General features: G+C 44.7%; 1 long non-coding RNA gene across 1 annotated transcript; it reads right to left on the reverse strand.

The window, feature by feature from the left end:
• Window positions 1-20,628: 20,628 nt before the first annotated feature.
• On the reverse strand, window positions 20,629-210,107 carry LOC138581926 (uncharacterized). The gene is made up of 5 exons (XR_011304878.1): window positions 209,975-210,107; window positions 126,611-126,729; window positions 114,280-114,436; window positions 77,862-77,932; window positions 20,629-23,358 (listed from the first exon to the last, which is right to left on the reverse strand). It is a non-coding gene; the product is annotated as an uncharacterized lncRNA (long non-coding RNA).
• Window positions 210,108-288,358: the final 78,251 nt, after the last annotated feature.

The raw sequence follows: 288,358 nt of genomic DNA on the forward strand, positions 1-288,358 counted from the left end.
AGAAAGCAAGAAAAGCACGAGCAGACTGCACAGCACAACCAGTCCAACAGTCTCTGCACTTTCTAATGCACTTCCAGGATGCGCACTGATGCAAAATGGCCATACCTTCTACATTTCGAACATTCTTTATTACTTGCTGTCCATTCTCTGCTGTTGACTAGATGACTAGTGCTGGCACACCTGTGGCACTTCAGCACTTCTCGTCTCCCGGGTGCATCATATTTGGCATCGCGTTGCCCCTTTTCTCTTCCGCCTCGGGACTGTACCCACTGAAATTCTAGTGACTGTGAATTGGCTACCCACTCCTTGCACCTGGAGGACCTCTCGTCTACTGCTCTCACAATTTGGATGACTTTGTCCAATTGTAGCTCCTTCTCAAGGATAAACTTATCTTGTACTTTTCTGTTATTCGTGTGCACAATGAGCATGTCGCAGATTCTTTCTTCTGCCATCGCTCCAAAAGCGCACAATGCCGCCAACTCTATTAACTTGAACACATAATTGTCTACAGGTTCCACAGTCTCCTGTTTTCTGCCATAGAACCTGATTCTGTGTAGCACAATGTTTTCTTTGCAGGAAAACCTCCTGGCATTTCGTCGCTTTGCTTCTTGATAGGCATCATTGCATTTTCCCGTCAGAATTAATGCCTGCAAACATTCTTTGTGCTTCTCCAGCGCATTCAGCAACATGGCCTTCTTACGTGCTGCTGGGTAACCTGTTCCACCCATCGCCTCCAAGTACGTTTGAAATAAAGCTTCCCATTGGAGCCATGGAATGGCTGGCTTGCCTGGAACCAGTAGAAACGGCGGAGGTGGCCTTGCTCCTTGCATCATGGAATACGTGGGTCACACTTGGATCCTCGTTGCCAATTATGTTGTGGTCTGAAAAAGGATCACACGCAGGCATGATGATGTGGTCACAGGTATTTATTTTATTTTTACACACAAGGCCTGATCACGACCTCGGCGGTAATGCTAACGCTATTAGCACGGGGGCTATTAGCGCGACCGCCATAGCCCCCGGCGCTAATAGCACGGGATCACGAGTTGGGCGGACTTGGAAGTCCCCATTCTCCATTGAGACCATTCGGGAATGCCCCATTCCCCATTGGGCTCAATGGGGAAAATGTACGCTCTTACCGCCAGCGGATTTCCCGCCGGCGGTAATAGCGCGAATTTTCGGCGCATTTCCCCCCAGCCAATGTTTGGGGCGAAATCCGCCGAAGCCCTGATTCGGCGGACCCTTAAATCCGGCGGTAATAGCACTACCGCCGGATTTAAGGGTTACCGCCGAAGTCGTGATGAGGCCCACAGTGTCAGCACCTAGCTTCAGCAATGCTTTCTATACATTGCAAGCATGAATACGTATCGTCCCAGCAGGAATCAGATGTGTGCTGCGTGAGCTAGTAAGTCTATACAAATCTTGTGATCGGGGAGGAGAGCATTGGGCTGCCGTCTTGTTTGCTTGCTCTCAGTGCTCTTAATGAAACTTAGTGGAAAGTCTCTGCTTCACGTCTCACGCCCGGATCTTGCGAGACTGCTGTGGGACTTCTGCGATGTCCTTTACGCTACAATATTGCTATTTAAAACGCCATTCAAAATAAAATATGTGTATGGTTTTAGCAAAATCCTTATACCACAAACACAAATGAACTTGCTATGTATAAGAATTGATAGCAATATGACTGTACATGTTCAAACAGCATGTGGGCATCCTAAAATGTACTGTATTTACCCAGTAGTGAAGATGGTCCAGGCAGACTAGCAAACAAAAATGCTGAAAGGTTGCGTCTTTAGCCATGCCTAAACATTTGGAGACCTAGACTTATTTACATATATTAAACAATTTGGATGAGAGTGTTGTTAAGGCTCAACCTATGCATAAATATCAGTGCAGGGATTGCCCGGGAAGATGGAGGCAAACGTTGTCAGCTAAAGAAAGCAGTTCGGTCCTAATCAATAACTCCATGATAAGCATTGTGGAGGAAGGGAGTTTGTCTTCAGCCAGCCTCACCAGTTCAGCACTCAACCCAAGGGACTGTGCTTCAACACTCACTCAAACCACAAACAATAGAGGACCAGGACACCAAAAGTAGAGGGAAATTAGGTTTTAGTAAAAGCATGTGCTCCAAGCAGGCAGAGTCTCTTCATTTCTTTCTCACAGCAGACCATTCGATAGTGCTAACCAAAGAACCAGCGTTTCACAACATTTGCAATGTCAATCAATCAACATCACCTTTATTTTGACACATTTCATAAAAGCAGTACATACAAAATCACAGTAAAAATCAACAAGCAAAATGGAAAAAGACAATATGATCTGTACATATTTACCAATGCCTTTCTAAAATATTAACACCATAAACTCGGTACAAACTTTAAAAGTATTCCATTATGAAAAAAAACAGATAAAGAGTATAGCATCTAATTCGCAGACAGACTCTATAAGTGTAATTGCCAATGGCATGGGAATATTAATATCTGTAGTTCATCTACACAATTTTAAGGAATCACTGACACAGTTGACGACAAAACTTTTTTTTAAACATCCATTGTCAAAAGTAAAAAACATAAATTGGACCATGGGAGGAGAACGGATCAAAACAGTAGAAACCATAAAATATCTGGGTTATAACATCCATGCACATCCAGCGACATACAAAGTAGAAAATGAAGTGGCAGTTAAAATAACACAATTTACATCACAGATGATTAAGTTAAATTATAAATTCTGCAAGTTCTCTATTTTGCCTCTGGTAAAGTTCTACTTCGCCAATGTGGTTCCAGTTGTTCTATACGGTCTAGAAACAAAACCGGATCTCTGGTTCATAAACTGGGACAACTATGAGGGCCGCCTCTGGAAAAGAGTTTTGGGTCTTCCAAACTGCGCCACCTTAAAAAGCCTAAGATTTGAATTAGGCCTAAAATCTCTAAACTGTATGGCTGATTGGAAGCTCATTTCACTGTTTAGGGAAATAACACTTAGTAAGGATTCGACGTTGTATGGTGACCTCAAACACGAAGCATTATTGAAAAAATCCGCTATTCTCATCTCGTTGGAACGGAAAACTTTGGAAATACTAAAAAAACTGGATCTGAATGAAGAGACTTTGGCTCTAAACCCTCATAAAGTTAAATGTAGACTAGAAGAACGGGACTGGATTGAAACAGTGGAGAAAGTACGAGAGGACCCAACTCAAAATATATTTTTGAAGGGAGAAAAGAAACTTGGATCACTCTCATGTTACCTACTGAAGTCTCCAAATAGAAAATTGCGTTCAGACTTCCTCAGAATGAGACTGAATCTCGTCCACTGTGGGGCGGTTCTGGCAAGACGTAACCAAGGGCACATGGCAATAAAATTATGCTCAATTTGCGTAAACCCTGCCAAACAAACGCTAAAACATATCCTAATGGATTGCGAAGGCACCTGGCTTCAGCGATTAAGATTCTTCAGAGATCTGGTACGGAGGGAGGAAGACATAGGGCCTCATTACGACCCAGGCGGTAAGTTACCGCCTGGGCCGTGACTTTACCGCCATGGCGCTAACTACGTTAACGCCATGGCGGTAAGGGGATTTACCGCCCCATTCCGACCTTGGCGGGGCGGTAAATCCCCAATCCCCATTTACCCTTCCCCATTCCCATTTTTGCCCCATAGGGCATAATGGGAGTGGGGAAGGCGTTAATTACGCCACCGTAAATTACGGTGGCGTAATTAACTCCATGGTCCCTTAGCGCCATGGATTTTAACACCTGCTAAAAGCAGGTGTTAAAAGCGCCATGGCGCTAAGGGACCTCGTAATTGGCGGTAAGGGGTCGGCGCAGCTAACGCTGGCGCTAACCCCTTACCGCCAGGGTCGTAATGAGGCCCATAGTCACAGACTTCCTCTGGGACAGAATAATCTCAGGGAAAAATGCTGCACTTACGTTTGCAGCAATCCAGGTGCTAATAAAAAGTGGTTTGACAATCTAACACAACGATCCAAAGGACAGAGGTACCTAAGTAGGTAATTTATAGGACCAGAAAAAACTTGTCAGGGTTGGTGGACAGTAAGAAACTTTAACACAAGTTTTGTCTTCTTCGTACCTAACGCAAAATGTTTTATATTACCTTCCTCTTTTGTAAAGGCTTAAGCCAAAACAAATAAAAAAAAAATAAAAAAAAAAACATTTAATTAAAGTAGGCAGCTCGTAAATCTTTAAATAAGGGGCAGAAGAACAAAGAATTATAAAAAAGACTTGGTCACACCAACCCAGTCCAAGCAGGTTTCATTGAAGGTCAGGCTCCACTTATTCTTTAAATAGCATATTGGTAATATTCCCGACCTAAATGCATGTATGTTGATCTTCCAAATTGTGTAGTAATAATATGCAGGTGAGGCAACAAAACAAAAAAATCACTCTTAGATGAACATTAACTGCATAAGATTTCAGATCGATGACAGTCTCACCTAACTGAATCTTCCATGGACTCCATAAATGTGGATTTAATCAAATATTTTGTATTAAGGTTAACAGTAAGAGGACTAGACCAAAGATCTAAAAGGTTCCGTCTCAGAAGAGCAGATTTGACATCACCTCAGCAAGGCAATGAAGAACCACGCTACTGGTTCAGAATACCAACAAAAGCCTTCACAACATGTAAATAAGAGTAAAGAAGACCACATTCTGACCCAAAATAATAATGGTTTGGTTCCATGTCTTTATAACGAATAAATACATATTAAAACATGTTCAGTGAATGAAATATAACAAAATACTTTCTATTCTTTTCTCTTTTTTTAATTTGGGCTCATCCCCAAACCCCCTGTGTCCCTAGCTTTATTACCCACCCAAGTCTCTCCCACCCTTTTTAATCCCTTACCCCACCCCATACATATTTTCAACCAAAAGTTCGAATTGTTTTCGTTATTTATATTTCGTTATAAAAGCTATTTGTTATACATTTTTCGTTACAATCACTGTATACCTAATGGCTTAGGTATGAGATCGTGGTCAACATTATTCCAGTTAAGTTCCAATTTTAGGGAGACACTCTTCAGCAAACATAAGAATTTTTTGAGAAATGCAATCTCTAATTTGGATAATTTGTGACTTTGACTGTAGAATGACAGTTCTGCACCATACAGGGAGGCCGAAATGTGGAATTACCTTAACATTTCTCACATAAGGCCAATCACGGGTTTCAAACAAAATCTAATTAATATAGGAACTGTTTTTGCCAGCAAAAAATGTAGGATTCACAGGCATATCGCCCTCAAGTCTGCTGTTACAGGCCCCTCAGCTACATATATCACAGAATACCTGTCATCTCAAGAGTGTACCTGTCCAAACATTTTAGTGTGCTAGAGATTAAATCTCGATTACCCCAGGTAGCAAACTCATCATCCATGATGTGGGTCTTTAATTGGCTCAAATTGCAGATTGAGATCCCCCATTAAATGATGTGCAATTACTTGGAGGTTTCAAGTCTTGTCTCCTCAACAATATCTATTATCAGTTGAAGCATTGCCATTCCAGTTGTCTGGTGGATCCTATTATAAATGTCCAATAACAATATGTTCCTTGTCCTTAAAATTAATAAACAGGGCCTCTAGGTCAGCTGAGCCTTTTTCATGGACTATTACTGAGGCGTCACAATAAGCCTTCACCCATGATATTAAGGCCCATCTGGGTCTTCCATGGTTGCCTTTGATGGCAGGAATCGCAAAACAGAGATAACCTTGAACATACAAATTAGAAAGGCACCAAGTCTCCTGGGAGCAAACCAAGTCATGTGACCTAAGAAGATCACACCAATCATCATCCAGTAAAGGATGTTCAAGCTGCTTGAAGGAGGAAAACAGACAATGGGGATTGGTGACTCAGGAATAATCGATGTATGCTTCATTGCCAGTTAATCAACCTCTTCCAATTTGGGGTCGATGTGGGTTTTTAGCAACTGGGAGGTCATTGTTAATAGTTCTGGATGGCATTAAGCCTGTGCTCTCATTAACTGTCCTTTGTCTGTTGTAACTGAGTTACTCACGGTTTGATGATCTACATAATGGAAACTTGTGATGCATTTCTATCCCAAAAGGAGTAGAAAATGGCTATCAGTACAATCTTGGATCCAATTGGGTGGAACTTACAAAATTCAATGGAAAATAACACTTGTGCAACAAACACATCCCGAATGATGAGACAAATATAACCAGAATCATTTCTGGCATTAAACTGTACCCTCCCAAATAATAGAATAGCAACCTTTGTCACACGTTATCCATTGGGTATTTGTCAGGATAGTCATATTTTCATATGGGCCTGGGTGCTCTAATCCTGTTCTGCGAAGATGCATTGTTCTCCTTATTTCCTATATCTTTGCCACTAATGACTTCCTTGAGTGGGAATCCTGGACCAGGGTGTTACCGTTAATGGGGCCATCCATAGCAAATGGTTTCAAAGTATGTGGTCTATAGTTTCACAATATCTATAATCAGACCTTTTGCTGGATCACCCTTTTTAAACCCCCCACAATATACGCAAGGTTTTCCACCATTTTCTTGAGATCAATAATCTCACTGAGCAAATCTTTATCAACTCTCATAATGAATTGCTGCTCTGCAACAGACTTGGATTATTTTAACCTTTGCAATGGGTCGCAGAGAGAAAATTGCACAATGTCACCTTTAATCCCCTCTTTAGCTGTCACAGTAGCTGGCAAAAGGGGTTTTGTTGTGGCAGGAATATCATCATTATTCATATTATTAAAACCCTCATTGTGTATGGACCTGGGACTATAATTGATTATCTTTACTTCTTTTAAGAGAGGTGTCACACATTTGTCAGTAATTAACAGGTCAAGCTTAATAGGTATGCCTTAGCTATCATCAGATGGACCTCAATGGGGACAATTCTTTCCACCTTCCTGTTGCTCCATCCATGGGACTTCCAATGCATCTACATAATTCCCCTTTTAGACAATCTAAAATGGTTAATAGCAGGACTATAAATCAATGTTCCCCTCAACTCTTTGGAACCATTTGTTTATTTTGATTCTTTGTTGAAAAATTCCCTATCGCGGGAGAACTCTCATCTGGGGTGATTACATTGAAGATTTCATGAGCCACACGATTCGGAATTCCTGCGAGAACACCAGGTGCCTCGATATTACCAAAGGAGTGAAGGAGGTTCTCAATCTCAGTAATTAATATGTTCACCTCTTCAATTGGCTTGGCAATAATTAGAGTCCTTTTGGCCATGTTTTGGGATAAACTGTCTACAGCTTTATGTTTAGCTAGGTATATATGTTTAGTGTACTCTTAGAGTGAACACCATTACTTAAAAGGTTATACAATCCAGGTGACCATGCCAACTACAAGCCCATTACAAACCTTCCGTTTATTGGCAAAGTCATGGAAAATCAAACAACTCCACCTTCTAAATGATTTCAGTCAGGATTCCTCCCAAAGTGTAGTATTGAGACAGCCACCATCCAGGTGGTGGATGATGCTCTCCAAATCATGGGTAAGTTTCAACTCATTCCCCCCTTGTTCTCCTTGACCTCTCAGCTGAATACTGTCAACCACTGCATCCTTCTCTCCCTCCTTGTTGACAGAATGGGATTCTCTGGCAATGTCCAGAATTGGTGTGCTCTCTACCTCTCAGGCAGACACCGGGCTGTCCAGATTAACTCTCACCAATCCTTTTTAACCTTTGCATGGAGCCTTTGGGCACACCGCAATCAGACCTCTGAGGTCTGCACATGTACATACACTAACTATTCCCAGCTACAAGCTTCAGACAGCCGGAGGATCGAGTTTCCCAGTCCTCGTGGTCAAAATTTGGAACACCTTACCCAACACTCTGAGAACAGAACCTTTCATCCAGCCCTTTAAAAACAAAACTAAACTTTGGCTCCATGAACTTGATGCTTCTCGCTCATCGTCCTCAACCACATGGGCCTTCCATGGGAAGGTATGACTTGCACTTGCACTTCCTTATAGTGCCCTCCGAAACTGTTTTCTAGATACTCTGATTGTTTGGCATATGCTGTAGCATACCAAAACCTCCAGTAATTTCTCTTGTAACCATTCTACATTGCTGTTGTCTTATATCTTGTTGTTTCTCTTAAGCTCTGCATTTTGTATCATTAAGATGTACTCTTTTTCCCTGTGGAAAGTTTTTTTTGATTGCTTTAAAACTGTGTTACCACTCCCCTCAAATCATGTGCCCGGATGGCTCAGGGCAAGGTGCGCAATACAAATAAACAAATACAAATACTCTCCTCAAAGATCCAAATATAGCCAACCACCAATACACAGATGATACTCAGTTGTACATGAGAAATAATTGCTCACAGGACATCATTCGTCTCTGTTATTACCTAGCCATCATCCAGTGCTGGATGTTAACTGCCTTTCTCAAACTAAACCCATCCAAGACTGAATTGGTCCTCATCGATCCACCCACTGATAAAGAACTTGGCGACAATGGCTCAATGATATGCGCCTAGAAGGATTTGATGCACAACTGTCAGAATCAGCAAATTCCTTAGACTTTACCATTGACAGAAATATGTCCGTCCAAAAACACATAGCCAAGAATGCCCAAATAGCCTGGTTCAGAATCTCTAGCCTTCGAAAAATTAAACCCTTCAACCCAACGCAGTACCGTAGTGCAGGCCCTTGTGGTCCTGCATATCAATGGGAAAAATCCTCTCCTGACAGGGCTCCCAGTTGCTCATTTGGCTCCCCTAAAAGCAGTCCACCACGCTGCAGCAGGTCCTAATATGGGAGCACAGAAATTTGACTGACGTATCCCTATCCTGTGCAAACTACATTGGCTTGCACTCGAAGCCTGCTACTGTTCAAGGCTGTATGTATAATTTACAAAGCAGTCACAAGTAGCACACCAGCGTACTTGGAAGATTAGCTCCACTATCTGGTGGCACAGGCTCCTCACGCAGCAAACAGATGAACCAGCTTGAATGACAACTGATCCACAAAGAGAGGACCTGCAAACAATCCTTCTCTTGTCATGTGACCAGCCTCTGGGACTCAATCCCAGTGTCGACTCAGAATGCCCCCACAATTCTCCAATGTTTCACATTGCTCAAAACATGGCTCTTTCAACAAAACCTGATCAAAGACTATTTCAATGGGTGCACATACCGACATACGGACATCACAGTACTGCTCGCCCAAATGCTGACAGCCCCCACTCTGTACATCTCTCCCCAGCTCTTGAGCTAGGTCTGCACTTTAAACAATAAAATGAAAATAAGATTATATAAACATACAAGTTTAATTAGTCAAAGTGTGGATTGTGCAATAAATAACATAGCAAGCATAAATAGTGTAAATACAAAATCAGTCACTACACAGTACAATATATGGAAATTAATCAAATGTAATATGTTTAGAATGAATAAATGAGATTATAATAAAAAGGAATATAAATAAAAAACTTATGCAAAATAATACACAATTAAACATGTGTCTTAAGCGCTAAAACATACTTGAGCACTGGAATAAAACACATTTCACGTGGTGCAAGAAAACAGTATGCCATGGTGGGGATACAGAAGCAGAACACCACAACATCTCAAAGGGCTGCCTTACTCTGTCTCCCCCCCAAAACGGCCCTCAATATCACCAAAAGGGACACTACTTGCTTTAGAGAAAGCCTTGGGTGGTCCTCAGTCAGTCCACCGCCTTGGGGGAGAGCAACTGCTGGAGTGGCCAGCAAACATATGATGCGAGTAACAGCAGAAGAAGAATCTATGGTACAACGGGAAAACACTGACGATGCAAACACTTGAAGGTGGGGTGAAAAGTAAGCTCCTGCCATGAACGGCCACAAACAGGATAGCCTCACACTTGGCTGTGGGCCACTGAAACATATCTCACAAACAGTGAGCCTGGTGTGGCCTGGTGTTCCTCTTCTCTCTGATGTCTCTTCTTCCTCTGTTTAGCAAATCTTTCATGTGTTTTTGCCAATTATTTCCTTTGGGAATGGCTGCAATTTCGTCAGCACGCCTCTGCACAATGCCCCACACAAAAACTACTGTGAGCTCCAGATTTTCAGCATTCTTCTTCTTTGCTTCTATCTGAGTAGGATCCAGGGCCCCCTCTTAGAAGCAGAGGCCGGAATGCTGCAGCCAAACCTAAGGGCAATGTTTCCAGATAGGAAGAACTGTGTGTACACATTTCCTGAAAACCACAAGGGTGTTTGTTTGTGCTGTCCTTGGTTTTTTGCGTCCATGATTGTACTTGGGGCAGGGACATTTGTGTGTGTGAATGTCCTGAAAACCACAAATTCGTTTGCTTGTGTAACTGTAGGTTAAACGGGTCCTCAAACTTGTACTTCAGGCAGGGACAGCCACTTGTACGTCTCAGAAGCAACAAAGCTTCGTAGGTGAGAGGCCAAGACCAAGTTCCCCTCAACTGTACCCTAGCCTTACAGTATGTCAGGACATGTTTGACCACATTCCTTTGTCTGGAGGGGAACAAATACATATTTTTGTGGATAAAAGGTTACATATTTCTAACACACATTACAAGGCATGTTTTCTTGGAAGGCTTGCTTCGCGTTTCACTTTTCAGTGCTCATTTTAAATAAAAGGTCCTCATTACTAGTTTTACAGTAACCCATTTTAGAGCAATCTGCCAGCTTTTGTTTGGATGTAACCACCTCCACTCAAAAGCATTACTTGTTGGAACATTACCCATGCAGTATTTACACACGTGGTAGTAGCACATTTGACCAATTAAGCCAACGGGGCAAAATATGGGGATTAAATAAATGGCCTATGTCACAAAATAAACCCTCCCCGTAACAAAGTCTCCCCGGGAGAATTTATTCTGAAATGGAATCTCCCCCTGTGCAATACATTCTCCCCCATGACAATAAATTAATTTGTCTAATTTTGAACACATCACCCTGTGGCATTTTTTTAATACTGGATCTCTACTTTTTTAGGGAGGGTTTTGGAAAAGTCCAGTCAGGCGAGGAAAGTCTCTGTTCTGAAATATTGATGAGCCTCTCCCCCTTGAAAGGAGCAACTTTGTAGCAGAATAAACTTTCCCCCTTGTTGGGGGAGATTCTGTAGCAGAATACACTCTCCCCCTTGATGGGGGAGGCTCTGTATCAGAATACACTCTCCCCCTTGAAGGGGAGACTCTGTAGCAGAATACATTGTCCCCCTTGATGGGGGAGTGTCTGTACCAGAATAAACGTTTCCCCTTGAGAGGGGTGATTCTGTATTAGAATAAACTACCTACAAGGGGGAGACTCTGTATCAACATCAACTCTCCCCCTTGAAAGGGAGACTCTGTGACAGAATAAACGCTCCCCTTAAAGGGGGCAACTCTGAATCAGAATAAACTCTCCCCACTGAAGGAGTCAACTCTACTCCTTTAATGGGAGACTCTACAGCAGAATGCACTCTCCCCCGTGATGGGGGGGATTCTGTATCAGAATACACTTCCCCCATGAAGGGGAGACTATATCATTATAAACTGGCCCCTTTGAAAGGGGAGACACTGTAGAAGCATAAACGCTGCCCCTTGATGGGGCAGACTCTGTTTCAGAATAAACACCCCTCACCCCCTTGTAGGGGAGACTCTTTAGCAGAATCAACACCCCCCATTGAAGGGGGGAGACTCAGTATCAGAATCAACTGTACCTGGGTGCGCTGTTGTGTGCCGAGAAAGATGGCTGCCTAATCTGTGAGCTCCGTAGCTAGAAATATCCTGCATTAATAAATCTTGTGGAATGTTGTAGCTATAGTGTGCCCCGCAGTCAAAGAGGCGTGGTTGAGGACTTCAGGAACAAACACTATAAATTATGGGCGAAACCGGACTACCGATCCAGAGAAAGACCGTCTACACAGCTGGGGTCCTTCCCTAATGGCTGTGCCGCTGCGTGCCAAAATTCTCCAGGAGACGGCATCCCTGCACCGGACGAGAAGAGGAGCACAGCCCACTACACATGAATGGCGGAGTTCCACGCTGACTTATGTGTCTGCTAAACCCTCAATGAGGCTTCCTGGGGCGACGAGGGCTGCAGTCAGAGCAGCGGACCCCCGCCGCCGGGACATATCTACATCCGGAACACCTGTGTCTCCCAGACCGGGTTGCCCAGACGGGACAGTACACCCAGCCTCCTACCCTTCGTAGAGCACTGTTAGCTGGATGCTGAGTGCTGGAGATCCGCTCCAGGTGGCAGAGGGTACACAGCGCGACAGAGTGCGGTGGTTGCGCTTACGTCGACCCGCTCCCCGGCAGCGGAAAGACCACCGGGACTAAAACCAGCCTGAAGGAACAATGCAGCCTGCCTGACACTACAAAGGTACGTAGGGATAGGAGGATGCTGGCAACTCACGGTCCACCCGCCTAACTGGCCATCCGGTGGAAGCCCTACAATCCTCTGAGACTGTGCCTAGGAGGCCGTTATTCAGGCTGTCGATAGACGAAGGCCCTGAGACGCAGGGAAGCACGTTAACGGCCATACGACAGGGGACGCCAAATGAACAATATAGCCAAGTCTCAGCATTCCTTGTACAGAGCCATTAGCCTCATATAGCTTAGAGTACTAACACAACCTGCACTTACTCTCCTGGCTGGTTGGAAGGAAATCAGGGGACATCTCCTTTTTCTGGAGCTCCTCTGACATGCATGCGCCCCAGTGCTGCCCAGAACACAGAACCGAACATTCAGCCTACTACTGGAAGCACCTCTGGGCACTGTGACCTCAGGACACCACGGAACGAAATCACACTATCACCTCCTACTCTCCAAACAGGAGTGCCCCGATGGCGGCATCCTTGAAGATACATACCTCTGACAGGGCCATAGATTCCTTCATTGCGCTTCATAGCCCCCACCCCGTGGGGTCGAATAACAAGTGACCATCGTATAGACATGATGCGAGGAGTAAAAAAAAAAAACAGGGGCCCATAGATGCATTTGCTAATGCTCCCACTTTGGACCCCAATCTCAAGCCAGCAGTACTCCCCAAGGGTCACACATCAGATCCCTCAGAACAGGGTATGGCCCCTTACATGGCAGCTATGGAGAGAGGGTTTGCTGAAATTAACATTTAACTTGACGACATTGGCGATAACATAACTTCCATCCGAGCTGACATCAGGAACGTCAACACCAGAGTTGCTGAGGCTGAGGACCCCTGGAGGACACATCTGCCACACAAAACAAAGCCATAGAAAAAAATCCAAAAAGATATCAAAACCCTCCAGAGCAAATGTGAAGACCTAGAATCACAATCACGCCGTAACAACATAAGGGTGGTCGGGGTGGCTGAGCGCAAAATCAATACCCCCATGGAACACTTCCTAGAAGACATGCTTCACTCCTTATTCCCAGATGCACAGTTTTCGAAGCAATTTCTGGTCGAGAGAACACACAGGGCACTAACCCCACCGCCTGAACCAGGAGCTCCGCCCCGAACATTCATAGCAAGGCTGCTCAGCTACCGAGACCGCAACCTCATCCTACGTTTAACAGGGCCCCCTGTCCTATGATTGTAGGTGCATCCACATATACCCAGATTTTTCAACAAGGGTCCAAGCTGCACGACACTCCTTTGACCCTGTGAAGAGAGCATTAAGGGAAAGGAAGATAATATACGCAATGCTGTTCCCGGCCAAACTGCGCATTCAACATGCAGGCAGAACACAGTTTTTCGAGACACCTGAAGATGTCATGAAATATCTAAAGCAGCACATTCCGGCTGCGCCGAACGAAACCTGAACTCTGAAGCTCATGCGACCATACTCGGCAAAATGACAGGTACTCACGCATTGAGTCAGAATTAACTTTCCCCCTTTGTAGGGGAGACTCTGTATCAGAATAAAATCTCCTCCTTGAAGTAGAGGCTCTTTCAAAGAAAAACCTGGGGGAGACCCTGGAGCAGGATAAACTCAACCCCTTAAATGGGAGACTCTGTAGCAGAATAAACTCACTGCCTGGATGGGGGACACTCTGTATCAGAATAAGCTCTCCCCGTTTGAAGTGGAGACTTTGCATCAGAATACACTCTCCTCCTTGATGGGGGAGACTCTGCATCAGAATACACTCTCAGCCTTGAAGAGGAAGATTTTGAGAATAACCCAACCTACCCCTTATTGGGGAGATACTCTATAGCTGAATAAACTCTCCCCCTTGACTGGTAGACTCTGTAACAGAACAAAACTTTCCCTTGAATAAACTCCCTCCTTAAAATAGGAGACTATATAGCAGAATAAACTCTCCCCTTTAAATGGGAGACTCCATAGCAGAATACTGTCTCCCCCTTGAAGGAGAGACTCTTTAGCAGAATACAATCTCACCCTTGAAGTGGAAGATATGTCTGAATAAACTCTCCCATTTGTTAAAACCTATGTTGCAAAGTTTTTTCTTGTTACCGAGGTGAACACATTGCCCCTGAGCTATGGACTATGATATTTTTACTATTTCACAAGTGGTGTAGTGGATTTAAGTTCTCCATTTAAACTAATGTTGTGTTGTCTGCAGACAATTTGGTGCACTGTTATTTGAGCCATGCAGTATAGTAGAGTGAAATGAATTATACTGTTATTGGTCTATTTTGTGTACCTAACATAAGGTGAGGTCCACAAAGAGAGTCATCTATTCTGATGTAAACTGCTGGATATGATTGCTTTGTTCGATTGTGCACAATGGATAGACTCTCTCTGGGGCCACTGAGCTGACAGAGAACATCTTAAATGTCAGTTAAAAACAAGGTCAGTGACATGTAATGACTAGGTTTGCAAGAGCCATGTAGAGGCAGTGCAAGCTGGTCCAACACCTCAATCTAATCACAAATGTGTTTGTTTAGTTGCCCCGTCGTTCCAGTTTTCTGGGTTATTGGTCAGATTTCACAACCTTTCAAGTTGTCCTTGGAATCCTTGTTCAACCTTAGTTTGGTAACCATTGTGTTGCCATTGGATTCTTTTCAGTTAAATATTATTTGCATCTTTACATGGTGGACACTTTCAGATTTCATTCCCTTTGGGATATCAATCAAAGCAACAATACAACAAATTAGATTTGGTACCTGTGAATGTCACCAAAAGAATTGGGACTGTGTACTGTCATGAACACTATTGAAGCTATATTGAATTGCAAAAGTAAAACAGGGTTTATGCAGTCATAGTACACTGCTCACCCGAGTCTGGAGAGGTATGTCTTTTCCTTGAGCATGCACTCTGCAAATAATGTCTATCCCAGCTGGCAAAAATGATAAAATGCAGTTTTCTTTTGATGCTTTGACATTTTCAATCCAGTCAGAAGGATATTTACTGTTTATATTCTGTATGCATCAACTTGCAGCTATGCTTGTAATCTACCATTGCTAGCAACACACGGTAATTTCCCACTGTGTTAAATCTAGTTGCATTCTGAGTGTATCCTTTGAATTGAATCGCATAGGCTTGATTCAGGGGCACCTTTAACTCTGTCTGCTTCTTTAATCTAGCTTCCTTTGAGTGTACTGATAGTGTGCCAGGCCCCTCGAGTGACCAATCAGAGCAACCAGAGCAGACCCAACACACTATTCATTATGCCAACCAGCTCCCACATCAGAGGGTCACTTTGGTGCACCAGAAACACTGCCAATCCCCACTGCCTAACTCCTCCTTCCCTCACACCCTTGACACATCCAACATTCAAGGGAAGCACTCCCCCCTCCGACACTGCACTATGCCACCCACAGACCCTGCCCCTAATATTCCCACACCACCGTTTCTTACCTTGTGGCACCCTTCTCTCCTGACCCCATCCCGCCTCTGTCTTTACATCCCTGGGTGCTACTCTGGCTTCACTTGCCAACACCCATCCTCAGCCACCACTGCTAACTCTCACACACAAGCTACAGGCACCCAGGATTTCCCTCAAACACAGAATCTGCAACTCCCAGACCCTCTCATCTCTGCACACCTCACCCTATGTCCCCCCAGATCCCTGCCTGCCTCCCCCACTTAGACCATTACATCCTCCAAATCTCCAAACCAGGCGAAATTGCTCTTTAACACTACCTTCAACACCCCTGGCACTAGCCACGCCCTCAGCACTCTCAACACTTCAATGGAAATCACCAACCCAGCGTCATTTTCAACTTTAAACGCTTCACTTCTTTCCACCTTCATTCATCACCAACCTCTCTTTGCAACACCAGTCACTGTTCCCTTCTGAACAAGTGCTTGACCTTCAAGCAAAGAAGGCTGTCAACTGGTTAGATGAGGACGTACAGCTTAACATAAGACCTGACTTAAATGCATTCTGTGGGGGGGGCAACCTTGTTGACTCCTCAGGTGCCCCTGCATATCTATCAGGGGTGAGTAATTGTTCATCCAGGAGATTAACTAAGACTGTGAGGATGCTGATGGGAAGAGACAGGTTTGAGTGCCTTCCTGAAGGCTACGTGATATTCTATGTGGCAGAGAGGGTCAATGGAATCGAGTTCCAGATGGTGGGGGTTTGGACTGAGAAGGAGGCGCCCCCTATTCTGGTTGATTATGCAACTGGGATGACGAGAAATGCTGTGCCTGATCAGAGTATTGTGTTAGGCCAATAGTATGTACGTTTAGGCTGCAAATATTCTGGACCTTAGTTGTGGAGAGCTTGGTAGGTGATGCACATTGCCTTGAAGGTGAATCGACACCCAATCAGAAGCCAAAGAAGGACACTGAGGGCAGGTGAGATGAGTTTTCTAGGGCCTAGGACTCAGAGGAGCCTCGTAGCAGTGGTTTGAACCTGTTGGAGTTTCCTTAGTTGTGATGCGTGGGTCCCCAGGAATAGAACATCAGCAAAGTCTGAGGAGTGTGAAAGGATGATAGGAATTATCACATAGGGCCTCATTACACGGATGGCGGAGAACCATGGCGCTACTAGCACCATGGTTCATGCCGGTAAAATACCGGCACCGCCTTGGCGGAAAGGGGAATTACCGCCCCATTCCAAGGTTGGCGGGGCGGTAATTCCCCCTTCCATCATTGCCCTTTCCCATTCCCATTTTTGCCCCATAGGGCATAATGGGAATGGGGAAGGCGCTAATCGCGGTACCGCAAATTGTCGTACCGTAATTAGCTCTCTGGGTCCCTTTGCGGGTTGGTTTTTAACGCCTGCAAAAAGCAGGCGTTAAATCCCCCAACCCGCAAAGGGACCTCGTAGTAAGAGGCGGTAAGGATTTACCAGTACCGGTATTTTACCGGTAACGGTAAATCCTTACCGCCATCCGTGTAATGAGGCCCATGAGGCCCATAGTCTCTGTGTGGGAAGATCAGGTAGGCAAAGATGCAGCGAAGAATGCGCAAGTATAAGTAGCAGCTCTTTGTCACAGAGTTGATGTGATGTGATAGGTTCAAGTAACTTAAGCTGCAAACTTCTATGTGATCTGTATTCATGCCTGTAACTTAAGCTGCAAACTTCCTTGTAACCTCGGGGCCCTGATCGCCCTGGGTCTGGCGCATATTATGTATAATGTATATTATGTATAATAAACAAACAAACCAGTCCCTGTCCATAATGCATCATACATCCACATTTTGTTACTGTGTTAGAGGTGGAGGGTGAGTGAGCCTTGAAAGAGTGGCCACAGCCTCGGTTGGGGTAGCAGGACAATTTTCCCACATGGCATGATCTCTGTTTTTCCTGGGTTGAGAAGGAGGTGGTTGGTCATCTTCCATTGAGACATGATGCAGAAACAAGTGGTGTAGTGAAGAAGTGCTTTGAAATTTTGAAGACGATTTGGGTGTCTGCGTAGTTGTAGCAAGTAAGACCGTGGGATCAAATGAGTGCTTGCAGGGGGCTCAGTTAGAGTTTAAAGAGCAGAGAAGGTAGAGAGGCACACTGTGGCACTCCGTGGGTAACTGGGCAGGGAGTCGAGGGCAAAGGAGGCATGTGTATTATTTAGGATGTGTATGAGAGGAAGGAGGAAATCCACTTCAGAGCTGCCTCCCTGATGCTGATGGAATGGAGTCTATCCGTGAGGGACAGGTGGTCAATGGCGTTGAAGGCTGACACGAGGTCGAGAAGAAGTAGGGGCTGCAGCCTTTGGAGTCTCTGTGTCTTTTAAGATCATCCCAGATGTAGACTAACCATGATTCAATACCTCATAACTGTCTGAAGCTAGATCGGGCGGGGTCATGGATTGTGAGTAAGCCAGTCCACCCATTAGTTTAGCTATAAATCGATTTTTAGAGATGAGTCTGTAAGTGGTCAGAAAAAAGGGGGTTGATTGAGGGATTTTTGAGCAGTGTCTTGATGTAGGAGGCTTTGAATTCTGCTGGAAAGATGCCATAGGTGAGAGATGAGTTGGCAATTGATCCGAAGTCCATGGCAGAGGTGGAGGTTAGGATTTATTTTAGAAGAGCTGGGGGGCACGAGTGTCCAGGAGTTTTAAAAATTCAGGCTGGAAGAGTGGAGAAAGGGATCAGAAGAGCCGGAGTTAGTGGGCTGTTGTGATGTCTCGGTCGAGCCCACAGGGGAGCGAGGGGGTAGTGCTGCTATTTTAGTAATGAAAGAGATGATTCGTTATAGGACTATGTTGTGGAAGTGGTCTCAGAGGGAGCCAAAGAAGGTTTGGGTTTGGATGGGGGTGGAGGTGGTGCTGTCAAATAACGCTGTTGGATCTTTGTGTCTTTCATTGAACCTTCCACATTTGGGAAGCCATGGACTTGTAACATTGTATCCATAGAACGTCTCAGTTTACAATGCGTTTCCCAAGCTCTGCAAAGTGGCTTCTCTGATGTTAAGAGTGAAATTGTAACTGCATCGAAAGACAAAATGTTAATGTCAAGTGTATAGAAGTGATTTTCCTTAAAGCGAAAGGCATCTTTTCGTATGCTAGAGATTTGGGTCTGCTCGGAAAGAGAGCTTCAGTCCCTCTCAATTCTGGATAGGGTGTGTTACTATTGCCCTGCATGGCCTCACAAGGGATTTTGGAGGGTTACAGCTCTTAGAGCTTGCCTGCCTTAATTGACTGGTGCAGTGAGCAGACTGCAAACCCCTAAGCCTATCTTGTAATGAGGCATTGAGTGTATCCACGGCCATGCAACTAGGTTTAAGCGATGGTGGTCAGGGGGTCATTCCCATCCTGCAACCAGTCGCTGTGAGTTACCAGCTTGGTGGGAAACAGAGCTAGACATGAGACTTTGTTATATGCCCCAGAAGCCTGAACTCTGAAAGTCTGAAACCAATTGGCATTTCCTCAGTAGCTCCAACTTCTAATCTCTTCTGTCTGTGCAACAACCACTGCTTCACAACTGCAACATCTGAGCTACATCTGGTGGCAGTAGGAGCCATGCTGATGGGCACAACGACAGTTTGCAGTCTTCGGATTGGGAGTTATGAGACCCTGGCTCTATGACACATAAGAAGGGCACTTCGCCAGACTAGAAATGTGTGTTACTGACTTGAACCTATTCCATTTGTATGCATATGTATTCAAAAGTTGATGAGAAATGGAATTGTAAGTTGATGTAAGGTAATAATGGGATGTGTCTTCATTATGAGAAAATTAGGCCTTCATTTAGCAAACAAAGAGAATCCATTTTGAATAATGTGAATGCAGGCAAAAAGAAAACAAATAGATTTTCAATTTAACAATGTATTTATTCTCACAATGCTGAACAAGCACCATTATTTAGAATAGGGTTGTTTCCAGACTAACACTGTTAAATTGTAATATTCAATTATCTTCGTTTTACGCAGCTGCAAAGGTTATGTCATGAAGGCTTGGTTTGACCTTGGATATCGTCTGAAATAGAAAGAAATCAGGGAGCCTGTTATTGAGCTAATTGAAAAAGACTGAACTCTAGTGAATTGAAAGTAATGGAATGAAACATATATAAAGAGATGTTAATTTAGGGGGTGGCGGAACACGGTCTGGGATTACATGGGAACCAGGTTATTCTTCTTGTATGTGTTCACCTGAAGTGCTGCTATTAAAGATTTGACAAATAACATCACCCTAGATCAAGGCCCATGTTTGTTGTTTGTCACAGCAAGAAATTAAGTCACATCCCTTAACTTTGCTTTTCTCTCAGATGTTTAATAGCACCTCTTCCAGTTTGGAAATAAGAGACTTCAATATCGAATGAATCGTAATACAATGTATTATATGTATTCATTTTATTTATTGCATTTCTTAATATGCCCAAACCCAGATGTTTCAGGGCATGAACATTTACAGTATGTAATGCATTCAACCCAAAAAGCCTTTTGTAATTTTCATATTTTCAAAACATTTGCTGATTTAGAGCATGATGCCCAATACTGCGTTCTGTGCGTATCTGTGGACAAGTCAACATCTTCCAGATTAACTTGTCACTGAGGTGCCCTTAAACTGCACAATATGAACTCACAATTCTGGTAGAAACCTTTAAATTCAGAGCTAACCGTCCTCCAGCCAAAGAGGTGAGTAAGGGGCATACCAAAAGTAACACAAGTGTGGCATTCAAAAAGTTGTTAGTTTTAAATTGTTGGTCCTGCCTCAGATACATTGTTTGTGTATGTCAAACTGCATATGAGTGAAGAGGAACAATGGCAAAGGAGAATATCCTTTTTTTTTATAAAGTGCCAACTTATATGGGAAACTGTGCCAAAGCTCTTGGCAACAGAAATTAAAATTACCAATTATTATTAAACACATTGTGGTATGTCCCATTTCACTTAGTAGCGTGGTGAGTCAGAAGAAGGAGTTTGACTCAGGCTGGTCATTTTTAACTGTTTTATTTTGAATAATAAGAAAAGTGAGCCTAGCTCACCCCACTGCTAGGTGAATGTTCACTACCTAATCAAACTAACTAAGGGTGCTTGTCTGTCATCGATTGTCCAATGAAAACTGTGCTCAGTCCAAAACCTACTTCTATCTGATCACACCACTAAAACTAATAATTAACTATTGCCAAAATATATATATTCTGCCACCTTCCCATTAACCGTATCTCTTGGCACTTTATTTAAGGGGATTTCCAATTGCAACATGTCTGATTTTGCCACTAACTGGAAACAAGTTAGTAGAAACTATTTATCCTGCTTCACAGTGTTTGCTTCATGACCTACTGTAGTTTGTGCTGTATTGTCATAGGTAGGCCATCCCAGAGTGTGCGAGACCTATCAATGTTTTTCTTACTGTCTTTCTGGATGTGGGCTTTGTTTGTGCCCTTCTTTCTCATGCAAAAGAATAAAACTGACACACCCCAGACGGCGAATGAGGCAAAGAGAGCAGACTGCGGGAGTTCAAGTCAAGGTTTATATAAGTAACTGACATTCAAAGATCTATGTTTCCGCTGAGAGCGCTCTGACCAAAATTAATGTTACAATACATTTTAAAGGGCAAATGACACAACTAACATAGGATACTACGTTGGTCCCGGATTGGACAATCCATATGGTGCCCATGGTGTGGGTGGCATCTCTTCCTCTGGGTTGGCTGCTTGGTTGAAGGGAGGATGGACTTCAGGTATCTGTGTTTTCCGAATGGGTGAAGGTCAGGTTGCTGTGAAGCAGGGTGGTCACTAGCTAAGCTAACATAATATATTCTCAAAAATGCATGCACTAAATAATAACCGTTCAAAGTCTTTGAACAACCTATCATGTCTCCATAAAGTTCACACGTGTATCTATACTATCAATAACATCAGATTATAAAGGCCCTAGGTTAAGGGTCTTGACCACCATAATACACCAGTTGAAGTGAGGGTCTGTGTTTATAAGAATCTCTGGTATGTGACATTTTGTTAGTGGTAGACAACGATATACTGCAGCAGGGGTCTAATGTTAGTTGGGAATCTGTTGGGTGGGCATCATGGCGTGGTCTGCACATTAAAGGAATAACTTGCAGGGGCACAGGGTCACAATGGCAGTAAGTTTCCACTGGTGGAGGTGCGGGGGCAAGGACACGTTTGTGGAGATGAACAAGCTATGTGCTTAGCTCATGCTGGTTCACATGCAGGACAGTGATCTCAGAGGAAGAGTGATGTGTTACATTTATTATCTGTTGCAAGTACCTCCGGGTGCAGCGTGAGAATGGAGCCGCAGACTTTTCCAGTCAGAGTGGGAGAGATGGTGGGGGCCATGTGCCCTGCGCGTCTGGCCGTTGCGAGAAAGGGAAGTGAAGCATTTTTTACTATCGCAGTGAGGCCTAGTCACCAAGATGGAGTCGAAAGGGGGTACACAAATGAATGCCCTGTGTCCTGCTCAGTGGTCCCATCTACGCGAATGTTAACCAGAGTCGACATTGCATAAGGGCAAGGGGCGAACCCACTACTGGAGGCACTTGGTCCGAGTTTTGTACTGAGAAGTAAAGGATGCGGGGGGCCTGCTGGCTCCTCGCTCCCACACAGCTTTTACATTCCTTCCCCTGTATATTAGTGCTTCAGGCTCTTTATATTTGACTCTCTTTCAGATGGGGTTTGGTATACCCTAAACAACTGTGAGGCACCACCATTCCTGCAGCCTCTCTACTTGTTTACCCTGTTACTATCTTTGATTTTTTAGATTGATATTTGAGCTTAAATCAGAGTGGGTTTCAAAGTGTCTTAGTAATGGCATCCATTGTTCATCCCTAATTATACTTGGTAGCTGTCTAGCTGTTTTCCAATCAATATGTTTGTGCTTTGTTAATGATTTACAGTCAACGTAGGGGATAACCCTCTTCTGCATCTCCTTGCCCTTAGGTTTATGATTTCCCACTGTACCGTAATCAGTATTGCTTAGAACTCTCCTTGGTGTCTTCCAATAGGTATTTTCAGGCTTTCTCACGGCTCAGAATCAATATTGATTATAAATTTCCTTGGTATTGTCCAAAATGTATCATCAGGATTTCTCAAGGCTTCTCATTTAATGTTGCCATGCCCCGTAATCAGTGTTACAATTTCGGCTACTTCCTCCCCTTTTTCTGTTCCACCCGGATACCTTCACTTGTGGTGCGTGTATTTTTGGGGCTTGGCGTCGGGATGATTCAGCCTCCTCGACTCTCGGTCTCCTCTCTCTCGACTCCCCATTGGAAACATTCTCGGCGTCTGAGTGGGGCTGTCTGCTCGGTGTCAGTTTTCTGGTGGGAGGTTTTGTTCTTCCCATTCCTTCTAGTTTCGGCTTTGCTGATTGGGCCCCAGGCCAACCACAACCTTTCTGTGGTCACGCCACTACACCCATTGTTCTCTATGCCAGCACTCCAGCGTCCTTCTCTTTCCTTCTCTCTTTCGTGGGCTGATGTGGGCTCTGTGGCTCCACAATGCTCTGTTTTGGATGAGTTGCAGAGGGTGGAGAGTAGAGGCATACAGATTTAGAAACATGCTGTTGCAGTAGTCCAGCGTAGAGAGAACCAGAGCTCTGGAGACAGTGAGCTTCTAGGGGAAGAGAGGAAAGGGAGTATAACTTTGAGGAGGTGCAGCTGGTAGTTAGACTTCTTAGAGACGTCAGAGATGTAAGGAGAGAAAGAAAGTGTGGAGTCAAAGATGACCCCAAGGTTTTTTGCCTCACAGGTGGGAGCAGGAAGAGAGCCAAGAGAGGCCAGCCAGAGAGTATCAGGAAAGGAGGGAGCAGGTGTGCCGATGAGGGGAATTTCGGTTTTACTGGCATTAAGGCAGAGATCATTGGCGGTGCACAACACCTGGATGGTGGACAGACAGTCAGAGATGATAGAAGAAGAGGTGGCGAAGGGAGCCTGAAGCATAGCACTGAAAGTTGGGGCAGAGAGTGGCAATGCAGTGTGCAAGAAGTACCAAGTATTGGTTGAACAGCCAGGGAGAGACGTTAGACCCCTGAGGAACACCACAGGTAGAGATAGAGATAGAGGAGAGGAAGGACAGAAGTTGGACCTGGGAGGGTCGATCAGAGAGGAAGGAGGTCAGCCAAGCCAGGGCCCAATCAGGGATACCCATTTTATCTCAGAGATGGTGTAGGAGGATGGCATGGTTGACCGTATCAAAGGCAGAAGAGAGATCAAGTAAGATGAGGACAGAAGGGGTGTTGGAATGGAGGTTGTAGAGCAGGTCTTCACAGATTTTAAGTAGAGCAGTTTCCATGTTTCTGGCAGCTTTGAAGCCAGACTTATGGTCATGGAGACAACCAACAGGTTCAGTGTGAAGATTAAACTGGGAGATGGCCAGCTTTTCTAGGAGTTTGCCCAGGAAAGGAGTAGTGGAGATTGGATGATAGTAGCTGGGCAAGATGGGTCAGCAGAAGTTTTTTTTTAAGGAGGGGGTGCACAAGTGTGTGCTTCAGTGGGGAGGGGCAGACTTCAGTGGTGTAAGAGTGGTTGCAGAAATCAGCCAGCGCGGGTGCTAGGGTGTCAATGGGGCCCTTGATGGTTTTGGAGGAACAGGGTTGACCGTGTTTTGACGAGACTTTCATAAATCGGGCTTGTCTAGAAACCTCATCTGAGGAAAACAGGGGAAAGGCAGAGAAGGTGGGAGGAGAGGTGGCCTCAGAAGGACCAGGTAGGAGCAGGGAGTAGATGGAGGAGGAGGGGAGAGAGGGCAGGGTGTACTTAGTTTTAGAGATGAAATGAGAAGCTAGGTCTGTGCAGAGGGCCAGGGAGGGGACAGGAGAGATAGAGAGTGCAGCTGGATTGGCCAGCTCCTTGCAGATTTTAAAGAGTTTGGCAGAGTTGTTAGATGCCGCGGATACGCGGTCTTGGATGTGGGCTCTCTTCTTGGTGCAGACAGAGAGACAGTATTGCCTTTAGAGCAGGTGGCAGGCCAGTTTGTCAGAGGGTGTCCCGGAAGCAGGCCATTTCCTTTCAGCCACCCTGGATTTGCGTTTAAGGGTGATGAGGTCTCAGTCATAACAAGAGTTGCACTTGGATTTGGCCTTCAGGCAGATCCTCATGACAGGGGCGAGAACATCGAGAGTATCAGATATAGTAGAGTGAAGCATGGACAGGGCTGTGTCAGGGTGTGAGTCAGCCAAGGGAGGAGAGGGGAAGAGAAAGTGGTGGCGAAAGCCTCAACTGACACACTCTTCATGGGTCGGATAACCGAGAAGGTAGGTGGCCATGCTGGAGTAGACTTGGCCTGAGGGGTAGAGAGGGTGAGATGGGAGGAAAGGAGAAAGTGATCACTCCAGGAGAGAGGAGTGATGAGAGAGATAGAAAGGGGAAGTTCTGAAGAGATCAGAACATCCAGAGTGTGCCCTGCAGAGTGAGTTGGCCAGAGGGGACAATAGAGAGCGAGAAAGAGTTGCAGAGGTCAAAGAAGAGTCCAGTGGAAGGACAGGAAGCATCCAGGTGTATGTTGAAGTCTCCAAGTAGGAGGAGTTGAGTGGTTGAGGCCAGGAGGGAAGAGGAGAGGTCAGCCCACTGAGAGAAGAAGGAAGAGATCTGACCATGTGGCCGATAGATGGTAGCCAGAGTAATGGAATAGCTATGAAATAGAGAGAGCCTGCCGATGAGGCATTTGAAAGAGGAATAGGCCTGCATAGGAATGATACTGGCAGGAATCCACTCAGATCAGGGCTACACCGCCTCCGGAACGGTTAGACCTAGGAGCTGAGAGGATCTTGTAGCCATCAGAGAGGAGAGTATCACAGCTTGTGACAGAGCTGGCTGTGAACCATGTCTTGGTGAAACCGAGGACATCGAGGTCAAGCTCCCCCTGGAGGTGGCAGATGTCAGAGGAGTGTTTGACAGCTGAGCGAGAGTTTAGAGTGGCAATATAGAGAAGGTTGTCGTCCTTGAAAGACTTCCGGGCAAGGTTACAAATCAGAGATATGCCATGTGGAGGTGTACTAGGAGCCAAAAGGGGGGCAGAAGAGGAAGGAGGAGATGGCAAGGTTGCCACGGAGGAGACAGTATGGGGGTGAGGGAGCCGTGGAGGGGAGGAGAGGGGACAGCAGGAGAAGAAAGAAAATTGATGAGGCACGGGCTGCATCTATCAAAGAAGAGGAGGTTGGCTTGAGGGCCTTGGACTAAGACGGCAACATTCACGTAAATGATGACCTTACAGGAGTGGAAGGAGGTCAGGAGGGCCTCCCACCGGTGCCACCATTAATGGGAGAAAAAGAGAAAGGAGAGAGCACAGATACCTTATATAGAGTCCAGAGGTCTGGTGAGGGAACAACAAAGAGGATATCAGTGAAAGTTTGCCTGGAAGAGGACCTGGTATAGGTGTCAGTGAAAGTAGGCCTGGGATGGAGACCAGAATGTCCTTTTTAAACTTCTTCCTACCAGATTTAGTGAGGAGAGCTGGATAGTCAATAGAAAATCAGAGAGACAGAGAGAACCATAGAGTAGGCAGGGATAGGAGAGAAGAGGAAGGGAGAGGGAAGGGGAGAACACTAGGGAAGGACACGGCAGGGTGCAGGCAGAGGAGACAGAGAGAGACAGAGAGAGACGAGACACATTGACAATTGGTCAGGCAGACCGACACTTAGATTTTAAAGACTTTCCCAGTGAATTGTAAAACAGGAGAGGAACACACCTAAGTTTGAGAGTCCTGAATAGTGGGGAACAAGGCATAGGCTTCACAGTGCAATTTTAAATACTTTCATTATGCAATTTTAAATACTTTCCAATGCAATTTTAAAAACAGGAGAGAAAAACACCTAAGTTTGAGAGACCGGAATAGTGGGGAAAAAGGCCTAGGTTTCACAGTGCATTTTTAAATACTTTTACAATGCAATTTTAAATACTTTCACAATGTAATTTACAAACAGTAGAAAAACACACCTAAATTTGAAAGTCTGCTATATGTTTGTTTTGTTTGTTTTGGGTATTTATATAGCACTACGAAAGCTCAGGTATCTGAGCGCTGCTTATTTCCCACAGTGTGTGGTGCTCATTTATTGACCTCGGAAGGATGAAAGGCTGAGTTGGCCCTGCTGGGATTCGAACCTGCGTCAGCAGGCTCTGCACAATGTCAAAGCGGGTGCTCTATTCGCTATGCTATCTGACCAGCTATGGACAGGTTTACTGGTCGAGTGAGGTTCTATACATAACCCGTGTCACGCCTACCTTAATTAGGCGATGCTGGTTGGTAGCTGGCAGCTAGCTTCCCCTGCTGACACCTGCAGACACTAGCTGGAGCGGCCACTGTTGGAGCCGCCACTGTTGGAGCCACCATTGTTGGAGCCGCCACTGTTGGAGCTGCCCTTTGCCTGGGGCCCTAAACCGCGGTGGCTACCGGGGCAGTGGGCTGCCCTGGGAGGGTCAGTTAAGATCAGCAACAAGCCAATCAGGGAAGGTGGGATGCGGGAGGAATGCAACCAGGAAGAGGGATGGCGTGGGAGGGAGCAGGTTGGAGCGGGAGAGCAACAGGGCTGCGGCCTCGGTCAGGGGATAACAAAATCGATGGAAAAAATCCCAGAAAGGGTCTAAAAAAAAACACCACTCACCAGCTAGATGAACACAGAAGAAGAGGCACAGTGCACTGTGGATCGGTAGACCCAGTAGAGCATGATAATGCAACAAATCAGGACAGGCAAGACGTGGGAGGAATGGAACCAGGAAGAGGGATGGCATGGGAGGGAGCGGGTAAGAGGGAGAGAGCAATGGGGCTGCCGTCTCAGTGGGGGGATATCAAAACCAATGGAAAAAGTCCCAGAAAGGGTTTCAAGTTAAAGCACCACTCACCAGCTAGATGAACACGGAAGAAGCAGGCACCGTGCACTGCAGATCGGTAGACCCAGCAGAGCACGATAAGGCAGCCAATCAGGGAAGGTGGGAGGGATGGAACCAGGAAGAGGGATGGTGTGGGAGGGAGCGAGTAGGAGGGTGAGAGCAACAGGGCTGCGGGCTCGATGGGGGGATAACAAACCCAAAGGAAAAAGGCCCAGAAAGGGTCTCAAGTTAAGGCACCACTCACCAGCTAGATGAACATGGAAGAAGCAGACACAGTGCACTGTGGGTCGGTAGACCCAGCAGAGCATGATAAGGCAGCCAATCAGGGAAGGCTGGAGGCGGAAGGAATGGAACCAAGAAGAGGGATGGCGTGGGAGGGAGCAGGTAGGAGGGGGAGAGCAATAGGACTGCGGCCTCGGTGGGGGCAATATCAAAACCGATGGAAAAGGCCCAGAAAGGATCTTAAGTTAAATCACTACTAACCAGCTAGACAACACGAAGAACTGGTTTATGGTATGGTATGGTTTATGCTATCATTTTCCCCTTGCATGTCACATTTGAGTTTTCCATTATCCTTCTTTTGCGTCTTTTGCATGTGGATGTCTCTCCACTGAATGAGCAAGCAGTAAGGGGCTTATTAGTTCACCTCCTTGACCTGCAGTATAGCAATTGTTGGCTCATCCATAGTAGGCAAAGGAAGGCCGACCCACCAGAACCCTCGCTCATTAATGCAGAACCAACAAGCCAGTCCAGTGTAAACACCAAGCACTCCCCTGGCTGCCTTATGAAGCCAAGTGAGCACTCCTGAGATGGCTTAAACTGTCAAAGGAAAATGTGTTTTTCCTTTGACAGTTGTTGTTCCTCAGCCTGCATATCCATTGTACTATGCAAGTCTATGGGCATTTTGCTTCCCCAGCTTTGCCTGACCCATTGGATATTCAGGATGTGGAACTGCTTGTGAATGTGAATGGGGGCACACCCGCAGTTCCACACACATAAGATCAATACTACAACAGAGTACAACTATGGCCAAAGGATGTAATTTTACATACAAACAACATATGTAACACCCCACTTTCACTCTTTCTACTTTCCCTATGCTGTCCCTCCTTCTCCCTTGTGCTGCCCCTCCTCTCCCTTTTGTGCTGTCTCTCCTCCCCCCTTGTGCTCCCCTCTCCCCACCCCTTTCACTGTTGTTCCTTCCCCCGTGCACTGCTCCTCCCCTATTGTGCTCTCCCTTCTCCACCCTTGCACTGTCCCACCTCCCCAACCCTCGCGCTGTTGCTCCTTCCCCCTTTGCTGTCACTACTTCCACATTGCACTGTGCCTCCTCTCCTCCGTGCACTGTTGTCCGTACCCCTTGTGCTGTACCTCCTTCCCCTTTGCATTGTCCCTCCTCTACCCCTTGCACTGTCCCTCCTTCCTCCCTTGTGCTGTCTCTCCTCCTCACTTACACTGTCGCTCCTCGCACCTTGTGCTGTTGCTCCTCCCACCCTCTACTGTCACTCCTTCCCCACTTGTGTTGTCACTTCTTCCCCCTATAGCGCTGTCGCTCCGGCCACCTTTCCGCTGGTATTCCACCCACCATTGTGATGTTGATCAGCCCCCATTGCGCTGTTGCTCTGCCCCCATTCACCCTGTCACTCCTTCCCCCCCATTTGCGCTGTCAGTCCTTCATTCAAATGTTGTACAATGCTCCTGTGTACTGTTGCTGGCCTACCTTTCAGCATATGGGTTTTTTAATTCTTCCTTGTGATGCCACTTATTTATTTTTCCTCCCCACAGAGTGCTTCTCACCCCCCCTCCTGTCCCTCCCAGTAATGCCCTTCATTCCCTTCCATGCTGCCATCCTCTCTGGGCTATCATTTCTCATTCCTTTCCTCCATGCTAAATGTTAAATGCTATAAGCAACTACAAATGTCAAAACGATTGGGTTTGCCAATGTTTGTTTTACTAGGCATCTGTGTTATTGCAAGCATAATGTGTTATTACGTGGCTAGATTAGCATTTTGGTGCAGCCAGTCTGGCTATTTATTACTGTGGCATGACATTTTTAATGGCAAAGCCAACAGGAGTATGTTCTTACATGGGAATCTTGCCCTATATTGCAAGAACCAGAGTGGACATGTTTTGTTATAGTATCGTTACAGATGTTATGCGCAAAGCAAACAGGAATATGTTGATGTATGTGAATACTGACATAGATAAATGTATGGGCACAACCGTCCCTCCCAGAGCTCGGACAGCTGTTAACTCACATCTATTTGTTTTTTTTCATGACTTAGCCTACAAAACCAATTGCAAACTGTCTGCCGTTTCAACCAATTTTCCACTTAAAGTGTACTGAAAAATGCACTGTTTCCACCAATTATTGGAAAACATTTATCGGGGTAAGTACACTTGGATTGGTTCAGGGACCTCCCAAAGCTCAGTCAGTTCTGCCTGTTTGTAGGAAGTATTTACAGTGCTCCCCACACCCGCCCCACATAAATACATTCACCAGCCACCACTGAGTAAAGCACTGCCTTTATGGCACTCTAAAGCAAGAACATGCAGGCATAATGTTATTTCACAGCAGTACAGTGCCTGGGAGAGTTGCCAATGACACCACAAACGGTAATTTAGACAAGCTTGTGGCATTTTCAAAATTGTAAAACAAAAGCAAACTTGGCCTTTGAGTTATTTTACTCTTCTGTGAAAATACTGTTGGACTTTTAAACTTGCACAAATATCCACTGCACTGAAATTGTAGTGCACATGACCAATTCAAAATGGAGTGAAGTTGGGTGTGGGCACTATGATTTCAGCACATTCAATATTTGTGCAAGTATCTCAGCCCAAATGTATTTCAAAATGTGCTTGAAGTTGGGCCAGTGTTCTGGCACTAGATGAACTGGCATCAATTACTCTGTAAAACCCTTTCCAAAGCTAGATGTATGCTCAATAAAAACATGAAAAATGAATGCTGGGAGAAGTGCTTGGAATCATATCAATGGTAAAAGGCACTATGAAAATGCCCAATAACATAAGATGACATTCAGCGCTGGACATTTGTTAATTACAGGAGTATAATATTAACATAATATTTTTATTGTCACATTGACGAAACATGCAAGAGACATTTATCAACATATGAAACCTATAAAATATTATGTGTTCCTCTTTTTCTCTTGCATCACAATTCATGAATCAAGATAATACATCAAGACTATCTCCATGATATAAACAATGGTTCTAACAAATTTAGCGCAGTCCCTCAAACTGCTCACTGGACTAAGATCCAGCTTGGTGTAAGACCATGGCCTGATAAACAGGATTGATTCATGCCTCAGGCATTGACAAGAATGCATTACAGGTCCTGCGTTAGTGGCCCTGTATTTATGGTTAAGTTGATCAACCCATAGGAAGAGCACTTTTTGTGCGGCTTGTAACTTCGCCCCCCATGAAGAAATACTCACAAAACTTTGCAAATAAAAGTATTTTGCCCCGTCAGATCGATTCTGGGAAGAAGTTTGGTGAGGTGTGATCAAGTGGGGGGGCAAATTTATCAGGGGTCCCAAAATGTGTCATGTTTCCCATAGACACAATAAAAAAAAAATGTTTGCTCATGACTACAGCCCAAACAGCTGAATGGATGTTCACCAAATTCTGTGGCAGGAGCAGTGGCTTGATCCTAAAACCGTGCTTTTGTAATTTTGGTGTAAATCCGTCCAGTATTTTTTTTTAAATGGTCAAAAAGTAGGTAAAAGAAATTCATGATATCTGGGTTCGGTCCGCAAGACTCACGTGAGGTCTGTGGACATTGGATGCGGCCGATGATTGGATGGTGAAAAGCATGAGGTGCGTAAGATGACTGGAAAAGCCTGCTGCATTGGATTCGCAGATAGCGCCTGATGTCCACGAACATCACAGTAAAAACGTATTAAAAAACACAACGTTGCATGGTGTGTTTTCTAGACTAGATATGATTTTTACTGGAGGAAATGTATTGGAAAGTATTGTCTCTAGTGGTATTTGCAATATTTTATTGAGTGATCATGCCCCTGTGGAGATGCATTTGCGACTTAAATTTCAGTGTAAAAGAAGTTTCTCATGGAAGATGAACACCTCTATTTTATTGGATGATGATATTTTGGAGCGGATTGTTTCAGAAGCGAACTATTTTGTTATGGAGAATCGCTCAAAAGAGATCAGTGTGTCGAACACGTGGGAAGCCTTTAAATGCTGTATGCGTGGTGTTTGTTTGGGGCTGTCTAGTGGAAAACAGAAAAAGGAAGAGGGTAAGAGGCGTGATCTTGATTTTCATATTGGAGAGATCTCTCGGGATCTGATGCTGGATCCAACTGACTCTGTCAAATTGGCTGCGTTAAAAAAACTTAAAAAAGAAATGGATGACTTTTTGTCACTGAGGGCACTAGCGTGGCTTGTTCTATTCTAAGTGTACTTATTTTGAAAAGGGAGAACGTTGTGACAGATGGCTGGCATATCGGTTGAAGAAAAGGATTTCAGAGTCTGCAATTGCTTCTATGGTTGACAGGGAGGGTAGAATTACATTTGTTCCAAATAAAATTAACTCAATTTCTTGTGACTTTTATGAGAATCTGTATAGCAATGAGGCGGGTATTATGGGTAGGGGTGAGGACTTCTTTGGTAATTTGAATTTGCCTAAGATTCAGGATACTGAGCGTGATCTTCTTGGTGATTTGATAACAGTTGATGAGATCAAAAATGCGATTTCAGGGCTGAATGTGGGTAAATCCCCGGGCCCAGACGGCCTCCCTTGTGAGTTTTATAGGATCCTCCCAAACTCGGCATTGGAACTCTTGAGAGATATGTTTGTTTCTAGCAAACTGGTAGGGACGTTGCCTAAAAGTACTAACCTATTTCGGTCTTTTTGAAAAAAGGTAAGGACTGTAATCATCCGGCTAGTTATCGTCCAATCAGTCTTATCAATACAGATAATAAGATTCTTGCCAAGGTTCTTGCTATGCGTCTGGTGCGGTTCCTACCTGCTTTGATTGGCGGGGAGGACGTGCAGTAATGTCAGGAAATTGTTACTTACCATGGAAATGGCGGATAGATTGGGTTGTGATGCCGCTGTCCTTTCACTTGATGCGGAGAAAGCTTTCGACAGGGTCAGTTGGGATTACTTGTACTCGGCACTGAGGAGGATGAATCTGGGTGAGGATTTAATTTCTTGGGTTGCACTTTTATATGCCAGTCCAACGGCCGACGTTAAGACTAATGGGGTGGTATCAGACCCTTTTTGCTTGTTTGAGGCGGGGCGCGCGTCAGGGTTGTCCTTTTTCTCCTCTGTTATTCATTTTAGCAATTGAGCCTCTTGCAGTTTGCATCAAAAATGAACCGACTTTGCAAGGTGTTGATTGTTGGGGTGTTGTGCAAAAGGCTTGGCTTTATGCAGATGACCTCTTGTTGGTGCTGCAGAATCTGGAAGTGTCCCTGCCATGTCTGATGAGGATTTTGTCTGATTATCATGATTGTTCAGGATACAAAATTAACCGCTTGAAGTCGAAGTGTTGCCTCTGTCCAACAGGTGTGATAAGACTCTGGTTACGGGGCTGGGGTTTACTTGGTGTAATGTGCGCATGCACTACTTGGGAGTATGGCTGACGTATCCTGTCTCCCGAATGGTTGATGAAAACATGAGTGTAGTTATTCGGGATTGTAAATTGGATTTGGAAAGGTGGTCGTTGCTTAATCTTTCCCTGTGGGGTAAAGTCAATGCCCTAAAAATGAATTTGACACTCAAGATTAACTTTGTATCTAGCATGCTTCCTTTGAAAATTAAGAATGGTTATTGGAGAGATCTAGACCATCTTGTTCAGGAATTTTTATGGGACCGAAAACCACCTAGAGTCAGTCTATGGAAATTACAGCTTCCAGTCCATTTAGCTGGTTTAGGGGTTCCGAATTTTAGGGCCTACCATTTGGCCTTTTCTGCTCATTCTTTTGTTCCATTTTTGGATGGAGATTTGGACAGCTGGGCGGTAGCAGAGTCGAATGCCTATGGGCCGCTGGGTCCAGCAGCCTTGTTAACCACTAATACAAAGATTACTGGAGGCAGTTTGTTTACTATGTCCTTTTTACGCTTCTCATGGATTGAGGTCTTGTCTTTACTAGGTCGGGATGCATTTAAATGCAAGAGTGCCTCTATCTGGCTGAATCCTAGGATTAGGGATAATTCCAAGACTTTCTTTTGGCCTGAATGTTCTTAATGGAAATTAAACAGGTCTCTGATTTGGGGAATAGTGATCGATGGTTTGACTACTGCTGAGCTGAGAGAGAGATGGAGTTTTGAGGGTTTGTCAGACTCTGCTTACAGATGCCTGAAGAGGTCTGTGGGTGAGGTGGACTGGTCTGACTCTTTGGATATGCATGTTTTTCGGACGGATTCTAACGGACAGAAAGGTGTTTAGGCAGTAGGTTATACAGGCGATTTGTGTCACATTTTCGGAGTAATGACAATTAAAGGGGAGTGTGGAGTGAGAGAATTGGGTCTGAAATTGATCTTGATGCCTGGCAGAATATGTGTGGTAACGTCTCCTTGTGTTCGCTGAATCTGAATGAAAGGTCTCGACAAATTAAGATTCTGAATCTGACTGACAATGCTGATTTTTGGGGTTGTGTTCAGGAAATTGGGTCATTGGAGCACATGCTATGGAGCTGTGTGCGGGTCAAGAACTTTTGGATTGAAGTTTGTGATGTTTGTGATATGATTTTGGGTGAAGGATCTGTCCTGGATTTTAGGACGATGATTCTAGGTGATGATTCAGGGTTGGCTGATGTCAGCTCTGCCCTTAAAAAATGTTTTTTTAGAGCTACCATTGTTGCAAAACGGTTGATTCTTCGAGAACAGAACAATTGATTTACAAATTGAAATGTAAGTTGTCTTTATATGAGAAGATCTGGAATGTGTTTAATGATTTCTTTTAATTTTGTTATTTTTACTTTCCGTCTGTACTATATTAATGTTTCTGTATATACTTATAAATAAATAAATAAATAAATAAACCAGAACGTTGCACTTGTCAAACTAATGACACTATGTCTGGGGAGATGAGTTTTGATGAGGATGGGATGAGATATGGCCTTAACAAGCCGATACATGGGTGTTTTTCTCCCCCAATGGCCGCCAACAGTCCGCGGCAGTCCTGTGATTTTTGCATCTATATTAATTTGTGCATTACAGGAATTGTGAAAAAGCAGTTTATGGATGGCGTATAATTTTGGCTCCACTCAATAACGCTGCAGGAACATTTGAGAACTCATTCTAGACCTGATACTGAATGGTTTCGAGAAGTGTGGTGCTGTTTTGTCAAGAGCCAACAAAAGTAGAGGGTTGGTCCCAAAATATTGCAAATGCTTATAAATATGCTGTCATTTGACAAATCTGCACAAAGGTCTGCAAAACGATTTAAAATCTAGATATTAATGTTTTTGTGTGAGATTTAGTCACGAGGGGACACACTTAGAAGGGGATCGCAACACTTTTAGATGGCTAATAACTTTATTGCCATTTGACGAATGTGGACAAAAGTTTTCAAAAAGATTATAGACCCAACCTTGAATGTTTGTGCAAAATCTGAATGATTGTTGTCAAGTGGGGCCTAAGTTATATGACTATTATATGTACATACATTTTGACACTTTAAAAAAAAGTAAAACATGGGCAGATTTTCAGCAAACTCGTGTAAGTAGTATTGGCAAGGACTTGAAAAGATGGTTTTGCAAATGTGTCCATGTTTTATTTTTTGTGTCATAATGTTAGTACAAACATAGTGATATACCTTTGGTGACTGAGGTATAGCCTGTGGCCATGGGTAGTGGGAAAATTGACCAGGTCATGGGATAAGGTCATGACCGGGACAATCTGGCTACTGGTCATGACCAGGAGGGACAACCAATTGGGCTAAAGTGGCCATGTCCACCAGGAACCGGCTATATGGTAATGTTTTTTGAAATTGGAATAGGTTTGAAAGGGAAAAAATGTGATTATGGCTACAGGTTGAAGTGCTGGATGGGATTGCAGCAAATATGCACGAGGAGTGTCAGCAAGAACTGGAAAGCATGGTTTTGAAAATATGTCCTGTGTTTTAAACATTTTTTTTGTTTTAAGTATGAATAGGAAGTACACAACACAGTGAAATAACGTTGGTGTCTGGGCAATGGAACTGGCTGTCAGCAAGGAGAAATGTGTATTGTAATTTGCTTATTGGGGCATGCAGCATGGCCGAAGCGGTAGGTTTGAATGGGAAAACATATTCTGCTTGCAGATACAGCCTGAAGTGGTGGACTAGATTACAACAAACCTACGTGACGAGCATAAGCAAGGACCTGCAGGCATGTTTTTGGAAACATGTGTTGTGTTTTATTTATCCAAAGTGTAAGACCATAAGTAGAAAAACTATTAATATACATTGGGTGTCTGGGTAGTGGGCCTGGCCCTCGCCAAATGCAAATGCGTACTCTGATTTGCTTATTGGGGAATGCGGGATGGCCAAAGCCTATGGTCTGTGGATTTGGAGACTGGGCATGGTTGCAAGCCATGAGCACTGGCTATTGACTACATTATTATGATACAGTGGGCACTGAACTAGGATGCAGGGTAGGTGCAGTGAATATTAGTGGGGGTTTGGTTCAGCTGGGGTCATGGCAGAGCCTTATGCCATAGGCAATTGAACAATGATGTCCATCCCCAGCATGCACTGCTGATAACAACAGACATAATTATGTGTTGCAAAAAATATGTTTCTTAAAGGAGCTTTATAGTTCTTCCATATATGTAAATAGAGCAATTATCAATAACGTATATGAAGTGATGTAACGCCATGAAACATGTTCACTTATAACAATCTATTAAATTGACAGAAACATTTCTGTTCAAGGGATTTTATGGTTAAGATGCATCTCACCTTTGCGACTCTTCTACTCCAGGGGTTTCTCAGTGGCGTCCCACCTTGGCATACCTTGGTTTTTCCCTCCTGGGTTCTCATGACCACTTGCCCATCCGTACTACCCCTTGTTGCAAAAAACATGCTTCTTAAAGAAGTTTTATAGATCTTGTATATATAATAATAATAATAATAATAATAATAATAATAATAATATAATAAAATAAATGTGAAGAGAGGAATAACGTATAAACAGTAATGTAACACCATGAAACATTTTCACTTATAGAAATCTATTGAATTGACAGAAAAAAGTTTGTTAAGGGGATGTTATGGTTAAGATGCACCCCATCCTTGGCACTCCTCCGCTGCAGTAGTTACCCAGTGGCGTCCCACCTTGGCATACCATAGCATTTCCCTCCTGGGTTCTCATGATCTGTTGCCCATCTATACCGCTACTACTATTTTTGCACATGTGCATTTATAGGAGCATTTTGTAAAACCTTTTGTGATAAGCGAAGGAAATGTAAATGGAAAAGATTTTTAAAAGATTAAGTGGCAGTTGGTGTGTGGAAGCTTGATATGGTTGTAGGGATCTCTCTTCGCCTTCTGCAGGCCACCATGGAAAGGGAAGAAGGGCTCTGTACAGAGCCCTGCTTTTCCTTTCCATGGTGGCCATCTTGGAAAAGAATTTGCCTTCCTACAGCGTGAGGCCGGCGCGCATCCCACTGTAGGAAGAAAAATCCTTTTTTTTAGCACCTTGGGTTTCTTCTTTGGCAACCCCGGGCGCTATTGGCCTTCATCCCCCATTGCAGGGGCTGGAATGGGGGATAATGGCTCAGAGCCCTTGTTATTTGTTTGTTTGTTCAATCATTTTTTTTTATAACACGCTTAATACCTCGGTTTGGTTTCCAAGCACAGATCCAGGATTTAAACCTCTGTTGCTTTGCATGGTCTTGCTTCCAATACCTGCACGTGGCCCCTGTGCTATCATCCATTCACTTTGCTTCCTTAGGCCGCTTGTGCCAATAACCTGGGCTGTCAGGCTGTTATCCCCTGTTCCAGTACCTGAAACATGGTATGAATGCCACATTATTTCCATTAGTATAACACTAAATGCTTAAGGAAATGTTGGAAAATCTTATTGAGTCTATGTACTTTACTGAGAAATGTGTTTTGTTTTAGTTCTATTTTTTAACTATGGAAGGTGGTTCCTGAAGATACCTTTTTTTTGTTGCTTTTTAAAATTATTTGATTTTTTTACATGAAAGGTTAGAAAGTAAGGTGGGGTGGGAAACGAGGAGAGAGGCACCGAGCACTAATATGTAAGGGCAGGTGGACAGGGGAAGATGTTGCGTGTGTGTTACATCTAAGGTAGGGGGAAGTGTTGCTCATATTAATTACAGCTTTAAAAGCACTTTCTAATTGCTTTATGTATGATTAGGTTCCTGTGTTAAGAAGTACCTCCAATATAAAGTTTTGTTTAGATGAGTACATTCTTTAATAGATTAAGTAGTTCATGGCAGGTCTCCCGATCACCCCTGATATCTTGTTACCAATATTATAAACACAACCCCTTGTAGGGACTTTTCATCAAAATCAATTTCACATGTGATGCCATCAGTGATGTCATCAATGACATTTGTGATGTCATCTTTGCTGCCCTCAGTGTTAGTCTTAGCAGTGCACGGTGGTGGCGCGAGTTATGGTTGCTAAGTTTGCCATAACTGGTGAATTGCTCTGGTTTTCGGTTTTACTTGTAACCATAACATCCCTTTAACAAAGATTTTCACTGAATTGTATAGGTTTTTATTAGTGCAACTTAACCATAACTTTCCTTTAACAACGTTTTTTCATTGAATTTCCTAGGTTTTTACCAGTGCACCCTTAAATTGCTACAGGTACCTCATATTTTTCTCACCCCCCAATGTAGCAGCTGTAGAGTCTGCGGACAGTATGGTAGTCCACAGATAGGAGGTAGCAGTCACAAAGCCCAGAAGCACAGGGTCGAAAGAAAATGTTCTACTCATCAACCAACACACACCTATACATAAAACAACATTACTTATATTTACTGTACCCAAATATACCTTTTTGTACAAATGATTACTTGAAATTGTACACATTATTTTTTATTTAGAACACACAATATAATGGAATGCACTAACCATAAACCAGACCTGCACAACTCACATTATCACTTCAATACAACTGCTCATAGAGATGGACATAAAGCAAGCGTGTATTCTAAAACAACCTCTCACAAAACAGTAAGCACACTGTATTTTTTTCGTCATTGTTAGCATTACTTATGTAAGCATGTTTTATAAGGAAAAAGAACTATCTTTTCATTTTCACAGAAATGGCAAACACACTTGACTGGATAGAGGAGAACTTCCCAAAAGAAGAAATGGGTGACGTTAACATCTCTAATGGTATGCAATACATCTTTTAATATAAACAAATAATGTAAATTGTACAGACCTTACAGAAATAATAATTTCTTTTTTTCTTACAGTACATAGTTTTCATGAAGAAACCACACCCCAATTAAATTATACACAATCCCAATAATAAAAAGAGAAAACCTATCCCAAACTGTCCATAATCAAATCATGAACTTGTCTGCAAAATTGGATCAACTAAGTAATTATTTTAAGGTACTTTTACAATATCTGAAAAATCATGTCATTAAAAATGTTCCCTATCACTGTGCTTCTTGCACTTGTCCGCCGTGTCCCCAACAATCATCCCCATCAAATTCCCAAAATGAAATGAAAGACACTTTCATGAAACCTAAATCCCTTCTTCCCCTGATCATTATTGTACAGAAATGCCTAATTCTCACAATTATGTTTCCCATTCCGATACCCCATACATATCATAAGAAAATGTATATTTATAATATAAATGTGTGGATGTTGTTGTGTGAGATTTGTTTTCTTTTTTTGAAAACCCAATTAAACGTCTGTGGACTATGTGACTGTCCGGGTTGTCTGCACTCAAAATGAAAGTGCTTCCAGACACTTTCTTGCATGATGCACTTTTAATTAGTCCACGGACAGCGCGCCTATTCTATGGACACCCACTGACCTGCGCACTTCTATTACTGCCCGATGGGTGTCTGTGGAAGGTCATCAGGGTCATGGACGTCCCTGGATGTCATCAGATGACTGCAACTGTGCAGCATGAAAGCCTGACTGCAAACGCTCTCTGTGCTCCGCAGAAAGTTTAAAAATGCATTTTCTGCCAATCTAGGGTGTTTCAAGTCAAAATGTTACCCTTTCAGGGCTCCTGCATCCATACTTAGTTAATCTGGCAACATTTTCCAACTTTCCAAGATCTATTTATGACTCAGTAATCTGCCAACAGTCTTGTGGTCCACAGACAGTTGCTCTGAAGGGACCCACCCATTACTTTCAGTCATTCTCAATCTGGCTATCCAGGAGAGAGCATTTTGCAGCATCTGCTTTGGAAACTCAATCAAAATCCGTCCAATGGCATCTGTCATGCCCATGCCTCACCTGATGCCACCACCAACACCACCACCATCACCATCTGGAGGGCCTAGAAAGAGGAAACAGGCGCCGGGATACAGGTGAGGATGAGGATGACAAGGAAGGTAAAGATGAGGTAAAGGAAGTGACTCTCTCCAATGCCCTTAGTGAGTCCTGGTGTGCCAGTTATTCACCACCACTGGAAATTTCCCAAAGGCTTGGGAAGCCAAGGTTTGATGCACTCAGTTTGGGATCGTACAAAGTCTCAGAAAACCAGGGTTGTACTCCTATGGGACCACCTCCATGTGCGGCCACACCAGATCCAACCACTCTGGTGGTCAGAAAAAGGTAGTACCTTTTTCAGGGAGAAGCAGGCTGTCAGCCTCTGCATCATCCACCTCAACCGCTCATGTCACCACAAAAGATATTCCTTTGGGGCAGAGGATCCCACCGGCCACCTCTGTGAAGCACAGATCTGTAGGGTGAGCATTTTCATATGGTGCTTTCGTGGATGCATTCAAGGAGCATGAGAAACACTGCAAACCATCTTAGATTTGAGGCCCTCCAAACATCTTCCTCTGTCCACCTGCCCCTCTCTCTCTGTTGTTGGTGCCCCTTCCCTCCCCCACCTTACCTTCCCTCTCCTGGAAAATATGTGAAAATGCCAAAAAATACTAAATGAAAAAAAACAAAAAAAAACTGTTCCTTTGGGAGCCACCTTTCACAGTTAAAAATAGAAGTGAGAAAAAATGTCACATCCGCCTTTACAGCCTGCATAGTCCATGGACAGTGCAGTAGTCTGCGAACATCTAGAAAATACCAGGCAAGGAATAGGGGAATGGAAATCATTTTAGTTGGTTTCTTGTAAAACTGGTGGCTCTTAAAATAACCTTTTTTTTCTCTTTTTAACTTTCATATTGTTTTGATTAGCTTGTTTTATATACAAAACCAATAAAGATTCTACCGAAATGTAAATATGTTTAGTAATTTCATTAAAAGTACTTTGTGTGTATTTTTCATTTTTATTTAATGCAACTTCTAACAAATAATTTACTCCATACGTTATGAGTTCACAAAAACTGCTTCAATGCATTGTTAACATTTTCCAGAAAAATCTGATTTCCCACATCATTTAGATGGAATCCATCACTCCGAAAAATATTGACAATATCAAAAGATGTCTTGCCAACATCTCGCAAAAAAAAAGCACACACAGCTTTATTTACTCTTACGGACAAAATACATTTCAACGCATCCACATTTGACTCTGAGCAATTCAAGAAAATATATTTTTTTGAATTTGGAAACATTTCGGTCAACTTTCCAAATGTATCCTTCATTGCAAATAGCAATGAAATACTGTTAACGTACTCCAAACTGTTTCCTCCACAATGAACAACAATGATGTCGGGTTGTTTTAAATAAAACATATTCTTCCAAAACGTGAGAGTCAGCCCACTTCATTTCTTACACTCCATACCATGACACTTCAAATTCATGCAATCCAAGATTTTTAGCCAATACACAGTGCTCATAATAGACCTTCTGCCAATGGATGCAAGACTCCCCCAAAAACAGATACACTCTGTCTCCTCAAAGACATAGCCATAGCCATCTTCAGTGCTCTCACCAAATAAATTTCCTGTCACCAGCTCTTCCTGTACACCATACCCCAGAAACCTGATGGCCTGAACCCCCGATGTCTACAGACATCCACAATTGTATGCGGTCTTCGCTTTCCCATTTCCATGCCAGGCATCCTCACAAGATCTGGATGTGGCATGTGCAGCCCGCGTACTGCCGCTATGTCTACAGACGGAATATCCAATTGAAGGGCGTGGGGTGGTTTACACTTAATTTAAACAGTTGTTTGTACAATGGTGGCTCTTAAAAGAGCAGTTTTTTTCAGTTTTGAATTGCTTTTGCTGTTCTGATTTTTATTTCCTAGAAAAACCTACACATTTTTTCATATGCACTGTACATTTTTTCACATACACATTCTCAGTGCATTTTGAATAGTTACAAGAAACATCTGATTTCCAAAATCAGTAAAAATCACTCATCACTCTGAATATTGTTTGCACCATCCAACTTTATGTTTTCATTTTCAAAGATGCCATGCCTACATTATTCAAAAAAGCACATACAACATTATTTTCATGTTGCCTACCTGCTTCTAGTTGTGCACAAAAGACATTTGGGCATCTCCATAATTCCCTTTGATGTATTTGTGAAAAAATAATCTTTCCACATGGAAGTTGTTCGATAGAGCTTTGGAACATATCCTTGAATGCAACCTGCAAAGATAGTGGAGTAATGTAGCCCAAACTATTTTCTCCACAATGCACAACAATAACAAACATCCACTCCCTCCAATCCAATAGTACCGGAGATGCAACACAACTCAGTGTACTTTCTCAAATTATTCATGCAACAACCTCCCAAAATCCACACAGTGACCTTTTTCCTTACCAATAGCCACACCCATCTTCCGTAAATACAACATACAAGTATACGGCCCACTCTGATTTTTTTTGCAAAGTTTGGTGATGTTTGGTCCGGGCAAAGTTATAGGGCAGTCCCAAAATTGCTTTTTTTCCCATAGAGTGAATGGTAATAAAAATGTGCTCATGCCTACAGCTCAAACTGCTGAACGGATTTCCACCAAATGTGCAGCAGGAGCAGTGGCTGGGTCCCAAAAAAAAGCTTTTATAAATTTGGTGGAAATCGGTCCAGCAGTTTTTTATTTAAACAACCAAAAAGTAGGCCTAAGAAAATTAGTGATATCTATGTCCGCTCCCCGGACACATTTCCCTGTTCACTCCGTGGACACAACACCAATTGGTTAATCAGCTTCTGTCATGTCGGCGGAGAAGCAATGTGTTTGCTGATTGGCTGGGGCAAGGCATGAGGTGCACCCACCATCTTGGATCCGCGGACATACGCGGACATCGCTGTGGCGAACAGAGGAAAAATGTTATTTCAGGGAGTGTGTTGGTCTGTAGGAGTGTTTGGTGAGGGTGGGGGAGTAAGATATGGGTCAAATGCTGCATTTGTTTAGGTGACAGGTTCCCCTGATGTGTTTGTGATGTCTGCAGTCACCACGGCTGTCCGCGGACATACTAAATGCTGGGCGCACTACTAGCTATTTTACTTACTTTAGTATGATGTTGTTTTGGGTTGTTAGTAGAGTATTGGTTGTAATTAATATCCCCTATAAGCAGCCCACATACCACAGTCAAAATGTTTGGTAGCATGGGTGTGTTATGCTGCGGTGCTTGTGGCCAGGGCCTAGAGTCTTGGGTGCATGGCTGAAGGCCGTAGGAGACTCTAGGCCCTGGGCACAGCCACCGCAGAATAACACACCCCTAGAATCAAACACCCATCAAATATCCATTATCAAAAAGTTTGTGTACTGTTTGATTTGTAGAGTTTGCATGTGAACTTTTGGCTAGGCAATGCAGTTAAGATTGTAGAGTTTGTAACAAGGACTGCGCCATAAGATCCCCATGGAATTAAACATTTTGGATTGTGGTGTGTGGTTAGATGTTTGCTTGAATGGGTGTGTTATGCAGATGTGTTTGTGAGTCCATTTATTATATACTTACTGGTTTACTTTTTGTGGTTGTATGCAGTTTTTTCATGACATGGGTAATTGGACCAGACATTCTTTTTCGATCTCTGTGATAAAAGGAAAGATCATATGTTAGTGTAGGTAGTTCATAATGAGTTATTGCATTGCATAATAGACATTTCTTTATTTTTCTGACAATCATATTTAGTACTTTAGAAGTACTACAGATCAAACCAGTGTACTGCGCAATTTGCTCAGTTTCTGTGTTTGTTTTCTAAATCATTGGGTCTGTGGAGAAAAAAAAAATCATGCTAGATTAAAAAAAACCTTCTATGTTGTTGTAAAATATATTTCTTTCATTGTTTTAGTGTTTATTTCTTGTTTCTTGCTAATCTTCTATCTGTTGGGTTGTTGCAGATGTTTTGGGGCAGTTAGATACCTGTTGGCGTATTATAACAGTATATTTCTTGTTTGATTTTAGTTGTATTTATTTATCTGTTTGCTTGTTGCACACTCTTAGGGCAGTTAAATACCTGTTGGCATATTCTAACTGTTTATTTCTTGTTACATTTTAGTGGTATTTATTGATCTGTTTGCTTGTTGCAGAATCTTGGGGCAGTTAGATACATGTTGGTGTATTCCAACTGTGCATAGGTTTGAAGCGGAGGTTTTGCTCATGTTAATACACAGATTACGTATAACATTTTTATTTTAAGACTCTTAAGTAAGCGTTTTCAAGGTTTGCTGGTAATCCCTGCATTAGAGTAATGGTAGTATCATTACATTCACACCATCCACAATTCTTTTTTATATATGCAGCGTAGTGACCGGCATTGGTTGTGGCTCCTGCGTGGTAGATTATACTTATTGTTGTGAAGGTTTTCTTACCAAGTGATACTTAACCATGTGTGAATCCAGTAAACTTACAGTTGTTTTTGGTACCATCTGCATTGTAACGTAAAAGCATTACTATTACGTATTTACTATGTGTTTTATTTGTAAGGTGGAGCGATTATCTGAATTGCAGGTAGTACATAATCTGCCATGGTTTGCATTTTGTACAAGTTGCTGAAATGGAATGGATTCACAGTTAGGTATGGATACATACACAAAGCGTTCATCGGGGACTTGTTCCTGTGCCACTTGGCTGCAGAGAGTGTATGTATATGAAATCTGGAAGATTTCATTTATGGGTATGTTTTTGTTTTCCAGTACTTGTTGTAAGTTCATTAGAAATTCTTGTGGCTCTTCTTGTGAGTTTATAGTGAATTTGACCATTCCAGCACAGTAGTTCAATCCCTGCCTTATTCCAGAAACAATGTAAGTGTTGTCAGGATTGTTGGTTGCGTTTCTATGAAGGAGTAACATTTGCAAACACAATTGGTCTATACCATGTAAGTAAATGTTGTCAATAATTGGTGGCAATTGGAATAGAATATTGATTGGTTCATTTGTGGAGCAATTTACACCAGTTGCATTTGAACATTTGAATGGACCTGACAGTTCTGTGTCCAAGTCATTTGTTCGGAGTGTGCGTTGCTTATTTGAAGAAGTAGTTGAGTATCTTTGGTTGTGGTCCTTGATGAAGCATTAGCTTCTTTTACTTTCTTTGGATGAATTGCTGTGAGAGGTTTTTAGATGGGAGGTGTAGAGTGAACACAGTCTATTGTATTCTAGAATGCAAGAAATATCAGCATTTACTTTACTTGCATCAAAGTTGATTAGAAATAGTCTGTCAAGTGTACGTAAGCGTGATAGTGCTACATAGCTCATGCCTTCTTTAAAGACTGTGCTAGCAATGTCTATGAATGCTTTACCTAGGGTAAGACCTTGTGATTTGTGAATGGTGACTGCGTATGCTAGAGTTAGAAACATTTTCTCTGTGTACATGCATGTCTTTGAAAAGAAGGAAGCGGGCTGTTGAGCATCCTATCCTTTTAACTTTGGATAGTTTGTCAAAGAGAATATTGACAAATTGAATGTTGTTGTCACATGGGTATGTTTGAAAGCCAACAACTGTACCAAGTGCTCCATTCACTAGTCTTTGGTCCAAGTCCAGGTTTCATTTAAGCAATACTAGTTTAAAGATCATTTTAATATTTTTTCCAACCAGCTGTGTTTCCAAGGTGTTTAGCCTAGCCTTGTTGTCGCTTGTTGACACATGGTTTGTGTCATACCATATACGTCCAGTTTGTCTGTGGGGCCAATTTGAACTATTGGTTGCATTTCTTTTTTTAACATTGTTTCATTACATTTTGAACAGCTTGCAAAAGTTGGCATCAAGGACATACAATTGAAATGTTTGTGTTGTAATTGTTCCATGACACTAGTAGCACATGAGTTATGGCCATAGAGTGCATGGATTTGCCTGGTTTTTAATATAGATTGTGCTTATTGAGATAGTACACCAACTTTAATACTTTTTAAAATGTTGGCATATGTGAGGTCTGCAGACTGACACACGTTTTCAGTTAATTTTATGTATTGGAAATATTGCCAAAGGTTGTGACATTTCCTGTGCTGCCAAGAGTTTTACGGCAGAGTTTGTACTCTAAGGTTTTAAAAATAAGTTCACCTTTCACTGGTGTTAATTGAAGAAGATCTCCAAAAACAATAATGTGTTTTCCTCCAAAGAACTGTTCGTCGTCTGTTTTAAGGTCCTCTTGTAATCTGAGGTGAATCAAAGCCAACATTACGTTGGAGACCATGCTCACCTCATCAATTAACATCATTTTCATTTGTTTGAAAACTCTGCGTAGTTCCATTGCAGCTCCTGTAGAAAGTTTGTAATAGTCTAATTTGTTTTGGTGTTCTAGTGGAAGGAGTAGTAATCGGTGTAAAGTGACACCGCCTAAGTTGTAGGCAGCTAAACCTGTGGGGGCAGTTACAACAGCTGACAGTTTGTTGTTTGTCAATTGTTGGAGGAACGTGCTGGAGATTTTGATTAAGAATGTGTTGCTTGAACCAGCTTGATCACTCAGGTATAGCAGTATAGGTTTGTAGTCTTGGCAGGTACAGTTTTTACTTTCATGTTGCACATCATGTTCAATTTGTTTTGTTACTTCTTGGAAAATTCTATGCTGCTCATGGTTTAGTTGTGATTTCAGTAAAGCAAAGTCTTCTGTAGATTGCTCATACTGGTACATGGTGTTTTCTACTTCTGTCATGGCTAATTCTTCCTCATTTACTATTAGTGCAGCCCAAGTGGTTCTGGGCTTCCTGTTGCAGAAGGTTGACTACTGTCAGGAGTGTCCACATCTAGTTGGCCCTGGAGTTCTTCTTCGTGTTGCTGTTCATTGTGCACTATTGTTTGGTACTGTGTAAAGTTTACATCTGTTACAGTGCTTTCATTTGCTTTGAAAGCATCTTCATAGAAGTCATAGGCATGTAGTAACTCTTCTTCTTTTCTCCATGGTTTAGAAAGTTGTAGCAGGGACATGTAATACAGTTCTTTATGTTGAGGAGTTTTTAATGACAATTTGATATGATTAATTAAGCTGTGTGTGGTAAGTTTCACTAAGCTGCCTTCATAATTTGCCTTTCTGTATCTACCTTTCTTTTCACCTGGTTTAATATTATTTTTGTATGTGATGTTTTGGGCTACGTGGTGTAGGCACATGGTTTCCAAAGTGGTACTCCTGTTTGGTTAGTATGTGTCCAGTAAATTGTTTTTCAAAATGTCTTGGCTATTGGGATCTTTTTTGGCTATTGTTTCTATGCCCTCATATGATTTGAGAACTCTTTTTTCTAGTTTTAGCAGGACCAAGACTTAGCCATACTATATGTCCATACAAGGCAGTACCGGTTAAATGGTTTGCAACTTCATAGCAGCCACATTATCTATGAGAGAGCATTTTTATACCTAAGCTGTACAATTTCTGTGATAGTGTTTTGTCAGATGATATGTCATCCCAGAGGTCCTGAAGCTCTGTTTTCTCTGCTTTGGTTAAGTAGGCTGTGACATAACGTGCAACTGCAGTGAAATTGTCTGCAATGTACTGCACATCTATGTTTGCTTTCCATAGGAGGGCAATGGTTGCATTGTAATCATTGACATAATTTGATTCTTCTGTTCTTTTTATGTAATAGATGTTCTTAAGTGATTTACCTTTCACACTATGTCTAAATGTTGTTTATTTGACCTGTTGTTGAAACTGGTCTAGGGAAACCAACACGACATTTGTGTAGTATTTCCCTTTGTTTTTATATTTGCAAGAACAATATTTCCAACATTTGTGTCTTTGAAATTATGAAATTTGAGCATGAAGGTCACTATGTGTTGTTTGTGAAGGGATTTCACAAGTGACACATTTTTTGGATGAACTGCAAAACAGTGGCATCACTGTCCTGAACAAATTTAGGAATATCTTTAATCCACAAAAGCTTGTGGATGTGTGGTGCTCCCCTGGCTTGGTATTCTTTTCTACAAAAGAAGTGTTGCACTTCTCTGAGGGGATGAACAGTTTTATTACAAATGAAGTGTAGCATAGAAATGAAGCAATGATGGAAATATCTTGACACATTTACAGGATCTGGAGAGCAGTGTTCTCCTGGTGTTTTTACATCTATGTTTGTTTTGTTTTTGTTTGCTATTCGTAGGAAATCATGTAAATCTTCCCATGCATATTCTGCACAACTTAATGTCACAAACCAAGTGGGTGTGCCAAGGTTTCTTATCATACAGCATACATCGCTGTGACATCTGAACCAGTATTATTTTGTACCACGCATGTTTGATAAAAGATTTGTAATGTTCGACTGTTAAATCTCATCTTTATCTTGCACTTTTTTTAGTAATTCCGTAGCTGATATATTTTGAAAATAGGTGCCTGATTTTAATGTGTGTGCAACTCTGCAGCATAGAGTTGCTAGTTCACTTTCAAAAAGAAGGTGGAATATGTATTCCACATTTTGGGCCTCATCACGACTTTGGCAGTAACCCTTAAATCTGGCGGTTGCGCTATTACCGCCGGATTTAAGGGTCCGCCAAATCAGGACTTCGCCGGATTTCGCCCCAGCTCTTGGCTGGGGAAATCTGCCAAAAATTTGCGCGATTAACGCTGGCGGTAAAACCAATGGCAGTAAGGGCCAAATTTTCCCCATTGAGCCCAATGGGAAATGGGGCATTCCCGAATGAGCTCAATGGGGAATGGGGAATTACATTACCGCTGAACTCGTGATCCGGCGCTATTAGCGCCGGGGAGTTCGGTGGTAGGGCTAATACCACCAGCGGTAATACCAAATATTGTATTCTGTAGCAGGGTCTAGAACTTGAAATTGACCAGATTCTGATGGCTCTTAAATTATTTCAGTGGTTTCCCTCAGGTTTTCTTCAATTTTAATTTCTCTGTAGTATTCAATTTTGTCTTTTAGATATTACAGGGCTTATCTAACTTATGTAAATCCACAAGTTGTTGCCAAATGTGTTGGTCTTTTGTAGGTATGCCATTTACTAAGATAATTAAAGATTTATCTTTTGGATGTTGCACTCCCAAAGTATGTACATTTTCTTTGAGATCTAATGGCAAATAAACTACTTTGCCATGAATGCCTTTCACTAATTCGGAAGGAGGTAGCATGTGAATGTGTTTGTTTGTTGTCAAGTTTTGCATTACAGTAACAGCAATGTATTAAGGGGTCAGTACAGTCATATTTGGTTTCTGCTATAAAATAGAGAGCTAATTGGAACAATTTGGAATCTTCATTGTCTTCTATTTTGTACATTATATCTACAGTTTTTGTGCTATTTTTATAAAAAGTCCTGCAGCAACACACACACACACATGGTTTGGTACTACAGCAAATGTACTTTTAAACTTTAATATTTCTTTTTTGTATGTGTGTAAAAGAAGGTTGCCATCTGAACAGTATTTGCTAGTCTGTTGTAAACCTATTGCATTTTGTAAGTGTCTTTCAGTTCTACAATATTTTCTAAATTAATTAATTTAATTTTTAATTTGGCATTTATATAGCACTACGAACCCTCAGGTATCTGAGCGCTGCTTTTTATTACCCACGGTGTGTGGTGCTCATTTATCGACTTCGGAAGGATGAAGGGCTAAGATTGGCCCAGCCGGGATTCAAACCTGCATTGGCAGACTCTGCACCGATGTCAAAGCGAACACTCTACTCACTGTGCCACTTGACCGGCTATGGATATGCTGTATTACTTCCGGTAGTTTTTTGGCTGTACAATGTAGAAGATTGTTATTTAAATTGACTAGTGTTAAAGCAGGACTTTTGGCATAGTATAGTTTATTGACCAGATTTATTATAGTTGCACGATGTGTTGATATCATTTTGACATTGTAGAAGGTGCTTTTGCAAATAGGTCCAGAAATGCAGACTAATGAATATCCTTGTAGTACTGTGTATTTGCGCACTAGACAGGAGTCCATATTTTGTAGTAGTTTCATTTTGAATTTGTCTTTGCCTTTCACATACCGACTGAGGAAATGGTGTAAAGATTTGAAAGATTGTTTGGCTATGCTACACATTGATGTGCACAGCCATATGTAGACTGGACATATTGGTTCAGCGGAATGGAGAGTTGATACTGGGGATATTTTTGTGAGCAGCATTTCTTGTTCCATAATGGTATTATTAAGTTTTTCATACTCTTGTCCACTGCTATTTATGGCAATTGGGGTTATTTGCTTTTGTTTGTATGCATCTTCATTGAAATATGGTTCTGTGCTCGTGGTGTAACTCCATTCACCTCCACAGATGTTTGTTAAGTTATCTTTGTTGATATTCTGTTTATTGAGAAGTTTTTTTTATAGTTTAGTACATAGTTTTGTTAGTGGTGTCATTCTGTTTAACACTAAAATAAATAATTTCCTTTTGAGAAGGATTGCACTGTCTATGAGAGCTTCTAGGATACATTTTCTACAGTAGGCTTTAAGGGTTGTGCACAATTTCTCTACTGTTTTTATGAGGTTCTGAAATACTCTGTGGCGGAATTCTTTTTTAAAATAATTGTTTTGGTATGCTTACTTGCCGCTACATCAAGATTTACAGGTGCAGTGAAATCTTCCTGCCAGGTGGCTCTGAATTTTTGGCATGTATGTGCAGTTATACAATAAATTTACATGTACTGTGCAGAAAATATTCATACCTGTAGTTTGTGTTCATGCTTGTGGATGTGCATGAATCTGCAAGTAGAAATGTTGGAGAGTTTACTAGTAGTTTCTCTAGGTGCTTTGCAGTAACAGCCCGACTGCAGGGATTAGCCAATCAGGTGTTGAGGTTCTGGTTTGTATTGAGAGGGGCTGTGTGTACTGAAGATGGCAGAGGTGGAGAAAGTCAGGGTGTTGGTGCTTGGAGATTTGTTTGTGAATGGTTTGGAGCAGTATGCTAAATGTAGGAATGTGACCACAATTTTGATAAAAGGAGTGGAGGTGGTGTGGAGCACTGTGCCTATTTTCAATTTGCAGGCAATTCTAGAAGTTTGTGAAGATATGGCTAGGGCTAACAGTCCACATGTGGTTGTTCTGCACTGTGGTACTTTGCATTTGGGCTATGTCAGTGCCCCGACTTTGCTAAAAGATCAGGAAAACTTGGTTCAGGCAGTAATGAAACTACTTCCAAATGCCAAGGTAATTTTTTCTGGTTTGGTACCTAGGGCAATACTTTGCCGTGCGAAGGAGAGGTTAATAAGACATTCTCGTCACAAACAACCCCACTAGTCCCGGAAATGCCAACAACTCCGAAGAGGTCCACGGACCATATCAAGTGTAAAACTGTGGGGACTGACACTCAGAATTTACCTAGACTGTCCCCTTTGTCATTGCCCTTCCCGACTCCACTGTTGCTGCTGCAATCCCTTTCGCCTAACATGGGCCAAGCAGAGAGAGCAAGCGCCCCTCTAGCTGAAAATTATCCTTTCTCCGCGTCCCCTAATCAGGGCAAAGCAACAGGAAACCAGTCAAGCTCTCCCATAAGCTTCCCTCCACAATCAGCGAACTTATCGCCAATTGACAAGGATTTAAGTTGGAGAGAAAGGGAGAAGAGACGGGAGAAAAATCCGACCCCCACCCTGACACCGCCCCGAGCAACACCAAGAAGAAACTGCAATTTAGGAGACCTTAATCAAGATGAAACTCAGAAAGAATCACCTCCCAAGCGATTAGACATAACAACTCTCATGTCCGCGATCACCATCGCTATAGCCCCGTTTGGCAAGCTATACGAGGCAATAAGTGACCCTCTAAAAGACCAAACAACCTTGCTCGCAATGACCCACACGAAACTGATTTATCTGGAAGGGTATATCGCAGCAAAAGAAAAGTTAGACTCTGAACTCTTCAACAAGATTCTGCTCATGTCTTCTAGACCGCCCTCTACACCGAAGCTGTCAAATCAGAGACTCATCGAGATCAGAGACTCAACCGATCAAGGATCCCAAACAGAAACTGCCTTCCTATTTGGGCAACAGCTGACATCTAATCAACAAGTGCTGGAAAACAAGTCGTATTCAACCAACTCATCTCCTCAAAACAAACAAAAAAAAAGCCAGCTCTTGCCTGTGCTCCCGGCTACATCCACTGTACCTTTGACGGAAAAAGGTACTTGGGGTCCCAGTACCCAGCACCAACAACCAAAAGGACAACCAGCAAAAATGGAGGAATCCAGGAACCTTTCGAAAACCAGGGAAGATGTATCAACGCCCTCAAACAGGGTAGATCCAGCAAAGGCGCCGCTGCAGTCCGACTAAGACATAGAATCCCGTACACAAAGAGACTCACAGCCCATGTTGATCCAAACGGGCCCTTCAGTCAGGCCAAAAACAAAAGCCTACAAGGTAAACGCATCGCAGAGACCAATACCATCGGATGCTCAACAGACGGTAACTTCTATCCCGGTAAACCCATGTAAGTCCCCAATTACAATGGAAGACTTCTTGAGAGATGATAACTTTATGAATTTAACTACCCACTCATCACCGTGGAACGCAGCAGATCCACAGAACTGGCACTTTAAAAAACAAAAAAGCCTACCAAAGGCATTATGCCCAAATCCCCACTCTCAAAAAAACACAGGCGACAGAGTGGACTTCGGGAGGAAGGGTCACAAGTTAACTCCCTTAGAATTCTGAGAGGCCCACAAGAAATGAGAAACCGTCCACCTTCAACAAAAGACCATCACAAAGAGGCGGAAGTAAGGGACATCGACTACCTGAATCCAAGGAGCAGAAGAAGTCCGGACAGCTCAAGAAGACAGAATAAGCCAAACAGTCCTAACAGACAAAAATTCTCTTCACGAGTCCACAGACCACAGCAAAACTTTCCTCCGTCTATTATATTCAAGATCGAACAGATCCCACAAAATTCAGAAGCAATAACATTAAACAGAGGAACGTTTTAAAAATTCTGAAACACTCCAATAACCTAAAACACTTGACTACGTCAGATCTAACGCTAGTGGAACCTTACCACAAAGACCGCAGAGCCAAGGCATTCCTCCATGTCAAAGTGCATGCGGTAAAGAGAGGTTCAAGCGACGACTTTAGCGACCTCCGAAAATGCGGGTATACCATCATAGAATGGTCCAGCTCAGCGGAAAAGGATCATAACTACGCGACGAAGACGGAGTACGCCAAAAATCAGTCTGCAAAAAAACCAAACTGGAATTCTCGCGACCCTGTCAAATCTACACGCCAACAGACTGCTCCTTCACATGATTCATCCAAAGAGGGCTTAGGCACAAAAAGAAAAGAAAGCCATACCTCATCGGCGATAGAAAGAGAAGAATGCACCACAAGCCATACTTCAAAAGGCCTACCTAAACCCCCAAGAAACTTCAAGAGCGCCACTACAAACGAAGAGATGAGCTCACAGTCACCTTCACAATCATCAAACATTTTGTCCTCATTTGCTCCCATAAAACAACTATTAGCATGGCTGCCCAAAGCACCAAAGTCCTCAGCGAAAAAATAGCAACCAACCCAGGTGAGCCTGCCAACCAGAGACACAACGCAACTCTCAATTTTAGCAGCTTCACACCACACAAAGTCTAAAGTTTGTTCTGATATCACAATGATGTCCTGGAACACAAGAGGATTCAATCACCTTACCAGACCAGGCGAAGTGAACCTCGCCGAATACGACATCATTACACTTCAAGAAACATGGCTCCTCGACAAACCTGGAATCGATGGTTTTTCCGTCATGGTCGCGGCAGCTAGTAAGGGTCGGATGGGTCGCCCGTCCTCTGGTCTTTTGGTGACAGTTCGGAACGGAACCGGTCTCACAATTAAGAAGCGTCTGGCCGCAAGTCAAAACCACCTAGCAGTGCTTGTGGAATGGGCCTCCCCTTCTGAAGTCAGGTCAGAGAAACATACAATTGGAAAAGAAAACCAAAAGGAGACCAAACTGCTAGCCATAATCACCACGTACTGGAACCCACAGTCCATGACCGATGAGAAATTTCTCAATATCATCGAAACAGAGATTGACGGAATCCTATCATCATACGAAGAAGCACAAATCATAATAAGCGGCGACCTGAATGCGATCTGTCCAAAAAAGGGACAAAAAACCATCCGCCTGAGAGAAAAAATCAAGGCCGAGTCCCGTGGGGAAAAATGGCAGACACTTATGAACACCAGAAACCTCCAGAACATTGAGGAAGCTCTCCTACCAGAAAATCCTATCCCGTCCTGGGGAAGAGGTGCACAAAAGGGGACTATAGATTATATCTTCACATCTGAGGCCATGCTAGCACGGTTGGGTTCATTTGAAACATTGCAAACAACTGAGAGCGATCACAACATCCTGAAAATCAGCTGGCCATCGTAGGATAGCAGAAGAATACTCCTGTCTGAAGTCCCAGAACCCACTGCCCAAGGAAACCGACTCAGACTTACGAGTGAAAGGATTAGAGAACTGAAGAGAAATTACGAACGGCAGGAATACAGAGAATCTGGAGGTACAACTTAAGCAGCAGACTACCAACCGCTGCTGATTCCATATTACTCAAAAGCACAAAAAAAAGGAAGGCTGCAACAAACCCGCTGCACGAATACAACTTAGATCTAGTACTCAAAAGGCGAGAACTCAGGAAACTGAAGAGACAAGCGGCAAATTTAAAAACGAGCGATGCAGATAAAATCTACTCGCTAGAGCAAAAAAACTGCAAATCCTGGCTAAGATTCCACCGATCAGCTCTATACCAGAAAGACGCCGAAGAAATGCTAAAGAAACTAGCAGACAAAAAATCCAGAGCTTTTTGGCAACTGATAAAAAAGAACAACAACAAGACGTCGTCCTCGACATCAAACTGTGTCGCAGAGGCTGACTGGACAGCGCATTTCTCGTCCACTTTCAAACTTCCCGAGGGAAATGCTCCCAAAACAGTTGCACCATTAGACCTTACTCCTTGGGCAGACTTCTCTGATATTGAAGACATTACGGCAGCAATAAAAAGGCTAAAACCATCAAGAGCTCCGGGTCCCGACGGAATCACAAACATCGACTTGAAAAATCACCCGTCTGAATGGGCCACCTTTATTAGTCAAGTCTTCCAAAACTGCACCTTGTCCAGATCAATCCCAGTCTCTTGGTCTACCTCAGTTGTTGCCCCCATTTACAAGAAAGGTGACAGGTCGGCTCCGGCGAACTACCGCCCAATCGCTTTGTTGGATACCATTGGAAATATCTATGGCTCGCTCATACAAAGGAACTTTCAAACCTGGGCTAAAATGCAACAACCCTTTTCAAGCAGGCTTCCTGAAAAACTGCGAAACCCAAGTCAACATTCTGATCCTCAGCATCTTGAAGAGCAAACTTATGGAAGGCCCTGGAAGAGTCTTCTTAGCCTTCATAGACCTGACCCAGGCCTTTGACCAAGTCGACAGAGAGTTACTATGGTCCAAACTGTCTACCTGGAACTGCCCGGGGTCCCTACTGGAGCCCATCAAAGCTCTCCATACAAAAACCTCCATAAGAATTAAACTGAACCACCAAGGTCTACTCTCTGAAGTCATTCCAACATTCAGAGGGGTCAAGCAGGGATTCCCCCTGGTGCCTGCTTTGTTCATCTCTTTTTTGGGGACTATAAAGAAAGCACAAACCAAACAAGATCGTTCCCTCCAAAAATCAGCCAAACACCTCTAGCTCCACTTCTTTATGCCGATGATATAATCCTTCTCGACCAGGCAGAAATTGGTCTACAAAGACAACTAGACAATCTGGCTTCCTACATATCCACAAACAACCTGGAGATTAATAAGGAAAAGACGAAAATTCTGATACTGGAAAAGCCACCCGGGAAGAGGCAAAAAAAGAAGCTGATCTGGCACATTGAAAAAGCCGCATTAGAGGTCGTAAAACACTTTAAATATCTTGGTGTGATGATGGATAGCTCCAAATCAGAAGTCGCAGCACAAAAGCATCTGTGGGAAAAAACCCGTAAACTGACAACCGGTCCTGAAATTTTACAAAGGAAAGGTGGTACCCTGCCTGGTTTACGGAGGAGAAGCACAACCCACTCTCCCCACTGCGTTATGGGCCAAACTGGAGGGATACTTCTGGCGGAAGGTCCTCCAATTACCGGATTCAACACCAATCGCAGGCATTAGACGCAAACTAGCCCTCCGATCTTTGAAAGCAGCAAAAGAGGCAGGAGAAATGTCACTCTTCAGGAAAATACTCATGCAGGAATCCCCCCCACTTTACAACTTGGTAAATACTGAAATGCTCAACGGTACGTGCAAGATGCTGACCACATGGGCATTCAAACAAAGAGCCACCCTGGACAACATCGCCTGCTCAGAAGAGACACTGATCGGCAACCCTACCAAAGTGAAAAAGAAAATGGACCAAGAAGACTGGATTGAAACCCACACTACGGCTGAAAAAAACAAACTTCTAAACCACCTGTCTCCTCAACCTAAAAAACTGGATGCCACGCTCAAAATATTCAAAAGACTGACAAAGCTCTACGTACAACCCTACTTAGGGCAAGGTTGAATTTACTCCCAACCAACGAAATCCGGGCGATAAGGGGCCTTTCTGCCACAAACCAATGTCGCTTGTGCAAAAGCGAATCTGAAAAGGAGTCAGTGAAACACCTTCTCTTAAAATGCCCAAAGACCACCAAATGGAGAAAAGCTTTTCTTGGCCCCTTACTTGAACCTTTCTCCCAATACGACGAAGAAGTGTGGTGGGCCCGCTTAACAAGTGGGTCAAGAACTTCGTGGTCCATAGCAACGACAAAAATGTTAAAAGCTGCACTGGATGAATGCACAAAAACGACATAAAACGTCTACACTGAAACTGAAACGAAAGTACATAGAAGTGAAGAGAATGAAGTAAACCACTTTGCAAAATCGTAAAATTGATAAAAGCAAAAAATAAAAAAAGGTGTTTCTGAAGCATCTGCAAAAAAAACCAAACAAAAAGCTCTTTTCAGTGCCAACCCGAAAGGGGAATTGGGGCACACTATTTAAATTTTAATTCCCCACGCTCAGATTTTATGATTTGTCCGCGGACACCGCGGTTGTCCACAGAAAGCACTAGAGTATTTTTTAGGTTGGGAGGCATGCAAATGAGACTTAGCAGAGCAAGGGATTGGTCCATAGGGTTTACTGGGTGTGATGTGTGAGCAGATACTTTGTCAGAAAGTCTTTTTCCTGAGAGGAGAACAGATAGCTGTGGCTGTGTGTTTCAGAAAGCAGATTGTCTACATTTTGGGAGATTCAAGGAAACATTGGTTGGAGATGCATGCAGATCGCTCTGGAGTGGCTGTACATCTTGGAATCCCTCATGTGGAAGTGCATTGGCATGGATTGCATGGAATGAAGTGGCTGAATTTGGTATCTCTTTGCGCAACTTTGGTGACACAGAGTCATCCAGATATTTTTAATATTCATTGTGGAGGGAACAGTTTAGGACATGTCTCTGGAATCTCTTTGCAATTTGCAATGAAAGAAGGACTTGGGAAAGTCATGGACAAATTCCAGAGTAATTTTCCCCCGTATATCGCAGAGACAAATGTGGCTGCCCTCTTCTTCATTTGGTGCACAAATGGAGAAAGCAAGACGCAATGTCAACAAGGCTGTCTGTGCCTTTTTGAGAGATGTTGGTATGGCCTCTTTTCACAATGAAAACATTATGTTTCGTAGTACACACATTTTCCGCAGAGATGGAGTACATCTTACTTGTGCTGCCAATCAGATTTTTCTAAGAAATATACAAAATGCATTGTAAACTTTTTTGGAATTACAGCTATCCAGTTTGCAGTAGGTGTTGACCATTTGAAGTTTTTGAAACCAGAGAAAAGTGCAATGGTTCTGACAGGGCAGCACCGCAAACACTTTACAGGTCCACGGACAGTCCGCAGACTTCTAAAAATACAAAGAGCTCTGCAGCATTTAATTTACACTTTTAATTTTGAACTGTGAAAAGCAGCTCTAAAAGAGCCTTTTTTGGGGGGGTGTTTGTTGGTTTATATATCTTTTGGTTTTTTAAACACAAAACACAAGGAAAGGAAGGGAAAGGAGGATAAGGGCCACAGGGATAAGAAAGGGCTGTTGTAGAGAGTAAGATGTATGGTGGGCCCTATTGAAGTAGATAGCAGTCCTTCTCATACTCCTTGACCACAGTCTCGAAAGCACTTCAAAGGTTCTCCCCCCGCAGAGTACTGTGTCGCAGTACATACACAATACTGTGACCTTCGAAAGGCTAGGATCAACAGTATCAAATATGGCCTGCAAGGCAGCTGGAGGGTTGCACTGCCCCACAGGAGTGTCTCTTGTGGTGGCAGGAATGGAAAAGGAGGATGATGCAGGGGAACTCAACCTACTACGTTTATCGTAAGTTACATCCTTACGAATCGCCCAACTGTGGAACGACTTTAGGTGTCGCTACATTGAGGTAGTACCATAGCTGTACAAACCCAGTTTCCCACGACTCACCACCACCTTGCACTGATTGCCGGTCACCTTGTTTGCACATGCTTTTGGTACTCCATCAAGAGTGGTAAATAACCTCCACACCCAAGAATCATTGTGAGCAATAGTAGTAGGGACTTCCACTACCTCATCTTCTTCATCTTCTTCAGCACTCTCCTGTGTATCCTCAAGCCTGTTCCCCTCTGCAGGCCCTTGGCAAGGTGTTGGTAGTGGAGTGGGTGGGGGTGTTGTTGAGACAGCAGTAGCACCAACAGCAGCCATGGATGCCATCAGGACAGCTGTTTTAAAGACAAGAGCAATCCAATGCAACAAGGAGCAGTCTCTGTCTTGGAAGCCCAAACACAGAATAAGGAGCAGCTCTGGGGTGTGGCCTTTTATAGGGGTGCTGGGACGTGCTTCTCAGACACCTGCACTGTCTGCGAACACTTTGAACACCAAGAAAGGGCTCAAAAAGTTCCAAAAAGTATGCAGATTGCCGGGGACATGGACTCGGACATGTGCAAGGGTGAACTTTTCCAAGAAAATACCTTGGATTGCCCCAAAAAACACTTTTAGGTGTACGTGGGTCCGGACAGTGTTTGTTACTCTTAGCCTGGGTGCAGTCACATGATGACATCGCAGATACGTTTGCGTATGGGACGGCTGTCCGTAGGACACTAAGGGGGTAATTCATAGAATTCAGCGCACAAGTGGCGCACGCGGCTGGCGCACAGTGTGCGTGTGCGAATCCCTGCGCCAGCCGCATGCGCTAAAATACATTTCCGCGCACAGCGTATTCATGAATTCCAGCCACCAAAACCAGCCGTGTTGCACAGTGGTGCAGCGACCCGGCAGCAGCGCCAGTTACTCCCCCAAGAACGCCCCTTGCGCAGGGAAAAGCCATCAAAATCCCCAATCCAGCGCAAAGGGCTGCGCTAACCCTGTACCAGCACGGCAAGCGGGGTACGTGTATCACTAGGGTGCGCAGGAAGTTACTCACGTGATTTCAGCTGGGTACGTGTATTTCAGGGGTGCACGGGAAGTTCCACACGCGATTCTATTAGGGTACGTGTATATCAGGGGTGCGTGGGAAGTTTCACACGCGATTTCAGCAGGGTACGTGTATTTCAGGGGTGCGCAGGATGTTTCACACGCGATTTCAGCTGGGTACGTGTATATCAGGGGTGCGCTGGAAGTTCCACACGCGAATGTCCTGGGTACGTGTATTTCGGGGTGCGCGGGAAGTTGCACACGTGAATTCAGGGGTGCACGGGAAGTTCCACACGGATTTCAGCAGGGTACGTGTATTTCTGGGGTGCGGGGAAGTTTAACACATGATTTCAGCAGGGTACATGTATTACAGGGGTGCGCGGGACGTTCCACACGCGATTTCAGCAGGGCATGTGTATTACTGGGGTGAGGGCAAGTCACACGTGATAGGCCCTGTGCGAGTGGGGTACGTGTATTTCGTGGGTGCATGGGAGTCCTACACGTGAATTGGCAGTGTGGGTCCTCCCAGGTGTTCCCTCTATACCATCCACGGCCCCTGCAGGCAGACCACACCACAGGGGACTACCCTGCACCCCTGGTCATGTCCCACAGGCAGCCCATCCACCATGGGAATGCCCCCCAGCCAAGCCACATGTCACCTTGCACTAGTGATCACCAACACATTACCCCATTGCACCCCCACCCCACAGCAGTGCAGGGCACCTGCCAGCAGGCCCCCACTCATGTCCCCTTGCACACCCACCCCCCAGCAGTGCGGGGCACCTGCCAGCAGGCCCCCACTCATGTCCTCTTGGACCCCCACTCCCCAAGCAGTGCAGGGCACCTGCCAGCAGGCCCCCACTCATGTCCCACTCATGTCCCCTTGCACCCCCACCCCCCAGCACTGAGGGGCAACTGCCAGCAGGCCCCCACTCATGTCCCCTTGCACCTCCACCCCCCAGGCAGTGCAGGGCACCTGCCAGCAGGCCCCCACTCATGTCCCACTCATGTCCCCTTGCACCCCCACCCCCCAGCACTGAAGGGCACCTGCCAACAGGCCCCCACACATGTCCCCGGCACCCCCACCCCCCAGCAGTGCAGGGCACCTGCCAGCAGGCCCCGACACATCCCCCAGCCAACATGTCATCAAAATCTAGATCCCTGGCCCTTATGGCCAGCCTCCACATGCCAAAGACCCACCCAAGTATTGCATCCACCCACATAGAAATGCCAATTACATGATACAACCCCAATGGCAAGTATGTAAATGAACACATGTCCGTCACACACACACAATGGGTGCAAGTGAATGTCAAAACCCATATCATGACATGCATGAAACCAATGAGATGATACCACAAATGGAAGTATAAAAAAATATATATTAAAGATAACATGAACGTAAATCAAATTAAACACACAACAATGGGAATCACAAAAGAAATGGTCCATGTCTGATAAATTATGAAAATCAAGAAAACATAAGCAAAAGAAATCCAAAAAGAAATGTTGTCCAAAGTCACAGTTCAAAAAATCAAATCCAAGGGAAAATAAAAATTAAAAACCATTGCTCCATGGTGAACACAAAAAAAATATTAAAAATGATGAATCCAATGTAAAACTATGTACAATTAAAGAATCCAGGGTCCATGAGCCCAATTTAAGAAATGAAACCTACCAAAAACTACTACCTAATAAAAAAACTATATACAAAAATGTGGTCCATTGTCCAAGCGGTCCAAAATAAAGAAAAAACCAAAGGAAACCTAATTCTCACTTACTAACTATTTACATGGGCAGCGGGCAAGTCCAATGGCTCACATTTTGATGTCCCGGGCCAGGGCATCATCGAACTCCTGCTCGATGTCCTGGAGGCGGTCCTCTTCCATGGCCCCGAGGGTTCACAGGGACGATGACATCTGGAACTCCAGGTCCCTGCGAATGGCCTCAAGGCACTCGGCCCGCCTCAGGGCCCTACGCATGGAGTTCTCTGCCCTGACCATCGTGAGCCGTGCCTCTTCCACCCGCTGCCGCTCCGCATCTATCGCATGGCCCAACCACTGCCACACGGAAGACACTTCCCGTCCAGGTTCCTCCTGCCCTCCGGCCGATGCCTGCCCCTCCGATGATGAAGGCCCCGAGCCATCATGGCTCCCACCTTGTTGCTGCTGCTGCTGTGCCGCTGCCTGTGCCCTGGCTCCTGCTGCCTGCACATCCTCCTCCAGCTGGGGTGCAGTTGTTGAGGTGGCCACCACTGCTGGACGTCCGACTCCCGACTGTGGCAGGGATGTGTCCTCCACCAGCCTGGCCGCAGGGTCAGAGGCAGCTCCACAGTTCACCCAGGTGATACATGGGTGGGAAGATGGCACGGAGGACGACTGGTGCATAGGGGGTTCAGTTGAGGAGGGGGTCGTAACAAGGTCCAGAAAATGGAGGAATCCGGCCCTGGTGAGCTGTCCCAGTGGGTCAACGCGGTCAACGAGCCATGAGAGAAGACGTGCAGTTTCCTCATGAAAAGACTGCAGGTCAGCTCGCATGGCACGTTGACGCAACGCAACCCCACCCAGGACAGGCTCAACCCAGTGCCGGATAGCCACATCTTCAGGGAGAGGAAGGCCAGTTGGTGTAAGCCAATCCCCTCCCTGAGAACGGGTCTGGATGTAGGTATGCCTGCTGGTGCAAGATGATGCAGTCACAGGATCAGGATTACACACAGGCGCCTCCGCGGCGGCCTGTGCTGCCTCCTGTCCCTGCCCCTGCACTGCACCACTAGCACCAGTAGAATCCCCACCTCCAGACCCCATCTCTGTCCCTTGCACGGCCTCCTCCTCCACCAAACCCTCCACCAACCTGGATGACTCTGTGCCATCTTCCTCCGTCGGGCCCTGTGGGGTCTCAGCTGCCCCTTCGGAGTCCAACTCCAACCTCCGCCTCTTGGACCTCCCCTCGGCAGCTGCGACCTGGGATGCGGCACCAGACTCCTCACTCCCCGACGAGATGACAACCTGGAAGGGGAGCCGGACCTTGCGTCTCCGGCTGGCGGTGCGATCCCTGCCGCTGTGCTCCACAGCACCCTCTCCGCCCTCTTCATCAGTCGACGCTGCAGACAGGGAGAGATAGGAGACAGGCATCAGGGCACTGTACAATGGACTCATACACACATGACAGTTGTACATGAGTGGCATTGTCAAACTTCAGACATGGCATCACAATCCCCATCACACATGTCATTGCAACTCACACACATGAGCTATTCCACAACCATATTGCAACAGCCAGCACCATCCATACACATACAACAGCATGAGCAGCCAATGGTGAGCCAGACATCACATGAAACACAGGGAGTGCACTAGACATGCACACACGCCACCACAATTACATGCATATGTACACCTCCGCCAACTGTCGCAGTGATGAGATTGGCATCCATGTCACATCTGGCAATCCGTCTTCTACATATCAGTCTCACATGCATCCATGTTGCATCACTGTTTCACCCATGTCAAATACATACACATGCACATGTACACGGTGCAGATACATGCAGCTGGAACCAACATCCATGTGTGACACCACAACCATGACAACTGACATACACAGTAATCCAAACATGTGTGCTCACACATCTGAATTTGGCCTGCATGCTTACCCACACATACACCACCATGTGTCTCACACATGAAAGGACTTGCATGTGTCAGCCTCACAGCCCTGTACATACAAATCCATACATGGCCCTACAAAACCACATGTACAACCTGCACACTACTGGCACACCACCACATGCACAGCTTCCAATCAGTATGCATGTACACTCCAGACGGGTCTGCCTCTCAAGGACCTGGACGTGGAGCGCTGGGCATATGCGTTCCAGAAACCTCATCTGATGTTCCGACAGGTGGCCCCAGCGCCCCTTTGCATCTGCTGCCTTCAAGAGGCACCGGGCCTTGTTGAGGGTCCTGGACCTAAAGTCCTCCCAGCGCTTCTTGACATGTTGGAAGTCGTGGACTGCCACCCCCTCCGCGTTGATGGCAGTCACGATGTCCGTCCAGATCCGAGTTCGTTCTTCCTTGTTGGCGGCCGACCTTCCGAAGAGGGCATTATACTGCCCCAGGACTTGCTCCACCAGGACACCAACTTCGGTGGCAGTGAAGCTGGTGGCCCTCTGCCTCTCTGGCTGGTGGTTGCCAGTGGTGCCAGATAGTGTAGTGTCCGACATGGCAATCCCAGAGGCAGGTGTGGATGGGCAACTGGGTCCTGGGGCTGGGCTGTGGAGCGATGGAATAGCAGTCGGGAGTCTTCGGTTCCAGCAGGGGTGGTCACAGCAACAGCACCCCGTGCTGACGTGCAGGCAGCAAATGGCAGGGCACGTGGGCAGCAGGCAATCAGGCAGCAGCAGACGGCAGGTGGGAGCGTGCTCGGGGCTCTGGGGGGCAGTAATTCGGCCTTCTGGGCAGGAGCGTGGTCTTCCGTGTGCAAACGCGTGGCCAGCTTGATACGGAGTGATTTGGCACATGAAAATCTTGCACGTCAGCGTGTAATTCGAGGAAAGGCCCTTAGCGCGTAAGCGCGTCAGCACGCGTACGCAATTTCATTGGACCAAAGGCCCTTAGCGTGTAAATGCGTCTGTGACGTGCGCGCGCGGGCGTTTCCCTGAACCTGGGTGCATGTTACACGTCCAAGAACTGCACGTCCGAGTGTCAGCTCGTATAATTGGAGGATCGTATAATTGGAGGATAGGGCCTTAGCGCGTATGCGCAGAAGTGACGTTGGACGTGTGGGCCGGTTCAAAAGGTACGTGTAGGACATCATTTACTTGTACATGATTTTCATGGAGAGCGAGTGGGTGAATTCTGTACGTCTTGTCGGTTCACACGCGATTTACTTCACAGCGTTTCTAGTTCGTGCTCCCTGTTACCTCTGACAGCTTTTTTCAGATTTTCTGTTGGGCCTGTTTCCTCAAACAGCGTTCACTTCTTCTTTTGTCCTGTCTCCTCAGACAGCGTACAATTCTTCTTTTGGTGGGGGTGTTGCCAACGTGCACACGTGCGTATTTTTCACACTCTTTTTACAGGCAGATGGTGAGTCGCGCACGTATTTACCAACTGTGCTTGCCCCGTGTGTCGCATACCCCTTCAGAGGTCATTGTAGGCTGTGTGTAACACGCGTACGTTCATTTTTGTGTTTCTGGGTGCCACAGCGTAGTGCGGGTTCATTTTTCCACGCACGTGGTCTACAAAGGGTTGCGTGCACGTTATTTTCTGTTTTTGGAGTGCCTGTGCATTGCGTGACCCATCATCTTTCCCCAGGGGTCACATACAGCCTTGCTAGAGCACTAGGGTATGAATTCCATCTAGTACCCTACCCCTTTGACCCCCAATTGCCCAGGACAATAGTTTACAGCAACTCCCATACGCACAACAACATCAGTGCCATGGTTGGGAGGCGACCAAGCAGTAAGGGTGGCAAAGGTGGCCGAGCCTCAAGAGGTGGGTGTGGTGGGCGCGGTAGGGGACGTGGCCGGGATTTGCAGGGTATCCCTAGCCCCCCATGTGTGGAGGACCAGTCAGGGACACCCATGCCCCCCCCATGGTTGTGGCAAACGTGGCTGACACCATCTCTGCTCAGCCCTTGTTGGACCGGCCCATTGTGGCACCTGACCTGGCACAGGATGACTCCCAGGCTGACTTCCAGGTCGCCAAGTCTAGGCCACGTGTGGTGGTGCAAGTTGGTGTCACCAGGCCACGTGAATCAGGGGCAACTATGTCATCTGCTGCCCCGAGTAGGCAGGGTGGGGAGGCTGCAGGGGCAGCTGCAGCACCATGCACCCCAGCTCTGACTCTCCCAGCCAGGGCAGTATTGGTCCCAGTCCATCTTGCTAACGTTCCCCCTGACTACGTCACACTTCAGCCAATGTCTGCACCAAGTCCCATGCTCGGTGTGCATTCCCACACTCCAACTACCCTGTCCACCGGTGCTCCTGCCCCTAGTGGCCAGAGCGGCGTAGGCCACTCAGGATCCACACCAACTTCCAAAAGAAAGAGGAAGAATGCTCGTCCAGTACAGGCTACGCATTCCAGCATGCCAAGGAAGCCTAGATTCAATAATGCCGAACGTGATGCACTTGTGCAGTATGTATCCGCACATGACAGCGAAATGTTGATCACTTCAGGGTCCAAGACCACACCTGCTCGATGTCAGGCACACTGGCAGACCGTCACGGACATCATAAGTGCCCTTGGATTTGTGAGGCGCACAGCTGGTGAGTGCTACAAGCGCTGGAATGACCTTAAGCGCAGAGCAAAGAAAAAGCTGGCCTCAAGTCATGCCGCTACTCTGGTGCCTGGAGGTGGGTCTCCACAAGAGGACATTGAACTCACTGTACATGAGTCTTTTGCTGGGACCTACATCACAGAGGAACAGATCCAAGGTGTGGGAGAACTGCCAGATTACGAGGCATTGTCCGGTGAGTGCACATACATGTGTGTGTGATCCATGTGTATGTTGTATGTGTGAGGGGTTCTGATTGAGTGCCAGGTGAGGGTGTGTGTGCCTGAGTGGTTTGGGTCACCCATGTGCTTCATCCAAAACATTCTGTGCCCCTGGATTTGGGTATTACAGTATCCCTTCTGCCCACAGTAGACATTTTGTGCAACATCACGCCAGTTGCCCTTGAAGTGGCATCTTGCAACAACATTGTTCCGTATTTTTCAGTGTTCATTCAGGCTGATTGTTTCAATTTCCACACTTTCACTACGCATTTCTCAGCCCTATTGTCAAACAATATGTGACATGCCTATGGTACATGCCATCTGTGTGATGGCATGTGTCATGTATGTGGATTGGACATGCAGCTCACAGGCCAATGTGTGATGGCACTGCTAGCCAGCATGCAGCTAATGTGTTGCTCTTCCATCTTGGTGTCATCAGTGTCTGACATTTTCCTCCCCTTCAAACTCAGTGACAGTGCATGCATGGGAGGGTTATAGTCATGTGGGACATGTGTCAATCAAGTACTGTGTCTGTAGCTTGTCAGGCCTAATTGTGTGCCATGGTGCTAATGCCTGTTTCCATTTTTTGTCTTTCATGTTTTTGCAGGGGATGACGCACTTGATGCTGTTGAGGGTGAGGAGATGGTGCAGACCCAGAAGCGATCTCAGGCACGACCGGGCACCAGTGGGGGACGGGGTGTGGTGGTGGGTGAGAACCCACTCTTGCTGCAGACCTCTATTCAGGTGTTGATTCGGATGATGAGACCTATGTGGCTTCGCAGGTAGGTGTTTCTGGAAGGGATTCTGTTCTGTACGACCCACCTGCACCAGGGGTACAGCCCACTATGGGGATGTCAGTGTTGGTAGGTCCGACTTTGGTGGTTACGGATGCAGGGCCACACTCCGCAACATCTGATCCTGTTCCTGGGCCAGCAGATCAGAGGGGTAATGCAGTCCTGCAGCCTCAGGCAGTGCCGACACAGCAAGGCACAGTTCGCCTTGCCCCAGACAGGTGTGGTGCCCGCAAACGCGGTGGCCGTACGCCACCAGGCAATACCGCATGGGAGCAATCCATATACGGTATGGCAAACCAACAGGCAACATCATCTGAGATGATGGCTCAAGCAATGGAGAGGGTGGCCACTTCCATTGTCCCCCCAGAAAGGCAGATGGAGCAACTACAGCAGGCAACAGACTCCATTTGCCAATCACTCAGGGAGGACATGTTGGCATCCAATAGGGACAGACGGGCGGCCCTGGACACTCTGCGGGAAGCCCTTTCTTTAAAGTCCCAGGGCCAGAGGGAAGCCTTGAGGGTAGAAGTCCACCACCTCAGGCAGACTCTTGTGGACCTTGAGGCTTCCACTGTCACAAGGACAGAACAGCTGCTGTAGCGGGTCACACGTACGCCCTCAGCAGAGATGCAGGCAACTCGGGAGGAGGTCAAGGCATCACGTCAGGTGGTGCATGGGGATCTCTGCACCATATTCCTCCAGAACGAGACCTTCCACACCCGCATGCTTGCTGCCATGGAGGACCAGACTAGGGCTTTGCGTGGGCTGCCTCCCATAGCACCACCACCTCCTGTGCAGCAGCACAGAGTGATGAGAGCGACCACAGCGATTCTAAATCTCTCACCATAGCGTAGCCGTGCAGGCCATGAGCCCATGGAGGTGTTTTTTTTCGCAACATCCACACAGGTGGCTGTTGGTGTGCACCCTGTCCTCGGACCTCCTGGGTGGCCTCCCCCACAACCCCTGGCCCTCACATGGCCATTTTTGATTTTTGATTTTTGGTTTTTTGTTACAGTGTGTTGCCTTGTGTGGCTCCCGTGGGCATCCACTGTATTCCGGCTGGGCACATGCAGGCTTGTCCTGAGTTTGGGTTAGATGCTTGGGTTCGTGAGACACACACCCCTCCTGCTTCCCGTTTCCATGGGCTTGCAAAGGGTGTGCCCAAGTGACAGTGACTTACACAGTGACGCTGGACTCCCATGACATGTGTGGGCAGTCTGTAGTCAATACTGTGTATACATTGCTAGTGCATATTGTTGTAGTATTGTACACTGCATGGTGTATTGATTTGTGCTTGTGCATCCATGTCTCCCTCCTAATTTGCAGGTTCATTCCTCATGTCTTCACAAGGCCGTCTACTTTGGAGATGGAGTTCATGTTGTAAGCAGTGCACTTCCAGATTTGCGTGCCACCAATACTGCACAGTTGGAAGTGGTCGCTGTGCTAGCATCACCAGGTTGTAAGACTACGTATCCTTTAACTTAGTACTGTCATGTGAATGCTATGTTTGGGGTTGGGTAGCTGCATTGTAGTGTGGTAAGGATTTGGTCATGTGTGTTGTCAGTTCTACATTAATGGGAGCATATTGTGTGTGGCCAGTTTCCATTCAGGACACTGTACTTTGTGACACTTGTGTCATGTTTTGGGGATTCCTTTGTTTGCTCTCACATGGCATGACATGCCATGGTGTGTTGGGTGGCGGTGCTGGGGAGGGGTTGGGTGACATGGCACTGTTGTCATGTTGTATCTTGCAAGGGGGTAATGATTTTAGCAGCATAGATGTGTGTCTTTTGATGACACAGCATTGGTGGTGTTTGTGTAGGTAGGGATGCACACTATGGAATACTTCCATGTGAACAATCTCAGGCTGGTATGGTTGTGACAGTTGACTGTCACTTGACTCATCATCATTGATAGTCAGCTGGTATGTGCCAGGGCTGTGTGCACTCCACAGGGGTGTGATATTAGGTGAAGTAATTATCCACCAGCTGCGTACGGGCTGCCTCACCCTGTGCCCTTTCCCCTCCCATGCACAGTGGGCGTGCATGTGGTTGGGGATGTGGGGGCACCCCCATGTCCACAGCCAGGCACCGGCGTGTTGCAACATTGTGCAGGACACATGCTGCCACTATGATCCTGCACACTACTGGGGGAGCGTATAACATCTGCCCGCCAGAACGGTCAAGGGAGCGAAAGCGTGACTTGAGCACTCCGAATGTGCGCTCCACTATGCCCCGGGTTGCAATGTGGGCTGTGTTGTATCTTACCTGGGGTGGCGTGGTGGGGTTCCGAATTGGCGTCATCATGTGGGTGCTCAGAGGGTAGGCACTGTCCTCTGGGGAGGTGGTGATGGGTATCATTAGTGGGGTTGTGACTTTACTCAATATCTGACATGCATGCATGTACAGTGGCATTTATACTCACCAAGCAGCCATGTATCGCCATGCCGGCCAGCTTCTAGGTTTCGGTATAGGGTTGACATTCTGTAAATGAAACTGTCGTGGGTGGACCCTGGATAGTTGGCATATACTGAGGTGATGATTCCCTTGGCATCACATACTATCTGGACGTTGATGGAATGCCAGTGCTTGCGGTTTCTATAGATGTGCTCAGATGCCCTGGGGGGACGTAGAGCCACATGGGTGCAATCAATGGCACCTAGCACTTTGGGGAATTGTGCCACCCCGTAGAAATCCTGGGCGGCAGCCTGCCTTTCTGCAGGTGTTCTGGGCAGGTATATGTGCCTGCGGACTGATGGGCGTGTAGTGATGATGGCCAAGACCTGGTGTAGGCAGCGTGACTGCGTGGCCTGTGACACCACCCCCACTATGGCACTTGTCCACTGAAATGATCCAGTGGCCAAGAGGTGCAGTACATTAAGGACCTTCTCCCAGGGGCTGAGTGCTTGGGAGCACAGGGTGGGTGATGTGAGGTCATCCTCCCACTCACTGACCAGGTCGAGTATTATGTGAGGTGGAAACCTGTACTTCCCATACACGTTGTCATCAGGCCTCCCAAAAAGGCTGGTTCTGGGTGTAAAAATTCTGGCCCTGACTATCCTCCTCCTCCTCCTGCGGTATCCCACGGCCACTGCTGCTAGGAACGATATATTTATCCTGGCGTCTGAGCTTGTTTGTTGTTTGCGCGCACTTTTATGATGCGCGAGTCAACGTATGCCTGCTTCCTGCTGGCGTACGTGTTTCCGGATTGGCCCGTCTTTTTGGGCGCATGCCTTAGCCACGTTCGATTCCATGAATACATGTTGTAGGCGAGCGTGTGAAACTTCCCGCGCACCCCAGTAATACACGTACCCCGCTCGGCCAGGCCCAATCGCGTGTGAAACTTCACACAAACCCCTGAAATACACGTACCCAGGCCAATCATGTGTGACACTTCCCACGCACCCCAGTAATACACTTCCCCCTGTTCACCCAGGCCCGATTGCGTGTGAAACTTCCCACGCACCCCTGGAATACACGTACCCCGCTCCCCCAGGCCTGATCGTGTGTAGAACTTCACGCGCACCCCTGAAATACACGTACCCCACTCCCCCAGGCCCGATCGCGTGTAAAACTTCCCACGCACACCCGGAATACACGCACATGCTATTTTTCACGCAGCGGGTGTTGCTGTTTGTCGCGTACCCGTTTGCACGTCATTTGTCCTAGGGGGCCACAGTATGGGACATTCATCAGAGCTGTATATTCGTGCTTTTTGTTAGCGCACATTTTGGCGCACATTTTTTTCCAGCGCAGGGACGCTACCGCCTGCCTTCGTGTGGTGGACGGGTTTGGGTCTGTGCGCGTCTTTGCCTGTGCCCTGGTTTGCCCTATTCGATTCCATGAATATGTGTTGTAGGCGAGCGTGTGGGTGTTCCGCGCACTTGCCTCCTGTACTTCCCCCGTGACGGCCACATTTTCACGAGTTGTTCCCCATTCCGAGTGTTACGCCTCGTGTTCCGCCTACTTTTGTTATGTGCACCGTGCTATGTGCGCTTTCGCTGTGGCCTTAGCGCACGCCGTTAGATGACCTGTGCGTCAGCACACATCCCTGATTTTACTCGCGCACGGACTTCCATGAATAGATGTGCGCTGGTTTCCCTGTGATATTCGCACTTTTACTGCGATTTTCGCTCTTTCACTGCGAATCGCACGTTTTCGCACGCTTGCGCCAAAGTTTTCAGTGCACATTAATTCCATGAATTGGCCTGTAAATGTCCTATTCCTAGTTAATTTTGATGCAAACAAAGCCAACACTGGCATTCCTTGCATCCTAGAATACAACAAGCTATGTGTGACATTTGTGATGTCATCGTTGATGTCCTAGGTGTTAGTTCTAGCAGTCCACTGTGGAGGAGCGAGTTATGATTGCTTAGTTTACCATAATTGGCAATTTCTGGGGGTTTCCGTTTTACTTGTAACCATAACGTCCCTTTAGCAAAGTTTTTCACTGAATTTCATAGCTTTTTATTAGTGCAACTTAACTACAATGTCCCTTTAACAAAGTTATTTATCTGAATATATATAGTTATGGTTAAGTTGCGTTACTAAAAACCTATTAAATTCAGTGAAAAAACTCAGTGCTGCTTTACATAGAAACTAAGAAGGAACTGTTCCCGGAAGAACTGCAAAGTACTGAAAGCAGAACTGCACTACTACGTGGAAAGTACACTGCATTTTTTCCTATAAGTGCCCAGTTTGTTCAGTGTACAATAGTAGAAATAATGATTTTTTTTTTATTTTACTCAGAAATGGCAAGCACACTAGAATGGCTGGAAGAACATTTCCCTCATGATGAAATGAGTGAAGACAGTAACCCCATTGGTACACAACACAGTCTGAAACGTAAGACAGTTAATACACATTGCTTCACACATGCCTGACAGATATTATTTTCTTTAACAGTACATACAGGAATTGAAGAAAATGCACCAGAAGCAGTACCTCTTCCACAATGGCATGCACGCAAATAAAGTGAAACAGACTCTGTAAATAATAAACTGGACAGCCTGGATGCAAAAATTGAGCGATTGCTAAACTATTTTGCCAACGTAAAAGATTTTGTACAAGGACATATGGAAAAAATAAAATACCACTGCACCACCTGCACCTGTACCCCTTGCCCCTATCCCAGCCAACTGTCCCCAGAAATTCCCTGTAAACAGAGACGTTATGATGAGACCGCAATCCCTTCCTCCCCTGATGCCCAAGCTGTACAAAACCACAATTCCCCTGTATATGTCTCCATGTCTTATCTGCTACCCCTCCCTGTCCTAATTGTACCTATTTATTTGTGTAAATAAAGTGTTATATGTATACTGTTGCTGTGTGTGTGTGTTTTCCTTTTTTAAAAGCCTGTTGAAAGTCTTTGGAGTGCGCGACTGTCCGGCCTGTCCGTAATCAAAATGGATGTGTTCGTAGGACACCACGCATGTTCGCAAAATGATGACACACCTTAAATTCGTGTCCGGCAGACACCTTGGAGAATGTGTGTCTCATCCCCTATGTCCTACGAACACCACCACTGTCCCGCATGTCCGAAATAGGTTGTGACGTATCTTCATTAGTTCGAGGAACCCACCCGTGTCTGGCAGATTCCTGGTCACATGTGCATACCACCTCCTGAGTCATGTGAACAGTGCACCTGTCCGCCGTACATGTGTTTCTCTTTTAATTAGTTCAGGGAGCCCAACCCTGTCCGTAGGACACCTATGCACAAGATCACAATGTATCCCACGCAATAGGTGTCCTGCGGACAGCCATCCCATTAGTGAATGTCCACAATGTCACAATGCTACTGCACCCTTACTGAGCATCAGCCCTTATTATGGACAGGGTCCGGGCCCCTGGACATTGAAAACGTGCTTTTTTGGGCAATTCACAGTGTTTTACTATGAAACTAAACCCTTAGGGGGGTCCTAGACTGTGCCCTTGGTGATCTGGAGACTTTTCAGAACTTTCTGGGCCCACTTTGGGGTTTGAAGTGCTCCCCAGCACCCCTATACAAGGCCACACCCCAGAGCTGCTCCTGATTCTGTTTTTGTCTGTCCAGAACAATTGCCTTTTGCTCAATTCTGCTGTACTACTTTTGGAGCTGTGCTATAGCAATGGCAACCATGGCTGCTGCTACTGCCTCTGCCTCAGCACCACCCGCACCCTCACCACCACTGCCACCTTTCCAAGGGCATTGGGAGGTGAACAGGCATGGTTATGTAGAGAGGGATCAAGACGAGAATGAGTATGAGGTAGAGGAAGTCCCCATTGCCTGCAGCCAGCGTGAGTCTTGGGTGTGGAGGATATTTACCACTGTTGGAGACGTGCCCAAAGCTTGTGCAAGCAAGGTGAAAAGCACTAAGTGTGATATGGTGCTCATTCGCAGCAAACCAGGGTTCTACAGCTATGGCACCACCTCCATGCGGCGACACCTGAGGTCGAACCACAAGGCGGCAGTTCGGAGTGTCGTACGCTTCAAACAAGGCAGTAGGTTGAGTTCCTCTGCAGCATCCTCTGTATGTGCTCCTGCGACCACAAGAGACACTCATGTAGGGCAGCGGATCCATGAATGACCCTCGCAGGCCATATGCACCACAGCAGACCCTTACCTTTCGAGGGTCACTTTATTGTGCATGTATTGCAACGCGGTACTCTGCAGGGGGAAGAATTTAGCACTGCTTTTGAGGCTACGGTCCGGCAGCATAAGAAAAACTGCCAACTACGTAAGGGAGGCCCACCCAACATCTTCCTCTCTCCCCGTGCCCTTTCTTATTCCTTCGGTTGGCATCTCTACCCTACCCTCCCTTCCCTTCCTTTCCTTGTGAACCATATATAAAAAATCAACCCCCCCCCCAACAAAAGACTTTTTCAGAACCTCCTTCCACTGTTTAACAATAGAATTCCCAATGAAATGATGCCGGCCCATGTGCAGCATGTGAAGTCCGCGGAAACCTAAAAAACAATGTCAGTGTGGCACCATCAAACACTACACTCTTTTCCAGGCTTAAGTGGTGGCTTTTTAAAAGAACCTTTTTGTGGTGTTTGTTTGTTTTTGGAAGGGTTGAAGTGGCCAACACCTACTGGAAAAATGCTTCCTATACTTGCAAAAAGGAATGCAATGCATTTTGGATATTTCGCAGAAAAATCTGATTTCCAGCATCAGTAAAATGGACTCCATCTCTGCGAAAAATGTTTGTGCTATGAAACATAATATTTTCACTGTGGAAGGAGAACATGCCAGCATCTCTCAGAAAGTTGCAAACAGCCTTGTTGACATTGCATCTTGCTTTCTCCATTTGCAGACCAAATGAAGAAGAATGCGCCACATATGTCTCTGGACAAAGCAAGAAAAAAATTACTCGGGAGTTTGGAAAGATGTCCATGACTTGCCCAAGTGCCTCCTTCATTGCAAACTGCAGAGAAATTCAGTAACATGTTCCTCTTCATTGAATAATAATATTAATGTCTGGATGATGTAACATCACCAAAGTAGCTCAAAGAGGAACCAAATTCAGCCTTTTCATTCCACGCACTCCATAACAGTGGACATCCACATGATGGAATCCAAGATGTGCAGCAACTCCAGAGTGCTCTCCATGCACTTCCAACCAATATACCCAGGAGTCCCTCAAAATCCATACACTCTGCCTCCTGAATGACACGGCCAGAACCATAGCCCTCTGCACTTTTCTCATCAAACAAACGTTCTGCCACAGTCTTTCTTTACACACCACACCCAGGAAACCTTATTGATCAATCCCCAGGCCTCCACAATTCCATTTACATGCCTGCCATCCTAAAAAGCCCTGGATGTGGCATGTGCGATCTGCGACCTACCATAGGGTTCACGGATAAATCGGCCAATTCAAGGGGGTGGGGAGAGAAATTTTATGCAGGCTAGGAGAAATTTCAGTGTCTGTGAAAAGAGCCTTTTTTCCTTTTTTTTAGGTGCTACTGAAGAAACGCCTTTTGAGTTCTATGTTTTTTTTTTCTCTTCTTTTCCTCCTTACTACCTTACATCAACCTCTCGAAAGCATCCCTTAGCTTCCCAAATAAATGAGCATTTCCAAGAAAGGACAATGAAATGCCATAACCAGTAAAGTAGTGCGCACTAAGCGAATCAATGTTCTCATTGCAGAAAACAGATATCTCAGAACTTCCAAAAACCACATCCATGCCGCTATTAACAAGGCACCTTGCAACATTTTGCTGGGGATTGAAGACATTGGGATCGTTCCATTGTGCTCTTGGTACTATTTGTTAGGGAGAATTCTCCAGAATGGCTAATGTCCCTTACCTACTGAGTCCCTCAGCATCTTTGTTGGATTTCTAGGATTACTTTTTTTAATCTGGTAAAAGTGTAAGCCTTTTTTCCTACTCTTACATGTGTTTTGCTGTGTGTTTTACATTTGTGTGTTCATAGACTGTGGAGTCTCACCTACTGCAAAAAGGCATCATCTTTATACTGTATGTCACACAGCACCTTTAGTGCAGTGACACAGGGTTGTCTTTTTCAGACTTCCCACTTTAAACTCCATTTTCTGGGATGACTACTGTCTCCCAGAATATGTAAAGTTGCCATTGACTTTACTAGTCTTTATTTAAATTCACAGACACAGTACAAACTATCTTCCATAGAGTACTGGAAAGGGTTAATAGTTATCACTTTTTTGTCTGTTTCTCATGTTACATTATTTCGTACCCTTTCTCTAATATTCGGCTGGGGGCAGTGGTATCTACCATTGTTTTCCTACTGCGTACTATGAAAATAGCCCTGGTATTGTTAGAGGCTCTGTTAGTAGCCTCAAACTTTAATCCGCTGGACCCCTTTAATTTTATTTGGCTCTGGTCGGGTTTATTCGCCATTTCTTTTTGTAAAGGTCTTTCTCGTGTTTTACTCTGCGTGCCAAACCAGGTTTGGTTCCTTTGTTTGCCATCCTTTGGCAGGCTTCTGCACAGAAGCCCTCCTTAGGTGCCTGAGTGTCTGGGTGGACAGGATGTGAGGGAGGGTTTGAGGCCCCCTACACAGGGTCTCCTTGGAGACCCTAGTCACACTCTTGTTTGTTTGGCTAGGTGACTGTCCTGCCAGGACAGCCACCCTGCTGTGTGATTGACAGCCAGGCTGTGTGAATGGGGGAAAACTGCATAAATGCAGGTCTCTGGGACTTGGAAGGTAGTCGCCACTGGGTCGAGAGAACCGAAGAGAAGCTGAAGGAAGAGGACTATTGCAAATACTAAACCTCCCGGTGAAGCTCTGCTGCAGGTCCGAATCTCCTGAACTTCGATGTCAGAGAAGATCTGGAAGGAATCTTCTTCCCTTGAGCTGGTGGGACCAACCAGTTCACCAAACACCAAGCAAGGCCTCCCTCCCCTGGTCCAATTTACTGTGCATTGCTCCAGTGAACCGGATAACCAGGAGGACCGGACCCTGTTTGCGTTTTAAGGCACGCACCATTTATTTGTTGCTTTGCTCTGCTGCTGGTTTCTTCCCTGGGCAGCGCAGGACCTCCAGTCTTCCTCCTTCTTGTCAGTCTGACAGTCGCTTCAGGAACCCTGAGCCTGCAGGACATGCCAAGAACTTCTGCCTCAGCAACAGCATTCTTCTTCTACTAAGGTACTATGCAAACCCGGTTGTTCGTTCTGTCCGACCGCAGTGAAAATGTTTGAAATCTTTCGCCAATCCGAAGGCTTCTCCTTCTCTACTCTTTTAAATAACTTTTCCTCCCACCAACTTCGTTTTGAACTCTTGGCAAAGACTTAACCGCAAACTACTCTGAACTGTGTGATCCTCTGAAAATACTCTGTACCATTAACATTGGCCCAGGCCTATTGATTTGAATCTTAGTTGTAGTAAGCCTTTTTTAGATTGCCCTGCCATTACTTCTTGGTGTTGTTGATTTTTTAATAACCTTTCCTCCTCATTTAAATTACTGTAGTGCCATTTTGCCCACACTTCATTTTGAGCTTAACTTGTCCAAAATTGATTGGTTGTTGTCTAGTGTATTAAGATTGTGATTTTCTGCTGCTTTATAATAGTGAATTGTTGTATAACTGATGGTGTAAATAAATCTATATTCTTTTACTCAGAAACCTTGAGTCAGTGTTTGTTTGAACCATAGTAATTGCTTTCCTTTTAACTTCTCATGCTGCTCACTTTACTCCTGAGATAAGTCTGCCTGCTCAGCAATGATATCTGTCCAGGGTTCAAGTTGAATGGTTGCAATGTTTCTTATTCATTTTCACTATGTGCTTCTCCATCCCATTTGGAGCTATACCTACTTCACAGCGCTCAAATTGTATGCAACTGGTAGTGTAAATTAGTACACCTTGCTTTCATGCGTGTGTTAAATATTGGTTATGTTGTTAGTATGATTAGGTTTCAAACAGTTATAAGTATATGGTAACTTGTTATATTAAAATAAAGAACGGCTACTGAAATGTATTTCTATTGTGTGTTCTACGTAGATACTTTCTACCGTACTGCCTGTGTCACAGCTTCCAGATGCCAACAGATGGCTTGTGGAATCAACACTGGAGGATTACCATAAGCAGTGTTTTTTCGATCAGCGTTATGTGGGACGATCGATATAGCCCTATGTGTCCATTTGCGTTTCCAGCTATAAGGAGCAATATTTCAGCATTCATGATGTAAGAAGGCGGACAAGCAAGAACGTTTGCCTTTTAAAATGCAAAAAAGACTTGTCTTCTCCCACACGGAGCACCAAGGGCGGTCATTGAATTGTTTTGATAATGTTCCATATGACAAGACAAGGACACAAAAGGACAAAAAACATTATCCACTCCAATTTACCCACAAAATTAAAAAAATGTTTGTTTCCTGGAGTTTATAATTTCTTGTGAAGATTCTTCGAAAAATAAAAGCACTTGCAACATTGCAGACTATTCTTGTGTTATTGAAATATTCATTAAAGCAATGCTAATATGGCAAGACAGAGAAGGTATTCTTTGTGTGAGCATGCCGGTTTTTATCTTGGGTTTATCTTCCTGTCTCAACAGGCATGGGTGATGACATGTCACATTCGACTATGCTGGCCACAAACGTAACGAAAATAGCTGGAGCAGATCGTTGTGACAATTGAAGTCAGCTTTGGGGGCAGGTGTTTTGATTTAATGCCGCAAGCTCACCTAAATTTAGGGCGATCAATCCATGAACACGATTAGCGCAAGATGGACGCCCCAACATGTTCTTTTTGCATCTGCAAAAGTGAGGAAAACTAAGATTAGATGCATAGGAAAAAAGTTTACCATCAATCAACGTACACACTCTGCACTCTTATATGCATAGCCTCCAGGCATAAACCTAACAATATAGTAGCTAGCACAATTACATCCAACTGCATACAATCTAATACACCCAAGATTCTCAACACAGTTAAAAAAAAATAACTGATACACACCCTGTCCACTTTGGTACACATACTATTACACCACTTGCAGCCAATACACAAACCCTTCAGTACATGGCTTCCAGCCATACACCCAACAGTCTAATAGCTGCTTACAATAACCACAGCATAATATAGACATGCACCCAACAATAAGTGAACTGCCATAACCCACACACATAACCCAACCACCTGAGGCCCTGTCCACTTCTGTACAGATAATATTTCAGTACCTACAACAAGTCAGCACACTCTTCAAACCAATAAGCCAGCCACCTAAGGCCCTGTGCACTTTTCTGGTATTACTACATCAAAACTGCATAGACCCTCACCAAGACAAACAATATCTATGCAATTATTACTGTCATACTTCCTTGCAATCTGCACATCACACTCTGCACACATATATGTGCAATCCATATACCAGTATCACAACCCACAAACAAAACACAGCCACCTGAGGGCCTACCCACTTCAGTTAACATACTATTACAGTACTTCCAACCAATGTCCAAACTCTTCGATGCATAGCCTCTGCATCCAAGACTCTATTAACTGCCCACAACCAATACATAATAATACAGTAAACTACCCAAGAATCTGCTCAGTAGCCACAACCCAAATACATAAACCATCCACCTAAGGCCCTGTCCATTTCTGTACACATAGTATTCCAAGACTTCACCCAGTGGGCACACTTTTAGACTGTTAACTCCATCACCTCCACCCATGTACCCATGACTGTAGTAGCTGGTCACAATCACCACAACATAACACACTCATGCATCCAACAATCTGTGCACTGGTCACAAACCACACACATAAGCCAGCCACCTGAGACCCTGTCCACTTCTATACATACAGTAATCCAGTACATACAACCAGTCACCACACTCTCCAATCCAGTAAGCCAGCCGCTTCAGGCCCTGTCCACTTTTTTAATTAAGCAAAAGCTTTGTTCTCTCAATTCTGTTGGAATCTAAAGTTGCTATTACATGAGACATCGATGCCAGGTATCAATAGTACTTGTGTCACATAAAATGCAGATTTGTATACCTTTTATTGGACTAATTGGAAATATTATGGATTATGGATGGAGATGGAACACTGCATTAACTTTCAAAGTCCCACAGAATTCTTTATCAAATGGTACAGAATAACAAGAGAATGTCATGAGTAGCAAAGAAAGCACACTCTCAATTTAAACGTCAAAGCTGAAGGAAAAGTATGCATGGAATGAAGGACTGGTGAAGCTGTCTGATCTAAAGGAGCTTTCAACTTCTGAAAGCAGAGAACACATAACAGTTGTCATGAAAAAAACCGTTCACATTTGCAGCTGAGAGATACATTTTAAGAAAAGAAAACGTATTTATTACCTAAAACTTGGTGTTGTTTTAAAATCATATTAAAGTGGAACATTTTGAAAACACATCTTTGAAAAGTAGGGCATGTATTTCATTTTCCTCACACAGAGTCTAATAGTGTTTTTCACAGCCATTATGTTGTATCAGGCCCATTAAGTGATTTCAATACAGCTACTAAGGATTACTGGATGCTATAAAACGTGACACTACAAAATATGTTCACCAGGTTTAACTGGTGCTCTTTCCAATGTTACCTTGGCAAGCCACAAACTTCACAATGGTCCCTCCCTTGTATGCAATGTGGTGGATACAAAATGCATTATCCAGTTTGCCACAATGCAATGTCTGCGGTTATCTCATTGCATCTCATGTTCGTCAATGAGTAGTGATCTGCAAACATTCAGAGCATGGACTGAAACAGGTGAGATTTGCCTCACATTGCCCTTCTGCCCACATTGTGAAAATAAATGCTTTTCTTGCATTTTTGGCGATTTCACTCCACAGACTGGCCCTGTTTTGCATCATCAGTCATCCAGCCTGGTGATGGTATGAGGAAGTAGGTGTGAAGCGAGGGAGTTCAAAGAGTCCTGGTAGTGAAGTTAATGATCTTGTCGAGAGGACAGAAAGCATAAATGGGGAGACCAAAGTTGAGTCTGGTAGAGTAGTCCAGTTTAGAGAAGAAAAGAGTGGTTAAGAGATGCTTGGCATTGTTGAAAGGAAGGAGGTGCCTAATGTTCCAAATATTTAGGCGGATTAATGCAAGCTTCTGTTCCAGTTTTGGAGATGAAAGGTGAGAAGGTGTGAGAAGGGTCATAGATGATGCTGAAGATTCTAGCTGGAGAAGAGAAAGGAAGAGGCCAGGTGGGAACTGGATAGGAAGAGATGAGAGAAAGCTTTTTATACGGAAGAACAACACCTTTGTTTTGGGTGAGTTTAACATCAGAGAGTGCAAAGCCATCCAATATTTAATGGTAGAGAGGCAGTTGGACATTTTGATAGAGAGATCAGAGGAGAGTTGCGGAAAAGAGAAGAAGATGTGGGTGTTATCTGTGAAGAGTTGGTACAAAAACCCAAAGGAAGAGATTAGTGCCCTGATAGCAAATTTGTAGAGTGTAATTAGGGGTGGACCCAAAACAGAGCATTGTTGAACACCGACAGTTAGAGGAGTGAGTTGAGAGGCGTTGTTGCCCTAGGAGACAGAGAACTGGTCGAGGTACAAGGTAGGATTCAATCCAGGCAAGAGCTTGAACGTGAAGAGAGTAGAAGAGAGCATTAAGGAGATCAGTGTGATTACCAGAGTCAAATGCAGCCGACGGGTCAGGAATATTTAGGCTAGAGGATAGGTTGGAGTGCTTAGCAGAAGTAATGAAGTTGGACACATTCATGACAGCAGTTTCTGTGGAGTGACAGGAGTGAAAAACCTGCCTGTAGGGGGTTTCTAAGGTTGTGGATTTCTAAGGAATTTGTAAAATGGTTGAACACAATCCTTTTCAAGTAGAGTAGTGTAGGAGCGACACAGGGCAAAAGTTAGCCGGTAGTTATGCGTGAAAGCAAGCAGAGTGGAAGGACAGGTTGAAAAGTTCAGCTAGGTGCAAGGCCAATAAATGGGTAAAAGGCTTGACTTATTGAGGAGCAAGAGGGTCTGATGTGGCACAAGAGTGGTTATCCTTCATCAGTATAGATAGCACTTTGTCAATATTAGTGTGACTAAATGATGGTAGAGTAGGCAGAGTGTAACATGAGAAGGGATTGTGAGGAAGTTCAGGAGAGTGTCTACTTTTGGACATCTTATGTTTGTTTGTGTGTTTGTTTGTTTATTTATAGCACGCACCAAACCCGAAGGTATCCGTGTGCGTGTGCAAGAATACTTAAAGCTTACAAGTTACAGTTACACATTCCAAGTAAATACAGGATACATTGACAGCAGGAAAAATGATTACCCTAAAAAGTTTGTACATGGGGTAATATACAGGGTTATATACACAGATATTTGTACATAGAGATGTATACACAGTATACATTGAGAGACAAAACGCATGGTGGAGTAGGCTAGGGGAAGAGCATGTAAGTATGCGTTCAACTACAGAGTAACAGGTGGGTAAGACGTAAGTAGTGCTGTTGTTGGTTAGTTACAGGTTGTTTACTTTGAGCCATTTAATACATTTAAGTCTGAAGTGTGGATAGGATTGGTCAGACCGTAACGAGGTAGGGAGGGAGCTCCACAACTGGGCTGCTATGACAGGGAAGCTGTTCCCTCCGGCAGTGCTCAGTTTAAATGGGAGCACAACTAGCTGGTCGGTATATGCTTCTCTGGTGGGTCTAGTGGAAGTTCTACTTTTGAACCTTTCTGTTAGGTATTTGGGTGCTAAATCATTAATACTTTTGAATGTTAGTGACGCTGTTTTAAGTTCAATTTTGTCTGCTTTAGAGAGCCAATTAGATTGTCTTCTGACATCTGAGGTAGGCTCTCTTTTTGAGATTCCTAAGGCAGCTCTGAGGGCATTATTCTGAAAGGTTTGGATTTTTTGCAACATGTATTTATTAGACCCTATATATAGTGCGTTACAATAGTCCTATTTGGATAATACCAGAGCTCTTGATAGGGTGAGGCAGCTGGTAGTGGACAGGAATGGTTTTGCTACTCTAATCAGTTTACAGGTGTATGGGGTGCTAGAAGCCATCACACTCACCTGATTTGTTAGAGAGAGGCAAGAGTCGAGGTAAAAACCTAATGTTATTACCTCTTTTGCTACTGGTATTGCCATCTATAACAAACGATGAATAGTCATTGTTCTTTTTTGTATTCCCCAGAATGATGAGTTCTGTTTTGTCATCATTCAGGCATAGACCATGACGGGCCATCCATGCCTGAATGATGCGGTATATCTTATTCATCAAGGCCAAGTCCTGTTCATAATCTCCCGAAAGTGGGATAAGGATCTGAGTGTCATCTGCGTAGTTAGTGTAGGTGACACCCAGAAGGCCCAGATCATCGAACAGGGGCTTCGTGAAAATGTTATACATAGTAGGAGAGAGGCAGGAGCCCTGTTGAACACCACATGTAATAGGTACTGGGTCAGCCGCTGCAGAGGCAGAGAAAATCCTCATAGTTCTGCCACTTAAGAACGACTTGATCCACACAATGGTATGTGTGGAGAAGTGGGCTGCAAATTCCAGGTTGGTACAGAGCACATCACGATCTACCAAGTCAAAAACCACTGAGAAATCCGGTAGGAGGAGTAAGGCTGTTTTTCCAAGGTCTCTCAGCTCATCGACCTTGGTTTTGAAATCGATGAGCGCGGGTTCTGTACCGTGCTGAGGCCTGAAGCCTGATTGTCTGGTACCTAAAAGTTGATGCAGCTCCAAGTGTTTTTGCATCTGTAAGTAAGCCACTCTGTCTAGTATTTTTAACAGAAATGGTACCGTTGTAATTGGCCTATAGTTAGTTAGAGGTTGTATGGTATTGTGCCTAATGCAAAGGAAGCATTAATGAGTTTAGAAATAAATGGGGATAGGTCTCTGGCTGCATCTTTTATCAGTTGGGCTGGGCATATGTCGCCTCGACAGTTGGACGGTTTGAGTGAGAGTATTATCTTTTCAATCTCTAAAATAGTCACTTTAGTGAGATTGAATTTTTGTTCTGGTTTGGTAGAAGTAGGTAGTTTACCTCTTTGAGTGGTTGAGGGAGGAATATTTTGTTTCTTTTTCTCAATTTTAGTTTGAAGTGTAGCTATTTTGTCATTGAGTGCTTTTTGGATGTTGGAGCAGCACAGTTTATTTTTGTTGCAGTTGTCCGGGGCAGGGATGGGGTTTTCTAGTTCCTTTAGTGTAATGAATAGCTCTTTGGTTCCAGATTTAGCCTGCAGTATTCTGTTTGCTCTCCTTATTTCATTTTTGTAAGTCTTAAAGGCGTTGATGAGAGCTGCTTTATTAGTCTCAGATGGAGTTAATCGCCAGGCAGATTTACATTTGCATTTTTCAATCCTTAGTGATTTAAGGTGAGTGGTCAACCAGGTGTTTAAGTGTGCTCTGGGCTTACTTTTTCTCATTTTCAAAGGCTATGGCCATGGTTGAGTTGAATTCATTCACTAGAGCTGAAGGGTTTAGTGATTCAGGTAGGGCATTTAGAGTTGGGAGGATAAGTGGTAGCAGTTTGTCCGTGGTTATGTTTTTTTTATTTCTGGTTGGTAAGGGGGGAGCCAATATATTTTCCTTAGGTTGGGTAGTGTTTTCATTTATAAGGAAGGTTATTAGCGCATGGTCTGTCCAGATTTGTGGGCTGACATCAGGAATAGTTACATTACAGTTGTGGTTGGCTACCCAGTCGAGTGTTCAACCTTTTATGTGGGTAGGTTGTGATATTCTTTGGGTAAATCCTAATTCTGGGATGTCATTGACGATATTGGTCGCTTGTGAATCTTTTTGGTCATTGAAACCTAAGTTCAGGTCTCCTAGAAGGATGGCTTGCGATACATTTTTTAAGTTATTTGAGAGGATCATAGAGATGTCCTCCTCAAAAGTTCCAATGGGACCTGGTGGCCTATAGATGAGGTGTATATTGATAGATTGCGAGGATGAAGTTAAGAGTTTGGCGGTTAAGGATTTGCAGGATTTGGTGTTTGACGGTGTTTCTATTTTTATGGTGAGATTATTTTTAGCAATGATGGCTAGGCCGCCTCCTAGAGAATTGGTTCTGTCTTCTCGGAGAATGTTGTAATTCGGGGGCAAGGTGAGCATCAGAGCGGGTCCTGCTGCTTGGTGAAACCAGGTTTCCGTTATGGCTAGGAGGTCATAATCACCGATTTGGATGTGATCGGCAATTTCGGTAGCATGTGCTATTAATGATCTAGCAATAATAAGGGCACCCTTCAGAGGGGTGTTTGGTTTACGTGTCGCGGGGGGACACGACTTTTCTTTTTGGTTGTCCTATTGCTTAATTTGCAGTGAGTGTTAATAGGACTGTTAAAGTGGGAGTCTCTTTTAGTGAGGGAGGTGTTTAGTTTAGTGGCATTGAGTTGTGAGTCTCGTGTATTACTAGGTTTGTTGACTAGTCTGGCTGGAGGTTCATAGATTTTAGGTAATCTTGATCATAATTTGGCATTTCTGCTTAAAGTGTTGCATGGGATGTTTGTTAGGGAGTGGTAGGGGATAGGTAACTTTATAGGCTGAAGGTCAGTGTCTGGGGTAATGGTCAATAGGCGCTCATCAGAGTTTGATGTTACGGTGGGCATAAGTTGTGGTAGGAGGTTTACTGTTATCATTGTGGACCAGAGAGTGGTCAAATAGAAGAGGGTGGAGGTCATCCTATCCTAAATATGATTATCTATGTCTGGTGGAGGGGCCACAGTGATGTCTAGGTGATCACTCTATCACTGATAGATTATGGAGTTCATGGTTTCTGGCATTATAGTAGTACCAGTCGTAGTGGTGGAGAGCAGAGTAATTTGTCTCCGGTTAGGCCAGGGGCATAGGCTGATACCAAGGTTTACAAAGTTATAAAAGCAGCTCAGCGAATGGCAGTAGGCACAGGTCTAGTAGTTAGTTATTGTGAATAGGCATGCTCGCAATATAGGTATGCTAGCTAAATACAGCTATCAAATGGCAATGCAGCTAGCGGTTGAATGCAAGAGGAGGCTGAATGCAACTATCAAATGGCAATGCAAGAGGAGGCTAAATGCAGATATCAGATGTCAGTACAATGCTAAATACAACTATTAAATGGCAGTACAAATATGTATAACTGTCAAATGGCAATGCACATGGAGGCTAAATGCAGATATCAATGGCAATGCAAAAGCAGGTATTAGGTGGCTATGTAAGTGAGGCTAAATGCTCAAGTACAACTAACAAGTGGTAATGCAAATGGAGGTACATGGCTAAATGCGGGTATTAAATGGCAATGCAGATAGTAGGCTTCATGCAGCTGTCAACCGGTAGAGGTTGACTGTGATGAACATAGGTTTTAGCAATAAGAGGTAATGGTAGTGCTAGCACATATTGAACAGCAATGTTAGGAGAGAGATTGCTTGCATTGTCAATAGAGCATTAAGCTGGCCAATCAAGAGAGTGAGCATTCAGTGAAGGGAGCTAGTGAACTAGTGGGTTGGATCATACAATATGGGTACATAGAGAGGGCAAATATTCAAGTAGGTGGCAAGGGGTAACACAAGTACAAGCAGGAAGTACTCACATTTGGGTTTACACCTGTAATGTTTAGTACTGCGCCTGCTGAGTCCTGGCATGTCAATAAGTAGAGCCTGGTGTGCTGTGAGGGGCAGAGTCCAATGCCCTGGTCCTGGTAGTCCTGGACAGGCAGAGGTGGGCATAAGCCTTAGTGGTGGGTTTCTGTAGCAGGCCGCATGGCCGTGGGGAGACAAAGGGGCAGGCAAGTGCTGCATAGCCCTCTCCTGTGAAGAACAACTGATGACAAACAGGCATCGCACTGACCCTGTTGTCTTGTTGATGCTCGACTTGACGGTGCTGCACTTGCAGCTCTGGAAGGTGGTGGGGCTCACTGTGTAGGCAGGGGCCGAGTTTGTAGGCAGGCGAGGGCGACTGAGGAGATGCACGGTGGCAGAGCTTAGTGCCCTGGTGCAGCCCTTAGTGAAGTATTCAGCAAGGTCATTAGCTGTGAGAGTGGAGGTGATGGTCAGAGACTCAAGAGGAGTGAGGAATGAGTTTAAGGTGCTGGGTAACCGGCAGGGTTGGTTGTAGTGAGAGTCAATGAGGATTTGAGAGAGTTCAGAGCAGAGAGGTAGAGTAGCAGGTCCTCATGCGAGTGGGTACGTCTCTGTTTTTCGCAGCAGCTGACACATGTTTTTGCAAACAGAGCGTATGAATGAGGTGAACTATGGCTTTGGATGCTGAGAGCATAAGCATGGGAAGTGAGAGGAGAATGAGTCATACAGTAGGGATTGGAAGCTGGAGAAGGCAGTGTTGGTGGGATAGGCATCGGGTGTGAAGGAGGAGAGTGAGGAGAGTAGGTATGTGAGAGAAAGCGGGGAGTGGAAGAAGGTTTACATATCCTTTTAGTAATAGGTGTTGGAGTGGTCCAAAAGGGTCCCCATGATCATGAATGGTTTATTTTGTGCACGCCATATTGATGACTGGGGTGTGGCGAACTGGGCGCGATGTTGAAATGTCATATGTTTCAAGCGTAGTTAATTATGGATGGGGTAATTTACTTTTAGTGTTATTGTTTGTCTAGAATTGATACATATTAGAGTTGCATGCACATAGAAAGATACAATGATAAAACTATAAATGCAACAAGAACACGATCTGCACACGGGGGGCTCTGAAACACATGGAAGCTGGGAGACAGAGGGTTTCAATGTGCATGCGGAGGGGAGCCTGTCCTGAGATCCTGCATAAAGAAGGAATAATATTTATAAGGCATACACACGGATGAACATAAAAGAAAAGTTTTAATTAGGAGTTCATATAAATCTGCATGTAGTGGGGTTTTGGAAATGTATTCCAACTTTGCAGCTAGCAGTTGCATGATGAATTTTAGGTAGCGGGGCCATTCTGTTTTTTTGGGCTTGGAGATTGATGGAAGATGAGCCATCCAGTTGAAGGTCAGCCTGTGAACAGGACAACAATGTATGGTTTAACAGTTCCACTATGAACAATTGTAATCTTGCTCATTGCATTGAAGTTGCGTAGACAGGGCTAACCATTTATTTGGGCCAGCAAAACTAATGGAGCCCGGGGCCAGTGTTCAATTGTTTTCACAGGGTGAAATCAGAGACTGCACATGTTGGAGTAGTGGTTGCATACTCTAGAATGTCTCAAGAGCAGCTAGGAAGCTGGGGAAGATGAGATCACAATCAGTAGTTCAAAGATAAACCTGTTTGTTCAGTCCGTCCTCGAATTGCTAAAACAGTTGAGCGGACCATGTGCAATTACACATAAGGTTAAAGGATCTAGGCCAGTTGTTACTAAGTAATGAATTATGTTATATGTGGGCATTTCAATGTACCATGATGTCACGACCTACCACGGACCAATCCCCAGCAAAGACAGACTTTGAATATGATCTGAACATGGTTGTAAAGATTGTTGAGAACCAATGAGAAAGAATGCATTTGGAAATGATGTAACTTGTTTGTAAATGTTTTATCCAATCAAGTTTGAGGGGTCGCCTGTAATAAAATATCTGGGAGTGTTTAACTGTTGCTAAAATATCATTTGATGTAGTTTGTTGAGACTTGGTTCCATTGGTCTACCCAACAGCTCCCCAGATTTTGTAAATAAACATGTCCTCATTCCTCAGGTGCTGGTCCTGGTTTGTGCTGAGGTAATTAGGCTCCGCGCCTACATACTTGAAGCAAGTGGTGAGGAAAGGTCAAAGGGAGGAAAAGAAGATGGTGGTGGAAACAATTGAGTGATCAGTTATGGATGGTGTGACAGTAGTATACGTGTCTGAGAGAGAGGAGGAGATGAAGAAGAGATCCAAAGAGTTAACCCTTGTAAGGGTAGGCAGGTTATTAATAGAAAGAAGAGTGTGGTCACTAAGAAAAGGCTGAAGTGCAGATTTCTGCGAAGTGGATGGAGAGGGAAAGTTAAAGTCGCCTTAGACCGGAGGTGATGCTTAGTGGAAAGAGAATCAAGGAGTTGCCCAATGTCATCAAAGAAAGGTCCCGTGTTACCAGAAGGATGATAGATGGAGATGATGTGAACCGACTAAGGCAAAGCAAAAGCAGAGATGGCAAATTCAAAAGAGGTAGGAGAGGACACAGCATTGGAGATTTGTGTGGCATTGAGGGGGAAGAGAGTAGGTGTCTGACAACTCCACCTCTGCCAGTCAGTCCAGGAGAATAAATGAAGGACAGTTTGGAGTCATCTAGGGCTAACAGAGTGGCAGTGTCAGATGGAGAAAACCAGGTTTCAGTGATAGCAAGAAGGTATAGGAAGGAGTGCTGGAGTGAAAGTAGTCAGTGATAAAGGAAGATGTGTTGCATACACACTGAGCCTTCCAGAGTGCAATGTTCAGTTGATGAGGTAAGGAAGAGTATAGAAGTTGAGGCTCAGAGGAAGAGATGCAAGGTGGCTAGCCACATGAGGCACATCGGGCACATGGGCCTTCATTACAAGTCTGGCGGTAAAGCTTATGAGGGGCACAGGCCACCCTGGGTTGTATAACATATTGACACCCATGCCCCAGCCCTGGCCAATTTCTATGATCACTCTTTCGCCACTGGAACTTTCCCCTCTCCACTTAAGCACTCCCTTGCACAACTCCTCCTTAAGAAGCTGTCTGCCCATCCTCCTGCCTGGCAAACTATCGCCAAATCTCCATGACCCCTTTCCTGGGCAAACACTTGGAAAAGCTGTCCATCTCAAAGCTTTCTTTCAGAAATTAATATGTTGGTCGTCTCCATGACCATAAGTCTGGCTTCAGAACTGCCAGAAGCACAGCAACTGCTCTCCAGAACACCCGTGAATATTTGCTCTCTAACCTTGATTCCAGCATTCCAACATGGTCAACAATGTCATTCTGATCAATCGACTTCGTGAGAACCTGTGCATCACAGATCAGGCCCTGGAGTGACTGACCTCCCTCCTCAAGGACCACCCTTCACTGGTCCAACTTGGTCCCTTTCTCTCCGCCACCTCTCTCTCTACCAATGGCGTTACCCAGTGCCCTATCCTCGCACCCTAGTTTTTTAACCTCTACTGGGCCCCTTTGGACCACCTGATCTCTACCTTCTCCTCTAACTTTAAGTGTTATGCAGATGACACTCAACTTTCCTTCAGGCTCCCATCAGCCTCCTCTTCTCTCTCTCTCATTCCTGACTATCTATCCGCGATTTAGAATTGGTGCACCTCCAATGATCTCTGCCTTAATGCCAGTAATACCGATATTTTTCTCATTGGGACCCCTGGCCCTACTTTCCCTCTCTCACTCCGGCTGCCTGCCTGGGGCCCTCTTCCTTCGCCTTCCTGCAAGGCAAAAAACTTGGTGTCATCTTTGGCTCCACTCCCTTTTTCTCTCCCACATCTCGGACATAGCCAAGAAGTTCCACTACCAGCTGCACCTCCTCAAAGAGACTCTTCCCTTTCTCACTTTCCCACAGAAACTCACTGTCTCCAGAGCCCTGGTTCTCTCTAGGCTGGACTACTGCAACATCCTCTTTCTCAATCATCCTTCTTCCACTCTCTGCCCTCTGTAACTAATGCATAACAGGGCTACAAAACACATCCTTGGCCTCAATCCCAGGGACATTACCTCTCCAGCTCTGAAATCTCTCCACTGGCTCTTGGCAGCTGCAAGGATCAATTTCAAAACCCTTTGCATTGTCCACAAGGCTTTCTGGGGCCGGAGCCCACACTACATCCAGCAATCTTCTCCAAAATACCTTCCTTTTACACTCCCCTGGCACAAGGGGGGGATTCAAATCTTTTTCCAACATGTGCCCTGAACATCCTAATTTTTAAAACTATCCTCCTCCTACTGCCCGATTCCAGGACAATAGATCCCTGAACCAAGGTGAAGGGAGAAACAGGACTGGGAATTATAGGTGACATTTTCAACAATACCTGAGTTGCTTTGCTAGAAGGGATAGTTACCCTTCTAGGGATTAAAAGAGGTATGAACCAACACCTCACTAGAACCCTGGGGGAAGAGAGAAAGTTAAACATGTTGAGGGACAGGTCCAACAATTGCCAGAAACATGGGGCACATGTTGAGGGCCCATTCAAACCCTCAGTCTACCCATGTTCATCAGAATTCCCCAACACTCGGTCTGATGCCCCAGGTGGGGAAATGACTGGAGGCAAGTCCAAACAACCAACAGGCTCCTGAGAATGGAGACCTGGTTGATGGGAGATGCCAAGCCCTTGAGGAAGCTTCCTTTCTTAGCTGGGAAAACCCCTGGAAACCTCTCAACCTAATAATGAATCTTCCAGCATCTGGAATCTAGAACCCAAAGAACAGAGAGTAAGCAGAAAAGGCTGAAGAAAAACTCACTTTGAAGAGAAACAAAACAAAATAGTCCCCTTTGAAAGAGAAGAATTCCTGGAGGATTCAGGTAAGGACATAGGGCCTCATTACCCGGTAGGCGGTGAGCCATGGCGCTTTTAGCGCCATGGCTCATGCCGGTAAAATACCGGCACCGCCTTCGTGGAAAGGGGATTTACCGCCCCATTCCAAGGTTGGAGGGGCGGTAAATCCCCTTTCCGCCATTGCCCTTCCCCATTCCCATTTCTGCCCCATAGGGGTCTATGGGAATGGGGAAGGCGCTAATTACGGCACCGCAATTTTGCGGTGCCGTAATTAGCTCTGAGGTCCCTTAGCGGGTTGGATTTTAACACCTGCTAAAAGCAGGCGTTAAATCCCCCAACCCGCAAAGGGACCTCGTAGTAAGGCGGTAGGGATTTACCGGTACCGGTATTTGACCGGTACTGGTAAATCCCTACCGCCATCCGTGTAATGAGGCCCATAGTCTTGTTCAGGGAAATGGGTGCAAAGAGACCATGTGTCTGACAGTGTAGATATTGAGACTGACCCAGGGAGAGAAACACCTAGACCGCAACCATGCAAACCAGATCATCCTAAGACCGTAGAGGTACCCTACCCACACAACCGTTCTGAGGACTGTCTTTAGATACAAAGAGACAGCAAAGAATCTGGGGAGAAAGAGTATCCCAGACCACAAATATTATTTACAAATGCAGTTTCTTTTTGGACAGATTCCCTATCTCAGACACTGGAACTCAATCTTCAACAGGGAGAGGTTTCCAAGCAAAACCCCCAAAATCCTACACTGACTAAGTTCAACAATAAGAAGATGACCACCGAGCTGGCAATTAACTCAGACTTCCTTTGTAGACTTGAGGCAAAAGATGGTTGAATGTATGACCCTGCAAAGATCCAAGGTTAGTGTGAATGATCAACTCTGATGAATACTGGATCCCAAGCTACTCTAATGTCTAAAGAAGCTTTTGACCAACTGAATCTAGGAAGGGGGAGAGTCATCCAATTCCCTCACCCTTCGACCTGGAGAACTCCAAGATTCTAATGGTAAAGATATTTCCGTTGAAGGGGCTGCAGCTTTAGAAATGCACATTTTGGTGACACTGTTTAAAACACCCAGTGGTAGTCGGGACACCAGAGGGATCCGCCTGTTTACTTCAGAGGTTATCACTTCTGATTGATTGCATTGCATGAACCAGGTCCCCTGGACTCAGACTAACCAGCCTATCAAACTAAAGAAGAGTGCAAATAATCTTAGCCTGAAAGGCGCCTGCCATTTGATTGAGAAGCATAGAAATCAATTGGAATTTCACTTTCAGAACAACCAAGTTCCAGAAATTACCATCTTCTCTGCAGAAGAACAAACTGGAGATGAGAACGCCTCGCAACTATTGAAGATCAACCTGCCTTGAAGAAACACCAAGTTTGATGAAAGAGAATGAGCAAAAACCATCTTGAAGTCTGCCCGATATTCAGAAAAACAGCCAACACTAGTACTTCCCCCATTTAGATAAACAAGTTGGATGATTAAGCGCTCTCCAGAGTATTTGTGAATGATGGAAGAAGGTTAATCAGTGAAGGATTATTTAGGCATCTCCATAAAGAGCAAACCACTCTCAAATTTAGATTGATTAATACATGGGACATGGGTTTGGACACACCTGAGCCTAAGCATGTCCTGCCTAGCAGGTGTATGCTAACACTTTCCATTGGCAACATAAATATAGAACATAATTGTTGGGTCATTAGATATCTCCCTTCTGACTTTTATTTCTGAAGTGACACGCTCCATCGATTAGCAGTTCGTCTAGATTTGATTAACAACAAAGTATGGTCACGACTGGGGATTCCGCCTATAGCTCAGATGGTTGAGGAACGGATCAATCTAGCTGCTGCCTGTGAGACTAAGAAACAAACGCAGCAGCTGTAATAGGTATTCCTGCACTTCCTCGATATCTTCTCAGTAGATTCTTAAGATATGGACATACATTGATTAATTCAACTACAATACCCGCAGACTCAGAGATGGCTCCAGTATTCATCAAACAATACGGGTTACCTTTCTTATCCCTGGAGCCACTCATAGTGATTATAAAGAATTTAGGATCACATGGGAATATTAAGCCGATCCACATTACCTTTAACAACTCGGCACTGTGAATATTGAAACCCCTGAAACTCAATGGGCAATGGAAACTATATGCAGACCAGAGGGAGTTGAACAAATGGGTCCACATGTCAAGATGGCCACTTTGCCACATCGATCAAGGACTGGCACAGATCCTGGGGTCAAAAGTCTACTAAGACATTGATTTGACCAACGTTACTTGACGGTGCTGTGAGTAAGGAAGACCATACAATATTGCCTTTACCTTTGAGTTCAGCAGAATATATTCCTTCATAAGGCCATACCCGAATGGGGCGAAGGGTAAAACCTGCACTATGTAGATGATGTGGTTGACCACGAAATCAATTGTGTAAGAACACATTGCAGAAATTTGGAAGGGTCTCAACCATCAGGCAAAGAAAGTGGAAGCGTTAATCAAATTGAAAGACCCTAACACTCTGCAATAATTGACAAGCCTTCTTGGACTCATTAATTGCAGTTGAAAGTGCATTGAGGACTACGCCTAGGTCACTCGATCCCTGATACATTTATTAAAGGCCGGAATCAAGTGGGAGTGGGCTCCGGAACAATCCAAGGCATCTGAAAATAGGCCTTGGTTTTCAAATAACTCTCTGACAGCGGAATTGTATCAAAAGCATGAAACACTTGTGTACGAGCGCTATACAAATAAAATATCATATCATATCATATCATATCAAAGGTCAACAAAGTTATCTCTTATATGAGCAAAACATTGTCCTCTGTGGAATAGAAAGTCAACGGTTGGGAAAAGGCATTCATGCAATGGTATCGCCATTGAAAACCCACTTCCCATTTATCCAGGTAGAGCATTGGTGCACAACATACAGCCAGCGGGCCAGTTGCGGCCCGCCATGCCCTTTTGACCGGCCCGCGAGGCACAAAGACTTTCTAATGGAGGGGGGCCGGTGAAAACACTGGCCCTCATTGGCTCAGCACACACACGCATCACGTCGCTCCTACGAGCCACGTAATGCGTGTGTGCGCCACCAATGGAGGGCCAGCACTACGGCTGGCGTGGTCCATAAGGCTTGATGCCGGAAGGAATCGTACCACGCCAGCCGTAGTACGATTCCTGCTTACCTGCCGCTTACCTGCCATGTTTGTATTTGAATGTATTTTGTGTGTATGTTGAGATGCGGGGGTGGGAGGGTGTGTCGGATGTGTATGAATGTTTGTATTTGAATGTATTTTGTGTGTATGTTGAGATGCGGGGGTGGGGGGTGTGTCGGATGTGTATGAATGTTTGTATTTGAATGTATTTTGTGTGTATGTTGAGATGTGGGGGTGGGGGGGTGTTGGATGCGTATGAATGTTTGTATTTCAATGTATTTTGTGTGTATGTTGAGATGCGGGGGTGGGGGGTTTGTGTTGGATGTATATGAATGTTTGTATTTGAATGTATTTTGTGTGTATGTTGAGATGCGGGGGTGGGGGGTTGTGTCGGATGTGTATGAATGTTTGTATTTGAATGTATTTTGTGTGTATGTTGAGATGTGGGGGTGTGTGTGAATGTTTGTATTTTAATGTATTTTGTGTGTATGTTGAGATGTGGGGGGGTGTATGAATGTTTGTATTTGAATGTATGTTGTGTGTATGTTGAGATGCGGGGGTGGGGGGTTGTGTCGGATGTGTATGAATGTTTGTATTTGAATGTATTTTGTGTGTATGTTGAGATGCGGGGGTGGGGGGTTGTGTCGGATGTGTATGAATGTTTGTATTTGAATGTATTTTGTGTGTATGTTGAGATGCGGGGGTGGGAGGGTGTGTCGGATGTGTATGAATGTTTGTATTTGAATGTATTTTGTGTGTATGTTGAGATGCGGGGGTGGGGGGGTGTGTCGGATGTGTATGAATGTTTGTATTTGAATGTATTTTGTGTGTATGTTGAGATGCGGGGGTGGGGGGGTGTGTCGGATGTGTATGAATGTTTGTATTTGAATGTATTTTGTGTGTATGTTGAGATGCGGGGGTGGGGGGGGTGTCGGATGTGTATGAATGTTTGTATTTGAATTTATTTTGTGTGTATGTTGAGATGCGGGGGTGGGGGGGTGTGTCGGTTGTGTATGAATGTTTGTATTTGAATGTATTTTGTGTGTATGTTGAGATGCGGGGGTGGGGGGGTGTGTCGGATGTATATGCATGTTTGTATTTGAATGTATTTTGTGTGTATGTTGAGATGCGGGGGTGGGGGGTGTCGGATGTGTGTCGGATGTGTATGAATGTTTTGATTTGAATGTTTTTTGTGTGCTGAGTTGGGGGGTGGGGGTTTGGGTCTGTATGGGTGCTTGTTTGAGAGTTTGCTGATTTGTGGGGGTGGGGGTTCGGGTCTGTATGGGTGCATGTTTGTGTGTGTGCTGAGTTAGGCGGTGGGGGGTTCAGGTCTGTATGGGTGCATGCTTGAGTGTGTGTGTGCTGAGTTGGGGGTGGGGTTTTGGAGTTGGGGGGGTTCGGGTCTTTATGGGTGCATGTTTTTGTGTGTGCTGATTTGGGGTTGGGGGGTTCAGGTCTGTATGGGTGCATGTTTGTGTGTGTGCTGAGTAGGGGGGTGGGGGGTTCGGGTCTGTATGGGTGCATGTTTGTGTGTGTGCTGAGTTGGGGGGTTCGGGTCTGTATGGGTGCATGCTTGAGAGTGTGTGTGCTGAGTTGGGGGGTGGGGGGTTTGGAGTTGGGGGGTGGGGGTTCGGGTCTTTATGGGTGCATGTTTGTGTGTGTGCTGAGTTGGGGGGTGGGGTTCGGGTCTGTATGGGTGCATGTTTGTGTGTGTGTGCTGAGTTGGGGGGTGGGGGTTTGGGTCTGTATGGGTGCTTGTTTGAGAGTTTGCTGATTTGCGGGGGTGGGGGTTCGGGTCTGTATGGGTGCATGTTTGTGTGTGTGCTGAGTTGGGGGTGTGGGAGGTTTTCGGGTCTGTATGGGTGCATGCTTGAGTGTGTGTGTGTTGAGTTGGGGGTGGGGGTTTGGAGTTGGGGGGGTTCGGGTCTTTATGGGTGCATGTTTGTGTGTGTGCTGATTTGGGGGGTGGGGGGTTCAGGTCTGTATGGGTGCATGTTTGTGTGTGTGCTGAGTAGGGGGGTGGGGGATTCGGGTCTGTATGGGTGCATGTTTGTGTGTGTGCTGAGTTGGGGGGTTCGGGTCTGTATGGGTGCATGCTTGAGAGTGTGTGTGCTGAGTTGGGGGGTGGGGGGTTTGGAGTTGGGGGGGTGGGGGCTCGGGTCTTTATGGGTGCATGTTTGTGTGTGTGCTGAGTTGGGGGGTGGGGGTTCGGGTCTGTATTGGTGCATGTTTGTGTGTGTGCTGAGTTGGGGTTTTGGTTGGGGGTGAGGGGTCCATGGGGTGGGGGGTTTGGTTGGGGGTGAGGAGGCCATGGGGCATAGTGTTTGGTTGGGGGTGAGGAGGCCATGGGGCATAGTGTTTGGTTGGGGGTGAGGAGGCCATGGGGCATAGTGTTTGGTTGGGGGTGAGGGACATATGGGGCATAGTGTTTGGTTGGGGGTGAGGGGGCCATTCAAATCCAAGACAGGTTGTTAGTAAGGAGATCCCTATCTGGATGTGACCAATGTGTGGTACCTACCTCATTCTGCATCTTTATGAATCATGCCCATGACACAGCTAGTGCAGGTTTTAGGGGGATTTCATAAGAAATTCAAAATTTTGTGAGACATTGCCTACTGGCCACATATGGGCAAGGACAGTGACATACATCCAAAGAGGTGTCTCGTGCGTGCTCATTTCCATCCGAGTTCGTCCACACATTGAGCTCCCCTACTGAAAAGGAGAATGATGCTGCCTTGGTCAGATTTGCAAGTTGATTTTATTGGGCCAGTGATTCATCCTCTGGAAGAAATTAATAAATGTTGACAGTAACATGTTTATTTACAAAGTGTGTAGAGTGTCTTCCTGCTCCAAACTGTAAGGCGGAGACAGCTGCCACTCTAATGATCAACCACATGTTCTCTCGTTTCAGTCGGATAGAGGGAGACATTTTACTAGTGATGTGATGATCAGGATGTGGGAGATTCTAGGGGTAACAAGCAAACTCCACATAACTTACTGCCGAGCATCGAGTGGTGTTGTTGAGAGATAAAATAAGACTATTGTGAGTATTTTAAAGAAGTTTTTGGCTGACTCTGGACCAAGTTGCAGCATTCAATTCCTGCTTTTCCTTGATTTGATGTGTATATTTATAAAGTGCATATCCCAAGACATTATCCCAGCAAATAAATTGCATTTGGGCGCAGATGAAAAGCAATATAATCAAGCAATGCACAGAATGTGAACACTTATTTTAGTAATAACAGGATTACACAAATAGGTTTTTAATTGCTTCCTAAATACACTCAATTATGAACATTTCTACAAATTTTGCAGACGAGTATTTCAAGAGGCAGGGCACATGATAGCAAAATGTTTGTCTCCCCAGGTTGGAGTTCTGGAAAGAGGAAATTCACAGAAGACCCTGTATAGTAGCTCGCAGAGTGCTATTATAATAGGGTAATAAACAGCGATCTTATCCGATAAATATATTGGCGCCAAACCATAGATATACTTAATACCATCCACAATATTTTAAATAAAATCCTTTTCTTCACTCGGAACCAGTGAATGCTCCTTCTAAAGGGAGTGGTTATTCAGGTTAGGTCAAACATTCTGGACAACCTGTAATTGTAATTGTAATTGTTTATTTGTAGAGCGCTTATAAACAGGTAAAGTGCGTCAAGGTGGGAAGGAAACAAGGAAATACAGGTGTCATTCTTAGGCCTTGAAGATTCTGAATGATCTAACAACAATAACGACAATACTAGGCCAGAGGAATATCTACTAGTGAAGGGCTTGACAAATGGTGCAGGGAGAAAGAGGGGGGAGAGGGAAAGGAACAACCAGATCAATAAACAGCAGTGCTTGTCTGGCAAACATTTCAGTTTGCTTGGTGGTTTTGTCATCCAGTGCACCTATGCATTCATATTTCAAGCGCAACCAGGCTAGGGTGGGGAGACAGCGGGAAGACTGGACAGAGAGACTTGCTAGGCCTAGAACATTCAAGGACGGGTAAGTGCGCAAAACAGAACCTGCAATCTCTGGAGCTGATACTTTGGGATACCCATTGAACGTGCATTGTAAAAGTCCAGCCGAGCATTGGTAAGTGTTCCCACCACAAAGGTCTGTCTTTTTCAGCAACTAGAGTCAATAACGGTTTCAAATGTTTTAGCTGAAAATCGACCACTTAAGCATCTGATTAATATGCAGATTAAAACTGAGACTAGACTGCCACATGCAGCCCAAGTTTCACTCATTCTATGTATATGTGGATGGGGCCCCAAACAGGTTTGGACAGGGAATAGAATGTGAGATATTCTCAGTTTCTAATCTCAGTTTTTAATGGGCACAGCTGAAGTTTATTCTCCAACATCCAACTTTGAATTTTACTAGTACAGATCATGACTCGCTCCATAGGCTCCAGTTGTTGCTTTAATCTAACGTAGATCTGTGTATCATCAGCATAGGAATGATAACATGGAAAAAACTGGGTAAAAATGTGTAAGAATGGACCAATGTATACATTAAACAGTAATGGTGACAGGGAAGAGCCCTGTTGTACTCTGCATACAACAGGCAAAGTGTCAGACAAGTAGGGGCCTGCTTTAACCTGCTGAATATCGTCAGTCAAAAAGGAGGTACACCATTTAAGTGCAGCAGCTGACACATGATCCACTGATGATAGACTTGACCTGAGAATATAAAAATCCAGTGTCGAAAGCTGCAACAGGTCTATCATGACCATCATGCTAATAACGCTCTCATTGGATGCCTCGAGTAAATCGCCCTAGACACAGTCAGAGCTGACTCACTGCCATCACCTGGTATAATTCCTTACTGGTGTGAGTTGAAGGCAATATCTCAACCATTCACCTAAGCTGCGAGGGGGGTGTAAAACACTATTTCATAGGACCCATGGAACCTCGGGTTGTTTCATTTTTGCACAAAACTCTTGACATATACCAGTTCCCCCAGCAACACTTTTTGTCTGGGGGTGGTGTCAGTGTGTGGGGCAGTTGTCGTTTGTGCTTCTTCTCTATGTGGCAGAGCCATCTTCTCGCACATGTCAGTTGTGACCCATATTTGTTGAACTCTACTCCAAGGATTGCTGGACATCTTCCAGTTAATATTTTGTGGGTGGGGGGACAAGTGGTGGTCCTTGCTGGGTGGTGTGTGCAGATTAAATCGGGCCAGGGGCTGGCAATGCATCCAATTCTTTTTTAGGGTGTTGCATAGTTTGGAGAGTCTATTTGTAAGGAGGTCATTGATCCTTTGTGCCACACCATTGGCTTGTGGGTGGTAAATGGAACACATGCACTGTTTGAATACTAAAATGGCTGTTATTTGTTTAAACAGCTCATTGAAAAAATGGGTGCCATTATCTGATTTTAAAATGTCACACACTCCCCAATGGGGGAATACCTGTTTGACAAGGAATTTTGCAGCACACTTGGCTTCTGGGTGGGTACATGGCCCGGCCTCAACCCACCTCGAGAATGGACACAACACCACAATCAGATATCATGCCCCATTTCATCACTCTCCCATGTCTGCATAGTCAATGTGCAGCTCATGGAAGGAACCGATGGGGGCGGAGGTCAAAGTCCCTCTTAGTGTTCTTAAGGTCATGCCTGTGCTAAACACTTGGCAGGTTGTACATTGGACCACCATTGTTGGGAGTTGTTCCTGTAGATTTGGAATAAACCAGTTTTCTTGAATGCATGCTGCAATGTGTTGCTTAGATCTGTGGAACGAGTAAAGCAATTGTTTGAAAGCTGTATACAATAATTCCAAAAGCGTTACTACTTTCCTGGTTCTTTGTTGTCGCCATAAGATATTTGTTGCTGACTGTACGCACCCACGCTTGCGCCATATGTCCTGTTCTTCTGGGGGTGCCCTACACTGTGGCTCAAGCACCTGCATGATAGGGAGGGCTGTGTATGTATTTGTGTCTGGCCTGGTGTTTACTGTGGTCTCAACATATTCAGCAGATGTTGCTACTGGGAGATATGCAGCAGCTTTCGCTGTGTTTCCCAGCGAGATTTTGTCTGTGTTGTGTGTATGTGCTGCGCATTTGATGACCGCCACCATAGAGGGTTCTGCGAGGGCTTGAATCAATGGCTTCAATCAATGTGTTGAGCAGGGCAGCATGTTGTACTGGTGAGCCATCTGCTCTTCTGAACCCCCTTGTACTGCATTGCGACAAACCTGCGTGCAGTGTAGTGCAGCGTAGTGATGACAGAGGCATAGTCTGAACAGATGGTCGCATAGAACCCCTTAGAGGCCCACAAGGCTTATATGAGCACTACCAGTTCAGCTGCCTGTGCTGAATAATGTGTGGGTATTCTCTTCATCACCAATGGTTCATATTCTCCCTCCTCTAGGAGTACCACAGCTGCCCCAACATCTCTTTCACCTATGTCCTGATCAATTGATGCTGACCGTCTACTAAGAGGATTTCTCTCTCTTCTAGGGGACTGTGTTTGGCTTTGGGGATGTCATCATCTTCCCCTTCATAAAATGCACAGTCATGCTGTTGCAAATCTTTGGCAGTGCATGGCTGTATGAGGAGAGTGGCAGGATTTACTGTCTTGCTCCTTATTACATGGATGTGGGGTCTTGACAAAATTATTTCATATGCTGATGCTTTCTGCGTGGCGAGTGTGGACTTTGAACAATCTAGAATTGCGAAAAGTAAATGCTCCACATACAACATGACTGAGCACCCCATGACAATTGTGGAGCTTTTTTCAATCGCAAAGGCTGCGGCTGCAAGAGCTTGTTTGAAGGCAAATTGTCCCTGCATGAGAGAGTCAAGTGCGCCACAGTAATAGTCCAATGGCTTATGGCCCATTGTGTTTTTCTGCATCAGTACTGCTGTCATGAGTGTGCCATTGGAATGTGAGAAAATATCAAATTCCTGTGTGTAATCTGGGGTGGCGAGGACAGGTGCTGTTGAAATTACTTCTTTTAAGTCATTGAAATTAGTGATCATATCTGGGATCCACTATATTGTGTTGCTCTCCTTTTGTGCGTCCTTGTGGCACTGTAGGAGCGGGCTTGTGTATGCTGTGTAGTCTAATATCCATGCCCTGCAATAGTTGTATAATCCTAGGAAATTTTGCAAGTCTTTCACTGTGAGTGGTTTGGGAGTGGCACACACTTTTGCGGTCCTGTCATGAATTATGCTTTTTCTGTCTTTGGTAATGAGTTGCACTAAGTAAAGCACCTCCAGTTGACAGTATTGGATTTTCATCTTGTCCACTGTGTACCCTTTTCTTACTAGCAGCTGTAGTGATGCAATAGAGTCCCTTTGACAGTCTTGCTTGCTGTCGCTGCAGACCAGTAGGTAATCTATATATTGAATTATTGTGCTGGGTACTTGGATGTTCCCTAGGTCTACATGTAATATCATATCAAAGATGCTGGGGCTCTCACAGTACCCAATGGGCAAACAACAGTGTTCATATTGTTTTCCACCCGGGGTGAATGCTGTACTTTGATTCTGGGTGAAGAGGTAACTAGAAGAATGCATTCTTCAAATCTACCACAGTGTAGTGGGTAGCTTCCTTGGGGATGCTGCACAAAATGGATGCTGGGTTGACGACAAGTGGAAACTCTTTCTGTACTACGCCATTAAGGGGTCGCAATTCCTGGAAAATTCTCCAACTGCCCCTGTTGCCTTTTTAATGGGGGTATATAGCCATATTGCATGGTGAGGTGGAGGACACCATGATCCCTTGTTGCAACAGGGCCTGTAGTGTTTATTTTTTCACAGGGGTCACTTACTTCAGTATCCTTACATCGTGTGAGTCTGTTGTCCATAAACGTATGGGGACGTGTTGCAAGACATCCTGGCTAAATGGGGGTGGTGCCAATACAGCCATTAGGGGACTCTGAACTTTCCTATATTGTACCATGATCTCACAGGGTATACAGATCTCGAGGATGATTTCCCCATCATTATTACCATACTCGGAGAGCTCTTCATTTGACGATTTCCATAGGGCCACTTTGGGATTGATGCATAGTACAGTGCACCATTGGTACCCATGAGGATTAGTACTCAGCACTACAATCATTTTAGCGGACACCATATCTAATCATAGCATTGTGCCAGCATCTAATTGGGGGGCACTACAGGTCAAAAAATGAAGTCAGTGGGTACTCTCCACTCCTTTCTGGTAATCTGGGGGACTGCTCAGGCGAGTACCTTGGTGCTGTAAACAAACATGTCAGGGTTGACAGGGATACCTCTCACTGCCACACCATGTATCACCAGCCTTGCTCTTAGGGAGCACATGCCAGGTGTGCCAGAGATGATACCTTTGTCTGTGAATGAAATCGTTATATTCAACTTGCTGAGCCGATCCCTACCAAGCAAGTTGACAGGCAAACTCTCAGAGTATAGGAGAGGGGCTCGTACAACCTTCCCTCCCACCTTGATGTCTAGATCTTTCATGTAAGGAACCATCAAAACAGCCCCAGAGAATTCCTGTGTGTCAAGAGTATTTTCTGATAGCGGGAGGTCACCTTCACTGATGCACAACTTCTCTGCTCCTGAGTCCACCATAAAGACAAATTGTTTATTCCCTTTCTCTGCCCCCACCAACTGTTCCTCTTCTGGATTTAGGGTCATTGACAGGACGGGACATACTAGTGCTCTCTGTGGCTGTCCTAGTTGGGCTAGGTGTCTGTCCCTGGGAACGAGAATGTGTTTGCCCCTATTACTGTAGCCCCTTGGTATTGGACCGCTGCACCGTTGGGTTCAGTGCCAAATGTGTGCCTGTTCTCTGCAGCCTGCTGATTTGGGTGGGGCTGGTGTGGTTGCATTGCTTGTTGCCTGTGTGGTGGGGTTAAGGCCAGGGGTCTGAGGGGGTAACTGCTGGTGAATCTGGTAGGGTATTTAAGTCATTCGGAGAGTAGCCATTGCAGGCTACCTGTGTGGGCATACTGATACTGGTGCTAATTGTAGTTATAATTCCCTCCCTGCCTGCTGCAACATTCTCTTGAGAAATGGCCCCACCTCCCACATTACCAGCACTGCCCTGACCCCCCACCTCTGGGTCCTGGCCTTCCAAATCCCCCTCTTCTTGGCCCTTGAAACCCACCTCGTCCTCAGTGCTGTCCCCCTTGCCACTGGGGTTGCGAAAAGTACTGGTTTCCTCCCACTGTCATTGCCTGCCTTCAGCCCAAACTGCTGCTATTCTTGCCTGGGTTGCAATAGAGGTAAACCCTTCCTCTCCTTTCTGCTCTGGGGGCAGCCCTGTTGATACTGCTGCTACCTTCACTAGATTATTTTGAACTAGTTTTGCTTCCTCTGCCTGTCACCTCTGAATAGTTTCTTTCTCTCGCTCTTTCATCCTCCTACAATGGTGAACTATAATGCTTTAAATCTCCGGCCACCCCTTTGATTCCACCCCAGCTATCTTATCAAGTGTGTTCTGCACTTCTTTTGGGAGTTCACTGATACAATAAAATAAAATAATGATGTTGATTGATCCAAGGTGCTGCCCATTTCTGCTCTCCAAATCTCTTGAACCCTAAGGATGCATTGCCCAGCATCTTCCTCATCCCCCAATGTGTCTGGGAAAGTGTGTCTGGGAAAGTGTGTTGCAGCTCATCCTATACATCATTACTTACCGTTACTCCCTAGTACCCAGCTTTCATCCACGCTGTCTCTGCTTGATCTCCCACCGCTGCCACCCACAAACTCTTAATGCCCCTATGGCTAAGGGTACCCCTGCTGTGTTTTTTTAAAAAGCGAAAATCCATTTCCCCGCCTCCACTGTGAGTGGTGAGCGTGCTTTAAGGAGTTTGCTTTTGTCCATTTGTGCCCAGGGTACATAGTGTGGTCGTCCCGCACCCCTGTGTTTCAGGGAAATTTGCAGCTCTGCCTTTCCTTTCCCTGCTTTAGTTGCACTTCCCTTTTCCGTGCTAACACTATTCCACCAAACCACTCCCTTAATCTTCCATCCCATAGACTTTCTAATCTAACAGCCCAAAGGCATCATTGCGCTTGTTACAGTGAATGATTAGAGCTTAATTAAACATAACAATAGACAGGCATACATATTGTACTATTTGTGTAGAACAGTTTATATAGCACATGGATAGGGTGGAAGCTGAGAAGTGGAGCGGAAAGTTGAGAGTGGTTAGTTAAAGAGAACAGTTTTACGTTTTTTACGAAAGGCAGGCAGAGAGGTTTCTGCTCTTAGGGCAGTTGGGAGTGCATTCCAGAGCTTCGGGGCGAGATATGGGAAGCCTATACCTCCTGCTTTGTCTCTGTTGATGCATGGTATGGTAAATTGGTTGGTGTAGCATGTTCTGGTAGCCTAGTTGAGGTGGATCTTGATAGTGTGTCTGAAAGGTAGGATGGTGCTATAAGGTTGATGCATTTGGGTGTGGTCGTAAGAATTTTGAATGTGATGTGGTCTTTGACTGGGAGCCAGTGAACAGTCTTTCTTGCTTGTGAGATGTGGTCTCTTTTTGGAATGCTTAAGGCTGCTTTTAGTGAGTAATTTTGGGTGATTTGGAGTCTTTTTATGTTTTTTATGGAGGCGACTGCTAGTAGCGCATTGCAATAATCAAGCTTGGCCCCTATGGTGGATCTAGCTATTGAGAGACAGTTGTCCTTTTTTAAGAAGGGTTTTATGGCATTAATGAGTTTGGTAATTAGGGCGGAGGCATAGACAATATCGCTGACTTGCTTGTTCATCTTAACAGAAGGTAGGACTGGGATGATGCAGTTGTCAATGTTGAAGTTGGAATAGAGACAGTCTAGCTTAGCTAGAGTGGATTTTTGTCCAAGAATAAAAATCTCAGTCTTGTCCCCGTTGAGGCGTAGGGCATTTGTGGCCATCCAGGCTTGTATTTTGGAATAGATTTGCCATAGGTTTGTGGCGTCTTGGTGATATGAGCTGGTTAGAGGAAGGAGCACTTGGGAGTCTGAACTATTCTGAACAGAAAGTTGCCTGATTTCCATTCATCTCGGGTGGTTGTTGGGGTGCCCCCGGGGGAAACATGGGAGTCTCTACCACTCTTGTTGCCTCACATGCTGCCCATAGCCTTGCCAGTTCAGTGCACATTGAGGCTAGTGCTACCTATAGGTCTCTTGCACTCACTCCAGTGTGGGCCGATACTTCTGGGGTGAAACGTATGATGGGGGTGGGGCTGTATCTGGTGTGGCCACCATAGTGCCTGCTGACACATATGTTAGGTTTGTATGCCCTTCTGCTGGGCGTGTTGCTGATGGATGTACTTTCTATTTTCCGTCTCGTCTTCTTATTACTGGCAGGTGTCGCCCCACCTTTTGGGCCCTTTGTTTCTTCTAACATTCTCCAGAGGTCCAATACGTCCCTTCTGTTATGCAATGGTCTCCCCTTATAACTTGCAGTCAAGTACGTGGATGTATGTTCTAGAGCACACCTGTCGAAAGACCAATGTTTGGGCCAGGAGTGGGGCATTCCGTCCCTTTTAGTCTCAGTCACCCATTGGTTGTGGTACTTTTTTATTTTCTCACCATAAAGGTGCAAGGCCTTACATACATTGTCTAGGGGTGTGTCTGTCCCATGGTCGTATTTGCTGGGTGTCTTGGGTTGGGGATGTGCCTATAGTACTGCGCCACAGTAAGAATGGAATTTGTCTAAAACAGTTCAAACATATGCGACTCAGTCTTGTCTTTAGTACTTGTCAATGCTGTCAATTAATTCACAGAAAAAATCATCAGTTTACTTCCCCCGTCCCATGTTCCCCACTAGAGCTTGTTCATACACTCCTGACATGCTCTCCTGCTGTGCTCACACGTCACACACACCCCTCTTGGGCCTCCTCCTTAGACGTAAGAAAATAAACCAACAAAACAAACTAAAATAACAAGCTAAAATAACAACTACTACTTCTCCTGAGCTCTTTAATTATACAGAGTTCCTATATTTCTCCTTATATTTTATTTTCTCTCCCACTGGTGCATGTGGCACCACCCTTGTCCCCCTCCCTTACTCAGGGGTGGGCTCCCGTATTCTTTTTTCCTTATCCTCATATCCTTAAAAAAGTTGGTAAAACTGGCCTGTAAAAATCACCACAATCCACATACAAAAACACACTCTCAATTTCATTCATTGTGTGTTCACCCTATTCACACTGCTCCATGCACCGAACCACTTGCAGGCTGTCTTCTTTGAAGACAACCTTTAATAGTGTTCTACAGAGTCTTTTTATGGAATGTATTGTCACTAAAGAATATCCCTGAGTTACCACTAATGCCAATGTGGCTATTGTATTCAAATAACTCAGCAACAATGCATTGGAACTTGGCGGGAGATGTAACAGCACCCTTCCTGGTTGACAGAGGAGTACGGCAAGGATATGCATTAGCCCCCCTGTTGTTTTGTATCTTTATTAACACAGTTACAGGTGAACTAACCAAGCAAAACGGCTCATGATTGAGGAAAGACACTTTCCCAGCATTACTGTTTGCTGATGATGCAGTCCTCCTATCCACTACACCATCAGGTTTTAGAGGATAGCAGGCATGTTTTGCTAAGAAGTGTGCTGATTAAGGTTTGGAACTAAATGTTGGGAGAAAAGAAAAATCCATGATATTTTCCCCAAATAAAATAATACCTAACCCTTGGCATTTTGTAGTGGGAAGCCTCAAAGGAGAGCAAGTCACATGGTATGATTATTTGGGTATCTGCTTTTCCAGCGACTCTGGGTGGTCTTCACAGTTACTCAAATCTAATATTGTTCTTGGTATCGTTGTGACGCCTGAACAAATTGTGTTTTGACCTTGGGGGCTGCACAATACATCCTGTACTTGACATTTACAGATCACAAGCTGAAGGTGGCTGCCTTGTATGGGGCAGACATTTGAGGAATTTCTAAAAGTGAGTGTTAAAAACCTCAAAGGTATTTGGATACTCCAGCAGAGCGCCCGGCATCTCCTGAGTGGATGAAATGTTATATGTACACAATTGGCAAAGAAATTGCATCATGATCTGGTTTTTATTTAGGTAGATAATCCGGTCCTTGGCAAACATTGTGACTGCGTTACTGAACATGGAAGTGGGGAGGAATTTAAAGTGGTTTTTACATGTAAAACATCTGTTAAGAGCAATTAATCTTACATTCTATTGGATCCCCCTGAACATCGTCTCAATAGATAGCCTTCCCAGGGCAAAAAAAAAGCAGGGGCCGAGCTTAGGTCAAGAAAGATGGAAAATTCATGTCTTGATTTATCCCATGGTATGGACTCTTTGGGCCTCATTACGACTTTGGAGGTAGCCACGCTGTTAATATGGGCATGGCTGCCTCCAAAATCGTGTCCGGGTTCCCTGAATGGCGAAATACCGGGCCATTTCGAGTATGGATGTCCCGCTATTTCCTACTTCAAGGAACCCGTCCAGAGCGAGTCCCACAAGGGGACCTCGTAATTGTGCGGAATGGGTTTAACAGCGCCAGCACCATTCCCAGCGCCGTTAAACCCATTCCGCACAAGTTATAATGAGGCCCTTTGTCTTCAAAAGCATAATTCAGTTATGAATCATACTTGGATAGACTTAAACCAATCTATGCACGGGCGATTTATGTTGAATACAGAATTGGTAGCATAAATGTTTGTGCTTATACTAGCCACTGGAAGCACCCTATAGGGGCAAACTGCCTACTGTGTGGTGCTGGTAGAGAATATATCACACATTTCATGTTTATTTGTGATGGGCTGAAGTCCTTAAGAGTCCTTAAGAGTCATGTATCTCAAACCTATCTTTTTATTATATAATATTTGCACTTTATCAGTGGCCATCACATTTTGTATAAACACCTCTGAGATGAATATTGTGTTTTTCGTAGCCAAGTACATTCACAGGGCTTGGCTAAAATGATGATTAATAGCTGTGATACAGGTTTAAGATTCCGCTAAAGTTATGTTACATTTGTCTATTTAACAAACACTGCATTGTATTGCTCTTTTTTCCAGGTGAGTTTATAGAGATTGTGTCAACCATTATAATATCTTGATGTTATTATAATCATGTATTGTGCTATGTACATAAAGATTTTTATAATCAAATAAAGGAATTGTAATAATGAAATGTGTATGTCTTTTTACTCTTCTCGTTAGAAAAACAATTCAAATTCCTTCCAGCCTTGGCCCGGATGAAGAGGAGTCCCGAGAGGACCTCGGAAACCTGGAAAGGAAAGAAAAGTAATGGAAGTCCAGGAAGCATACCCCTGGAACTCAGAGAAGATGGATGGAAACCAGAGAATCCAATCCCAAAGGAAAAATAGAGAACGGGTGGCTTTCCATCGAAAGAAAGACCTTTAGACTGATTAGTTCCCACGTGAGAAGAAGGGCAGGGAAATGAGGGTTTGTGGGGTATTTTCAGCCCCAGGATATAGATCAACTGCATCAGGCTAAGTTAGGGCCAAAGGTGCAGCAATATTGAACACTAACTCTTGGGTAGCACACCAAAGCCCAGGGACAGGGCCAGAGGGTGCATGTTTTTTTTTTCTTAACAGAATGAACTTAAGGTGCAGAAATATGGAACACTAACTGTTGGCTGGCAGACCAAAGCCCATGGCCAGAAGGTACATGTTTGTTTTTAATCACATGACTGATACACTAGAGTAAAGCTTTGCCAAAAGAATTAACTGAAAAGGAGAACTCATTCTCCTTTTCTGAAAAGGAGAGCATTCAGCAGTTTGACGATTGCCAGAATAATTCAAAGATACATTGTAATGTAAAGTTGGACACTGATGGCCTGGTGAAGGAGCCATATGTATATTATGAATGCACGATATTGGTGCAGGCCTCATGTGGAAAGCAAATGCAGCAATTTACAAAGCACCATTTCTGTTCATCACAGCTGACTTAAAGCTGTGCCTAGCCAAGGGACACATTCCCCCATTAAAACGAAAAAAGGTCAAACACTTCCTCATAGCACTTGCCAGATCCATTTGGTTAAACCTCTGTGAATCTTAGCAGAGCAGAGGGAGGGGGCAGACCTCAGGTTTGGGACAGAGGTTTATGGGAGTGATATGATGTCCACAGAGTAAACAAAAGTGCAATCCATGGATCTGAACTTTCTAATATACCCACAATTGAATTCAGTTTTGTGGAAGGCCTAGGGAACAGGCGAAAAAGGGATCATCAGACAGGAGTAAAAAGAGAAGATGAGACAAGAGGAACTAAAATAGGAGCATAACACCCTAAAATGTTACACTCAGATTGAGATACTGTGCTCTTTTTCTCCTCTATAGATTTTGTAAAGGCAATAGTGGGGGCCGGGAGTAGAGACCAGTAATTACAGTAGTGATATATGCATGAAAAGCAGTTAGTCAAGAACCTGATAAAGTTATCAATTGACAATTGATATGGCGCTTAAGTGTGGTGAGGCAATGAAACTCCCCAAATTATGTGACGCTCCATAAATATATTCTACATACATACTACGTAATATTGGCCACCATGATGATGCATGGTGGCCACAAGTACTTATCACTGCCATGGTAACTTAGTGACCCCCCAGAATCCCCTGCTGTTATCCGCTACAGGTGCAATATTTGCAAAATCCCCTGGGGGGATTGAATTCTCCATCAGAAGGACATGAAACATGCATGTATACACTTTTTGCTCATCCCTATCGACAAAAGTGTCTTATAGAGCCTTCTCAATACTCTGACTTTTAAGATATGTTCCAAAGTAACAAAAATAACTTTTATTTTAAGATTTGTGTGAACATGTTCTGAGGGATACACTTAAACCCACTGCCACTAGATTATTGAAAGTAGCACCTCAAAATAACTGCACGGATCTGGCGCCATAGGTGGTGTGATGCAGAGGTATTTTCACAGACCAGTTTTCTCAGACTGCCTTGTCATATCTATATGTCTTCTCCTCAAAGTAACGGTCGCACAGAGGCATCACTGACTGTTCTCGGCCGTCCTGCATTGCTAGACACTTCCACACCTTCCTCATCCACACAATATAGACAATGCCAGACAGTTCTCATAAATCTGCATTCTGCTTTCACTAGAAACGACCATTGCATTTGCAACGTGTTAATCCATCTACAAGTCCTGTATATGTCAATAGCACACTAATATCACCGTGACTGTCCTTTGTACACAGACGTGTGCATCTAATATTTACACAAACTCAATTACTCAGCCCTCTTTTTATGTTCATGAAAACAAATTCAATATTGCCCTGTGCGCAATGTGTCACGCAGCTTTTCTAATCCGCCGGACCCATTTCCAGAACACAAAATTCGAGCCGGTTGCTAACTATACTAGATATTGCATCTATGCATTGTCACCAAAAGGGGTGAACTTTCTCTACAATATACTAATATTATTGCACTTCTATACCACCCCTTCTACTCAGGAAGAAAACATCAAACAATATTGACATGTGGCAGAATAGTTACTTATGTATTACATAATGATAAACATTATTTTCCCGCTTACTTGGCACATGCAGTGAGGAAAATACAGAAGACAAGTAGCTATCATTGGTACTAGATATTTGTTTTCTCCTTGTGCTTTGTTTTCCTGGAGTCTAGCTTTGTTTTTCCTGTTTTAGTATTGGCAGCCCCTTTCGCTTTCCTCTCTGGGACAGAATGTACTGCAGATTTCCTTCCAGCGGTGCTTTGCCATTCCATGGCTGATGTTCTTTCTCTATGATACATGATATTGGTTTACAATAGAACACACATGAAATGCCTCAAGGGTACTTCTAATCATTGAATGCTTCTGAGCAATATGGTAGAAGGCGAGTAGGGTCTCCTGCGGAGAATTCCTTTTATTCAAGACTCTATTATTGAGCTGCGTGAACGCTGCTGGAGAATTAGTTCACACCACTCATTTCCCGGAAGCTGCCTTAACTAAATCTATTCTCACAGATGAATAATTATGCATGCGTTTAGTGCCCTTGTGTGCTCAGAGTGGCTAGGAGGGAAATGGAAATTCACAAAGTGAACCTTTAGTCACAGAAGTCGTCAACAATGATTCACCCTTTGTTAAAACTATCGACTTCTTTGCCACTGGCTTTAAGAATTAAATTCATAAAAAGTAACAATACTAGCAACTGCAATGACACCCATAATGATACTGATAATAATAATAATAATAATAATAATAATAATAATAATAATAATAATAATAATAATAATAATATATATTGTAGTCATAATTATAATAATATTAATACCGTTTTGACTATAATAAAGTGTATCTGAAGCATCTGAACTAAAATAGCAATTTGGTTGCCCTATATAGTTCCACATAATTGTTACTCTTCAGAAAAGTGAAGAGAGAGTCATATGTTGAAGGGTGAAACAACAGTTAAGATTTTTGCAACTTTCTTTCCCAGTTGGCCAAGCCAGAGAAGTCGTTTTTGCTCAAATGTTGCCAGGTATGCCCAGATGTTTTAGAGTGTGGAAAGGGGAGGATTATGGCATTTGCAGGATGCATACCTATCCACCAATCAAAGCGACTATTCTATCGACTAAAAAAGAAGCTTATAACTCCAAAATCCACAACACCAAATCAAGCACTAAAGAGCTCTTTAGTATTCTAAAGGAGCTCGAATTCCCAGCTCCTTCCCAGGACTGCACTAAGGATGTGGCATAGTGCACAAAAATCCAGCAACCACTAGCTGACAAAATCACCTTTTTACAAAGTAAAATTGAATCTAAAAAGACCTGCCTCTCAAGCTGCCATCGCCCTAAACCTGCGCTAGAGAAAAGTGTGCCACAATGCATACCTTTCGCATTCTCCCAAGTAACACTGAAGGAAGTGGAAGACATCATTAAAAGTCTGAAACCTTCCCATTATCAAGGTGAAATCTGTCCAGCCTCCATCATTAACGAAGGAGCTGAAGTCTTGGCCCCTTTCATCTCCACATTGATAAACTCATCCTTAAAGTCCAATCAAGTCCCCAACAATCTCAAGGAAGCCTGGTTTATGCCTCTTTTAAAAAAATAAAAACCTACATCCAAACTTGCCAACAAACTACAGGCCCATTACTACCGTCCCCTTCATTTTAAACATTCTGAACCAAGTTGCCTATCTGCAAATTCAGAAGCACTTAGAGGAAAATAACTTTTTAGGCCTCAGACAATGTGGCTTCAGGCCGAGACATGGAACGGAAACAGCTCTCCTAGACTTGATGATCCAAATGGACGAGGCGAAGGACAAAGGCAAGCTAGTGATCCTCCTGCTCCTAGACTTGTCAGCGGCCTTCGACCTTGTCGACCACCAAATCCTAACTGGGCACCTCACCACATTTGCAGCCTTCTCCGCCAATGCATCTGATTGGGTCAACTCCTTTCTCCCCAATTGGACTACCAGAATTTTTTCTCCATCAGCCTCAGCAGACCCGAGCCCGACCCTTTGTGGAGTCCCTCCAGGTTTGTGCGTGTCATCCACGCTAAATAACATATTCACGAAGCTCCTGTTTGATCACCTGGACAACTTGGGTGTCATCTACACTAACTCCGCATATGACACCCAAGTCCTCATCCACCTTACTGGTTGCTATGATCAAGAAAATACTGAACGATATCTACCTAGAAATACAAGCCTGAGTGGCTACCAACAGTTTATGCCTTAACAATGATAAGCCGAGCTCCTGATTTTCAGCACTCAGGCACTTTTGAACAAGCTTGACCATAGGTTTACATCCTTCGACATTGACGGTAACGCAATCAAAATCTCCAAGGAAATAAAAACACTGGGAGTCTATATTGACTCAACACTGTCCCTCAAGAAACAAGTCAGCTCTGTGGCTGCCTCTACAGCCTACACCAATAAGCTAATCTAAAGGTGGAAATCCTATTTGTCTACCAGCAGTTGCCTAACACTTGCCAGAGCATTAGCATTGTCAAAAATGTACTATTGCAACACACTCTATTTAGGCTCCTCTAAATTTAACCTAAACAGGCTTCAGGTCCGTCAAAATAACTCATTGGCCCTCATTACGACCCTGGCGGATTTTTTCCGCCATCGACGGACTTTCCGGCCATGGCGTAAAGTCCGTTTACGCCATGGCGGATGGTGGACTTACCGCCCCATTCCGAGGTCGGCGGGGCGGTAAGTCCCCATTGACCCATTTACCCTTCCCCATTCCCATTTCGGCCCCATAGGGTATAATGGGAGTGGGGAAGGAGTTAATTACGCCACCGTAAATTACGGTGGCGTAATTAACACCAAGGTCCCATAGCGCCATGGATTTTTACGCCCGCAAAAAGCGGGCGGAAAAATGACCATGGCGCTATGGGAACTCGTAGTTGGCGGTAAGGGGTCGGCGCAGCTAACGCTGGCGCAAACCCCTTACCGCCAGGGTCCTAATGAGGCCCATTGAGAGAGGCACTTAATCTACCCAGATCCTGCGACATCTCAACTCTTAGACGCAATGAAACTGGCTGTCAGTTTGCGACAGAATCACTCTCTGCACCTTGGTAATCACGCACAAGTGCCTCGCGAACACAGCCCCCAAATATTTGCCAGACAAATCTATAAGCACCAATCTTCTCGCAGCACCCGATTTGCCCTATCTCATTGCCTTGCAATACCTAGGTTTAACCTAAAAACTGCGGGTGGAGCCAGCTTTCCAGTCCAAGCAGCCAAACGCTGAAATTCCATACCCCTTTCCTACAGACAAGAACCCTCCTTCCTGACATTCAAATCTGAATAAAAAACTGGTTGAGCAACAAGCCTCTCTAATGAGGTCCCCAATGAACTTCCACTTTATGATTGCCTGATGCATTTGTCCTTATGTTATTTTATATATGATTCGTGATTCCAGACCTACTTGTAACCTTGGTCCTCCTAACTGCTACTTTGTTTTTGCTTTTCTCCATGTATGTTCCTCCTAAGTTTTCCAGCACCCAGTTACCTCAGGGTTCGGTGCGCGATATAAATAATAAACAAATACAAATACAAACAAACGCAGTTGACGCGTACTCCACTCATGGTCGAGGGCAGAATCTATGAGAGATTCCAGTAAGGCTAGCTACCTCACTGGTCCTTTCATCAGTCAATCCTGACCCTGACATACCCCTCCTGCTGCCCTTACCTGTAGGAATCCTGCCTCAACGACTGCAGGCCCACATTCACAAGGAAGGCCAAATCCTTCATCTGAAGTTTTCAAGCAATATATTAACAATGACAGGTTAATTCTATGTATGTCATTTGGATTTTCTCCATCAAAACATGGGTTTCTGCAGAGAAACCAAGTTACTGCATGTAGAGGCAACCACAGAAAGCATTAAAACAGTAAGCACACATTTCTTTAGTCTGTGGCAGAATCCTGGAAAACTACTGGATAAGGTCTATAAGCTGACAGGAAATACATCACAGGGGGAAGGAAGACCCAGGAGCTTTGTGGCCTTTTGTTAACCTGGTACAAGCTTTCGAACAAGTCATCCGAGAAATTATGTGGGGAAAGCTGATGGAGCATAGTTTCCCAGTGGACATTTTCGAACCTTTAATAGTCCTCCACACGAACACCTTCATGAGAGTGTGCCTCAATCGTGTTGGCACATTGTCATCAGAAATTGCCACATCAAGAGATGTCAAGCAGGGTTGCCCCCTCGCACCATCACTGTTCAACTTTTACCTGGCATACCTATAGCACTTCGAGCCATCGATTAGATCTTTCCCCTATAGGGGGTGTTCGGTTGACTCATCTCTTATCTGCTGATGACTTGATCTTCATAGGTCAAACTGCAGGGGGTCTCCAGCATCAACAAGACAGTCTCCAGATGTACATCAATGGCAACAATCTGGAGATAAACAAAGAAAAAACAAAAGTCATGTGCTTCAAAAAAATCTGTGAACCAAAACGAGAAACTGCAATGGTTCCTAGAACATTCACTGATTGAGTGAGTGAAGCAATTAAAATATCTTGGTTTGACACTCAACAATAGTTCCGTGGAGACCGCGATGCAAGCCTCACTTCTTGAGAAAGTCAAAATCTTGGCTAGCCAGGCAAAGGCTATGGACAGGAGATTTGGCCGCTTCTCTCTGAACTGCTAAAAAGCAAAATGAGTCCCCTCACTGACCTATTGAGCAGAAGCCATGCCAGAAATACCACTGAAAATCTGGCCCATGCTTGAGGGCTTATTTTGGAGGCGAGTATTAGGCCTGCCAAAAACAACTCCAATAACACTCATATGCCGGGAAACTGAGCCTCCTTTTGTTGCAAGCCATAGTTGAATGGAACAGCCTGGTGCTGTTAAAAAAAAATCGTCCCACTGACTGACTCCCCCGAAAATATTCAACATCATTAACGAGGAATTGTCGGGTGGGGCAAGCAAACTAGAAGAAATTGGCTGTACAGAAGGAGGCCTAAGGTCTAATCCCACAAGGATAAAAAAGAAATGAAGCGAAAGTGATAGGATCCACACTCTCGACTGTGCTAACCACCAGTCTACCAATGAACAGCAGAAAGTTAAACCAGCTCTCAGGCTACCTGACAAAGTTCCCAAGTAGAGTATATCGAGACTGTTTCTTGAGAACGCACTTGCACCTCCTCCCTACCAACGTGATTAATGCAATTAGGGGAAAGTCCAACCAAAACAAGTGCCACTACTGTAAAGTAACAGATCAAGATGAAACCTTGAAACACTTACTATTGTACTGCCCAGGTCTGACCAAGGAAAAGAAAATCCCCTGGCCCACCACTTCTTAAAATTTCGTGCATACGATGAGGAAGACTGGTGGACAAGACTGATGAATGTTGACAAAACTTTACTTGTGACAGTATATAAACTTGGGGAGCTTTTTCTAACCGCACTCTTAGACCTCCGCGACTATTACCCTTAAATAACAGGGTATTGAGTTTACAGGAGAACATAGTAATACTGAAATTAACTTTTTAGACTTAACAATCTATGTATCAGGCAACAGTCTGCAGACTCAAACATTTTGCAAGAGCACAGAGGTAAATTCTACATTACATGCCACCAGCTGTCATTATGCACCTGTTATTTGTAACATTCCCAAGGGCGAATATATTAGAGCTAGAAGGATCTGCTGTGAACAAGCAGACTTTGAGAAGGAATGTGAAATCCTGTCTACTAGATTCAAAACTAGGGGCTATCCGAGAACAAGCATCAAAACTGCTTACAAAAAAGCGCAACGAATGACAAGACTTCAAACACTCACACAACGTAACAAACCAGTTCAAGGCAAGGAGGTACAATTTATTACCACCTTCTGTACTAATAACCAGTTGATGAAAAAAATCCTCAGAAGACACTGGGGCCTGTTAAATTGGACCCACATATTGGACCACAAATACAAGATTACCCTTCGATAGTGTATCGACGGGCGAGAACATTAAAACTGAGCCTTAGCCCATCACTATTACCTGACGATAAGGAGGAAACAAAAGAGAACTGGTTACAACTCAAATTAGGGTTCAGAAAATGTGGAACATGCACCATGAGTAGGCATGCAGTTTCCATGACTGACCATTTTGAGAACAAAGATGGCATCAAAATGAAAATACGTGAGCAGATTAACTGCTGTACAAAGTACGTGATCTATGCAATTATATGCACTTGCAGCAAAATTTACATAGGAAGCACAAGTCGAGAAATGCGCATGAGAATTCGTGAGCATTTGGCAGTGATTGGAAGTCAAGAAAAAAATCTACCATTGGCGGAACACTGGCAGAGACATCATCAGATGGATTGCAAACAAGACATTAAATTCATTGTTCTAAGAAAGGTGTCCTTGGGATGCGGAGGTGGAAATCAAGAACTCAGATTGAGACAAGAAGAAGCAAAATTAATCAAGTATTTTAGATGTATTGAAACAGGTTTAAACAAAGACAATGAGATGTCCAGTTTTTTGTAAGAAAAAATTGTGTGCACCAAAATGGACCTATTCCGCAATATGACTATATATGATCTTTTGACATGCATTTGATATATTTTATGTATCCTCACAACTAATGTAACTATTGAACCATGTGTCATTATTGTGTCTATATATAGGTAATTATTTTATGTATCTACTCCTCGCATGAAATCTGATAATTTTTTAGATTTTTTTTTAGATTTCCATGACATCAGGAATGTTCGGAAGAAAAATGGTAACTTTGAACTTATATTTGGCAACCAAATGTAAAACCAACACATATATAGCCAATTGATTGACTTAAATATTTCTTGAACACAATAGGAACCACAGCTCCCATAAGGCTTTGCGAGAATCAGACACACATGACATCGCTATATATTAAAACAAAAGATATGTTTTATTTCCACATAAGTGAGAACAGGAGTACCTGTCTTTCAAACACATGTTCAAACCGCAATATCCAAAAACAACACATACATAGCTAATAGATTGCCCCAAATATTTCTTGAATACACTAGGAACTACAGTTTCCATGATGCTTTGTGAGAATTAGACATACGTGACATTGCTATATAAAAACCAAAATATGATTTATTTCCACACGTGCAAAAACAAGAGCACCCGTTTTCTAAATGCATGTTCAAACCGAAATAGGAAATAATGTGTCCATATAAATGCATTAGAAAATGAGAATGGAACTGTGAAAACAACACGATACAGATCTGTAAAATCAAAGTATCCCAAAGTATGGCGGACGGCAGGAAGAATATGGAAAGCGAAGTAGGACAAACAGGATTGCCTTAGCAACAGAATACATACTCCCCATTTCGAATGAGGCGGATGCCTAGTAGGACACGACGCTTGATGCCGGTACTGTGACTTTGCAGGTAAGCCCTAAGAGAGCATGAGACCACCCATTGCCATTTCCTATCCGGATTGGATCCGCAAAAAAAGACGAGACGGTCAGAACGGGCGCACTGTTTCTTGAATGACAAGTTAATTATGAAATGAACCGCTGTTAGGGAGCACAAGGGTTTATGTGTGAAAGAAGGAGGCGGCCATAGCAGGCCCCTATTTTTCCTACAAGATGCATTAGGCATGTAGAATATATAGTAAAATGAAATGAAAAGACTAGATTAAATTCAATGTTGCATTCTATTTTATATAGAATCATAAAACAAAGCAAATGCATCTATCGCCTAGTTTCAAATTTCTATCTATAGAAAAAAGCAAGGTTGTGAACGCCAAGATGAGGGAACTAATCTATTCCCAATACTATCTTTCTTTATCCGACTAGGACGTACATCGTCCATGAGTCTGACGGGACTCCCTATGCTCTACACACATTATTAGTGAGATCATGAACAGCAACGATTGGTAAGCTCCATTTTAACTAACACTTGCACCTAATAGACGAATGGAACCTTAGAAGACAAATAGCACTAACTCCACTGTTATATTTTGTTGTTTTTCTCTCCTCTCGTGCTATTTATTATTTCTTTTTCCTTTCATTTTTATTACCCTCCTCCCCCATACCCCCTTGTTTTTCTCTCCTTAGATCTCCTTCAGAATGCTAAACTATTACTTATGTATCAACCCTGCAACTGGACAATACTATGGTATGTGGTATTTTTGCTTTGCATTATGATATGTTTCAAAATAATGTCATTGAATATTATTAATTTTTGTTTTTTTTATTTTTCTTTTAAATAATCATGTAAATTGTTTTTTCTTGATGAATGTGGATATTATTATTTCTGTATAGAAAGTTATTGAAAGTTATTGCCCAGATTTGAGAAAGGCAAATGAGTGCCGAAACACGTGTCATCAACATGGGCTACAACCAAAAATAAAAAAGCATACGAAACAATGCTTTATATAAAAAAATCAAACTAAACTGGTCAATATTTCTTGTGGCGCAGTAATGGATGCGTGTGGAAATTTCTAGTTTCACTTGTGATAGCTTTGGTATCTTTGTTCCGATTAATTTTCCCTCAACAGGCAGATTAGCCTTATGAAAATCCAAGACAACAAACAAGGATACAAAATCGTCTCAGAAAGTAGTCATTTTGGAAAAAGAAGACTACCAAGCATGGCTACTAAATAAGCAGAAGACCACACAGAAGGACAGAAAATATGAATTCAAAAAGGGGACAAGAAAGAATCGTTTCCTCTTCTCTTTTTGTAAAAATTGTAAATCAATCAATAAAATCAAATTAAAAAAAAGAAAAATCACAGTTGACTTTCTGCAGCTGACACAGAACCAGTCAGATCCAGAGAAAATGAAAAAATCCTATGGGAAAAATCAGAAAGTATCCGTCTCAGCTATGGAAACTTAAGTTCCATGATAAATTACTCCCAAAGAGTTATGAAGCTGTTAGCTGTAAACAATGTGGACTAAGCATCAGTGAACAGGACACCATGCTCCAAAGGTTCAGCGTCAGGCCTCATTAACAAAGGTTTCCTTATTTTTACACACGTTTCCCACCATGCCAATACATTTGCATTACCAAAGTTTGCACACGTGTTGTCAGACCCAAGGTGACATACTGAGTGCTCATCGTACGGACATTCGCTGTCCACAAAAAATGCAGAGACCCTCCCATACTGCACAACAAATTGGCTTCAAAGTCGGGAGGTGGTGTGCATACTCAGACACTTCCGGTGAAGCAGGAACCAAACAGTATGTCTAAATTGTTTTTCAAAGGTAGCGGGCGCCCCTCTCTCGCAAGAACAGACATGATAACCTGTTCAGTGGTTATTAACCACTTGAGAGTTCGCAGCCACTGCTTTTACTCACTGTGCCTTTCACAGATGGGAAATATCCATTTGCATATCAGTCTTTGTCCTGCCCAGGGGCAGTCCAGCACCGAAATACAATGGCAACTCCAATCTGAACGAGAGTACCACCAGCAACCCCATACACGTGTTTCACCCTTGTTGGGGATCATCAGTGAGGTGAAGCTGATGCCTCTCTAAGCACAGTGAGAGGGAGACCACGTCTGGTTGCCCCCAGGAGACCTAGGGTTACCAATCCCAGGTTCCTTAACAAATAGTTTTTCAAAGGTAGCGGGCGCCCCTCTCTCGCAAGAACAGACATGATAACCTGTTCAGTGGTTATTAACCACTTGAGAGTTCGCAGCCACTGCTTTTACTCACTGTGCCTTTCACAGATGGGAAATATCCATTTGCATATCAGTCTTTGTCCTGCCCAGGGGCAGTCCAGCACCGAAATACAATGGCAACTCCAATCTGAACGAGAGTACCACCAGCAACCCCATACACGTGTTTCACCCTTGTTGGGGATCATCAGTGAGGTGAAGCTGATGCCTCTCTAAGCACAGTGAGAGGGAGACCACGTCTGGTTGCCCCCAGGAGACCTAGGGTTACCAATCCCAGGTTCCTTAACAAATAGTTTTTCAAAGGTAGCGGGCGCCCCTCTCTCGCAAGAACAGACATGATAACCTGTTCAGTGGTTATTAACCACTTGAGAGTTCGCAGCCACTGCTTTTACTCACTGTGCCTTTCACAGATGGGAAATATCCATTTGCATATCAGTCTTTGTCCTGCCCAGGGGCAGTCCAGCACCGAAATACAATGGCAACTCCAATCTGAACGAGAGTACCACCAGCAACCCCATACACGTGTTTCACCCTTGTTGGGGATCATCAGTGAGGTGAAGCTGATGCCTCTCTAAGCACAGTGAGAGGGAGACCACGTCTGGTTGCCCCCAGGAGACCTAGGGTTACCAATCCCAGGTTCCTTAACAAATAGTTTTTCAAAGGTAGCGGGCGCCCCTCTCTCGCAAGAACAGACATGATAACCTGTTCAGTGGTTCAATGTGGTTAATAACCACTGAACAGGTTATCATGCCTTGTTCTTTCGAGAGAGGGGCGCCTGCTACCTTTTTTGTATTTATGAAAGGAACTTGGGGTTGGTCACCCTAGGTTACCTGGGGGCAACCAGACGTGGACTCCCTGCTCACTGTGCTTAGAGAGGCTCAGCTTCACCTCACTGATGATGCCCAACAAGGCTGAAACACGTGTATGGGGTTGCTGATGGTACTCTTGTTCAGAGAGGAATTGCCATAGCATTTCGGTGCTGGACTGCCCTTGTGGGCGGGACAAAGACTGATATGCAAATGGATATTTCCCATCTGTGAAGGTACAGTGAGCAAAAAGCAATGGCTGCGAACTCTCAATGTGGTTAATAACCACTGAACAGGTTATCATGCCTTGTTCTTTCGAGAGAGGGGCGCCTGCTACCTTTTTTTGTATTTATGAAAGGAACTTGGGGTTGGTCACCCTAGGTTACCTGGGGGCAACCAGACGTGGACTCCCTGCTCACTGTGCTTAGAGAGGCTCAGCTTCACCTCACTGATGATGCCCAACAAGGCTGAAACACGTGTATGGGGTTGCTGATGGTACTCTTGTTCAGAGAGGAATTGCCATAGCATTTCGGTGCTGGACTGCCCTTGTGGGCGGGACAAAGACTGATATGCAAATGGATATTTCCCATCTGTGAAGGTACAGTGAGCAAAAAGCAATGGCTGCGAACTCTCAATGTGGTTAATAACCACTGAACAGGTTATCATGCCTTGTTCTTTCGAGAGAGGGGCGCCTGCTACCTTTTTTGTATTTATGAAAGGAACTTGGGGTTGGTCACCCTAGGTTACCTGGGGGCAACCAGACGTGGACTCCCTGCTCACTGTGCTTAGAGAGGCTCAGCTTCACCTCACTGATGATGCCCAACAAGGCTGAAACACGTGTATGGGGTTGTTGATGGTACTCTTGTTCAGAGAGGAATTGCCATAGCATTTCGGTGCTGGACTGCCCTTGTGGGCGGGACAAAGACTGATATGCAAATGGATATTTCCCATCTGTGAAGGTACAGTGAGCAAAAAGCAATGGCTGCGAACTCTCAATGTGGTTAATAACCACTGAACAGGTTATCATGCCTTGTTCTTTCGAGAGAGGGGCGCCTGCTACCTTTTTTGTATTTATGAAAGGAACTTGGGGTTGGTCACCCTAGGTTACCTGGGGGCAACCCGACGTGGACTCCCTGCTCACTGTGCTTAGAGAGGCTCAGCTTCACCTCACTGATGATGCCCAACAAGGCTGAAACACGTGTATGGGGTTGCTGATGGTACTCTTGTTCAGAGAGGAATTGCCATAGCATTTCGGTGCTGGACTGCCCTTGTGGGCGGGACAAAGACTGATATGCAAATGGATATTTCCCATCTGTGAAGGTACAGTGAGCAAAAAGCAATGGCTGCGAACTCTCAATGTGGTTAATAACCACTGAACAGGTTATCATGCCTTGTTCTTTCGAGAGGGGGGCGCCTGCTACCTTTTTTGTATTTATGAAAGGAACTTGGGGTTGGTCACCCTAGGTTACCTGGGGGCAACCAGACGTGGACTCCCTGCTCACTGTGCTTAGAGAGGCTCAGCTTCACCTCACTGATGATGCCCAACAAGGCTGAAACACATGTATGGGGTTGCTGATGGTACTCTTGTTCAGAGAGGAATTGCCATAGCATTTCGGTGCTGGACTGCCCTTGTGGGCGGGACAAAGACTGATATGCAAATGGATATTTCCCATCTGTGAAGGTACAGTGAGCAAAAAGCAATGGCTGCGAACTCTCAATGTGGTTAATAACCACTGAACAGGTTATCATGCCTTGTTCTTTCGAGAGAGGGGCGCCTGCTACCTTTTTTGTATTTATGAAAGGAACTTGGGGTTGGTCACCCTAGGTTACCTGGGGGCAACCAGACGTGGACTCCCTGCTCACTGTGCTTAGAGAGGCTCAGCTTCACCTCACTGATGATGCCCAACAAGGCTGAAACACGTGTATGGGGTTGCTGATGGTACTCTTGTTCAGAGAGGAATTGCCATAGCATTTCGGTGCTGGACTGCCCTTGTGGGCGGGACAAAGACTGATATGCAAATGGATATTTCCCATCTGTGAAGGTACAGTGAGCAAAAAGCAATGGCTGCGAACTCTCAATGTGGTTAATAACCACTGAACAGGTTATCATGCCTTGTTCTTTCGAGAGAGGGGCGCCTGCTACCATTTTTGTATGTATGTCTAAATTGGCATCACAAGGCCCATTGAGGATTGTTGTAGTCAAGTTTTTCTCATTGTTATAATACAAATCATCTGATTGTGTGCAGAATGACAGCATGAGTGTGAGAAATTGCTATGTGGCAAGGGTGCAAAGCCCTGTTTTTTTTATTTTTAGTGCATTAAATGTTGCGGTTGGTTCTTTATCCAAAAGGGTAATCTTCTAATCAGATCTCCCTTTGTCTAACTCCATGCCTAAAGCATAGTGCACTTGTGCCCTGCTGCATAAGTAGCCTGATCCAGAGCACTTGCTCTGCTCATGGCGCATAGCTGTTTCAAAGGACACAAGATGTCCACTCATCTGTCGCAGCAACCGTAAAGTTTGAAATATGCCTCCTGTATTGGTGGCAGGGTAATCTTAAGAATAAAGTATGGCTTAGTTTAGGCAAAGTGCATGACAATACTTATGATCATGGCTGCCACATCCCAATTGATATTGCAGAGTTCTCAGCTCTGCTGTGGAAGGGAATGTTTGTTTGGGTCAGATGGCCCTATACTGCCGTACGACAGGACAGAAACTGAGAGAACCAAGCCTCTATTTGATTCACTTTTGGTGGGCAGATAACCCCCTTCATCAGAGACAGCCGCAGATCAGACAGCTGTCCTGGTCCCAGCTATTAAAGATCACAGCCATTCAGGAGGAGTAGCCTCACACCAGTGTGCTGTATAGCCAAAGGTCTTTGTAGTCAGTAGGAAGGAAGGGGCCGGGAACAAGATAGGCAGGATGCTTTGGGCACTGAAAGAAGCTTTCCAGCACATTGTTTCTCACTGACTCTCTTTCTCTTTGCTGCCTCCTTCAATTCTTCTGGAGCAAAGCACTTTGGGTGCAAAATTGGCAGGGCAAAGTTCACTCCAGCCAGGACCAGGGATTGGTTCCGTAGGAAGACTAGCTTTAGACCAATCACATGAGAACTTGTGCTTTTAAAAGAAGTAGTCTTGCACCCCTTCAGAAGAATTACCTCAGTTCCTCAAGGATTCTTTAAGGCTGAAGATACGTTCTGAACATTCTCAGCTGGAGTTCCTTCAGACCAGTTGTTCTGTCCAAAGCCCCTCCCCACCAGAGGAGAAGAAGGAGCCATCCAAGACAGAAGAAAGATCTGTCCCCTAAACATGCCCAGGGAACAACAGGAATGACCAGTGCTGTGCACCAGGACCATAGTGCACAGATTTTCTGTGCCAGAAGAGCAGGCCTTGAACTAGAGTATCCTGTCCTCAACTCCTTTGCAAAAGCCTCGCAGTAACCAGATGGCCAGCCAGCTGAGGCTTCCTGTTCTCTCGCACCAAACCGGTCGCTCTGTGTACTCTGCATCCTGAAATAGAGGGAAGGCGCTGGTGCGGGTGTCTGTTATCCCCCAACAGCCAAACTATTGCACTGCATCTAAACCAGCTTGACTCTGTATTGTGTCTTAGCAAAGCACATCACCTGCAAGGCCTGAAGCATCTGCTTAACACCAGAACCAGATCCAAATCTCTAGAGGGTCACTCACCGACTGTAACCATGGGTTACAACCAGGGCTCGGCCCAGCTACCCCGCGAACTGCTGCTTCATTTATTGCACATCGACACACACTTGATCCCCACTTCATGACCTTAGCTTGCGTACTAAAACCACCAGAGTTTCACTCGTCAACCACTTAATGCGGCCAAAGCCTGACTCTATGAGATACGTTTATGGGTTCCCACAGCCTTCATCATTGGACACCACTGCATAGAGCACCTGGCTTCAACCTTAATCTACACCTACTTGCTACTAGGGCCTCCCCGATTAAACATGCCAGACTGAGCGTGATTACCATGCATCAATGTTCAAAACCAGGTTTGATGGGTCAGCTCACCAAGAACTGAAAACAGGTTGAAGTGGGAGAATGGAAGAACAGGCTCCCGCCCTTCCCCTCTCGCGCTTGGCCTAGAGGATTACGGCCTAGACACCCGCCACGAGAGGAGTTTGCCTATCTACCAGACGACCAAATACTCTGGTACAGGAACATACGGATGTGCCCACCTACCTGCCCAGCAGCCCGCCCTGCCCATGCCGACACCTGCGGCATGGATCAACTCGACTAAACCTACACGTCGTTAGAGATGCCATGACGACCTAGCCAACGGTCAGCACACCTGTGCAAACATGCACACCGGACACTCCCACACCAATCCACACGAAGAACATACTCAGTGCTATGACGTAGGCGACAGACATACCCACGGAAGTGCATCTTTATTATTTTCCACATAGGCTCTCAAAATGCAGAAACGCAAGACGCATAATGAACTTATCTAAAAAGGCTTGCTCACGCTTCTTCTAAGAACCATGTACCATAATGAAGAATATAACGGAGACACGATACTGAGGATAGAGCAATATGATACCGTAACCTAAAGCGCTCTGCATCAAACGGTTCCACCTATGCACCAGGCCCAAGTAGGCCGCAAGCAAAAGCTCCATGAACATTGAATGAGCAAGAGCTCGGTTGCTGACCCTGCAGAATGAGCCCGGCGAAAGCACACAGCCAAGTGCACGATGTTGCAATCTCGCACGCCGCAAGCCGACGCCAAGGGCGCAGCTGCAAGATAAACCAGGTACACAGTGGGAAAAACAATATTAATTGTGCTGAATTTTGCCTCAAACACGGTCCCACCTCACGTGACAAAGCCAAACCTGACAGGATGCCAAGCCCAGGAGGAAGGAGACGCCTGAATCCCACGTTTCAAGACACAGGCAGATACAATTAAAAGACTCATTGGACATCTGCAGCAGTGGGAGTAGTCGACCTCCCAACATATGAATAAATCCTCACATTGTTTACACCTACCCATAGTAAAACATTGTTGCAAATGACAGGTGCACCGCGAGCTGGGAACAGCGATAGTCCCAGACTGGGAGGCTCGCGAGCGGACCAATCAGAACATGGGGCTCTTATCACTGACGCCATTAACATTGACCAATCCTCAGAGGCCTTCATGTAACAATTTTCATGTATCAAATTGAAGGGACAGCCCAAGTATATCACCTGACTAACCCTCAACCACTAACACCGTTCTCTATATGTATGCTATACTAACCCTACCACTCGAGTAACCAATCCAGAGTGGAAATAGGTTTTTTGCTAAACTTTCTAAGGTGACGCAAGTAGCGCATCATACTAAGGTAAAAAGGGCCTGCGAGCCCCACGATTGTGTGTGTGTCAGGACGGACGCGTACGATCCTTGACCCATCCCAGTCGTTTTGTCTAATAAACAGCAGAGTCACCTTGCTTCTTGCGTGTGTCTCATACTCTATCTCTTTTGGGATATATGGGAGGAGTTGGGGCCTCCCTGCCCGGAGGTCAACGGACGGCCCGACCGACCCCGGCAGAATTTCCCCCCGACAAGGTACTGTTGGCACTGAGACTGGTTAGGTCACAAATGCTCCTGCTTTCAACCCCCATAGGGCAGAATGGGGGTGGGGAGCATGGATGTGCTGGCACCTTTGATAACGGTCCCGGCGCAATTACAAGTTATGCTTGCGGGTGGCCCACAGCCTGCGAGGTAACACCTGGCGGGCTGTCAGGCATCCGCGAGCATAACTCGCAATTCGGCAAAAGGGTATGAACTGTGCCGATGCCTTACCGGCACCATTCATACCGTCACCGCCAGGGTCGTAATGAGGCCCAGTGTGTTTTATTAAAGTGTTTATATTTTTTATAGCATATTGATTGGATATTCCCTTTATTTTGGACTGTGATACTGTGTTGTTTGGGTCACTACTGGTTCACCTTCACACCCATCTTGAGAGTACAGCCTTTGCTTGGACAATGTTACCACAAAAGCCGAAGGGAATATACCTCTTCATTGTCCATATGTTGTTACCTTTGTTATTGCATTGTGTTTTGGTTTGTAGAAGTGTGAGTGCTCGGTGAGCCTTTTTACCCCTGCTCATCCTCGTACTCCTACGAGGCAGAATCAAATTCATCAAAATGACACCTACTGTGCATGTACACCTTGCACCCCAACATCCAATTCTGAGGGCCTTCACGAGGACGAACACAGTCAATGGCAGCACTGATCCTCTGGTGGGCCTTTAGCATCGGCGTGGACATCTGCATACTGTGAAAGAAGCAGGTGTATTTGTTAATGTGGGGCGGGTCTCCTTGTTGCATATATCTCAGTATGCCACCAGTTATATATTTTGCCAAACAGGATAAAGAAAATGGACAAGTTAATATCTTATTCACTGTTGTATAATGACACCATTAATCCCCTGCAAAATGAAGTACAACCTTCTCACAGCAATTGTGTTTTCGATTTTCTTGAGATCACATTACATCTTTAACCATCTTTGTAAATAGATGTTGCCAAGAACTGAACTCATGTACGCTATTCGTTAATTGATTTTTGGAGTTATGTAACATCAACATATTTCATTAAGGCGTTTGTTATATTTGTATAAATAGTTTCCTTCGGGAAATAAATGAGCCAATCTTGTTATCACAAGGAAACCTGACACTAAGAAAAATCAATAAACTCCAATTTAAATCATGTTAGCGGACAGGTAATTGTATTCCATGTTACAGCATTGATTCGGCAAAGTGCCTTATTATGCAGTTGCGATTTCCCATCATGTTCTTCCCTGCAGGGTTTATGAGTAGAGTACTGTGAATGAAAATGTAACCACAAGATGTATCTATATAGTAAATTCGGTAACTATGGCTGTCAAATGACGCCATACGTACATTATCAACGAAGCAACGTGAATCAAGTGCTGTAAATCAGCCATGCACACGTTTCCTCACTGCTACCTGCATGTATATAGGTGAGTAAGACAGTGCAAACCTAGCTAGCAAACACTTGTGCGCTATGGAATGGAAGGAGTGGTACACAGATGAAGGGTGGATCATCTCGTTGGCCTATGGTCCTCATTCATATGTGAAGTCATCTCTATTCTTATTTGCATGGCTCTCCTTGACCACTGCAACTAAATCCTAACAGGTGCATTTTGAAGTGTGGTGCAATAGAACTGGTTATTTGACAGAAAATCTGAATTTTGAAATGCAGTCTATTTAAAACGTTGGAGTTTACAATTTGGCTGCCTTAAGATGTTTGCATCCCCCCATACTCCCCCTACTTTCGCTTTTAAACTATATATAGAAGTGCTTTGCAGAGTTATTGAAAGGGGTACAGGAATGTGTCTATGTGTACTGAATGTCGGCTCGTTTTATGATAATTCATATACATTAATTTGTGTAACAAATATGCGACAAGCCAGATACAGAAAATGGTTCAAGCTAAATATTGGGAATTCAATTTTGGAACTCTCTGACATGTCCTCAGTCCTCTCCTTCTCTTATCACTCAGGTAAACATAGAAAAATTAGGGTGAAGTAATGTGTGGCTGCCACTTTCACCTTTTGCTCAGTGTGTATAGATTTTCTTATATTGGTCGTGACTTGCCATTCCTAATTACCCCTTTTCAGTAGCTGCACCTGTTGTACCTGTGCCATCTTGGTAACAGTTTTGGTTTCAATTCGTCTTGCATTTACCTGAAGTGCGTGGTTCTGTCTACCCATTTGTATATCTGCAGGATAAACTCAGGCTATGTCCAGACAGACATTCTATTGCCGCTATACTCCGACTGGAATTTAAACGTGTTTTCAAAACACTTTACAACTATGCATTGACTCTTTATCAGCCTAGACATATTTAGGCCTTACACCATTTCACAGTTTCTCCATAAACAACCCACAATAAGTTCCCATGTGTTTACACTCCTCTGCCGTACATTATATATTTCTTCGCTGTGGAAATAGAGTGGGATCCATTCTTTCCTGACATTTAGAAAAGGCTTGTACTTTATGGAGCGTGCACATAGTCGAACGTCAACAGAGCAAAGTTGCCCCAAGACCTTTTAGTGCAGACATTAGGGGCCTTTACAAAAGTGTTATACTAATGCGCAATCCCATTGAAACATTATTTTGTTAATCAGGCCCAATTTATTTTAGATCAAATTAAATCAGAACTGGATTACAAAAGCTACAGGAATCTGCAAGGTCAATCAGGAAAAGTGTTTCCCAGCTATGCAATGCCGTATGTGATCAACTCTCCATTGGAGCACCAGAAGAAAAGCATGTTGACTGAGGGCCGTTTTTCAGCATCCTCCTTGGCCATAGGAATCTGTGACTCCTCCAAAGGAGTGGCTCTCATTTGCATGCTTCCTCCACTGCACCTGTGCTGTGGCATAACTCCTCCAAAGGGGTGGTTGCCATTTGAACGTGGCCTCCACTGTACCAGTGCTGTGGGCTGTGCAAAGGGAGACCAACTACTGTCTCATACTGGAAGTTGCTTTTAACTCTAGAGGCAACAGTGAGAGCCACAGGTCACCACTAACTAAGAAGGTGGTGATGCTGATACAATGAAGTTGTGCGCATAGTGATGTCAGAGCCACAAACAGTGTACTCCGCCATTATCCAGTACATAATGGCAAAGAGTGCCAGTGAGTTAAGTGATTTAACCTGTTTAGGGGTGACTTGAGGATGGCATAAGTAAGGGGTGGGAAGGGAGAAAGTAATGTAGAAATGTTTATTCAGAGGTTTATTTATAGGTTCAGCTGGGGCGGAATGACGGATTTCATGCCCCCTAATATACAGACACACCCCGCATTCTGTGCAAAACTCAAAATGTATTTATATTCATGACTCAAGTTTTAAACAAAGTTTTACACCAAGCAGATCATTACCATGTTATGCAAGCACAAAAAACTAATTAACAATGAGAATGGTCCCGGCCTACTTTAATCTCACAACTGATTCCCATGTGAGCATTAGTTTCCAACTCTCTATATATATATATATATACTCTAATAGATGCTCGGCATTTTAAATACACTCCTTCTATCCTTGCTTGTACCTAGACAAAACCATTTACTTCAATGAAAACATTGCCACATTTTGGTCAGCGTATACATGTACTGATATAAAACAAATTCGAAAACACTTGATTTTCTCCAGTATCAGAACAAGTAGCACTTATAAACAAACATACATTCTATTTGGCTCCCCTGTACACGTGTGGGGTTGTGAAAGTATTTGCTATGTGCAGGTCATTTAAACTTTGTAAATGCATAATACAAGTTTGGATTAGAAATATAATACTCTCAGGGATTCTTGCACATGTGTGTGCAGTCTTCTCAGAATAATCATTTCCATCTTTGAAGAACAAGTGTGGATAACTTTCAATGTACCAGCCTTTTTCACACAATACCAGACTGCAGAACCTTCCATAGAGGAAACGGTGTTTCGATCCATGGTCTCATTTTCATCCCAGTAATATTTTTTAATATGTACATATCAGGCCTCTTCCACTATGGGGCATACTTCTATAGCCCCCGTACCAGCTCGAATAGTCCTAATCATATGCCAAAATGTTTTGGTGCCACCTATTGTTGTATTTCCATTGGACAATGGATTCAGTATATCTGTATTCACACATCCAATTTGTATAGGTCAGTTTGATTTTACCCAATCTAGATCTTTACTCCACCTGTGTCAGCCACTTACATTTCTTAAGATCACACATCTCTTCATTCCTTAGTCGTTTCTGCTTTGCAATCCCCATATCATATGGGGCCCAAGTTTTAGGGCCCTGACCACCAACCACCCCATATGCGTTATCCAAACTCATGTTTGAAGCAATCATATCAGTAAGATCCCAATCACAACTTCTTAGTATATCTTCCCTGTCAGACCCCTGATTTTTAATGGCCGTATTCACGTTCCTAATGTTCCGATACGACCAACAAAATCGATTTCCCTGCAAGTTTACCTTTGAGGTCAGATTTTGATGTGGTGGGGGCAACATTACTTCACAGATCAACTTCAACATTACATGGTCACTTATTGGCACCTCTTTAGTCTGTAGGTCAGGTGCAAGATTTAATATCACTTGATTAACAAAATCAAAATCGATCTAGGAAAAAACACTGCTATTGGACTGTGTATATTCTTTATTTATAGTCTTAGTAGGCATGGGCACAAGATTGAATTCGGCCATTTTGTCCAACCATTTTCTACCATGGTTAGATGCACACCTACCTTGCCCGGGGTAAGAGAGGGGGAACAATCTGTGTTAAAATCCCCAGCCAAAATGATGCCACAATTATTATTGCAATTGGCCCATGTGTGCATCGTATCACAGACAGCCTTTATGAGTTCCCTTGTTAGCTTCCACCCAGGGGGGGGTCATAGAGTGTTGCCACAAGGGTATCTCCTATACTATATGGAAAACCAACCATTATCACAGTGGTTTCTAGCCCCAATACATAGGGCCTCATTACGAGGTAGGAGGTAGCCTTGGTCCTATTAGCACCATGGCTACCCCCGTACCGCATTCCGAGGTTCCCGAAATAGGGACTTACTGGGTCATTCCAACCTTGGAGGACCCGGTAAGTCCCCATTCCGGAAACCATTCCCCATTCCCATTCGAGCCCCCATAGGGCTCAATGGGAATGGGGATGGAGCTAATAACGGTACCGCAATTTGCGGTACCGTTATTAGCTCTGAAATCCCTTAACGGGTCCCTTCCATAACGCCTGGTAAAAACAGGCGTTAAGGAAGGGACCCGCTAAGGGACCTCCGAATAGGGTGGTAAGGGATTACCGGCATCAGTGTCCTTACCGGTGCCAATAATCCCTTACCACCTACCTCGTAATGAGGCCCAAATAGTCTTGAAACAACACGAACGGACATCCAAAACTAAGTTACATAGCCGTCCATATAAAAGGGGGTCGTAAGCCATGTTTCTTGGATAAGGAAGAGGCTTGAGTTAAATAATTCCTGCTTCCCCAACTGTTTTACCAAAAATGAATTATGGACTTGTGCATTCATAGACAACATTTGAAAAGTACTATTTAGACATGCTTTAGGTCACTCTAAGTACTCTTACCCATTCTCCATTAATCCTATGGTTTCCAGCCTAACCCTCACACTTAGTTTTTGTACAATAGCCATAGAATATTGTTCTAAAGCCAGATGCAAAATTATCAAGACCTCTCAACCACCTGTGGGCTCCCTTATTTTCACCAAGCCCCTTAAACGGTCTAAATATAGAGATCTCAAACCCTAATGCATACAATTGCTTAGCATGCCTAGCCATATATTCAGCAACCATCGCGGAGACAAAAAAGACACCACCACCCAATTGGTCAAGCTATGAAATGTCCCCAGATGTAATTATTTTCAAATCTGGCAGAGTATGTAGCAGTCCCAAAAACCATAATCTATTCACCATAGGCTCAATTTCCACAATTTTTAAATATTTAGAAAAGCGCTGTGAGACATTGGGCCTCATTACAAGGTTGGAGGTAGCCATGGTGCTAGTAGCCATGGTGCTATTAGCACCATGGCTACTCCCTTACCGCATACCGGGTGCTATTAGCACCATGGCTACCCCCTTACCGCATACCGGGTCTGGGTTCCCTGAATGGAGAATTACCGGGCCATTCCAACCTTGCAGGACCCGGTATTTCCCCGTTCAGGGAACCCATTCCCATTCCCATTGAGCTCCTATAGGGCTCAATGGGAATGGGGAGCATGCTAATAACAGCACCAGCACCTTTACAGGCACCATTAACCTCTTACCTCCAACCTCGCAATGAGGTCCAATATTATCATTCATTTCTGAGGAATATAGCGTTGCTATTTTAGCAAACCATGGAATCTCCCAAGAACCAGTCAATAGGAATTGCCATTGCTCTGAATAGATTTCAAGTTCACTGGGCCATTCATCATATGAGTTAGAAAATCAGTCCTCCCAGTCGATCCCCGATCTTCCTATGCATTTATTTGCCCACAAGTCCCTCCCGTAGTTGGGATGGCTCACTGTCTACACCTTGTAACTGTCCATTGATTCTATCTTGGCGGTGGTCTTGTGGGGCCAAATTGTCAACAACCACCTCCACACTTTTCTCCACCAAAGGTACCAACGGACAATTTCCTAACTTCGGGTGGGAAGAAAGGACCCAGTTATCCAATGGTCCTTGTAAAACCACTTGCCGTGATATGCCATCACCCAGATCGTTGTTCACAAGTAATTTCCCACCCTCCAATGTTTTCATACTCAACGTGGGAAGGTTTTTACTTTTACCACAGAAATGCCCCTTACGAACAAAAACTCCATGTTTACCCCTAAATATTGTCAGTTTGTCCTTTTTGGATTTGGGTAATAAAGAAGGGGCCCACAATAGGGACTGTTCTGCACTAATAGCCTCCAGGGCATGCTCCCTGGTCACCATCGTAACCCTTACAAGTTCACCAACTTCATTGGGAGTAGCATGATCAACAACTTCAAAACTGTAGGGATTTGAAAGAGTTTATCACAAGAGCTATTTCTTGAAGTTGCAGTGCTGGGGAGCATTTCACTTGGCAACTTGTGTGACCCAAAAGATCTTGATTTACAACTTCTGGCCGCTGGGACTTGAGTCAATAATAATGTCCACAATAAGTGCGAAAATCCTATTGGTTTCTCTCTGTTCTTCATCCATTTTTGCACACAAGAGGAATAAGGCATCCAGTTTAGAGGCAAACTGATTAGTGTCCATAGAGTAAGCCCCATCCTGCCAGCAGAGTGCGGTGAATCAAAGTTGTATACTGAAAAATCCATATCACGGTCACACTCTGTAGATGAAGAGTCTGATGAGGAGGCTAGCATTGCCAAGTCAGGAGTAGCTGAAAGGGTCATATCTATAATGTTCTCCTGATTCTTTGAACTTGCCGGTAATGAATATTGTTTCATTTCCAAGACCATGTTTAATCGGGATCCATCGTTGTCGATCGTAAAGGAATTTTGTCAGGGATCATCCACCGCAGACATACTGAGTGTGGAACTGGGGTTTATTGGAGGAAGAGACAATAGTGCCCTATTTACATCCGAACTCTGCACCTCCTTATTCTCAAAGAACCCTGTTATTTGTCGTTGGATTAAGGCCCTACTAGTTGTTCCCCCTTTCTGTGCTCATGGAGAAGAGATAGCCCCAATGTTCCTTGAAGTTGGACACAGAGCATGTTTCTCAGTAGCCCATATCGCAACAGTTTGCCCCGAGGCATTCTCAACCAAAAAAGGGAGATGTCATCAAACACATATGCAATAACAAAATATAAAAATCACAGTATTTTATGCAAAATGTGTTCTCACTTACTGTGCATCCTCCAAGTCCCCCATGAAGCGGGGCCTTCATCCAAAACCTGCACAGTCCAGGCCTGGTGCCCCCAAGCCAGAAACCAGGCAGACCTTTAGAGAACACAGCGTCTGCACACCTCACCGCCTGGTGTGCACCCAAACTACTTTCTGGGGGCAGGCGCTGCAGCCCTGGACATGAAGTGGGTGTTCCTGGATTTCTCAGGAGGTGCTGGAGATCACGTTTGGGTCACCAGATGTAGGAAAACAAAAAAGAGACACACAAATTGCAAGAAATCATGTTTTAATGCAAATGCAAAAGTGCCTGGAGGTCAGTCAGCCTCAGGAAACTGGAAAACTGAAAACTCGACTCACCCACATCAGGCTGTAGTATTTAGAGACAGAAACCTCAAAATTAGAATGCATTTGTATACATTCTAGATATTAGATATAAGTACATTCTAAGAGCGCTGAATTGCCAGAGTGTTCTGGTATTCTGGTGGCCTGGAATCGGGCAGATTCCGGAACAACTGATCCATCTACAGTCCTCCCAGAACACTGCTGGGACGTCGTCATCGAGCTCAGTGGGGAAGAAAATGGTGATGCAGCTAAAAAGCCTGTCATGAGCGCAGACCTGACAGCAGGTAACACGGATTGCCTTGGGCGACTGTACATCTAATAAAATACCAGTCCATGAGTGAGGGCACCCACAACATTACGTTGGGGGCGAGTGACTATAGCCCTGGCGCATTTGCAGGAGATTTGCATCCCCTATTGCAGGCCTTGGCCCGAGGAGCACGCTCTGATTGAAATCGACGTGCACCATGAGAAGATGCTGGGGGGGAATCTGACTGAGCAGCAAGACCCCTGGGTTGGAAACCCAGGCCCTGGTGAGGGGGAAGGGGTTGAAATGGGGGGAATGGTGGGAACAGGAAGCTTCCCGGAATGATCCCTGCTTGCAAGACTGAATACGGACATGGAGGGGGCCAGTCGCAATGAACCCCTGGAATGGGAGCATCACACTTTTCTCACCTATCAAAAGAATGAATGGAACAAAGAACTGGGGAAGCACACATTGAGAAATGTAACCCCAACCAAGATGCAATGGCCACATAAGAATGGCATCAAGAACTCAGATTTAGCAGATCAACTGACTCAAGACATCACAGAACTGATGGCAATAATGTCGTCCCAGAAAAGAAAAAGTATAGCAACCATCCAAGATCGGCCAATAGATTTGGAGCAAAACCTGTCAAATGATGAGTTAATCACCAAATATTTACAGTCTACAACCCTAGTGGGGCCTCTGAGTGGAATGATAGTCCTGGAGGATAATGAAAGAGCAGACCAGTGTGATTGCATGCCTTTGTCGATGCAGATACTGGTGCCTACGGTTTATAGTCATAATGTCGACAAAAAAATGTCGACAGACAAAAATGTCGAAAAAATAATGTCGAAAATAATAATGTCGACATTCTATACTTTTAATGTAAAAAGTCATAATGTCGAAAAAAAAATGTCGACATTTTTTTTTTTGACATTATGACTATAAACCCTTAAAACTATCAACACCTCACCCAACACCCCCCTGCCACCCCCCCCCCCACACCCCCCAACCACCCTTTCACCCCTCATACTCAACACATACCAATTATTTATTTATTTATTTATTTATTTATTTAATAATTAAATAAATAAAAATTGTATTTACTATGGGGGGGTCCCCCCCCCAACCCCCCCTCACCCAACACCCCCCTGCCGCCCCCCCACACCCCCCCAACCACCCTTTCACCCCTCATACTCAACACATACCAATTATTTATTTATTTATTTATTCAATAATTAAATAAATAAAAATTGTATTTACTATGGGGGGGTCCCCCCCCCAACCCCCCCTCACCCAACACCCCCCTGCCACCCCCCCACACCCCCCCAACCACCCCTCATACTCAACACATCATATATATATTTATTTATTTATTTATGCATACACTAAATTAATGTCGAAAAAATATCGAATAATGTCGACATTTTTGTTTGTCGACATTATTGTTTTTCGACATTAATTTGTCGACATTTTGACTGTCGACATTATTGATGTCGACATTATGACTGCACACCGGTGCCTACATCAGCACAGCAAGACTCTCCCTCACAAGATAAAAGTTTTTTGGCGAGCGACTCCTGTAATTCCTGGTTGCTGAGCTACCTCAAACCTAGTTGGCGCAAGCGCAATGGTCAGAATAGGATTCTGTGGTTGGTTCGGGATTCAATCCATCTTCATCAGGTGATAATGGCTGCACTTTCGACATTGTTTGTCCCATTTACCAAACTATATGGGTCCATTCACAGCTCCCTTCAAGATCAGTCACCCTAATTGGAATGTTCCTGTCAGAAATTAATGTCCTGGAAGGTCTGGTTGTTAAGGTGGAGGATTGCTTAAATAGAGAGCCGGAAACCTCACTCCAGTGGGAGAATTGCGTATGTGACTTGGCAAGGAGAGAGTCCACAGGCAAATCTCTTCTAATGGACGCTAATCTGGAGGACTGCAAATCGATGAGATCCAAATGGAAGCAAGATCAGAGTCTGAACTCTCATACGTTAAACCATTGAATACCAATGAAGAACAAGAGGTGGTCAAAGTGCAGGTCAAAGAAAAACCCACCGTTCTAGAATCAGTAAAGGAAACACATGTATTCTACATATTTAAAGTGAGTCCAATTCAAGAAGCTGGACCTATGCCTAATGGACCTAAAGAAGTACAAGGTATAACAAGAAAAAAAGCAAGAATTTAACAACTATGCAGAAAAAGAAATCAAATGGCTCGGGAGCCTTTCTACGCAATTTAAGAACACTACCTCCCCTCACTATGAGACAATCTACACAGCGTCCCAGAAAGGTACTGGTGCTGCCAGAACCCCACATGATGAAGAACCAAGGGAGCACGGTTATGCCTCTGAGGCCCAACGGAACTGGAGAGAAGAACGACTTGATTGATGAAACCTTTCTAAGTGATTTATTGGAAATAATAAATCAAGAGGAAGATGATGAAGAATGGAAAAACTTGAGTGGACTGATTGGCCTGAAACTGAAAGACAAGCCATTCACCGAACAGCACTTTAAGGGCTACTGCAAACATCAGATAGTCAAAATAAGACAAGGTTCTTTACAATGGAAGAAAAAAGGCACAAACTGGATCCCACCAAGCGGTTGATCTGGCAGGAAAAAGACAGTCAAGAACAAAAAGGTTGCCCTCATTGTGTAACGCTCACCTGATTCCCACGGAGGCGCCGGTCTTGGCAGGATGGTGTCTGTGACTCGAAAAGTGAAGTGCAGGACTGGATTGGCTTCCGGGGCTGAGCCTCTTCGCACTGTGTGTCTAACTCGAAGAGTGAGATATCTGCAGGTGAAAGAATATGGGGTTAATGATCTGGGGTTGTTGGGTATCTCTCTCCCTTTCCCTTCCTCGCTTTTCCGTGGAGCCCCAAGGTCAACGTGCTCACCTTAGATAGGTGAATGCTGGACTCTCCATCTGCGTCTGGTGCAGGGTGCCGTTGCCAGTTCCTTCACTGGGTGAAACGTAGGCCTCTTGACATCAGAGGATTGCTACCGTCGTTAACTGCACAAACGGTGAGTTTCCGGACACCTTTTAAGTCCTTACAGTCTTTAGGTGCGTGGGCACGTTAATGTGGAACAGGGCTCTGTATAATGCTTTTTCTATTTGTCTTGCAGGGCTCTTGAGGTAAAAGATGGTGTGAAGAAAGCCGAAGTTCGAGCCAGAGTCTTGGAATGAAGCGCTTGGAAACGCGTAAGTAAATGCCGGTTGCCTGCTTTTCCAAAGCTCTCTAACTGTCTCTTTTCCCTTGCAGTTGTGAGTTCGGGTGTTGAAGAGATGCTGGAAACGCCAGAGTATTTGCAGGCGCCCTATTGTGGCGGGCGCAATGGCACGTAAGTAAAATACCTGTCTAATGTCTCTTCTTTTGTCTTTCAGGTGCAGGATTGCAGCGTTGAAGAAAACCGGAATTCGCGGAGTGCCGGTAGGTAATTCCACACAGGAATAACTATGCTTTTGTCTTCACAGGCGGAGGAGCAGCGTGAAGAGATGGTAGCTGCCGATAGATCAGGTGAGGAAAGCGCTGCGAGTGAAGGTTGCTGTGCTAACCTGTTGTTTCTTGTCTTTGCAGGTGCTACTGAATGCTGGATACAGGGATGGTAAGTGTTTGTTCTTGCAGGTTCAGGATCGGAAAGAAGAAAACTGGAACAGACACGGTGAGCGTTCTGCTGCAGATGCAGAATAACGCGAAGCACGTTTCATCAATCGGGTGTGGTTTAAATAGCCTTGGAGTGATGAGGCGTCTTCCTCCACGGCCTCGCCTGGGTAAGAAAAGAGTTCCTGTTCCAGAAGAGTTCCAGTGTTGTATCCAGGGAGTGGAGCTTGCCCCACCCAGGTAAGAAAGTAGTCCCGGCTCACAGAGTATTCCTATGTGGCTGGTAAGTAAGCAGCATGGTCTGCTGCAGGTAAGTCCACCCAAGCATCTTCATACAAATTATGAGCCCGGCGCTTCCAGTGCCGGGACCAGTGACTTTGATGAGCCTGGTGCCACCGGCGCCAGGACAAGGTCCAAAAGGTCCCAGTAGGGACCGGCTGGTGCCTAGGATGAAGGTTAGGGGCCTGCTTCCAAGGACGTTGGGCTGGTCCTAGCTCCTTGGAAGCAGTGATCATGACACATTGGCCAAGCACTTGGAAAAAAACTCTAAAGGTCTACTTAGAAAGAATTATAGTGAGTCCTAATGCCCCAATTTTGAACCGCTGTAACGTGATCAAGCTTCTCAAGTATATCCCGGCGCTTCAACACATAACCACTGAAGACATAAAGGTGGTTGAATTTGTGGTGGAAAGAAAAATTGACTGGGTGATCATTCATTTGGACTCATTAGCAACCAAAGAAAATCTATTAACCCAGAGTGACAAATGACTGCCCCTGGGCTATGAATTAAGGGATCACCAAGAGGTGGAGAGCAATGATAAGACAGAAACCATCAATAAAAATCGTGAGGAATACCACCATTGGAAAAAAGCAGCGTTTAATAAAAGCAAATCAAAGGGAGAGGTTAAACAAAAGAAAACTCAATGGCAACCCATTCAAAGAAACTTGATTGACAAAAGAAATTCTGAGGAAAATGAAAGACACAAAAACAAACTGGTGCCCTCTTCTCAGAAAGATGTTTCTCACCTAAAATGTGCAATTGATAATCGAAACTCGACCCAGAAGATCTGCCTTAAGGCAAGCAATGGACCTCAGCAAGGAGAGGGGTCCCCAGATTGGAGTTGGCTAGCCAGAGCGCTGACCAATAGTAACAAAAAATTGACTAGTCAGACATTAGAGGGACAAGGTCTTCTCATAGCATCCACGCATACACAAGGTTTTAAACCACTATTCAGTGAAAACCCAAATTAACTGGGTCAACATATTTTTCAAGTGAGGGTTATGATTCTCATCTTAACTCGGCCTGTAAATGCATTCTAGGGAGGCCCTACTCTGCACTATTGACTCTAGTAAAAGTGGATACGGACCTAACGATGATTAGTCAGGAGAACCCGAGCCCGTATGTCCAAGTCTTAAAGTTTAGTAAGGGATCTCCCCCAACAACAGTCAAATATCTTTTAGTGAATGTGTACTGGAGGGAAAATTTGTGTAGGAAATCGAAGTTTGTAATATCGATAATGAGTGTGGTTGACAAAGTTATGAGTGAATGGGACGAGCCAAGTGTTATTGTTTATTGTGACCTGAATGTGCGCCTGTTGAATAGTAAGGGGTGGCCCCTGAAATAGCGACAAATGGAGAGAAGAGAGCAGCAGTGGTTTTGAGAAACAACTGCTAGAGGTCTATTTATGCTGAATGCCCAAATAGAAGGTGATAGACCAGGGACTTGCACTTCGGGAAGAGGCCTGCAAAATCTTGCCTGGACTACTGCTTCGTGTCAGGCAATATGGTTGAAAGAATTGCCAGGTGTGAAATAATAAAACAAACCCTGAGTGATCATGACCTTCTGGTCATTTCATTAAGGTATTGTGCACAACCTAAAGAAGGGACCCTAATAGGCAGGTGGAGAAAAATGGTGAAGAAACCACCTACGCATTTGAGAAGTTAAGATTAAAGATATTGCCTGGCAATATGAAGAGTCCATTGAAAAGGACCAGTCCAACGTAGAATATCTGTAGATCATCAAAGAATACAGTATGCCTAATAAGGAAAGTAAGCACTTAGGCATAGCATTGGCGGATGCCTATGACCCAATGGTAGTGAAGGCCAGAAACAAAATGAGAACTGATCTTAGAAAGATCAGGAAATATAGGGATCTAGGGACAATGGAAAATATGTGTGCCCATAAGCAAGGATACCGGAACTGGCTTCTGGCTACAAGAAGGCTGAGGACGCAAAGAGATGGAGAGCGAATGTTGGAAGTTGTATGCCAAAACAACGGTGGCAATTTCAGATTTTCCCACATGTTGTGTGACGTGACTGAGGAACGATGGATCTTCCATTTCTCTGCCCTCTTTGCTTACTCCAGGCCTCCAAAAGTGATGCAAGCTAGAGTGAGTTCAATGAGCTGGTCCTTCGTAATAGAGGAAACCGAGGTATGCCTCATGATTAATAGACTTAGCTCCTCCAGAGCGGCTGGCGGGCTGTCCAACCGAATGCTTAAAGACAACCCTGCTGCGTGGGGGCTGATAACATCAATATTTAAACAGATAATGTGAATGAAGCAACTCCAGTAGACATGGTGCAAGGCTATTATAGTCCCCATATTCAAGAATGGCGATAGAAGTGACCCCAAAAACCATTGCCCGATCGCCCTTCTGACTCATTGGGGAAATTGTTTGCTTCAATCTTGCTCCGCGACCTCAACATATGGGCATGACAAACTGGGTGATTGGATCCCAGACAAACTTGGTTTGTGAAGGGAGTGGGAACCCTACTTAACCTATTTATTATTAACATTCTGAAGCAGAGAGCTCTAGATTCAAGGACCTGTATTTACATAGCCTTCATGGACCTGGAACAGGCCTTCGATTGTGTATATATAGAGTGTCTTTGGGAAAAATTTAAAACCTTGAATTGCACGGCTGACCTGTAGGAGGCTATGAGGGCCCTGTATTCTAATACCTCAATACTAATCCGACTATCTGCTAGAGGGTTGCTGTGAGGAAAAATGGACACTTACTGTGGACTGAAGCAGGCACCTGCTGTTCAGTCCATATGTGTAGGATCTTGTAGAGTCACAAAAAACGGTCTGAGCATTCAACAAAGTTAAATGGGACAGATGTCCCATGGATACTCTATGCCAATGACTTGATGTTTATAGATCAAATTCCCATTGGCCTTCAAAGGGGGATAGAGAAATGTAATGAATATCTGAAGGCCAATGATATGAAATTCAATGTGAGGAAATCCAAGATCTTAATCATGTCATCAGCGTGTTGGAAACAGAAACTGGGGTTTGCTTGATAAGAACAGTAATGAAAGGACCCATTATGTATATCTTAGGCTAAAGGTGAATACGTTGGCAGCTCACGGTGTTGTTAATATGGCAAATACTCCCTGTTGCGCCTTATTAGTTTCTATCGGCAAAAAGTAGTGCAAGTGCTGATATATGGCTCTGAAGCAATGCTTGAATATGTCATGGAAAATCTGGGCATACCTTGAGGCCCAGTTTTGGCGAAGGATACTGAAACTCCTAGGCTCCCTCGCGATGTCAACAATTAGACATGAGCTTCGTCTTCAGTCGCTTGAGTCTGTAGTGTTATGAAAATATGTGACATTATTCAGAGAATGCATGCTGGCAGAATTGGTGGTACCTTTTGCGATTCTTGTATTTAAAACTAGGACGGCGTACCTGATAAAAGATTAACTCGATGGAAACTAAAGGTGGAGGCAATTCTAAGGGACATGAATGTGGAGGTGGAAGATCTAATTTCAAACACCCAGAAAGTTTTTAAAAAAAGCTCCAGAACCTAGATTGGACCGAAACGGTTAATAGGAGGGATGCCGACAAACTGAGACAAGTCTTGGGCAGGGAGCATAAGGGTCTGAATCAACTCCCTACGTATCTCCTGAGGTTTCTGTCTCCTCACTATAGGGACCTCCTACTTAGATGCCGATTTAACATTCTGGCTATCAGAGAAGTGGAACTATCAAGAAAGCTGATCGAACAAGCAAACTTGTAATGTAGATACTGTGGAATGGCGGGGAAAGTTGAAACGCTGTGTCACCTTATTGTTTCCTGTAAAGCGCTATAAGAATTGTGACAGACATTTTTGGAGGCTCATGTTAGCCCCATATCAACCATGAGGGTCGAACCATGGTGGGAATGGGTGCTATTGGGTGAAAGAACGAGTCTTGTCTTGGCAGTGATGAAGCTGGTGGAACGTGTGCTGATAGCCCCTTCAGCTCAGATGAGAGGGCTGTCTGCCTTCTCCTGCCTCTCCCCTGCTCTCGTCATCACCTCTATTTAGTTCTGTTTCTAAGAATCATTAGGCTAATGTGGATGAGATCTTGGACGATATCAGATTATGGACAAATAATGCCGCACTATGAATTTTGGAGAATATTTAATGTAATGTGATGAAATAATTAGTTTTTTAATTAGGAAGATTGATGATAATGTAGATGGTTATTTGTTTTTCTAGTTTTTGCAAGTGAATAGAACGAATAAACATATGTATATGAAAAAAAAGAAAGTATGATTGAGGTCTCATTCTTTGGAAAATAACTAATTGTATTTGCCCAGCCTCCCCGCCCCGTACCTGGCAGTCGAAAGATTCTCTAGGAGGTGGCAGAAATTAAAACCAATTCAATAAATGGCAGAAACATGCTCTACATTAATGTTCACCAGGCCTAAACTTACTTCAATAATCACACAGTCTCAACCCTAATTCAATAAAATTGCAGAAGTGACTTCCATAAATGTCAGACCTATTCACGTTGATAGCGTTCAATGATATTCTCCCAGCTTGTATTTTCTTTTACGTTTAAAACTTTGTACCTGCATGTTAACAAGTGTTTTACCGGTCACTTGAGCAAGCTAAATGTTGACTTCTTTCGGTATCAGGTAGAAAATATGCCTTTTTGTGCATTTTGGATTTCCACTAAAAGTTCCCATTACCAGATTATGGATGTGTAATGCTTTGTCTTAAACGTGAGTTGCGCAAGCATAGATTTGTTGTGTTCACAAGGGTGATTTTATTATTGGAATACTACCTTTCTTCTTATATTTTGGGTCTGTTTGGGCATATTGTGCTAAATGGGAATAATGGAATAGTTCCTTGTAGTGCCAATTGGGCAAAATGGAAAGTGGATTTGCTATGCTATCTGGACAAAATTCAAGATGGCACTGCTGAACACGCTACATAATTCAATCTGGCATTGCTGTGATTACGGGGAATAGTTAGAATCTGACCAACCGATCTGCTTTTGCTCTGCTAAATGGGAAAAATGGATCCTGGAACTGTCATATGAACTGGACGTATATTCAGAAATGCAGAAGTACCTGGGGTAAGATGTGATCTGTCTATGCAGTGTTAGTGGGGCATCATGAAATCAGGCACTGTGAGGCTGCTTAGTCATTCCCATGGCAATTGGTGTAAGGTCTTGCGCATTGGACGGCACTGCTGGAGTGTTTGGCGATGTGTTAGTAATACTTGCCAACACAGTGGGTGCCAGGGATTCAATGGCAAACTAGAACATGATGTGACTACCTGGTATGTGTTAACAATACATAACATAGTGTACGATTTGAGTCCAGGCAATCTTTGACAAACAATGGTATTCCTAGGTATGTGGTGGCAATAGCTTTTCCCTGGTGCAAGCACCTTGTCATATGATGCATTGCATGACAACTGCACTTACAATATACAAATGCCAGAAGTATTGGCTTTGTTAGCACTGTCTATTATTGTCACCTTTCATCTATGCAAATTATACCTGATATTTCTAGGGTTTCTATGCTTCTTTATCGGTTGGCTCAAATTGCTAGAATGACCTTCCCATATATGCCTGCATATCAAGCATCCTGGTTTACCAATCCTTTATTTCCTTGCAGTTGCATGCCCCCCCACCATACATACCATAGAAAAGTGCCACCCGCCTGCTCTCTCTCACGCACAATGTGAAATTAGTTGCACCTACCTTCTAAAAAGGCACTTCGATCTCCTCTCCCACTTTTCACAGCTGCTGCAGGAATGAATGATGGGCTCCCCTTGCACTGATAGACCATGTCTATGGTGGTCTCAGTGTATTCTGGGTATGCCACTCTTGGCTGAGGGATGACAGTCACAGAATGAACATTCTCAAGAGGATAGCTCAGGGGTAACATGCTTGCCTTGGAAGCAAGACAACATGGAGCAGTTCGATCCCTGGGTACGCGCTTAGAACCCTCGGGTATTAAGCACGTTATAAATAACCTATCATATCATATCATTCTGTAGGTTGATCTGGTGTACAATGTAGAGAGACTCCCAGGAAAATAAGCCAACAAACCTGCAGGATTCCCAGTGTAGACTTTCGAGCCCCTCATGCATCTTACATTCAGTACTCACTAACCATTCTCCAAATCTGGCTTGGCAACACTGCCCATTTATCAGAACACTTTATAACATATCCCCCTGCACGCTTTTGTAGAATTACAGTCCACCTTGCAAGACAGACATGCTTCCATGCGAGCATCCTCTCCCACTTTTCACAGCTGCTGCAGGAATGAATGATGGGCTCCCCTTGCACTGATAGACCATGTCTATGGTGGTCTCAGTGTATTCTGGGTATGCCACTCTTGGCTGAGGGATGACAGTCACAGAATGAACATTCTCGAGAGGATAGCTCAGGGGTAACATGCTTGCCTTGGAAGCAAGACAACATGGAGCAGTTCGATCCCTGGGTACGCGCTTAGAACCCTCGGGTATTAAGCACGTTATAAATAACCTATCATATCATATCATTCTGTAGGTTGATCTGGTGTACAATGTAGAGAGACTCCCAGGAAAATAAGCCAACAAACCTGCAGGATTCCCAGTGTAGACTTTCGAGCCCCTCATGCATCTTACATTCAGTACTCACTAACCATTCTCCAAATCTGGCTTGCCAACACTGCCCATTTATCAGAACACTTTATAACATATCCCCCTGCACGCTTTTGTAGAATTACAGTCCACCTTGCAAGACAGACATGCTTCCATGCGAGCACAAAAACATTCTTACCCTGTACACCATTCCATCCCTTTGTTAGTAGCATCTATCCCCTCTTTACGATCTTCTTGCATTCCCCTAGTTCCTTGCCTTCCCTTGAGCAAACTGAGGCCTGGATTCCACAGGCTGGGGCACGGTGTGTCACTCCAGAGACAAGCCTGGGCACTCATCCTTGGTAATTTGGTGCAGTATACAAGAATATTAGCATAGCATACTGAATACTGCTTAGGAATGAGACTGCTAGAATATCTTTCTATCTTAGATATTGAACCTGCCACAAAATGGCAGCATAACTGTACAGCCTTTCGTCTAACCCACCGACATTCACAAAAAAAGTGGAAGTACAGTAAGCGAGGAATCCTAATATGAGAAATAAAATGTTGAGGTGTAAACTGAATACACAAGGAGGAATAAGGAAACAAGAAAAACTAAGACTGAACAAACATCTGAAGTTGAAGGGAAGCAGACAGACTGATGAAGTTCCGGATGACAGGCATAATGACTGCCCCCAATGAAAGAAGCCTGAGGAATGTGGCACTTACCCTCCCTCACACAGTGGTGTGACCTGGAAAAGGCTACTTGTAGAAAAGACGCCCACACTATAGCCTTAACTGAAAGGGATGCAAATTATACAGTTGTTAACACTGTTTTCTCCCAAAGGTTATACATCTACTAAGCCTGAAGTATATTGAGAACCTCGTATTGTCAAAGCTAAGAACCTTGGCTTTTGTGTATGCGTTTGATAGGCATTTGCCAGTCACTGATGTAATATACCTATCTGGCCACAAGATGGCAACTGCTGGCAAATGGTTTGAGTACCGAGGCATATGATGGCAGTGCATGTCAAAACTGTTGTCTCTGACAATGCTTGTTTTCAATGAAATGTCCATGGTAGGAACAGGTGTGCGGACACACTTACTGGTTAACAATCAAGTCCCTGAATGCTCACTCCGTTAAGACATTTTTATTTCACAAGAATCTGATTTACAGGCGCAATTACCTTTGAGAATATGGCATAGCAGTATCATCCCCATAAGATAATACTGTGTGTTCGTTTTGCATTATAGAGTTAGTTTAGAGAGATCCCGGAAGGGTGTATTTCGGGAGGGTATCAGCAGTTAGTGGTTGGGCATGGACAAAGGATGGAGAGTTAATGGGTGGGTAAAACATCAAACACCATTAACAGGCTGGGAATCCCTTCTCACGTCCACTACCCCAGCAACACTCCTAAATCATTAGTTTAGGCTGTATAGGTCTATCTGGAGTGCCATCAATTAGCCGGAAGTAGTAATTAGCTGTTTTTTCCTAATTGAGCGATACCGAAGAGAAAAAAAAAGGTCTAACACGTGTATTATATTATTACACAAACAAGAGTATGGGCTACCAGGCAAATGCGCGATCAGGACAAACATAAGCCAAGTCTTGAAAAATACCAAAAGTGGTCGAAACACGTGTTGGCTTAAAAACGGACTGTAAATTGAGCGATGTGTTTTCTCTTTCAATTAAATACATGTGGCAGTGCATTTTCCATGGAACAACAGCTTATTATTGTTTTACATTATTACACTGCTCAATGAATACACAATCACGTTAAACGTGCCAAAGTATGTCGCTTGTTAATGTTTGCAGGGGATATATTAATTCGTAAAATAGTATTCGTAAGCGTGACATTATAGCAAACCAAGTTTATTTTTGCAAAAGGCCCACACTACCAAGATAGATACATTGGACATGTCTTATAACTCAGTGGCCTTATTCAACATAATTTGAACATATTAATGTAAATATATAATGGTATATTTCCAGACCGAGCAAGTGATGTGTGAGTACGCATCTCTACGGAATGTTCAAACACGACCCTTCTATACCCTTATTGATTGATATTTAGTGGGCGTTATTTGATGACGTACATCTAATGAATTGCTTGAAACGTGCTGCTACTCGTTCACGAAGGACTTTTCTCACTTCACCTTCATTGATTTGACAGCTGGAGCCGATGAGGATCAGCGAGCTGTTGCTGCGACATACAGTAACAAGAGCTTTTGTTCTGTAATCGAAGCTACATGTTTTACATGACATCAAGCTGGTGGGGCGACGCACTGATATGAAAGCATTGTGGCGTCTTGGCGTGATGTTTGCGGATTACCGGGTGTCAGTAAAGAAGGCTCACCAGCGAGCAGCAGCAGGCCTCTCTAACCCCTCTACCCCAACACAAAACAGCAGTTTGAAATGGCCAACAAAAGCTAAAGGAGTTTTTCTCTGTAGCTTTAGTTTTGCAGACATTATTTTAGAGTGGCAACATTGTTTTTCTAAGATTTGCTTGTTTTCGTATTTAGTGAAATGGCAGTAAGACTCGTGGTGAAGGCTGTGCGCGGGGTCAAATTCGTAGTTTTTGGAGCCAGCGACACAAACAGCTACCCCAAAACAAATCAACAAAACGAAGCGATGTGACAGGAAACTGATTCCGATGGACATTATAACCAGAGAGCTGCGCATCCAATGTCATCAACGCGAATGGCTGCATTTAGCAAGCGCTGATCATCCTGTTGAGTCGCGAGGGTGTACTGTCAATGTGCTGGGTTTTTTTTGTTGTTGTTGGGCGAAGTGTGTGTTCAGAGGTATGACCGTGAGTAACCCTATTACGTGGCACTCCATGGACTGTACCAGTTGGCACTACTGAGACAGTGCCGTTGCTATTCGGGCAAGGATTTGTAAGAGACGATCCCATCCCCAGAACATGCATGCGCATGGTCACAAGTGCTGAATCCAAGAAGTGCCAATGGTGTGGAAGTAGCCTCGTACCAAGGGCACCCTGTGGGCAGGGACTTTGCTGCTGTTACTGTCTGTCAGTGCCGCAAGAGTCATCTATCTGGTGCCCAGAGCAGCTGTGGGTTCCGGGGACTGTCCTCAAGCATCCACTCTGTTATACCTTCTGCTGCAGGTAGAGTGAGTAGGGCATAGTCCACACCTTTATACTTTCTGCTGCAGGTTGACTGAATGGTACATAGTCCACTCAATTATTCTTTCTGCTACAGGTAGATTGAATAGTGCATAGTGCACTCCATTATACTTGCTGCTGCAAATATATTGAATAGAGCATAGCCAACACCATTATACTTTCTGCTGCACGTAGAGTGAAAAGGGTATAGTCCACTCTATTTTATTTGCTGCTGGAGATAGACTGAATAGGACATTTTCTGTGGCCTTACCCAGAAAAACAGTACTGGTTTACTTTTGTTGATATTTACTACAGCACCCCAGCCAGGCAAAAAGATTCAGGCAGAGAAAAATGTATTAGCACATATAATTGGGTGAGCTTTGCATGCCAGAAGGCACACGTATCATTTGTAGTTAGTTTTGACACATATTAGATACTCACATATATCAACACAGAAAGAGCAACACATGCATTAATATTGCGTTTACAGAGGTTATGGATAGGGTAGTGTGTAGGCACCGTATTTAATAGCTGCAATCCAAGTCATCTTTTTAGTGAGATGCGAGGAAAAAAGCTGATGCAGATGGAAGATGGAGTCAGAAAGACACTGTGAAAAGGGTGGGGTCAGTCTGGTGATATGGCCGGAATGCCACCATATTGGATGTTAAAGCCTAGTACACAATGAACAGAATAGAACGCAGGCATTAATGAGGATCTGCGCCTCCATTTAGCAGTAGCAGAGTCTGATTGAGCTGGGAATGGAAGGTTAGTTGCTTTGGAGAGCTGGTAGTGATGCACCGTTTGAAAGACAGACTCAAAAGCGGTGCCCTAGTCACGTCGTTCCTGGGCACCTGGAAATTGAAGGAGATAAGGGGAGGGGGGGCATATCTGGAAGGTACTGTGATTTGAGATAGGAGGAGCAGGGGTGATGCCAATAAATATAGTACACGTTCGGATCTGCACACCGGCATCGGGTATAATGAGAAGGCCTATTGTCTTATCAAAACAGAGTTGGCCTCACCACTTTACTTTGATTGTGTCTGGATTGGAGGGGTGTACATCACATGATGGTCACCATTTATTAATGTGTCAATACTTTCATTAACCAATCCCACATCTGAATTTATGTGATGATAGGGTGGGCCATGTGTTTAGTGGACTGGGTTTGGATAAGATGTGGCCAATTGGTCCAGGAACTATACAGGAATATTAGCATGTTCTATAGGTGGTGGCCAAAGATGGTGGTGGGCTGGCATTGTAACCTATGTATGCAGATTTGTTATAACCTGTAGCTTCTTGGGGTGTGACAATCTCTGTGTCAGTTCGGTTCTATGGGACCGTATGATACCTTTTTTATTCAATAAACCTCTTTTCCTTTGCAAAGAGGTGCAGTGATTATTTGATCTCTTGGATTATTTTTATAGTTTGTCGTTTAGGTTGCCCTTCTCTTTACACTTTCCCTATGAGCAGGCCCTCTTTCAGTGCTGTTCTGCATGCACTAGTAACATTAGGTACTGCTGCTGAATGTGGCTGGCATCCGACATGTACCCCATCCACACTAAAGTTATTGTGACTTCTGCAGGTTTAAGACCCTTTGATTAGACTTTGGATGAACAAACAACGTAGTTTCAAAAAGCTCTAAAACCTGTGCTCACTGTTAACTCCCAATAGTCAATAAGCCAAGAAAAATATATGCTAGGGTAACTATGTATTTCACTTTCAGCATTCTTTGCTGATCTATTCCCCACGCTGGTTGGCATACATTTGAAACTTAGCATATATGAGCTATTTGATGCTCTCAGTGTTCTCATATTGTTGTACTGCGATCAAATATCTAGATGAGCACACCTCATGTTGCTGAACTGCCATCAAATACCTAGATAAGTACAGGACCTGAAATAGCTGTTATTATTGGGCGGTGATACCCTATAGTTAAGTTGAGTCAGTCTCCTATAGGAACCCCTTAAAATTCTATTATTAATAACTTTAGATTCGAGTAATGGATTTAGGCAAAATTCAGTTAAAAAATAAAAAAAGCTTTTAAGAAGACAAAAAAGAAATGTTTTCCAAAGTTGTGGCCTACTTCCTAATCATGTTCCCATAGACAAACACGGTCAATTTGGTTGGGGGTTATTCCGTGCAGTAGTTATTTAAATATTTGACAGAGAAGGGGGTGCCCCCTTCTCAAATATAGCTAGCTATATCTCAGGTAAATTATCAAAAATGGGGGGTTTTCGCAATGAAAAAGCTGCCATCTTTTTTTCTCAATGTGTGGCTATAGCTGAGGATAACTGGAAATGAAAAGTAGTTAAAAAGCTATTTGCAGATCAACATAATTGCAAATGACAATAGTCTCGAGGTAGGGAGGTGGCTGGAGGACACACATTGAAATTTGGGAGTTGGAGGAGGTTCAGGGACTGAGTTTGCAAAACAAAGCTTTCATTAGCCTCAGCTTTAGCCTTGAATAGCCAACAGTGCATTAAACTGCATCATGGAAACAACGTGTGTCATGTGGGCAATGGGAGATGGTAGGGGAGGTGAGGGGACCTTGGTAGTTGTGTGGGGAGCTGGCAGTGAGTGGGGGGGGCACTTGGTTTGGGATTTTGGAGGGCCATGGAGGGATTTGTTTTGCACAATCATTTTTACTGATTACCGTTGTTTTATAGGACTAGATATAGCAGCGGGTATGTGTAATTCCGTAACCGTGGTTATAGATTTTGGGGGGTTGGTGTTTATCTCTTTTTAAAAATATTTTTATAGGTATAGTGACGTCGGGGGTGAACAATTACTGGCCAGGGCCAAAGGCCATGGTCAGTGATACGGTAGGTATTTGTGAGTCTTATCATTTTGGTTTTGTGTTTCCAGACTTTCGTACATGTGAGACTGTGGAGCAAAAAAAGAAGAAAATGGTAAAAAAAAAAGGCAATACAAAACGGAGTCACCCTACTCTAGTTTTAGTTGCCCCATCCACTCTATGTTCGCCTGTGCATTCTCACCCATGCCTCTACATCTTGTCTAATTGCACCCATTACATGTATCCCCACTTAGTCTACTGCCATGTATACTCTGCTCTCTTTATCATCATCTATCTTACATAAATCCATGAGCAGTCATTTACCGTGTTGACTGTTTAACTATGATTGTATCGCTAAAGTCTCTTTTGTCATTCATATTCCATACTCAGATTTAAAAAAAGAAACATTTTAATAGCCGCGGCTATACAAAAAGGGGTGTGATTAGTGTATTGAGGATCATGCTCAGCAACAGCAATGACTGGAGAGTTTAACTATGGCTACTCCACACCCTCCTATCGTGCGGTGGTGCTACCCATGGGTAAAAGTGGAACCTGTGCAAATGTCATGTAGTGTGTTGGTGGATATGTTGTGACCACGGATATCCAACATTTTGGGTGAAACAGCATTACAGACACATGGAGTGCTTTGGGGGATTGAGAGATGCCAGGAGAGTGGAGGAGGATCATGGGGAGAGCCGCAGGTGGGGGGTGAGATAGCTGTGCTTGGGACACTTGCCTGAAGTTTGGGGGAGTGGAAATACATGTTTTTCATTGGTTTTCCATATAGCCGCTGCTAACAACAACTGTCCATGATGGGTTTTTTCTATAACTGCATCTATAAAAAGCATGTGCGTAGACAATTCAATGCTTTTTGTTATTTTATTAGTCGTTCTTGAAAATCGCAGCTATGGTTACGACTGCGTCTCTTAAACCATACATTTTCTGTGCAATAATCATATTATTATGTGAATGATGCAGCACAGAATTGCCTTTGTGTTTGTTATTTTGTGTGCTTAGGCGTTTAGGTGTTCCCTTGTTTCATTTGAGGTTTTGAAGGTTGGCTTAGTTTGATTTTTAGTTTGCAACAAATGTATGTGTAGCCACGGTTACAAGGCAGGATTTGTAGCTGTGTTGAAAAGTTGTGTCTAAGAGAGATGCTGGGCAGCGATAAAAGAGATTTCTGTGAGTTTGATTGTTTGTTATTGGTTTTTGTTATTGATCTATTTGTGTGGCTGTCTGTGATTGGTTGTAGTGAATGTGTGTCATCAATTTTAGCTGTTATTTTAGTATATAGTCCTCATTTGTGCTATTCATTTTGGAATGTATAAAAGCCACCATTTTCTGCAGTATTATGCTTTTGATTCCAGAACTCACACTGTGCACATGGTGAGAGTCTGGCTGATATGTAAGTAAGTGTTAATAAATAGGTACATATTTCAAGGTGTTTTTGCAGTGTTAGTTATATTAACCACTGCCATCAGATGGTGTTCATTGACTTTTTTTTATCCGCTCTGATTCTTTGGCAGTTAATTTTGTATGTATGTTTTAACTTTCACTAACTGAATCAATGCATAGAGTGATGGTGGATCAATCTCTGTGATAACAAGAAAGAACAGTGTACTGCGCTAGATGAGTTTGCACAAACCCTAACCCTGATGAAGCAGTATAGTGTATCAACCCGTTGGTGGAAGCAATAGATTTTTGTTATGGACAAACCCCACTTTGACAAGGCTATTGGCCTAAAGAAATGATCAATGCGATCCGATATTAGGAATTTGAGGAAAGCAAATATGACAGAGACAAACTAGGATCAGGCAATCAGGCATTGTAAACAAAAGTATAACAAGATGGGCGAAAGATCACCAATGTAGCTCTATGTAAAGTAAAATTAATACCTGTTTAGGTATCTGATTTGAAAAGATGCTAGATGGATTTGGTGGCAATTGAATCACAAGAATAAGATGCAAATAGGCTGTTCAGCATTGTGTGTTTCTGAGGGTGCATGGGTCGATTATTTCACAGTGAAATATAGAGGGGATGCAAGTAATATGTTGAAAAGACCAAATGCTTTAGGGAATCAGAAATAACTTGGATGTATCATTTTGATAAAGATGACATTGTGACCATTATAAAGGGTCTAAACAATTCAGAGCTTGTGGGCCCGATGGAATGTCCAATCAGCTTTTAAAAAATTGAAAGGATCTATGGGCAGTCATCCTTTGTAGACTACATAAGCAAATAATTGTAACAGGCAATTGTCCTGTGTGTGGAATGTGTCTATTTTGTTTCCAGTTTTCTTTCAAAAAAGCCCGAGAGTGTCTCTGATTAGTTATTGGCCCATTTAATTACTAGATGTATCCTCAAAATCTTGGCAGAACTGGTATTAAAGGATCTAACTAAGTGGGCAGAGTCAACAAATAGGTTCAGCCCTCTACAAATAGGGTTTATAAAAGGCATTGGGACCACACTAAGCAGTATACTGCTTGCTTCCTGCATGGCCCAAGCCAGAGGAGGTACTGGGAGAGCTCTGTATATAGAGGGAGTGGATCTCTCATCTGCATTCGATAATGTTGACTTAGGAATGTTATGACGAAACTGAACTTGTGGGGATTGACTCAGATTTATTGAAAATGCTTAAATTGCTATACTCAAACAATGAGGCACGCGTAAGATTAAACACTAAAGGAGATCTTTCTAGCTGCCTCAGTCTAGGTAATGGAGTAAGACAAGGATGCGTTCTGGCTCCCACATTATTTAATCTTTATGTGGCAGATTTCTGGTAAAGTGAGCAACAACTGAGGGGCGTTGCACCCACCAAGATGTGCTGGTTTAAGAACAAATTGCATCGCCTAGTCAAATTACATGATTTTATTAGACTTTACCCTGGCAACATTATATAGATCATTGACTGGGGTATCAACTAGTGTGTGGTCAATTAACTAAACTTGAGTGTAGAAGTTAAGTTCTTTAAGTACCTGGACTTCTCATTTTCCTTTGTTTATACACTGAAAGTACAAAAAGAGAGCATCAATATCAAGATGCAATCTTGCACAACCTTAATTAAGGTCATCAAAAGTAGGATGTGTGCCTTTTCTCTGATTCCCATAATAGAGTTCTATCACCTCAAGTTGACTGGTATGGTGTTATATGGAGTTGAATTGGTCAATTTCACTAGAAAGAAATATTTAGATATCTTCAATGGTAGGGTTTTGAAAGAGGTGATAGCCCACGCTAGATCTATGCCCATACGTGTAATAAGCTTAGAACTCAGTCTTCAGTTGTGGTGGTACCAATATTTAAAGCGATGCTTGTTTGCATACATTAAGGTGATCAACATGGAAAGACCCATTTTGGGGGCACACTTGGATGATATGATGGCTGGTAGGCCTTAGCGCTTTCTTTGAAACTACAAGAATCGATGTATTAATTTTATGGAAAGGTCGGGCATTGTAAGTATAGATTCCCAGGTATTTATAAAAAGTAAAATCAAATGAAATGATGGGACAATTTTTAAAGATGTGGAAGACCTTGGCAGAATTAAGATCTATTGTAATAATGTGCTTTATTATACTCTGACGAAGGACATTAGACTTTACCTGAGAAAGTTCCTGGAAAAGACGTTTCACAGGTGGTATTCCAAATATAGACTAAATTGCCTACCAACAGGATTGGTCCGAGTCTGGGTAAACCAATGGAATAGTGTAAATGTTGATTTTGTAAAACTGAGGATGTTGAGACTTAGGACGCCTGGGCGAGAGACAACCCTGATCTAAGAGTTAAGAGCAGGAAGGAAGAGGCAGGGCTAAAAAGGTGGGTGGTGCTTATACCAGGGGACCTAGATCCACTTGCACCTGCTCCCCATCTGCAAAGGAAAGAGGCTGGAGGGCTCCTTAAGTAGGGAAAATGAGCGGCAAGCAGGAAGGCACCAGGTGGGTGGGGCTTGCTAAGTGGTGAAAAAGGGCGGCAAACAGGAAGGCACTAGGTGGGCGGGGCTTAGGCCAGCTGACCTAGATCCACTTGCACCTGCTCCCCATCTGCAAAGGAAAAGAGGCAGGAGGGCTCCTTAAGTAGGGAAAAAGAGCGTCAAGCAGGAAGGCACCAGGTGGGCGGGGCTTGCTAAGTGGTGAAAAAGGGCGGCAAGCAGGAAGGCACCAGCTGTGCGGGGCTTAGGCCAGGTGACCTAGATCCACTTGCACATGCTCCCGATCTGCAAAGGAAAAGAGGCAGGAGGGCTCCTTAAGTAGGGAAAAAGAGCGGAAAGCATGAAGGCACCAGGTGGCCGGGGCTTGCTAAGTGGTGAAAAAGGGTGGCAAGCAGGAAGGCACCAGGTTGGTAGGCCTTGCTTAAGTGGTGAAAAAGAGCGTCAGGCAGGAAGGCACCAGAGGTAACAGGGAGTACGAACTAGAAACGCTGTGAAGTAATCGTGTGTGAACCGACAAGAAGTACAGATTTCACCCACTCGCTCTCCACGAAAAGCACGCACAAGGAAATGGCGTCCTACACGTAGCTTTTAAACCGGCCCAGACGTACACGTCAGATACGCGTGTACGCGGGCCCTTTCCTCCAATTACACGCGATGACACTCGAACGTGCAGTTTTTCCATGTGCGCTCTGTCATCACGTGCTATGAGGGAAACGGCCACGCGCGTAATGTAACTTATGCGCTTACGCGCTGAGGGCCTTTGGTCCAATGAAATCGCGTGTATGTGCTGACGCGCTTACGCGCTAAGGCCCTTTCCTCGAATTACACGCTGACGTGCAATTTTTTCACGTGCCAAATCACTCCGTATCAAGCTGGCCACGCGAAAACACACGGAAGACCAAGCTCCTGCACAGAAGGCCGAATTACTGCCCCCCAGAGCCCCGAGCACGCTCCCACCTGCCATCTGCTGCTGCCTGACTGCCTGCTGCCCACGTGCCCTGCCATTTGCTGCCTGCACGTCGGCCAGGGGTGTAGTTGCTGTGAACACTCCTGCTGGAACCGAAGACCCCCGACTGGGATTCCATCGCTCCACAGCCCAGCCCCAGGACCCAGTTGCCCACCCACTCCTGCCTCTGGGGTTGTCATGCCCAGCACAACACCATCTGGCAGCACTGGCAACCCCCAACCAGAGAGGCAGAGGGCCACCAGCTTCACTGCCACTGAAGTTGGTGTCCTGGTGGAGCAAGTCCTGGGGCAGTATGATGCCCTCTTTAGAAGTTTGCGCTCCAACAATGAAGGATGGACCAGGATCTGGATGGACATCGTGACTGCCATCAACACGGAGGGGGTGGCAGTCCGCGACGTACATCATGTCAAGAAGCGCTGGGAGGACTTCAGGTCCAGGACCCTCAACAAGGCCCGGTGCCTCGCTAAGGCAGCGGATGCCAAGGGGCACCGGGGCCAGCTGTCGAACCATCAAATGAGGGTCTTGGAACACATATGCCCAGCGCTCTACGTCCAGATCCTTGAGAGGCAGACCCGTCTGGAGTCGAGCGGTAAGTGTACATGCATGTTGATAGTACGCTGTGCGTGTCGTGGTGTGCCAGTAGTGTGCAGGTTGCACATGTGTTTATGTAGGGCCATGTAGGGATGTGTATGAACATGGGCGTGAGGCTGCCACATGTGAGTCCTCTCAGTTGTGAGACACATTGATGGTGTATGTGTTGGTAAGCATGCTCGGCAAATGCAGGTGTGGGAGCACACATGTTTGAATTTCTGTGTATGTACATTGGCATGGTTGTAGCATGGATGGTGGTTCATAATGCATGTATCTGCACTGTGTACATGTGCATGTATGTGTATCTGACAAGTGTGCAACTGTGATGCAACATGGATGCACGTGACACTGATATGTAGAAGGATGAATGGCAGATGTGACATGTATGGCGATCTCATCACTGCAACAGTTGGAGGAGATGTAGACATGCATGTAAGTGTGATGGCGTGTGTGCATGTCTAGTGCACTCCTTGTGTTTCATGTGATGTCAGGCTCACCTTTGGCTGCTCATGCAGTTGTATGTGTATGGATGGTGCTGCCTGGTGCAATATTGCTGTTGAAATGTTCATGTGTGTGAGTTAAAATGACAAGTGTGTCGTGGAGTGTGATGCCGTGTCTGTAGTTAAACAATGACACTCATGTGCAACTGTCATGTGTGTATCAGTCCATTGTACAGTTTCCTGATGCCTGTGTTTTATCTCTCCCTGTCTGCAGCGTCAACTGAAGAAGAGGGCGGAGAGGGTGCTGTGGAGCACAGCAGCAGGGATCATCCCACCAGTCGGAGACGCAAGGCCCGGCTCCCCTCCCAGGTTGTCATCTTGTCGGGGAGTGAGGAGTCCGGTGTCGCGTCCCAGGCCGCAGCTGCCGAGGGAAGGTTCAAGAGCGGAGGTCGGAGTTGGACTCCTCGGCAGCAGAAGGGGCAGCTGAGACCCCACAGGGTCTGACGGAGGAAGATGGCACGGAGTCATCCAGGTTGGTGAGGGGTTTGGTGGAGGAGGAGGCCATGCAAGGGACAGACACGGGGTCTGGAGGTGGGGATTTTACTGGTGCTAGTGGTGCAGTGCAGGGACAGGAGGCAGCACAGGCCACCGCAGAGGTGCCTGTGTTTAATCCTGTCCCCAATCCTGTGACTGCATCATCCCGCACCAGCAAGGATGCCTACGTCCAGACCCGTTTTCAGGGAGGGGATCCGCTTACAACAACTGGCTTTCCTCTCCCTGTGGACATGGCTATCCAGGACTGGGTTGAGCATGTCCTGGGTGGGGTGGCGTTGCGTCAACGGGCCATGCGAGGTGGCCTGCAGTCTTTTCATGAGGAGACTGCACATCATCTCGAATGGCTCGTTAACCGCGTTGACCTACTGGGACAGCTCACCATGGCCAGATTCCTCCGTTTGCTGGACCTTGTTCCGACCCCCTCCTCAACTGAACCCCCTATGCATCATTCGTACCCAATGCCATCTTCCCAACTATGTATCACCTGGGTACCCTGTGGAGTTGCCTCTGACCCTGCGGCCAGGCTGGTGGAGGACTCATCCCTGCCACAGTTGGGAGTCGGACGTCCAGCAGGGGTAGCCACATCAACAACTGCACCCCAGCCGGAGGAGGATGTGCAGGCAGCAAGAGCCAGGGCACAGGCAGAGGCAGAGCAGCAGCAGCAACAAGGTGGGAGCCATGATGGCTTGGGGCCTTCGTCATCGGAGGGGCAGGCATCGGCAAGAGGGCAGGAGGACACAGGACTGGAAGTGTCTTCCATGTGGCAGCGGTTAGGCCATGCTATAAATGTGAAGCGGCAGTGGGCAGAAGAGGCACGGCTCACGAAGTTCAGGGTGGAGAACTCCATGCGGAGGGCTCTGAGGCGGGCCGAGAGCTTCGAGGCAATTTGCATGGAGTTGGAGGAGAACATGTCGTCGTCCCTGCGAACCCTCGGGGCCATGGAAGAGGACCACCTCCAGGACAATGAGCAGGAGTTCGATGATGCCCTGGCCCGGGACATCCAAAAGTGAGCCGTCGGACTAGCCCGCTGCCTTTGTAAATAGTTTTTAGAGTTAAGTTTCCTTTTCGTTTTCCTTTTATTTGTGGTCAATGGACAATGCCACACACATTTGTATATACTTATATGTGTAGGTAGTTTCTTAGGTAGGTTTCATTTGTTTAGTTGGGCTCATGGACCCTTTACATCGTTGGACAATGGATTGATTTATTTTTGGGATTTTTGCACATGGATTAATGGATTTTTATTTTGGACAATGGATTGTATATAGTTACATCATGGATTCATTTGGATTTTTTTTTTCATTATGGACATGGAGTAATGTTTTTTTTTTCAGGACATGTAAATAGTTGGACTATGGATTGATTTTGCATTTTTATTTATCATTATGAACATGAAACAATGGATAACTTTTTTTTAACCTTTTTTTGGATTTGCGTTGGTGGAGGGAGAGTTTGGACTGTTTTTCTTTCACATTTTTCATTCACTCATCTTTTTCACATGCTTTCCATTTCATGTTTGATATTTTGGTATGCTTTCATTTCATTTATTTATTTATGTACATAATACATTTTCATATTTTAGTTCCATGTGTGGGATTTGCTCATTGGGTTGATGCATGTGAAATTGTGGGTTTACTCAAGCAATGCCAACCAGTGTATGTGTGTGATGGACATGTGTTGATGTACATAGTTGAGTTTTGGTTTGTGTCTTGAGATAGGCATGTCAGTGTGGGGTGGATTGGGAAATTATTGCGTCTCAAGAATAGGGTGGCGTGATGTGGTATTTTTTGGTGTAGAAGTGGGCCATGACTGTGCATCTTTATTTCATGTAGGGGGGATATGAGTGGGACATGAGATGGGGCCTGATGGCAGGTGCCCCTGAGTGCTGGGGGTGGGGGTGAAGGGGGACATGAGTGGGACATGAGTGGGGGCCTGCTGGCAGGGGCCCCTGACTGCTGGGGGTGGGGGTGGAAAGGGACATTAGTGGGTGATCAGTCGTGCAAGCTGACATGTGGCTTGGCTGGGGGGCATGTCCATGGTAGATGGGCTGCCTGCGGGACATGACCAGGGTGCAGGTTAGTCCCCTGTGGTGTGGGCTGCCTGCAGGGGCCGTGGGGGGTGTAGAGGGAACACCTGGGAGGACCTGCACTGCCAATTCACGTGTAGGACTCCCCGCACACCCCCGAAATTCAGTACACCACTCTGACAGCAAAATCGCTTGTGAAACTTCCCGCGCACCCCAGGGATACATGTACCCCACTCGCACAGAGCCAATATTCCCAGGGTTCGCGTGAAGTTTTACACGCGAAAGGGACCTGTGCGAGTGGGGTACGTGTATTCCTGGGGTTCCCATGAAGTTTTACATGTGAAAGGGCCTGTGCGAGTCGGGTACATGTATTCCTGAGGTTCGCGTGAAGTTTTACACGCAAAAGGGCAATGCGATACGTCACAGACGCGCTTACGCGCTAAGGGCCTTTGGTCCAATGAAATCGCGTACATGTGCTGACGCGCTTACGCGGGGCCTTCCCTCGAATTACACGCTGACGTGCAATTTTTTCACGTGCCAAATCACTCTGTATCAAGCTGGCCAGACGTACACACACGGAAGACCATGCTCCTGCTCTGAAGTCCATTTTCCTGCCCCCCAGAGCCCCGAGCACGCTCCCACCTGCCATCTGCTGCTGCCTGACTGTCTGCTGCCCACGTGCCCTGCTATTTGGTGCCTGCACAACAGCCATCAGCAGGTGTCCAGTTGCTGTGTCCACCCCTGCTGGAACAGAAGACTCCCGACTGGGATACCATCGCTCCACAGCCCGGCCCCAGGACCCAGTTGCCCACCCACTCCTGCCTCTGGAGTTGCCATGTCGGGCACATTTCCATCTGGCACCACTGGCAACCCCCAGCCAGAGAGGCCGAGGGCCACCAGCTTCACTGCCACTGAAGTTGGTGTCCTGGTGGAGCATGTCCTGGGGCAATATGATGCCCTCTTCGGAACATCACGCGCCAACAAGGAAGGGCGGGAGAGGATCTGGGATGATGTAGTGGTTGCCATCAACATGGAGGGGGTGGCAACCCGCGACATCAAGCACATCAAGAAGCACTGGGAGGATTTCAGGTCCAGGCCCCTCCACAAGGCCGGCGCATCGCGGAGGGGGGCCGGGCACGCATGAGTAACATCCAGATGATGGTCCTGGAACGCGTAGGCCCAGCGCTCCATGCTCAGATCCTTCGGAGGCAGACCCATCTGGAGTTGAGCGGTAAGTGGCCAAGCATTGCTGTGTGAGACAGGGCATGTTGCAGTGTGCTGGTAGTCTGATGCTTGCCTGTATGTGTGACCTAGGCCATGTATGGATGTGTGTGTGCAGGGACATCATGGTCATGCATGTGAGACCAGTTATGTGTGAACCACATGGTTGGTGCATGTGTTTTAATGCAACATGGGGAGCTCTATGCGGAATGCACACATGAAAGCATGGCTGTCTCTGTTCCTGGACATGGAGGGGGGGGGGTGAGGAATGGGTGCTGATGTCATGTACATGTATGGTGCACATGTGTGTGTGTGTGCCTGAGAAGTGTGTGTGTGACTTTGAAACACCATGAATGCATGTGACTTTGAAGGCAACATCTTGGTTTACAGGGACCTTCTACATGGATGTTGATGGTGATTGGAGGCGCCAGGACTGTTTCTGCATGTGTGTTGTTTGCATTCACCCATGTGTTGTGGAATGACAGGATGGAAGTGACATTTGACAGTGCCACTCATATGTTATTGCTTCCTGTCTAGGGTATTTTGTACTGTACCCTGATGCTTGTGTTCTATGTCTCCCTCTACGCAGCGTCAAGTGAAGAAGAGGGCGGAGACAGTGCTGTGGAGCCAAGCAGCGGTGATGCCTCCACTGGGCAGCGATGCAAGGCCCTGCCACACTCCCAGGAATTACCATCATCCGGGAGTGAGGGGGCTGGTGCTGCGTCTGCCAAAACGGCTGTGGCGGAAGGGCTGGGTGAGCCCCCACAGGGGCTTCCAATGGCAGAAGACGGTGTGGAGACATCCAGGTTGGTGGTCTCCACAGAGGAGGAGAGCCCCCTACTGAGCCGCACATGGGGCCTGGTAGGGGTAGTACCACTGGTGCAAGTGGTGCAGTCCAGGGCCAGGGTCAGGAGGCAGCAGAGGTCACTGCGGAGGGGCCTGAGCATGTCGCTGTCCCTGACCCTGTTACTGCATCACCATGCACCAGCAGGGAGGCCCCGTCCCAGGCCCGTACGCAGGTAGGGGAGAGTGCCATGTCATCTGCCTCTCCACTACCTGCGGACGAGGGGTCCCACGAACATATGGGCTCCGTCCTGGTTGGTGTCGCGTTGAGCACGCATGCCATTCGTGATGACGTGCGTTCTTCCTGGGTGGAGAACGCACACCATCACAGAGAGCAGCGTTGTGACGTGGCACTGCTGGGAGGGGCCCTGGTTGGTGAGTTTCTACATGTACCGCGCACTCTGGCGGACCTCTCCTCCTCTGTGGAGACTATGTGCCAGTCGTTCTCCACACCGTCTTCCGGCCCAGATTCCACCACGGCCCCCTGTGGACCTGGCCCGACCAACACAGCCAGCTTGGTGGAGCTCACATCCCTGCCACAGTCGGGAGTCGGCGGCCCAGCAGGGGTGGACACCACAACTGGAGACCAGCTGATGGAGGATGTGCAGGCACCATCAGACATGGCACATGGACAGCAGCAGCAGGAGCAAGCTCTAGGTGGGAGCAATGATGGCTCGGGGTCATCAACATCGGAGGGGCAGGCATCAGCCAGAGGGCAGGAGGACCCAGGAATGGGAGTGTCTTCCGTGTGGCACCGGTTGGGCCAGCAGATAGGTGCAGAGCGGCGGCGGGCGGAAGAGGCATGGCTCACCATAGTCAGGGCAGAGTTCTCCATGCGTCGTGCTTTGAGGCGGGCAGAGTGCCTTGAGGCAACTCACAGGGAGTTGGAACAGGCCATGAGTGCCTCCCTGCGAGACCTCTGGGCCAGGACAGAGGCCCGCCTCTGGCAAGTAGACATGGAGTTTGATGATGCCCTGGCCCGGGACACCACAGAGTGAGCCGCTGGGCTTGCCCGCCGCCATTGTATATAGTTAGATAGTGTTAGGTTTCCTTTCGTTTTTTCTTTATTTTGGTTGCACTTGGACAATGCACCACATTTTTTTCTATATAGTTTTTTATTAGGTAGTATTTTTGATAGGTTTCATTTCATCAGTTGGGCTCATGGACCCTGGATTGTTCATCTGTACATAGTTCACCATTGGATTATTCTCTTTTTTTATTTTCACCATGGAGCAATGGTTTTCACTTTCTTTTTCCCTTGGATTTGCTTTGCTGGACTGTGACTTTGGACACCATTTCTTTTGGATTTCTTTGGATTATGATTTCTTGTTTTTTATTCTTTTACGGACATGCAGCTTTTCTTTTATTATTCCCATTGTTGTGTGTTGGATTTTAATTACATTCATGTTGTGTTTAATACATTTGTTTCTTCATACTTCGATGTGTGGTATTATCTCATTGGTTTCATGCATGTCATGATATGGGTTTTCACATTCACTTGCACCCATTGTGTGTGTGTGACGGACATGTGTTCATTGCCATTGGGGTTGTATCATGTAATTGCCTTTTCTATGTGGGTGGATGCAATACTTGGTTGGGTCTTTGTGCTGGCCATAAGGGCCATGATTGAGGATCGTCATGACCTGGGGGAAGGGGGACATGAGTTGGACATGAGTGGGGTCCTGCTGGCAGGTGCCCTGCACTGCTGGGGTTGGGGGTGCAGGGGGACATGAGTGGGACATGAGTGGGGGCCTGCTGGCAGGTGCCCTGCACTGCTGGGGGGTGGGGGTGCAGGGGGACATGAGTGGGACATGAGTGGGAGCCTGTTGGCAGGTGCCCTGCACTGCTGGGGGGTGGGGGTGCAAGGGGACATGAGTGGGGGCCTGCTGGCAGGTGCCCTGCACTGCTGAGGGATGGGGGTCCAGGGGGACATGAGTGGGGGCATGCTGGCAGGTGCCCTGCACTGCTGGGGGGTGGGGGTGCAGGGGGACATGAGTGGGGGCCTGCTGGCAGGTGCCCTGCACTGCTGGGGGGTGGGGGTGCAAGGGGACATGAGTGGGGGCCTGCTGGCAGGTGCCCTGCACTGCTGGGGGGTGGGGGTGCAGGGGGACATGAGTAGGACATGAGTGGGGGTCTGCTGGCAGGTGCCCTGCACTGCTGTGGGGTGGGGGACCAGGGGGACATGAGTAGTGGGACATGAGTGGGGGTCTGCTGGCAGGTGCCCTGCACTGCTGGGGGGTGGGGGTGTAAGGGGACATGAGTGGGACATGAGTGGGGGCCTGCTGGCAGGTGCCTTGCACTGCTGGGGGTGGGGGTGCAAGGGGACATGAGTGGGGGCCTGCTGGCAGGTGCCCTGAACTGCTGGTGGGTGGGGGTGCAGGGGGACATGAGTGGGGGCCTGCTGGCACATGCCCTGCACTGCTGGGGGGTGAGGGTGCAGGGGGACATGAGTGGGACATGAGTGGGGGCCTGCTGGCAGGTGCCCTGCACTGCTGGGGGGTGGGGGTGCAAGGGGACATGAGTGGGGGCCTGCTGGGAGGTGCCCTGCACTGCTGGGGGGTGGGGATGCAGGGGGACATGAGTTGGTGATCAGGAGTGCAAGCTGACATTTGGCTTGGCTGGGGGGCATGCCCATGGTGGATAGGCTGCCTGCGGGACATGACCAGTGGTGCAGGGTAGTCCCCTGTGGTGTGGGCTGCCTGCAGGGGCCGTGGAGGGTGTAGAGAGAACAACTGGGAGGACCCACACTGCCAATTCACGTGTAGGACTCCCCATGCACCCCCAAAATACACGTACCCTGCTGAAATTGCATGTGAGAATTCCCGCGAACCCCTGTAATACACGTACCCCACTCGCACAAGGCCTATCGCGTGTGAAACTTCCCGCGCACCCCCGAAATACACGTACCCTGCTGAAATCGCATGTGAAACATCCCGCAAACCCCAGTAATACACGTACCCCGCTCACACAGGGCCTATCGCGTGTGAAACTTCCTGCGAACCCCAGTAATACACGTACCCCACTCGCACAGGCCCTTTCGTGTGTGAAACTTCCTGCGCACCCCCGAAATACACGTACCCTGCTGAAATCACGTGTGAAACTTCCCGCGAACCCCAGTAATACACGTACCACGCTCGCACAGGGCCTATCGCATGTGAAACTTCCCGCGAACCCCAGTAATACACGTACCCCACTCGCACAAGGCCTATCAAGTGTGAAACTTCCCGCGCACCCCCAAAATACACGTACCCTGCTGAAATCGCATGTGAAACTTTCCGCATACCCCATTAATACACGTACCCCGCTCGCAAAGGGCTTATCGCATGTGAAACTTCCCGCGAACCCCAGTAATACACGTACCCCACTCGCACAGGCCCTTTCGCGTGTGAAACTTCCTGCGCACCGCCGAAGTAAAAGTGCCCTGCTGAAATCACATGTGAAACTTCCCGCAAACCCCAGTAATACACGTATGTTAGGCAGAAACCTGTGCAGTTCCCTTAGGGAACCCTGCAAAAGATTTAGGACTACATGTGTTAGCAGTAAACCCACTTGGTAGCAGTCTGTACCACCCAGATTTACCTGGTAGCTGTGGCTGAGCAGTCAGACTTCTCTCAAGAAGAGTTAGGCAGTATGCAAAGTATACACAATAGGCACTCAGACACACCAATACAAGCAAACACTGACCAGAGCTTTGGTATCAAAGTATATAATTATTTATTTAAAAACACACTGTTTGAAACACTCCAGCACTCGTGTTGTAAAATATTCTAAACACAGTTACTATTGTAATATATACACTCCTTTTTCCTTATCAGATAAGTCTCAGTAAAACACCACTTATTTTCATACAGAGGTGAGCGCTTAACTAGATGGCGCTCCAATAAGTTTGTGAGAAAGGGAGGGAAAAAGAAAGGTACACCAATATGGAATATGGAAAGGTACACCACTCTAAGATTTAGGAACACTGTTAGCAAGGCAGAAGAGCAAAAGTCACTGGTGAGCCGAAGTCCAAAGGCTGGGCCCACTCTTAGAGAGAGCAGAGCACAAATGCGCCCAAGATCACACAGTTACACTAGGCTTAGAAAGTCTTGCAGAGGGTTCAAAAAGAGTTTAGAGAGGCTTAGGAAAGTTTAGCCAGGGTGTCCCAGGCTAACCCAGGTTCGAAAGCCGGGGGCTAAATCTACCCCGTACAGTCGGTAGCAAGGGAAGCCTGGCAGGACACGGTACCTTAAGTGGGAAGGATCCTCCAGCGGTCGCAGTTGTTCCTGGCAGTGGGTGCAAGTCACGTCGTCGTCCAGGGGAAGAGAAGATCTCGACTTGGAGGAAAGATGAAGGTCGTTGCACTACCAGGGAAGAAACCAGCCGCAGAGTTTTCCGGTTAAAAGTGGTACCTTTCTTCGCGGTCGTGGTAAAACGTGGTATCCAGGTTGCCGGGGTGCTTGGCACAGGCAAGGCAGCCACGAGGTACATCGGGAAGGCGGAAAGACGGTGAAACTGGTTATCCCCACCAGTCAAAGGAAGAAGACTCTCCGGTGGGAGATCTCCTCTGTCGTTGGGAAAAGTGGTGAGACGGTCCAGAAGGGCTCCACCAGTGGTGGTGTTGTGGCAGGTTGGCTCAGCTTCTCCCTCGTCGGATTCTTAGGTCCTTTGGCGACTTCTGAAGTTCCAGTCCCCAAAGCCCTGCTTTTATGCAGAAAACCCCCATTCACTCAGCCTAGCTGTCACTCAAAGATGCTAAGTGGTGAGCCGGCCGGCTCACCACTTGGGCCAATCAGGACAGAGTGCGACTTGAGTTGCCTAGGCAACTCAGTCCAGGGTGCCTAAATCCCCCTACACCCCTCCTAAGTACCCCAGACAGAGTGGCACCACTTTGGAGGGCTTCTGTGGAGAAGCCCCCCAAGAGTGGAACAAAGGGCTCGACTTGGGTTGGAGTCACAGAAGAGAACACAAACGCCATTTTAGAATCAAGTTTTGGCAAAAAATACCAACCGGAGAATTAATATTAATTAAATAAACCGGCGGTATGTTCGAGGCTACCGTAAATAATTAAATAAAGATAGTAGCCTAAAACAATGGGAAATCCCATAGGAAAATATTTGCGGTTGAATATAAAAAGTAATATCCACTGCCACCAGCTAAAACTCGATCAGGGGGGACGGAGACGTGCCCCCTCGACTAACTGATCCCGGGGCAATTGAATTGCCCCAGCCAGTACGTCCACAATATGATGGTTTGTACTGGTTCTGTTCAGAATTTAAGACTAGTAAAGTCAATGGTGACTTTACATGCCCTGGGAGACAGTAGTCAGTCCCAGGGTATGGAGTCTATACCGGGGGGTCACTATGACACCCCTGTGTTACTGCACTGAGGGTGCTGTGTAACACACATCACAAAAACACATGAAGCCCTATGGAGTAAAAGACCCCATAGCCCATTAAATACATCTAGATTGAAAGAAACACACTCAAATCATGCCCAAGAGTGAGGGTAAAAGAGTCTCACTCTTCGCAGGAGAAAAAGAATAAACCCCAAAAATCCAGCAAAGCTGCTGGGGGACTCACTAGGTTAGGAAATTCAGCCTAAACTAATTCTCCTTAACAACGTTCCCCACTCGCACAGGCCCTTTCACGTGTGAAACTTCCCGCGCACCCCCGAAATACACGTACCCTGCTGAAATTGCGTGTGAAACTTCCCGCGAACCCCAGTAATACACATACCCCGCTCGCACTTGGCCTATCGCGTGTGAAACCCAAGGGAAGCCTGGCAGGACACGGTACCTTAAGTGGGAAGGATCCTCCAGCGGTCGCAGTTGTTCCTGGCAGTGGGTGCAAGTCACGTCGTCGTCCAGGGGAAGAGAAGATCTCGACTTGGAGGAAAGATGAAGGTCGTTGCACTACCAGGGAAGAAACCAGCCGCAGAGTTTTCCGGTTAAAAGTGGTACCTTTCTTCGCGGTCGTGGTAAAACGTGGTATCCAGGTTGCCGGGGTGCTTGGCACAGGCAAGGCAGCCACGAGGTACATCGGGAAGGCGGAAAGACGGTGAAACTGGTTATCCCCACCAGTCAAAGGAAGAAGACTCTCGGGTGGGAGATCTCCTCTGTCGTTGGGAAAAGTGGTGAGACGGTCCAGAAGGGCTCCACCAGTGGTGGTGTTGTGGCAGGTTGGCTCAGCTTCTCCCTCGTCGGATTCTTAGGTCCTTTGGCGACTTCTGAAGTTCCAGTCCCCAAAGCCCTGCTTTTATGCAGAAAACCCCCATTCACTCAGCCTAGCTGTCACTCAAAGATGCTAAGTGGTGAGCCGGCCGGCTCACCACTTGGGCCAATCAGGACAGAGTGCGACTTGAGTTGCCTAGGCAACTCAGTCCAGGGTGCCTAAATCCCCCTACACCCCTCCTAAGTACCCCAGACAGAGTGGCACCACTTTGGAGGGCTTCTGTGGAGAAGCACCCCAAGAGTGGAACAAAGGGCTCGACTTGGGTTGGAGTCACAGAAGAGAACACAAACGCCATTTTAGAATCAAGTTTTGGCAAAAAATACCAACCGGAGAATTAATATTAATTAAATAAACCGGCGGTATGTTCGAGGCTACCGTAAACAATTAAATAAAGATAGTAGCCTAAAACAATGGGAAATCCCATAGGAAAATATTTGCGGTTGAATATAAAAAGTAATATCCACTGCCACCAGCTAAAACTCGATCAGGGGGGACGGAGACGTGCCCCCTCGACTAACTGACCCCGGGGCAATTGAATTGCCCCAGCCAGTACGTCCACAATATGATGGTTTGTACTGGTTCTGTTCAGAATTTAAGACTAGTAAAGTCAATGGTGACTTTACATGCCCTGGGAGACAGTAGTCAGTCCCAGGGTATGGAGTCTATACCGGGGGGTCACTATGACACCCCTGTGTTACTGCACTGAGGGTGCTGTGTAACACACATCACAAAAACACATGAAGCCCTATGGAGTAAAAGACCCCATAGCCCATTAAACACATCTAGATTGAAAGAAACACACTCAAATCATGCCCAAGAGTGAGGGTAAAAGAGTCTCACTCTTCGCAGGAGAAAAAGAATAAACCCCAAAAATCCAGCAAAGCTGCTGGGGGACTCACTAGGTTAGGAAATTCAGCCTAAACTAATTCTCCTTAACAACGTTCCCCACTCGCACAGGCCCTTTCACGTGTGAAACTTCCCGCGCACCCCCGAAATACACGTACCCTGCTGAAATTGCGTGTGAAACTTCCCGCGAACCCCAGTAATACACATACCCCGCTCGCACTTGGCCTATCGCGTGTGAAACTTCCCGCGAACCCCATTAATACACGTACCCCACTCGCACAGGGCCTATCACGTGTGAAACTTCCCGTGAACCCCAGTGATACACGTACCCCACTTGCACAGGGCCTATTGCGTGTGAAACTACCCGCGAACTCCAGTAATACACGTACCCCACTCGCACAGGGCCTATCGCGTGTCAAACTTCCGGCGAACCCCAGTAATATACGTTCCCTGCTTGCCGTGCTGGTACAGGGTTGGCGCAGCCCTTTGCGCTGGATTGGGGATTTTGATAGCTTTTCCCTGCATGAGGGGCGTTCTTGGGGGCGTAACTGGCGCTGCTGCAGGGTCGCTGCCCCACGACTGGTTCTGGTAGCTAAAATCCATGAATACGCTGTGCGCGGAAATGGATTTTAGCGCACGCGCCTGCGCAGAGATTCGCACGCGCACACTGTGCGCCAGCCGCGTGCGCCACTTGTGCGCTAAATTCTATGAATTACCCCCTAAACTTCCACGCACCATGTGCCATTTAAAACTGTACTACACATCTTTACCATTAACTTTTCTCCTCTTTTAGAAAAAATACACACAGAGCTTGTATACATAAACACATGCGTTTCTTAACTTTCACAAAAATGCTCCTAAAAACAAACATTTCTAAATGTTCAGTAATTTCATTAACTCTTTTTCCCAACAACCCCTCTGACCTGCACAAATATCAACCTTGCTTGCTACAAGTACTTCTCCAAAACCACACATCCCCACTAACCTTTTTTTTTTACAATTACAGGAAAGAAGCACATTGCAGAAAAGTGGTACTGAACAAAGAATACCCTTCACATCCTACAAAGTAAGTACAATAATTTACCATGTATATGTACATATTTGCAACAGTACAGTTCCTCTATGTATTACCTCAACCTACTCTTTTCAAACCAACATTTCTTTCACTCTAACTCATTATATTGCACCATTCACACACTTTCTATTCCCATCCAAACACTACCATTGCAACACCCACTGCTTTCCTGAAAGCATCAGATTCAATCTCACTGCCACTCCTTTACTCCGTAGCCCAATGCCATCACCTCTACAGACTCTTACTCTCACAACCTTCTTAACCACACCTAGTATGCCACCTCAAAATCAAACAGCACTGTATTAACCTCTCCAATCACACCCACACACCCATTCACAATACATACATTTACATTCCCCAACTTTCAAACATAAACTTTCTCTTTCCCCAATACCACAACAACATGCCTACTAAAAAAGGAACTCTGCAGAAAAGAATGGAAACATAGAGCAAATGAGAATGAAAGCAAACCATATAGTCACCCACCTCTAAAACACTGTATAGACAATATTTTTAAAAGAGCTTCTACCCTACTCAACAAAACTAAACCAGCCACAGCTGGAAAAATACTGAGTCCCCTCTTGCAAAAACTAAAAGTAAACAAATATGTGCAAAGAAAAGCAGACCTACTAATAAACGTAACACTGTATCTACCAGTGTTAACATAGTCACGGCAAAGCAATCCCAAAAATTAATGTTACAAAAAATGTTCCACTGTAAAGTTCTTCACAATCCTATAAAAACTGCTGAAAAGTCACGATTTACCCCTAAAAACGACCACAGGAGACTATTCCTCAAAGCTCTAATTGACAGCACATTACTACTAATGGGAAATGTGTTTATAATAATTTTAACAGAATGAAACCACTAACTAAATGAATCAATACATTACAGAAAGTACTTTTAAGCATGCACAATGTCAATATAGACACCTTTTTAAAATTCTGTGAAGGTGAATGGCTTCACACAAGCAGCACAGAACCATATTTCAAGGAAGAGGCTTATAAACAACAACAAAAACTATTGCTATAGACAGTAATGGTTGAGGGTATGACATGGTAGGAGTCACCATTATGGAAAAAGAAACCCTTTTAGAAAAAATGTCCCCAACAAACTTTCAACCAACTACTCCTTTCACCCAAACAAACAGTTCAGTGTACAAATGGACATTCAGCTCAAATTGTAAAGTACACGTGCAATCCTTTAAATCTTTATGACAATTCCTCAATTACTATGTGAACAGACAAAAGTAAAATTACATCTTAACAAACCATGGACTCTTGTCCAGTGCACAGCCACACTGGACTTCGAGGACACTCATTAGCTGCATTTTCATAAATAGTTGCAAAAGCAGCTTGCACCACTTCAAAAGGTTAGCAACACACCATTGTGCTATATGGAATCTTGTGCATAGACTATATTATGCAAAAAGTCCTGCTCTAGAAATACACAATTTAAATTACATTCTCCTACATAGAACAGCCAAAGAACTGCTTCAAGAAATAGAGCATATCCAAAGTAAATACTTTGGATCTGAAGTTAAGTATGAAAATGCAGTACTTCAGAAAACATTACCAACAACCTCACAAACACCAACCTCCTAAGAACCACGTACAAAAAAAAGATCTACATTTCAAAACACATCTGCTCAAATTCTAGACCAAGTATGTGTCTGTTGTTGCAGAACCTTTTATAAAAAGATTTTAAAAATAGTAGATATAGCCTACAAAATAGAGGATAATGAAGAATCCCAATGGTTCCAATTAGCTTTATATCTAACAGTAGAACCAAAATACAAACTAACTGACCCCTCAATAGTGTGCACATAGTGCAGCACAAAGCTTAACAATAACCAAATGCCATCACATGCTATCACTTATAACTTAGAAGAAATATTCCCACTTCCAAGAACCCTCCAACAACTTAACTTGTATGAGAGGATTATAATCCAAAAAGTAGACCCATTTGAAGCTTTAATACGCTTTTAACTGAAATTACCAGATTACCTCCATCCGAGTTACTGAAGGGCACCCGTGGCAAGTAGTATATTTGCAATTAGATCTGAAAGAAAATGTAGAAACTCTAGGAGTCCAACGACCAATAGATTGTTACAAAAAACAAGAATATCCAACAAAAAACAAACAAACAAAACTGGCAACAACTTGTTGACTCAGAGCTAGAAAAGCCCTACAATATCTAAAAGGAAACGATGACTACTACAAAGATATAAACCACCCAAATAATTCAAGATACACCAGCAACTAGCCAATTTGAACGTGTAGATCCTGTTACTGCAGCCCACATTTTAGACCAGTATACAATTCATCCACTACACTCCAAAGAGACCATTGAAGATCCATTACAAACATATCAAATGCGTCAAGCCAAAGGATCACCCAATGGACATTTGGGGAAAAAGTGCAGAAGCATGTTAATTTCCTCTACTCTTTCCGAAAGGAAAAGGAGGAAGACATGATGAAAGGTCCACACAAATTAGTGCATCAGAATATCGCTATTTATAAATGTATTCTGAAGACCCAAATGTAGAATGCATTTTTCAACTCCTATTCGAACGTGAACTATCAACTCTATGTTATGGAGTTCAACACACATTAAACATAGGCTTGTGGGATACATTGACCCACTCAGCAGAATTCCCATCCATATCCAAGCAGCATTTCAGCGGTTAATAGCAAAATGGCTGCACTGGCTCATTTGAGCACCAATGCCTCGCATCAAAACTGCATTTTGCAGCTACAAAATTATGGCTGCAATGTTTTGCCAAGCACCATTGGTCAAGTTGGAACAAGAAGCACACAGAGAAACGCTGCCAGGGTGTGTGCGTGTCTGTACTAAAGAAGTGAAGTGAAAATCAGTGCTGGTTTGCTGCTATTTCAAAAAAGGTAGCAGACGCTCCTCTCGGGAAAGAACATGGCATGATAACCTGTTCTGAGATGAGAGTTTGTAGCACATGCTTTTTGCTCAATGTACCTTTCACAGAACGGAAATATCCATTTGCATATCAGTCTTTGTCCCACCCACATGGGCAGTCCAGCACCAAAACGCTATGGCAATTCCTCTCTGAACAAGAGTGCCAACAGCAACCCCATACATGTGTTTCAGCCTTGTTGAGCCTCATCAGTGAGGTGAAGCTGTGCCTCTCTCAGCACAGTGAGCAGGGAGTCCACATATGGGTGCCCCCACGTAACTCAGGGTGACCAAACCCAAGTTCCTTGCAAATATAGTACTGTTAAGCTCACCTGGCTCCCACAGAGGTGTCGATCGGAACTGGACAGCTGCGGTCTCCACCAATGTGACGTGTAGGGCTGAGATGACCGACTGGACTGGCCCACCTAGCTTTGTTTGCTTGGCCCGTAGGAATATTCTTCTGCAAATGGAGAAAGGGAATTAACCACCCATGGAGTTGAGCTTAAATCTCCCCACCCCCGCTGTTCTCCCCACAGATCACCTTTGATGTCCCCTCTTATAGTCTCACCTGATGGTTTGAAAAGATGAGCTCTCCATCCTGCATTGAGCGCAGGGGCGCGTTGATAACCAGTTGCTTCACTGGCTCGAAGGAATTGTTGAGTTCCAGAACAATATTGACTACGATTTTCCCGGCAAGACGCTGTAAGTATAAAGTTCGTAAGAGTTCAAATGCCTGATTTTCACTCTTGTCTGATTCCTTGCAGGTTGCAGCTTGAGCCTAATGAAGAGTTCCTCGTGGCAACCGGTAGTATTCTGGTAAGGATTTGTATTTTCCAACACAGTTCGATAAAATAATGTCAATATGTAACCTGTTGCTTTCTCCCTTATTCAGGCGCTGAGAGAAAGTATGAAGTCTTGGGGAATAATACCTCCGGCGGTAAAATCAGGTAAGTCTATTATGGTGAGGAGGGTTCCCCTTGTTAGTCCCTTTGTTTCACCTTGCTGTCCTTTTGTTTCCCCTTAGGGGCCGGGGTTCGGCGAAGATGCAGTGGAAGCTGCGCCGACCCGTGAAGAGGAATAGTACCCCCGGTGGTAAAATCAGGTAAGTCTATGCGAGAGTAACTAATATTCCTCTGTGTATTCCCTTGGCTCACCTTGCTGTTCTTGTCTTCTCCTTAGGTGCCGGAGTGCGGCGGGAACATACAGGAGGATGTGGTGGAATGTGAAAATGCTGCAAAGGCCGGTGAGTTCAGCGCGGCGCTGAAGCAGGCGAGGCGACACGCATAAAATAACTTCTTTCTTCCAGCTCGAAGGCGCGATGGATAAGGAATTTAAATAAGTATTAAGGGTATTTCTCTTGTTCTAACCTTTTCTCCTTCTTTCTCCCTTTTACTAGGAGCTCCAAACTCGAGGCGGGCATGGCAGAAGGATGGATGCAGACTTGCAGGCACAGTGAGCGTTACGCTGCTGGGTGCAGAATAACGCGAAGCGTGTGCTGCTCTTCGGACATGGTTTAAAAAGCCTCCAAAGTAGTCCCAGGTAAGTATTCCTCCCCAGCCCCGCCCGAGTAAAAAATAGTCCCTAAGTAAAGTAGTCCCTTCCAAGCCTCTTTTGGCTTGGAGCTCTTGCAGCATGGTCTGCATCAGGTAAGTTTGCAGCATGGTCTGCATCAGGTGAGTTTGAAGGTGTCCAGTCAAATGGTCGACAGACAAATGGTCGACAGACTAATGGTCGGCACAATTTGGTCGGCAGGTCAAATGGTCGATTTTTTTTTTTATTTATATATATTTTTTAGGTTTTCGTTTAGGGAAAAAAAGGGTTTTTTAGCAAAAAAAAGGGGTTGGTGGGGGGACCCCCCAAAAAAAAAAAATGTAAAAAAACAAAAAAAAAATTCCATTTGACCTGTCGACCTTTTGGTGTCGACCATTTGTCCTGTCGACCATTTATTTTCGACCAAATGACCTAGAACTGAGTTTTAATCTATGAGCCTGGCTCTCCATATGAGCCTGGCGCCATAGGCACCAGGACTGGACCCAAATAGCCCCTAGCAGGGGTTGTTGGGCTTGCTTAGGATAACTTGATGCCTGCTTCCGGGGTTGCAGAACGTGGTCTGGGTCCCCGGGGGTAGGCATCATGAGAGCACTCCCCCCCAAGGCCCCTCCTAAAGTCGTTCTTCCCTGTGGTTTCGGTTTGTCTGGGAAATTTCGGTGGAATTTTTTCACCAATCGGGGTGCATGAACATGGTCACTACGTTCCCATAACCTTTCCTGTGGTCCGTAACCTTTCCAGTCGATTAAATAAAAGAGTTTTGACTTTATCAGCTTGGAGTCCAGGATGTTCTTAACTTCAAATTCGGGTTCTCCGTCTACAAGGATAGGGTATGGTGGCTTGGTTAGTCTTGTCCCTGGTTGCACTGGCTTCAAAAGTGACACATGAAAGACGGGGTGAATTCGCATATTAGCAGGTAAGTCCAACTTGACAGCCACCGGGTTGATAATGGCCTTAATAGAGTAAGGTCCCAAATATGTGGGGTTAAAGGTCTGTGTTCCCTTTAGAGGTATATGTTTTGTGGCTAACCATACTTGGTCCCCTATCTGGTATTGTGGAGTATCACTTCTATGCCGATCAACATCTTTCTTGTATTTTTCTTTCGCATGTTTTAAATGTGTAGTTGCTTCCTTAAAGGCTTGTGTAATCGTAGCGTGCAGATGGTCCACTGCGGGCATTTCTAAGTGTTGGGGTGAGTCAAGGTCTGAGGTTCGAGGATGGTGCCCATATAAGGTATAAAAGGGGCTTTGTCCAGTTCCAGAGTGTACTGAATTATTGTATGCATATTCGGCGATCCAAAGAATGTCTTTCCATATTGTTCGAGAGTCTAGTTGGTCCTCTCCGTTTGACCATCGGTCTGGGGGTGGTGACTGGTCGATAACCTCAAATCGATTTGCGCCAATTGACAGCATTTTTTCCAAAAATGTGAAATGAATTGACTGCCCCGGTCAGAGACCAATATGGACGGAAATCCATCTATGCGAACAATGTTTTCGAGGAACTCCTTGGCCAGGATTGAAGCTGAAGGTAATCCCTTTAAAGGAATAAAGTGGGCCATCTTGGAAAAAAGATCCACAATAGCTAGAATGGTGTTAAATCCATTGCATGGGGTAGATCAGTAATAAAGTCTAACGATAAGGTGTGCCATGGTGTAGGCGGAATGTCTAAAGGTTGTACGAGTCCAGCTGGTTTTTTCTTTTGACTTTTGTTTTGGGCGCAAATGACACAAGCCATCACAAATGATTTAATATCCTTTCGCCAGGTGGGCCACCAGAATTGTCTTTTAATTTTAGCTTCAGTGTTTGCAATACTTGGGTGCCCCTCCATTAGGGTATCATGATGACGGGAAATGACTAGCTCTTGTAGTTCCTTGTGTGGCAGAAATAGCCACCCTTGGTAATAAGGCAGATCATTGGTGACAGAGTAGTCCGGCCCTTTTTTACCCAGTCCTGCAGGGCTGTAGGAACAAAGAGTTGCTGGATCTTTACCTGAATGTCCTCTAGTGTCTGTATAGTAGTCATGCCAAAATTCTTTGTTCGGAAATTATAGGTACTGGTTCTGGGTTCACTTCTGCCTCTCCCATCCCTATTCGGGATAAGGTGTCTGCTTTACCATTCTTACAACCTGGTCGATAGGTTATTACGAAATCAAACTCGGCAAAGAACAATGCCCATCGGAGTTGACGTGACGATTGGGCCTTGGCTGTCTTTGAATACTGTAAGTTCCGGTGATCGGTGATCACAGTAATGGTATGCCTGGCACCGAGAAGATAGTGCCGCCAAGCCTTGAAGGCGGATTTAATGGCTAATAACTCCTTGTTGGTAACCGCATAGTTTAACTCGGGTGCCAAGAACTTTCTGGAGCAAAATGCTACTGGATGAAGCTGGCCAGTTTCAGGGTCCTTTTGAGACAGGACAGCTCCCATGGCTAGACTGGATGCATCAGTTTCCACTATGTATGGAAGTTCAGGGCGCGGGTGCTTTAATACAGGTGCAGATGTAAATTTCGCTTTCAGCTCTTGAAAGGCATTTTCAGCTTCTTCAGTCCACATAAAGCGTTTATTTTTTCACAAGAGTGCTGTGATGAGATGTACAACATGTGACAAATCCGGGATGAATCTGCGGTAGAAATTGGCAAAGCCGAGCATGCTTTGTACTCCTTTAACTGAACTTGGTGATGGCCACTTAAGGATTGCGTCCACCTTTCGTGAGTCCATTCGGACTCCCTTTGGGGTCAGGATAAATGCAAGGAATTCAACTTCTGTGCATGAAAAACGCATTTTTCCAGTTTTGCATATAGTTTCTGCTGGCGCAATTTTTCAAGGACTGCTCGGACGTGCTTCACATGGTCAGATTCTGAAGAGGAGTATACTAGAATATCATCGATATATACGACAACACAAACGTCAATGAGTTCATGAAGGACATCGTTCATGAAGTATTGGAAGGCTGCTGGTGCATTGCACAACCCGAAAGGCATCACCTGGTATTCGAATAACCCATACTTTGTGCGGAAAGCAGTCTTCCATTCGTCACCTTCTTTTACACGTACCAGATGGTATGCCCCCGGAGATCTAATTTAGTGTATATACAAGCGTCCTTCAGTGGTCTAGTAGTTCAGGGATCAGAGGCAATGGGTATCGGTTCTTAACAGTTATCTGGTTCAATGCGCAGTAGTCTATGCACGTTCTGAGGTCACCTTCCTTTTTGGGCACGAAGAACAAAGCTGAAGATGCAGGGGACTTGGATGGGCGAATAAAGCCATTGGCAAGGTACTGGTCTAAGTATTGTCATAGGTGAAGGTTCTCAGGTTCCGTAAGGGCATAGATCCTGCTACAAGGGGGTTGTGCACCGGGTATGAGATCGATTTGACAATCGTACGATCTGTGAGGAGGTAAGGTGTTTGCCTGTTCTTTCTGGAAGACATCCTGGAATTCTTGGTATTGGGAGATAGTTGCATGACTGCTGTGGTTACTGTGGCCAGGCCTGCGTTCTGACTTTTATTTGGGTAACAGGTTTGTGCACAATCCGGGAAGGTTATTCTCTTCTCTCGCCAATCAATACAAGGATTATGTGTTTCCAACCAAGGTATCCACAGTATTATTTGGAACTGTGGGGCTTTGATTAGATCAAACACAATAGTCTCTCGATGCCCATCATGACCCAATAGTGTCATCTCTGCGGTGGAATGAGTTACAGGCCCAGAGGCAACTATGGCTACCTGCTAGCATCGGCGTTGGCGAGCTTGCAGATTCACTCGTGGAGCCGTTCCCGAAAAGCACTGAGCACTTTTCCTCCTGCGGACGTTCAGCACTGGGTAAGCAACATTTTTAAGTGCTCGCGATCGCGGTCCAGCCCGCTGGGTTAGGAGCTATCTATTATGATAGATCTGTACATTGTTTTCATTTAGTGCTGAATGAAGAGTTTCCTTCGATTTTTGCCTCTTCGATCTATGGACTATTCCAGGCCTGGCATTTCCAAGGTATGCCTGTGTACAGCGGTCTCCACGGCGGCACATCCGTGGGTGTGACTATCTGTTTGGGGATATTAAGTGACCGTTACACTCTCCCCCCTTCTGTTCGATGCAGTGCTTTTTCCTCACAGTAATCCCTAGCATTCCCTTGCACCTTCACTTTGGGCATAGTAATTCCCTGATCTTGAATTTCCAGAGAATCCTTTTGACTTCTGCTGCGCAGAGCATTACATTTGCACTTTGGTCTCTCTGCCTGCTGTGTTGTAAGCACAAACTCGGCGCTTCTTTTTAAGCTACTAATGGCGCTTAATAGGTATTTTTATCTTTTGTAGGACTGACCTAGTGGTCTTCTACCTGCTACTACTCTTAGTAGAGATTACCCACGGGCATCATTTGAGGTACTTGTCCCCTCATTCTGTATACCTCTGTTCATGGATTTTGAACTCATCAATGCATTTTGCTACTCAAGAGCTGACTATTTGTCTTTCTGTTTTTGTTTGTGTTATTGTCTGTTTGTGTTTGGTGTGCAGTAATGCAATAATGTAGTAATTGGGTTTTATTAGCTATGTATTACATGTTTCGCATTATGCAAAACTCTAATAAAAAAGCAGTTATCATTTCAGTATTCAACATGGCAAGATTATGAATATTGCACCTTCATCATTTATGCTGCACACACTGCTTATGTTTCTGCATGAATAGCTTAGTATAGTGGATAGAACTTCATAATAGAATGCAATGTATATCAACACATACCTTAATGCACTAATTAGCTCATGATATTTATTCCAATGATCCTTGACACTTTTTTGTCAATATTACAATAAGAATCCCTTCTACAGAGTTTTCATGAAAAGTAAATGCACATGTGATGTCATCAGTGATGTCATCAATGACATTTGTTATGTCATCTTTAATGTCCTGGGTGTTAGTCTTAGCAGTGCACGGTGGCGGCGCAAGTTATGGTTGCTTATCTTACCATAACTGCCGAATTTAAGGGGTTTTTCGGTTTTACTTTGAACCATAACGTCCCTTTAACAAAGTGTTTTTTACTGAATTTCATAGCTTTTTAGTAGCGCAACTTAACCATAACGTCTCTTTAACTAGGTTTTTTCACTGAAATTCATAGGTTTTTAGTAGCACAACTTAACCATAATATCCCTGACTTCATATACATGTAACATAGAACATACTAACCCCCTCGTAGTGATTTTCATGTCCGCGGACTACCGCCATGTCCGCGGACACATCGAAAATCTGAGCGTGGTGAATGTAAATTTAAATATTGTGCCCCATTTCCCCTTTGAAGTTGGCTCTGAAAAGAGCCGTTGTTTTTTTTTTTTTTACAGTTGCTTGACAGACACCTGTTATTTTGTATTTTTTTTCTTGTTTTTTTCCTTACTTTACTCCTAAAATCTTTACATAACCTTCTCCAAAGCAAACCTTACATTACAAAATAGAAAGGCATTTCCCGTAAAAGATAAAGACATGCCATCGTCTTTAAAATTAACAGCATTACTGGCATCAATATTCTCATTGTTACAGAAGAACATACCAGCTCTAAGCATGAAGGCACACATGCCTCGGTTGATGACACACCTAGCAATGTTTTGCTGAAGACAAAAAACTGAACTATTGTCCCATATTGCCCTAGGTAGTAATCCAGAAAAAATTACTTTCGCATTTGGAAGGATCTTCATTACGGCTTGAGCCAAGCGTTCCAAATCAGCCAACAAAGTAGGGGCACTGACGTTGCCCAAATAGAAAGCACCATAGTGCAAAACTACCACATGCGGATTGTTCATCGTGGCCATATCCTCACAAACTTGTACAATTCCCTGTACATTGCAATCAGGCACAGTGCTCCACACCACCTCCACTCCTTTCACATCAAAGTTCTTTGCAACATGCCTGCATTCAGCGTACTGCTGTAAACCAAGCACAAACATATCTCCGAGCACCAACACCCTGACTTTCTCCACTTCTGCCATCTTCACCACACACAGTCTCTTTCAACACAAATCCACAACCTCGACATCTGATTGGCTGACCCCTACAGTCTTCTTTCCATGTTGGATTTCCTGGAAAAACCCAGATGTTGCACGCCCTGTCCACGAACAGCCGCGGGATCCGCAGACACATCGAAAATCTGAGCGTGGTGAAGGTAAATTTAAATATTGTGCCCCATTTCCCCTTTGAAGTTGGCTCTGAAAAGAGCTGTTGTTTTTTTTTTTTTTACAGATGCTTGACAGACACCGGTTATTTTGTATTTTTTTTCTTGTTTTTTTTTTCTTACTTTACTCCTAAAATCTTTACATAACCTTCTCCAAAGCAACCCTTACATTCCAAAATAGAAAGGCATTTCCCGTAAAAGATAAAGAAATGCCATCTTCTTTAAAATTAACAGCATTACTGGCATCAATATTCTCATTGTTACAGAAGAACATACCAGCTCTAAGCATAAAGGCACACATGCCTCGGTTGATGACACACCTAGCAATGTTTTGCTGAGGACAAAAAACAGAACTATAGTCCCATATTGCCCTAGGTAGTAATCCAGAAAAAATTACTTTCGTATTTGGAAGGATCTTCATTGCGGCTTGAACCAAGCGTTCCAAATCAGCCAACAAAGTAGGGGTACTGACGTTGCCCAAATGGAAAGCACCATAGTGCAAAACTACCACATGCGGACTGTTCATCGTGGCCATATCCTCACAAACTTGTACAATTCCCTGTACATTGCAATCAGGCACAGTGCTCCACACCACCTCCACTCCTTTCACATCAAAGTTCTTTGCAACATGCCTGCATTCAGCGTACTGCTGTAAACCATGCACAAACATATTTCTGAGCACCAACACCCTGACTTTCTCCACTTCTGCCATCTTCACCACACACAGTCTCTTTCAACACAAATCCACAACTTCGACATCTGATTGGCTGATCTGTACAGTCTTCTTTCCATGTTGGATTTCCTGGAAAAACCCGGATGTAGCACGCCCTGTCCACGAACAGCCGCGGTGTCCGCGGACACATCGAAAATCTGAGCGTGGTGAATGTAAATTTAAATATTGTGCCGCATTTCTCCTTTGAAGTTGGCTCTGAAAAGAGCCGTTGTTTTTTTACAGATGCTTGACAGACACCTGTTATTTTGTATTTTTTTCCTTGTTTTTTTTTTCTTACACTACTCCTAAAATCTTTACATAACCTTCTCCAAAGCAACCCTTACATTCCAAAATAGAAAGGCATTTCCCGTAAAAGATAAAGAAATGCCATCTTCTTTAAAATTAACAGCATTACTGGCATCAATATTCTCATTGTTACAGAAAAACATACCAGCTCTAAGCATGAAGGCACACATGCCTCGGTTGATGACACACCTAGCGATGTTTTGCTGAGGACAAAAAACAGAACTATTGTCCCATATTGCCCTAGGTAGTAATCCAGAAAAAATTACTTACACATTTGGAAAGATCTTCATTACGGCTTGAACCAAGCGTTCCAAATCAGCCAACAAAGTAGGGGCACTGACGTTGCCCAAATGGAAAGCACCATAGCGCAAAACTACCACATGCGAACTGTTCATCGTGGCCATATCCTCACAAACGTGTACAATTCCCTGTACATTGCAATCAGGCACAGTGCTCCACACCACCTCCACTCCTTTCACATCAAAGTTCTTTGCAACATGCCTGCATTCAGCGTCCTGCTGTAAACCATGCAAAAACATATCTCTGAGCACCAACACCCTGACTTTCTCCACTTCTGCCATCTTCACCACACACAGTCTCTTTCAACACAAATCCACAACCTCGCCATCTGATTGGCTGATCCGTACAGTCTTCTTTCCATGTTGGATTTCCTGGAAAAACCCAGATGTAGCACGCCCTGTCCACGAACAGCCGCGGTGTCCACGGACGGCGTCCACTTTACTCTCTGTGCCATTCCCTCATTGCATACAGCTAAGCAATCACACAATACGAATAACATCCTCAGAACACCCCCATTTTGTGAATTTTCGAACATTTCAGGACAATTATCATTTCTTTATTCAACATATTAACATTACAAATATTATACTTTCATCTTGTACTCTGCACATAATGCTATGTTTCTCCATTAGTAGCTCAGTATACTAGATAGAATCCCATAATACAATGCTATTTATATCAATTCATCGTTCAAAGCACTAATAACGGTATGATATTTATTGCAATATCCTTGACACTTTTTTCGCAACATTATAATAAAAATCCCTAGTACACAAATTCCATGAAAAGTACATACACATGTGATGTCATCAGTGATTTCATCAATGACATTTGCGATGTCATCTTTGATGTCCTGGGTGTTAGTCTTAGCAGTGCACGGTGGTGGCGTGAGTTATTTTTCATAGCTTACCATGACTTGCGATTTTCATGGGTCTTTCGGCTGTACTTAAAACCATAACGTCCTTTAAACAAACTTTTTTTAATATCACGCAAAAAATATACAAACATGCCGTGCAAAAACCAACTTCTCACAGATGGCTTTACACAGAATGTTGCAAAGTAAGAATTTATGCTCGTTCACAGTGAAGGTCAGCTGCTTCCATTTTTTTCTCGGGCCCCGGAGAGGCTCACGAAGCGGACTATAAGGTTGTATTGTGTTTTAACCTTGACAGACAAAGATTGTGATGAAAGTCTTCTCTTGAAGGAGTGTTGCTAAAACGTAAGAGAAGATAACGATGAAATTTATGAAACGAAACCACTTTTATATATTATATCCCTATGCGAAAGATCGTTGGCACACGCAGAGTCGTATTTTGGGACTGCACCACTCGTAGACAATGGAAATTGCAATTGTACTGTAAGTAACCCTTTAGATTATTTTATACCAAATATAATTACAATAGCGTAGCATTAAAGACCGCTCAAGTTGAACTTGTTTGTTGAAAGTGTCATAATGTTTTCTACCGCGCAGTATCACCGCCGAATTGATCCCCTGTTGTTTAGAGGGCTCTGAAAAAGGCAGACGACACAGGGTGGTTTAATACAAATAATTTAACCGTTCTATAGGCGGTCAAGCACTCTACTCGCTGTGCCACTTCACTGTAGCCTGTCAAATGGCACAGTGATTACAACGCTCGCTTTGACATCCGTGCACAGCTTGCTAAAGCAAGTTCGAATCCCGGCAAGGCCAAACTCAGCCTTTCATCCTTCCGTGGTCAATAAATGAGCACCACACACCGTGGTTAATAATAAGCACCGCTTAGATACCTCACGGTTCTTAGCGCTATATGAATGGGAAAATATTATTTTATTATTAACATGCTCCGTTGCACTATCTCTGATAGCAAATAATTTCACGCCCTAATAAATAAAATGATGATTTTTAATGAAGATTGGCTGGTGAGACTAATTTATGTTTTTTAAAACAGGTATGTGGCCCCATTTTGCCTATGTCACGATTTACAGACTCCAGCGGATGGGGTCTTCAACTGCCAGGTGCAGGTCCAAATATGCAACTTCATGACCCTCTCCATTTTATGGGACAATCGCCAAGGACCAATATGCCCTTACGCAGTACTAGCGGCTACAAACAACATACCAACCAATAGGGTGGTCCAATGGCTCGTTTTTGCAGCAACCTTCTGATTATCAGAGCGACCATTTACTGCTTTTATCATAAACCAACAGCCTATCTACCGCAAAGGAACAACGCGTGGCTCCAAATAAACTTTTACTGATCGACAGCAGAGACAATAGCAAATCGCTGAATATTCACTAAACATTTCATGTGAAATAAATGTACTTTACCAAATGTACAATCCTGCTGTTTACTTTTAAACCACAGTTTCATATTCCGAATTGTGGCGTACTGAGTTGTAAGCTGATCTAACACCCTCTGTACCGCAAAGGAACATTGCGTGCCTCAACATGAACTTTTGCGGATCGACAACAAAGACAAATGCAAATTGCTGCATATTCTCTAAACATTTGCTGTCAAATAAATGTACTTTAAATTTTTTTTTACAATCTTACTGTTTGCTTTTAAATCACTGTTTCATATTCCGAATTGATTTGTGGCGCGCTGTGTTGTGACATAATATGTGTTGTCTTCTGGGTTCTGTGTAAAGTCCCTTAGGACTGGAGAGGACTGGGCGCGTTTGATGACGCACCCTGTAACGTCATGGACAGAGGCAGGGAATATTAATGCTTTGATGATATCAGGTTTAGGGGCGGGAGATATGATTTAGTGTCACAAAAGCAAGTCAGCCAGGTCAATAGCGCCAGTCATAGGATTATCACATAATGTCGGCGCACACCAGCCAGATTTATCGTTTCTTTAGTGGGCAAAAAGTCAGTTGACGCCCATAGGAAATTGTACTATTAGCAGACAAAAGGAGTGGTCTTAAAACACTTTCACCCTTGACAACGAACAATACAAACAATGTTCTCAGAACACCCCCATTTTGTGTAATTGCAACCATTTGGAGACACCGCGAGTGTTCTTAGAACACATTCAACTAGACAGATTACAATAGGGACAGCATCCTGAGGACACCCCCAGTTTGTGTATTTACAAACAATTAAGTACACCGCGAGTGTTCATAGCTCATTTTTACCTTCCTTGCGAACAAAAATGACACATACTCCGTCCTCTAAACACCCCACCATTTAGTTTATTTACAAAATGTCAGAACATGTCATGATCTCTGCTTCCAAAAGATCAGGACTTGCCCGACTCCCTTGGAAGCAGACCCATAACCCCGGTTCCGAGTGCCAGCCAGTCCCAATTGGGACCTTTTGGACCCTGTCCTGGCGCCAGTGGCACCAGGCTCATAAAGATGCCCAGTCCCAGCGCTGGAAGCGCCGGGCTCATAATGCTTGGGTGGACTTACCTGCAGCAGACCATGCTGCTTACTTACCTGCCAGTTGAACCCCTGATCCTCTTCTATTTGGGACTACTTTTCCTGTTGGGTGGGGTAGGAGCCACTCCCTAGGTTCAGAACACTGGAACTCTTCTGGAAAGCAGGAACTCTTTTCTTACCTAGGCGTGGCTGTGAAAGGAGACACCTAAGCACTACAGGAGGCTATTTAAACCACACCCGATGGATGAATCTTGCTTTGCGTTATTCTGCATTCTCTGCAGCAGAACGCTCATTGTGTCTTCTGCTTCTGATCCTGGGCCTAAGGGAACAAAGGCTTACCATCCTGGAATCCAGTCTTCAGCAGCACCTGTAAAGACAAAGAAAGAACTGGTTAGCACTACGGTCTTCAGTGGCAGCGCATCTCTTACCTGGTCCATCGGCTGTCACCAACGCCTTGCGCTGCATTCCGGCATCTGAAAGACAAAGGCTTACCTACTCTTCGCATGCTCCGGAGGTCTTCGCACTGCATTCCGGCATCTGAAAGACAAAAGCTTACCAGCTCTTCGCACGCTCCGGAGGCCTTCGGCGCTGCATCCCGCATCTGAAAGACAAAAGAAGGTGCGTTTAAAGACATTGGGCAACTTTATTACTCACGTGCCATTACTCCTTCCCACGCCGAATCCAGTGGGTATTCCAGCACCCTTCAGCTTCTCTAAAGCTCCGAACTTGTACCTGCAAGATAAAAGGGACAGTTAGTGCGCATCGTGAAGCAGGCTACAAGCGCTTACTTACGTGCTTCCAGGCGCTTCTATTCCTCACGCGGGTTCGATCCTCATCTCTCATCAGCCCGCCATCCGCCATCGCCGGAACCCTGCAAAACAAGAGATATCATTACAAAAGACTTTTAAGACATTTGAAGTGCCTAGAACTTACCATTCGTGCAGTTAACGACGGACAGCAGTCCTCTGAGGTCAAGAGGCCTGCACCCTTATCCAGTGAAGAAACTGGTTACGGCACCCTGCCCCGAGGCAGATGGAGAGCTCGGCGTTCACTTACCTAAGGTGAGGGCGTTAACCTTTGGGGTTCTACAGGAGAAGAGAAAGGGAAGAGGAGAGAGGCACCCAATAACCCCAGTTCATTAATCCCATATTTTCTATCTGCAGACATCTTACTCTTCGAGTCAGACATACAGTGCACAGAGGTCCAGCCCAAAGAGCCAACCGTGTGTTACACATCACCTTTGAAGATACGGCATTCACCCAGTCAAGACCGGCACCTCTGCGGGAATCGGGTGAGCGTTACAGAACAGCCGTGTTCTCCGCGGACAAATCGAATGCAACAAAAACGTCTAGTACATAAATAAAATACAACTTTGAACCTATCTCATACTCCCCCATTCTCCCCAAAGACTTCTACACACCAACACACTCTACTAAATATGCATTTTGAACACACTTTCACCGTGCTGTCCGCGGACGTCCGCAAATGCAAGATGGCGGGCGCGACAGAAAATCTGATGCGCATCACGCACCACGCCGCCCAATCAGCGAACACGTCGCATGTCCGCGGACATGACGCAAGCCACTGGGCCAATCGGGGTGCTGTCCGCGGAGCAAACAGGGAACTCCGTCCGCGAAGTGAATACAGGTATCACTAATTTTTTTGCCTTTCATTTTGGTCATTTTTTAAAAAACTACTGGACGGATTTACACCAAATTTGCAAAAGCACGCTTTCGGGACCAGGCCGCCCCTCCTGCCGCAGATTTGGTGTAAATCCATCCAGCGGTTCAGGCTGTAGCCGTGCGCAAAGTTTTTTCCCATTCAGTCTATGGGGAAAAAAAAGTTTTGGGACCCCCCCTATAACTTTTCCCCCCCCCTGGACGAATCCTCACCAAACTTTGCAAACAAATTCAGAGTGGGCCATATACTTTTTTTTCAAAGTTTGGTGAGGATTCGTCCAGGGCGAGCAAAGTTATAAGCCGCCCAAAAAGTGCTCTTCCTATGGAAACACCAACTTAACCATAACTACATGGCCGCTACCGCGGCCATGTAATATATATATATATATATATATATAAACAGTTTCTTGGTATAAGACTGAGGCTTTTCTTTCATCGAGGACAATTTACAGTTATTTTCCAAGCCAGCCCCGCTACCCGGGTCACGCTGAGGATAATGATGCACTGTGGAAGGTGAATGATACAGTGTTTGCTCTAACACTAGCTCATGTCCGACTGTTCGTGGGAACGAGCTTTCAGCGGATCTGCCAGGGAGCGGAGGCAACAGGGGTAGGCGAGGACTCTCTGAAGGTGGGGGCCGTGCTGCAGCGCATGAGGAATCATGTTTTAAGATGGCGTTCTGGTTTTCAAAATGGTTTCCAGGACCTAGCCTAATACAGTATGTTTGGTCAATGTGTCGGCCAGTGGTCCACCCACCACCTGGGATTGCAGGGGAGGGGGGTCTCTTGGACCTGTCCTCCCATACAATAGTGTGGGCATAGTTTTAGGATTGGCTCTAGTTATTTTGAGAACTGTGATGAGGTCTATCTCTGGTGCATTCTTCAGCCACATGTATCCCCTTTCCATTGGCATATTTTGGTGCTGATGGCATGTTGGAGCTCGAGATGATCACTTCTCCCTAGTCACAAAAATATGTCAGGTGTGTTGCAGATTATTTACTGGCACTGAATAGTAAGCTCCTGCTTCCAATCAGCTTTGGAATGCTCTCCTGCCTACTCACTAACATGAAATGCCATATGTGATTTTTTCATGCAAGGTTATCACTGGTATTCTTTCCTCCCTGGAGCAGGCCACAACATTAAGTCTCATGTCAGATTTTGCCTTCTATAATACTCCTTCTCAAGTTGCCTTCTATAATACTCCTTCTAGATGGCCACCTCAGTGACAACAACTGAATGGTACTATTTTTCATTTTCTCCTCCCAGGGCACTAACTCACTGACAAACAATGTCATGTGTGCAGTTGTTATGCCATGTTACTACTGGGATTTGTATTTTTCCATAGTCAAATGCACGCTATGTTATAGTTACCGAATGGTAATCTCCTCTGGGATTATCTTCTTCCGAACCACTGACAAAAACATTTATGCATGTGTACATCATGCAAGGTTGGTCAATGTGATTCGCTCCTTCCTATCAAGCCAAAAAAGATGCACATGTGTTCCATACCCAGTTGCATCCATTAAATGTAATCTCCCTGCTACTTGCTCCTTGATCTGATATGTTCCATTCCCGAGGATATACTCATAGGTAGCAACAAAAGGAGGGCCAATTTCATGGAAGACTCTGAATGGTACTCTCTGGAATGTTGTCCTCTCAGGTCATTGACACTGATAACATATGTAATGTACACAGGTGGCATGGAATGTGATAACTCTGATTCGCACCCAAGGAAGGGTGCTAGCCAATCAGTTGGCCAGAACAGTGGGCGAGAAGATACATGTTCCGCCCCTGCTGTTATCAGCCACCCAAAGCCCTTCCCTCGGGTGCGCCATATTCCCTTTTCCCTATGGTGGTAGACAACTTTTTTTCTTTTCCTCAGGAGAGTGGCTTTCCATGCACAGTCGATCTCAAGAGGAAAACAAAATAAACAATTCACACACAGTATACACCCTGTGGTGTGAATGTCTTTCACCCCCCGCTGGGGGGTGGACATGGCAGTAATGGGTGAAAGCCATATTCTTGCCTCCTTGGACACAAAATGATAGCGCAATCATCTGAAGTCACTGAATGGTAATGTCCTGCCTAACTCCAACCAACTCTGGGATTTTCTGCAAACTAGTCGCTGTAAAGAAATGTCACCTGCAAATATGCCATCGAATGCGGTTACTTGGATTGTAACCTGCCTAGTGTTAGCCACAAAAAGGTGTGTTGCAAACTCAGTTTTAGCTATTGAATGAATTGTCCTGCTTCAACCTTTCTCAGGGATGTATGCCTGTCAAGCGTCCTCTCCTTAGTAGTGACAATCAAATATAGATAATGAATGATCATCTCTAGAATGTTCTCCTCTATGTTCACTGACTCAAACATGTCATGTTCACATATGTAATGCAAGGTGATCACTGGGATGATCTCCTCCCAAGTAGTCACAAAGATAGCACCCTCAGATACTGTCACACAATGATAAAATCTATCGTATTTTGTATCTCTGGCTTGCCCTAAACTACATAATATTTAAATGTTCTACCTCCTCGTAAACTAATCTTATATCATTTCCTCCCTTTTCCTCAAATAAGCATCATTTATATTTGTACCTCTCCCTTAACTAGTCTAGCAACCTTCTACCTAGCTACACAATTGATTATGAACTCCCCCTGCATACTCAAACTATGATAAATCACCCTGCATCAATCTTGAAGGAAATTCCAAAAAAAGGTTTGCATTGCTTACAAAGAAATAGCTGCCACGAGGAGCTACATTAGAGCTTCCATATTAAATTGTATCTACATTCTTAAACAAAGTCCACATCATCGTTTTTCACACCACCACCCTACACTCCTCTGTTCATTGCACTGCCCCCACATCAAGTTAATTACTACAGCGTTCAGAACAGATTCCTGGTTTCTTGCATGTCGCTCTGACAACACCTCACAGTTATTGATTGGACAGACTCATGTTTAGGCTATTTGTTTCAGCCAGCCAGTCAACCTTCGTTTGTTTTTATTTCCTAGCAATCATTATGTCGTTCAGTGTTCCATGAAGGGTCTCACAATCTTCTCTTACCTGGCCATCCCCCCTTACTACTCATGGCATACTCCAACACACACCCACCACCCACACAGTACAGTCTAATGTTGGTAGTGTGTTGTCAATTATGCCACTGGTAGGATTTTATGCAAGGTGAGGTATGGTAAAAAAAAAACACCATCATAATTATTTTTATACTGCATCTGCCAATCTGATTTTACATTATTTCAATTCTATATGGCGACATAAAGAATGCATTTGCTCAACACATTTCGCAAACTGATAACATGTTTTGGACTGGAAAAGTTGGTCACATTTACACAATAATATGCATTCAGACAACGTTCACGAGTCAGAGAAGAAAATGAGCTCCCGCAAAGGATGAAAACAAAAAGCACTGCAGATGATACTTAAGTGTAGTAATCTTTTAAAGCCATTATCCTGGTTTGGTAGCATTATCACTGAAAGAGTGAGATAATAGAAGTGTGTCTGTGTTTCTAAATGACTCAACAAAGCTTCTGGAAGGTAAACAAAAGAAAACAGTGAGCAAATAATACGGCCCAATTAGAGTTCACATTCACATGAAAAAGGTGATTGATGGGAGAAATATGAACCACAATTTACAATTAGTAATCTGTAAACTTACAAAACATGAATGCATTATTAGCCGCCTGTGTACTATTGTTGAAAAGTCTGATTTTAGCTATAAGATAAATGATAACATTGTACTATATTGTATTGAAGTAGTCATTTATATAGCACCTTTTCCAATGGGTATGGTCTCTAAGCACTCTGCGGTCGAAACGGCCTCTGGGAGCAAAGTCCAGATATGGGAAAGTTCCAAGAGGAGGCTTAAGACGCGTGTGTGCATTTCTCAAAGATTAGAACTTAGGAGGGCTGGCTAGGCTCCAGTAAGAAACACAAGAGGTCAGGCATGTGGACGGGTACTGAGGGGTGTCACGCCAGAGCACTTTTGGAGGAGACTTGATATGTACCCAGATAGATGAAAATGTGTCATAGGTTGTCGCTGGATTCTAATGGCAGAGGTGTTGAGGGAATTCTGGAGTTAGGGTGCAAAGCGGTTATGTGGCCTGCTAGACCGAATTTGTCATAGTCACAGCTGCATTCTAAAGTGCATGGACGGATAGCCGTGCCTGCAGCAGATGTCCACAGATGTGGTGCGTGTGTACATCCCTTAAGCTCAGATGGAGCTTATCTTTGATGTCCCTGTGTCATCCGATCTTCTATGAGGAAGAAAAACTAGCTACTATCATGGACTATTCTATGCGCTATGGACAGGATACCCTCAAGGCACCCAAGTGCAATAGACAGGCTGTTCTAGAATAACTTCTAGGTGGGACAAACAGGCTAGCATAGAAACTAGGAGAATGGGATTCTTTAGCGCAAAATACTGGTTACCTTTATAGTCTTACTAAATATGTCCCAAGTTCTACAAACGCTAACCAAAGGAGTCTACGAAGTGTGATATGCATTTTCTATTTCTTGTGACACTCACATTGTGGATTCAGAACAAGGTTTCAAAAATATTTTATTCATTTTAAATCTACACACATACAACTGTCCTGATAGTTCCTGATTTCATGCTATGGTTATTATTGGTAGGGAAGGCAAAGATTCAAAGACACTGCAAAATGTCAACCTTGAAATGACCATCAAAATGGTTTGCCGTGAGTGATATGGTATGACAATCTAGAAGCCGCCACAGGGTATTATTACCTCACTCGAGAAATGGGGGGAGTACCTGGCCTCTCCTAGTAGTCCTGGCACTCTGAGCAAGTGCATGGAATAGGGCCTGTCTCACAAACTGGTGTTGGTTTTAGCACCTATGAGTACAAAGGCAATGTCTTGTTGGTAGGTGTTATGCCTGTTCGCATGCTGGCAATGCAGGCAGCTGACTGGAGCTCATGAACCTGCTACAGCATAACAAGTATGCTGTCTCTTACTCAGTTCTTCTCACCCATTTTTCCATTCACACACCCAACTGATCATAAATGATGTCAAGATTTACATTTAGAGGTTTTTGCTAGGATACTACCACTTCTATAAATTGTCATTGTTATCCAATGTAATGGTGCTCATTTTGTTGAACTTGGAAGTCCTGGTTGGCCCAGCCTTAAATTGACCCCCCAACTGCAGCTTGCACACAAATCTCTGAGTTGATGGCTAAAGTGGTTAAACTGTTTTACTGGTGAATGAAAAGTGCATCTGTGCAGATGCAGTGAAAGGAGCGAGCATTTGAGGGACTGAGTAATGAAGTTTTCAGGAATGGATGAACGCCTACACATAGTGTAGTCAAACAACAGCCCATTGCCCTTGACCAGACTTGGAACAAAGGAACATGCCAGCTACCTATCCTACACCTCGTCGTATTGTCAATAAACTCTGAACTCCAGGAAATTACTTTCAGAACGAATTTACAACACTAGTGGCACTTCATAAGTGCCAGACATTGCATGCCACCCAGCTCTTTCTATGTATTACTAACTGGTTTTACCTTTTCCAAGGTCTGGGAGTTGAATGCCTTACTGCCACCCCAAACATGGCAGCATGCTTGGGTTACCTTGCCACAGACAATCAAATGCAGGACCCCACAGGCACAGGGTCTGCAGCATTCTCCCTACACATGTTTTAATCGAAGCTCGCCACTGTTAAAAGTTAGCACGCTCAGTAACACTGTTTACAATGTTCTGCAACTGCTAAAACATTCTAATCTGATTGGAGGAGCACCTACATACCATACTAATTACGATTTGAAAAGGTATTGGACAATTTAGCTCATTTGCTCTCTCTCTCCCTCTCTCTCGCACTCTCTCTCTCCCTCACACAATCCATCATGCACCCCAGCACTCCAGAAATATTGGGCCCCATTATAAATTTGCCAGTCTGGAAACAATGGTACCTGAAAGCTTGCCGGTACAGTTGTTTCCTGACTGGCAAACTACGAGTTCTGCAAACGTGTGCCTTTCAGCCCGCCAGGTCTGACCTGGCGGGTGGAATGGCACCCATGCACAGACTTCGACGGATGCACCGGCACCATTCATGAATGGTGCCAGTGCATATGGGCTACCCATTCCCATTGAGTCCAATGGGACTCAAATGGGAATGGGGACTAATATTTTCTGCCGGCCTGGAATGGGCAATTACCGGGTCTGCCGGGGCTGTAATGCCCTGGTAATTGCCCATTGCCGGGCGCCGGAAAATTCATGACTCCTGCAGCAGCAGTATTTACCATCACGGCTACCGCCAGAGTCATAATGAGGCCCATTGTGTGTCAGTGTAGAATTTTTATAATGCACCAAGACCTGTACACCAACACTAGGGATACATGTGAAAGTTGGCAGCGGAACTCACCTGAACACACATAACTCTTTATATTTTATATGTGGCATCTCTTCAATCACACAACACCCTACTTCCATTAATCATAAAAAACATATACTAAGGGCCTCATTATGAGTAGCGCGGTAAAAACGTGGTCATTACCGGCATGGAGGTAAGAGCGGGTCCGTGCTCATATGATACTGCTAATAGTGGGTGATTACGAGTGCGTGAGTGCGCACAAGCCCCCATGCCGGTAATGGCCATACCGGCATGCTGCAAAAGGCCCTCCAACCCCCAGATAGCGGCATCAGGGGACTGTCCGATACCGGCACCACCTAGGAGGAACCCCTAAATACCGACCCGGTAATACCAGCATGCTAATACCGGGCTCCTAAAACCGGACCCGGAAATAACGTCATCGCGTTGGAATGGGAAATTGGACGGCAGCCATCTTTAAAAACACAATCCATTGCAATCCTCCAAAACCACCAGTCTATTCATGTTGTGCTGTGTTGAAAAACCCTGAGGATGTCCAAGGCCACCCGGAAGTCGACCCCCCGGCAGCAGAAACAGTGTTTCTCTGACGCAGAGCTAAATATGCTGGCGGACACTCTGGCTGCACATGCAGACTTAATGAAAGCCAATGACATGAAGCGCCCAGATGAGGAAAAAGGAAATATGGCAGGAGGTTGCCCGGAAGGTGTCGGCCGTGGGGACCACCCCATGTACTGTGCGTGACTACTGCAAGAGGTCAGACGACCTCCGCTTGAGGGTGAGAAACATCCTGTCAAGCAACAGGAGGGCGGCCATGGCAACAAGCGGGGGTCCCCACTCACCTGCAAAGCTGATGCCTTGGGAGGAGACTGCCAGCACATTCATCGATCCTGAGTCGATTAAGGGATTTGGAGAGATGGAGATGGGTGCGGCATCATCCCCAGAAGGAGGTGAGTGACCCTGCACATCCCTGTAGAGGAAACCATGACGTAGCACAATTGACGTGGAAGTGAGACTAGGCAAGGCAATGCATGTCCCTACACCCACATCAACATATCCAAGTCCAGATTGCGGCCCAAACCCTGCCACACAGAAATGCATGCTGAGTGTCAATCCTTTAACCAACACATGGGCAACACACCAGGACCGTGCCCATGTAACCCATCACACAAACCCCATATCAATGGCATGCCGCCTGCCATGCAGTGAATGCTGATATGCCCCCTCAGAACACCAAGTGCCACACCCCTGTAAGTCATGGATGCATAAATGTATGAATATTAAACAGCACAATTGTATGCTTGTGACACCATCACTGATGACCTGCATCTCTTCTAACCCCCAGGCACCGATGAGGAAGATGCCAGTCAGGAGAGGACCGCAAGGGTATCCACATCACGCCATAAGACAAGGGCCACCGCCACCACCCCCAGCCAGACAAACAGGCCACCAGACCCACAGGCAGTGTGCCTGACTGGGTGGAAAGCCAGACAACAACACCTGCTGCCAGTGTGCCCAACAAACATTAGGACCAGCAGCACACACCCACAACAGTCAGAGGGGTTTCCCTTCCTACGCCTCCCACTACCGAGGACATTTTGGATGGCAATGTGGACCCTGAGGGAGTCGCAGTAATGACTTCTACATCCACCCCAACCCACTGTACACCCCCCACCCCATATGGAGCCCTACAGCAGTGATGATCCCTGCCTCCATGACTCTGACCTGAGGGAATCGGACCTGTACCCCTTCGAGGAGGACAGAACCGAGGATGTAGGCCCCGTGCATGCACCATCCACCACTCCAACTCCAACCACTCCAGCTCCAACCACTCCAGCTCCCAGCACTCCAGCTCCCACCAACACCCTGGAGTCATGCCTGTCGAGGGTGGAGGCACGACAGGAGGCAATGCTGGAACTCCTGCGGCAGTATATTACCGATGGGCAGGAGAAAAGGAGGGGCATTGCAACTGCCATTGCGGGGACCACAGCGGCCATCGCAGCGAACACAGCTGCCGTGAATGCATCAGCTGTGCTCATGAGGGACTGTCTGGGGGCAGTAACCCAAGCCATAACTTCCATCCTGCTCCATATGCAGTGGCCATGCCTTGGAGCAGGCGTGGAACCTGCCTCGGACACATCCACTGCTACAACGCCTGCATCCTCAGTCCCGACAAGCCCTGTGCGGCTGACCGGGAGGAGTGCACGGCACTCAGAGATGCCACCCACGGACAACAAAAAGTCCAGGAAGTAGAGTGCCCAGACAATGGGAGTGGTACACATGGTTATGGGTGAAGGGAACCATTTCATGGAGTACATTTGGGGACTTTTGGGGTTTGTAGGGTGGGTTAGGGAGTTCACTGGGGTTTTTGGGGTTTGTAGGGTGGGTTAGGGAGTTCACTGGGGGTTTTTGGGGTTTGTAGGGTGGGTTAGGGAGTTCACTGGGGGTTGGGGGGGAGTGGGCACATTTTTCCCTATTTGAAAAAATACACCCGTTGTGTGCAAAAAAATTCAATGCCTGGACATTGTTCATTTTGTGTATATCCATTTAATGTGTGATGGTGTTCAGTGGCCAACTCCCAACAATCCCAGTGTGCATGTCCACATGGAGCCAGATTGTCACTGACAGATGTCTATCATAGTCCCTGTGTTCAGAGGTATTTGTGAATCAGTGCTTGGCGTACAGCATGGCCATCCCGTGCATCACGTACTGGCAGGGGGGCTACTTCACCTCCGTCTCCATCCTCATCATCCTCACCAGGGGCATGGTACAAAATAATGCTATCAGGGCTGCCCTCAACATCCCCAAAAGGGTGCACATTTCTGAGACCAGACGCAAACTACGCTGGCTCCCAGTCAAGCACAGAATATCTCTTAAAACTTTGGCCCTTACACACAAAGCCAGGGTCAACCTTGCACCAGCCTACCTTACCAACCAACCTACACCTCACACCTCCTCAAGACCACTGAGATCAGCACAAGCTAACACCATGTCCATACCGAGATTTAAACTTCATAACTCGGGTGGTGCTAGCTTCCCTGTACAAGCCTCTAAATTATGGAACACTATCCCTGCGCCTCTGCGAGCAGAACCGTCATGTAACTTATTTAAACACAACACAAAGTGTTGGATTCACAATATGGACTCCATGACAGCCTAACTGCCTGACCTCAGTATGATGACTGCCACCAGCACAATTTTGTAATTAATGTATTTATACTAAACCATGTATGTATGCACTCCCATTACCAAGTTTTTACTTACCTGTAACTGTACTGTAACATAACCTTTTTTGACTGCTTTCAATTGTAACTGTAACCAGATCTAATTTATGCGCCCGTATGCCCCTGGGCCTGGCTGCGCTTTACAAATAAAATAAATACAAAAACATTTCTCCAGACGCACATGTTGTGCAGCATGACACAGGCCATGGTGATCTTTGCCACCTTCTCAGGACTATATAGGTGTGCCCCACCAGACCTGCTTAGGCAGCGGAAACGCGACTTCAACAGGCCAAAGGTGTGCTCAATCACAACACGGGTACAGATGTGCACACAATTGTACTCCTCTTCATGGCTGTTCTGCGGGTTCCGCACAGGGGTAAGTAACCACGGCCTCAAGGGATATCCTCCATCACCTGCAAGCAAATACAAATAGGTGTGTGTCACTCTGAGCTTCCACCTTCAGGAAGCACAGTCATGGCCGCAGCTATTTGGTGTGGACATGCACATGTCCCTGTACATATGCAAAATGTTTACCTAGATGCATGCTATACTGTTATGAGGTGTGGTAGTCTGGATGGCGTTCAATAGATGATGCAGGCTGTAATAATGCATGCTAAGGCAGATGTACTGTGGTAGTACGACAATGTTTAGCCTCCCATTCATGCGGTGTATTCTACACTGTGGATCGTCACACTAGCCACATTGGCACAGTTGCAATCCTGTTCAGTCATGCATTGCTTGCCATTACCATGGTGGCCTGGTTGTGCCTCTTACTTGTCATCGATATGCATAATTGGTAAAATGTGTGCCTGTGATGTGTCATGTTCCGTTTGGGAGGTTCAGGTCAGGAGTGTTTAGCTCTGCATGCATTCTGCAATCACTGACAATTGCCACCCAGGTGGAGTATGCACCCCCAACTTTCCCAACCAGGTGGAGTATGCATCCCCCCTTTCACACCCAGATGGAGTATGCATCCCTCCCTTTCACACCCAGGTGGAGTATGCATCCCCCCCTTTCCCAACCAGGTGGAGTATGCACCCCCCCTTTTCCCACCCAGGTGGAGTATGATATGATATGGCATTTATAATGCACCTATACACAAGTATGCACCCCCCCTTTACCACCCAGGTGGAGTATGCATCCCTATACATCAGTGCCCCAAAGCACTGCCATGGGTCAGTTGGGCAACTCACCAAGCAGCCAGGCACATGGTCCAGCATGTCGCTCCATGTGACGGAGTAGCGTTGAGTTGCGCAGCACCATGGCATCATGTGTTGATCCAGCAAATCAGGCGCAGCAATGTGTGATGATCTTGCTGGAGTCACATACCATTTGCACATTGATGGAGTGGTATTGCTTGCGATTGCGGTACACCGCCTCAATGGCATGGGGGACTACCAATTCAACATGGGTGCAGTCCAGGGCACCAACACAATTGGGCATACCTGCCACTGCATGGAAGCTACTTTGGTGTCGGCTATCTCCTGGGCAGTCCTTGGTAGGGTTATGTGGGTGCTTGCGTGCTTCAGGAGGGAATCCAGCACTTGGTTCAACATGTGTGAAAAAAGTGGTTGTGAAATGCCATGCAGCTGCCCCATGTTGTGTTGATAGGTGCCTGCGGCCAGGAAGTGGAGCAAGACACCCCCTTTAGTAGCAGGGGGATGGCAGTGTGTATTTCTATGAGGCTGGAAATGTCGTTGTGTATCAGGTCCACTATGGTGGTGATGGTGTCCCGGTCCAACCGGTACAGGGTGTGGATCTGCTCAGGGGTTAGGTTGAATGGCCTGGGTCTGATGCGAGGGATTGGTGGCTGCCTACTAGGCACTGCTGGCTGTGCTGGTGGTAATTGCTGGGACTGTCTCACCCTCCTTCTCCTCCTGCGTCTCCTCTGTGCTGCCTGTTGTTGCTGCTGTAGTTGTTGTTGTAGTTGGTGATGTTGCTGTATTTGTAGCAGTATTGGCATGTCCTCCAGCGCCATGATTGCAACAGCTAGTGGTAGAATTTTGGTGTTGGAAGGGGTGTGGTGTGTGGGTGTGCTCATTTTATACTGGCCCAGCCTCCATTAACTCCACCTGTGGGGATTGTGTGCACCTGTGGCAGTTGGCTTGATTGCTGTTTGTGGGTAGTCCGCAATGCCTGTATGGCCAGCATCGTGCAGCCCATGATTACCGGCTTCTCTATGCCGATATTTGCATGTCCGCGTGGGTTGGGATGTCCTCCTATTACCGGCATGTCAGTATTTGCTCCATGAAGGGGCGCGTGTACGCACCCATGCCGCTATTAGTGGCACCGTTATTTAGGGTGCCGCTAATAGCGGGTTGCCGGGTCATAATACACTGGATCGGTAAGCGATGCCGGTAATCCTTTACCGGCATCGTTTTTCCCTTACCACCAAACTCGTAATGAAGCCCTTAAGTCCTTTGTCCACAAACAGTGTATTCTACCAACTGGTGCGTGTCCTTCCAAACTCACAGAGGAGCTCAGTTACTGGACGACACATAAAGACACATCATTTTAACCACCTTGGCTTTAACAGTACAACCACTTAAAATCTGAGAGTAAACTGACCAGAATATAACACTCAATTATACTATTTCACACAACATCAAACCACTGAGAAAATGGCAGTTCCGTAACTATTAACAACCACATATCATCAATTCAAACTTCCAACGCAGGGCTCTTCTGAGAAGCACACAGCACCAAGCAAATACAAACATTTGCAGACACACAGAACAACAACCATCCAGCTGCCAACATTATTTTGGTTGGTTGCTAGGCATTTAATTGTGGTCAGCCAAGATAATCATCAACTTTCACAGGAGTATCCTAACTTGCATATGAACACTCAACGCTTAACCAGAAATGTATTATTTCCAATTCCAGCCAGTGATTTTTCAGTATGATCTAAAAGCAAAAATCACAACCAACCCTGACAAGGACCATGACACCAAATAATCCAGCATATGAGCATTCAGGATTTCTCATGAAGGGTCATATTTTACCTGCCCAAGAGTTGTCACTGTCCTTTTGATACTCTGGGGTCTGAGGTGCTCTTTGTTGGAGGCTGTAGAGTAGTCACAAGATAATTATGACAAATTCCCTTGTCATTATAACGTTTTAACAATCTCCTGAGCTCATGATTCTCGTAATTGTGCTATATGACATTAGGCACTCCTGGCTCCTGTCCAGAGAACAGCTCTAGTTGCTCCTTACCCTCTACTCTGACCCTCTTGCACTTTTGCGTTGGTAGCCAGACTCCAACATAATGGCTTGCATTGAGTGCAAACGTCCCTATTCCCTGTTGTCTACCTCAACTCCCTCACACTCATAAATTCAGCAACTGGACCAACAGGGATGTATGCATGGGTTTACATCGAAAGTGGATCCACCCTACCTTTCGCCCACGTTTGTGTTCTCTCCTTCACAATCCCTCCACTCTTTCCCACTGTGTGTCCATGACATACAGCATATCATTCTGCTGGTGATTTACACATCAAATACAATTACAATTCATTCTCATTACTAACTTGTGTCTGAGATGTCTTGAAATGTTTTAGTAGGGTCTAAGAAATGACTGACTCGCTCTTTCTCATCTCCCTTGGGCTTCTCTGTTCCTAGCACAAACGTATACTATCTAACATCTGAATTTCTAGGTGAACCCTAACCACCAGTCCTACAAGAAGAAGGATCTTAATAAGTGGTCCCCTTTAACAACCCATACATCACTTAGTATTTTTATATGATTCTATATGCACCTTTTTCTGATGTTCTTTCTTTCCTTTCCCCCTTTCCCTTCTTCTTTCTCCTCCCCTCTCTCTTCTTTCTCCCCCTTTCTCGCCCTCTTTCTGTCACTCCAATGTGGCACTGTCTACTGTTACTCTCCCTGCCACTTTCTCCCTCTACCACTACTACACTCCAATTCCCTCTCTACCATTCTCTACTCCGCTCTATTCCCGACTCCCTCTCATATACTCTTCACTCTTCCTCTCTAGTACACTTCACTCCCCTTTCTAATCTTCACTGCAAAGCTCCTTCTGCCACCTTCACCCTCCTTTCAATCTCTCATTATCACCTTATTTACTAACTCACACATGCTTACTCCCCTATACTCTCAATTAGACTCACTCACTCACTTAATATGCATGCACTCTCAAACGCAAATACCGCTTTCTCTCAACATCAAATACCTTACCTTGCACAAGCTCTCAGTAATTCTCCTCCTTGCTGTGTTGCACTATCCTTCCTGGGCCTGGTCTCTTGGGCCATCTGCTCCGCTCTTGACCTCACTCCAACAACATACACTCCTTGGCTCCCTACGTCCCACTTAATTCATCCTCCACACCCTAATATTAGTTCTGGTGCACACCGGCTTCCCCAGGCTTATCTCTAAAGTCTAGTGTAATGATCTGAAGTTTGGATTTTGTAAAGACAAATATACTTTAATGATATTACTGTATTGGTACACTACACTATGTTATGACTGGGTGTGATGTCATGGTATAGAATGTTCAGAGGACCAGAATGAAACTGTCAGAGGATTTGTGATCTGACGGTTGGAGAGAGTGAGTGATGAGATCAGAGTATGGGGCGGGTGGGTGTTCACATCTCCGACTTATCTTAAATTGAAAACTAAATACATCTGACACTAAAAATCAATAAAGGTGCTTCTTTTAAAACGAACTTCGGACTCAGTATGTATTAACCCACTTCGTTATATCTAGCCTTTCCCAGGGTTTGCCTCAATCAGGTGAGCGGTTTCAAAGCACCACTTAAGCCCCATCCCTTCTAAAATGCAGGTCCACTAGTGTTTTTGGATGGCTGTCCATGAACACATATGTGGCTCTCCTCTCCAGTAAATCTCATATCATGTGCCATTTCCCAGCAGTACAGAATGAAAGCATTGCTGGAAAGACAGGGACTGTCTTCCTTATTGCTTCAAAGTAGGTGAAAGGGGACGCGTTTTAGGGAATGTTGATGGTAAGGGAGAACAAATGGTGCCTCAGGAAAATGTGTCAGTGGGAATTTTTGCAGGCTACTGGCAGGATGCCCAAAGAAATAAAGAGTGCACTGAGAGCACATGCATTTATATATCATCCAAATGCATCCCACCAATGTTTTGTTGGACTTGTAAAAGCTCCTCCCTACAATGCAATTGTATATGTTTTTGAGAATGGTGGCATTTGAAAATTTCAAATGGATTTTGCTAGGTGTATGAAGATAATTTCCAGACAAACATCCAACAACACAGAAAACTGTAGTTTCCAAATGCACCAATGTTTGTCCCTTCCCACTAACATCCCTACTGAAGCATATCCTTTTACATACTTTGAAACAAAGGGCTTGACAGTGCCTGTACAGCAAGCATGCTTTATTTCTTGTTGCTGTGGAGAGCATTTGTTTTGCCTTTCAATCCCATGTTCCCTCTCTGTTGCCCTGTGGGCGCTTTGAAACAAAACTTACTTGATGTATAAGTGCCTTACAAATGCACAATAAATAAATAAATACATTTTGAGATATATATCAGATTTCTTGTGGGCATGGAAGATTGTACAGAGCCTATATTCATTCTTTAGCACTGTGTTTCTGCTCAAAACATCTACACACTCACACATGTAGATGTGCCAATTGCAGTCTTTTTGTATTTTATAGTGCAGTGAATTCTGAGTACCATATGAAATCAAATAAATGATAATGTTTGACTCATATGACGAATTTGGCAGAAGATTTGCAGACAACAATGTACTAAGGGTACCAGACTCAAAATGTGATGCAGAGCACAGCAAAAACGGCTGGATGGAATTGGGGCAGGCAGGTACGAAATTAGTTGGGCATGAATCGTTGACTTGATTTCTGGGGGCGTGGGTGTAGTATTGGTTATGTCATCCTGTACATTTTAAATATTTGACAGAGACAGGGATGCCCCCTTCTCCAAAAATCATAGAGATATCCCATGGTACTTTGCAGCAGAGAGGCATTTCAGAAATGAAAAATCTGCCATTTTTCCTAATGCAAGAGACATTTGTGAATATTCATGGTAACATTTGAGGTTACATGAAAATGAAGAGTTAAAAAAAAAACATTTGGATGGAGAAAAAAGATGAAATGCCATTAGACTATAGGTGGGAAGAGGTAAAGGGGACACCATTGGGGAGTTGGGGGGAGGGGCTCGGGGAGTTCAAAGCTTGAATGTTTTCACATATCCGAAATTATTTTTTTCATATTCAAGGTTATTTCTGGAAGTGCATCACATGCAAAATAACCATGATTTTTTTCAAAATATTCGGGGTTATTTGTGGTTCATTGCTGGAAAAACAGCAGCTATGGGGAAAAAAAAGATTTTCAAAAAGAGAGTTAAAAAATTAAATTAATAAAGAAAAGTGGAATTTTCCAGTGACTTTTGGCATAACCTATTGGGGCAATATGTCAAGGGGTGCAATATGGTCCTGACCAGTGAGCACAATGGCTGTGCTCACTGGCCAAGTCATGGCTAGTGGCCCAGTAGTGTTTGATAATATACAGTCTACACTGCCAAAGGCTGTGCTCACTGGATAGAGCCAGAGGCCCTGGCTAGACTGCTAAAAGAACATGTATAGTGGCCTTCAGCCATGGCCACCTAGTTGTTTCCAAAAGAAACATATTGGGGCAAAATGTACAGAATCCATGGCAAGTTGCCCTGGAGTGTTTTAATATATACAGTGGGCACAGCCGAAGACCGTGCTCAGTATCCAGGGATGAAGGCTCTGGCTAGTGGGCCCAAGGGAGATGTATAGTGGCCACGACCGAAGGTTGTTTCTGCCTAGTGAGTCCAAAAGAAGTATATTGGGGGAACATGTACAGACGCTGCGTCTAGTGGCTCATGAAATATGTATGGTATAAAAAAATCCTTGACATTCACTGAACCTTAGTTAAGGTGGAGTTACGTTGAATAGATTTAACGCAAAGAAATCGTTGAAATTCAGTGGATGGTGGAAGTCATGACCATCTTTCATTGGTGTGTACCTGTTGCAAAGCCCATGCACACATACATATTATAAGAGAAGGGATTCACAATGACATACAAAATGGTATTATGGGCGATCTGGCATTATGTGGAACATCCACATGAGCACGCACAATGGGCCTCATTATAACCCCAGGCGGGACGGGGTTAATGGAGCCGGTAAAGGTGCCGGCGCCGTCAACCCCGTCCCGCCTGATTACGAGGTCCCCTCGCAGGACCTGGTCTGCACGTCTGGTTTCACCAGACGTGCAGAGCGGGTCCCGCGAGGGGAGGAGGGAGAAAACAACGGGCCGCTCGTAATCGTCCCGTTGTTTGCTCCCTCGCCCATTCCCATTCAGCCCTGGGGGCTGAAATGGAAATGGAGAAGGTCCGGGTCCAGGTTCCTAGAAGGAGGAATTACCGGGCCCTCCGAACTCGGAATGGCCCGGTAATTCCTCATTCTGGGAACCCGGACCAGGACGCGATTTCGGCAGGTCGTAATGAGGCCCAATGTGTTGGAAATGGGTGCAATAAAGACTGGTGAATCCAAATCTGTTATGGTGTGTTGAGCAGGGGCGCTCCCAACACAGGCCCAAAATCAGGAAATAACAATCCACAAAAAGCAGAAAGGTGTGCACCACTTGCAAGAAAAAAACACAAAATGTATTTGTACATCATGGCCGGGAAGACGTGCTGAAACATAGCCAACTTCAGTGCGGCCACTGAGGGTTGAACATTTTATAGCCACAAACAAAGCATTAACATATTAAAGAAGACATTTTACAAAAAACATCATCCTGACATTATAATTGTCTGGTCCTCACCATTCCCGTAAAGAACCCTATACATTGTTCAAAAACGATTGGCAGTTACCATCTCGTCACACAAAGAGACACCACCCACCCAACATGATCTCACCCTCCCTTGGTCAGCAAAAATTGCCAATCCTATCTCTGGGAAACCGTTCGATAGAGGGCCTCATTCTAATTGGACCATGACACCTCAGACAGTATGTATTCCCCATTCCCACCATGTGCATTTGCTCACTATGTAGCCCCCTATCTTGATACATGTTGCTAGGCCTGTACACCTGGAACACCATTTTCTTGCAGCTACCTTCAATGAATGGCGTTCTAGAAACTATAAACATGTACACTGCTGAACACTGCTCCTGGACCATCATTTCTGCTAATTTCTCCATATTATTCAGCACATTTCACACTGCACCTGTCTGAGAAATGGTTTTTAGGCCTTCACAAACATTATGTATTCTTTCCCTATCTGATGAGGTAGCATTTGCTGTCTAGGAATCTTGCAATGAGATGCTGGTAACTATCTCACATCCTTCCCCACCTGTTTTTGAGCTCTCACCTTGCTGGACAAGACGAAATTCAATTAAGTGTTTCAAACTAACAAATGTATCCTATTACACTATCATAGCAGAGTAATGCTTCTAACTGAGGCCTGCTTAAAATGGCAAAGCTCTTGCTCATAATACCTAATGCCCCTATGGGTGCAAGTCACAACATTCCGGTGCTGTGTGTGTTCTAAAAACGACCAAAACAAAAGTTGCACATGGTTGGCATGAGAGAGAATAGAATGCGATGGTCTGTGTATGTGAACTGTGCCAGGTGGTAAAAGTGAGACTGTGTGTGCTCTGAAAATGCGGTGCCTAGACCTTAGTTGTGGGCAAGTGCGCTAGACAATGTACTGTGTTTTTTCTATGAGGTTTGATGCATGCAGGAATGCAATGCCATGCACCATGTATTTTTTGCCATCACGTCATGCAGGCAAAGTGTTATGTCATGTTATGTTATACAGATTTATAAAGTGCTCGTACACCCGAGGGCACCATGGCGCTGAGAGAGGAGGAGAAAACAAGAGGACTAAAAGAGCAGTGTTTTAAGAGATCATGGTCAGTAGAGGCACGTAGTGTCAAGGGAAGTCCATTCCATGACCTGGCGGCCACGACAGTGAAGGCACATCCGCCCGTCCTAGCCAGCCTGATATGGGGCACTGATAGTAAAAGAGCAGACTGAGAAAGGAGGGCACAAGAGGATACATATTGGGAGAACTTTTCCTGGAGGTATTCAGTTCCTTGTTTGTAAAAGGCATGGTGGACAATGCACAGTGATTTAAACAGAATGCGCTTCTCCACAGGGAGCCAGTGAAGTTCTCTGAGTATGAGGAGGAAGATGAGTAACTGCTCTAGCGGCAGCATTTTGAAGCAGCTGGAGGCTATTTATAATATAGGCACGTTGGCCCAGATACAGTGAGTTCAAAACTTGGGCTGAAACCACAGAAGCGTGGAGTTGAGCTGGGATAAAAGCAAGAACCTTCCTCAATACACAAAGTTTAAAATGGCCAGATTTACTGACAGCGGCAACTTGATCAGTCATGGAAAGAAAGGAGGAGAGCTTAACCCCAAGGTTTTTCACAGAGGTGGACGGAAGGGGAAATGGGCCAAGAGAAGAGGACCAGAAGTATGAAGTCCAGAAGGAGAGGGGACTAGTAGTGCCCCCCACCAAGACCTCTGTCTTTTTCCGTTACGCTTAAGTGAATTTAATGCCATCCATGCTCCCAAATCCTCCAGACAGGTCCTAAGTCGGGCAGCAGTGTCGGGACGAGTGAGATCAAGACGAATCAACATCTGGGTGTCATCAGCATAGGAGTAGAATCTGAAACCATGGAAACGGATGAGAAGGAGGAGGCATCTGATATATATATTGAAAAGTATAGAGCAACGTGCAGATCCTTGTGGAAGCCCACAATTGACCCCAACCGGTTCATAACAGAAAGGGGAGAGGGAGACAGACTGAGAGCGATCGGCCAAAAAGGCAGAAAACCAGTTAAGAACCTTGTCGGATATCCTGATTTCCGACAAACGGGAGATAAGTATGGTATTGTCGATCATGTCAAAAGCCGCGGATAAATCTAGCAACAATACTGCTCCCACTCCACCCTGGTCCATCGGGTGAGTGAGGTTGTCGAGTACAGAATTAAGTACCGACTCAGTGCCCCTTCCCGGGAGAAAGCCTGATTGAAAGATGTCGAAGCATCCGAAAGATTCCAAAAAGGAAGATAGAAGAGGGGAGACAAGGGTCTCCATGACCTTCAGCAGCACAGGGAGAAGTGAAATGGGGCAAACGTTTCAAGCATCCCAGGATCAAGAGTGGACTTCTTTAGCAGAGGTATAACCAGTGCATGTTTCAGAGGACTAGGAATATAGCCCTCAGAAAACAACATGTTAACAGCTGCTGTAATATGGGAAATTACCTCACCCGAGATGTCTTTAAGCAATTTGAGTGGAATAGGGTCGATCGGAGAGGTGTATATAAGGTGTTGAATAGTCTCAGAGATGTCACATTCACTGAACATAGAGAAAGAGGACTAGGTGGACTTAGGCGATGGCGGAGGAGGGGGGGCCAGCACAGTGGAGACTTGGCTGACCGCCACCGCAATACCATTCCGAATTGTTTCAATATTAGTCACAAAAAAGATGACAGAGCGTTGCAAAAGGCTTGGGAAGGTGTAGCAACCAGGGCCCGTAGTGCTAGGGGTGGATAGGGACTGAACAAGTTCAGATAGAGCCTTAGGCTTGTTAACCACAGCTTGTACCTTGTGTGGTAAGTATAGTGCCATACAGTGTGCTGCGTGTCATGCTCAGACACGGGGCAATGTGTTACATGAACAATGATGTGCTGTGTCCCTTATGTTAGCTGCCGTGCTTGCAAGCAATACAATGGTATGTGCCACAGTGCTGGCAAAAAGCAAAATTATAATGCAACAACTGCCTATGTTATGTAAAAAGCAAAAATGTACTACTGTGTGCTATATTGTGTCCCATCTTAGCTGTTAACCTAAACGTATGAGCACTGCTACTGTCCTTGTAGCACATGGTGATTACATCACTGCCGAGGTCCTGATGCCGTATTAGGTTATCTTTCTCAGACGGTACGTGGACTCACATTGCGGGTGGTACACCTGCCTCTGAACAAGTGCATGTTGTGGATCGAGAGTGAGCTGTGGGAGGAAAGCAGTATTTTCTAGACTCAGAATGCAGCCTTACCTCTATGGTGAGAGAGACTCACCTGTGTGTTGATGCAGATGTTGGATAGCCCTGTGTTTTGAATAGCCTTGGATGTTACTGTATTCAGCGCAGTACTAGCTTTCCTGCGTGGCAAGTGTTCAGGTGAGTTTCACACTGTCTAGCTTCTGTAGCGGCATGATTTAAGCCACAGTGTCTGACTTCGGAGTCCAGAGAGAATTCAAGCAAGGTCACGATAATGGTTCCCTGGGCTCTATTTAGTGACTGACTGCAGAGCATCAAGATTAGAAGCAGTAGTAATTGCAAAGTCTGGGATTAAGAGCGCTGCGAGGTTGGGCGAAGCGAACACCATTTGTAGTTTCAGAGATAAGCATGCTTCTGAATGCAGCAAAATTTGAACAGTGGTTGGAGTTCACAGTTGTAAAACCTTTGAGCCCAGCAGTATTTAGGACATAGGGAGGAATTAGCAGTAACAAACCCTCAGCGTAATAATAATAATAATAATCACAATAAGTAACTTCTGAACGTGGCAAGATTTAAACAGTGGCAACCCTCCTATGTGATAGGAATATACAGTAACTAGGCCTCTGGACACAGTAGGCCTCATTACGACTTTGGAGGCAGCCATGCCCTTAATAAGGGCATGGCTGCCTCCAAAACTGTGTCCGGGTTTCCTGAATGGGGAATTACCGGGCCATTCTGAGTTTGGAGGGCCCGGAAATTCCTCCTTCAGGGAACCCGGGCCCGGACCTTCCCCATTCCCATTTGAGCCCCCATAAGGCTCAATGGGAATGGGCGAGAGAGCTAACAATGGGCCGATTACGACCGGCCCGCTGTTAGCTCCCTGGTCCCCTTGCGGGACCCGGTAAGGACGTCTGGTAAAACCAGACGTCCACATCGAGTCCCGCGAGGGAACCTCGTAATATTGCGGAATTGGTTTAACGGGTCCGCCACCATTAGTGGCAGCCGTTAACCCATTCTGCAATACTTATAATATGGCCTAGTATGATTTAACAGTGGCAGGAATCAACAGAGGCTAAACCTCTGAGCACAGCATGATTTAATCAGTGGCAGGAGTCAACAGTATTAAACCTTTAAGCGGTGCAAGCTTTAATAGTGGCACCCCTCCAATGTGGTGGATTGAAATAGCAGCTAAACCTCTTAGTTCGGCAATATTGAAGCAATCACAACTATTAAATTCTGAACACAGCGAGATTAAAAAAATGGCAGGAATCAGCGCAGGTGAGGTAGAACAAAGACTTATTTGCATATGGTCTTTCCCCTTCTGTAATGGCTTGGCAGGCGAAGAACAACAAACCCCTGAGCACAGTAGGGTATTAAGACAGCAACAGGAATAAGCAATAGCACAGCCGCAGCGTGCATCAAGGTTTGGGGTAATCATAATTGGAGGATTGCCCTGAGTGATGCCAGAGGTTAATATTTAGTTCCAGCCATCACAGCTTTTGTTTTGATGAACCTGCCCAGTAGCAGAACCCCTGAGCTCAGCAAGATTTAAACAGGGGCAGGAATTAGTAGCAGCTAAACCTCAGAGCACACCATGGTCTAAAGCGATCTCATTGTGTACATTCTTATCGCAGCAAGATTTAAAACAATGGCAGGAATCCAGTCAGTAGCAAAAGCTTTGAGCACAGCAAGATTCAAGCAAATGCAGGAAACAACCAACAGCGGCAAAACCCCTGAGCACAGCAAGATTTAAACAATGACAGGACTCAAAACTGTAGCAGAACCCTTGAGCACAGCAAGGTTCAAATAGTGGCAGGAACCATGACAGTAGTAAAAGCTTTGAGCACAGCAAGATTGAGCAATTACAGGAATCAACCAACAGCAGCCAAACTTCTGAGCCAAGCATGCTTTAAACAGTGGCAGGAATCCACACAGTAGCAGAACCCCCGAGTGGAGAAAGGTTCAAACAGTAACAGGAATCAACACAGTGACAGGCGTTTTGAGCATAATAAGATGTAGACAGTGGCAGGAATCAATAGTAGTTAAGCCTTTGAGCACAGCCAGCTTTAAGCAGAGGCTTCCTTCCTAAGTGGCAGAATCAAATAATAGTTAAACCTCTATGGGTCAATCTAGATTTAAACCATGGCAGGAATCAACACAATAGGAATAACCCCTGAGCACAGCAAGATTATATAGTGCTGGAATCAATACAGTAGCAAAACCTTTGAGTGCAGGAAAATTCATACAATTGTAGGAAGCAACCAGCAGCAGCAAAACCTCTGAGCACAGCAGGATGTAAACAATGGCAGGAATTAACAAACAGTACTACAACCCTCAGCATGGCAAGGAATCTACACAGTAGTAAAACCTTTGACCGCAGCAAGATTCAGAATCAATACCATATCAGGAGCCTCTGAGTGCAGCAAGATATAACAGTGGCAGGAATCAACACAGTAGCAAGTCATGTGGGATCAACAAGTTTCAAGCAATTGCAGGAATCAACCAACAGCAGCAGAACCTCTGAGCGCAGAAAGATTGAAACAATGGCATGAATCAAACAACAGTACCTAAACCCCTGAGTGCAGCAAGGTTTAAACAAAGTGAAAAATCAACACAGCCGTTAAACCTTTGAGCACAGCAAGATCAGGCAATTGCAGGAGTCAACCAGCAGCAGTAATAAATCTGAGTGCAGCAAATTTAAACAACGGCAGGAATCAACACAGTAGTAACACCTCTGTGTGAAGCAGGATTCGAACAGTGGCTGGAATTCACACAGTGACAAACCCCTGAGCACAGCAGGATCCTAAGACAGCAACATGAATAAACAGTAGCACAGCCTCAGCGTGCATCAAGGTTTGCAGTAATCAGAATTAGAACACCCTAGCGGGTGTTTCGCAATCCTGATCGGTCAATCTGTGGGCTATACAATTACTTATTAAGTATTAATTACTTACCTGTTGCAACTGCCGGCGCCCACGTAATCCTGGAAAGTTGCAGTACCGGTCTCAGTGCAATGTCAGAACGGAAAGAGTTAACTTTCCGTTCCAAATGACACAATGCAAGACAAACATGTGCAACGGAGCCTCAGCCACTGCAAGCAAGGCGGAAGAAATGCTTTCTGTTTTCCCTTCGCCAGGAAAGCGTTTAAACAAGTGTCAAATTTCAGAGGAGGATGAGCGGCATGTTTGCTTTAAAGGAAACATGGTGTGTATGATTGTTCAGCGCAATCAAGTGAGGGGGAACCTCGCCCTCACTTCTTCAGAAGATTTGGATGCGTCCTGCGCCTTACTATGGGATGGCTAATGGAAAAGCAGAGGAGAGAAATGTAAATTAATTAGATGCTAAGTAAATATACATGCTGTGTTTGTTTGGGATTGTTTGGGTAGTATGTTGAAGTGTGCAGTTGTGTAGGGGGAACAGAAAAAAAAAAACAGAATTTACCTTAAGTAAAACACTGGGCAGGCATACCCACACCTGATTTCTATTGAATAGCATACTTCTCCCACCCATCACCTTCCACCACCCTATAAAAAAAATTAGACATTGAACTACAAAAAATTACAAAATGCAAAATACATTTCTGCAACATTTATTCACCATTTTGCAATTTATTTGCCCATTTAATTGAACATTTCTCATTTATTGTGCTTTAATTAAACACTGAGGGTGTTCTAATAGCTTTATAGACCTGCAGCGAGGGCGTACGGGCGTTATGGTCTCTCATACGTCGTTAATTCTGTCTTCAGGGCCCATAACAGCCGGTACGGCCCTCCCTGTAGGTCTATACAGCTATATTAGTAACTTTTGATCAGGGCAAGATTTAAACAATGGCAGGAATCAACACAGTAGTGGCACCTGTCAGCACAGCAAGATTTAAACAATAGCAAGTCCCAATCAGCAGCATTAAAACCTCTGAGCACAGTAAGATTTTAGCAATTGTAGGAATCAACCAACAGTATCAAAACCCCTGAGCACAGCAAGATTTAAACAATGGCAGGAAACAACACACACATAGAACCATTGAGGGTAGCAGATTTAAACAGTTGCAGGATTCAACCAACAGTACCAAAACCCCTGAGCACAGCAAGATTTAAACAACGTTCAAAATCAACCAACATTACCAAAACCTCTGAGCACAGAAACATTTAAACAATGACAGGAGTCAACCAACAGTACCAAAACCTTTGAGCACTCCAAGATTCAAACAATTGCAACAATCAGCCAACTGTACCAGAACACCATAACACAGCAGGATTTAAACAATGGTAGGAACCAGCACAGTAGTGAAATCTTTGTCTATGCTAGGATTTGAACAGTAGCTGGAATTCACACAGTGGCAAACCCCTGAGCACAACAGTATCTTAAAACAGTGGCAGAGATGAGCAGTAACATAGCCTCAGCGTGCAACAAGTGTTGGAGTAATCACAATGAGCAACTTTTGAGCATGACAAGATTTAAACAAAGACAAGAATTAACACAGCAAGGTTTAAACAATGACAGGAATTAACACAGTAGTGGAACCTTTGAGCGCGGCAAGATTTAAACAATTGCAGGAATCAACCAGCAGAAGTAAAGCCTCTGAGCCCAACAAGTTTTAAACAATTGCAGAAATCAACCAACAGTATCAAAACCTCTGTGTGCAGCAACATCTAAACAATGGCAGTAATCGACACAGTAGTAGGTCCTTTGAATATAGCAATATTTATACAATTGCACGGATCAACCAACAGTACCACAATCCTGAGTTCAGCAAGATTTAAACAATGGTAGGAACCAGCACAGTAGGGAAACTGTTGTCTGTTCTAGGATTTGAACAGTAGCTGGAATTCACACAGTGGCAAACCCATGAGCACACAACAGTATCTTAAAACAGTGGCAGGGATGAGCAGTAACATAGCCTCAGCGTGCAACAAGTGTTGGAGTAATCACAATGAGTAACTTTTGAGCATGACAATATTTAAACAAAGACAAGAATGAACACAGTAGTAAAAACTTTGAGCACAGCAAGGTTTAAACAATGACAGGAATTAGCACAGTAGTGGAACCTCTGAGCCCAGCAAGTTTTAAACAATTGCAGAAATCAACCAGCAGTATCAAAACCTCTGAGTACAGCAACATCTTAACAATGGCATGAATCGACACAGTAGTAGGTCCTTTGAATATATCAATATTTATACAATTGCAGGGATCAACCAACAGTCCTACAATCCTGAGTGCAGCAAAATTTAAAGAATGGCAGGAATCAGACAGTAGTAGAAACATTGGGCATATTAAGATTTCAACAAAAGCAGGAATCACCTTCCCTGGTTGTAGCAGTAGGATTCCTTGCCAGGCACCCAGCACGAACAGATGCCAACAGGCGGTGGAAGCTGCCCAAGCGGGGTGCCCTTTGATTTGGCCCCTGGCCCGGCTACCTGGGCAAGGTTGCCCTGGAGAGGTCACTGAAATGAGGTACTTCCTAACACATGACACGGGCCATGGACCAATCCAACTCCAAATGGGTGGGCTGTGGTGGACAAGGAAGAGGGTGAGGGAGGTGAGGGAAGGGGTTAGACCACAAAATAAAAGTCAAACTAAACAAAATATGCACGATATTACAAAGACCAAGCAGCTATTATCACAATGGCAGTCATAATGGTCAGAGAGTTCTGCATGCACTACGAAAGAGATCATGAGTTGAGGTACTTCCTGTCACGTGGCATGGGCCAAGGACCAATCCAGCTCCAAAGGGGCAAGCCATGGTGGAGGAGGAATTACACAGGCTCGAGGAGGGTGAGTGAGGGAGGGCAGGGGTTAGGCTCTCAAATGAAAGTCAAACGAAGCAAAATATGCAGGATAAAACAAAGACCAAGCAGCTCTTGCCAGGATGGCAGTTATAATGAGCAGAGAGATCTGCTCGCACCGAGATAGAGATTAAAGGTGCAGGTACTTTCCATCACATGGCATGGGCCATGGACCAATCTGGCTTCAAATGGGCAGGCAGGGCTGGAGGAGGAACGAGAAGGGCTCGTCCAGAGCGAGGTAAGGGTTTAGGCCACATGCCACGGAACAATCCGACTCCAAATGGGCCTTTCATGGTGGAGGAGGAGAGTAAATCTGCCGAGTTACCACCAAATGGATTTACCATCATCGCCACTTCGTCCAGAAGAATTACTGCCAGATTACAAGTGGTGACATGGTGGTGTTAGTCCCCATTTATGGAGCCGATAGGACTCCACAAGGATTTTGGCAGAATTTCCACTGGCGATAATTCTGCTGACAGTAATTTCACCGAAGTGGCTGTTTTTTGGTGTTAAAGTGCTGGAATACCCTACAGCACTTTTTCTGAGGTTTTTCCTCCACCTCACCTCTAAAACCATAGTCCGGTGGTGGTAATTCCGTTACCACTGCATTCCTAGCATCTCAGCCACACTGTTCCTCGTGCAGCGCTCCTACGCTGTATTTATTTATATCTTTATTAATGTCTTCCCACATCACATTGCTTGGAGGCAGTGTACACCTGCACAATATATTTTGTGATGCGAAGCCATTCCATGATGACAGCCCGCACCACATGCTCCGGAGTGGCTGGGGCTTGTCCATCTGTTGTTGCACTGATTTGATGGGCTCTCATTCTTATTGCCCTATCAGAGAGGTGGCAGGATTGGCCGGCCCTCCCACCAAGGCCTGATCCTAAGGCCCTGTCTACTCCCTGTCCACTACCGGGATGCGAAATGGCGATATGCCAAACATCTTGGACGTAAGCATGATCCTACCGGCATTCTTGACTCTTGTATCTACATGATGTGGCCCCCCATGCAACATGGGGTAGGCACCAAGTAAATGCCTGCCTATTTTGACTCATGTATCTATGTGATGTGGCGCCCTGCAACATGGGGTAGGCTTCAAGTAAACGCCTACCTAATTTGACTCTTGTATCTACATGATGCAGCCGCCCTGCAACATGGGGTAGACTAGAGGATAGATTTTGGGCAATTCACTTATCCGGGAAAAATGACAATGCTGATCAGTGCCTGTTCGATACCAGGTCCCAAACTTAGAGGCTGGAGGCTGGCATAAAGCTCAAAATAAAAATCATTTTTTTTTTGTTTTAAATATTCACCTGAGCAATGTTAATTTGTACAATAAAATTAACAAGGGGGGTCCTGGGAGTCCCTCTGCCAGACATTAATCCTGGTTATGAGAGACTTACCCAGAGTCTTTAGCTCACTATCTTTCAATATCCCAAACATATCAGTCTTTGTCCCACCCTGGGGCAGTCCAACACTAAAATGCTAGACAATTATCCTCTGAACAAGATTACCAACAGCAACCCGAGACATGTGTTTCGGTCTGGTTGGACCTCATCAGTAGGGTGGAGCTGCGTCTCTCTAAGAATAGTGAGCAAGGGGTCCACGTCTGGATTTCCCTAGTAAATTAGGGTGGGACCAAAGTTATGTAAATATGCAAATTAACAAGGGGGGTCCTGGGAGTCCCTCTGCCAGACATTAGTCCTGGCTATGGGAGACTTACCCAGAGTCTTTAGCTCACTATTTTTCACAGAGAAGAAATATCCCAAACATATCAGTCTTTGTCCCGCCCAGGGGCAGTCCAACACCGAAATGCTAGGCAATTATCCTCTGAACAAGATTACCAACAGCAACCCCAGACATGTGTTTCGGTCTGGTTGGACCTCATCAGTAGGGTGGAGCTGTGCCTCACTAAGAATAGTGAGCAAGGGGTCCACGTCTGGATTTCCCAAGTAAATTAGGGTGAGACCCAAAGTTATGTAAATATGCAAATTAACAAGGGGGGTCCTGGGAGTCCCTCTGCCAGACATTAGTCCTGGTTATGAGAGACTTACCCAGAGTCTTTAGCTCACTATCTTTCACAGAGAAGAAAAAGAGTTGCACAATGAAGACATCACTAGTGTGTCGACCTGGGGTAACATGGATAGTGTGGAATCACACATCATTCCAGTGTTGTCTAAAGTGCAAGGAGGCTGCACTGAGGCAGGTGATTGCAAATTACTTTTTCGATGGCTATATAATGTTCTTGATGCTTGTTATTAACATGGGCCCTCATTACGACCCTGGCGGAAATCGAAAAACGATGGCGGAAATGCAATACCGCCATCGAATAGCGCTCGGTGCGACTATGACCCGTCACCGCAAAGTACGAAGCCATTAGCGACACCGTATTGAACGCCAACGCTAACTGCACCAAGCACGCGCGCGCGCGCCATGCGAAACCGCAAACACCACCATGGCGCAAGGGTACGCCAATTCCGACCCTAGCGGACATGTACCTAACGCCATCAGGCATGGCGTAATGTACCATTCCGCCATGGTGAGAAGTACGGCATCGCGAATCAACCGTAAACGGCCCCACTGAGTGCCTGTACACCGCTCCCTGCCCACAAAGTACAACTCCCCGTAGGTGCAATGAAGTCACAATGCAACCAGTGAAATGTACAAGTCACCCATGCATGCCAACGAACAAAAGAAACACAAGAGGGGCCAATGGGAGCTGCAGGGCACAGATGGCACGAATACAGAAGCCATCCCAATGGACATGACCACAGTCCCCCACCAAGAAACGCACGCAAACACAGGCACCTGTGACCAGCAATATTCCGAGAATCACATCATTCCACCAGTCCACCTGGCTGACCGGCATCTGTTACACAAAACCCAATCCCCCGCCCCTGAGCATGACAACAATCAAACTGTCATATTGGCAGCCCCCATCCCTGACCTCACGGGCTTAGTAGGCAAACGCGCCCAGTACAGTACCACGCAACTAAACTCCGAAGCTGGAACCCAATGCAGATCTCCTCACAATACATCGCCCCCCAAATAGGCATATGCCACATCACTTGCAAAGAAGAACGCTACACGGGCCAAATCAGAATAGAAATTTAATGCACATCAAAGCCACCAAGCCCATACAGCCATCAGGCCATGAACTCCAAAACACTAAGCACCATTGTGGGCTGCATCCGCAAGAAATGACCAGCCACTACTTGTGTGACGCCCTGTTCCATCATGGTACACAGAGCCACATTCACGTACGAAAAGGCAACATGGAAGCGCACAGAACCGCAGGGCCGTCCCAATGGGGAGGCACTAGTCCAGCTGAAAGGCCGAAATGTTGCTCCGAGCCACCAGTACTGCGTAAGGGCATGTGGCCCATTGGCGATCGTCCCATAAGATCGTAATGCTGCTCCACTGATTAACACGAAGCAGCAGGTGTCGGGAGTAAAACCCATCTGCAGGAGTGGCATACAGATGGCAGTGGCAAAAGGGGAGGCGATACCTGTCAACCAAAAGAAAAGAAAAAGAACAGAATGGCCATCAGAACTACATTCGAACAACTCACTTCAATGATCACACCAAATCCACAGCCATATGCATGCTAGCCCACTCCAAAGGATCATCACCACCCCAAAACCACTTGCGACTCATAACCATCTATAACGAGGTGCAAACACCATCACAAACGAGTGTACCTGTGCATGCGTCTGTCAAAACAGAATCCATCAGATGGGAATGTTAACGTGCATGGACACAAGTGTCTGAGGGCGCGTCGAGACAGGGAGGGCTCAACAAGGCCAGATAGACGATGGTCCCACTATGGCAGCCCTGCATCACATAGCGTAGGGGAGGCGGATAGATCCCAAGAAGCCCTGTACATGGCAAACTCTGTATCAAATCACCTGCCCATGCATCCATTCATCATTCCCTCATCCCGGGATTAAAACGCCTGAATATTTACTCACATAACATTAGAAATATCCATTGAGTCTGTGCGTTATGCAGCCTGCAAAATCCACAGTGCCCCAGCCCGTAATTCCAGTGTAGTGAAGTAACATGTATTTGGGAACGTCCTGCCTCATCGCCCACGTAGCAATTGCGCATCCCAAACTATTCATATCAATCATTGCTTCCACGCCATGGGCCCGGTCTCAAGGACATTGAACAATAGAACGTTATATTTGCAGTCAGACCTGTGGGCATCTCCTCGCCGCTAGCTGGAAACCGAAAGCGCAGCCCTTCGAATTCCTCATTTGCAACATCACGTCGAAAAGGCATCTGTGGCCGTTTGAAATCACTAATTATTCCATCGAGTGCGGCTGTGTGTGAAAATGGCAACTGCCTTCACCCACAAATGGGACGCCCCGCCCGTCGTTGCAACTCGGTACAGTGATGCATGAGGGCCCACCGTTACTCGAGTACTACGTTCCACTGACCCTTCACAAGTCTGTTCGCGACTGCACAGATAGTATGTGCAACAATGGGACCACAGCAGAATGAACATGTCAACCAATGTTACACGGCCATCGGGTACAAACACATGAATGCAATAGCGAGATGCCATTCCCCGATTTGCAGTGTTGTGCGCGGGACGTGCTCGGCCAAAGGGGAGAGCAGTTTGCACAGGTGGAATGAATCACCACAGGTGGAGGCCATACAGCCTGAAATCACATAAATTGCACAGCCAGTCTCCTCCCACAACCACACCGAAATGCTACCGGCAGGACTCGCGATGTTGGCCCTGGGGGACCTGATAGCACTGCAACTACTCCAACTCCAAGAAGAAGACGAACACCAACTACAACCGGCCGCACGGAGGAGACGCAGGAGGAGGAGGAGGCCAAGGCAGGGCCAGCAAGGGCCGCCAGCACAGCCACTACCACCACGCAGGCAGCCCGCAATCCCACGCCTCCGAGCACATCCGTTCAACCTCACTGCTGAGCAGATCCACACCCTCTACCGTTTGGACCGGGACACCATAGCCGCCATTGTGGACATGACACAGGCTGACCTTGTCAGCATGATAGATAGCCCAACCGCCATCCCACCCCTACTGAAGGTGGTGTCTGTACTCCACTTCCTGGCCACAGGCACCTACCAGCACACAGTCGGACAGTTGCATGGCATTTCTCAGCCACTGTTCTCACGGACACTATTTCAAGTGCTCGATGCCCTCCTGCAGCACGCAGACGACTACATCTCTCTACCACGCTCGGAGCAGGAAATTACCAACACAAAAGTGGGATTCCATGCACTTGCCGGCATACCGGGTTGCATTGGTGCCATCGACTGCACCCATGTGGAATTGGTCGTCCCACATGCCATGGAGGCCCAGTACCGCAACCGAAAACAATTTCATTCCCTGAATGTACAGATGGTGTGTGACTCCAACAGGATCATTACACATTGTTGTGCCCGATTCCCTGGATCAACCCATGATTCTATGGTCTTGAGGAACTCTACAATACCACGCTACATGGAGCGACACGCAGGGAACAGATCCTGGCTACTCGGTGAGTCTCATTACATGCATGATTATGTGGGGTATGTGATTTGGCAATGACCTGGCAGGAAGGGGCGGGGGTGTGCGTACGTAGCAATGGCATTCCACATCATACGTTTCTCGTCCACATACAGGTGATGCTGGATATCCACTGAAGAGATGGCTCCTCACACCAGTCCGGAACCCACGGGACCAGCATGAGGAGGACTACAACCATGCCCACTCACGTACCCGTGTAGTCATTGAACAGGCATTCGGCCTACTGAAGGGTCGTTTCCGCTGCCTCAGCAGGTCTGGCGGGGCACTCCTGTACCGCCATGAGAAGGTTGCAAAGATGGTGATGGCATGTGTCATGCTCCACAACATGTGCGTACGTAGAAATGTGCCCATGCCCCCTGACGCAGAACTGCAAGCACCTGATGATGGTCATGATGAGGGTGGGGATGTGGCAGCACCTCATGGAGTCTGCGAGGCACCGGAGGCCCGTGACATTCGTCAGCATCTCATAGATGCATGCTTCTAGCACTCACGCCTGGTGGCTGATACATGGACACGGGACTCGTGGCACTGTGTGTGTCTGGGACATGCACAATATGGACTGTATGCCTATGATGGCCTAGTACACAAAGATCAATGTCCACACATCTCATTGGTTGATCGTGCTCTTTTTATGGCATATGTGATGTCATGTTGAACACCCTATCGACCCGCCACCCAAGTGAGCCCAACACACCCCCTCCACCCTCCTACCTCCCCCCCGAACACCAGTGTCCAAAGATGCTCATTGTCAGTGGGCTGTCGCTATTGCAAGCCCCCTCTGCGGGTATCAGGGGCACCCCTGCCTGTGGAGCGCAGGTTCCTTCCAGATCTACGTTGGGGGCTGCCCTGGACGGAACTTGCAACGGATGATGTGTCTGCCTGCTCACGTCCATGCATGTCCCTAAGGGTTTGCGAGAGCTCAGTGAGCACACGGCGCACTGCGGCAAGTTCGGCACATACGTCTTTGGATGTCGCATGCAGTTCCCCCCTCAGGCTCTCGGTGCTTCTCTCCATTTGGACTCTCAGGCTCTCGGTGCTACTCTCCATTTGGACTCTCAGGCTCTCGGTGCTACTCTCCATTTGGACTCTCAGGCTCTCGGTGCTACTCTCCATTTGTGCCCTTAGCGTCTCTGTACCTCTCTCCATTTCTGCCCTAAGTGTCTCAGTTGATGTTTCTATGTCTGCCTTAGTGCCCCCACATTCATCGGCATGGTCCTTGAGGAGTGTGGCCAGTTGCTGCTGTTGTACGATTACCTGGTCGAGGGACTGTTGCCTCTGCTGGGCCATGGCCATTTGCGGGGGTGTCACAGAGGGGCTGTTGTCCTCAAGTTGCCTTGCCACAGGGCTTGTGGGGGATGGCCAGTCGTCGTCTTGTGGGTGCCCCTGCGTGGTATCCTCATGTTGTACGGGATGGGACAGACAGGGGGATTGGGACAGGTCATGGATGGATCTGACTTCGACATCCCCGTTTTCTGTGTCCGAGCATGCTGCCATCAATGGGGTGTCACCTATGGTGCTGCTGCCACCAGAGGCAGTGCCTTCTGTGGCATCCATTGGGGGGACCTGTGGTGGTGGTGTTGTGGGCATGCTGGCTGCTGGGGTGCCTGTTGATGTTCCCTCCTCTGTGCTGCAACCTGATTTGTGCTGCTGCCGTGTCTTGATGCGTGCAGCTGAGGTGGAGGGTCTCTGGCCGTTGGTCTTGGCCCTCTTTGCAGGTGTGATGGTAGGGGTGTCCTGTAGCTCGTCGTTTGGATCGGACCCTGTGGTGGAGTAAAGGAGGGCGAGGGTTATTGATGGGTCAGTGGGAATTGGAATGGCATTGTATCACATGCATTGGGGTGGTACCTGAGGGTGATTTGGGTCGGGTCCTTGGAGGTGCTTTGATTTGTGTGTGGAGTGAGGGTGCAGTTGTTTGGCAGCCTGCAGTTTGGGTGTGCCTGCTGCACGTGTAGTGCGTGTATTATGGGTTTTTAATTATTTATGTATTTATTGTGGGTTTTAACGTGCGCTATCAGGCCGATGTGTGTGGACGTTCTCCTGGACATGTGTTTCTGTTGCACTATGTGGACGCATGGTACTTCACATGGATGGACTGTGTGGATTTGGCATTGTTTTATCTGGCCCACCTACCTGAATCTTCGGATGTCTGCACTCCTTTCTCAATCCCTCCGACTCCCTCTATGCTCTCCATTCCGATGGTGGAGGCACAGATTTCTTCCCAGGGGGTCAACTTGATGGGTGATTCAGGACCTCCCCCGGTGGCTGTGGCAATGTTGCGGTTGGCAGAGAGTATGCTGCGGACGCGTATCCGCAGGTCGTCCCATCGCTTGCGGCATTGCTGTGGGGTGCGGGGTGCGGTCCCCACCGCACTTACCCGCTGTGCCACAAGAGCCCATATGCCGTTCTGGTCATTTGCGTGGAGAAGACGACGGCAGCATTCTCCTGGAGGGTCTCTGTTAGCACGGTGAGTTCCTCACGGGAGAAGTGGACCTGCTGCTTGCGGTCGCACGCTTTCTTCGCTACTTTTCCCATTTGTCTTGGTTTCGCTAGGGTGGGTGACGGGTTGGGGTGTGTTTCAGGGTAGTGATTTTAGTGGATGTGTGGTTTTAGTGGTTTTATAGGTGTACGCCGGGATGTTTCCCGTTCCGGGCCCTTGTTTTAACTTCCGTTTCCGTATATTTCCGGTCACCGTACTTTCCGGTAGGCGCACACTGCGGTGACCGCTAAGAGGGGTGGCGGTATTGCACCTAGGGCGCCGTACGGCGGCGGTGTGGGCCGTTTTGGGGTCATTTCCGCCATCGTGGACTTTGCACTTCCGCCGTGGCGTGGTGCTCGTGCCCGATGGGTCGGAATGGGCCGCACTTTGCTCCTTCGTGCATTGGCGGAAACGCTATTTACGCTGTGGCGCTCCGGTCAGTCACTTTCCGCCAGGGTCGTAATGAGGGCCATGGTCAGAAAGTGCCTATACATTAAGTTCTTCAAAGGGAAGAGGCAAGATTGGCAAGAGAGATATAATCGTCCTTGCCTCTAAAGACAATGGATTAGGGCTTGATTTTATTTTAAGGGTTCATGCAGCTAGATCAGCATGTGCTGCCATTGCAAGATTTTTGGTAAGACAATCTCTACATAGCATAAACCTCTCCAAGAAAGAAAAGGAGACGTGACACACTGAACCAAGAATAGAGACAACCAGGCTTTGTGCAACTGGTCACTCTTGGATGATGCAGGACATTAAAAGGAATATGCAGAATGAGGTCCCAGGTGCATGCTTGTCAGGGGGAGAGAAGAAAAAGTCCAATGTGTTACCTATGGCCTAGAAGACCCTAACAGAAGATGAATACCTTCCATAGCCCTTGTTATTTAACAGTAATTTCTTCGAAAACATGACATTTGCCCATGCCCCAAATCACACCAATGCCCCTAATTTGTTGATACTGCTCTTGCTGAAAAGAGGCACATGAGGAACCGTTTCCTTTCTGACCAAGCCTTGATGTTTGGAAAAGTCTCTGAAGAACATTGACTTCTTGGAATGCATAGTTGACAAAGACTTGGAAAAAGCCTGTGAAGAATGTTGCTGTATTGAATAAGTCAAGAGGATTTAGAAAACATCTGATGAACATTATCTTACTGAAAGTTTCTGAAGTATGTTGGTTAATTCAAGGGGTTGGAGAAAGCAAACCTCTGAAACCACTTTCCTTACCAAATAGATTTAGAAATGGGAGAAAGCTTCTGAAGAATGTTCCCTTATTGACAAGAGTGTGGAGAAAGCCACCAAATTATGTTGCCTTACTTACAAAGGCAAATCCCTTGGCTTACACTAGTGAATAATTCAATATTTTGGCATTCAAATACCTTGATTTATTCAATGATGTGTTTATTGACAAAACAGGAAGTTGGATAATTCCTAGAAAGAAAACTCAAGAGTTTGACGAAAGCATATGAAAGATCTCATCTTTGTGATGAAGCCAAGAGGTTGAAAATCCTCTGAAGAAATGCCTTACACTATGCCTCCACCCTATAGGTTTACAAGAATAATAGTTTGGAGAGTGGTTCCGAAGAATGCTTCACTGTTGGTAAAACCAAGTGTAAGGAGAATGTCTCTGAAGGATATTGCCATATTGACAAAGACAAGAGGTTGCAGAAAGCTATATTCAATGTTGCTAACTGAACGCCTTTGAATGTCATTTACTTAATTTAATTGTATTGCACCATAGATTAAGTAGAGTGCAGCCTTATCTGAGTGCGCATGGAGTGATGTACAAAATGCATGAGATAAAAATACAATAACATACAAAGGTCAAAAATACAAGAACATTGTCAGAAATCTACATATCATCAATGTCCGAAACACTCACAAAGCCAAGAGGTTGGACAACGCCTCTAAAACAAGTTTATTACTAACAATAACAGAGGTGAATAAACAACAAACTCTGAAAAACTGAGAGTTTGCTGAAAGACTGAAACTTGACGTGACATTTGATACTAAAAAGGAGAACCATATGTCCCTGTTTCAGCCTTATACTGCTGCCAATCCAAACCATGCAATAATTTGACTTTGATGTGAGTTAAGATGTGTCTATTTTAATTTTACAGCACATACAGTAATGATACTGTGGAGGTAATACTTGGCTCATGCTCTCCCTGATCTTTTTTAGATCCATCACATGCTGCACAGCCAATTTAGCCCTCCCCCAACAGCATAGTCTACATTATCCACAGGGGGGATTCTACATGGACAGCAGGGGGAAAGAATGAAACAAATTCAGAACAGTTGAGGAAGCAGCCTGGTTAACTCCTGAATTTCAGTGCCAATTTCCTCCTGGTTCAGGACCACATTTAATCTAGGGTGGCATGTAATTCAGATTTAAATGTATGCCAGATCAAAACGCATGCCTCAGACCTTGGGTCCACAGTTTCTCTTCAATAGTTGCATTACACCAAATGCAAAATGGTTACCGCTATAATCTCTATGGTAAAGCTGGCATTTGAACTACTTTGTGGTCAATGAATGCCTTTATCCATCTGCTTATGAAATGAGTTGGAATGTTTACATCCCGAGGTGCACTCTTTCCCTTAATGTGCTATCTTGACTTCCAAGTTGAAACAAGCAGCAAAACGTCTGCATCCCCTGATGAAAGCTAAATAGCAAGTGATGAAGTATATGACTGTACAGAGCACAGGCTACTTTTCTCAATGTATCTCTAATACACCTTCTGCCTAGGGACATACATGTGTGTGTTCAGTTTGTTTTTTCTTGACTCCCTCATGCACGCATCCTGTCCCTCCTTCATGTATGTGCACCATCATGTATGTCCGTTTTAGTGTGGCTCCCTGCAGGTTTACATCGTGAAACTCAGTATGTAACAATGAATCCCCTCTGCACTTAGCATCCTTCCTGGCTTGTTCATGTCCACGGACAAGTTCCACTAACGAAACTCAGCCACCTCTAACATGAGCCATCATAAATGACCAACCCTGCCCACTCTGAGTGGAGTTTCTGCAAACGTTTGAGTGACAAACCAATTAAAGGGCTAACAAATGCACAATTTAGTAACTTCAAGAGGCATCCATGTAAGGTAACGGTAAGTTTATTTATCAATAATGTAGCCCGGCGCAACTCCTGCATCCGCCTCCTTGTTCCGCACACTCACAACTGACCATTTCTCATTCCGACTCGAACACTCTCACTCTTACAAACAGGAACATTCTGTGCGAGGGGATGCAGGCGACACAGTGAGCTTCATGGAAATAAAGCCATGCACTTACACCACTATCGCCCCCATTAATAATAGAACAAAACAAACAACAAAGCACAATAAAGCACACAATAAATAAAACATAATAAACAACAGGAGAAACATGGCGATATATACTCTACATCAATTAGGCTAAAACACACAATTTGTAAAATTCCTAATCCATTACATAATCTCTAGACCACACAGGACGTTTCCTGGTTCTGGCCCTCTGCTACACACCACTACCACCCTCCTAACCCTTCATTTATGTGCCCTCTCCAAACTTACATCCACATACACTTCCTCGTCAAAAAAATCAAAAGCCTACCTATTCTCACTCTCAGTCACACCCCTTTTCCTCACATGAGACTTCAAACTGTCCCCTTGCCATCACCATTTGCTAATGCAAACAAAATTCCAAATGGTTCCATCTTGGACCCTGATTGCATGTTTGAACACCTCTACCACCTTCACCGGGTCCGAATATTTCGACTCTCTGTTTCTGACAACTCTTCCCTTCCTTATCCTAACAAAATCACCTAGAAAAATTCTCAATCTTACCTTGCCATCATGTTCAACATCCTCTCTAATGTTCTCTTTCACTCTTCTATGATTGACCCACTCAGAATTCATCATCGTGTTGCGCACTCTGTCCCTCATCATTTCAAACAGAGACTTGCCAGTATCACCACTGATCGCAATCTTACTGCTCCATAGTTTTTCACAAAAACTTCCTCAACTTGTATATTTTACCTTAAAGCTTATTCTATGGTTTCTACCACCACCCTGTTTCACCTTTCTACCATGCCATTTGTTTGGGGATGATAATATGCCGAAAACCTCCACTCAATCCCCATGCCTTTTGGCATAATCTCTCATCTCCTTGCTCTTGAACTGAACACCATTATCACTTATCATTGTCCTTGAATAGCTGTCTCTCCTACAAACCTGCAACATAAACTTGATGACCTCATTCGTATCTATTTTGTTCACCAACTTTACTTCCATCCATTTGGAGTAATAATACACCATAACCATAACAAAACTCTTCTCATTAGCCATATTTCCATATGGTCCCACAATATCAATGCCGACTCTTTCCCATGGTTGCTCAACCTTACGTATGCTTATCGGTGCACTCTTGAAAATCGTATAACTTTTGTCACAGCTTTGACACAGCCAACAATTCCTCACAAACCTCTCCACCATAATGTCAACACCAGGCCACCAATATTTTGCACGCACATTACTCTTGGTGACCGAAACACCATGATGCCTCTGATGTGCCTTTTCCACTCATTCGTCTCACAAACTTTGCTGTGGAACCAACGTATTCCCTCTCAACAACAAAGTTTCCTCTAACGAGCATTCATCCTTAACCTCCCAAAACTTCAAGTACTTTTCTTCCACTACTCCCCTATCAGGCGATCCATTCATGGTGTACTCCATAACTTGATCAATCTCTGATCCTTCATGAGTTCCTGCAACCACTCTTCTCTTGATGTCACCTCAATTACAGCAGCCACCCCTTCTATGTCCTCGAATTGACCAGCATCTGGTCCATTTAATGGCAACCTTTATAGAAATTTGCAACATGGTTTCTATTGCCTGGGACATACTTCACCACGTAATGATAAACTTGAAGTTTAAGACTTAACCGAGCAAACCTAGGTCGACGCCTTGCGCATACCACATACGGAGAGCACTTCTCCCAGGGGTTTGTGATCTGTATGTACTATGAACTTGTTCCCCCACAGGTATTTTCTGAAATAATTGATCGCCCAAACACAAGCCAACATTTCTCTTTCTATTACGGAATACCTACTTTCAATGTCCATGACTGCCTTGTATGCATGACATATTATTTTCTCCTGACCTTCTTCTGACAATTGTGACAAAACAGCTGCCAATCCAATACCATTGACATCCACCGTAAGTTTGGTTTTCCTCCCGAAAACCACACCACCCAATTCAACAGACTCACAAATGCCATTCTTGATGCACTCATCACTTCAACTGAATTTGACATCCTTGTTCAATAACTACTCAAAGGTTCAGTCATACTGGCAAAGTTTTTTTCAAACGTATTATAATATTCACATAGCCCTAAAAATGATCTATCTCAATTCATCCTTCGTCTTGGAATCAGGTGATTCCTTAATCGCGATCATGGCTTCCAATTTTGGTTTATAACTTTTGCCATTGATATTGTGTCCCAAATATTCCACTTCTGCCATCTTAAATTTACATTTACTCCATTCCACTTTCAACCCTTACTCAGTCAGCCTGTACAACACCTCAAGCAACCTTCCATCATGTACACTTGCACCCTTTCCAAAAACAATAATATCGTCCTGATAGACCAAAGTTCCTTCAAAACCCTTTAACACACATGACTCTCTGAAATACAGCCGCCGCAGAGGCCAGTCCGAACGGCATCCTCTTACATCGGTATAAACCAAAAGAAGTGATAAACGTAATGTAGTCTCTACAATCTTCTGTCAAATGTATCTGGTGGTAAGCAGTGGAAAGATCCAAAGTGGTGAACGTGTCTGCCCCTCAATACAGTTCAGCATCTCCGAAAAGATCGTTATTGGGTACTTATCTACCACTATGTTCTTGTTTACATCCCTTAAATCTACACATATTCTTAGTTTGCCATTTTCTTCACAGCTGTCACAATGGGGCTCACATGACGATTCAATCTTCTCAATCACGTCTTCGTCTTCAAGTCTGTTTAATTCCTGTTCTATTTTACTGACCAAGACAAACGGTATTGGCCTAGCTTTGTCCTTATGTTGTGAGCAAAATCCTTTAATAAACCTAAACTTAACTGAAACACATCTACATGATCGCTCTCATGCTTACTTGTGCATTCACTGTTGCTTTTTACCAACAGTATGGGTTCACTCTCACATGGGTCTAATATTATCTGCAAAGCTGCCTGGTCTCTCCAACCAAGCATGTTTACTGCCTTCTCGACTATGTTGACTTTCACTTGAGCTTGACGATCCTTAAATTGGACAATAGCGGTAAACCACCCTGTAATTTGGATTCTCGACCCTTCAAACCCTCCATGGTTCTTGATGTCTGGTGGTCGCATTTTCACCTGAGTCCTTCTTGAGCGAGCTTATCCCAGGTCTTGCGTGTGTTGATGGTACATGGCGAACAGTTGTCCACAATGACCAAAAGCTTCCAGTTATCCACTATGATTTCACATCGTGTATACTTCAATTCCTCTCCAGGCAGTTCTCGAACAACTACTACCCTTTCATCATCTGATTCTTCATCATCTTGCACCACAGACACTTTCCTCTTGGGCCTGCACGTTACTGCAAAGTGTCCTTTTGCTCCTTCATTCTTTGTCCAAGGTCTTCTGGGATTCCCCTTCAATTCTCTGCAATCCGATCCTTTTGGCTTGTACATCTTGCTATTTGAATCATCTGTTCTTTCTCTGGCTCTCCTAATGCGCACATCATTCACAGCCACTTGTTCCTCCAGGTCTTGTGCCGTTTTGATGTTGCACTGTGCATTGCTCTGAGTGGCCTCTAATTTCTTGTTCTTCATTTCTTTAGAGCATACCTGTGTATGCCCCACAGGCAACTAAAGTTGTCCTACCATCCGAAGTCTATCCTGTATTAAGGAGTCTGTTGTGTGGATGATTATCTGATCCCTGATCAATTCATCTAAAGTAATGCCCGTACCAAATCAACATGTTCGGCCCAATGTCCTTAGTGCCGATGTATACTCCTTAATGGACTCTTGCTCCTTTTGTGTCCTGGTATAAAAGTCATATCTGTTAAAGGCCACATTAACCTCAGGGGCATAATGCTTGTCTAGCTCCCTCAGAGCCCTCTCATGCTCATCTGTGTCTCCTGCTTTATCCGCTGGTAGCTCTGGTAGTTCTCTGCATTTCCTTTGACCCTCCAATCCCAGGGCATGTAGTAACAACAATTTCTTTTTCTGAGATGTCAGCCCTTCATGCTCAACTGTCTTGATATAATTAATACATAATTCTTTCCATTCAGGCCATACCACGGCTGGTTGGCCTGGGCTTGGTAAACAACTTGTAGGTGGCTGTATAGTGATACCTTGCATGGTATCTTTCTCCTAGGGATTCAATTTGTTCACTGTTTGCCTTGTCAGTGAATGTCCTGTATGCAGGTCACTGTCTCTCCACGATAAACAAACTTTCTTCATTTTCTTTTCCAAAGTACTGCGACGAGGAGGATCTAGATCAGCTCCTGACTGTGAAGATCATTGCCTGACTCTTCGTCTGGGGCCAAAATGGAGTCAGGTCACGTGATTCTGTAGGGTCCGTTTCTCTAACCGCATCACGAAAGCCTTTGTTTGCATCCTCACATTATCAGCATATGTATACAAGATTAAATGCTGCGCGCGGCTATCCTCTTAAACTTGTTTTATTAATTTTTGCTGCACGCAATATCTACCCCCAGCGTCCTTCAGCTTCCCCTGCACAGGGAATACGGCTTACTCCCCAGATCTCCTGCTCTCGAGTGTTACATGGGTTTGTTTACATACTGGGCTACCTCGTCGCCAAATGTGTCGCTGACGACGGAAAAGACCACAAGCAAAATGGAGGAGGCAGCATTTTAACCGCTGCAGGGTCATGGCTCCTAGAACCTGGTACCCTCCCCCCTGGGAAGGGGAGGGCAGGGGGCAGAACGGTGCCAGGGCGGCAAAACAACCCAAAAGCCCGCAAAGGGCTAAACAAAGGAAGTGGGCGGGGCAAGCCGCCTTAGAAGCAGCAGGGTCCGACTGCAGAAACATCTCGCTCCTGCAGTGGGACCCTGCTGACACGCTGGTGCAGAAGGATTTCGTTTTCCACCCACCAACCCACGAAAGGGCAGGCAAGGAGGATGACTCCTGGACGTCACTGTCGCAAGACAGTTCAGGATGGTGTAACGCGGTGTTTGGGCGACCAAGCACAAATGATAGACTCCGGATGAGCCAGAAGGAAACCGGAATGGGTCTTCACTCTTCCGGACCAGCGCCTCTTGGGGGCCCTAACGGCGGGGGCATCTGGTGGTAAGAACTAAGGCTCAGCTTCCCCCAAAAAGAAACGGCGCTCTCCCACCCACGGACACCTGCATGGGCAGGATCCGGTCAGGCACAAAGGGTGGGGGGAGTTGGGGGCCTACTATATAAAAGTATAGGGGGAAGCAAGGGAAATCCGGCATGGACACACTTGCAGACTGAAGTTCACAAAAGTGTACAATAATTCTGTTGTTATGGAAATAAAACTGCAGCCAAGTTTGCCATATGAAACACTATGTCATGCCAATTGATTGTTGAGAAGTAATAAAGCACAGGTGGGGGCATGCGCAAAGGAATAATTGGCAAGAAAAGCTAAATGGACAAATGAAGTGGTTATAGTAACTTCAAGAGGCATCCATGTAAGGTAACAGTAAATTTATTTATCAATAATGTAGCCCGGCGGACCATTTCTCATTCCAAGCATTCCGACACGAACACTCTCACTCTTAGAAACACAAACATTCTATGCGGGTGGATGCAGGCGACGCAGTGAGCATCATGGAAACAAAGCTTTGCACTTACAACGCACATCCTTAAGAGATACGTGAAAAACAAGTCTGCCCTCAATCATAAACCAAACATTAAACATAACAAATTCACAAAAGTTTGCACTGCAGCACTATACAAAACAAACAGGCACACAACCTCTTACATTTCGATATTTATTGAAATGGCACTTGCCAGCCTAAGGCAATACATTGAGATTGATGTATCTTTCTATGGGAGAGATTAAAAAAACCGAAAATGTTGGGTTGCAACATAAATGTAGAGATGCCTCTGCTAATGAAGACACAATAAAAATGTAAAGTTGGTTTTCGTCATGAAATTAAAATACGAAAGCGCATTTTTCAAGCTATATGCTCGAATGTCTGTGACACTACCTTGCATGTGGTGAGTGATGGTGATTAAGTGCAGGAGATTTGGCACTATCGACTGACGATGCACACACGCACACTGGTGAAATCCCCTTAGTAACCGACAGTGAAATGAGTATTGTCTTGGACATGCCTGAAGTCATCATTCTGCATGAAATCCGCAACGCATGGCAGATGCTGAGCTTTGCAATGCCAACTGACGCTCTTGTGCGCCAGTTTGGAAGCCGTAGGTGGTGTCTGTGGCTGGCAGTGTTTGAATGCTATTTGGATAGGACTTTACTCAGATGTGTGCTGAAAACCTGCATTATGTCTCTGTGATTTCTACTGGAATCGCTCCATTGTCTATATTTGCCCTGCTGCATGATGCTGCTAACGCTCACACACAGGAGTAATTATGTAAATGTTAGTGACGGGCATTTTCTGCTGAACTGAACGAAGTGCAGAAAAATGTTGTTGCATGTATAGAAAAACATGTGTTTTTAGGTCAGCAAATTTGCTCTTTTTTATTAACCTTACCGAAAAATACACGCACCAGTTTGCAAGATCGCATCATATTATCAGGACCATCATATTAATAATTAATATCAGCAAATAATAATACTCTAAGAGGGCCGTCTCTAAATCACCAATGTACACATTGATAGTTGTTAAGCCATGAGTGGAACCATAATAATACTTACAGAATTCATAACACAGACCAAGGCACCCAAACATTAACTATTGTCTTCCCACGGATATGTCACATCAAATCAAGACAATTAAGGGAAGATGTTTACATTCTTGGCCTACTGATGGAGCACTCTGGCAAAGTGAAAACATTCTCCTCTGCAGCCTGACATAATCTCCTCTCTTTACTATAGGACCTCTTATTCTTTGTCATCACACATGGTTCACATAACAGTCGTCTCGTGTGCATCCACGGCATTACCTTCACTGCATTTAAAAGAGAAAGTCATCGTTCAAATACAGCAATATTAAAAATGCAGGAACACAATACACACATAGAGTAACACAGGTATGCACATTGGTCTGTACACCGTATGCAAACATAAATTAGTAGGGATTTTACAGCACAAGACTTTTGGTTTTGTAGAATGTTTGTGGCACAGACCACCCATTTGCCAACACCATATTTTCTCTCTCACCATAGAGAGAGAGAAATGGGATTCTAAACTGAGAAAATCGGGTTGGCATAGCAACCAGCCATGCCACAGAATAAAAGGGCCAGCTCCAGCTCACTACCATGTATTTGTCCAATCTCCATCAAATGAGGAGCTCCCTAATAAGATGTGCTACAATCAGCATCTTTGTAAGATGCAAGTCAACTGGGCTTTCTGTTTCCCAGCTGCATAGTGATGTGTCCTTTTGGGCTATTTTGTGTTATTTCGAGTAAAATGGGACTATTTTAAGGCTACTTTTGGCAGCAATATTTCTTTCTGTTTACTAGTCATGCTCGTCCACCTTTTCTTTCAAATTCAGTTGTCTCATATATTTTAAAGGATAACTCAACCAAAAAGACACATGTTTTCGTTTTCTCTTCCTCCTTTCTTTAAACAGTCTCACATTTAGTTATTCCTCCATTAGCAAAACTGTTAAGTTCTTCTCCATTGTATCCCTCGTCTGTAATAAACTGCACTCAGAGCATACATGGGCATCCTCGTGCAAGGATGTTTCTCCTCTCTTGTTCCTTTGCATCTCGTTATAAAACTCCACTTAAAGTTGTTGATTTTTCAAGGAGCTCACTTGTTCTTTTTGTCTTACTTTCATTCTTTTTGGTTTCATGGCCGACCGGTCTATGGTGCAGGATGGAGGCTACAGTCTCTACAAAGGCGTGGGTTCCAATCCCACCACTGACAGCTATTTTTAAACATGATAATGGCCTTACTTATTTTGTTCTACTTTCATAAAGTGGGCAATTGCTTAAAATGAATATTGTTTTGTCGGTACAATGCGCTTAACACTTGCAAACTTAGCTGATAACATTTTAGGAACAATTTTGACCACCCACAACATGTAACACAGTTAACATAATCCAGTCTCAATATTGAATACAGTGTGATGATGTTCTTGGCCTTGGCAACACGTGTTTCGACATTAAAGAACATAGGTCTTCATCAGGCTGGTACACACCATCATCAATCATCATCAATGCAAGATAATACATTGTAATCATTACATTAAATAAAGGAAAATGGGTTCACAGATAAACATATATCATCAGAGAAAACATTGCACAAACAATTTGTAGATAATCCAAAAATAGCAAAAATATTCAATCCCAACCAGATAATGTATCAACAGTGTGTTACACAGCAGGGGGAAAATAAAAAACAAAAAAAATACAAACATACGAACATACATGTAAGCTTGATGTCATAAACATACAATCAAATCATGCTACACTTAGCTTTAACAAATATATATCTATATATGTACCCAATCACTTAAATGCATGGAACCAAAACCCAGCAAATGTTCATTCATGTGTCCACCACCAACTCACAATTGTGGGCTACAACCGCTTAATTGTAAAAAAAATGGCTACTATTTTCAGCATAAATTTGCACTGTGAACATCTGAGCAACATCATACTCCATGATTAGCTGCTAATCTGTAAGTCAACGTCTACTAATCTTGCCTAGGCTCAAAAATAATAAACACAACGTCCAATGCAAATGAACTCTTTGTTCCAAATTAACTTTGTCAAGTAATGGCACAGTGGTACCTAATGCACAAAATATATAGAAAGAAAAAAGAAAAAAACACACTTGCATAATCAAAGTGCTAGCTTCACTAAAGCAACGCACAAAGTACCACTTTTGTGCTTGACTGTGTGTGATATACTCCCTCAACCTACATTTGACATGCACCTTATCTGACCAAATTCTTACCTCGTGACTGGAGGTTAACATTTGAGAATATAAAGCATTGCTAATGCTGCAGCAACTTTCCGCACTTACATTTCCTGTGAATAGTAATTAACAGCCACAAACTGTCACCTCATCGTGTGAGACAATCTGCCAAAAACACATACAGACTTTGCTACCTCCCGAACATAAGATATGGCTTTACACAAAAAATATACACACACACTAAGCCCCATCCGGAAAATATCCCCAGTTGTTTGAACAACATAATTAAACTGACAATTCAATTGCGCAAATAATGTGGCATGTCAATGCCTCCTTACCTATATCATTCTCCATTTAGCTCAACACAAGCAACCTTGTCTTTAACTGCAGAAATCTGCTTAGTGTGAACGTGCCATCTTGTTTCTCAGTGTTTATATGGTTTCCATGACGTTGGATGTAAATTTGCTCACGCCTACTGCCCAAACCGCTGGATGGATTTTCACCAAATTTGCAGGAGGAGAGGCGGCTTGGTCTCATAAACGTGCTTTTTTATATTTGGTGGAAATCCATCCTGTTGTTTTCTTTAAAACAGGGAGAATGTAGGTACAACAAAATAGTGATATTTGGGGCTGATCCACTGACCCATTTCCCTGTTTGCTCCGCGGACAGGACTCCATTTGTTACGGAGGGTATCGTGATGTCCTCAGACACTCAACGTGCCCACTGATTGGTTGGTGAAATGCGTGATGTGCATCATATTTTTCTGAAATGCCCGCCAGGTTCTATCTGTGGATAGCCACAGCTGTCTGCGGACAGCGCAGTGGGGAACAGGGTGCGAAACATATTTTGGGTCATTTGGTGTTTGAAAGAGGGGCTGGGAAGGTTGAGGGAGTGAAGGAAAGAGGATATTGGGCTATTTGTTTGGAAGAAGGGCGTGCAAGGCGCGACAGGAGTCCACAGACAGGGTCTTAGGCGGGCAGCTTATCTGGTGACTGCAAGTAGGCTTTATTATGGTAGGGGAGTGGAATGTGGATGATATGATGATGTTTGCATAGGTTAAAAATAGGTCCTGCACCCGAGAATCTAGGCACTGGCACAACTACCACAGTATAATATGGCCATTCAACCAAGAATTTGGGCACAACCATTGTAGTATTAAGTGTTTGTTGGGCAGTTGAAGAAACACGTTTGGGGTTATTTGGTGACTACAAGAGGGCTTGTTAGAGTAGGGGATTGAAATCTAGATGATATGGCGATATTACCATTGGTGAAAAATAAGGTTGGTGGTGTATTTTGATGTCTGCAGATGGTGCTTGAACTGGGAAATTAAGGGCAAGTTGTGGTGTGCTGGTTGTGGCCAGTGGCTAGATTCTTGGGTGCATGGCCATATTATGCTGTGGTGGTTGTAGCCAGTGCCTAGATTTTTGGGTGCAGGGCCCTATGCCGTAGGCGGTAGGACATAGGCCATGCCCCCAAGAATCTAGGCACTGGCCACAACAACCACAGCATAATATGGCCATTCACCCAAGACTCTGGCCCTGGCTACAATCATTGTAATGATATGTGCACAGAAATGGAATTCGGCCATTAGAAAGACACATTACAATAATATGTGTATAGTCATTATACATACTGTATAGGCAGTGTATAGTTTTGGAACTTAGTGACACAATACCATTGAAATAGAAATTGTACTTTTTATTGATGTCGCATTGGGGGTACAGGTTGTCTTTGTTGTACATGGTAATGCAGGATAAATCATTGCTTCTTTTTCTGAGAAAAAAACAAAGCATAATATGTTAGGTAAGGTACTTCACAATGTTGCATTGCACACAATCTCTCATATTCATGTACTTTTTAGGCCCTCATAATTAGTACATTGCAAGTACTATGCTTCAAACAGCAGTACTGTGCGTTTTACACAGTTGCTGTGTTTGGTTGCATAATTGTTGTGTCTGTGGGAGAAAAAAAATCCATGTTTTATTTTAAAAAAAAAACTTGTTTGAAGTCTGCAGTAGTTAAAGGAATGTTTAAGATGCACAAATATGTGTATGTGCTGTTACAAGCACTGTTGCAGTTAGAATAATTGTAATGGTGTACATGTTGAAAGTGCTGGTGGTATGGCTGTAGTTAGATACCAGTTGGTGTATTCTAACTGTTTATAATTTTGCAGTTTTTCAGAATATGCTTTGATGCATTGTGATTCCTGTTGGTAGATTCTAAGTATTTTACTATTGGAAACAAATATGTTATGTTACGTGGCATTTATATAGTGCCTTTTGTATCATTGGTATGACTTCAAAGCGCTGGTAGGTTGAAAGCCCTCGGGAACCGTAGTTCAAGTCAGTAGAGAGAAAGATTGTTGTATGGTGCGTGGGTGTACCGGATATGTGTGCAGCTGGTGTGGTTGTTGGATGATAGCTGCTTTATAGCGATAGGTGTGGTGCTGATAGAATCAGTTAGATGTGTTCAGTCTGGTGGGTAGACACCTAGACTGGGTTCTGGCTGCGTTAGGCCTGAGCTAGTCAGAATGTGCTCAGCTGGCTGTGTTTTATTAGGGTGATGAGGTGTTCATGGGGTCGTGTTCGTGTGAGAATAGCTAGGCCGAATGATCATGGTATAGCTGTGCTCTAGTTGAATGATGGTATATTGAAGAGAGTAAGCATAGTGGTGTGAGATGGAGGATATCAGTACAAGTACCTGAGACCGGGCACATGAGCAGGACGGTGGGGTTTTACATAGTGAGATACATATATAAAGTGACAGAATGGATGTGGCTGTATGTGTGATACAGATACGTAAGAGGATACTGGTACATGGCATACATAGGTGATACAGATATTTGGTAGCATCATGGTGGACAGGTGTTGTCCCTGTCTGCACCATCTGTAGCATTTGCACTATTTGTACCATCCTTGACATCCACGTCATCCGTATCATCCGTACCACCCGCAGCACCCGCACCATCCGCACCATCAGTTCTGTCCGTTCCATTCACTCTGTCTGTTCCATCCATTCCATCCGTTCCATCCACTCCATGGTTCCATCCACTCCATGGGTTCCATCCACTCCATCCACACTTTCACCAGCACCAACCATTTCATCCACACTTACTGTTCCATCTGTTCCATCCGCACCAATGGTTCCATCCGCACCAACGGTTCCATCAGCACCAATGGTTCCATCCACTCCTTCCGTTCCGTCCACTCCTTCGTTTCCATCCACTCCTTCTGTAGGCGACTTCAATTCAACACTACAGCTAAGTCAATGGGCCTCATTCCGAGTACGGCGCTAACCAATGGCGCTATTAACGCCTTGGTTGACGCCGTACCCGGACCGGCAGCGCCTTGGTGGTTGGCGGAATTACCGCCCCATTCCAAGGTTGGCGGGGCGGTAATTCCCCAATCCCCATTTACCCTTCCCCATTCCCATTCTCGCCCCATAGGGCATAATGGGAGTGGGGAAGGCGTCAATTACGCCACCGTAAATTACGGTGGCGTAATTAACATCAAGGTCCCTTAGCGCCATGGTATTTAACGCCTGCTAAAAGCAGGTGTTAAAAGCACCATGGCGCTAAGGGAACTCGGAGTATGGCGGTAAGGGATTACCGCCACCGCTCTCGTTAGCGGTGGCCGCTATCCCTTAACGCCATACTCGGAATGAGGCCCAATGCTTAGTCTGGGATGCTGATGGAAGCCCTTATTGATGTATTTTTATGTCCAGTTCATTTACTCTGGATGACAACCCTTATATTACACCCCTCTCTCAGAATCCCCCCGACCCCGCTGAGCCAAGAAGTAGGTTTGTTTTGCAAATTTAAAAGGTTTATTTGAAAATTAAACAATATATATCTATCACACTTTTATAGTAAATTAATATTTGATATCACACTTGAGAATATGATGTTGATCAACAATGGATAATGTTATAGTGGTACACTTTTTTTAATGGCTTAGAAGTTGATATAGAGAGGATAAAGTAGCTGAGAATGTTTTTATGGCTTCAAGGACAATGCAATGATGAATGAAAATGCAGTACAGAAAATAAACTTGATATGACTTCAACAAAACAAGGAATGCAATCAAATATAATTCAGTTCCCCCCTAGCAAGCTTAGAGGAAAACAGGTAGGAGTTTTAAACACAGGCAAGATACTTTGATGTGGTTGCAATTAAGTGAAAAATATGCTAAACTGATTTTAATTCCCTCTAGAGGTTCAGGGTGGGTGACAGCTACTTGGTATTAGTTCAGGATCACTTTAGCAATGCTCTATGAATGATTGTCAGGTTGCAAACGAATTTCAGCAAGGAAAGCAAGGACAAATATTTTTACACGTGCGGAAATTAAGCAAAATGTCAAATTGCGGCAAATTTAGTCGCGTGCGTCGAGCGCAATTACGGAAGCACTATAAGGAGAAAGCCTAGAACCTTAGCTTTAAGATGACAGTTAAAACTTGCTCATAGCACAAACGGTTCCGGAGATACGGCCGATTTAGTAAAGGTAGTTTTTCGGATTTGAAATTTTAAAGCTCAGAATGACAAATGACAGTTTTCAGTTTTAAAGATGACAGAATGACACAATTCTAGGAGGCAGTTCTAATAGGCTAAAGTAGTTTGGATTAGATTATTTTAAACTAAGAGATTGGTTTTGGCACAGTGCTAGCTGGGTACTCACACTAGATTTTGGACAGGAATGCGACTTCGTCACTGTTCGGGTCAGGATTGGCTGGACTTCTGCTAGCAGTTCTTCACAGCGATCTGGTCTCTGGTTCTCTCTGGTTCCGGATACAGCACTGCTCTCTGGATACTGCTACAGGTTCTTGTAAAAGAATTCAAACAGCTCGCCCGGCTGTTGAATAGTTTGGTTGGTTTTGAGGCCTGCTGAAGAGGATTCAGCTTGTGGATTCAGGCCTCTCTCCAACAAATTCTGGAGTTAATTTCTGGTCTCTGGAGATTGATATATTTGAAGTCTGGATCTCTGGATGTGAAGTCTGAATCTCTGGATGTGAAGTCTGAAGTCTCCCGGCAAAGCGTCCCGCAAGAAAGTGGAAAGTGAATCTCTCTACCTGGGTTTCAATGTTCCTTTTATGTGTTTTGAAAATGGGTGTGTGCCTGGCCCTAGCTAAACCTGCCCCTCTCACTTATCATTGGCCAAGATTTCCTCTCTCCCTTGATTGGGGGAAAGAAATGGAGTGTCAGAGTGATGCTGTAGGTTTTATGGTCAGAGGAACCTCCCCTTGTCAAATTGCACACAATGGGCCTCATTACGACCCAGGCGGTAAGGGGTTTACGGCAGCGTAAACAGCGCCGACCCTTACCGCCTGATTACGAGGTCCCTTAGCGCCATGGAGGTTTTAACACCTGCTTTTAGCAGGTGTTAAAATCCATGGCGCTAAGGGACCTTGTTGTTAATTACGCCACCGTAATTAAATTACGGTGGCGTAATTAACGCCTTCCCCACTCCCATTATGCCCTATGGGGCAAAAATGGGAATGGGGAAGGGTAAATGGGGATTGGGGACTTACCGCCCCGCCAAGGTCGGAATGGGGCGGTAAGTCCGCCAACCACCATGGCGGAATTGCAACCTTAGCGCCATGGACCATGGTGCTAATAGCACCATGGTCCTCCGCCAAGGTCGTAATGAGGGCCAATCTATTTCTGACCGAAATACATATTTATCTATGTACCATTTTTCTAATATTATAGGTCCAGTTAACATATTTTCTGTAGCACCAAACCATCCGATCCCTGTCTTTGTATGATGTCGTGTCCACTTATGACAGAATTCTCCCCTTTTCATCCAGATAACGACCTCTAAACCTTTCCACATTTAACACACATGTGCACCAGGGATATGGGTTTCAGATGATAAAGTGTCTGATTTTTAACATGCAACCTTGTTTTCCGCTACTATCCCCAAGAACATACCACAGGGTCCTAACACCTCTTAAAATGTGCACAGAAAAATCGCAAGAATGATGATGTTATTTATATAATTTTGACAAGTCCGCACTGTGAATTATCCATCTTTTTATAATCATGATCTGGCCCCAAAGGGGTGTGGTTTTCCAAAGCACATGGTGGAATTTCTGGTTTATCCACTTCCCCCAAGCTCAGCTTGCTCTCACAGGCACTGCCCCTCCCAGTTTCTCCCAAGAGGAAGCCACTTTACGGCTCCCCCTAATATAACATTTGCCTGAGCCAGTGACAGTGCTTTGTTTAGTTTCCTGTAGTCCCCAGGTGCCACTCCCCTAATTCAATCAGAGAGGTGTCATCTCCTTTTGTCAGGGGCACCAGAATGCAGCCAGGCCTGGGGAGAGTGGCTGAGCAGGTTTCACTCCTGTCAGGGGTAGTTGCTGGGCAGAATTCACTCTCTTCAGCTAGGCTTCAGCTAAATGCCCCTTTAGTTCCCAGTTTTCTACATTAAAATCCAACTTAAAATTTTTGCACATGCAGCTAGAATGCTGATTCTAAGTTCAGAATTATGACATTTAAACAATTGCAACCTATGTGACACTCACAAGTAGGTCACTCATTTATTCTAAACATTTCGATTTTAGTGGCTTTAAACCCAAATTCACTTAAGCTGCTGACATCCCCAGCTATTTTTTATATATACATTAAATAATTACTTCCTTCAAGTCATTTCAGAATATAGTTGTACATTGTATCCACCTCTTAGCAAGTCTTTCCTTGGCCTGGTTTGGGTTCATTTGTTCAGTTTTACACAAAAGTCTGGTGGTTTTAAAACGCCGGCTTTCTGATAGTGGTGAGCACCAGTATTGCATCCATTTTTGACATTAAGAAAATGAATTCCCCACAGTTCTGGGTTGCTTTTGGCAATCAGCATTGCCATTCCCAATAGTTTCAGGCTACTGTTTGTGTAGCCCAATGGTGGTTTTAGGCAGTGCCCTCCTGTGCTCACAACATAGGCAAAAATGGGTGGCAGCCTATTCTTCATGTTTTCCCGGTGCACTCTCTGGGGAGTTCTGGCCATCATGATGTTTTCAATGCCAGTAATGCACAGTTTTATGGTAGGGTTTGGATGCATGGGTAAAACATCCCACACTTCCTTTCATTCCATTCCATCCGTTGCAGCCAATCCATCCATTGCATCCCCTCCATCCATTCCATCCGCTCCATCCGTTCTATCCATTCTGTCCATTCCATTGCTGTACTATGGGTGCAGTTAGATACCAGTTGGCATATTTTAACTGTTGATAGTTTTATAGTTTTGAAGGATATGTTTTTGAAGCATTTTCATTCCTGATGGTGGATACTAACTATTTCACTATTCGAAAGTAAGATTGCAGTATTACGGGTGCAGTTAGATAGCAGTGGCACATTTTAACAGTTGATAGTTTTACATGTTATTGACTAAAGTTTGTGGACCCTCATAATAAATACATTTTAAGTACTATGGGTGAAACAAAATTAGTGTGTGCTTTGAACAGTTGCTGTTTCTATTTTCATAATCATTGGGTCATTGGGGAAAAAATCTGTTTTGCATTATCAAAAATGTATGACATGTACATCTGTTAGCATATTGAAACTGTTTCCATTTCATAAACAGCATTGTAGCACTATCGATGTAGTTAGATACCAGTTAGGATACACCAACTGTTTATAGTTTTACAGTTCAGAAGGATATTTTTTGAAGCACTTACATACCTGTTGGTGTCTATTGTGCACTCATTTATGATAGTTTTACAGTTCAGTGACTACATTTAGGTCTAACGAATATTAAGTAGGCATTGGTTAGTTGTTATATTTGCTGCTAATCTATTTTTTAAAGTAATGGAATTGTCATTGCATTCAAGACAACCACATGATTTTTTAATGTATGCAGCATAGGGACCTGCAGTGGTGTTGGCACCCGTGTGGTAGATGATGCCTACTGTTGTGAAGATTTTCTTGCCAAGAAATTTGCCCGTGTGTGAAGCTAGTAAGCTTGCAGTTGTTTTTGGTACCATCTATGTTGTACCTTAAAAGCATTACTTTTAAATATTAGGTATGTGAGTTTATGTGTAAGGTTGAACGATTGTCTGAATTGCAAACACTGCATAATATTCCATGATTTGCATTTTGCACCTGCTGATGAAATGGAATGGATTCACAATTAGGTATAGATACATACACAAATCGTTCATTAGGGACTTGCTCCTGTCAATATGGTTGCAGAGAGTGCATGTATGCTTCCACGTGTATGAAATCTGGAAGATTTCATTTATTGGAATATTTTTGCTTTCTAGTACTTGCAGTAAGTACATTAGACATTCCTGTGGATCTTCCTGTGTGTTTATGGTGAATCTTACCATTCCTGCACAGTAGTCCGATTCTTGCCTTTTTCCTTATACACTGCAAGTGCTGCCAGGATTATTTGTTGCATTCCTATGAAGGACACACATTTGCAAACACAACTGGTCTGAGTTGTTCAAGTAAATGTTTTGAACAATTGGTGGCAATTGGAACAGAAGATTGATTCCTTCATTTGCATTGCAATTTACACCAGTTGTGTTTGAAAATGTAAATGGACCAGAGAGTTCTGTCTATGTGTCATTTGCTGGACCTCCACCTGATTGTTAAGAATACATGTTGTTCTTTGTTTATGCTGTTGAATGTGGACTTGTGTTTGCACTAGATAGTTTTGTGGTTCTGCTACTTGATGGAGTAGCAGTTGTTTTTTAGTTTCTTTGATGATACTGTTGGGAGATCTCTTATAATTCCAGTTTGCATTACTTTTCTTTTAACAAGTTTACCTTTTTGAGGAACAGGGTACATGTCGAGATGGGGTGTGTAGAGTGCACATAGTCTGTTATATTCCACGATGCAAGGAATGTCAGCCTTGACTTTGTTTGCATCCAAATTGACTAGAAATAGTCCTTCCAGTGTATATAGTTGTGACAGTGCTACATAACTCATACCTTCTTTAAAGACTGTGCTGCCAATGCCAATCAATTCCTGATCTAGGGTCAGACCTTGTGATTTGTGAATAGTGGCTGCATAGGCAAGAGACAGAGAGAATTGTTCTCTGCGTACGTACATGTCTTTGAAAGGAAGAAATTGTGCTGTTGAGCATCCTATCCTTTTAACTTCTGAAAGTTTGTTAAAGTGGATGTTAATAAACTGAATGTTGTTGTCTGTGGATACATCCGGTAGCCAACAACTTCCAATTGCTCCATTAACTAAACCTTGCTTCACGTCAAGGTTACGTTACCGAATTACTCAGCAATTTAAACACAATGTTAAGATTTTCTCCAAATCAGCTGTGTTGGAGATACATTTTTCTAAGCTATTCAGTCGTGCTGTTGCTTGTTGACACATAAGGAGTGCCATGCCATGCATGTCCAGTTTGTCTGTGGAGTTAATATGCACTATTGGTTGCATTTCTTTTTGTAACATTGTCTCATTGAATTGTTAAATGTTAAAGGTATTTGTACCGCGCACCGTCACCAACGGAATTGGTGCCCAGGCACTCAGGCGGATCTGTAAACGATAAAGGTGGGATGGGTTAGCAAGGTGAGTAGGATAGTGAGCGGAGTGGTGTTCTGTTGGCAGCTTCAACTCAGTATACACCGGTTGCTGAGCTTTGGTGCGGGTATTGGATCGGGGTCAGTCCGTGTGTGCTGTTGTTCCGGCTTATGTGTTGTTGCAGTGTTGTGAAGTGCGTGCGGCTTGTTGTGCGAGAGATGGTTGTGTGAGTTTTTTGAGTGAGATAAATATGCAGAGTTTGAGCTTATATTGGTTAGTGGGTTACCTGACCTTTACCATGCTAACATTCATAGTTCTGTCTGAGTGTGGCACCTGTTGGCCCTCACATTCCCATCTAGACGCGGTGCAGGCCAATGTTTAGGACTCCATCCAGGTGTGGTCATGCCAACCCTCACACCCCCATCCAGATGCGGCGCAGGCTAGTGTCTAGAGACTCGTCCAGGTGTGGGCATGCTAACTTTCACAACTCCATCTGAGCGCCACGCATGCTGGTGTTCACAACTCTAGGTGTGGCACATGTTAGCATTCACGTTTTTCCTAGGCGCGGGCATGTTATCTATCCTTCAATCGATCCTATCCAGATGCGACGCAGGCCAACGTCTATTTAGATGCATCTGCCGGTCTGGATATGTTCGTCCGGTACATACGAGTGGGAGTGCACTTGGGGCTTTCGTCTGGGTCTAAGTATGTGGTCAGTCTCTGCAGCCTTCCTTTGTGGCTATTTTCCATAATGTCTTCTCCTCTGTCGAGTGGTTGGTTCTTTGGTTTGAGTGTTTGTCCAATTTGAGAGCGGTCGAGGTGGGGGTTATTTTCGTCATTGTTTTAATGTCTGGGCATTCTAGTGCATCTCCGTTGTGGTTATGTTTTGAAGAGCCATGATTTGAGGAGTTTCCTGAATGCTAGGTGGTTTGTTGTATTCTGTTTATTCTTAGGTAGGTCATTCCAGGTTTTGGGTGCCTGGTGAGAGAAAGACGATCCTCCAAGTTTTTTTCTGTTGTAGGGTTTTGGTTCCAGGCATATGTCGGTGCTTGATCTTAGTGTTCTTGTCGGTTGGTGTAGGCGTAGTTTGTCGCTTAGGAATTCTGCGCCTTGTTTGTGTATTGCTCTGTGCGTGATGCACATGGCCTTGAACTTTATTCGTTGTTTCAGTGGTAGCCAGTGTAGTATTTTTAGCGCAGGTGTGATGTGTTCTCTTCTGGGTAGCTTGAGGCGGAGTCTGGCTGCTGCATTTTTTATGCATTGCAGTTTTTTTAGAAGTCGTTCGGGCATGCGCAGGTATAGTCTATTGGCATAGTCTACTCTGGACAGGATCAGAGCTTGATGGTAAGTGTTTTGTTGGTGAATGACAGGAACGGTAGGATCCTTTTTTCTGCTCGCAGGAGGAAGAAACATTTCTTAATCACCGAGTTTACTTGTGGCTCCAGAGTGAGGTTGTTATCCATCAGTACCCCTAGGTTTTTTACAGTTGATGATGGTTCTGGTGTGGTGCCGAGCTCTCTTGGCCAGGGGATGTAGTTGATGTCTCCTCCTTTTTTTGAAACAATCATTATCTCTGTTTTGCCTGGGTTGATTTTGAGATGGTTGAGGTTCATCCAGTTGAATATGTCACGAAGGCAATTCTCTAGTGTGGTGTTTTCTTCTCGTGTGTCTTGTATGTTGAAGATTATTTGAGTATCGTCGGCGTAGTTGTCGCATGTGAGGCCGTGTTTTTTGATGACTTTGATTAATAGGTACATGTAGATGTTGAATAGAAGCGGGGAGAAGGATGATCCTTGTGGTACTCTGCACGTGGAGACTCTGGGTTTGGATTTACAAGGTTTCATCCATATTGTTTCTGTTCTGTTTGTTAGGAAGGATTTGATCCATAGTAGGGCAGTGTCTGTTATCCCTAGTCCCTCTGATCTCTTTATGAGGATGGCGTGGTTGACAGTGTCGAAGACTGCAGACAGATCAAGGAGAATCAGGGCGGTGCTGTTTTCTGAGTCTGCGTTTGTTTTTAGGTCGTCCCATATTGAGAGGAGAGCCAATTCTGTTCCTCTCATAGGCTGGAGCCAACTTGTGCCTGGTCTAGTAGGCAATGCTCTTCTATGAATTCTTGGGTTATTTGGTAGACATACGTTTCTATCAGTTTGGCTATGTAGGGTATGTTGGAGATGGGTCTGTAGTTAGATAAGTCCTCTACGTTTCCTGTTGTGTCTTTGAGTAGTGGCTTGACGTATGCCGATTTGAAGGCCTGCGGTACTTTACCTGTTGAGATTGAGAGGTTGATGAGATTCCTGTGGTATTCCATGGGGGTTCCTTGTTTGAGGATTGTTTTGTAAATGTCCGGTGCAAGGGTCTCCAGGAGAGCCCGATTTGTTGCTTTGGTTTACCAGTTTGACGAAAGACTCAACTGATATTTCTGGGAAGTTTTGTAGCTTGTTTGCGTGTTCCTCGTCTGTGTCGGTGGGGTTTGAGCTGTGAACGCTTGGTCTGTTTTGTATGGTGTGTTGGATGGAGGTTATTTTGTTTTTGAAGTGGTCTCCGAGGTCCTCGCAAAGTTTTGTCGATGGGATTGGCATGTTGTTGCAGGCCGGTGGGTTTTTAATTTCGTTTATGATTTTGAATAGTTCTTTTTGAGCGTTTGGTGCTATGAAGATTCGGTTGTCGTAATGTTTCCTCTTTGCTTTGTGTATTTCCTTTTTATATGCGTGGATCTGTTGTAGGAATTTCAATTTGTTTGCGGTGTTGTTGTTGTTCCTCCATTCAGATTCTAGTTTTTGGTTTTTTCTTTTCATGGCTTTGAGTAGTGGGGTGAACAATTTTCTGTAGTTTTCTTGCGTGATGGGGTGAAGGGCTTTTCTTTGACAATGCCGTCAAGGGTTGTTGTGATTCAGGTTTGAAGTAGGGCAACTTTTTTGTCTAGGTCAGCTTCTTCCATGGCTGATGCTTGTGGTTTGCTGAGTTCTAGGAGCTCAGTTAGGTTGGAGTTTTTTTATGGTTCTCCAATTTCTTTTCATCATGATGGGTTGCTTTTCTTGTTGCTTTTTTGTCAGAGCGGCCGTTGTGATTATGAACGGAATAATGAGGTGGTCACTCCAAAGTATTTGAATTGGGGGTGCTGTGGTGATGAGATCCTTGTTGGCGAAGATCGCATTAAGTGTGTGCCCCGCTAGTGGGTTGCTCCTTTGACTAGTTGCTGTAGGTTCATGGCTGCTAGTTGGGCAGTTAAGGATTTTTGTGTGGTTGTGGTTTCTTCGTCGAATCAGATGTTGAAATCTCCAGATGATTGTGCTTGATGGTTAGGGTAGTGATTGCTTCCGTGAAGGTGTCTACGAAAGTCGCATCGTAGGTTGGTGGTCTGTATATCAGTATGAATTTCAGGTTAGTTTTGGGGTTTACGGAAAGTCATAGAATTAAGGACTCGCATTTATTGATGTTTGATGGTTCTTCCATTTTGATGGCCAATTGTTTCTTGTGGATGATCGCTAGTCCCCCCCTCTTTTGGATTTTCTGTTTGTTTGGATGCATTTGAATCAGTCAGGCAGTTGTTGAGGGTGATCTTGTAGTTGTCGTCTAGCCATGTTTCGGTTACAAATAGGATGACTATGCCTCCTTCTGACAGGAGGTCGTATATTTCCATTGAGTGTTTGGACATTGACCTTGTGTTTATTAGATTACAGTGGATTCTCTGGGTGAGATTTTGTTTTGAGGTTATTTGTTGCTCGAGTTTGTAATTGTCTGTTCGTGGAGTTTCCGCATTGATGTCGGTAGGATGAAGAACGGCGACAGCTGCTTCTTCATTGAAGCGGTCTAGTAAATTGATAACAGGGCTGATTAGTCTTGCTGTTTCTGCTGTGATGCTAGTCGGCTGAAGATCAGCTGTGGTTTCTTCATTGGGTCCGATTGTTGGGTGGGAGGTGGCGTTGCTGGTTGTTGGTACTTCGCCATATTGTGCGGGATGTAGTGGAAATCGATGTTGCCCCTCTGTTCTTGTAATGTAAGGGGTAATGGGGTCGGAGCCTCCCACTCTTTTGTTGAGTGCCCCGTCTTTTTTCCGCATGTGTTTGTACATTTTTTGCATGTTTCGAGGTTTCCGTGTTGGGGTGTCGGTGTACCGTGGTTGTTGCGAGGTAAGGTGTGAGGTATATTGCGTACACCTTGCTAGAGTTGGCATTAAGAACATACATTTTACATTTTTGAGTGCTAACTGTTCCATGACATCAGGCACAGATGTGCCATGCCCATATAGCTCATGGATGAGTTTACTATTTATGATACATTGTACATCTGTAGAAAGAAGACCAGTCCTAATGCTTTTACATTTTTTTTAGCATAGGTGAGTTCTGCAGACTGATGCATGTTTTGAGTTAGTTCTATGTGTTGGAAATGTTGCCAGAGATTTACATTTCCTGTGCTGCCAAGTGTATTGCAGCATTGTTTGTGTACTAAGGTTTTTTTTAAAAATAGGTTCAACTTTCACTGGTGTTAATTGTAGGAGATCTCCAAAAACAATAATGTTTTTTGCTCCAAAAAGCTGTTGTAGCCTTTTTAAGGACTTCTTGTAATCTAAGGTGGATTAAAGCCATGCTCACCTCATCTATTAGGAGCATGTTCATTTGTTTCAGAATTTGGCGTAGTTCGGTAGCAACTTCTGTGGATAGTTTGTAGTTCTCTAATTTGCATTGGTGGCCTACTGGAAGGAGCAGTAGTCGGTGTAAAGTAACAACTCCAATGTTGTAGGCACCTTAACCTGTGGGGAATGTTACAACAGCTGAAAGATTGTTGTTTGTTAACTTTTGGAGGAATTTGCTGATGATTTTTATTAAGAATGTTTTGCCTGAACCAGCTTTACCACTTACATAGAGGAGTAAAGGTTTATAATTTCGACAGCTACAAGTTTTACTTTCCTTCTGCAAACCATGTTCAATGTCTTTAGTCACTTCTAGGAAAATGCTACGTTGCTCATCATTGAGATGTGATTTGAGCAGTGCCAAGTTATCTTCTGATTCTTCATATTGATACATGGTGTTTTCTACTTCAGTCATCGCTAATTCTGCTTCATTTACTATGAGTGGCTCTCCAAGTGGTTCTTGGATTCCTGTAACAGAAGGTTGACTGCCCTCAGGAGTGTCTTCATTTAGTTGTGCTTGAACGTCTTCCTCTTGTTGGGGTTCATTGTCCAACATGTTTTTGTACTGCTTGAAAATTATATTTGTTATACTGCTTTCAGTTGCATTGAAAGCAGCTTCAAATGAGTCATGTGTGCCCAATCAATCTTCTTCTTTTCTCCATAGTTTAAAATGTTGGAGTAGGGACATGTAGTAAAGTTATCTATGTTGAGGAGTTTTAAATGATAACTTTATATGATTAATTAGGATGGGTTTGGTAAGTTTAACGAGACTGCCTTCACAAGTTTTGACTATGTATTTTCTATTTTTTTCATCCGGTTTATTATTATTCTTGTAGGAGAAATGATTGGCTATGTGGTATAGGCACAAGTGTTCCAAAGCAGTCCTTCTTTTTGGGTAGTATGTGCCTAATACATTGTTTTTCAAAATGTCCTGGCTGTTGGGATCTTTTTTGGCTATTGTTTCTATGTCGTGGTGCAATTTCAGCACTCTTTTGCTGGATGCAGCAGGATCAAGGCTTAGCCAGACTATGTATTCAGATTTGCTATATAAGGATGTGCCTGTTTAATGGTCTGCAGCTTCGTATCATCCACATTCTCTATGTGAGAGAATGTTTATGCCAAAGCTGTATAATTTTTGTGACAGTGTTATGTCAGATGATATGTCATCCCAGAGGTCGTTTATCTCTGTTTTCTCAGCATTGGTTAGGTAGGCTATGACATATTTTACAACAGCAGTACAATTGTATGCAATGTATTGTATATGTATGTTTGCATTCGACAAGAGGACAATTGTGATTTGCCTTTTCACACTGTGTCTAACATAAGACATGAAGTTGTTTACTTACCCTTTTGCTGAAACTGGGCTAGGGAAACCAAAGCATTTGGTATAGTAGTTGCCTTTGTTTTTATAGCTGTGTCTGCAATATTTGCCACATTTATGTTTGTGGAAGCTTAGAATGTGCGTATATAGCTCACTATGCGTGCTTTCAGAAGGGATGTTGCAGGTTACATATTTGCGAATAAACTGCAAAACAGTGGCATCACTGTCATGACTAAATTCAGGAACATCTTTTATCCATAAAAGCATGTAGATTTGTGGTGCTCCTCTGGATTGATATTATTTTCTCCAAAAGAAGTGTTCCACTTCTCTGAGGGGAGGAATTGTTTTATTACAGATGAAGTGCAGCATGGCAATAAAGTGGTGGCAAAAGTATCTTGTTTCATTTACAGTGTCAAGAGAGCAGAGTTCTCCTGCTGGTTTTATGTGCATCCCTTCTTTGTTTTGGTTTGCTATGCTTAGGAAGTCATGCAAGTCTTCCCATGCATATTCTGCACAATTCAAAGTAACAAACCATGTGGGTGGGCCAATGTTCCGTACAATACACCACATATCAGCCTGATGTTGGAACCAGTATTCTTTTGTACTACGCATGTTTGCCAAGAGATTTGTGATACTTGACTGCAAACCTTCATCTTTGTCTTTTATCTTTTGAAGTAGTTGGGTTGCAGACATGTTTAAAAAATTGGAACCTCTTTTCAATGTGTATGCAACTCCGTAATATAGAGTTGCTAGTTCACTTTCAAACAGGAGGTGGAATATATATTCAATGTTTTGTCTGAATCTGGGGTCTTCAGAATACATTTGTAAAGAGTGTTATTCTGATGCTGTTATTTGTGGGCATCTTTCATCATATCTTCAGCCTTTTCCTGTAGGAAAGAATAGAGGAAAGGCTTGTGTTTTTACATTGTTTTCCCATATGCTGATTGGAGATAATTTGGTTTGACACATTTTATATGTTTCTAGTGCATCATCTATGGTGTCTTTGGAGTGTAGTGGGTGTATTGTATACTGGTCTAAAATACTGGATGCCGTAATAGGATCTACAAGTTCAAATTGGCCAGTTGCTGAGGAATGCCAAATTATTTAGATGGTTTCCCTTAGGTTTTGTTCAATGTGTATTTCTTTGTAGTACTCATTGCTCTCTTTAAGATATTGTAGGGATTCTCTAACTTTGTTTAAGTCACACATTTTGTTGTCTTTCTTTAGTACACCATTCACTGGGATAATCAAAGATTGATCTATTGGCCGTTGAACTCATAGAGCGTCTACATTTTACTTAAGATATAATGGCAAATAAACTACTTTGCCATGAATGCCTTTTAGTAATTAAAAAGGAGGCAATTTGGCTGTTTTGGGTTTCATGCGTATTATAGCTTGAAATGGGGGTACTGTTTGGATTATAACGCTCTCATACAAATTAAGCTGTTGGAAAAGTTTTGGAAGTGGGAATATTACCAAATGATTAGTGGTAGCCCATGATGCCATTTGGTTATCACCAAGCTTTATATTGCAGTATGTGCAAAGTATTGAGGGGTTAGCAATTTTTTATTTGTTTTCTGCTATAAGATAGAGAGCTAATTGGAACCATTGGGAATTTCATTGTCTTCTATTTTGTACATTATATCTACAGTTTTGGTGCTCTTTTTATAAAATGTTCTGCGACAACACACACATACTCAGTTTGGTAGTTCAAAAGATGTGCTTTTAAACTTTGGTATTAATTTTTTGTACATGTTTATTAGAAGATTGTCATTTGTAAGTTTTTTGCCACACTTCTCTAAAGTTACTGGATTTTCAAAGTGATCTTCAATTTCAAAGTATTTGCTGTGGATGTGGTCTATTTGTTCAAAGAGTTCTTTGGTTGTACCATGTTGCAGAATGTTATTAAAATGTTGCAATTCTAAAGCAGGACTTTTTGCATAGTACAGTCTCTGGACAAGATTCTGTATAGTGGAATGGTGTGTTGCTAACATTTTGATGTGGTGGAAGGTGTTTTTGCAAGCAGGTCCTGAAATGCAAGCTAATGAATGTCCTTACAGTCCAGTGTAATTTTGCACTAGGAGTCTATGGAGTCTAGGAGTCTATGGTTTGCAAAGGTGTTATTCTAATGTTCTCTTTTACTTTCACATAGTGGTTGAGGAATTGGCGGAAAGATTTTATGGATTGTTTCCGTATGTTACTCGTTGAGATGCAGGGCCATTTGTAGACTGGACTGATTGCTTTGGTGTAATGGAGAGTGGTTTGTAAGTTTGTTGGGGACATTTTTCGAATGGGGGTTTCTTGTGCCATAATAGCATTGTCTACCATTTCATACCCTCGGCCACTGCTATGTTTGGCAATTGGGTTTTTCTGCTCTTGTTTATTGATATATGGTTTGGTGCTGCTTGTCTGAATCCACTCACCTGCACAGAAGTTTGCAAAGGTTTCTATGTTGAGATTGTGCATGTTTAGAAATACTTTTTGTTTACTAATTAATTTTGTTTGTGGTTACATTCTGGTTAAAATTAATATAAACAATTTTTTTGAGGAACATTGTGCTGTCAATGAGAGCTTCCAAGGTTAGTCTTCTGCAGTCATTTTTAAGGTTTGCGCGTGACTTTTCTGCTGTTTTTATAGGATTGTGAAGTACTCTGTGGTGGAATATCTTTTGTAAACAAAATGTTTTGGAATGCCTAACTGTGACTACATTAATATTGATATGTGTAGTGTTAACACTATTAGTAGTTTTATTCTTATTTATACATTTCTTTTTATTTTTACTTTTTGGAAGAGGGGCCATAGTTTTTTTGTTGCTAGCTGGTTCCGTTTTGTTGACTGAGTCTATTAGATATATTGTTTGAACAATTGCTATACATTCTGCTAGAGATGGATGAGTATTTTGCATGTCTTTAGTTTTATCTGCTCTATTTTTTGTTGTTTTCTACGAATTTACTTTTAGTAGGCATTCTGATCTGTCTGTTGGAGAAAAATGGAAAGTGTGGGTTTGAAAGTTGTGCAATGTATTTGCTTGCATTGTGAATGAGTGTGTGAATATCTGGGCAGGCATAAATGAAGGGTTGTGTGATTGTGCAATGGGCTGTTAGTTCTGTTTGGGAAGTTTGTAACAGTAGCTGTGTCAGTAGATGTGTGAAGGGTTTTGGGGGAGAGGTGGCATCATCCCAACCCCTTTAGCATTCCTGTAGCAAGTAGACCATGTGCAAGCAAAGGGGAGAGACACCTCCACCACCTTCTTACATATTTGCACAATATAACATTGACCATTAGTCTTATAACCACATGGATGCATTTGTTCAGAAACTCCATTTTGTGTTCTGCCAACCGCCATCTTTCACTAAGCCCAAATTCACTCCACTGAGATGTCAGCTCTCCCTTCCGCAGCACTGCGCACAGACAGCCCATGATGCCTCCACCCCATATCAGCTCTGTGTGAGCTTCATTCTCATGGAAGTCCAGCCATTTATTGTTGCAATGAGCCAGTATCGAATACTGACAGAATTAGCTCACTGCAGAGTGTGAGACCGGGAAAAGCTCTACACCCTGTGCCCATCCATCTCAGCTGACCTACTTGTGCCCTCTTTAGACCCTCCCTGCCAGGCCATGGTCCACTGGCCCCCTGCCCTCCATTTTCTTAGAAGTAACTGCCTGCAGGATCCCTCCAACATCCACACCAGAGTACCCACCATATACTTAATCTGTGTAGCAGTATATTCCCCCCTGAAACTAACATCTGTCCATATATCTGTTTGAATCGTGAGGCACCTGGGAGCATAAATTACAGATCCAACCCCACAGATAAGGCACCTGGGAGAGTGGCCAAGCTCCACGATATCCCCATAAATGCAAGGGTCGGAATGCAGGAATATATGTCTATATATACAAGTCCCCATCCACATAATGGTTTATCTCCACCATTATTCTCTGTATGCCAATATTTATTGTTTAGCTTAGAATAGCCAGAAATGTAACTCTTCTTGTACTATGCTCGACCTTCACACCGCGGAAGGTGAGCCCAACAGACCCACGTGTGCCCCGGAGCGACAGGGAGCAACGTCTAATTAGCATCCCACCTCCCCTATACTATCCAGTATAGCATAGGCCTTCCCCCAATCCAGTGTCCGAATTGTACCCTATTTTGAAACGTCATGACTGATTGTGTGTGCCTTCTTAATGTGCTGCCCGTTTATTGTTTGGCAGAGCACTCTCGGGCAGCAGAGTTCTCTGCTTGCATTTCATATCTTATAAACATTTGTTTTACTTGCAATTATTCTCCTGGTCTCATTCCCTAGCGGGGTGTGTCATTTATTTTGGGCTATTGGATATTATGTGCATGTTGGGCAGTAACCTTCAAGTGCTTGGTTCAGAGCGTAAAATAGTGCACTGTGTATGAATAAGTAAGGACATTACAATGGTTTCACGATAATAGTGAGTGTTATGATACTGCTGTTCAGATGAGAATACAATGAGTGTACCTGCTGAGGTGCAATGTGTAAGAGTGAAGAAATGCTGTTGGTTTGGAAATAATTGTGTAGGCTACTATACAGCTATACTGCAATGTATGAGTAACAGAAAGAATACTATTACACTAGTGCACTTAATTTGTAGGATGTAAAGCGTAGTTTTCTTCCAGTTTTTATCTTCAAGGTGAGATGTTGCAGTCTTTCAGGAGGCTGCTGTTGACTGCAATTGGGAAAGAAGAAAATTAGTGGGTATGTGTGTTAATGGAAAAGTAATTGTAGTACAAGAAGACATTATTTTACACTGTAGTAGGATTTGTTGGGAAGAAGAGTTCGTAACATTGCACATGATTACGAGTGTGGTTGTAACACTGTTGTTGCAACAGACGTGTTGCCACCAGATTCCTAATAATTGTTTCGCAGCTAGCTTCCCAGTTGCACTAGGACACAGGTCATGCTGGCCTGGAAAGTCAAGTGGTGGAAAATGTTAGTCTCTCTTTGTGTGCAGTTGCATAGCACTGTATGGCAAGGGAGACATGCGAGCACCAACAGTGTTGGTAATGGGGCCAGTGGTCATGTGATACGTATGCCCTATGCGCTGGAGTTTTGAAAGTGTGAGAATTGTTGTTGCACTATTTGTATTAGAAATGGAGCACTGCAAGACCTAGTATGCAGAGAAAAATGGAGAAGCCAAGAAGCATGTACAGATTAGAAAGCAGAATGTTAGTGTGTGCAATTTCATTAACTTTCCCACAGATGCATGCTTGATACGTGAGTGTTATTGCAATATGTTGGAGAATTTGTGTCCATTGTGTTTCATTTGTTTATGAAACATTACACACATCACTGCTGTAAAGGTACACATTCATTTATTTGGTTTCCTTCAAATGGTGCTGAAATGAACAAGTTACTTACCAACTGGTGACATTCTGTTGACTGGGTGTTCCTCCAATGTATTCCTCATTTTAGATGTATTCCATCCAGCTTTAGCTGCTTTGGAAATGTTTTCTCAGCAGAGGACGAAGGCCTCCGCCAAGGGTGACGTCATCGGGTATACAAGTAGCACGTGCCGTGCCCATTGTTTTTTCCATCTTGCTCTGTTATATATTGTAGATAGCCAGGTGTCGTCCTTGCAATAGTTGATGTGGCAAGAACCCAGAAAATCTACAGAGGGGTAGGATGGGAGGGCGATGAGGAATATGTTGGAGGAACATCCAGTTGAAAGAACATTACCATTTGGTAAGTAACTTGTTCTTCTAATGGATTGTGTCCTCCAACGTAGTACTCATCTTAGATAGACTCCCAAAGCAGTGTAGAAAGCTCTCTGGAGGAGGGAGTAGATTTTTAATATTATTATATATCCAAATATAGCACTGCTTTACAAAAGCAAGCTCTTTAGACTGGGGAGCATCCAGACTATAGAAATTAGAAAAAGTGTACAGCGATGACCAAGTTGCTGCTTCACAAATAGATTTTATGGGAACAACTCATAAACGCTTAGAGCTCTTCTCGGGTCCAGCCTGTGCAATATTACCTCCTCCTTAATGGGATCAGGTGGAGGATAGAACGCGGGCAGAATAATGTTCTGATTTAAATGGAAATCAGACACAACTTTTGGTAAAAATGAGGGTTTAACCCTCAATACCACTCTGTCCCTGTGGAACAAGTATAGGGTGGCCAGAAGACACTGCCTGCAATTCGCTCACTCTTTGTGCAGATGTTAAAGCAACCAGGAAAGCGGTTTTCAACGTTAGTAATCTTAATGGACAAGTGTGCAAGGGTTCAAAAGGGGCACACATTAAAAACTTTAGAACCAGATTAAGGTCCCAAACTGGGACTTGGAAAGAAGAAGGAGGGAACAAATTGGTAATTCCCTTTAAGAATTGTATTATCAAAGGAATTTTAAAGTAGGAACATTCTTCCGAAGAGCGCTTGAAGATGGAAAGCGGTGCAAGATAACCTTTAATGGTCCCAACATTTTGGCTTCTATGTGCCAGGGACAAGAGGAAGGACAACACTTCCGGGATAGAACACAGAAAAGGATCAAAATTCTTTTCCCTGCACCAGTTGTAAAACGTATTCCAACGGCAATGGTACAGAGATTTTGATGCTGGCCTTCTTGCCGAATGCAACACCTCCATGTTGTCATCTGGAAGGTCCCAATCCTTGTATCTCAGCCTTTCAGATACCAAGCATGAAGGTCGAGACTCCTGACCTCTGGATGGAGAACCTGCCCTCCATTTGTGAGAGAAGGTCCTCTCTCTGAGGAAGACGTAACGGAGGGCAGATGGACATGTCTAGAAGGTCCGGGTACCACGTTCTCCTGGCCCAATCCGGGGCAATTAGAATCATGCGGTTTCTAAACCGTCTCAATCTCCTGATGACTTGAGGAATAACAGGAATCGGAGGGAACGTGTATAGCAGTGGGAACTTCCACTCCACCACAAACGCGTCCCCTAGGGCTCCTCTCGGGGAAAATGTGCGAGCAATATTTTTCACACTTCTGGTTGATTCCGGTCACAAACAAGTCTACCTGAGGGGTTCCCCAAAGGGTGAATATCTCCTGAAGGACTTCCTGAGCCAGTTCCCACTCGTCAGCCATCATATTCTCCTCCCCGGCTAGATGAACTGCCGTTAAGGAGATTTCTTCTTGAATTGCGGAATACCAGAGCCACATTGCCTCTCTGCACAGAGGCAGTGACCCTACACCTCCTCTTTTGTTTAGGTAATGCGTGGCCACTGTGTTGTCCGTCATTATCAGGAAATGTTTTCCTCTGACAGATGGCAGAAAAGCCTTCAGCTCTACTCTGATTGCTCCCAGCTCTAAAAGGTTGATGTGTAGTTTGGACTCCGATGGAGACCAACGACCGCTGATTGTTAGAACGTTGGCATGAGCTCCTCGCTCTATGGGTGATGTTGTCCGTCACTACTGTAATCTCTGGCCGTGGTTGCCAAAAATGTTCTCCTTTTAGGATGTTCTCTGTGAAAGTCCACCACAGAAGATCCTGCTGAACCTTGTTCAGAATCTGAAGGAGATCCGTCATTTGATGGAAAATTGGGACCATTGAGTCTTTAGAATCTATTGAAGGGATCTCATCCTCAGGCGTGCTTCTGGCACTAGGAAAATGCAGGATGCCATGAGGCCGAGCAACCTGAAGAAGTCATAGGCCTGGAGATTTTGGGCATTTTGGAATTTGGAAACAGTCTGAAGAATGTCTTGAGCCCTCGACTTGGGAGGCAAGCTCTTTCCCAAGGATGTATCTAATACAGCCCCTATGTACTGGAGCTGTTTGGAAGATGTCATTTGTGACTTCTTGAAATTGAGGGAGAAGCCCAGTCTGTGGAGGAAGTGGAAGGTGACTTTCAGATGATCCAGGGCTTGTTCGGCAGAACGTGCCCTGATCAACCAATCGCCCAGGTAGGGGTAGATCTGAATCCCCCCTCTCCTGAGGTGCGCTGCCACGACTATCATTAACTTGGTGAAGACCCTCAGGACAGAGGTCAACCCGATTGGCAGGACTCGAAATTGCCAACTACGAACCTCAGGTATTTTCTATGCTTGAATAGGATTGACACATGAAAACAAGCATTATGGAGGTCCAATGACACCAACCAATCCTGAAGTTGAAGGGCCTGAAGGATCTGAGAAAGAGTGACCATCTTGAACTTGTCCTTCCTGAGGAGCTTGTTCAAGCCTGTTAAGTCTCAATCATCTGTCCTTTTAGGGAATCAAAAAATATGGGGAATACCAGCCCTTGTTCCTTTCCACTACAGGTACTGGTTCTATAGCACCTTTCTCCAGCAGAGTTAAGACTTCCTGCTGTAGGAGCGGGTGTGAAAACTTCAAAGAGTGTTTCCCTGGTGGACTGCTTTGAGGTTGCATTAGAAAAGGAAGGCAGTAACCTTGGGCTATTATTTCTAGAGCCCAAACATCTGAAGTAATGGCTCGCCATTCTTGCAGATGCTGTGACAGCCTACCTCCCACAGGTGTCTTTCTATGCAAGTCCTCAAAGTGGTTTTGTGGTGGTTGCTGTCGCTGCTCATGGTAAAGAGGCTGCAGATGGGGCTGGCTTTGCACGTTTTCCCCGTCCCTCTTTGACTAGCCATTCCTCTTGCCTTTCAATATTAGGAGTAATAACGATAGGATCGTCCCCTCCAAGATTGTCCTGATGCACGAAAAGGCTGAGGATGCCTAATAGCAGCTCTTAAAGATTTGGCAGCCACTTTTGAGGTCTGCAACCACTCAAGGCTCTCGTTAGCCTTGTTGCCAAAAAGGTGAGACCCATCAAAAGGCATGTTCAAAAGACGGTTTTGCACGTCTGATGTGAAACCCAACTTTTACATCCATGCAAATCTGTGCATTACTTTGTTAGTGGCCATGAACCTGCTCACACTATCTGCAGTGTTCAATCCAGACTGAAGGGATTCCTGCATGGCCTCCTTTCCATCTCTAACAATGGCTAGGAATCCTTCCCTTTCTTCCTCTTCTGGTATGTGCTCCACCGCCATTGCAATGCACTCCCACAGAGTGCATGAATATTTTGCCAAGGCACATGCAGAGTTGGCCGATTTTAACACCATACTGCCAGCTGAAAATATCTTGTGCACCCAACCATCCACACGCTTGTCGTCCCTATCTTTTCTCCTTCGATCACCCGGTCTCGAGGGCGCGCAAGTTTCGGAACGGTAACGCTCCCGGCCGGCTTCCAAGGAAGGCACGGACTGAGGCTTAGCCTTTTCAAAAACCTCCATCATTTTAATTCTAAATGCTTCCTATTTTTCGGAGGAAGAATGTTTTGTGAGGTATTTCATTCTTTTTGGGGGTTCGTCTGAGTACGAGGTGGAAGGGGACCGGTGGTGTCTTATTTTTAACTTTTTTTGTCGAAGAACAACTTTGGGACCTAGACCGATGCATTTGACTTTCGCGTCGAGGAGATTTCTCCTCACAGGACCTCGACTCGACGCTAGAGGCTTTTTGGTCGGTTTCGAATTACCTGCAGTTTTCCCTTCCTCTCTCGCAAGTTCTTCCCCGTCATTGCCTTACACTTTCTACAGGCCTCCATGTCGTGGCGTTCACCGAGGCACCAGAGGCATTCTCGGTGCGGATCCGTGATGGACATTTTGGAACTACAGGATTTACAATTTTTGAACACCCAATGCGGAGTTGTTGGGGTCGACGACGAGGACTTTCTCGAATATCGCTCCACAATAACTACATCACAGAACTACTCGAGGTGTGCCGAGTCTCTGAAGCAACACGTACTGCAGAAAAATGAAACTGAGGCCAACGAGTGCCACGCGTGCTACTTGTATACCCGATGACATCACCCTCGACGGAGGACTTTGAGGGACTTCGACTCGACAACATTGATGCACGGTGCCCTCTGGTGAGAAGACATTTCTGAAGCAGCTAAAGCTGGATGAAATACATCTAAGATTGGAGGACGTTGGAGGACACAATCCATTCAAAAAATTGTTTTAAACAGATTGGATTTTGTCATTTTTCAATCCATGTACATGCCATGATTTAGTAACATACATCCAGTTTTCGTTTTGAGTGTGCATTGTGGGAGTTTCAGTGCAGATGTTAGTGGGAGAAGTGGTTTGAAGAGAAAGAAAGAAGAAATAACAGTTTGAACTTTAGAATGGGACATATGAGCAAGCATGCATGGCTTGGAATTATATTGAAGTATCACACATGATCAGGCACTTAAACATGCTGTGGAGATGTTTGAATTGTGGTTTTCCTTTGTTTTACAAAAAAATCACAGAGAGGGCTGCTGAAATTGAAGATATGTGTTTTGAAACTGTTATGAAAATGTTCATTAAAAGAAAAATTTCTAAGCACAAAGCAGTTTCATTAACTGCCACTTGATGTCATGAAATGGGACGAATGAGAGTATGATTATTGAGTAGGTTATGCAGGGTAAGTGGCAGGAACCCTGTTTACATGCATTTGTAAAAGAGTTGGAAATGTACTTAGCAAAATATATGCATACCTGTAGTGTGTGTTGATGGATGCAGGTGTGGTTGAATCTTCCAATCAAAATCTTGCAGATTTATATAGTAATTTCTGATGCAGGTGCTTTCTAATAACAGAGAGCTGTACTCTGAGTAACTCTCAGTACACCTGAAGTGTTGAACTGAGATGACAGAGATAGATATAGAGTTCTTGGATGTGATTGGTGGATGGGTGTGTGACTGCTTAACAGTAGCCAATGAGGGAGTGCTGCAAAGAGTGAAGTGGAAAGGGAAGAAGGGCTGTCCTGTGTTATGGGGTCCGTGGACACCCTGGTAGTCTGCATACAGGGCATGCCACATCCCGTGCTTTTCAGCATACCTTGCCATGTGTTGTTTTCCTGCACATGTGCAGTTTGTGCCTGGCTGCTTACCATTCCATTAGTGAAGAACTGCCTCCTAAAAGTCAGTCATGTCTCTGCTGGAAGATAAAACCCAGAAGAAACCTTCACTTCACAGCCAACAAAACTGGAGTATTCTTGTGATATTTCTATTGAATGAGTGTGAGGTGCTGACATTTGTCACTCTATTGGCAGGTCACCTACAGATTTTATATTGATTTTGCCTGGCTTCATGTTCCGTTCATCTAACAGGCCCGCGCTCATGCTACAATGCTGGTCAGTTCTGGTATATCTATTTAACCACGGAAGTAGTGGACCATACATATCAGCATATTTTTATTATTCTCCTGATGAATACATTGACAAAATCAGCCTTTTAAGTCGAAACGGGTTGAGAAACCTCAAAAGGGATGTGATCTTTTTGAATTGTTGTTGTTCAGATCCACCTATGCGACAGATCATAGATAGATCATATGTAATCATTCCTATTGCTTTTTCTAATACAAAAATAACAAGGATGTTTGTGGTGACAAGTTGCATATCCCACCTCTTAATGATGTATTGTGTTGGTATGTTTTTTAGTAACTGTTGGATGTTTGATTGGCACTGAGTGTAAATTAAGGTTTGAATGTTGCACTGTGAATGAAAATTATTGGTACAACTTTTTTTTTAGCTTTTTAGGTAATCTCATGCTTTCCTGATATGTTATATAACTATGTAGTGTATAGTGATATGTGATTAGTTGACCTTTTTTGACATTTTGTATCATGACAAATACATTTTGATATGATATTTGTAAAATAAATATGTCCTGTGGACAATTTTTTCAGCATTCTGTGGTACAGTAATACTCTGGTCCAGAGTGTAGGTTAACCCTGCGTCTTTCAGGTTCCCTTGCATGGAAAGGGGACTGTGGGGATTAGCCAATCAGGTGTTCCTAATGTGTTTTATAGGAAGATAGGGTATTTGTGGTTTTCATTGCTCTGTGTAGTGAAGATGGTTGTAGTTGCAGAGTTGGAGAGAGTCAGTGTGTGGATAGTGGGAGATTGCTCTGTGACTGATCTGCAGCGGTATGCAGAGATGTGTGGCATTTCTGCCAACCTTGGATTTGAGGGAGTGGATGCTTTGTGGTGTGACATGTCTGGCCGCAATTTGCAGGGTGTGCTTGCACTTTGTCGAGATATGGCCATTTTAATACTTCAGATGTTCTTGTGGTGCACTGTGGAGGACTGCATTTGGGGTATATTAGTACATTAACTTTGCAGAGTGCCCTGAAGGACTTGCTAAAGACACTAATGCTGCTTTTCCATTGTGCACATGAGTTATTTTCTCACATACCACCTAGAGCACTATGGAACTGCCCAATGTCTTCTGTCCTCAGCAAGATGCAGGAAGATGTCTTGTGAACCGAGGCATATCTTCTTTTTTTGTGCAATGTTGGGATGTCCTCTTTTGAGAATGAGAACATTCATTCTCAGAGTGTAAATTTGTTTGCTGTGGATGGCATTTATTTTTCAAATATTGGAAAAACCATTGTCCTTTATAATGTAAGGAATGTTTTGAAGAGGTTTGTGTAAGACTGTAAAAACAAGAGAAAAGCCAAAAAGATGATGAAAAAGGTGTTTGTTTACAAGCCCCTTAAAACAAGGCTCTATTCAGATCCACCACTAAAGAGAGAATACCTTATCTTGGGTTTCATTTCTCTCCCCAATCCCCCTGAATTGGACGGCCTGTCCGTGGACTCTGCGGTAGTCCACCGGCAGCATGTGCCACTCCCGGGGCATTTGAGGATGACAGGGGATTGGCCAGAAAGGTTTCCTGGGTGTGGTATGCAAGTAGAGAGTGTGGCAGAAGGTCTGTTTGCTGAGAGGAGTGCAGACGGCTATGGCCATGGCTGTGTCTTTCAGGAGGTAGAGTGTGTGGTTTTTGGGGGACTCATGGATCCATTGGCTGCAGGTATATGCAGAGCAGTGTGGAGTGTGAACATCTTGGATTTGATCATGTCGATGTAAAGTGGTATGGAGAGTGCAGCATGAAGTGGGTGGACTTTCTGCCACTTTGTATCAATTTGGTCACGCTCCAACATCCGGATATTATCATTGTTCATTGTGGAGGGAACAGTTTAGGCTATGTAACTGGAATTTCACTGCAGTTTGCAATGAATTGATAGACATGTTGCCAAACTCCCAACTAGTTATTTCTCGCATTGCCCAAATGGAGAAAACGAGGCGCAATGTAAACAAGGCTGTTTATGAATTTTTGAGAGATGTTGGCATGATGTCTTTTGATAATGAAAATATTAAATTTGAAAGCACCAATATTTTCCACAGAGATGGAGTACATCTTACTGATGCTGGTAATCAGTTTTTTTACAAAATATCCTAAATGCTTTGCATCATGGTTTGCAAATATAGCAAGCATTTTGCAGCAGGTATTGCCTACTTTACTTTAAAACTTGATATTTTTTTCTAAAAACAAAAAAACAAAAAAAGGCGCTTTTCAGAGCCACCACTTTCTCACGCAAAAGAGTGCAATGATTTAGATGCTGCCACCAGCTACATTTTTTAGATGTCTGTTGACTACTGTGCTGTCCGCAGGATTCGCAGCCTGCATAGGGGCCTGCACCCTTTTTTGGTACTTCTATTTTTGAACTGTGAAAGGTGGATCTTAAAAGAACGATTTATTATTTGTTTGATAACTGTTTTAGCTTTTTTACACATGAGACACAAGGGAGGGAAGGGAATTGAGGGTAGGGGAGGGGCACCAACCACAGGGACGAAGGGGCAGGTGGGGAGAGGAAGCTGTTGGCTGGACCTTACTTAGGTAGGGGGCACTGTTTCTTGTGCTCCCAGACCGCAGCCACAAAAACAATTTGAAACTTCTCCCCCTTGCAGAGTGGTGTGCCACAGTGCATACAGAGCACAGTCACCCTCGAAAGGTAAGGGTCGACTGCATCATTTATGGCCTGCAAGGCATCCGTAGGGATCCTCTGCCCCACAGGAGTGTCTCTTGTGGTGGCAGGAGTGGATGATGATGATGTGACAGTGGATGTCAACCTGCTCATCGCTTCGAAAGGTACAACCCTACAAACTGCTTCCTTGTGATTTAATCTTAGGTGTTGCTGCATGAAGGTGTTCCCGTAGCTATACAGTCCAAGCTTTCTGCGACTGACACTCAGTGCATTGAATCTTGGGTGCACGCACCTTGGGTACCCCCAATGGTGGTAAAAAGCATCCACACCCAAGATTCACACTGGAAGCTGGTGACTGGGATTTCCACTACCTCATCCTCTTTGTCCTCTTGATCCCCTGCTGCATCACCACTCCTATTCCCCTCTTCAGGCCCTCCTCAAAATCTGCTGCAGGTGCTCACGCCTGGACAGCCAGAATCACAATGAGGAGCAGCATTGGGGTGTGTCCTTTTAAAGAAGTGCTGTCTGCGGACTGCGCAACTGTCTGCAGACACTTCGAGACTCAGCTGGGGCTCTAAAAGTTACAAAATGCTGCTAGACTGACCCAGATATTGTCTAGGACCTCTGCAAGGGTGAAGTTTCACCTTAAAACACCCTAGATTGGCCAAAAAATGCACTCTGTTACTGTCTGGGGATATTGATGTATCCGCAGTTAATTCTGACTTTCAGTGCAGGTGCAGTCACATGGTGGCGTCCCAGGATGTCCGTGGATAGGACGGCTGCTGGTAGGACAACTATTGCGCGGGATATGATGTGCGCATCCACCCAGGTGTCTGCAGGCCAGGGGTGGGACCCCCAAACTAATTGCAAGTGTGTCGCAACTTTACCGACATCTCCGGACAGGTGCAGTGTTTGGAGGGCACAGGGGATCAGATATGCATGTGCCCAAGTTTCCGCAGGACAGGGGTGGGAACCCCCATAACTAATTAAAAGTGTATCACAACCTTACGGACATCTCTTGACAGGCACAGTGTTCAGAGGGCACATGAGATTAGGTGTCCACAGAACAGGGGTGGGACCCCCAAACCATCATGGGCACCTCCATTTTGGTTGCGGACAGCCCAGATAGTCACACTGCCTGCAGACTACAAACAGGGCTTTAAAAAAAAAAACACACACACCAACAGATATTTATTAAGACACAGAAATGCACTCAATTAGGAAAAGAAAGGGGTATCAGAATGGGAAACATATATGGGGGAATTTGTGTTTTCTACAGATTGTTCATGAAGGGAGGAAGGGATTGAGATTTCATCGTAGCATCATTGATTGCAGGAATTTGGTGGAAATGATTGGCTAGGACGGGGGAAGGAGCACAGGTACAAGTGGGGCAGTGGCATTTAATATTGTCTGTAATACGACTTTTGACAAATGTCATTAACTGTACAAAATTAGTGTTCAGTTCATCCATTTTGCTGACAATACTTAATATTTCAATTGCAGTATTTTGAGTTTGGGGCTGGCTGTGGCCATCTTCTTCCTCATTTAGTGGTGATTTGGGGCCACTTTCTTTATTAGCGCTATGTACTGTTAAACGGAAAACCATGTTTTAGTGACATGTGAAACAATTTACATTATTTTTTTAACTTTAATAATTGTATTCTGTGCCATTAGAGTTATCTCATTCACTCATTTCATCATGGGAGAAATTGTCTTCTAACCACTCCAGGGTGCTTGCCATTTCTGTATAAAGAAAACAATACTGATATTTCTTACAAGTCATGTAGAAACAGCACATTCTTATGTTACAAGAAGAAATATAGTGTACTTACTACTTTTTTTAAGGGTTTCTTCTGAGTAGCTTGGAGTTACTTCTGAGTGTTTACGCATGGTTGCACTGAGGTAATATTATTAGATTTTACTAGATAATATTATTAGAAAGACAAACCTGCTTATACCTTTCATAAGGAACTTAACAACTTAGGATTCACCCAAAAAGGGTTAAGTCCCACGCACTCCAAAGGCCACATCCTAGACTGGATTGGGGACCACAACTGCCACTCTACTATCATCTCTAACATTACCCTGCCTTGGACCGATCACAACTGTATCGAATTCACTATTCCCATCGCCAAAACCCACAAAACTCTCACCCCTGCTACCACAGCGCAAGTGAGAAGCTCCAAGAAGCTCAATGAGGACAACAGGCTCCCCTACCTCAATATCCCTGAACTAGCATCCCCCTTTGCCAATGACCCCAACACCCTAGCAGACATTTACAAGGATGTTATCACTAAAGCCATTAACGAGATAGCACCACTTGAATGCAAAAAAGAAAATAAATCACGACACTCCAACTCATGGTTCACTGAAGAACTTCAGTCATTGCGCTCGTGCAAAAGAGCAGCACTGAAAAACTGGCAAACTAATCCAAGTGACATTGCCAAAAACAAGTTCAACTCAATCTCCCTCCAATACAAAGCAGCCATCACCACAGTGAAAGCTAACACTTTCAACACATGCATCACCAATGCTAATTGCACTCTAAAGAAATCTTCTCCATCTTCAATGAGCTCATCTTCCCACCCAATACACCTGATGAAATAGTCAAAGATGAAGCATGGTGTACTAGTATCCAATCTGCCATGTTACACAAAATTAACCTCCTCAAAAAGAAAATCAAGGACCACTGCAAGCCCTACCACGGCAGTTGGGGACCAAACCTACCAATTCTACTCCTGCCCCAACCAACGCTACCAAAACTAATTTCTCTTTCAGGGACATCACTGAACAAGAAGTTATAAACCTACTCAAAAACCTCAAACCCTCCCCATATAAAGGGGACATATGCCCACCTAAGCTCATCAAGGATTGAGCTGACCGATTTGCACCGCTCTTCACGGCATTCATTAATGCATCTTTCAAATCAGGCATCATCCCTGACAGCCTTAAAGAGGCCTGGGTCCACCCTATACTAAAAAAACGGACTCTCGACCCTTTACAACCGAATGACTACAGACCGATAACCACAGTGCCATTCCTCCTGAAATTACTGGACAAAGCTGCTCAAATCCAACACTTTATGGAAACCCACTGCATTTTAGGAACCAGGCAATGGGGCTTCCGGAAAGGACACGGCACTGAACGAGCTCTGACGGATCTACAAAATTATATCACCCAAATCATGGACAAAGGCAAAACAGCCCTGTTGCTTCTCCTAGACCTCTCAGCAGCTTTCGATCCGGTTGACCACAAGACTCTAACATCACACCTCACACACTCAGCTAACTTCTCCAAAGAAGCAGCGCTCTGTGTCACCTCCTTCCGTGAAGGAAGAGTCATGAAAGTCTTCTCAGATATAGCAAATGCAACACCCACCACAATCCACTGCGCAGTCCCTCAGGGATCCTGCACAGCACCCACACTATACAACTTGTTCACAAAGCCTCTCTTCGACGAGCTTGACTCACTTGGTATCGTGTACACGAATTATGCTGATGATACACAAGTACTTTTACCTCTCTCTGGATCATGCTACGAAGACGCTAAAACACTTCTAACGATCTACTCTACTATCCAGGCATGAATGGCGGTTAATCGCCTCTGCCTCAATGGGGACAAGACAGACATCATGATACTAGGCCAAAAGAACACCCTAGCCAAACTTGATGAATTGTACGCCAACTTTACCTTTGACAACTCCATTATCCCCTTATCCACAGCCGTCAAGACGCTGGGAGTATACCTAGACTCCTCACTAACCATGACCAAACAGGTCAGCGCTATCACGTCCTCCTCTGCGCATACCACCAAACTAATAAACGCCACTAAACCATACCTATCCAAACCCAACTGCCTTTCAATAGCTAGAGCAACCATTGGAGCCAAACTAGACTATTGCAATGCCCTTTTGGCAGGCACATCAGCTAAAAACCTAAACAGACTACAAGTCACGCAGAACAATGCCCTCCATGCCACACTAAGCATCCCTAGAAGGGAGCATTTCTCCCTGGCCAGACAATCAGCTCACTGGATCCCGGTCAAAGAGCGTATCACTTTCAAAATCCTCATCCTCACACACAAATGCCTCACTCTCTCTTCACCCTCCTACTTATCTGAGACTTTCTCCAAATCCTCCTCTACACGTCCCACCAGGACACAATACACTAACCAACTCCACATCTCACGGATAGAGCTAAAGCCAGCGGCTTAGGCTTCCCATATATTGCTGCCAAATCCTGGAATGCACTACCTACAGACATCAGAGCAGAAAACTCACTCCTTGCTTTTTCGGAGGAAACTCAAGATTTCACTCCTCGCACAGTAAAATGTAACTATTTGCTAACCATCTTGATCTCTGTAAATATGTACAATATCACTTTGCCTGTAACATTATGTATGATCATTTTTATTTGTAACTAAGCTATGTATGTAACAAGCGCCGCAATGCCCTAGGGCAGCTACGAGCTTTACAAATCCAAATAAATAAATAAATAGATGCACAGTTCACTTTTGTGCTTGGTGCATTCCATTATGTTGCGCAATCTATGACATTGTACTTCTGTTTACATAAGTACAGAATTTTTATACATATTTACTTTTTTAATGTGCTACATATGTATGTTGTACTTTAAAGTACATGGGCCTCATTACAAGCATGCTGGTCCGGAAACAACAGTGGCACTAAGGTTACCAGCACCGCTATTTCTGGACTGGCATACTACAGCCGCCGTGCCCGGCAGGTCTGACCCGAGCACAGCGGCAACGGTAAGCAGACCATCACGGAAGCACTGGCAGCGTTAACAACAGTGCTGGTGCTTCCCCATTTCCATAGATTCCCATAGAGTCCATTAGAATGGGGAATTACAATTTACTGATACCTACATTTTTGGATCACCAGGGTTGTAATCCTCTGTGCACTGTAGCAGCATGAGCAAAATCATTGTGCCTGATGACACCTGCTGCCATCCTCCTACATCTCTACTACACAAGTCGGATTTCGCCACTACGGTAAACCTTTTTGGGCTAAGACATTATGAAACTGAAAAATATTAAAATGCCTCCCTCCATGATGCTATTATATTGCAAAACCCGCAAGGGCTCCCCGAAAACTGTTGTTCAATTGCCCCAAATGAACAAAGTTGCCATCACAGCCAGCCCTATAGGGCCTCTCCATACGTTTCTAGCTGAACCTCCACATTTAAAGATGGCCACCGCCATAGTCGGGGATGACTTCAAATTATGAGGCCTGCTGAATGGCCCTCTTCTGCTTGGCCAGGATTGGCTGCCCCTTGCAAATATTACCCCTGACCCATGAGCCAGCAGGCAAATACGGCACCATACAAAGGCCTCACACCAAGGCCTACTGTCCCTGTCTGGTCCTGCCCATCTCTGAACAGAGACTTATTCCTGCCTCACAAGCTCCCTGATGATGCCTGTATCACCCCACCTCCTGTTGTGTGCCCAAACAAAGATGCCAACATGACTGCTTTCTGCACAATGCAATGTAGCGGTTCTTCAGAAAATGAGCATGCTACTTTGTGGAATATCGCTCCCATTTTCCTGATGATGCCAAGCCACCTACCTTTCTACTACCACTTCTCTGTGCTAATGCTACCGAATCACAGGCACGAGGCTCATTGCCACTTGTCAACACTCTCATTGTTATTCCTACCTGCACGCACATGCTACACAAGCATGTCACTGCCTCACTCAACTATTGCTCCCATCCCATGGACCATTACACCTATGGCCTTCCACCCTCTACTACTACCACACTATCACCCACATTTCAAAAATACTCTGGGCGCATCCTCCCTACCAAGCTTTTTCGGAAAGATCAACAATACTAGCCCATTGACCTACAATGGACCATGCTCAGCTCCTAGGCCCATATCTGCCCCACACAATGCTGTTGCCACAAGAGTAACCAACAAACATATAGAGACGTGGAGCCATTTTAACAACGTGATGACCGGGCCCCTAAACAAAAATTGCGGACATTCCTTCAACAAAAGATCAACCCACGTCACCTGTTACCCCTTCGGGTGTCCCTCAGGTCAGAACAACCTAGTACTTTTAACAAATAGGTACTAAGTCAACACACCTTTTATATATCACAATTTTAATCACATATAAATCACAAATCATTATATCAATTTATAAAATGCATTTTCTAAAATTGCAAAAATTCCTAAAAACCTTTTACAAAAATGTCTCATAAAACCAATTACCATACATAAAACAACCTGTGTTGTGCTTAACCCTGTGACATCCTGCCTATACAAATCTAAATCATGTACAATGCTTAGAAGGAGAACAATCTGCCTCCCCCAGGGGTGAATTCCAACAAAATGTGTAATATTTATCCTGTATCATCACTAAATCACAATACCATTAATTCGTTCACCAATATAGTTCAACACAATGTTAAAGAACTTCATCAGGGGGACCATCTGTACCCTTCAACCATCTCTCTTCATTTCTGGTTGGTTCAATCGTGTCCAACTCAGTGATGTTCACAAAATATAATTAACACTACAACATCTGATTCTTGACCTGGGGACACAAAAATGAGGGAAAATAACCAGAGACAGCAGTCAGTAATGAACAATTCTCTGTTGTCCTTCCTAGACAGTAACAAAGTTTACTGAACTAAGGCTTACCGCGTCACTCTTCCACAAAGTCACTTGACAACTGTTACTTAAGGGGAGAGCCGCAACAGTTATGTAGGACTACTCAATTCCTGAAAAACACAAAATAAACAGAAAACTCGAACGGTGTTCACTCTGAGCATAAATCACATCATATTTCCATACCAGTAATCATGTATTAATTATTTATTATTTATGTATCCTGGTGTTATACCAAGGGCTAAACAAGATAACTCAGTTTGCACATAAACCTATGGAGCAACAACCTTTGGTTATGCTGTCACTGTTAGTATGTTGACTGCTGTCACTTATATAATTCCATTCCATCGCTATGCGTCTATGTGTTTAACTGTGTCACTACCAACACTCTCTGCGGGGCACGTTATGTAGTATACAGTACATTTACACAGCATGCTCAAAACTAGATATTGGGCCTCATTACGACCCTGGCGGAGTGGGTTTACGCCAGCGTTATTCGCGGCGGACCCGTCCGCCCTACTACGAGTTCCCGTAGCGCCATGGAGCGTTTTCCGCCTGGTTTTTCCGGGCGGAGAAATCCATGGCGCTACGGGACCTTGTTGTTAATTACGCCACCGTATTTTACGGTGGCGTAATTAACGCCTTCCCCACTCCCATTATGCCCTATGGGGCAAAAATGGGAATGGGGAAGGGTAAAATGGGGGATGGGGATTTACCGCCCCGCCAAGGTCGGAATGGGGCGGAAAATCCGCCAACCCCCATGGCGCTATCGGCAGCTTTCCGCCGTGCTCCATGGTGCATTTTGCACCGCGATTTCCGCCAGGGTCGTAATGAGGCCCATTGTCTTTTCCTGATGTCTATACGGAACTGTTCCTCTTGGAATCTCACTGCTGTATTCCTGGAGCCGGCTAACTTGCCGCCGCATCAGGAAGTAAAGTTTCCCATAGTAAAAATGATGCTCCAACTTTGCCGTCCTGCATACGTCACAATAGGGATCCCTATAGTAAAAGATACAAATTTAGACCCCCATAGCACACTACCAAGCGTCGCTATCACGCACACTATCTTTTTCTAACCCGCTCCTAGTGGAGCGGTATGAAATTGACTTACCCTCTCTGCGGCCAGTATCGGTCCTGTCCTGCTTGAGTGCAGCTCTCTCTGCTGGTGCTAATGGAGTCTCCTATATCCTCGTTCCAACTCATCACGTGAACGCTATTTGTGTCACGTGTGTTACAACACGTCACGTGACCCCTACACTTCTAGCGTCTCGCACGTCACGTGTTCCACGTATAGCTCGGAACGCTCGGTGCTGTAACTCCTTAGTGTCTAGTAACAATGTAAATATATCCAGTGCTGCATGGCGCGACGTGATTTATAAACAAATTCCTCAACGGTGAGTGCAAAAAATATACTCCTGTGCATATGCCTATCTTGAATAATCATTATTACATGGCTGAATGTCGCGTGACAGTGTCCAATGCGTCACTGTAGTAACTACTTGCTAAAATTATTCCTTAACTGATACCATCATTGTTTTTGCTAGCTTCGGCCATAAAGGACCTCACCGCGCGGATTCCTCATGGTAGTTTAATATTGTAATGACCACTTTCAACTGGATATCTAGTGTGTTATACAACGTGCTGTGATAGGCATGTCAGTATAAGTGAAAACCAAAAAAGAGAAAAACACAGTATACAATGTTGTATAAAGGTTGGTATCAAAATGCACACTGACACGTTTACGTGTCACAGTGTTTAGTGAGTCATGGAAACTCAATCAGTGTTTCTAATTATCAAATTGGTTGAGTCCTTTATTAACTGAGTCCGTAAGAAAAATCAACCATTGTTCCTTATACTGTAATTTCCTTACATCTGCATCAGGGTTGCTTGTTCTGTCTAATTGCCACAAGACTGTCCATTTCAGTTTATCTGCATCATGACTCATAATCGAGAAATGGTTTACTATTGGGGCTAATGTGTTGTGGTTGCAAATGCAACTCCTGTGCTCACCTATACGTGTGGTTACTTTACGTTCAGTCATGCCAATATAAATCTTCTGGCATGGACACCAAACTGCATATATTACATGAGTTGAGTTACAATTGGTGAACGTAGTTTGTTGCCACAATTTAGGAAGTCCCAAATCAACCTCTTTTGTTCTGCTAGTGAATTTACAATTTACACATTTACCACACGGGGCATGTCCTACTAATGTAGGTAAATCCCATGATTGTGTAATGCTAATTTGTTCTTTTGGTTTTTGAGAAATATCGTTTCTGGTTACTAATTCTTTCAAATTAGGTGCTCTCTTGTAAGCACATAGCAGACTTTCCAAAGGGCTTTCTCCCCCTGTCAGTACGTGCCAGTTCTTTTTGATGATTTTGATAACTTCATTCGTTCTTTCGTTATAGGTGCTCATAAACACAATATCACTTTTGTTTTGATTTTTAGGACGATATTCAAGTAGAGCCTCACGATGATTATCAATTGATCTTTTGTGTGCTCTTTTAACAATTTTCTTGGGGTAATCCCTACTCATCAATTTCAATTTCAGTTGTTCAGCTTCTGCCTGAAAAGTGGAATTCAGCGTGCTGTTTCTTTTCAACCGAATGAACTGTCCAAATGGTAAATTTTCTCGTGTATGCCTTGGGTGGAAGCTATTAAAACTCAACAGGGCATTCTTATCTGTCGTCTTGTGAAATGGTTTTACTTGCAATTTGTTCTGTATTTTATCAACCCACATCGTTATATCTAAGAAGTCAATTTTCTCTGAACTATGGGTACAGGTAAACTTTAAATGCTGATTTAGTTGGTTGATCCATTCGAAAGACTCAACAAAAGAACTCACTGTGCCATCCCATATTATCAAGATGTCATCGATAAATCTACCCCATAACTAAGGGTTGGTGGTTTGATAAATATGTTGTATTTCAAAATTCTCAACATAAAAGTTAGCTGCCGTGGGTGCCACTGGGGAGCGCATGGCCGTGCCATGTATCTGATGGTATAGTTCATTGTTAAACATGAAATAATTTTCCGTTAGGGCCATTTCGGCACACCACAGAATAAAACTGTTGGGTGTAACACCAGAATTTCTCTTAGTAAGTAATACATTCTCCAACACTTCAAGCGTGTCTTGTTGGGGTATACACGTATATAATGTAACTACATCTAAGCTGGCCAACAACTGGATTTTAGGATCACACGACTAACCACCATCGCTCTATCCAATTCCACCATCATCTCTACACCCATGCCTGCCACTTTACTCCCACCTCTACACCCATGGCTACTCCCACCTCCAACCTCACCTAAGACATGCAGCAAGTCCTTAACAGCTCCAGGCCTCCAAATACAACCCACCTTGGTGCACCACATGACCAGACCTCCATGCATCACTCTGCCATTCATATTACCTCTACAGCTGCCATGGTTCACCTCTATATGTCTCCATGCCAACATTAGGATTTCCTAGGCCATCCTGGGAACACGCATTCCGACTCGCCATTCTGTGGCCCAGACAGAAATTAATGTGTATGTGCTGTAGGGTATTTTGTATAGATTTGGGACCTAGCGGTATTTTCTTACCACCAAAAATAAATTAATTCAGCAATAATCACTCCTTGCATTCAGATTGGGTTTGGTATTATAGTATTATAGTAATGATATCCATTATCTCAGTACACAGATACATTTAGTTGGTATGCATTTCGTTGTGGTATAGTGATGAGCATAATTTCTTTGTTTTATTTGTGGCCCCAACATACAAAACCCCTTTCTTTTGTTTAGACTGTTCTTGTGATCTCTAGAGGCCTCAGGCTTCTACATTATTCAAGAACACCACATTTTCATATGGAGTGCCACTTATGGCTGTTATCACTGATTTATCTACACCAGTGAGCTATGCTTCCATAACGTATTCACAATAACATGTGGTATAATCACTAATTTATTTACATTAGTGAAACTATTTCCAGAGGCCTCTTTCTCTGTTGACTCATGTACGTCCAACAGACTATCAGATTGTGTTCGACTCAGAAGTCACACACACAGAAACCACACACCACAGAAACCACGCACACAGCTATTTATAATTACTCATAACATAACTTTTTCCACATGGGATGCTTGACATATATTACCTAATAAGGTCCCCTTTTCCCTTTTATCAGGTGATATGGGCTAACTGTACCAGAGAAAAACAGAAGCAAATAGAAGCCTTTACACGGATTGTGATTTACATCAATTTCATTTCAAAATCATACATTACCAGTTTTGCGAAGCAGTCTTTTCTAGAATAAACAGAAGAGTAGCAATTGCAAAATACATGGCATTTCATTAGATTCTTCACAACAATAAAAAGAACAGTGCATCTGTTGACTTGCATTTCTGAATAGCAACATTAGAACGCAGCTATCGCGACGCTGCCTGACTGAAATAGCTTTCATTCACACACCGCATTCTCGCTTTGTGTAAGATAATTACCAGCAAAATTGTAGCAGATCAGCATGCAAACTCTCTGGACAGGTCGCTTTCTTTAAATGGCTTGGGGCTTCCCTTTGAAGCACCCGGCAAGGACATGCGGTTCCAATCAGCACTCTTTTGTCCTCAAGCCGGTGCTAATTGACTGGAATCTCCAGCCTGTGAAAGTCAGCAGTACACTGGAACGACGCCCCTCAATCAGGTAGCCCCAGAGCAACTCCCCTCAGGTTTCTCACCCAAGCTGTGTAAAAATGTCCACTGCCTTTCTCTCTCCCCGAGATTCTTTAGGAAACCTCTGTTATGGCCCCTAGGGTGACGTGCACCCAATAAAATTCTATCATGTCATACCCTCCTTCTTTAAACAATGGCTTGGCTTATACAGTTTAGAAACTGTATCTACTCATTTCCTGGCATGTAGATTTTGCATCCAGCTAACACAGTGAACAGAGAAAAAAAAATGAATCCAAGTGCACGTTTAAAATGACTTTCAGCCTGCCTCATTTTGCACTGAGAACACACTATATTATTAAGAAGTTAGGATCATGTTAGTACTGTTAATTATATTAGTTCATTAATCCTCAAATGTGTCTCCTGTAACAGAGGCATTTCAGGTGAAAAAAAAATGGTGCAATTGCTTTTACCGCATTATAGCAATACATTGATCTCATGCAGTGGTGCTGCACTCCAAAAACACGCTAAATAATCCAACAGTGCTCACACCGGCCATTCACCACCTCATCAAACGCAGCGCTCACCTGCACAGTCCTCATCCAACTCATAGGAATCCTCACTCGCTGAGCCCCAATCTCGACTCCAAAACCTAATACCCTCTCCTGTGCCCTCATCAGTGAGTGCTTCCTCTGTGCACATGGTCAAATTCTTACTATTGGAATATGAACATGACAAACTTACCATCACTGAAACATGACTGCACAATGCTGCAAGGCCCTCTCTTCCTCTTAACATCCACTTGTGTACACTACACTGAGCTCTGATAGAATAACCTGACCTGGCGCTATAGTCTCTATCATAGCCAAATACTACATTCCCATCAGAGCATCCCCTCTCCAGACTCTGTGCGGCTACAAGCTTGTGCTCAGTAAATTTGAACCAAATACCCAAACCACCATTTACTTCCTCTATCGCCAACCCGGGCGAGACAACTCCCCAGGCACGGACATCCCGCTCCTCCTCACTTCTCTTATCAAACTCAGAACCAAACTATTACTTCTTGGAGATTTCAAACTCAGTCTCAACAACTCCACTGGCACTAAGGCTATTGCCCTTACTACCTCCTTACAAAAGATGAGTTTTGCTCAAGCTATCAGTTCCCCCACTCATTTCAAGGGTTGGACCCTTGACTGGGCCACACACCATCAACCTGCCCATCATGGTCACAGCCATTGTTCCTATCCCCTGGACCGACCACTCCCTGATCCTTTTCCTCCTACCACTGGAGCTCTCTAATTCTCACAAAGATCCCATTCACTTCCCTGTAACTTCCAGACACATGCACAAACTCACAGCTGAGTTGATCAAACCTGTCTCCTTTCTTGCTACTATACCCAACTACAATGATCCCGAAACCATCCTCACTGCCTAAGACACCCTGATACTTCACACACTTGACATCCACGCACCTATTAAAACTACAATCCAAAAGAAAACCTGCATAAACAATTAGTTCACTGAAGAACATATCTCCCTATGCAAACACAAACAGGCCCAAGAACACCTCTGGAGGAAAATCTCCATTCATCAACCACAAAGAAGTCTTCCTTGCTGCGGCCAGAACCTACAAAGCTGCCATAATTTCCACCAAATCCTTGATCTACAACATTTAAATTTGCAAGGCCAAAGAGTTCTTTAAAATCTTCAAAGAACTTGAAGCCCCAGCACCTCCTATCGCCAAAATTCCCAAGGACATAATCTGATACACTACTGTTCAGCAAGGTCTGACAAAACCACTAAATTGAGAAACACACTCATCCTCAAGAAAACACTGCTTGCTGCCAAATATGCCTCCCCCACCCTCCCACAAGAACTACCATCCTCCAGCACTCCCCCATTACAGTTCACTCTAGTCTACCCCTCAGATGTCCTCTTTACCATCTAACACATCAAACCCTCCAATTGCAAGGGTGACCTCTGTCCCTCCCACATCATCAATATGTGTGCTGAGCTCCTGGCACCTATTATCTCCCAAAAATATAATACACCCTTTGAATTTAGCTCTTTCCCCCTGGCCATCAAGGAAGCCTGGGTCACTCCTCTCATCAAAAAACCTACCCATGAAGCCTCCTTCCCTCCTTCCCCACCCTCTACTGCCCTATCACTACATTTCCCTACCGCAATATCCTAGATCGCAAAGCATACATCCACGCGCACCCGGAACCCAACCTTCTGCTGGGCTCTCGCCAATCCGGCTTCAGACCCAGGCACAGCACTGAGGCTGCCCTTCCTCGACCTTAAAATCCATCTCAATGGCATTCACATTTCCTGGTGAACTAGCCATCCTACTTTTCTTCACCTCTCTGTTGCTTTGGATCTTGTTGACCATGACATACTGTGCCAACACCTCATCACTAAATTCAGCTTCTCCAGAAAAGCTACTAGTTGGATCAAATCTGGTTTTAGCAAGTGATCCTTGTTAGGAAAGATTTCTTAATTGTGGGTAATTTTCCTTCCATGTGGCAACCCCTAAACTTTTTGCTGTTGTTTTAACCATGATCTAGACTTTGCCAGAGAAGTGCAGCCTTCTGCCGCACTCCTCTGGGCTTTCGCTCCATTCTTACGGGGAAACTGACATGCCCTTAAGACAGTCAGTACCGGGAAACGCTGTTTTCCGTAGTTTCTTTATCATGTTGCGGCTTTCGTGCAACATGACACAAGAGGGCACTGTAAGCTAAGTTACTGCTCTCTTGGGTCTCTAGTCTTCTACAGGCCCTAGATACTCTTTTTGGATTGTAACTGATCGGTGCAAGTGAATCACGGACGGGAATGGTGGCAGCGATCGTTTCTTGTGTTTTTGAGCTCCTTTTGGCGTTTTTAGCGCGTTTCTCGCGCTTAGCCCAAAATGGTGGCCTGGCTCCCAAAATGGCCAGACCACGAGGCTCCTTTGTCCTGTCCGTTGACCGTCTTGCCCCCTTCACCTTCCCTAGGTCGAGCCGACCCGGGGGCTTCCTTATTTGGGCATGTACTTTCCCGCGAAACACAGATGCTTTTGCGGGCTTCTACAGGCCTTGTGTGTGCCTCCAGGATGTGGGCTGGGATGTCTGGTCCCAATACACATCCTGGGTGCCAGAGAGTCTAGTGTGGTATGAATGCCTGGGACCACCGTGGTCCGTGATAGGTCAACGTATGGTGTTAGTGTTTTATGAGTGGATCTCCCATTGGGTCCCCTCCGTTTTGGCGCGAAGGGAGCCGTGGATAAGAGGGGGCTGGAAACGCCACTACCATGTCGATCTCCTGAGTTCTCACGAACAAGGGAATACAGGAGCCAAGTATCCTGCAACCACGAGGCTTAACCGAGGAATCGCTGGTGACCCGCTGAAGGACTGCTCCTCTGCACTGCTGTCGCCTTGTGAAACCCTTTCTACCTCTGATCGAACCAGAAGGCCTGTACTGGTACTTCGACCCTCGGAATAGCGGGGACAGCTATTCTCGGCATCTTCACCATCTCCTGCATGTAAGCCTTCGGAAGTGTCTCTGGGCCATCCAGCAGACTGACCAGCCTACCTAGGAGTCGTGCTCTGTAACCGCCGACAGGTTGTGTTGTATTTCGAGTCCTTGTCACTCTCACACGATTCGTACACTTGGCATTCCCAGGTCTGAAGTGAGTAGTGTACATTTGGCTGAGATACACATGGCCGCTCCGTTGCCCTGCTGTGGTAACAAACTGTGCGGGTTCACTTCGTTTGGGACATCTTTAACTCAACTCTGCTGCTGCAGAATCTACACGACGACGAGACGTCCCCTGCTCCCCTGAACCTGCCAGCACGGAAACTGACGCGGAGAAGCCTGGGTCTGCTTGCATCGGGGACCGTTGAGTAGCATAGCTAGGAACTGGTCGCCCTCCTGCAGGAGCCCATAGCTTTTCCCCGCTGTGTCAAACAGCACGCCTTTCCGTACTCGCGCTCTGCTTCTGCCCACAGTGGAGGCTGCGCTTGAGTCGCAGAACTCTGTTCTTCTTCATTTGTGCACCAAACTGAACTGCCTGATTCCCTCGAAGAGACTCCCCTTTTTGCCCATTGGCACCAGCATGTGCAGGTACTTTTGAGCACAAGGCTCCACTCTTCGTAGGGCTTGGACTTCCTTTTAGTTAGGTGCTTCTGAAGGCGGACTGGGTCTAATCATTATTTCGCACTGCCTGTTTTCCTCCCCTTCTAGGTGGACTACACATTTCGTGCATCTAACGCTTTAGACTCGTTTGTATTTGTATATATATTGTATTGGTTTGGTATGTGTTGGTTTACTTGAGTTGTATTGTGATTTCTCGCTACGGTCATTGTTACAAAGGCCTTGGAATAAATGTGTATATATTTGTAATATAACACCTGTTTGGAGTAGTTTGTAAGTGTCCTTGCTTTGTGTGCTCATTGCGGGCTTTCAGTCACCCTCACCCCTCTTGAGACCTAGTCTTGACCGCCGCGATCGCTACCCTGATTGGTCTGGCTTGTCCAGAGGTTACCCTGTTCCAAGTAATTAGGTTGGCCTTCTGAACCTCTGCGCCGCCAGGACAGAGTTCATAAATCCGTCTTAACAATCCTCTATGTCTTCGCTGGCTTGGAAGTCACCAACCCCATACCTGTGCCCGATGGTGTCCCTCAGGGCTCCTGCAACTCGCCCACCTTGTACAACATGTACACAAAAAACCCTTTTGACCACCATGACAATCTTTGGATCCTTTACACAAATTTAGCAGACGATACTCAAATCCTGCGAAAACTAACTAGTAACCACACCACTGATTCCGCAAACATGAATCAAGTCTACAGAATCATTCAAGGCCTGGATGGCTGAACACCATCTATGCCTGAATGATGACAAAATTGTGCTCCTCATTGTAAGCTCCCTGCACCATCTCAAATGCCTTGACCCAGCATTTGATGGAAACCCTACCAGAGTATCTAGCCACATGAAAACCATGGGTGTCTACTTAGATGCAGAACTATCTATGCCCAGATGTATCAAAGCCCTCGACATCTCAGCAGTCTATACCACTAAGCTAATCAACGTCAGCAGAACATTTCTATCCACAGACATTTGCCTTACCCACGCCCGAGCCATCATAGGCAACTAATTGTATTACTGCAACACCATTCTGGAAAGCACTTCTTCCAAAAATCTTACAAAATTGTAGGTGATTCAAAACAATGCCCCCCCCGGGCCATCTAGGGTCTAAAACGCTCATCACATCTCTCATGTCAGATGGTATGCCCAGCAGTTGCCAATCAAAGCTCACATAGAGTTCAAGATTCTCTCATTAACACATCTAAAATGTTGCACCTACCTTCCTCACCCAATGCATCTCCAAATAAATTAAACTCCCCAGCCTACTTTCCTCATCCACCGTGACATTAACCCTCTATAGACTCACGAGGAAAAGAGCTGGGGGTGCTAGCTTCATGGTCATTGCCCCCACCCTTTGCAATGCCCTACCTCCCCACTTTCAAGAACATGCCTCTTACTTAATCTTCAGAAAACATCTACAAACATGGCTGTTCGATAAATGTGACTAATCTGAGATTGGGGTAACCTCCCTGATCATAAGCCTACTGAACTATCTGTTTCATGTATTTTCTTATATTCTGTACTTTGCCTGTTGTTTTTTGCTCTCTCTCTAAGTTGTAACGGTACTGTGATACTTAGGAGATTGGGCGCTGTCAATAAATGCAATAAATAAATAAGAGTGTCTTTGTCTACATAAGTTTGTGTTTGAGACACAGAGAGGTTGAGTCTGCTTTTGTGGCACGCATGTGTTTGTAAGGTGGTGTATACTTCAATGATCACTGCTGCTGTTCTAGTGTGGTCTTCATTTAAGTAATTTGCACTGACAATTACTGGCATAGATCGCAGCTGATGCTTCAGGAAGTGATTTACAATGACCATTGTTGACATACATAGAGGGTGGCCGTACCTTCATAAATGTGACTTACAATGACATTCCTGGGTCTGTTGTTGATACAGGAATTATGAAAATGTTGCAATGACTGTTGGGGACATAAAATGTTATTGTATTTTTTCTCATTACCCTGCAGACTCATAAATTGTATGGCTTTTTACCCCATATTATTATGTGCTTTACAATGCAGCATTTTAACACAGTATTTAAAAGATTAACTAGAGGGGAGAAACAACGCTAATTGGGAGATGTTAATGCTCCTCCACTAAAAATATTCACATGCCACCTTGAATCATTTACAATGTCAGTGCCCATTCAGAAGACTCAAGCTGCTGTTACCAAAAGCTGTTGTAGAGGAGCAGCCAAATGCTTCTACCGGAAATCCCAACCCTATCTTGCCTATATGTTGGGAACAGGATAATTGTGACAAGCAAAACCCCAGTAATGATGCCCATAAAATGAAAAGCCTTTGAGAAAAGGCATCCGTTCAGAAAACCATTCTTCATGTATCCTCAGAGAGCTGACGGCCTCTTAGGAGAGATCCTGGAAGAAGTGTAAAGATGAATGAAAAAGGAGATTGGTGACATCACATGAAGCAAAGATGATGCGCCAAGAAGAGATGCCAAGAGAGAAGGTGAATGGACCTTGTATAATCTGATGAAGAAATAAAGAGTTGAGTAAGATTTAATGTGCAGAACGAAGATTGCACTTGCGTACAACGCTGAAGAAAATATAAGTCACTTTATAACTGTACAGATGCTGCAACTCAAGTAGACTAAGTAACCATGAAGTCTTGCTATAAGTAGTAAATAGACTGCAGGCCGTGCCACCAATATATATATATGTATATAGCATCTGGATGTTCCACGTTGCATTTTAACAAACCAGGACCTCAGTAGCAAAAGGGTTGAAAGTGTGGCGCAGCAGAGAAAAGCAGCTGAGGATGGAGGGGAAATAGAGAAGGCTTGTCTGGCCCAGTGTCAAGGGTTGAGGCAGCCAAGAAAAAGATTATTTATTCAAGAAGATACAATGAACATAAGAAACAAGACAAGCTCCTGTTGAGGAGCAATGGAAAAACACTGTGAGTACCACGTTTTATTAATTTAATTGTATTAAATGTGAAGAAGGAGCTAAAACATGGGGTAGATAGAAATAGACTTTGGGCAAGTTACATCGAGACTGAAGATAAGAACATGCTCACACTCCCTTCTATTCTCCGGCGCAGTGATACTTTTCAAGGACGAGTTCAAACACTATTTGAATGGCAGACAGCAGGAGTGAGGATGGATAATGGGATAATTAGGTGGGGAGACATGGTCAACCCACCCACAAGCACCTGGGGTACCAGCTTGCGTGCTGCTAGCGAGTGGAATATTCCAGAAGGGTACAAATGTACCAACCAACTATAAAAGGCCACGTAGCAAAGAGCCCTGTAGTTTAAGAGCCAATGAAATATTGTGTATTTGATGACAATGAAGATGACTTGCACTAGGGGTGGGCATAGTTGTCCACCTAACTATTGAGACCCAATCACAATCCAATCCCCCATCGAAAGTATACCTAGATGTTCAACGTAGACCAACCACAATCCCAGATATGTTTTCTTAGTTTGCCACGTAGTATGACTTCAATGATGATGAGTTTTTGCAATACAAGTGTATTTTTACATGTAAAACGTTGAGAGATATGTTGTGAGACGTTCATTAATGTCTGTTGTACTCCCTGTTTTAGACAATTGAAAATAAAACAGCAATGTTTTGCCAACTTCCTGAGTCAGTCTTATTATTGGTGTAAGAGTAAATTCTGCATCCCCATCCATCCAATAAAGCGTTACATCACGTAAAATAGCTGATGGGTTCCCTGTCGCTACCACTGATTTATGGAGTGCAGAAGGATTGCACAAAGTGAGAAGAGACTTGGTGAAGTGTTAGTTATTTACGTTTCATCAGAAAAGTGGGGCCAAGAGTAAAGAAAAAGGTGAGGCCTAAAAAGCGATATGGCTTGACCTAATCCATTGTATTCTATTTTTTGCTATGCTTTGTGGTATGATGGATCCCAGACATGCACTGTGTTCAGAGTTTGGAACCTCTAGTCATGCACACATAGGGCCTGAGCTGTGAAATGGTTTGCATGGTGCAGAGCGATGTTGCACTGTTGCGAAGTCACTTTGCACTGCAAACAAATACCTTGTTTCACATAGCCATGCACAATGTATTTTTGCAGTGCAACGTGACTTTGCACTGACTTTGCACTGGTGCAAAGTCGCCCTAGCGCACCCCTTCCTTGGCCCCTCAAGCTCACAGTGAATTTTACAGTTGCACGTCCTTTTGCAAAAATCGTGATCCAAGTGCTGACACATTTACCAAGTATTGGCATCAATTGCCCAGTTTCCTACACAATTTGGATAACTGAGGTGCTGCAGCCTGTCATATTCACTTGGACAGCTCTCTGGAAATTGATGGTAGTTCTTGGCAATAAGATGTGAACAAATGGAAAATGGGGTGAGCAACTGTGGATTTACACCGATCTCTCAGCAGACCCCCACATGGACCCCACATTTCACCAATAATAAGTCCGCAGGGCACCTCTCTCCAGAACCCCATCAGATGACACCAGACCCTGCCTCACACAACTCACCCCACCAGTCTAAATCCTCCTCTGAACCCTATCTTCCTCTTCCTGCACCCTTATAAGAAGAGGGGGCTAGTGCAGCTTGCTGGCACGCCACCTTCCAGAACCCCATCTTTTCACTTCCGCCTTTATCCTGTACCAAAACCCACCCACACCTGATGAACCAACAATGTCCCCTTCCGGTGGCAGTGTTGCACCACCCCTCGCCTTCCTGCTCTCTGCCATCCACCCCACCCCCTAAGACTCCAAATTCATGCTTCTCTGCCCTCAGCACAGCATGAGTCACCCTGGTCAACACAGCCCTGTCAACAAACCCCCTACTCTCTAACACACTGTTGTGCCCCTAGCACCCCACAAATCGCACAGGCTATACTCATCATAGCCCACCACTGATACATTGCTGTCCCCATCTTCTCCCTAGTGCACTTCATCCTCTTCCCAGCTTTCCCTGCCCACCCCCAACCATGGACTATCCCTTTTCACATCCACTCCCAAACCCCCATCCCAGACCATCATACACCTCAACTCCCCTCCTTCTGAATTTCCCACCTTGCACACGCATATCCTCACTCCTCCACCCCAGCCAACCCCCTGCCACTCCTGAATCCCGCCTCACACCAGAATTCACTCAAACTCTCTTGCATTCTCAACAATGCCAGATTGGTCGCCAAAAATAAACACAACATCTTTGACATCATAACCACTGAAACCTCAGACATCCTCATCACTGAAATCTGGATCATTGATGCTTTTAATTTTATCACACATGATTCCCAGCAGTGGAATGTGCTATTTGTGGGGGATGGCTAGACCCATTCTCCACAAACAACACATTTCACTAATATCCTTCGAGAATCTACCTTGCAGTACTGAGTGCAAATCTATTCTCGCAAAGTTCCCAGTTCAGCCCATTCTTCTCACACAGATTCCTTTTCCTATATAGGCCACTCAGCTACGACCAGAATTTCACATACTCCCACTGCAACTCCCTCTCAACCACTCTGATCCGGAACCCCTTGCTCAGTTTGCTAGGAGATTTCAACATTTGGTTTGATGATCCTGCAAACCCCACGACCCAATTCCTCACTGACCATCTGGAAGTTCTCAGCCTAACACAAATGATTTCCCACCCTACCCACATTGCAGGGCACACCCTTGATGCACTATTCTGCACATCAAACCTAGTGTTGCCACGCACACCTCACCCGCTCATCTGGACTGATCACCACACTATACACTTCTCCATTAGGCACCACTCCCCCACCCCACCACTTTCATCAAACATCTCAAATATCCCCACCACAACCCTATGTGGAATAAAATCATCATCAACCCTATTACTCATACTTCATGGTCTCTCTCCCAGGGATGGACACCCCTCCATTGCCACCTTGACCAATGGCTCCAACCCCTCACCCCACCCAAGGATCAAGCCCACACCCCAAGTGGTACACCCCTTCCCTGAAAGCTGTCAAAATTTTCAAGCAACAACTAGAGTGAACTTGGAGGACTAACCCTACTCCACAAATCAAAATGGCCTTTGCAAGACTGAACAGGGCATAAGGTCCGAAATCATGCAAGCCCAAAAAAACACTATGGCAACAGAATCTACAACTCCAACAATTCATACAACTCCAAATTCCCCTAGTTGCCTACCTCCCTCCCCTAAGACACAAGCTCTCTACGATGAACTATCCAACCACTTTCATAACATTGCACTTGAACAACATCGAACCATTACCACACAACTAGCCCTGATCACCACCCTCCCACATCCTAACATCTCTCAAACCCTATCCTTTCCTTGCCCTACCTACCAAATGTCTTTTCATTCACATGTATCTCCCAAGCCGATTTCCACAACCTACTAGCACTTAGCTGACCCTCAGGCTCACCTGGAGATCCTTGTCCGCCCATCCTTCTAAAAAAAATCCTTACTACCACTTGTGCAGGCAGCATTAACCACTCCATCATCAGTGACTCCCTCTCATCTGGCAGCTTCCCAGAAGCTCAACCCACTTTCCCCATCAAGCTACCGCCCAGTCTCCAACACCTTCTGCATTGCTAAAAGTTTTGACCACGCTGCATACAAGCAACTTCGCTTCTTCACAGAAGCCAACATACTCCTCTACCCAGCCCAATCAGGGTGCTCTGGAATCCTCACTGGTCTCTATCTGGGAAAACCTAAAAAGAACCACTGATTCAGAAGGATGTGTTGCACTCATCCTCCTCGATCTCTCCACAGCCTTTGACAATATCAACCACACAATACTCAAGAACAGGCTCTTCACCATAGGCATCAAAGATTCTGCCCACAATTGGATCTCCTCATTCATTTATAGTCACTTGCAACTCATTTCCCTACCACCTTTCTCCTCTACCCCTCGCCCTGTCAACCCTCCTCTACCTAAGCCCACTGCTGGCTCTCACCTGCTCTCAACACATTACCTGCAATAATTATTCAGACCATACCCAGATAATTTTCAAAATTCCCAAGAATCCAGCTTCCCCACTTCCCAACCTCGCCTCTTGACTCTCAGATATCGACCTGTGGATGACAACCAACCACCTCATCCTCAACCCGGGCAAATCAGAAATCCTAATATGCGTCTCAACTGCTCTGATTCCCCAACCTATACAATAGCCACAAGCCCTCATAGCCCCACATGCAGCCTCCATCTGCGTTAAAAATCTTGGATGCACAATGAACACAGACCTATCTCTCTCCAAACCACATCAACTCCCTATTCAGAAGTTGCCACTTCCACTTACGTGTTCCTAAAGCACATCTTTCATTATTCTGCTAATCCTCAAAGAGTCTCTGCAATACTGGCCAACATCCCCTCCCGCCTAGACTATACAAACACCCTCCATCTCTGCGTCCCAGCATGCCAGCTCAGAAAACTTCAACAAATCCAAAACTCAGCAGTCAGACTACTTCTTGCCCATTCCCCGAGAGGACATATCAATCTCGCCCTCAGAGTACTACACTGGCAGCTCCCTATCAGCCTAAAAGCAATCTTCAAAGCCATATGCATCACACATCAAACCCTCCATAATAAAGGACCAGAGTTGCTACAAAACAAAATCATCCACTTCAAATCCCCCAGAAACGTCTGACCATGCTCATCTCTCTGCCTCGCTATTCCCCCTTGCCACTCCACTAGAGTTGGCAACTCGGCCTTCTCTATCCTAGCTCACACCATCTGGAACACTCTTCCCCGGCACATCCACCACACCGAAGACTAACTTTCATTCAAAAAAGCCCTCAAAATCTGGCTATTTCCCATGCTATCCTGAACCCGTCCCTAACCTTCTGTTTCTGAATCCGCATTCACCACCAGGCAGCTCTGCCTTTTTCGCGTTGACCCTGATCTCACAGCACCTGGCAGTGCCAGCTTCAATCACAGCAGGACAGACCTCACTGACTATCAAACACCTATCAAGACCCTGGTTACTACAAATACCACCAGCTGGAAAAACAGGCCTTCATCTCATTCTTTACATTTTGAAATGTCACAAGATTGATTAGTCACTACACCTGGAATGAATGCAGAAAACAGGTAAATCGCAGTCAAAGGGTCTCATTACGAGGACGGCGGTAAGGGGTTAATGGCACCGGCAAATGTGCCGGAGCCGTTAACCCCGTACTGCCCTATTACGAGGTCCCCTCGTGGGACCTGCTCTGGACGTCTGGTTTTAACAGACGTCCTTTGCGGGTCCCGCGAGTGGACAAGCATGCTAACAATGGGCCTGTCATAAAGGGGTCCATTGTTAGCATGCTCCCCATTCCCACTGAGCCCTATGAGGGCTCAAATGGGAATGGGGATGGTCCGGGTCTGGGTTCCCTGAATGGGGAAATATCGGCCCTCCAAAGTCAGAATGGCCCGGTATTTCCCCATTCAGATACCACGACCCGGACCCGAGTTTGAAGGCAGCCATGCCCTTATTAAGGGCATGGCTACCTCCAAACTCGTAATGAGGCCCAAAGTGTTTGAGATAGAACAACAGCACCACTGTACTCGGATAGACTAGGATGTACAGCGGAGCATTGTCATGGGAGGAATTGTGTGCCATGGTCAGGTCTCACGCCAGAAGGCCAAGGGGGGGTTTCTGGTGCATTAATCTGTGAATGCAACCAAGAACTAATCTGGAATCGCACTGGAAGGACTTGAGGGTTGGGTGGGTATCACACCCGGATGAACCCTAGGTTTTGCCTCCCATGGAAAAGGTAACAATTTGTGAAGGTTTAGTACGAGCACAATATCTCGGAAGATTCACCCTGCTCTCGCTAACCGTTTTTTCATGCCTGCATGAATCGACAGCTGAAGCCACTACCTGATCTGAAGCACATGTAACATATCTCCACCTTAACTGCTGGGTATCTATAACGCACCACTCTGGTGGACACTGGCCGCAGGTATGGCTACCCGCACACATCAGAATACAGCAATGACTATGAGTCATTTGGTTTCGCTGATCACATAATTGTTCTGCATACTTACACCAGACTCCTCTGAGCACCCATTTGGATGCCTGACCTCGTGGGTTGATTCTACCCGAGCATAGCCAGCCCTGCTAAGCCTTATTTGGCCAAATGTACAGACCCATTCTAATCCTCCAAAATGCCAGAATTTGGTACCTGAGGGTGTTCCCACCACCAGTACATTATGACTAAAATAATGGTAAAAGGTGCTATATAAATGACTACTACTATGCATTACAAATGCTCGCCAAATGTCTTTCGAAGTTCTGGGAAGTACCAATCTAAAGTCTGTACATGAGCCAAAACATTTGGCTTTGCCAATTATTGTTTCTTTAACAGGGGGGAAAGCAATTCTCGCTGCTTGTAAATCGTTCTGCAGTCCGACAGGCACATTAAAAGATGTACTTTTTTACTGCGCCTCTCCCTTTTGGGTTAAGTTTGGTGGACATCAGAGTCACAAGTGTAGCAACGGCATGCACATGTGACACGCTGACGCAGGTAAGGTGAGGTAAGTTAATCTTTTATTCGGTCATCACAAACTCCTCTCCATTATTCTCCATCTCCAATATAATAACGTGCCCCAAACGTTGTCCTCCCGAAACTTCCCATTCCTAATGTTCCACCTCCAGCACAGGCTAGCGTTCTTAAACAAGTTGTAACTTATCATCCTCCTTTTATAAGAACTATACAATGAATCAGACCAAAACAGTACAATTTAAAGCATAGGAACTGCACTTGCTAGCTTATATTTATGCTAGACAACAAAGGCACTCAAGAAACATTCAAATGTTGTCATAAATAAATGAAAGCATGTGAGAAATTAATCATACATCATGTAGTCTTGAAATCTTTTGGGTAAAACAGAATTACGCTGAGTATGAGGAGTACCTAGATGAGTAGCTAGATTGAAAGACCAAAGAAATATCGAGGTTTAGTACCACAAAATGAAATACGCCAATCACGGGTCGAAAGATACAAGTATCTTTATTTCTGTACAGAATTCAAAGCAAAACAGATAGCTATCTGGCTCCCAAAACCTTGCAGTGTGTACCAGCAGACACAGTGAGGGGTGAGAGTGCTGGACATCTTAATGCAAGATCTTTTATACATTTTTCCAATCATGTAAATTATCTTTCACACCAGACCTTCCAACTCAAAACATGTTCAAGAGTTTCTATTACTTTGGCTGTCTTTATCTTTCACATTCATCTCGTGTAAGGCCATCTAGGATACTAATATATCACCATAAGCAGATAATTATTCTGTTCACCCAAGCTCTCCAACAAACCCATTATTTCCATCACAATCTTACTCCATGGCCACTCCAGCAACTCTACAGGTGTCATCAGCGGCACTTTGCACCACCTTATCACTTGCCAGTCATATGCTAAAATCACAAACAAATCTTTCCACCACAATGTTCATCGTTGGCCGCCAAAACTCCTCTCATAATCTTCTTTTCATGGCTGACATGCCATGGTCATGACATGCCTTAAGAATTCACGATACATTGTCGCTCATTACAAATAAATCATCCTTCACCCTTCAATAATCTTTAAGTTCATTGGTCAATGTGCTTTCGCCAGGCCATCCCACACGACAAAATTCACATACCTTCTCCGACAATGCACCATTTACTCATTCCATTCTCCATGCTTTTTCTTCAAATGCTTTCCTTTCCCACAATGGGATTTCCTCAGTTATGATATGATATGATGATATGATATGATATGATATGATATAGCATTTAAAACGTGCCTAAACACAAGTGTTTAAAGGCACGACGAGGCAGGGGAGGGAAAACAGTGGAAAGACAGACAACGATCCTACAAGGCCAAGTGTCATTCAGATCGCGCAAGTGCAAGGGTAGGGAGAGAGGGAGAAGTGCCTGGGGGAAGGGAGAGGGGGAAGTGCAGTACATGTACATATATAAATGCAAAATAACATAACAGCATA

Source organism: Ambystoma mexicanum, chromosome 3q (assembly GCF_040938575.1).
Source record: "Ambystoma mexicanum isolate Mex_15411 chromosome 3q, UKY_AmexF1_1, whole genome shotgun sequence".
In the NCBI taxonomy this organism is placed as follows: Eukaryota; Metazoa; Chordata; class Amphibia; order Caudata; family Ambystomatidae; genus Ambystoma; species Ambystoma mexicanum.